This window comes from Neltuma alba, unplaced genomic scaffold (assembly GCF_004799145.2).
Source record: "Neltuma alba isolate B1F8T4 unplaced genomic scaffold, ASM479914v2 tig00013334_pilon, whole genome shotgun sequence".
Classification (NCBI taxonomy): domain Eukaryota; kingdom Viridiplantae; phylum Streptophyta; class Magnoliopsida; order Fabales; family Fabaceae; genus Neltuma; species Neltuma alba.
In genome coordinates, this window is record NW_021637608.1 from 1 (window position 1) to 248248 (window position 248248).

A 248248-nucleotide genomic window follows, 5' to 3' on the forward strand; every position below is an offset into this window, starting at 1 on the left:
TTTTCAGAAGGTCTTATTGAGGTCTCAAAACCCTTGACATGGACTGAGTTCTGGCTTTCCAGGCAGGGAGCATTGACGGCTCTTGCTTTAGTCACCTTAGGTGTTCTTTTATGCAGAAAGGCATTTAATAGTGGTGATCTGTAGCTGCTTGATTTTCTTTGAAGTGTATTTCATATAACTAAATAAATGTTGTGTCATATTTTTTTTTTGAATTCTCCAACAAGTATTGAAATTTCATATGACTACATGAAATTGATTAAAATTAATAGTAATTGTGAAATACTTAGTTTTCTTTTTGGCAAAAATGTGCTTAGAAAATGAGGGTAAATACTTTTTAAAGAAAAAGAAAGACAAAAGTCATCACTGACTTAAACACCATATGAAAAGATAAGTTTTTATGTCTATATATACGTTATTGGTTTCTACAAGTAGTGCCAGTGCGTGATCCTTTCTGTAGAGACACAAATTGTGGAAATTGGGATGTGTTGGCCTTTTCATTTTTTAACATATTGTGCGCCTATATGACTTTACGTGACACAAACTGTTAGTGTTCAAATTGCACTTGTCATTTGTTTTCTTTATCAAGTTATCACTTCATAGTTAGACATTTTTTTCGTTAATTGCATGAAATTTGAGGAATGGGTCACTGTTGATAGTTTGTGAATAGTATTAGTTATTAAAGATTGTGTATTTTACAGAAGTTTTACATCCTTGATTAAGGCCTTGTGCAGAAACATGCTTAAAATTTGAGATGCTCTGGTTGACCAGATCCTAGATTAAACTAGCGTCCCTTCCATATGAAAGTTCTCACTCAAGTATGATAACTCTATCTCATGTTGCCCTGTGTGTGTGGATCCTTTCGACAAATGAAATTAGAGAAATATGAGGCTACTAGTAACCATGAAAATGCAAAAACCGATTAAGAAAAACAAGCTTTACATCAAATGAAAAAGTTACATATGAAAAGCAACATTACCGATTAAGAAGTTGACATTAATTGGGATCAGAAAAAAATTAATTTGCCCAAATCTTGGCCTATTCATTCAGTCCTTCATTATCAAGTAAACTTTCCTGCCCGAAAGCTGCAACTTTTTTCCATTCACCAGTGTCCTTATTTAATTTAGTAGGTAAGTAACCACCAACAAACCCCACTTGAAGTGAAATATTTCCCTATTCAATCATTTCCCTTCAACTCAGAATCATTTATTTAGTCCAAAGAAAAATCAAAACCATTAAAGACTTGACCTCTTTTCAACGTAGAGAGCAACGAAATTTTAGTTTCAGGGTCCATCAAAAATTGAAAAGGTCAATGAAAAAGGAACGAAAAATATACAAGGGAAATGGCGTCGGCATCTACAACCAAAATATCATGAGATTTGAATAGATTAGAAATATTGCTCTTCAACGATTCTCATTGCCTCCCTTTGATGAGTCCTTGATTCATTGCAGTTGTGTTTGCCATGAACGTAGTTGCGTGTTTTCTTTTGATGCTTCACTTCAGAGCCCTAATATCTGATATTATGCATACATGTTCTGGCAGTAGTTTATGAACTTGTCTTGCTGCTGATCATTACTGGATGATTGTTGGATCTATCTGTTATTTTGCATTTTGTTTCAGTGGTTTTGACCGCTGATGTTGTTTTCATGTTGATCCATAGTTGATATTCATTGTCTTCACACTTTCCCCAATCAAATCGCTTTACTTCTCCAATAGATGGTGGGTTTCAATGGATATTCTATCTTGTTAACTCAAAGAAGGCTGGAATTTTTTCTTTTTAACTTTACATGACCTGAAAAAGGCTTGTGGTCTGACACGCCCATCGAACAGGTCACAAGCACAATTATGAGCAGAAATATATATATACACCAGAAAAATGGAGCTTCGCTGAACATTGGACTAGCTAATAGAAGTCTTAGTATGCTGCTATCTGAATATGATGTATTTTTTCGACTCTGCTTTGAGTGTATTACCCTCTATTTTATATAACCAGAAGTAAAGTTTTGGTGTGGATACACAACTATGTTCACTAAGGACTGTTTTGGTATATTATCATATCAGGACTATCTTGATGCTTGCTATTGGTATATGAATACAGGGAAATGCAAAGCTTACTCCATGGTGAAAATATATCTATAGTTTATACAGGGACTTGATGAATTGATCTTATATGTTTAAACATGTAAATTTCTATTTCTTCGGCGTAGGAAAGTTGAGAAAAGATGGACCATGACAAGACTGGATGTCAAGCTCCTCCGGAAGGTCCTATATTGTGCATCAATAACTGTGGATTTTTTGGAAGTGCTGCCACCATGAACATGTGTTCTAAGTGCCACAAAGACATGATGTTGAAACAGGAGCAGGCCAAGCTCGCGGCGTCGTCTATTGGGAATATTATGAATTCATCAAGCGGCAGTGGAAATGAACCTGTTGTTTCTGCAAACGTGAATATCACAGTCAATACACTAGAGCCTAAAACTACATCCGAAGAACCCTTTTTGGGTTCAGGCTTGAAGGAGAATGGTGAGGCAAAGCCGAAGGATGGACCCAAACGCTGCAGCAGCTGCAATAAGCGGGTTGGTTTGACAGGGTTCAGTTGTCGGTGTGGTAACCTGTTCTGTGCTGCACACCGCTACTCAGACAAGCACAATTGTTCCTTCGATTACCGCAGTGCTGAAAGGGATGCCATAGCTAAAGCAAACCCAGTTGTCAAGGCTGAAAAGCTCGATAAGATCTAGGTCCAATGTATTGAGGTTTCATCCATGAGTTGATGTTATGCTCGATTTCATCATGAGATGACCCGAGTTTCCTCCTTTTTCTTTTATGTTCTTATTATGTTGTATGTGGTCGGGAGCTCGGAATTGTTGGACATCTCTGCAGTTTGAAGCACTATTTCATGTGATTGGAGGAAAAAGATGTTGATCCAAGTGTTTGTCATCTTTAAATCTCTCCTGGTTTGGTGAAAGTTGGCTTATCATTAGCTTTGTAATGCGCCTACTTTGTTCCATATGGCATCTGGGTAACGAGAACCATGTGTAAAATATTGGCACTCTAAATCATGACGGTTTCATAGCAACTATTAAACTTCTCTTGGTAATGATAAGCATAGGGGAAACGTTTGGGTTCGCTGGGTTCCATATACCAGAGTATACAAAATGGCAGGCATGATTTTAAACAAAACAGACATACCAACTTTGGAAGAAAAACGTGATATTTTCACATCAGTGTTATACTGGAGGGTTAGTGCATGTGTAACTCTAATAGTTGTACCTTTTGAACTCGTGGCTCAGCTTATTTCAAGAGATAAAAATACCGTCTAACATTGCCGGTAGTCTTAGGAAACGCAGGAAGAATCATAGACATGAGCATGATGTGAGGATAAAGAAACTGGAAAAACTTTAACTGTTTCAGAATATACGTTTTCAGGAGAAATGGGCAACTAAACTAGGAAATTAATTGTATGCTTGAAAGAAAAATCTTGCCCAAAAGAAAAACTCAAGTTTGAAGACTCTATCTGAAGATTGTAAAGAGGGGGTGGGATCTAATCTAGTGCGATGAACTTGTCACCATGAGCATAGACTCGTGCAGTCTTGGTTCAAAAACAAGAAACGGTGACAGATAAGAACATCTGGAGATGTGTTTCAAATTCCCAAGGCCCTGACCAAGATTCAGAGAAGACAAATCTAGACGGGCAGGAATCGTAACATCACAAACTTTAATATCACTTGTCCCAAAATTGCTTGTTTTGCCGTATCAAGGTTCAAGGTAACAGGTCCAAGATCCCCCTTCTCCATATAACTCTAACGCAATTTTCTCATTTATTTGTAAATCCAAGAGCTAAACTACAAAACCTGAAATGAAATCATCAAGGCAAAATTACAGAGCAAGGCCACTAGACTCTGCTTCCAGATATTTACATATCCTCTCCATGACGTCTCTTCCCTTGGTACTATTCTGAATGAACCTCTCAGCACATCGCTGCTCCACCTTTTCAGCCATGGATGCCAATGCTGACAATGGTTTGATACGGATGCGAGTCTCCTGTTGGCAAATTGTCCACCCATTGGGATTGTCAGGATGAGGATCATATCGTATCTTCTCCTCCACTTCTACAAACTTCTGGAGGCTGATATTACGAGTAGTTAACTGCATCGACCGTGACTGTGCATCAACAACTGTTGATTCAACACAGTGGCAAATATCCTGACCAACAATTTTGCGCACAAACCATGGTCCAGGACAATGGATAGTGATAGCGCGAGTGGTATAAAGCTTCCCAGATGGGGGGTCAAGCTTGCGGTTCAATGTGTCAACTTCTAAGATATGGGATAATATACGCTTGTTCTCAGGGTCAGCAAACTTGCGCCAAGATGCACAAGTTACTCGTTCCCATGGGTGCCTGTAAGTGTATTCCTGCGTGTATGCTTTCACCATAACTGTCCTTCATCATCAACACAACAGCAAATTAGTCAACTCGTGAAATTTTCATTTCGCTCATTTATTCCAAAAATACGCATTATTGCTTAAACCACACTTAATCAAATTTTAAATGATCCCTGACATTACAGACACCAAATAAAGCAGTAAGGTAATTGAAGGAAATATTTAGTTCAGATGCAAATATTCATAGGACTTCGATGCCCTTAATAAAACCAATTCTATAAACTAAAGCTAAGAGAAACTTAATCATCATTTACTTCACCCAAGACAACCTATTAATCATCATTTACTTCACCCAAGACGACCTACAAAGTTTTCAATAAAAATTAAAAGAAAAATTCCATTAATTCATGCCGTTCACGATTACATTAGCATCCTGAAAGCTCGGTTTGCATGTTTCGTCTACCCAGGAACTATGAAGGAAGGGAGCAAAAAAATAAAATAATAAACACACATACACACAAACAGACAACAAAGTAGCGTTTGTTCGAGAGAAAAGCCCTTGAGTAGCAAGGTCGGGGCTGGGTAAGAGAAATGATAAAGATTTGCAAGGATTTCCTTCACAATTAGAAAGAAATGGAAAAAAGGAATTTGAGCGCGGAGCAGAAGACAGGGGAGATGAGACCAAAAACGAGATTGGAGAAGGGAAGGAATCAGAGAGACGAAGGCAATACCTCGCACAAAATCAACGGAGGCTGGAAGATCCCAGCGGGAGGGAGAGGGAGAGACGGGGAACGAGGGGACAAAGATCCGAGCCGACGTACAGTGAGAAAGGAGTTGGGGCAAGGGGGAGTGTTGCGAACCAGGCGGCCATGTGTGTTTGTTTGGGCCTTGACCCATTGAAATCATTGGGTCGAGACCCACAAAGATTGGGCCTTTTCTACCCAAAGATCCACATTGTCTTTCCACAAGGCAAAACATCTCCCCGGGCATGACCTTGTGTAATTTTTTTAATACAGGAGCGAAAAGACGCGATCCATTTCTGATTTCACGCACAACTTGATGAATTGTTTGTCCTTAAACTGTTCTCTTTCATGCCATGCTCTCTCTAATTATTTGTTTTCCTTACAATCTGAATTATACTTTTACTGCCAATGACATCAAACAAAATGGGAGAGACAAAATTTCGTTTTTAACCAAAAAAAAAAAAAATTGCTTCCCACTGACACCCTGTGCTTCCTCGTCAACCGATAATTATCAATATTCATATATGTATCCGTGCGCGTGTGAATAATAAAGTTCCATATCTTAAGAATATATAATTCTGGAAAGTTTACAAGGTTCGTGTCGCATAATGCTCACCAAAAACTTGTTGATTTCCGTAATCACCGACCTAATATACAAAGCAGCCTCAAACAAATACTCAAGTTCTCGATCGACTCTTCCCGTTTTATAGCACGAGATGAAAAAGACAACACCTCGACTTTACAACTTCATCATCATTTTTCAGGACCGGCTACTTAAAACTAAATCCAAAAGAATAAAATATCTTGATGTGTACGCTATTAGAAGACTCGACCCAAAAAAAAAAAAAGGAATGCAAGCATAACAAACTCAACGATAATAAGACTTCAAATATGAGAAAGCTAAGAATTTTGGGTCGCATATTATCACAGAGTTATTGACAATCGACGTATATATCTGCGTTCTGAGCATTGAATCCATCAATCGCATGTTCATTCCACGATAGATTTGCTTCAACATTTATCCGTCTTACTTAAACCATCACCCAATAATAATAAATATGTACTGGCGGCTGGCTTTTTTAAGCACTAAGCAAGTCCAAGTCATTAGGCATTCAAATAGACTCACATGCAGTGCACCAACACATTCCATGCAAATTTCAGCCTTTGAAATTTTCTCTTGTTATCTCCAGTGTTTTCAAAATGAACACAGCTTAAACTACACCAGTTGATGAGACTTTATTTGCTATATTTATACTCATGAAATGAAGTCCTTTTATGAAAATTTTCTACTATATATATATATTCATATATAATCAGTGATCTCACTCTCATTTCCTGTATATTGTTTCCTTGACTAATTCTATTTGTTACGTTATGATCTGATTTTAAAATAATCCAGACATTAAATGACAGTTAGGGTCGAAAGACTATATCACCGGAAAGTGTAATTTCGGCTCATCTAACATTTTTTTCAGCCTAAGTCAAATAAATCAACCTAGATGCTCTATCGGGCAATAAAGGCATGGTTTCTTTTCTTTTCTTTTCTTTTTTGCCAACAATTAAGGCATGATTTCTTAATTAGTTAATCGTCCAAAAAAACTAATTAACTCATTTTAACGAAACGCAACTAATTATAATGTTTTACACAGTCAAATAATAAAGCCTTTGATCCAGAACTTTCGAAATATATGATTATTGAGCGAATATGTTAGGGGGCTAAATTAACATTTTAAATAAGTAGAAGAGTAAAATTAAAACAAATAAATAAACTATAAAACTAAGATAATACGAAACTTACTTTTCAAATCCGCCGTACGGTGATTTTCGCAGCACATCAGTGCTTATAAATGAAAACTTGGTTGCTTCGCTAAAAAGGCCCATAGTTAAATACCCTCATCATTCTAATAAGATTGTATATATGCAGGAGTTAAAATCATTTAGCACTACCGAAAACGAACAATTAATATTTGATACTACCTCTAGTCCTAATTATAAGAGTCAATTGACTAACTTGAAGAGATTAAAAAGTAAGTTGAGTTAGTTATTTATCCTAAATATGTGTTGTCTTTCTTAAAATATCCTTGCTAATCAAGTGTATTGACTAGAACTATCATTGTTAGAAAGACTACTTTGGGAAAAAATGTATAAATATGAGAGACAAAGTGGATTGGAGTCTTATATTTAGAATCAAGATAAAAGTCAAATAGGATCTTATATTAAGGACTAGAGATAGTATTTGATATTCAATATTCACAACCTCGAAGGCGTCGATCAAAATAATATTTGATGTCGGAGGTGAAGCAATAATATAATGCTGGGTTTCTCCTATGATATATGTTCAGGCACTTCTCTCCCGATGAACTTCAGCATCTATCAAGAGCACGTGAAGAGGTTTGCAACAATAGAGATATAACTAACGAACATTATAATTTAAAACCGTTATAAAATGTGAGCCGTCTGCATACAAAATTTGGGCAACCCGTTCGTGCCCATATATTGCAAGACCGACCCAACCCTGATCGCCAATATTGCACGTCGTATATGTAAGTCAGTGCTTCTTCGCTACCAAGAGACCTAAATCAAGTGAAAGACAACAACTTGTTACAATACCAGAATGAAGAACATTGCTTCCTCCCCAGTCATTGCGTCCAAACAAACTATTTTCCATAACTTTTTCTGGTTGCGAGAATGATAAGAAACAAAGAAAAAGTGAAGACAAAAGAAGAAAACTGTCTGGTAGTTAGGTTGGCCCCTCCTCCTCCGATCCTCCTTCCTCACGGATCATTCATTCCACATAGTAAAGAGAGCAGCATTGGATCCCTGCATGGACTCCGACGGCCAGCCGCCGCCGCCGTAACCACTGGACGGCATGTTGTAGTTTTCAACCTTCACCAGCGCCAGCTCCTCCGCGGATCCCCCCGACGTCGTGTTGGAAGCCATCCCCATATACCCTCCTCCACTGTAACTCCCACTAGACCCTCCGTCATTGTCCATCACAGAAGAAGAACAAGAACCCATGTTCATCAAACCCTGAAGCAGAGCCGGGTGGTTCTGAAGATAGCTATTGTACAACTGAGCGTTATTACTCGGTGACTGGTGAAAGCTATAGTTAGAAGAAGCAGTTTGATGGTGCAGCTGAAGCTGGGTTTGGATATAACTGGGATGATGAAGTGACGGGTACTGAGATATCTCCTGGTTCTGCAGGCTTAACAATGGTTGCGTCTGATCCAACTGCATCAGTGGGTAGGCTTGTAGTTGTAGCCTGCTAGAACTGCCGCTTCCGCTGCCGCTGCCGTACTGAAAGCTCGATCCGAGCGCTATCATTTCCTCTCTCTTCCTGGAACATTCCAGAGCCTGAGCTTCCTTCAGTCGTTTTCGCAGCTCCTCCTCCGATTGGAAGCGTGTTGCTTTCAAGTATGGCTTTCACGTCGTAACGGCTCATGTCGAAGTTTGTCACTGCGTTTAGTCCTCTGAACTTGATCGCCGCTATGTCGTATGCTTCTGCAGCTTCTTCCTCAGTACCTGCAATTAATAATACACCATCATTCAAATTAATTTAGTTCTTGTTTTCCGATGTGTATTATTTGCATGCAACTACTGAAAATGGAGGCTCACTGAAAGTTCCCAAGTAAAGATCTTTGTTTCCCGCAACTCTACCGATCCTTGCCTGCCATCTACCATGTTGATGATGCCTGCAATAAAATATGTTACGCGAGTTACTACAGAATACTAAGTGACAAACCAAAAGAAGGAAAACCCAAAAAAATAAAATAAAATAAAGGATTAGATATAAAGTAAGTAATGACACAAAAAGCTCGAACGCACAATCAGATGCATTATCGCACCTTGTGACTCCGCGATACATTGATGCGCCCCTTGAGAACCCACTGCTCTTCCTGGAAAACATAACCAGCAAAAATTGATTATACAGTCAGCAACGTCGAACAATACCATAACATTCATGTGGGTACCATAAAGGAAGAAATTTTTTTGCCTAGTACATATTATTGACTGATTAATGACTAGTAAAAATTAGTGCATGCTAATTGCAAGTTTTCACCTTCGTATGGCGGCCACAAATTCTTGTCTTGTCATGTGCTTCATCTCCTCCAGCTCCTTTTCGTAGTTACTGATCTGCGACATCATCAAAAAGGCTCTTATAAACCTGATCCATTATGTTGGAACCGCTCTAGCTATAAAGCAATAGGGACATTTATAACTTACTGGAAAGTTGGTAGTTGTGGATGTTCCCCAGTACTTTAGTGCCGCTAAATCGTAGGCCCTAGCTGCTTTCTCTTCTTTGTCATATCCACCTGCCAAAAAGGGCGATCACTTGTGTATGTAAATTATTTCAAGGTTAAAACAGAAAGGTTGGAAATAATTGTCACGGGAGAGACGCTTACCCAAATAGACTACAGGAACTCGGCCGATGAGAACCAAGACATACAACCAAAGAGAATAAAATGAACAATCAATATGTTAGCTCAGAAATAGAAATAGTTAATTATAAATTTCAAATTAAAGCGAAGGAAAGAGAGGAAGAAGCGCTGGAAGCTGCTCGGATATTTTACCTTGGCGTCCCTTTCGTGATTGCCCTTCCCTTCTACAACTATTGTCCCAAAGATGAGCTTCATACCTTCCAGTCCATCTATGTCTGCATATAGTTATTGTATAGTTACACCCACCATCAACAAACAACAGCAATAACAACACAAGTGTTTCAGAAAGTACATTAATTTAAATTCATAGTTTTGTAATATTCAGTAAAATGATTAAACGAAACAAACAAGACCTATCAAGATGCTACCTGGTTACACCGCGATAGATTGATGTTCGCTGACCGAATGTATCTAAAGTTCTTCTGGGTGCAGCAGCTTCGACGGCAGTATTAGTACTATTGTCGCCACTGGTTTCACAGGTAGAATCCTTACCACTACCCATGGATAATGTCAAAGACTGCAGGTTATTGTTAGCATTGTTTTCTTGATACTCGAAGTTGCCAGATGTGGCCACCACTGAGCTTTGCATCGGCACCAGACTGCTGTTTGTGAATAGGTAACCCGAATCATTTGACTGAATTTCATTAAAGGCTGCAAGATCTGACTGATTCTCAGACTTCCCCACTCCTAGAAAATCTGCAACCTTTGGAACTTCATTAACGTTGCTTCCGTGTGTATTCATCAGATTCCAATCTGCGCATTCAAATAACATATGGGGAAAAAATACAACTCAAAAAAAAAAAAAAACAAAGAAGGAAAAAAGAAGAAGAAGAACAGATACAGGTCGACTTCCCCACTGATGGCAGTGCGAACTAGTTGAAATAAGTTATCCAACCTCTTAATTACCTATTCAACTCCAAAGAAGAGAGAGAAAGAGGGGACGGTACCGTGGTTTTGGAAAGGGTTTTCCATGGAATCATTGACTAAGCCAAGAGAAAACTGATGGGATTGAGTGGCTTGGAGTTGTGGAGGTAAGGAAGACTGAGTAGGGGAAAGAGGGAAGGATAGCCAGTTGTTTGAGTTCATTGAGCCCATAGCTTCAGGAGAAATCAAGAATCACCTGCATCTAATAAAAACTTGAAATATTGAGATCAGATATGGAAGTAATAGCAAAGGAATCAAAGCAAGTGATGATGAGAAAGTAGAGTCGAGAGCTAAAAAGTTTACCCAGGGGCAGAGGAGAGAAGGATTTAAAGCAGCGAAGGTGAAGCCTTAGTTTCTTCTGTCTTTCAAACTTTCAAGTTTGAAGCTTAAGATAAAGGAGGAGGAGGAGGGGGCTGAAAAGAAAAGAAAACATTTTGAAGAGAGGCGCATAATATTTAAAGGGCACCCCTCTCTCCTATACCTCTATCCTATCTCTTAATAATACTTTAATTCAATCGTCAGGCTACTGTGCCAACCTTTTTTCAGTGGTCATTTTTGGACTCGGACGCTTTTCCCACCAGTTCCCAAGATTCAAAAACAAAGTTATAATCTGCCTACAATGATTATTAAATAATATTTACGTTGGAGGATATTTATAAAGGAGGACACGAGTGTCATACTAAACAATGACTCAAACTCCTTCAGTCTTTGTACAGAGACAAACCCACCATTCCAACTGGAAAAATCCAATCCCTCTTTCTCTCCTCGCTCTCTCTCTTGCCCCACTTGGGTGTATTGGAACTCGCGTCCTCGTTCCGTGAAATAAATGACTCCCGAAGGCCCAGCATTCCCACACTCTGCAAATCATCTCCCACTCTTAGAATCCACTCTATACGTAAAGTTAGACTACCGACCTCTCTCTCCCTCCCTCTCTCCATATATATATATATATATATATATATTGTGTGTGTGTGTGTGTCATATTTATTCTAGCAGCAGCATTAAACTAAGGCTCCGTTTGATTAAAAAAATGTTCCCTTTTGTTTGTTTTGTATCATATCTAGTTATATTTCAACTTTTGCTACGTGCCACAATAATATCATTTTCAATCACCATGAAATATATCTCTCTGTATATCTATCATCATCGTCAAATTAAGTTGATAGCAGACAACGTACATTCAGTTCAGATAAGTAAAATTTTTTCTAGCTACACAAGTAGGATCGGTTAAGACGACGAAATTAAAAAAATCAACTTTACGCAACAAATAGTGATAAAAATATGAGATTGAACAATAAAAAAGAAAGAATACAATTCCAGTCGAATGCATTGATAGAGAAGACGAGAAAATAGGTTTTTACCAAAGAAACCCCAAGTTGTGGATCCCCGAGTGATGCATGTGTTAAAGATGATTGTGTACGGACATGCAGTATTTTATGAGAAATTATGACATATTAAATAATAAAAGTACTGAAAGAAAGAGTAAGAAATACTCTTGTTCAAAATAAGACCAACCCGTTGATATATCAATATTAATTTATTAAGGTGATTTGATTAAATGGAAATTAAGAAATATAATATAGAATTCTAAGGATTTCCTTTGGTTATGGCCCCGAGCAGAAATCTGTTGACCACCTAATCGGTTTTCGCACCCGTCAAAAGGAGGCCCGTGGAAATTAACAGGTTAAAATTTAAAAAGAGAAGCTCAGGTTCATGTCCAATTCCTATCCACACTCGAAGCTTGTATTCTTCGGTGGCTCTGGTTCATCCTATTAGGCCAAAATCTGGGATTCGCAAACATAAGATCTTTTTAGCCATTCTCTATGCAGAATGATCTTCCCCCCTCCTAGCATTTTTGACCTAGTGTATCTTCATATCCAAAGGAAATGATTACAGAACATGGCACGAAACTCTTTTACGGAATGTGTAATCTTTTTTCAATACATGCATAACAGTGCAGAAATTTAAACTCCGTAAGTATTATTATCAAGTACGTACAGCTCCGGTTATCACTTAAAGTGCAACTTAGACATAGCTGTTGCTCTCATTAATTTAATAATACAATGGCCCAAAGTTAATATATAGTAGCTACTACATTGGAAAGTCTTATTGCGCAACAATTAAATAACACCTCCATAACCGCAAATAATGTACATATATACAAATCTCTCACTAAAAACCTACCCCTTATGGTGTAGATAAAACAATAAATTTGAATTTTGTTAATAAATACTAATATACCTAAAATAACCATGCCCCCTGTTGTGTGAATTAGCCTCATATTTCCCTATTTCCTAATCTGATTATATGGCACCACCAACAGGTCATATTTCCCCATCTCACTGATAAGCATTGGTACTGTATATAAAGTGTTAAAAATTGACAAGCCAGTTTGTTTGTTTCTTTCTTCTTGTATATGTATATTGATGAACAGGTGCGACTTGCGAGTGATAAATTTTATGTTGTCAGCAGTTATTTCTCCTATAAATAGAAACATATATCCTCTACTGTAGTGATGCCAAATTGTTTAAAACCAGAAAACCACATTTAAGGGCCCTCTCAATGATTGAGAATTTCAGGCTTGACTTTATGTTATACATACAATGTTTTAAAGGGACAGTAGTGATGCCAAATGGTTTACTTAATTGGTTGCTGTCAGCAAGTGACCTGTAAACTAAACTTATCTGTATATTATTCTGTGAATATGTAAACTGCATAAATTACTAGTATAAATACAAAAGTTTCCTATTATAGCTAGTTGCCAAATAATGATCCATATATATATATATATATTTTCGTGTAAAGAAAAAGTGGATATATATATTTATATTTATATACACATTGATGAGGATGTGTGATGTAGCGCCAGCAAGAATGGATCACATTTATGTTATGCATGCATGTCACCTTTATTTTTTTTAAAGTGTTACTTGGAGGATGAAGTGAGAGAGAAGAGTGGAAGCGCCGCTATTTATATATGTTTGTGAAGAAGAGAATATGAAGGATTCCTAGCTTGTCAATATTTTCTGGGTATGCAGTTTCAGAGGAGGGGCCAGTGAGTCCATGTTTCTATGATTTATAAACTGATATGGCTTGCTGAGCAGTTCAGACTTCAGAGAGAGGAAAGCCATCGGCAACGTTGGAACCAAGGCACCAAGAATCTAAACTGATGATTAACTATCGTATATATTTGGACTGCACTAATATTAATTAAAGAGTGGGATTAATTAAAATATTGATAGTACCTGTCATTGTTGATGACGCACTGTTGCAGCCAAATTCTTGCACTTAAAGAAAAGGCTATTTTGACCGAAGTGCACCACAATAAGGGAGCAAAACCCCACGTCTCTCGCTGTCTTCGATTCCAAACTTGCTTTCTTTTTCTTTTTTTTTTCTTCCCTTTTTTGGGGCTAATTTATTCAGTTTTTGTGGAATGAAAAACCTTCACAAGCGGTGATAGTCCCTCAATCTAAACCTCTGAAACGCATGGGCGCATGGCTGTGGATGCACAAAGAAACAAATAAAAAGGAGGAGAGGGGAAGCAAAAGGCCAAAACCCTTTTGTCCGTCTCTATTAGACTCGGACGAAAAAGAAGAAAAATGGCATGTGAAAAGAAGGAAGAAAACTTAAAAAAAAAGTGGCGAAAAGAACAGGAAGAATCTGTTTCTCTCTCTCTACCCCTCGCACTCTTTGGAAAATGTGGAGGTGAAGCAGAGAAGAGGAAGAGGAAGATGAGGGGGGAAGGGGGGGTGATTGGGCGTCGCCCTTATTCGGTCAACCAGTCACGCCGTTTCAGAGGAATGTGACTGACACGTGTCGGTTGTCGTCTCATGCTTGGGGCTCCCTTTTAAAGTTGGTGCCAGAGGGGCCAATTATCCGGTGTGCATGCCTGCGCTACAAAACGCTTCTCACCAAAAGAGCTTTGACCGCCCTGTGACCCCCGTAATTACCTCATTGCCCCTCCCTGTCGTTCCAAGTCTCAAGTCATTATGACATTCAATTCCGATCCGCGCATATCCATGCAGCCAAATACTGGAGTGTTCATCAAGAGTGCTAGTCGCATTCATCTCTGCATTTAATTTAACAAGGGGTCCGCGTGTAGAGAAGAGAGGGATAGGAGGGTAAAATAGAGGAGAAGATGGAGGGCAAAGAGGGGAGGGAGGTTGGGGGGGCGAGAATCCAGAGAAATAGAAAGAGGTGGGAGGAAACGCCGGGAAAGTGCTCGTGTCGCCTCGAAATAAGGCGCTGGAAAAAGGGTATGCGTGTTGGTGTTTGGTGGGATGCCTCAATGGAAGAGTAGGCTTATCGACTTCATTTAAACCCTAACCCTAACCCTAATTTTGGTTAGCCTACGATTAGGTTTGTTCCTTCCTTCCTTCCATCCCTTCCCCCCTTCTCAGGTCAGCTTGTTCATTTACTCCCTCCCACCCCTCAAAAACGAACAAACAAACAGCCCTCTTTTTGTGGGCTCCTATCTCGTGCATGTGTTCCTTCGTACTGGGATTTGGAATACATAGAAGTTTGAGTTTTTTAGCATTTCGCAATTGGCCTTCCTCTTGCTTGGAGTGCGCACTCCTAGAATTCCTCTCCACATTGCCCTTCTCCCTTTCTACTATTTTTATATTTCTGCCTCTCCCTTCCACTTCATTCTCTTCTCTTGCTAGTATTGTGTTTTGTGTGCATCTTTCTTCATCTTTATCAAAACTGGCAGCTCCTTCCCATCATTTTTCATAGGACACACACAGGAGATGTTTTTCTGGTCTTTTTTTATGGACTGAAATATTTCTTCTATCTTTTTCACACTGTCCTTATTTAATATCGATCTACGTTTTTTTTTTCCCAATTTGGCTCTTCGATTCCTCAGATGGTGCTATGTTTAATGAGAATAAGTCGGAACCGTTGTTAATTTCCAAATAGAGTTGATGAATTTTAATAAGACTTGCTTTAAATCTGGTGAAAATGCTGAAAGTAGCTTAAAAAAAGGATTGGAAAGAGAGATGTGGATACTGTGTGTTGCACTTGCACAGAGCCTAAATAGTGAATCATATGCTCATGAATGATATAGCTTGTAGTTGAGTTTTTTTTTTCAATCATGGTAGTTGAGTTTTTATATTAAATTTATAAAAATTCTAAAATAAATAAAGGGCTATTACGTATATGTCACAATGTTAGATAAATAAAAGTTCCATTAATTTAGTGATTTCGAAGATGCACGAATCGAGCCAAATTTTGACTATGTCTGGGTGGTGGCCAAATTGGGCAAGCCCTCCTCAATATATCAATTACATAGAAAAATTCGAATCGTCAAAGTGTTGCTGCAAGGAATCATATCAGTTCATTTCAATATGTCCGTTAGTTCAAAGGGATGATCGGACAACAGCAGAGAATGGAACGCACAGCGGTGTTGATCCAGATGAAAGGCCTCGTTGTAAAATTGGGGCCTTCGGATTTCTTTATAGACAAAAAAAAAAAGAGCCCTCCGAAGCCCAATTGAGCCCAAAAACGTGAGAATAAGATAACTATGGGCCTTGATCCACAATAAAACAGAAATCGCCAACAACAAAGAAGTCGCCGAAGAAATGTAATAGAAACATGAACACTAAGCTGAAAATACGAGGGAACAACCCCACCCTCCGGAGGGATCATCGAGTTAACGTGTTTATTTAGTAATTTATTTGGTAGATAGATACCCATATTTCTTCTTCATCACATGAAAGATGAAACTGGATTGCGAAGGTGAACCATTTCTTGCAAAACTTGTGTCCCTTGGACTCAAAGAAACCAATATTCATTATTACATTCTGAGCAAAACATGTTATTTCTCAACGTCCTCGCCTTTGCTTTCACTCCACCATTCCAACACAAAACATATATACCCTTCTTATTAATCATGCACACATTATTGTCAACTCAGTATCTTAATATATGAAAGTACCACTACGCTCTAGCTTAGCTTGTAACTTTTGATTATAGCAAAAGCAAAATGACAGTTTACTTATACTGTCATAATATCCATATATAACATCATTGTGTTGTAACCATGTATCTGCAATCTCCCCATCCACTTGGTAATGATGCTATACTTGAATTTTGTTATTTGTGATCAATGGCCACAGTACAATAATAACAACGATGATAATGAAGAGCCCAGCACCCCCAAAAGCCTTAAAAGTTGAAAAAAGAAAGCTGAACACCAGAGCGAAAAAAAAAAAGCAACTTCTTGCTTTTGTGGTAGAGCTATAATGTAATGGTCTATCTTCCACTACTCATCATGGAGAATTGAAAACTTATATGTTAGGGATCCAGGTGGACGCAACCATTACCCTCACCAAAAGCAACTGCATATATGCTATGATGCTAAAATAACTTATTTTGATTCTATAATTCTTTTCTTCTCCTCCTCCTCCTCCTCTTTCTTTTACGGGGAAAAAGTAAAGGCCCACGAAATGATCCTATTCAGTATTGGCACATCCAAACCTAATAATTAGGGTTTGAGAGAAAAACCTGGCTAAGGGGGTTGAAAGAAAAACAAAACCTTCCTTGGAATAAAAGTTAATGATAATACTCCGTGCGCAACTGCTATATATTTGAAAATAACAGGCAGTAATAATATAACCTATGACATCAATCGGGTGCGTTCGTGTGGGGTCATCATTCAAACTGAAATTTTAAGCACCATATACAACAAGCAATATTATTCTTAAAATATAGGACAATATAAATGCGTAGTTCCCGGATTTAAAACCAGTATCAAATTATTGACGTACCACAAAGAAAAAACAAATTAGCCACTTGAACTCATCCTCCATGGATATATTACGTCATTTCTTGGTCCTAGGTAATTAAGCACGTAATACTGTGTGTTTGTATACGCACACACACTCATGCATGAATGTTAATCGCCCGAGGGAAAAAGGCCCTCCCCAAGGAAAAAAATATGGATAATTTTGTGTAATTAGAATATGTAGCAATGCCCTTTATATATATATATATATATATATATGTTTTACTCACTCAAATCAAATTTAAAATTGGTAACGATTGGAATAGCGTTGGGAAGATGGCCGACAAAGGCATCAAGAAAAGTATAAAGTGGTCTCTTTTTCCTTAAAGTACAAATATGTTGCAAACTTTGACATGGGTGGAGGAATATAATTAGTATAGCTTCAATCCCTTGCTTAGAGGGCTTAGGTGGAAGGCTACATTTTCTCCTACCAAATGATGACCGACCAGAACACAAAGGGTGAAACTTCAAAGGTAATGAGAAGCCTTTTTCTTAAAATTGTACGAGTGGGGTTTCTGTGTTTCCAAGTCCACCATACAACCCCAAACCAAATTACAAATTAAACATGCATCTGACCCTCAACTTGTATTCTATATCTTTATATACGGCCATTTTGGATGTGTGCCTCCTTTTCCCCAAGGCCAACAAGTCCCTTCCCTCTGTCGCCTGTGATTGTCTTGCTGTCTGTGGTACCAAAATCCAGAACCCATGAAATAATTTCTATTTTGCCTTTTTAATGTTTTCAATTAATCGTTAAGCCTCACTCTCGCAATTACTCACATCTAGTAGCTGATATTTATTTATATATTTACAGTAGAACTATGCTTTTGCTTGCCTGCCCACTGCACATGGCAGCTTGGTTAACTATAGCCTTCTATAAAACAGATTAAAGAATAAGCTATATGGCCATCCTCGATCACACTTTTAAAAAAGCTTTGTTAAGCGATCTTGTGAGAGATTTACCACGTACTACAGTATGATTGATATTCATTTTATTACGTCAAAAGCATTCTATGCACTGAAGCTGATTACGATCGGTGTGATCGTGATATTCTCAGGCGGCCATTCAGGAGATTGTTATTTCATATCTCAGCATATTGGGGATTTCTTGATAATTAATTATAATTATACCTACCAAACTAGAATTAATAATCTGAAAGTAGTATTTTCTAGATCATGCTTTGAATTTATGGCATTGGGATAGAAGCAAGTCATAAAGAAGCTCAAATTACCCATTTAGTGAATGAATTGTAGCTAGGTAGGAGAAAAAGATAGGTGATTGATTATAAGTTGGCGTTTTATAGTCTGAGAAAGTGGTAAGGATCGATGCTGTAGGAGCCCTACCCTACCAAATCAAATAATGGTTTCACGGCTATAATATGTATAGTAATTAATGGGGCACCAGCTGTTAAACGTATCACAAATCATGATTAATTATCTACATCATCAAAGATTCGGGTCGCTGGGCATTACAATAATAGATTGATCAATCCTCCTAGGCTCACACGTGAGTAGCACTTACTAAATGAGAAGCACTTGTAAGAATAAAACCTGCACTAGTCTCATTATTCATTATACCTACTTTTCTCTTGGGAAGAATTTCTTTTTTTTTTTTTATGTATATAAATGAGAGATTGAATCGAGTTATATATGATGGAACAAAATTGGTAGCTAGGATTAACCAGTGTGCATGGTGGCGAGGATGAAGTAAAAAATACGATAGATTAAAAAAACTTATGATCCTTCTGATGAGAGAGAGATGATCAATATAAGCAATGTAGAAACTTGCAGTTCTATATTACATTGATCGGTTGTGTGAGAGTACAAAATAATAAGGAAAACACACACCACAGAGAGATCAGATGGAGGAGACATGTGTGTGTGTGTGTGTGTGTAGAGAGAGAGAGAGAGGAGAGGCAGCAAAACAAGAGGGGAAGGGGGCAATATAATATTGAATGAAATGTGAGTCATAGGGAAGGGAGCGGGGCAGCATATAGAAAGGACCCCGCCACACCCACATGTTTCTCAGTTGTTCCTATCAAACGCTAAAATTGCTTCATGTGATCCCTCCATTTGTGTGTGTGTGTGCATCCATCCATCCATCGGCCCCTTGATTATTCCTCTTTCATCTTTTTTTCCCTGATTATTCCCAGCTTTATCTTGCTTTTCTCTCCTTTCTTTTTGTCTTTTATTCCATATGCCTTTACCTTTTAAAATCCCACAAATTAAATTATGTCTCCACCTCAATTATTTTTTTTTTTTCACTTCTCAGAGAATATAAATATAAATACTGATGCAGTTCTATTGTTGTATTTTTGGTATGCTGTATCATGTTAGTTAGTTATAGTAGCTGATTAAAAATCTAATGACGACAAGATAGCAAGGGAGAGATTTATAGAGCATATGGCTAGGTAGATCACTCAATACATTAAGAATTATATATATAATGCCGTCATATTCATATATAACACAATGTCAAAAGAAGCAGCTGTGGGTTCCTTTCTACAGTTGTTTGTGGGTGATTCTAACAAAAGGATTTGATGAACCGCACGATCGCCGAACATATAACCAGATGATCATTGTATATATTATTCGTCAACATTATTTAATTTTCGAATTGAGGATTTTCGTCTTAATAAGGCAACACTATTGTGCTAAAAGACGGAATTAATTTGCAACAGGAAGATTAAGCTCTCAGTATGTATATATTGTCATACATTGTCGAATGTCAAGTCTGGTGGTAAAGGAGGCATAATGATTATGTCACCACTCAGTGTTCCCCAACAGCAAGAGCTCCAGTTCTATTTTAACCTAATTAATCACACTCGTATGACCATGTTATTTATATTCCCTTGATGTCTTTTATGTTGGCATGAAGCCCAAACCTTTTCCCCTCGACCCACCGCCTACCTAATCGATCTCATCACCCCGGCCACCACCACCTTTACCAATCACCCTTTTTGCCAAATGCACAACTTCATCAGGATCCATCCTTCAACGTGACTGGTGTCTCTCTTCAGTTTTATCACCCTCTTATTAGAGACTCGTGACCTAACCTGTTTTGGAAAACGGGTTAAACTCGAGCCCACAGCTAAACTTATTTTCATAAAGTAATTGACTCGTGAGCTCGGCAGCTTAGTTTGTTATGTAAACAAATATATATATATACGTGTGTGTGTGTGTACAGGCACACACAGAAATCAACTTGAAGGTGAAGTTAGATTTTGGGCAAGTTTAAATTGAAGTCTGATCTTAAGAAGGAGTGTTAAATAAACTTGATGCAAACTTAGGAGTGTGAAGGCCCATAACACGTAAACTTAGATTGATATTATTAAAAAAACTGGCAAGTGAGGAGGCTGAGAAGGAAGGGAAGAGAAGAGATGGTGTGAGTAGGTGAGTGAGGAGGGACAGAGTAGAGTGTAGGGAGGGGAGGCGGAAGAAGAAACAAAGGAACATGAGATTGCCCGATGAGAAGAGAGCAAGCGCATATCCATGAGGGAATTGTACGTGTTTTTGTCGGCACACATATCTACAGATAGATAGCAACAGAGAGGCGGCATGCATTTGTCATCAATGAAATTAAATGAAGCTAAGCCTACCATTTGAAAATGAGAGCTGGCCCTGCTTGCACACACCATGTTACGGATGGGACACCTCCCGCAGAACACACTCCTCTCTGTGACCCTCCCGATCAGAGGAAGCCCTAAATGCCAATGAGGCTTCTAACATAACCCCCACCCTGTTCCCTGTTCCCAACAGAACATAATACCAATGCACTTACTGTATTCCTCAATTATAATATAATTATATGGCAGGGCCGTACTCAAAAGCCAAATGTTACTTTTCATCCAAGTTATATATATAATGCACATACCATTCTAATTTTTTCTTTTTCTTTGGTGCTTACAAGATCATATCATGATTTTATTTATAGTGTACCCACCACCTTAATTATAGATAAAATTAGAATACCAGATATAGTTAAAAAATAATATCAAGTATTAGATGTAGCAGAAAAATAATATTAGAATATAATATATACTATAAATAAAATTATATTTATTGTGCTTTTTTTTTTCCCTTGGAAAACTTTTATGAGTCGCACGTGCATCCCACCCGTTCGGTCCTTCCCCTGCTTTATGCCCCTCCTCACTTCATCATGACTCCCAACCCGCACAACATTCTCATATCCGCATCCATACATATCATGCATCCATCTCTGACTCCACCTCCTTCCCTCTCCCTCTCGATCCATGCATCCTAGTCAAACTCCCCCATCATTATTCTTCCCTCATTTTTTTACAGCCTACTTTTCACTTTCAACCCCCCCCCCCAAAAAAACAGAAAAAATTAAAATACAACAAAATAAAATTCTATATATTCTTCCGTTCCCTTCACTGCATCCATAGTGTTCTTTCTAAATTTTCTTAGTATTTGTCAGTATTTTTTTCACTTAGCAAACATCTTTAAACCTTATATACTTTTTAAATTTAATTCTTACTGCTCGTAATTCGTCCTCAGTTATAATGCGCTTCAGTTATAATTACTACTCTTCATTTAACAAATCGTTCTCTTTACTTATTAGTCATATAGTTAGAACTCAGAAACGATTTCAAGCAACACAAGGGGTAAAGAAAAACGGGAGCGAGGCGAGACCGTAGGGCAATAATAAAGGTAAAAAAAAGAAAGAAAAAAGAGAGGAATAGAGGGGAAAAAGAAATAAGAACCAGGCAATGTACATATACACACGCAGAGAAGAGCACCGTCACTAACAGCAGCAGAAAGGAAAACAAAGCAATGAAAAGCAAGTCCTATAAAAGCCAAATCTAAAAACCATATGTGCCTCAAAACGCCGGTCCTTCCTCAGTCCACCAGAGACATACATATGGAATCTTCAACCCCACCATCGCCGGAGCTCCCCCTCAACAACCTCAGAGCACTCAAAGTCCTCGGTAAGGGTGGCATGGGCACTGTCTTCCTCGTCCACGACACCTTATCCGATCCCTCTGCCCATTCCCCTTTCGCTCTCAAGGTCCTCGACAAATCCTCCGTTGATTCCCGCCACACTACCCTCGACGCCGACCGCCGTGCCCGCTGGGAAATCCAGGTCCTCACTCGTTTGTCCCACCCCTTCCTCCCTTCCCTTCTCGGAACCATCGAGTCTGACCAGCTTCTCGGTTGGGCTGTTCCTTATTGCCCTGGTGGTGACCTTCACGTCCTCCTTCACCGCCAGAGTGATCGGGTTTTCTCCCCCGCTGTCATTCGCTTCTATTTAGCAGAGATCCTTTGCGCCCTCGACCATCTTCACAGCATTGGCATCGCCTACCGCGATTTGAAGCCCGAGAACGTCCTCATTCAGCAGTCCGGCCACGTCACTCTTACCGACTTCGACCTCTCTCATAAGCTCAAACCCAAATCCATCAGAACGGTGATTTCCTCAACACCGGCTCAAGACAATTTCCCCGAAATTCGCCGGAAAAATCGACGCAATTTGACGCGATGGTTCCCCACCGCACCGGAGAACAAGAAGGGGTTGAAGAAGGCGAAGTCGGCCCGAGTCAGCCCGGTGAGTCGCCGGAAACCGAGTTTCTCCAGTGGTGAGAAGTCTAACTCGTTTGTGGGCACGGAAGAGTACGTATCACCGGAGGTAGTGCGCGGCGACGGTCACGAGTTTGCCGTTGATTGGTGGGCCTTGGGAATATTAGCTTACGAGATGTTGTACGGTACGACGCCGTTCAAAGGGAGTAACCGGAAGGAAACTTTTCGGAATGTTCTGTTGAAAGCACCGGAATTCATCGGAAAGCGGACGGTACTAACGGATTTGATCGAGCGGTTACTGGAGAAGGATCCCACAAGGCGGTTGGGTTACGTGCGAGGCGCGTGCGAGATCAGGGAGCACGAGTTCTTCAGAGGGGTAAAGTGGGACCTACTGACAGAGTTGGTAAGGCCGCCGTTCATTCCGCCGAGAGAGGACGGCGGCGACTTCACTGCCAGCGGTACGGACATAACTGATTACTTCCGTAGCCAGAAATCGCCGCCCTCGTTCTCTGCATCGCCGTCTTCTGAGTATCAGAGGAATATCTCGTACGGAGAATTTTGAGGCACGGAGGAATTAGTTAGTTTTTTTTTTTTTTTTGTCTTTTTTTTTTCCTTTTTGGCACTCTAGTAATATTTGTGTACATAGATTTACCGTAGGACGTCATTGAAAAAATAAGAAGAAGAAGGCGATGGAGAAGTTAAATAGGAGGCATAAAATATTGTAATAATTAAGGGGTGAGGGATTGTACCATACGGTTGATTATTCTTTGAAGTCCTTTTGACGTGCTTCAAATGAAATGTTCATTGTGTTGTATAAGGAGAGTGAAATATTGTTGTTTTGATTTGGGTAAATGATCTGAAAATGTATTGGGTTCCCGAGCTAACAGAGCGATCTGGTAAGAGAAGTTTGCTCTAAAAATTGAAACTTGAAAGTGCTCCCAAATGCTATGGAAACCGTAAATAATTAATTGGTGTGAAATTAGGTGCATTTGGTTTGAGTAAGCTAAGGTTAATGGAACAGCTTCAACTTGTAAGGTGGGTCAAGTAGGAAGTTGTTGAATAATGTTGAAGTTAGTAGAGATGCATTTGGAACATATTTTGATGAACTTCACTTCCTTTTTTCACCAACATCTATCCGCTTCTCACTCAAGAAAAACTGGTGAAAGTCCTTTCTTCCCTTTGCTGCGATCCGGCAAACAAGGCCGAAGCTACTTAATTTCCTCAAAGTTTTGTGCATACTTCCTTACTTCTTCAAGTTTCAGTTTTTCCCAAGTAATTAAACTTGACATATAGGAGTAACATGCAATTAATTGGATAGTAAGTTCGTGAAAAATAACAAGTTTGTTCTCTGTTGGGGGTGGGGTTGGAATTAGGTGGAGATAGACGGAGCAAATTTAAGCGCGTAGAGGGCGAGGCATGTTGTTGGGTTGTGAGTATGGAATAAGGTAGTAACCGCTAACCAGAACGGACTCTGCATACATGTTGAGTTGCCCGACAAAGCGATGTGTGGTTCACGACTTGTGTTCGGCCTCTGCCCCCTACATTTCTGTCACGATGACAACACAAATGAGAATAAATTCTTCATCATCTGACATAGAACATTTTGCCTCTCACCGGCTAAGTTAGAAGAGCAATAATTGATACATATAATTTGAACGTCACTTCTCAAGAAGCTATGGTTTAGGGCACTTTGAATAAACCCAAGGAATCCAATTTCTTGTCTCACCTCTTGTCTACAATCTAGTATGGCATTACATAAAAGATGAGTACCATCTTTTCCTGTCCCATTGATATATGAGCAGTAGCTGTCATCTGAATTTACATTCAATTTGAGGATGCATAAAGCTGGTCACTTAGCTTGATGGCGAAAGTTATGGATATATACGATTATTGTAATTATTAGTAATTGGGGGAATGCAGTCAAACCTTATATATGTGCGGCGATCGAAGGGCACATGACCGTTTAACGTTTGAGGCGAAACAAATTAAAGAATGCTGTGTGGGTTGGGCATTGGATATATGTGGATGTGTGAAAGTGAGGGGAAAAGCGAGGAAGTTCAATGCTGTAGCTTTCGAGTCAAAGTACAAAACAAACTGATCGATGAACCTAATAAGCTTAAATGCGAGTGACACTTTAGTTTTCATGACAACCAAAACATGGTGACTTTTCTGACCATGACCGTAAAGAGAGACACCCCCTGAATCCGAAACGAATCTTTCTTCACCGATGAAGCATCCAATTCCTGGGCCATATATGCTTCCAACGCCACCACTCTCCCGCTTAAATCAAAAGCTCTCCTGGGCTTTTGTATTTTACATTTTGTCCCCCTCACAACACCCGAAAAGCTTCCCATTTCCTCCGTTTTTTTTTTTTTTAATCACATCCATGGCGCGCTCAATTTCCTTTTTCTTTTTCTATTAAAGATTACCCCCACTCCTAGATATCCTACACAACACGATTAATTATTATAAAGTTGTTTCAAATTTTCCCCGATATATCATTAATTGTTAAAAAAAAAATTCAGTTTATATTCGCCTAAGTAGCTTTAATCTTAAAAACACTCTTTCTCCCCATGGTCGCCAAAAACAACTGTGGGAGGGAGAATAGTAGAGATTTGAGAATATGTAAGAGGTATTACGAAGGTGATTTTATATCTACTGTGTTTGCTATTATTCATGTGCCACCTTTTTTTTTTATTCCTTGAAATTAGCAGATATATATATATATATATATATATATGATTACTTAGGGAGCTGGTTCTAGCTGGTTTTATGATACCCATCGCTGCCGCCGGCCGGATTCGTGAGTGCCAGTGGAAAAGTCTTTGATCTCTGTAGTCGCTTTATGTCTTGAATTTGGTCTTTGCTGGTGACTGGTTACAAGTTTGATTCACTGAGTACTGCAATTGCCTACTTGATATTGCGTGTTTGGCTTGCATTTTAGAATCCCATCTTAATTAAGTAATGAATTTTAAAGGCGCCAAATCACAAATCAAAGACAATGCTTAGAATGCTTCAGACATTTTTTCACAAACATTTACATAATAATTTGAAACACGTGTTGAGAGCATGACAGTAATCAACAGGGTTGGGAACGTGGTATCTATGCTTTGCAAACTTTGTCTACAATAATATTGGAAATTATCAACACGTTATAATCCATTATTTTGTTTCAGAGTTGTTTGCTTTTCGACTCTCATGTCATATATATCTAATGTGATTATTCAAACATCATTGGAATATATGTTTGTTTTTATTGCCCTTCGTTTTCTTCTGCTCGTTGCATTTTAGGGTGAGAGTGTGGACCCGATCGAGGAAAGACATGAAGGTTGGAATGCGTCTATGTCCTGGTTGCATTTAATTATTATGTTGTGTGAGACCTAGAGGTCATTTTTATTTTGTTCATGTGGCGATGATTAATATATCATGTAATAAAAAATTATTTTTTGAAGCTGATTTTGTGAAAATAATTAGAATTGAGTCTTCACGTCAATTTTTGAGATGATGGGGCAAGGGGGCCAAGGCCAAGCCAGGTAGTATGTTTACCTTTGACGGCAAAGCAACATACTCATATAGATCGGGACTCGTGTACCTTTTTGGCCCTTTTAATAGTCAAAGTTTATACTTGTATTTACCTTTGTTCCATCATTTTTTTTCCTTTGCCATTCTTTGTTCCTTCATGTTTACTCCAATGTCTGTGTGTGTATCGTCGTTAGGTTTCAGTTATTAACAAGATAATATAAATGTGGAGACAACGTTTTTGATTCCCTATACTTCTGCTCGCTGCTCAGTGACGGACCAAAAAAAAAAGAAGAGTAATTAGCGGGGTCAACTATATTAAAAAATATTAACATTTTTTCAGAGATATAATTTAAAATATTTATTAAATAAAGTTAAAAATTCAAACGTTTTTATAGACGAAAAAACACGTAACTACGTACCCTCAACAGCTCTCCTGCAGTACAAGATATAATATAATTGCATTAAAAAGTTTATTAAGTTACATTAAAGATAAAATTTATTTAAATCAAATAATAAACATATACAATACATGAAACGTAAAATTATAATATAACATGAAGAACAAAATGTTCGATATGAATATCTTTTTACTGAATGAAAACAATATATTAAATTTTATCTATCAGAGTCATATTCTTCTATTATTTATTAAATTTATTTATCACTTTTGCATAATAGGAAAAATCCTAGTGATAGAATCTTGGATTGTAACCATTAATAAAAATTATCTTCTAAATTATTATATTATTATTCCCTCCAAACACTCCTTTATTTTAGGTCATAAAACATAGACAACATTTTGGGTCAAAATAAATTTTTTAGGGACAAATGAAGTTTTTAGTGGGGTGCAGTTGAAATTTTATAATGGAGCGAGTGAAAATTTCAGGGCCATTATATATAATTTTTTCATGATTTGTGGGATCTATATGTGGATGGTAGGTCCGTCCCGTTGTGCTCCTTTCTGTATTAATTATTCTTCAGATCAAGTGATAAGACGCAAAATTTAGACTACATTAAACAGTTTAGCAGAGAAGACCGGTGATCGAATATTGGAGGAGCCACGTAATTAATAAACACTAACATTGTTTATAAATTAAGTGGATCTACTTTTTTTTTTGGAATAAATTAAAAATTCCGATATCAGAATAATCGACACAGAATGTGTTTATCAGATGTTTCATTTAAAAATTTTGTGGATTAATAATTACATGTATAAAAGAGAAGATATTGTAAATGAATTAATGATATATTATAGAATAATGATCTACGATGAACGAATAAATCAACAAGTCCTGTAAATCATTAATAAGAGTGTCCAAGCAGAATGTACAATCAAGCTAAATGATTTTCCGGAATCTATATTTGCATAACAAACAAACTATCTCTGAATCATTCAAGATTATAACTGATTTCATAATCTGTTTGAATTTTGTACAATATCGCGCGCAAAATAATTATAAAATCAACTAGATAATGCAAGGAACTTATATATACGTATACTAGCCGATGGTTAATTTTGAGTTGACGTGAATTGTGAGGACGATGAGGATGAAGGGTGCAGTGCTAATAGCGGCTGTTGTATTTGCAGTGTGGGGGTATGCGGCGGCGAAAGATTGTACAAACGTTCATGGCTCTCACACCGAACGATACTTCATGCAAATATCAAAGAATGATTCGTGGAGGGATGAAATGGCTGCAAACCACCACCAAACACATCATGTCACCCCTACGGACGAATCCGCTTGGCGGAATCTGCTTCCCAAGGCCAGAAAAACACTGAAAGATCCTTCCCAGTACGAGTGGGAAGCCATATACAGAAGACTCAAGAAGCAGAGTGACTTTTCGCCTCCCCAGGGTTTTCTCAAACCAGTATCTCTCCACGATGTCAGATTGCATGCCCATTCACTTCATCATTCTGCTCAGGACACTAATCTCCAATATCTTTTGATGCTCGACGTGGACCGACTGGTTTGGAGCTTTAGGAAAACTGCCGGCTTGCCCACTCCTGGACAGCCTTATGCAGGCTGGGAGGCCCCGAATATAGAGCTTCGGGGTCATTTTGTTGGTACTGTCTGCTATTAATTCCTGATCTTGTTTGTTAATTAATTACTTGCTTCACTACTGAATCACTCATTCGTCAGGTCATTATTTGAGTGCATCTGCCCAAATGTGGGCCAGCACTCACAACGAAGCTCTGAGAGATCAGATGTTAGCGGTTGTGGGCAATCTGTCTCTGTGTCAGAAGAAAATAAACACCGGATATCTCTCTGCATTTCCAGTCGAGTTCTTTGATCGTCTTGAGAATGGGAAATATGTGTGGGCTCCTTATTACACCATTCACAAGGTACTGACCTATACTCCGTCAAGTTTTGAAACCATACGAATGAACATCACATTAAACTTTTATAACAAAATTGATACAGATCATGGCGGGGCTGGTGGATCAATACACATTCGCAGAGAATGATGAAGCGCTGAAGATGGCGACTTGGATGGCCGATTACTTCTACAACCGCATCACCAATTATGTTGGCAACCACACTCTGCCAAGCTTTTATAATCTGCTGAATGAAGAATTTGGTGGGATGAATGATCTGCTTTACAGGTTATACAACATCACGGGGAATTCCAAGTATCAGACCTTGGCCCACTTGTTTGATAAGCCTTGCTTCATGGGCTTACTAGCAACCCAGGTTTCTCCCACGCTTCTGAATTCTGATTCTTTTAATTCTTGACTCTCTGAAAGTTTTGCCAGCTTTTAAATCTCATCATCATTTCAATTTGTAGTCTGGAGATATAACGGACCTTCATTCAAATACTCATATCCCAATCGTTGTTGGAGCTCAAATGCGGTATGAATATGTGGGCGACCCGCTTTATCAGGTAAACATATATATATATATATATATATATATATATATATGCATACCCATGCAGACTGGAGTATTGAATTAACGTTCAATTCTTTTCCCACGTCTCACATCTGTGACTTTATGATAGGAAATAGCAACGTACTTTTTGGATCTTGTCAATTCTTCACACAGCTATGCAACTGGAGGAACTTCCGTGTCTGAGCATTGGTATATCTGCTGTCATTTATTTTCAGCGCTGTTTTGCACTTACAATGACATAAACTTTTGAATTAAATCATTTTAGCTAATTTTAATGGAAAAAATTTAAATTTATAAGGAAATTGCCGAATAGAATGGCCGAGGTTCTTGGCACCGAAAATGAAGAATCGTGCACGTCTTACAACATGTTGAAGGTACGCGTAAATTAAATATAATACCCAATAACGTTCATGTTTCATTTGCCTATCCAAAATGTAATTAATATATATATGGTTAATTATATTATACCTTGGAATCATATATGAATGTTCAGGTAGCTCGCAATCTATATAGATGGACAAAAGACGTTTCGTATGCGGACTATTACGAGCGCCAATTGACAAATGGAGTGCTGAGCATACAAAGAGGAACAGATCCTGGAGTTATGATCTATTTTCTCCCACAAGGTCGTGGTGTTTCCAAGGCCCACTCTGTTAATGGCTGGGGCACTCAGTTTGACTCCTTCTGGTGCTGCTATGGCACCGGAAGTGAATCTTTCTCCAAATTGGGAGACTCTATTTATTTTGAAGAAGCAGCCAAATCTCCTACTCTTTACGTCGCTCAGTACATCTCCAGCACTTTCAACTGGAATGCTGCCAACGTGGCACTCAATCAGACTCTTACTCCTTATTCTTCACTGCATCCTTTCTTGCGCGTCACCTTCACATTTTCTCCCCTTCAGGTTTTTTTTTTTTTTTTTAATTCTCTTATCATTCGTAATATACCACTTCATTTATTGATATCCTGTGTATGTTTATGCATGTTTCTAAACGTGCTACCTTTTGCAGGGACAAGCCCTGTCTTCTACATTAAACCTCCGTATACCGACATGGACCCATGTGGATGGCTTTAATGCCTTGCTTAATGGCAAGCCTTTGAACCAGCAAGTTAAAGGAGGTGAATATAGTTTGGTTCTGCATAATGGTTATCCGTGGAAATTCATGATTGATATCTAATGTTTTCGTGGATATCTCTGTAGGGTCATATTTGTCGGTGACAAGAAAGTGGAGCGCTGGCGACAGTCTCACCCTTAGCTTGCCCATCACTCTAAGATCGGAACACATCAAAGGTATCAATTGTGTACTTACTGTCTAGCTCGTAAATTTGGTCCTCCCAACACTGATCCTGTCCTATATGAATTCAGACAACGGCCCACAATATAATTCCGTTCGTGCGATTCTTTATGGTCCGTTCCTGCTTGTGGGTCACACCATTCTGGATCAATGGGATCTCAAAGTTGGGCCGCATAAGGAACCAGCGGATTACATGACCGCAATCCCAGCAATTAACAACAGTCACCTGTTCACGTTCGCTCAAGACTTGGGCAAATCATCGCGTTTCGTGTTGACAAACCTGAACCAGGGAGCGAACGTGTCATTGACAATGGAGAAAATAGCCGAAGCAGGCACCATTAATGCCACCCAATCGACCTATAGACTGGTGTTGCTAGAAAAAGGCCCATTTGCGAGTCTCGGCGATGTCATGAACAAACGCGTCCTGATCGAACCGGTTCATCTTCCTGGGCAGAGCTTGATGCATCAAGGACCAGGAAAGTTTTTTGTGATTGTGGGCTCCTCTACGGGTCAGGAGTCTTCAGAGTTCAGAGTGGTTCCTGGATTGGACGGACGAAATGGCACTGTATCCATCGAGTCCGTGAACAACAAAGGTTGCTATTTGTACAGTGGTGTCGACTATAATGAAGGTCAAGACGTGAGCCTGAAATGCAGCAACTCTGCTTCATTCAACCAGGCTGCGGCCTCTTTCGACGCCATTAAGGGCCTGAAGGAGTACCATCCCATTAGCTTTATTGCTAATGGGTTCAACAGGAATTATCTCATGGAGCCCATTCACTCCTTTAGAGATGAAGTTTACACCTCCTATCTCAATATTTATCCTTGATTGTTACCAAAAAAGAAAATTTATCCTTGATTAGGATTTTAGCCAGTTATGTTTCATAAATAAAACTGCACTTTGTTTTATAAAGCTTTCTGTATTTCTTTGTTTTCAGGATATTTTCTGAGTTAGTAAATGGATCTCCACCGTTTTTTCTCATCATGGCATAGTGTATCGATGCGTGTTGACCCGTAAGTAAAGGAAAGTGCACTGTCCCGTTTAGAGATCGTGTTGCATAACGGAATGGTGTCTGCGTGATTATGAGCAAAGAAAATAAGTTCAACGCTCCGGACACTTCGCTAGAGAATAAAGACCCCGAAATGAAGTGGCCGAAAATAAAAGCTATCCCAAAACGAAACTTCAAAATGGGACAGGAATTAAACTGACAGTGAGGCACAGGAAATAGGAAAAATTTTGACGTACATTTCAGGAATTAATAATTAAAAAAAAAAAAAACGAAAGCCAAGTGAATTAAAAGTTAAGCAAAAAAAGTGAGATTATATCGCATTGTATATATATCCAAACTCAAGCCAAGCCAACAAACCGGAACATTCATGAAAAAGGCACAGACACAAAGCAAGCACGCATGATAACATAATGAGTGAGAAATGGATTAGCAAGGTTTGAGGGGGGTTCCACACAGACATCGATTGTTATGGAGGGAGGCGGCATCGAGATGGTTAAAGGGCGCACCCTTTGGAATGTTCCCACAAAGACGGTTGTGACTCAAATCCAGGTGACCTATATACTTGGCCAACTTCATCGACCTGGGTATGCCACCCCTCAATTTGTTGTGCGATAAATCCAGATTTATGAAATACGTTCCTTCGTGAAATACGTCCGCTATGCCCCCTACTAGCTTGTTTCTGCTCAAATCTATATGGCTCATTCTTGAACTCAGCAAACTCGCCGGCACACCCCCTCTTATCTTATTATACTTCAACTTCAGCGTATCCAGAACCGGCATTTCGCCGAGCGCCTTCGGAATCCGCCCCGATATTCGATTCAGTGATAGGTCCAAATCCGCCAGCCGGTATATTCTCGATATCGTCCAGGGGATCGGGCCCGTGATCCTGTTGTGGCTCAACAGGGCCCTGTTCAGCATTCGGAGCCTGTCGATGTCTTGCGGAATGGGACCCTGCAGCGCGTTGTTTCTGAGTTCAAGGTGCGTTAAGCTGGAGAGATTCGCCAGACTGCTGGGGATCCTCCCGGAGAGATGATTGTCCGCGAGGTTGAGCATGGCAAGCTGGCGGAGCCGCCCAATGTCGTGGGGGATGTTTCCAGATAAGACGTTGCCGGAGAGATCAAGGATTTGGAGAAAAGGCAAGGACGAAGCGATACAGCCAGGGATAGGGCCGGAAATGGCTTTCCAGTCGGAGACGGAGAGAGTGGAGAGTTGGGTGAGGTTGCAGATGGAAGGGGAGATGGAACCGGACATGTAGCCGGTGCGGTTGAGGTGCTTGAAGATAGGATCGTCGAGGAGGCCGCGGAGAGTGACGTCAACGACGCGGCGAGTGGTGGGGTCGCAGCTGACGCCGTACCAGCCGTAGCAACAGTTGGTGCCTCTCCAGGAACGGAAGATTCCGACGTAGGGCTCATTCAAAGAAGCCTTGAAGGCCATGAGAGCAGCCCATTCCGGGGGAGGGCAAGACTCGACCACAGAGCTAACTGCCAGTGCAGTCAGTATCACAAACAAAGAAACTGCGCTCATAGTTTTTTTGTATAATTAAGGCGGCCTTGGAGGGTGGAGTGAGGATGCATGGGATTAAGGGGAGTGAGGCCACTTAATTTATAAGCAGAATTAAGCTGGGGGGGAAGCTTGTTTGTGGTGCAGATTTAGGTAAGGATGCAGGAAGCAAGGAAAGAACCTGAAACTAAAGGCGCTGCATGGAATTTTGTAAATGCTCGCTTTGATTGTGATGGTGGGGGCAGCTTGATCGGGGATATGCAAGTAAGTGATCGGAGAAAAATCTTTTGACGTGTTAGAAGGAAAAGCCATGTAGGTGTGTTGCTTACTGCAGCTGAAAAAAAGAGATCAAGGATTGCACTTTCATGGTTTTTTTTGCAGTGCGTGCCAGTAAAGGAGATGCAGCCCTCGTTTTACCCGGTGAAGGCAACGGGGGTAAGTGAGAAGGAGGGTATGGATGATGGGATGAAAGTACAAGTGGGAGTAGGAAGGAGAGTGAAGCTACCATTAGGAGAAGCGCCGGAGATATGTGGATGTTAGCAGAATGCAGATTGAATGCAATAGTGATGACAGGCCATGAAATGCGAGGAAGCAGGCAGCGTGAAACACGAAGACGCGAAAGTACGAGAGTCTTTTGATACTTAGCTTATGAGGCGGCATCCCTCGGCTGGCAAGTCCCTCCCTTTTTCACTTTTGTACTTTCGATCGAAGTGAAGGAGAAGAAGGGTGTGCGAGAAATGGACAGCTAAAGTGAGGGGGCCTATTATAATCCAGTCTGGGCTTTTGATCGATATGGCTGGAGGCCCAGCTCATTCGATCCCATCAGCCCGTTTTCTTCTGGGCCGGCGTTTACGGGCCTCTTGTTTTAGGGCTAATCCATGAACAGGGTTCTCACTTCGGAGTTCCGATGCTTTCAAGCCCCGCCGACTTTTCACTTGTGAATCCCCGGGAAAATGACCCCAATCAGGGACAGGGTGTTGGCCTTCGAAAGGGAAAAGACATGAGCAGCCATCCCATGACATTGAAAAACAAGCGGCTGGACGCTGGTGAGTGGCGAGTTAGTTTTAAAAAGGCATCGCGGTGTTTTGGCGATAATGACAGAGCCTTGACTTTCTTCACTCCTCATAATCTCATCCATGTTTATAGGTATGGCTATACGCCCAACACTTTTGGTTAATCTCGTCTCTTCATCCTCCCCACACATGGCTATGAATAGAAGCCAGTTAATTCTAAGCACGGTAGCCTGCCGCCCAAGTAAGCTTCGCTGTGGAATTGGGTCGGTTCTCTCTTCTCGGTTTTCGCCCACCAAACCTCCTCATTCCTCCTCAGTGCCCCACCATATTCACGTGATCCTCCTCAGTCTCCGTCTTCATCATTCTAATCCAAGAATGCCCTCCTCTGTCACGGGGGTGACTTCATCAGTGAACGGACCACCACATTCTCCGTCCCTAAAACCATTTTGTTTGGTTACGTGGGTTGCCCCTAACACTTGATCTGTCAACAAATAAATTTAATTAGGTCACGTCGTCAAAATTACCCGGAGACGATAAACCGTACCCTGCTTCGCTTCTCACCCGTCAAACTCAACGGGACCACCCTTCATCAGCCCCCCTTCCCCCTCATCAAAGTAAATATGTTGACTACACATTAGGTGCGGGGTCCACTCGCCCCTGTAGATATCCGTTTTGAACGTAAAATCATCCAATTATAAGTTTGGATCTATTAATTAATTATTTGCACGACGTCATTCAACCTCTTCCGCAATTTGTGACCAGGTGCGCTTTCATACATGTGACTTTTGAGAACCGGACTGACTCATTTCCCACTCGGTTACCATAAAACAAATGAAACTGTTCTTTGGCTGCATCATGAATACATATATATATAGTTTCAAATTTCAGTCTATGCCATTTATTAATTAATTCATGTTTGGTTCGGATATAGTAACACGCGGTGATGTTAGGTGTTTCCAGACTAACTCAGAAGGCAGATCAAAGAGCAGGCGACATGATAATTAGTGTTATCAATTTAGCTAATCATGTAAGAAATCAAATATACAAGCTGAGCTACTTTTCAACTGCTGCTCCGAAGTTCTTCTACCGAAAGCGCAGATCCCGTCCTTACCTTCAAACCACACACCTTCCTGATATTGTGCGCTTCACCACATTATGTCGAGCACCCCCGGGGGGGGGGGGCGAGGAACTGCGGGTTTTGAATCCCACATAAATTAAAACTATTACACTGGATTCGTCTTCTTAATTACTGCCAATAAGAACAAATTCAAATATCTTTGGAGAGAGAGAGAGAGCATGCGCGAGAGTGCACTAGCGCAGTGAGGCCAAGAAGGAAGGGGAGAAATTAAAGCACATGGTTAGAATGGAAATGGGAGAGCAGCGTGGGGACAGGTATATTTTATTAATGTTTGTACTGAAGCTTGGTTGGCCTCAACTATGCGCCTTTTCAACTCCCAGACATCGCCTCACGCCACGCCACGTATATGAATTCGCTCTTTTCACACCGTTTCGGGAACTCCCCTCACCCAATTTTCTAATCTTCATTATATTTAATTCATTCATTTTATATCCCTCTAATTTGCTGCCAGCTGACGTCGGAACCGTCCTACTATAAAATGAAGCCTTCCCCTACACCTAAAAATAAATAAATATCATACTAGGTCGCGATTTCGATGATGTCTGATTCGTTTCGGCGGGTCTTATTATCATTAAGAGTTCATATAATTTGTAATCCCTAAAATTTGGATTTTTTTTATTTTGCCCTTTTAAATTTTAAAATTATGATTTTAGTTCTTAAAATTTATTTCGTCTTAAAATGTAAGTCCCTTAACGTGTGTTAATTTTAAAATCTGTTAAAGCATTATAAACGGTATTATAGTGATAATGGGAAATCATCACATGACCTGTTCTTTTTGAGGAGTTTTTTTTTTAATCATCTATTATCCATACAACATTCAGATATATGTTATTTGGTGAGTTTGTAACTTCATATTACCACTTTAACACTATTTATCATGCTGTCACAAATTTTAACACTATTATATCTCAAGTAACTAACATTTAAAGGCAAACTAAATTTCATTGACCAAAACCAAGGGTTTAAAATTTGAGAAATCAATACCAAAATAGGCTAGAATTTGAGGAACTAGAATTTATACTAACCCTATTACTAATTTATCATGAATGCTCCTACAGTCAATGAACAGTCTATTTGTTAAATTTAATATATCCATATGCTGACTTCCTATGATAATACTAGCTAATACATAATTTGAGCACTAATTTCAGTTGAATTGGGACTTATTAAGACGTTCTACTGCTTCTACAATTATAAAATTCACTTAAACTCTGATGATATACTCCTCCAGTCCTTAATATAAGACTCCATTAACTAATTTGGCTAGATTAAGGAAGTTAGGTAAATTAGTTAATCATAAGAATATGACACGTTTTTCATAAAATACCATAATCATCTTTCTTAATACCCCATCTTCCTCTTCTACCTGATTATGGTTAAGGAAATATCCATAGGGATAATTTAAAAAAAATTGATAAATATAAAAAATGAGTTTTATATTTAGGATTAAAATTAATTAAACAATTGGGTTATACACTGAGCACCAGAAAAGTATAAACACACACTCTCTCTCTCTTTTCCCCCACCCAATGATATATGCAGCCTCTTCATTGTAATTAAATATAGGATAAAATTAACTAACTTCCCTGCTCGTAAAGACTAATACTTGACATCTTTTGAAAAAAAAAGTATTATTTTTAAATTTTTTACGAAATGAATAATCACAATAAAATCTTGTCTGAAAATTAAAAGTTTACGTCAACAACTCGTTATAAGTAAGGAGGAGAGGTAATGTTAAATAAAAAAAAGCTATTGTGTTTTACCCTATATTTAGAATTAAGTAGAGCTTTACAATTTTATAATTTTATCCTATAATTAGAACTAGAGGAAGTAGATTTAACTAAGCTGGAGTTGCACTCCCGCCGTCGTCAAGATTTAAGTAAGAAAATGCCGGTCTTCGTCTATTATTTGGTGCGGTCTGGTTAGTTAAATAACTCATCTAAATGAGTTGTCCACCACTGGATCTTTAAATGCGCTGATTAAGACGGTTTATACTTTATACGTGTTGTTGTGAATAATAATAATAATAATAATAATAATAATAAAAAGACCGTTTATAGGTGTGTGTTTGTACTCACAAACACGTCGGTATATTAAAAAGGAAAAAAAACAACCACGGTGATAGAGTGGATTTTAAATTTTAATGCGGCATCAAACAATGGCCTGTTAAACGTCTCCCCGCTAATTATCAAAGGACCGCGAGCAACGCGACACGATAATCCTTCGATCATTTTTATAGATCATTTCTTTTCCTTTTTTTTTCTTTGGGAAATTTTTTTTTATATTTTATTCATAATTTATTTTGGCTGGTTAATTATAATGATCCACGACTCGTGATGATAATTGATAATCGAACCATTAGTGACATCAAGCCATTATAGTAAAAATACTGCCTCCCGTCTTAAAAGTTAGTTGACAATTTAAATAGATTAAAAAAAATTAGTTAAGTTAATTATTTGTAATAAATAGGTGTTGTCTTACCTAAAATACACTTGCTAATTAAGCATCATTTGATTAAACATTTAACACGTATAATTACTACAACGATTACCTTAAAAGTATAAATAAATATGATAACAAAATGGATTAGAATATATATTGAATACTAGATTAAAAGTCACACTAAATCTTATATCAAAGATTGAAGGTAGAATTATACTAGGCGCTTGAGATTCAGTTGGTAGAACTTGTATTAAACTACTAATTTAATTAGAATTCTTAATTTATGTCGTGGAATAATCATATTCAAATCTCAGAATAAGAGTTTTGTCATTCGGAGTCGCATTCCTTCAGATCAAGGGGAGCGTTATTTCCCGAATAGCCGATGATTTTGCTTAAAAAGAAAGGCCAAAAAAAAGAGAGGAAGGGGACATGATTTTCTGTTAACAAAGTACGAGCATGTTTTATTATGATGCTACTGTTGCACCCGGCCGGCAAATTTCAGATAACAGCGAGATGGGTCTTGCATATTTATTTTATTTATGAGGCCTACATAAATCGGGTTAGGAAAATACGTTTATGATTTTTACAGACGTGTAGAAATAGATAAATTATGCCTTCTTTCCCCCCGACTGAACAAAACAAAATAACAGGCCGAACCAAAAAAAGCAGTCGTATTTTGTGTTAGCAAGTGAATTTCATAAGAGGACCGAGATGAAAAACAAAACTTGCTTGTGTATAAGAACCAGTTCTTCAATTAAATTTCAACGCTTGAATTTTATCACGGATGTAATTTTGTCACATTTTATTGAAGCAGTGAATGATGAAATGAGAGTATATAAAGCCCAGGAATAATAATTAATCTGATTGGAGGACTGGTTATACGTGAATAAATGCCCTTATGAATCCAAAAAGAAATCATTGAATACCGTAAAAATAAGTACAATTAATCCTACCAGTTTCACAACCGCAACAAGAAAAATAACAATAATTAGACATTAAATGGGGGAAAAAACACGAACGCATTGCACATTCTTTCTTTCAACATGTCACCTCCTTAGAAGGGAACACGTACGGTCTTTTTCCATGTCTTGGGACCACCTTTGATTGTCATGTAACTTCTATTATTGGCCATTTTCGAGGTTCATTATCTTGTTTTCGTGGGCATAATTGGCACGGAGTAATAGTAAAAGAAGAGCGCCTATGCACATATATAATCAACAGCCCCTCTTAACTCAGATGTCAATGACTGATTTCGTAGCTCCTCTCATATTTATACGTACACGCTCTTAAGCTCAATCCCACGTCATGTGCGACCTGTTATAGCAATTCAAGTCCTCCTTATGAATGTACCATTATATTTTAATTTTTAAATTTGACCAAAAGCAACCACCCCTGCAAAGCGTAGCCAGCACCAGTTGTCCTATTTTTCATTCGAGGGCGGAATCGCTTTTCACAACTTTCGTGAGCACATTTATTAATACTGATGTTGATATTTTTAACATTGATTTTATAAATACACTAGCTCACAGGAAATTTGCTTACATATGCTGATATGGACTGACAATAACATATAATTTGCGATTCTCACTCAACGCCCCGGGCTCGCACGCGTCGCTGCATGCCAAGAGTGGCCCCCACGTGTGCAATGTGGTAAGTAAGTAAGATGTAAATTTTTTTTTTTTTTTACGCAGAAAACGTAACATGTTTCTTGGTTTTCCTTCCATGAGACGGGCCTTCAATTTAAATATCTCACGCGCATAAAATAAAGCAGCAGCGAGCTGGGGAGCATTGAAAATGCGCAGGGGACTTTGCATATATTAATCAAACGGTACGGTAAAAATGCGGGCAGGGAAGTCATTTCATTCAGTATGCTTCTTAATTACTATGTATGACTTGCAGGGAGCGGCATATCTCATATCTGCCTAAACAGCTTTCTTTTATCAATCTTACGGGGTGTTTGTCATCTGATACCTAAAAAACGTATTTTCAACATAAATTAAGATAAAATTCTCCTCATCTGTTTGCTGAGAATCTATGAAATTACTTTCAAGCCCCAGGTGCGATCACCTCAGGGGTATTATGGTAAAAAGGACCTGGAAACATACCAATATCTGAGCCCCCGGATTCATGGAATGTGTTCACTTCTTATTGGCTCTTCGCACGTACGTACCCCCTCTCCTCCGCTTTGATACCGAAAGTTCCCTTTCTTTCTCCTCCTCATCCTTCTACTCCGCCTTCTCTCCATCCTTCCCTCCCCACGCTCTCGCGGTTTCTGGTGAGTGCTTGTTATTTTTCCCTGCCTCTGCTTTCTCTCCCCCCACTGTTGCTTTTGTTGCGAATCTTATATTTGGATTTTGATGACCTGAGTGATTCATTTTCAGCGACACAGTACTTGCCCCTCTTTTCACTCATTACTCTTGCTTTTGCTGCTTATTTTCTACAGCCAAATAAATAACTGGCAACTTGTAGTTCTCCTCATCCCCTTTTTTATTGTCCTCTTTCCTGTACTTTAGCTGCGCCATACTTACTTAGCTTAGTATCCTGCCGAATTATCTGGATTTAGATTTGATTTCTTAGTTTTAGATCTGCTTCAACTTTCTACACTTGTTTCAGTTCATAATATTCCCTAGGATTTGCCTGCAGACTTCTTCCGAGTCGAAAGAAACGTGGGTCGATCTGAAAACGGAAGCAGCGACAAAATTCCCAGTCAAGAACAAATCCTCCTCCGTCTTCGAAATCAAATACGCCTGAATCGTTTTTTGAAGCGAACCTGGGAAGCAATGGAGTCAGATCTTGAGCAACCCTCTTCAATGTTTCATGGTCAGCAGCAGCAGCAGATGAATTCTGGTTTGACACGGTATCGATCGGCGCCGAGCTCGTATTTTACGGATATTATAGACAAGGAATTTTATGAGGACATGTTCAATCGGCCTTCCAGCCCCGAAACGGAGCGGATTTTTTCACGGTTTATTAATAGTCTTGCTAATGAGTCAGAAGATGCACCGGCTCAATATCTTTCTGCTGCTCGACAAAATTCTGCGGTGAAGGAAGAGATGGATCAGCAGTCTCAAGTGATGCCTCCCGTAAACAGTGAACCGGTGGCTCTCCACCATCACCAGCCGCAGCAGCAGCAGAACAGTATTAGTAATTTTGTTTCTGCTCCGCAGAATCTTTTCCAAAGCTCGGGACGTCCACCTTTGCCGAATCAGAGCCTGACTTCATCAGCTACGGACGGAGCCTATCCTAGAGGAGGTCATCGAGTGCCACATATGAAGGCTCCTGATCCAAATAATTCCAGTCTAATCAGGCACAATAGCTCTCCTGCAGGACTCTTTTCCACCATAAACATTGAAAGTAATATGTTCCGTCTTCACCTTCATTTTTCCTTGCCCTTTTACTATTTTTTTACTTCAGTATTGAAAAATAAATATATCAAGATTTACTGTTCTTGAAATATAATTTACTTTTAGCAATTTGCTTCTTGTTCGCCATATTTCTTTTCTGTACATGGCCAAGGAGATGCCTGAATTTAAGGTCCCACGCCTATAGTTGCAAAATTCTGTGCAGCCCAGTTATGCAATTAACTATTAGTTGTAAAAGATGAGAAAGGATGACCCTGTTAGGGTTGCCTTTTTTTTTTTTTAAAATAAAAAAATAGGGAGCGGAATTTGGAACAAGGTTGGATGAGCTTATCATGGGTACAATATTCGATGTTTTGTTGTTGAGGGCTTTATATTCCCGATCTTCATTTTCTTACTTCCTGAATAGGTTGTCATAATGACGCTGTGCAAGCTTAATTGGCAGGCTATGCTATGAGAGGCACGGGCATATCGGGAGCTGGTAATAACGCAAGCGAAGAAGCAAACTTCTCTGCTGCGATGAGGATGAAAAATCCGCCAAAATACTCAACAGGCCTAATGTCTTCCATAGCTGAAGCTGGGGATAAAGGCAAAACAGAACAGAATCAAGACACTGAATCTTTTGCTGATAGCCAAGTTAATGAGTTCATCACAGGTTTCCCCGCAGGCTCTTGGGACGATTCTGCACTCATGTCTGACAATACTTCTGGACTAAAAAGATTTAGAGACGAGGACGCAAAAACTTTTTCGGGTCAGACTCAGGTACAAAATGATTCAACATTGTTCTGATTCATATTTTGCAAGTGGAATATCATTGACCCGATTTAGTTGTCCTTGAACAGAACGAGACGGGCAGCCAACCTCGTCCTTCTCCTCTGGCTCATCATCTCAGCTTGCCAAAAACTTCAGCGGAAATGGCAGCCATTGAAAAGTTTCTGCAGTTCTCAGATTCCGTTCCCTGTAAAATTCGTGCCAAGAGAGGCTGCGCCACTCACCCAAGAAGCATTGCCGAAAGGGTACGTCTTGTATAGAGGAAATATATATGTGTGCGTGCATTTGGTCTCTGAATCCTAAAATTACATGGTTCGGTTCATGTTTCTGTAACTGACGTGATGAATCAGTAGCGAGTAACAAAATTTAATAAATCATTTATTACTAAAATTCACTGTTTGGACATATAGCCTTCAGGAACTAATACATTTTCTCGTTCATACTCCTAAGATTTTCCCCAGGGTGTCTACTATCCAGCATCTTGATTCTAAAATATATTTCGATTGCTTTTTTTGGGAGTTTTAATTAAAAGCTATACTTGGGCAAATGGTAAACTATGTTGATTTTAACTTATGGTTATGTGGATGTGAACTGGGGTCAGGTTAGAAGAACTAAGATCAGTGAGCGTATGAGGAAGCTGCAAGATCTGGTCCCCAACATGGACAAAGTAAGATTTTTGCATATAGATAGCAAGCCAGGTTGTGAAAACGAAGGAAAATGAATGGTGATTTTTTTCCCCTCTCGTTATTGCAGCAAACAAACACAGCAGACATGTTGGACTTGGCTGTCGACTACATTAAAGAACTTCAAAAGAAGGTTCAGGTATGTAAAATAAAACACTGGATCATCACAACAACGTCCCTATTTTTCAACACGAAGAAACTGCTTGATGACTATATATTGGGTGCTCACTCGCTCATTTTTCTTCCCACTGCATATTTGCACAGACACTTTCAGACAGTCACGCAAAGTGCACGTGTCCACACAAGCAGGGGCAGTGACGGAGATGAGGGAGAATTAATACAACTGCATCATTGTACAGATTTGTAGTAATATGTTTTAGAAGATTGAAAGAAAAGCAGGATAGAGAGTTTGCTCATAACAACTAACCGTGAGATGGAACAGATAGCAGGCATGGTTGTACAAATTGGTGTAAGATTATTTGTTTTAGGGTGGGTAAGAGAGGAGTTAATGTGGCTTGCTTGTTTCCTGATGGAATAGTAAAGAGATGTGTTGTTGTATGGGTTCGCTTTCGCATTAAACGGGAAGGTTAACGTCATGGAGGGTCCGACGCGGCCATATGATGTGAGGCTTCAGTTGTGCTTTTTCCCCTTTTACTCTCCATATTTGGGTTTCTCCAATAAGTCTTTTCGGTGGTGGTTGTTCCATTTTCGAAACTCATTATCCTAATCCGTTTGAATGGTGGCTATTGCCCCTCCCCTTTTTATTTCTGTTGGGCCCATTATTGCCAATTTGGATTTCAGTGCTTTAGGTTATTATTCCTTTACCCTGGTTTCGGATGTTTGTTTCATGTTTCTTTCTTTCTTTCGTTTTCTTTGTTTTTGCTTGACAGACAGTGGTATCTTACATGCGAAGGCATTTCTGTAGTGTTGAATGCGATAAAACCATCAACATGTGATGTTTTAACATTGCCAATACAAATGTGATGGGGTGTGAAACCGCCGGTTTGTTATGTGATGGGGGAGATTATGGGAGCGACATGATGTGAAAAGCAGTCGGAGGAAGGCAAATAAAGGAAAGAATGTGGACCCCGTCGGGAATGATGTCGGCAGGGAAAAGTTGCCCTTATTGTGCACACAGCTGGAGGGGATTAAGAAAACTAGGGAAGTAACAACACTGTAACTGGGAATTCTCGTCCTGCTACCTAACAAGCAATAGACAAAAGGGCTCGATCACCCAAAACGAAGAAAAAGTAAGCACGAAAAGAGGGTTACTAAATTATAAGTTGAAAAGCGGGGGAGGAGAAAGCCAGCAAACAAAAGGGGAGAGAGAGACAAAATTGAATGAATGCGCTTTTAGGAGGTGGGGACGTTCGCTGGTGGGAGTGTGACATCTTTGGTCATCCATTACCATTCGTTCGTAATTTCATGCCTTCTTTTGTTTTGGGGTCACATGACGCTCCTTCCGCTTCTAGTGTCTTCCATTGATCCTTCCTCTACCATTTTATTCTCCTTTTTTTAAATAAAAAAAATCTTTTTTACCAATTTTTTTCTCTTAATTTTGATGTGTTGGAATTTCTTCATTCATCTTGAAGGCTGAGGGCTAGACTTAGCATTTTATTTTTTTAAAATTATTTTTCCTTTATAGTAACAATTTTTCTTTCTTCTTTTTCTCTTTCTTTTTGAAAAAAAAAAGCTGTATTCAAGACACAAGCTCAGCTGTTCCTCGAACCTTTTACCGTATGGAGAAAAAGAAGTCAGGGGGCCAATTTAGTTTCCTCTAATAGTATTAAGTTTCAAGAGATTACATAATAACCCCTATGTCAGCCATCCTCCTCTCGTCAGTCATCATCCATCACCTTCAGACAAGAAGATGGTGAGCGGACCAGTGTATTGGCCGGTGGAAGCACTAGCCCCACTGAATTTCCTAAAATTACTTGTTATAAATAATATATATGACAATTGCATTTTAGTGCCTAACAATACCTCGAATACGTCTCTCCTAGGAGGATATTATGTTTTAGTTAAAAAAGAAAAAATTACGTTTTTGACCCTATTGATTTTCATATTGGACCCCATAAGCCCAGACTTAGACATATTTGGGTCGGATTTTTTTTTAGATTGCCCCCACTGGCTCAAGGCCATCGTCTTAGGCCCACCACTGTGATTGATCAAAGGTTGCAAATTAGACAGCGTCATCTAGCCGGAAAAATGGACACAAAAATTAGCCCCACTAGACATAAGGCTGACATTTACATCTTAATTCCTATACTAAAAGTCTAAAACCGTCTAGCCTGCATATTTCCGGCGCCGTTCATAAATTGAAATCCACTGCTTACGCTGCTCTTTCATTCATTACAGTGCTTACTTGTAAGCGTAAACTTTAACGCTGTGTTTGGCTTGACGGAGGGAAGGGAGGGGAGGGATTTTAATCAAAAGAAGGGGAGGGGAGGACAAGGGAGGGTAGTTACAAAAGAGAGGGGAGGGATTTTAATGATCTCCTGTTTGGATAGATTGGAGGGAAAGGAGGGAGCAATTTTAATAATACTTTATTTTGTTCTAATAAAAAATTGACTATTTTAACCTCATAAAATTTAAATGAATTTTCTCACTTTTTTTATTTTGTTAAGATATAACTATATATATATAATACAATTCACCAATTTTGATTTACAAGACACAGTCATACACTTATAGAATATTAAGATAAAAAGTCACAAGTAATAGATTTCAATCAGAGAAAAGACCTTGAAAATAAAAGAAAATACCAACGGTCTCTTGGAATTAGAAGAAGAGGAAAAAAAAAAAAGGTTTACAAATGCTCACTAATTTTGGAGACAATTATCTAATAACCTCTTGTTAGATGCTCAAAAGAACTCTCTTATGTAGAAATGTTTACGATTGATTAGAGGTTAACAAATCGAAAGGGTATATAAGGAATTAAAATATACAAGAGAACAAGGGAGGGGAGGGATTTTAATGATCTCCTGTTTGGATAGATTGGAAGGGAAGGGAGGGAGCAATTTTAATAATACTTTATTTTGTTCTAATAAAAAATTGACTATTTTAACCTCATAAAATTTAAATGAATTTTCTCACTTTTTTATTTTGTTAAGATATAACTATATATATATATAATACAATTCACCAATTTTGATTTACAAGACACAGTCATACACTTATAGAATATCAAGATAAAAAGTCACAAGTAATAGATTTCAATCAGAGAAAAGACCTTGAAAATGAAAGAAAATACCAACGGCCTCTTGGAATTAGAAGAAGAGGAAAAAAAAAAGGTTTACAAATGCTCACTAATTTTGGAGACAATTATCTTAATAACCTCTTGTTAGATGCTCAAAAGAACTCTCTTATGTAGAAATGTTTACGATTGATTAGAGGTTAACAAATCGAAAGGGTATATAAGGAATTAAAATATTATCTCTCATCTCCCCTCCAAAAAACCTCACTTTTGGAGGGAAGGCTAGAAGGGAAGGAGAGGTGAGAAGAACCCCTCCCCTCTTTAAAAAACATCTTAACCAACGAGGGAGGGGAGGGGCTCTCCTCCCCTCCTAAAAAATTACACCAACCAAACAAGGGGAGGGGAGCAACTTCCCTCTCCTGAAACCCCGTACCAAACATAAGTGATAAATATTAGCTACCTATCACTACATCCAATCTTTAATATAACAGCTAATTTAGTTTTTAATTTGTTTTAAATATAAAATGTCAATATATTTTATCTCTCAAATTTATCTAATTTTTCTAAAGTAATCTTTATAGTAGTTGCATATGTTAAATGTTTTGTCAAATGATAGTCTATCTAATACATATTATTAGTAAGAGTATTTTAAGAGAGACAAAACACCCGTTTCTTACAAATAACTAAATATACTCAAATTAATTAATTAGCTCTTACATTAAGATAGTACTCTCTTCGTCCCTTATATAAATATTCACTTAACTATATTATATGGTTAAAGTGTAGAAAAAAGATAGTGAGAGATAGTATATTAATTAAGGGTAAAGTGAGTAAGGGTAAAGTGAGTAAAAATACGTTTATTGTTTAGACAAACTCAAAGAAAATCTTATAAATAAGGACAAACTAATTAAAAAAATTGGATCTTATAATAAGCCACGAAAAAGTAAATATTTAATGATTCAAATATAAATACTACGTCCGGTTTTAATATAAGACTTTGTTTCATTTTTATTTTGGTCTTAAATATAAAACCCCAATCTATTTCGTTTCTTATATTTATTTATCTTTTTTCCAAGATAGTCCTTCTAATAATAGTTGTTTTAGCCAATAAACATGATTAACAAGATATTTTATAAAAGACAACACCTATTTATTACAAATAATTAACTTAATTTTTTTTCTTAATATACTCAAATTAATTAACTAATTTTTATATCTATGACCGAATACAGTAGTATCAAACGTTTAATAGGTTGTTCATCCCCGATTATGACGGTAACAATTATTAATATCATACGATTTGTCAACTCATATTAAGAATGATAATTATCAATTACATAAAATTATCATAAGAATCCTGCGTTTGTTCTCCTTTAATCATAAAATTTAATCGGAATGACTGAACATGTATTTGAACTTTAAAGTTTTTGATGCTACATTCATTTTAATATTTTATTAAATTGTATAAAAATTCAACAATTTAAATTTAGAATCCTGCCGAAAAAGAAAAAAACGGAGGATGAAGGTTTTTACGATAGACACAACACAAAAAGGAATTATTTGGGGAAAAAAATACGTTCCTTAAAAATCGCAAATACGATGGTAATGTTCGGGCAGCATTTGAATGAGTACACTGTACTTTTCCCTCTCAAATCCTAAAATTTGAATGCTACAATGTTACCAATAACTGGCTGTCCATCATCCACATTCGAATTCATTTGAGCTGCACCCCATCATCCCATGGACGAAGAAGCGCTTCCTCCTCCTTTTGTCTCTCTTCCTCCCATTCTCCCTCCCTCCGGCCGCAGCATCTCTGCCGCCTTCCTCCACCCTATTCCGCCTCTCTCATCCCCCACCAAACTTGCTTGGGTCTCGCTCCAGGGAAGACTGGTTAACTCCGAGGAAGCCAGTTCAGTCCGAACCATTGGGGGTGCTTTAGCCCCACAAGAAGCCCTCGCTTGGGAGCTCTTTAACCCCATCCACAGGTTCCTCATCGTCGCTGTCATCGGGGTCGCAGCCGCTGAATCCAAGAAAAACGAGCAGATATGGCAGCTGAAGAAGTCCGTCGAACTCAGGGTTCGCTTTTTGTTTGCTTTGGTTCTTACTATTGATTTAACCAGGAATTGCCTTTTCTTTTTTAATTCATTTGATTGATTGATTGATTGGTCTATTGGGTCTCAGCAATGCTCCCTTTAATTATTATGTGCCTTTTTATTAAAGAAACGAAGAGAAAATTTACACTCTGTTTTGACGACTCACCTTTTCATTTTATTCTGGGTTGAGTGGGATATGTGGGGACTGGTTCTTTCCGATCTTGCCTGAAATATAGTGACTTCTGATGTACTGTTAGACGATAAAAAATATACAATATGTTGAGCTTATGTTGTTTCTCCCGGTAGGCCCTGCGTGCTTCCTCTTGACATTTTTATACTGTGTAAACTGATACTCATTTTTTAAACAATGGGCTTCTCCGATTTCATCATTTTTGTGGCTATCTATCAGGATCGGGTGCTGACGAGAATGCAGGAGAAGCTTGACAATCTCTGCGAGCTGCTCTACCATACTAAGGAGCATTCCATTGCGGCGGTGAAGAAACCATTACCAAAGAATGGGGAAACAGTGTTAAGTGAATTATGGGGCTCTGATTGCGATTACTGGCCTAATGATGAACACTCTGACTTATTTGCGGTTGGTTACTCTACCGATTTCGGTGGCGCTTGCCACTAAATGTTTGTTTTGTTAATTTTAAGTAATAATAACTATGCAGCTGAAAAGTTTGACTCGTTTAATTTGTCAGCAGGAAAAGTCTGTCACAAAAGATTCTTATGGGAATGAAGCGCTGTATAAAACACCCTTATTTGATGAAGAACAAGAGGAGAGGCGAATGTCTGACTTGTCTTGGGCTTCAAGTGTAACATCGGCTTCTGATATCCAGGTCACATAACCTCATAATTATCATCTGTTCTGGCATTCCTTCTTAGGTATTATGTAACATGCATCGGTAGCAGTGCTCAATTTTTCATAGATCGTATTTGGTTGAGCTCCCCAAATCTTGCGTAGATTCCCTCTTAAATTTGGCATAGAGTGGGTCCCGCTATGCTTACAATCTTACACCATCTCTCTCTTCTTTTTTTTAAAAAAAATAATTTTTATCATTGAGTCATCAAAAATCTGGCCAGCAAAGCTCCTCCAAAATTTATTTATGTGTTGTTGTATTCTTGGCCTTGACTTCAACTGGAATCAGCGTCTTTAAGTGAAATTGCTCCATCGGATGGAAATTAATTGGTGGCCTTTTTGTCATGTGTTGTGCTATTCACAGTTAAACAGCCTGGGTTTAGAGCAAGATGTCTTTAATCTCAAGAGAGATTGCAAAGAGAAGGATGCCCAAATAAAGGAGTTGACTGACCTTCTCAGCGTTTCTGAAGTTGCTAGATCAAAGGTATATAGTGAAAACTTTGCTGGCTTTCATTCACAATTTCATTCTTGCAACTTTTGCTTCCTATATTTAACCCGCCCATCACTGTTTTAAACAGCGAGTTAGTGAATTGGAAGACATTATACGCAGGAAGAATTCAACTATTACAAAACTGAAGAAAGAGTTGGTTGTTTTGGAACAAAAGGTAAGAACACTCCGACATGTTGACGTAGCTTGTGTATCCTGCGAATTGAACATGCTTCTCAAGAGTAGTTTGACGATTTTATCGCAGGTTATGCAACTTTCTAGACTTCGTAGACCCTCCTCTTTCAGCTATGACTCACGCGATGACCAGCTTGCGCACGTGAGAGATAACCTATTATATGATTTGGAGAGTAGCGCCGGCCCTTCATCTTCTGATTCAGACAGCGCACCTCTAAACAGCTCAGGAAAATCCATTGCTAAGGTTGATGATGCTCATGTGCTGAACAAAAGCTGCACTTCTGCGGGTAATCAGAAATTTAAGTCGGCAAAACCCATCAGTTCTTCAGGGCGAACACTTGGACAACACTTGGAATCTCGTCCTGTGAGTTCTCAGAAAGTTTCAGGAAGTCGAAAATTTTCTGCAGCTTCTTCGAAACTCAATCGATCCTTGGCTCATGCGGACTTTAAGAGTAGAAGAAGATCTTAAAGAATGGAGTTCGGGAGATATTTTCAGGTGAGAAGCGTCGTTTTAAAAAGTAATATAGTCACTTAGACATTGCCGGTCATTATTCGATGGCCATAACAACGGATTTTGACCTTGGCAGTGTAATGGATTTATGAGATATCAAACAGTGGATGTCACAAATTTATATTTATAAAATACTCATTACCATGTGGTACTGCCATTTGTAGCCAGAATGATTGAAAGAAAACCGGAGATGTTCTTGTTCTCGCATAGCAGGGGATCGGATCCCCTCGTATACCATGTACTACTTTTATTTGAACATGGTTGCATTATTCGATCCTCTGGTATCATTGTGGATGTTGTCGATAAAAGCACACTTTGAACAATTCATTGAAGTTATTGGATTCGGTCAAATGCTAACTAGGATGAGGATGGTGTCAATCAATAAAATGCATCTCTAGATTCTCTTTTGACCTGGCTCTAGGCCCACCACATCTTTTGTTGTTTGTTGGGCATTTATTGATTCACATGATCCTCAAAAGCGTAGCCAATGGCCCAATATTATCACATGCGGCTAGCTGATGAATGCAGCCATCTTCGCCAATGTTAACCCAAGTTTCCGGAGTGCGGCCCCAGCAAGGAGCTAGATTTTAATATTTCAACAATACAGGGCAGCACTATAACTGATGAAACCTCAGAAAGTTGCGATGAAGTGTTATGAACGCTAAGCAACAAGCCTTGCTCGATTCAAAAAAATTAAATTATTTTCCTTTCTAAACTTTAATTTGAGTTGCATACATAGTGAGGTGTTAATAAGAAAATAAAATACCTCGAAACCAGCTGGGTTTCTTGGAAGCCTTAATTTTAAACCCTAATTAAGTTCAAAAACTCATGGTAGGTTATTACGGTCTAAAACGCTAATTGAAAATACATAAATAAATATGGACAAAATTCCATAAAAATAAAAAAAAGCCCAATTAATATAATACCTGCTACCTGGTTAATTAAATTTCATGTCAAGCATGTGACATGCTTATTTTCGTCTGATGGGCTGAAGTTGCACTAAAATGTTAAATTAATCAAATCGACAAAAGAAAAACTCAAACAACTATTAGACTTTTGTTATCAAATTGACATGCTTATTTAGGGTTATGTCACCTTTGCTTATGTCATTGGGGGAAAAAAAAGAAGAAGAAGAAGAATACAGAGGAGTAATACTTCCACAAAAGTGGGGTTTTTCTTAGAAGGAGAGGAGTCAGAGGACTAAATTAAAAGGCAGACACAAACTATGAGGATCCCGAGATTATTTTTTTTTCCTGTATAAAAGAATAAAATTAGATAACAGATTATGCATTTTATATTATTTGATTAAATAATTATATACCCAAAAAAATTAAAACTATACTGTATTAGCACTATACTCCACTCTAGTCAACTCTATATAGATTCATTTATAATTGTTTTGTTGAAACTTGAAATGGTTTTGCGATTAATGAATTCAACCAGTCTGCGAACACGCGTGTTGAATCTTGACCGACGCATAATAATCCCCCTGGTTGGATCCAACGGATGATGAGGTATGTGGCTCGGTTCACCGGCTTTTGACCAGCTCCTATCCTGCTCTCTCGTTTTACGCATTCATCCGCCCTCAAATTCAACCCTTCACCTCACCCCCCGCCCCCAAAATTTTGTTTCATCTGATAAGTTAAAAGGGGGAAAAAAATTCAAACTTTAAAACACTACAATCAATTTAAAGGGGAAAAAAGTGAGTGTGAAAATGAGTGGTATGATACGAACAAAATCCGTAAATTCACGCACTCTTGGTATTTTTATAGACATATTGGCATGCCATGTTTGAATATTCCGTTGCCTCTCTGCGGAGTCTGAATCTATATTTTGAACACGAAGAATCTAATATTCAGAAAATTTGAAAGAATTTTGTCGCATGCCACCACGTCTTGATTTCTAGAGTCAATACAAGAAACATTCGAGATACCCAATGAACATGAATCGGTTTGTTTAAGTGGTAGTGATAAAAACGTACGGAGATACACGATGCAAGGAGTTGTCACTAGGGGAAGGTGGGGGCCAGGGTGGTAGAATCCGTTATTAAAATCTATTGAACTGAATATTCATTTCAACTTAAAAGTGTGTGAATTCATTGCTTTTATTTACAACGCATTATCCATGAGAAGGCGATCAGATACACAGTTGTACGCGGCGTCACATTTAATGGGCATTTGGTAGTATGAAGCACGAGTCATGTGCAGGACCGTACCGAAGAAGATTGGAAGGACAAGACATGACCTGACTTATTCCTATATGTACATATAATTTCATTGAATTGTCTCATAATTTTTTTTATTAATTTTACAATATACAAGGAAGATGATTGGAATATACATGGAAAAAGCAGGGTTGATCAGAAGATGATTGGAATATACATGGAAAAAACAGGGTTGATCGTGGTACACAAAATATGACGATATTAGCATAAATAGTTCTCCGCGGTAATCATTATTTAGGAAAGATTGCTTTGTCAATGCGTTACTCATGAATAGTCTATTGGTTTAATAATGACCAATGACAATTCGAGGATTTTGAGTTCACATTGATGAGCCTCTCAGGGGCTGCGATGCTGTTGCATTGACCTTAAATTGTAAAATCATTGTTTATATATGGAAAACTAATAGCTAGCCATCGTGTCAGGTTTCCGTTCACATCTTGGGCCTCCGACTATAATTTACATTGTTCCTCCTCTTCATCCATCATAAATTAAGACTCGTGAGTACCAATACAGAGGAACGGATTCTCTCTCTCCCCCTCCCAATTAATTGCCAGTAAATATCCATGTGACTGTTAGGTGCTGCACAAACCTAAACAACATGACCATGGATCGAGCCAGTCAGAGCAGCTCCGATTCCCCGACCCGAGACCTGAAAGTGGTGTCCATCGAGTGCCTCCGGGGAAGCGCCAAATCCGAGGAATGGTCCGGGGACATGCTTCAGTCCGGCGACATAGTCGAGGAGCTCCGAATCGGATCGTCCGTCAACTCCTTGATCCGATTCAAAGCGCCTTTCAAGAACGGCAGGAACGGCGTCAACAAGATCCTCCAGGAGTCGTTTAAGAAGAAGGACACCTCCATAGTGGTTCGGGTCCGCCGTGGGCCTCATGAGTTTGCTGAATTGCAGGCCTGTATCGTTCCTCACGACAAGAAGCAGTTCGTCCTCCGCTCTATTACTGATCCCAATTACGTGGTCGGCTTCTTGGATCGCACCGAGGCCGAATGCTTCCAGCTTCAAGGTACTACTCTTGTTATCTATCAAACTTCCTTACATGTGATTTTCTGATATGGAGTTCTGCATCTCGAACACCATACGTCCGTTCAGAACGACCGTACCGGGAGCTGCCGGAGATAACAGTGTCTAATTATCTATGTCGATGCACAATTGCCGCCTGCCCATATTCTTATTTGGCGGCTGCCCGCATATAATATGATCGATGAAACTATTTTTTTTAAAAATAGTTTATTGCTAAAAGTAATAATTCGCCGAAGAGGATATTTTCACCCTTTCCATTTCTCCGCTTTTAGATCCCAGTTTTTCTAGAGACAAGGCCTCGGAGCTATTAGTAGGCCGTCAAAGTTTTTTTTTTTTTCAAAAAAGAATAATATATGTCTCCTAAAATTCATTCATATGATTTTAATTAACATATATACATATGCAAAAATTATATAAATCTAAGGAATACATTTAGTTTTTACTTTTCATCATTTCTACGTGCGATTGTCAAAAGGCGTAATCCATGTCAGCCCCACAAGGGAAAATATCTATGGCCATCTTTTGACTTTGGAGATTAGGCCCCGGCTTTGGGCCAAAAAAGAATCTCCTTTTCAATTGTTTCTAGAGTACAGGTTGCGTACCCCTTAGCTCTCAATTTTCATACATGCGCCTTCTCATATTTACGGATTTTACTATATGTAAGTGCATACATAGTATGAGTCTGATGGATGACACAAAAAATTTGAGAAGGGACAAGGTAAATTATAAATTGCTCCGTAGATTATTTTCCCATTTCTTAATATAAGACATAATTATTGACTTAATCTTAATTTTAAATGTAAGATCTATTTTTCACATTTATCAATTTTTTCTAAATTATTTTCTATTAATACTTTCTTAACTCTAATCAAGTAGAGAAGGGAGAGAAGATATTAAAAAATATGATTATGGTATATTAAAAAAATATTTTTTATAATTAACTAACTTACCTAACTTTTTAAATCTAATTACATTAGTTAAATATGTATTACATTAAGAATAAGAGGAGTATATAATTGAAGATGAAATTCAAATCTCTGGCTGCATTCAACTAAATAAGCTCTTTGTTGAACTTTCATGATTGACTCTGCCTTGTGTATTTTGAGCGGATCAAATCCTATTTTCATTATACTGCTTTGAGGCATTTATGTAGCGTGTGAATATCAAAGGGAAAATTCCAGAAAAAACTCTTGAAATATAAGAAATTTCAGATTGGGTCTTGAAATTTCAAAAATGATAGAAAGGGTCGTTGATCCAATCTGTCATTTGTGAAATTAAGACGAGTTGACAATTTTACTCTTGACTAAACAAAAGTGAGTAGTTATTCTCCAAACAAATCTAGGTAACGCTTACACTATTTTAGTGATTACAAGATTAGTTATAGTTAATAATAAAGTACCTGACTATGAAAAAGTGAATAGTTATTCTCTACACGAATCTAGGTAATGTTTATATTGTTTTAGTAATTACAAAATTAGTTGTAGTTAATAACAAGACACCTAATTATGAAAAAGTGAGTAGTTATTCGCTACATGAATCTAAATAACACCTAAACCCTTATAGTGATTCCTTAAATCATTGTAGTGAATGAATACAAATAAATACAAAGTTATCAATTCCTCTTAATTTTACAAATAACATATTGGGTTACTGACCCTTTCTATCATTTTTGAAATTCTAGGACCCAATCTAGAATTTTCTATATTCCAAAGACCTTTTTTGGAATTTTCTCAATATCAAAGCCATTTGTTTTTTTTTTTTGGGGGGGGGTGTCCGGCACCAAGGTGCGTGAAGCGTGCTCCTTGTTACCTGTGCTGTGCGAAGTTGACCTAAGTCATAAAGAGCCATGTATCGCCTAAGTTGTAGTTTTGTGCTATCAAAAGGGACGCCTTCTCGTTGACGTAGGAGGAAACAGTCCTTTACACATCAATCGGGATAAGCTTTAGCAGAGGGAAAATGGCGTGGCCAACCTTGTGGTCGGTGGGGATATTGACACGAGTCATTCACCAATAATGCTATAAGATTCTGTTTACGTATAGCAATTGGCACTTTTATGTATAGACCAAAAGGAATAGTTTTGCATCCAACACCATAGCAGACATTCTATCAGTAACCTACAGAAACTTGAACACAAGGTATCATTTAAGGGCATTTCTTCTGAGCCCAAGTCTAGAATATAGAACAACAGGTAGGTCAAGTACTTCCATTGCTTGTGCCCATGGATGTCTTGATTTAGTCAGCAATTGACTTGATAGTTAACTTCTTATATCTTTACCAATGAATTGTTTATTTGCAGGTTCAAGAACCACGAGGATGGTGAATGAACTAAATAGGACCCGACCTCAAGACGGGTATGTGTCGTATTCATGGGAGAGGAAGATGCAGGAGTTGTTGCCAGTTCCCAATTCTAGCAACTTCCTTTCCATACTATTCCTTCCAAAAGCTTCCGATCGTGCAGTTTCTCGCTATAATGATCTAGAAGACACGTTGGCAAGGGCAAATGCATGGCTTCAAGCTGCTCAGTCTTCAGGGGTTCCTATTGTCTTCATCAATATCCAAACCGAGTCCCTGCTTACCAAGGTCAGTTCCCCATTCTCATCAAGATACATGTTTATGCCTCCTTCATTCATCTTCGGAGACAATAAAATGGAATTTAATCTTCATCTTTTGATAGTTCGTTTGCGAAGGAATAACAGAATTTATTGTGTTTGGGAGACAGATCTCTGGAGAGACGGCGTCGTCAACTGTGAGTGCCGGGTCATTATCCGACTTGGCAAACCTCGCAAATGCAAGCCTTTACGGTTTTGAGGATTATCATGGGGTGGATATAGGCGTTGTTCGAGCAGTTCGACTGTGGTACGCTCCGATTGGAGAGGAGTTCCCAATTGAGATCAAACTAAAAGAGAGCGACACAAAGCTTGGGTTTGCCATTAGTCGCACAGAAGAGGTATCACTCTCTTAACTCTTGAAGCATTGCCACTGATACAGTGACATTAGATTAGTATTTGCTAATACGTACATCCATGCAATCAACAGGGATTTATTTTCATCTCTTCAGTGATTAATGGTCAAGAAAATTTACCTGCCACACGGTCAGGGCTCAGCAATTTGTACCAGCAAGCATCAGATACTTCAAGGTTATTGGTAGTTTCAAGAGTTTCAAATCAGAAAGTGCTTCCATGGTTGGTTTCATCTACAGGAGCCATTCGTTGCTTCGACACAGTTTCATTGAGCCAGAAATTGTCCTTGCATAGACACGCCAGTGCTCCTATTCTAATGCACGTCTTCCTGTGGGACCCAACATTGGCTTCTACAAGTGGAGAGAGCACCAGATTCAGAGATCAGTCTCCGTTACCAGATGAAGCTCAATTCCCAACCCATGATTCCGATGATATAGAAACTCAGGAATTGTTCCCACAACTATCTGCTGCAGGTGAAGTTAGCAGCAGTGTTGGATCAGAGTCCAGGCTCCAGAGGGATACTGCCGGCGACCTTTCCTTCAGATTCCATGACTTCTCCATCTCCAGCAATTGGGTCTGATGTTTCTTCTATCACCTCTTCTCCCCTTGTTTTCCCTCCTTATTCATTCTGCTAACTTGTTGGGAAAATGCTTGACATTCTTGATACGTTCCCTCAGGGAATAAAAACAACAGTGTAGTGTTACTGTGATTGCTTATATACCTAGCATAAAATCGGATGCATTCGCCATCTTATTCTTCCCTAATCGATTATCAATAAATCAATATTCATATCGACACCTATTATCAAACTCTGTGAAAATGCTCAGGAGCCAATCCGGAATATCAAATTAGCAAACAAAGACAAACGATGTAAGTCCTGAAGCCGTTTCATCTTGGTCATTAAATACACATTTGAAAAAAGCATCAATGATGAACGTGTCTAATACCAACTCCTAGGAAATAACAGCCAAAGAAAAAACGAGATTATCTTTCCAATAGATGATGGAATCTTAATTACAGTCCCAGAAAAACTAAAAAGTACGATGCATGGCCAGAACAGGACTACGATTTATAAACGGTAGGGCGGCAACAACCGCAGAGAGACTAAGCCCTCTCACCCCTAATTCTACGAGCGAGCTGAATATCTTTAGGCATGATAGTAACTCTCTTGGCATGAATGGCACAGAGATTGGTGTCCTCAAAGAGACCAACCAAGTATGCCTCAGCAGCCTCCTGCAAAGCAGCCACCGCACTGCTCTGGAATCGAAGATCGGTCTTGAAATCCTGAGCAATTTCCCTCACTAACCTCTGAAACGGAAGCTTTCGTATCAGAAGCTCAGTGCTCTTCTGATACTTTCTGATTTCTCGCAGGGCCACCGTTCCCGGTCTGAATCTATGGGGTTTCTTCACACCTCCGGTCGCAGGAGCCGATTTCCTGGCCGCTTTAGTGGCCAGCTGCTTCCTCGGCGCCTTTCCTCCGGTTGACTTGCGAGCGGTTTGCTTGGTTCGTGCCATTTCGATGAAGAGATGGATGCTTGATTCTGTAGAGAAGGAAGAAACAAGCTCTTCTTCTGATTCTGAAGAGATACGATGATCGCGGCTGAGGCCAGTGATTTATAAGCAGGGGAAGAATCTCCATCGGGTTCCCAAAGTGTGTGTGGCCGTGGATGATTTTCTCAACCTACGGTCGAGATTACGTGAAGCGGGGGAGTTGGGATTGGAATCCGTGGCGGGGGATAAGGGACCAATGAGATTTAATACTGAGGGCGGCAACTCAAAATTAAATTAACTTTCGTTCCGTGCTGGGGACTTCTGATCATTTAGGGGTTTGGCGCCATGACATGCTTTTCTTTTTGGGGCATTAGCGCTGACGCGCTGCTGAGGCTAAACCGCCATTTTCTTCTTTTTTTTTTTTTTTGGGATTAAAAAAAATTATTATTATTCTACGTCAATTACTACTCGGTTTTCAGCTTTCGCTAGTTATGCCATCGTCCGTACCTTGAGTTCACCGAATTAACTAAAGCAACCCCGGCAAGGGCCCCCATCAAATTAACGGAAAAAACACGCTTTTTTTTTTGGAGACGAATGCGATGCAACATATGCTGTTACTTTTTTCGGTGCATAATATGTTGCATACTTGGTTTAATAAAAACATAAATTGCCTCTGCCCCAACATCCATTATGGGTTTTTCGTTGTAATTCTCTCTCGTGAGATGGACGCTTCTCTCTGATGGCTGAGAAAATGACCCTGTCGCCATTTTCACGGGGCAGTAACTAAGGAAAAAGCTTGTGGTTTGATAGATAATCGGGAGTTGGTATCCATTCATTTATAAGAATATCCCCACGGCAACATGGTTTCATGCTTCCATTTAAAATTAATACTTTCCACGGAGCCCAAAAAATTGAAAGCTTTTTATCTGTCACCTGGCATCCATCCGTGGAAAGATGAGCTATGGTGTCCACATAAACTGACGTTGATTGGTATATCTCATTTTGCCTTTTCGTTTGGAAGGCGAGGGAGTGTGATCTTAGAAGGCGGCAAGTTTTGGGACAAGCGCGTTCAAAGGACTTTGTGATGATTCATTCATAAACATCCATCATCGTTTGTAATAATAACTGAACTAATAGCAAGCGGGCCGTCAATCCTCTGGTGGTGACATCATAAACAGTCTGTTTCGTCTCTTTGTTTTACTGGGCTAAACAGAATAGACGCTGTGTTGGGGGTTGGGTTGTCATCTCGCCAGCACTTGGGCCTCATGTTACAGACAAGGATGGCCCCCTCTTCCTGCATCACTGTATGATTAGTCAATTGCTCCATTAATTACATATATCCAATCCCGACGCCCCCCTTCTCACCTCCACACAAACAAAATCCTTCTCACTTTTCTGAGATTAATAATTCATCGGGTTCATAATCCAGACTTTCAACTGTGTTCCTCGTAGAGGTTCTCGTACATGAATTAAGCAGCAATTATATTATCGGCTGGGTCAGGTTTATATCACGTAATTAATTTTAGCGGCCTCTTATCTGTTTCGTCTGCTCTCTGTCCAATCCACGAGTTAATGGCTTTTCCTTTTGGAATCCTCATTGGTTGCCTGAGAGGCCCCAAAGGTTAATGGAAACTATGAATACGTAGAAAACAAAGGTAATTCCCTCCCTCCACTGCACCGTTTCCTTACGTTGTTGTTTGCAAGTAGCATCAAGAGCCCCCCAGAGAAAACCAGCGAAAGGCAAAGTTAAGTAAAACCATAGAATCAAAAGGCACATAATCATTTAAAATTAAAATCAATAAACCTGTGGAGTGATCTTAAATTAATCAGGCTATAATTTAAATGGGGGAATCTGGTCTTACAAGAACACAAACAGGCAAAACAGAACAAAACCGAAAACGCGATAGAAGGAGGAGGGTGAGTCCACTGAAGTATAACGCAAATAGAAACCCCGTAAAGTTTGCAGTATGATTGTGGAGATCCGATAAAGGTTACATTACATGTTATTGTCATCCTGCTGTGGAAAGAGAATCTGCTTTTGCCGAGGAGGTGATTGTACTTTTGGCCTCCTTGGTTTCTTTACTGTTTCCTGTTTTATTCTTAGTCCTTTTGATGCTCAGAAAGAGACACCATAGCCTAATGACTTCCTGGCCTGACAGTGAAAACGACAGACCCACACGAAGCGGGGGCAAAATTCGTTGTTGGATTTCAAATTGGGTTTGGGCTAAGCAGCAAATAAGATTTCCAAGGAAGGTGTTATTGTAAGAAATCTAGTGTGGCATTTGTTTAATGGCTGAAACTGACAAGCATGACATGAGAGGTCCCATATTTGTGTCTCTCTCTGTGTCTTTGATGAAGCAGAATTTCCTTACAACACAAGGCATGAAAAAGCAATGATTGTGATAAAGCTGTCTCCTTGATTTTAATAATTAAGATAAGTCGAGGGCTTAGTAGTGTAAGTATTGCCTCCTCAGCTTTGAATGCCCTCAGGTGGATGACAGGCTTGCCCTCGCTTATCTTATCACGAAGCATTCTTTTTTCTTTCCCTGCGTGTCTAATGAAGTCAATTAGTAAACAACAAAAAGCTACCTTCCCCGCCTAATTAATTGCTTCCATTGGATGGCCCTTAACGCACATAAGGAGAAATCAATACAAAACTTATGGCGATGAAGAATTTTCCACGGAACGGCTTCTTGCTGAATGATTCGGCCTTTATTACCGGAAGAAGCCAATCCTGTTTTGTTTTAGGTAGGAACAGAAAATCCTTGGTTGGTTAGAAGAAGACTAAAAACATGCCAAAATCCCAACCACTTCATCCACCAAATGCGCCTGGGCTGTGTCATATTGCTAAAATACCTACCTCTATTCTCTGAGACATTATTCTTTCAATTGATTTTTTACCATCTACTTGGCAACGTGTTTCATCCGTGTATTTGTAAGTGTAGATAATATCACACTTTTATTCCGGCACTGTGAGCTAATGTTAATTGAGCAAGAAAAGAGGCTTTTTCCATGTGGTGGTTGACAAATCTTACTAACTTTTGAACGTGTTTGGCCCTGAAAAGTCACCTTTTTAAACAATTCCCCCGTCCTACTCGGCATTCCACCACCCATTATTAATTACCAAAAAAATATTTTTACATTTTCTGAAATAACTTAATATAATAAACATTTTATAAGTAGAAATTACGTTTTCTACTAGTGATATGAAGTTGCTCGAAATGCCCCACTGTGTCACTTTCTTGTAAGATTCACGGTGTGGAGAGTGTTGGGAAGGTTATGAAATAATTTTTCCTCTGTGGGGCGAAAAACTTGCACCTTCGTATGCCTTTTCCCATAATTGAAGGCTTTCAGAAGAAAACAACGAAGTGAAGACGCTGAATTTGCGGTACATTATCAGCTTATAGGAGCTAAACGCTTTGAAATTGTCCAGTGTGAGGTCGACCATATGAATTTGAAATATTGAGATACGTCCTTTCACAGAAAGATAAAGCTTCGGTAATTTGATAGGGTGGGTTTTAAATTCAGATGCCAACAAAATGAGAAAGGGAGGAAGTGATGGAAGCGTAGGAATGAGACTTGGAGGGGATTGAACATGAAGAGTTTCATTAAGTTTCATCAGCTGTAACATAACAGGACCATGTTTTCCTTCCTCCACTAAACTAGAAACTGCACGTTTTTTCCAAACCACTCATCATGGTTATAGGACGATGCCATGGTGAATGCAACACACAGTTTTATTCTCAGTCCTGTTAACATAACCATTTTGAGTATTTTAAGAAGAAGACGATGATTATTTATGAGCTCATGAAGTCATCTGTTTCTGAAATGACATAGGAGTTTCTGGGTGAAGTGTTAAAGCAAGGCGACGTTGCAAAAGTCAGATCAAATCGGAAAAGTCAACGAGTTTTGGTTTTCATAGTTCAACCGGTAACCTAATAATTTAATAAAAATGAGAATTTACATATGTAGTAATATATATAATAAATTTATAACATATCTAATTGTCACTGTGATAATACCATAATAGATGAAGATTTCATTAAAAATAGCACTGTGACCACACCATAACTTTCTCTATATATTTAAAATTTTTGCTAAACAAAATAATAAAATCAAATACAGAAAAAATTAATTCTAAATATATAAACAATGTAGCTTGTTCTGTTATGGGAGATATGAGGCAAGAAAAACTTTATACGTGAGAGTGACCCGAAGAAAATCGGGAAGAAATAAAAATTCATTTTGATAGATTAGCACATAATGAGGAACCTGAAAAAAAATCTGATGCGCCGTCCCACATCTCTCTTTCTCTCTCCCTCTGCATCTCCCTTCTTCATCTTCTCAAGAATCTGATCTCTCTGTTCCGCTGTTTGTTGGCAAGAAGGAGGGGAAAACCTAATAGGAAAGGGCGAAAGGATGAAAGATAAGCAGAGATAGATTTGGTGGTGGAAGTTAGTGGGCATGGAACTGGTAACGTTGGCACTAAAACAATCATGTGCACAGTGGTACCACCACCTAAAGTTGCTTTCCGGTAAATTTTCAAATTTGTCGTTGTATTCCCAAACTGCCCTCACACTTAACAGCTAACGCTCATATATGAACACTGCAATTTACTCTCTTTCTCTCTCCCCCAGTCTTTGTCTTTCTCTTCTTCACATGCCTTCCCCATTCCATCCATTTTATCATGAGAACAAGGACAAAACTCATTGGATTTGAGACGCCTCTATCAGTCTCTTGTTCCGTTCTCTGGTTGCCCCACATGCTGCCATAGATATCGTCTTCTCTGCAACTCACTCATCCAAATCCACTCCCCCTCCATCTGCTTTGTGTTTCATGGCTGCGGCTGCTCCTTCTTCCCAGTTTTTTCACGACACAGAGAATGGCACCTCTGAAATAAGTAGGCAGGAAATTCAAAGTGCCATATCCAAAGCTGTGGAGCTAAGAGCTCTTCATGCTGCTTTATTACAAGGGAGCAGCCCTGCCAATCCTAGACTCCCGTCTCCTGCGCCTCCTTCACGCTCTGCTTCTCAGTTTTCTGCTCAAGATTACCCTGTTTTCACTCCTGTAAGCAATCATTTTTCCTTCATTCCTCAATTTTAATTCTCAGGTCATGTCGACACTACTGCTTTGTTTGACATTTCACACCGTTCTTGTGTTTGTTTCCATTCTAAGCCTTCTTCCAAGCCTCATCACTGATATCCTTTCCCACAACTGCTTCTAACACTTCTCTTGTTCTTGAACTTGAACAAGCTGGATGCATAAAAGCATTTCTGTCTTTGACTTCCTTCTTTTTGATAACTCTTGCTTTAATTTGGTGTGTTACATCACGGCGCTTATAAGATCAGCCAAGTCTTTTTGACCAGCAAAAATAGGCCAGGCTTACAACTGTGATGTTTAGTTTCTATTAGGGTGTTCTCTATCTTTTCTTTAAAGATTCTGTTTTTCTTTTGAATGAGTGTTTGTTTCTAAATTTAAGAATCATTGACAGAGCTGTGAAGAAAACCCACTACCAGGGTATCGCCAAAACTCGGTGAAAAGCCGAATAATATCAGAGAGTTGGGACGAGAATGTATTGGAAGGAAGAAACTTCAAAGAAACTGTTCTGCCAGATTACAAGCAGAAATCAGCTTCAGGAAAGGGACAAACTTCTGGACTTCTGAATTGGGAAGTGGAATCTCATATGTGTCCCGCCGATGATACCAAATCTGTTACTGGTTCTAGTGCAAACCACATCAATGTTCTTCAAACGTCACCCGCCAACGACTACTTCAGGTCCAGAAGAAGAAACAGTCTGGAGGACATCGGGTCTGAGTCTTCCTGCAATAAATGTAAGCCTGCGACCGTAACAAGTGAATATGACGCTACAAGGAATAGGAAGAGCTCCAATATTGTTGTTCCCCTCACGGATTCTCACACATCTATTCGATCACAACCTAAAGGTAAGGGGGTGATGTCATGGCTGTTTCCTCGGCTAAAGAAGAAGCACAAGAATGAGAATTCTCCACACAGAACGGAGTCTGAGGAAGTTTCTCAGGTTCTTAAAGATCTGGGAATAATGTCCATCGAGACATTGAAGAGGGAGCTCACCGAAGCAAATGAGAACAAAGATGCGGCATTAATGGAAGTGTCTGAGATGAAATCCTCATTGGGGGAGCTCAGACAAAAGCTTGAGTATCTGGAGAGCTACTGCGAGGATCTGAAGAAAGCTCTGAGACAAGCAACGCATGCAAAGGATTCTCAGGTTCACGAGAAGCTTAGTAATCTTCCCAAAAGAGGAAGATCATTTAACGCAAACGGAGAAGATTTGGTGGAGGGCTTCTTGCATATTGTGTCACAATCAAGATTATCAGTAAGGCAATTTTGCAAGGCCATAGTAAGCCAGATCGATGAAAGCGATCAGTTCCTGATGAACAACTTAAATGTGCTTCTTCAACCTTATAAGGTCTCTGAATTACAAGTATTCAAAGGCGGTATTATACCATTTCGAAGCTCTCATAAATCAGTGTCTTTTCCAAGACTACGAGAACTGCGTGTTTCAAAAGAACGGGGCTCCAAGATTATTGGACCTGCAACAGGATCGCCAAGCGCAGTTCTCATCTTTTGTAGCACTCAGGAATTTGAGCTGGAATGAAGTGTTGAGAAAGGGGACCAGATATTATAGTGAAGACTTTGGCAAGTTCTGCGACCAGAAGATGAGCAGCATCATAACCACCTTGAATTGGACGAGAGCTTGGCCTGAAGAGCTACTTCAAGCTTTCTTTGTGGCAGCTAAATGCATGTGGTTGCTCCATTTGCTGGCGTTTTCCTTTGACCCGCCTCTGGCAATTTTAAGGGTTCAGGAGAATACAAGCTTTGATCCTCATTACATGGAAGATATGCTCGTGGATAATAGGCACAGGTCGCAATGTCCAAGCAGGGTTAAGCTCATGGTGATGCCGGGGTTTTACGTTCAAGACAGGGTATTAAAGTGTAAAGTTCTTTGCAGGTACAAATCTGCAGCGTAACCTCACTACATTTTCTTTTACTCTCCTATCACTTTCTTTTTTTAAAAAAAAAAGAAAGAAAAATCACATTCTTGGTCTTTCTCCTTATAAGGTCCGTAACTAGCAACGGCATAATTTGCATCAGATCATACTCATCATCTCAGTCGGCCACTTCAATTAATGATGCTTATCATTGAGCAGGGCAGAAGAGCGCAGGTCATGATGTAGAAGATACCGTATCATGAGCATACACGTGTAACAATGTTTGCTAGCACCCCCCGCACGCTCCTTCGAATGAACCGTCTCATTCAAATAATTGCAGAGGCATACATTTGTTTATCAGAGGCACGCATGTTCAAATCTGGTAATGGATTAACAAATTATCTCAGTCTAATCGAAATCCTATGTAGGCACGTGAGCGAAAGGAAGTTTACATTACGATTAACACAGTTAACCTAGCACGTTGTGCTGGCCAGGAAAATAAACAAAAACCTCGTACGTTGTGGAGATGTTGCCTCGCAATGGGACTCGGCTTGGTCCGCGACTCTGTTCACGGTAGTTTCGCAATGAGACTTCCCCCCCGCCCCCTTCTCCCTCTTAACGATTGGTCGTAAGCATGTACAGCTCGGGAAGTAGACAATATAAAGACAAGGTGGCGCAAAGACTGGACTATAAATTTATGATCAGAAACATGATTTTAGCTGGTTTCGCAACTCAGTTCACGATGCCCCACTTTTGGTTTCCCGCGTACAAGGTTTTATGCAGACCCTCCCCAATAGAGCCTTCTTTTACCCGCATGATCCACAGTCAAGCTCTCTCTCTCTCTCTTTCTCTACACGCGCGCGCGCACAACCTTGCCTTTAGACAGGGAATGTGATTATCAGCAATAGCCAAAAGAAATCTTATGTACCCGAGGATTATGCTGTCATTGCGATACAAAATGAGCAGTGGGCATTGATAGGTTATGTCAGCAACGCAATTGAGGCATATGCTCCCTCCTCCATTTTAGACTTTTCCTTTTTCATTTTCAAAGTTAAAGGAAAAAATAGTAGGCACGATGGCATGAGCGATGAAATATTAGGGTGTAGCTGAACCTTCGGCCTCGCTCCAACAAAAACTAACGGAGAAACCTGTAGTTAGAGAGCGGACATGGCGCCACCATCTTTGTGGGATATATAGCAATTCTCCCTCTTCTAATATACAGTCGACGAATTCCAAGTCTTGCAGCCCAGGAAACATCTTTTCATCCACCTTATCTAGATCAATCTTCAAACATAAAGAGGCCTCCAATCAAAACGGATGCAAGTATTTCAAAGAGAGAGATAAAAAGCAGACACACACGAACATCTATAGAGCCAAGGGCATACACACGTCAAACAGAAGGAAGCATACCACATTCAACCACTCTGCCTGATTCACCCAAATTTATATTTTCCCGAATAGAAAACTTCATATATGTTTGTCGCTGATGGGTAGGCTACTACGCTTGACCACATTCTGTTCCACACCCCATACAATGTAAAACAGAACAAAACCCCAAACGCTACTCCCAAGAATTCTCATATAATTTAGAAGTCAACAGTTAAGTTCTAAATTAGCCGGAAAAAAATCTATTTCGTAATCATCAATTAATTCTAATAAAACACCTAATAAGGGAACCACTTGATTTCAAGTCAAAAGTTCTGAGTGAGATGTGAATCAACTTGGCTGCAAGGATGAAAAGAAAAGCTGTGGAAACATGCAATCCTAGATATAGATAGTGAGATAGAAACACTTTCAGCAAACATGAGGGAAATGACAGAGAAAAGAGAAGAAAATTCCAGAGCTTCATGGCCAATCAGAGTGCTATACGGTAATGATAGTATGCAAAGGCATAAGCACCACGCCCAGGAGGTTAATAATTCACATTAACCAAAGCAAAAAGGACAAAAAAAACTAAATACCTGTCTGGAATTCATAAGCAGTGTTTCAGTGTAATGGTAAAGTTCCCTAGACAGAGATGGAGGGTAAAGCCTTACATAGTTCTTCCCAACAACCTGAAAGTACAACAAAACTAGAAACTTTCAGCCAAGTATACTGCAGAAGATGTTAGGTGTATGAATTTGGCAGCATCCAGGAAGAAAAGGTCAAATAGGAATGCATCCAATGGAGTGTCTTGTGATTAAAAAAGCATATTTATAAGTACACACAATAACATTTTACGTATCAGTTGCATATGTGGCTCAAAAATTGTTCCACTTAGAAAATAGTCTTAAGGATGTGCTGTAATAATGTTACATTTGGTTACAAGGAAATAATAGAAACACCAATGCCGTCCAAATATATTGAACTGACTCATTCAAGATCACACCACACCAGATCAAAACTTAATACTTTGCCAAACTTGAAGTGTGCTATCCATGTTGCGCATAATTTTTAGGAGCCTATAATTAGGATTATAATCTAGAGGTAATCAAGCGAAGAAGAATTAAAAAGAAGCACATTAATGCTACATAGTATTCCTAATGTTGGAGAAGTCGTTCTCAGTTTTAATAAGCTGAGCATATATGCTATTAAAAAAAAAGGAGAAATAAGACCATAAAAACCAGTATGTTTTAAAATGAAAGGTGAAAGAATACCAAATACAGCTTTTTGCTGTAATTGTTCAATCCAGACTCCAGAGTACTACAATTGACTCACCTGAGCCAGAATATTATGGTGTGGATCATGGTGTAACGGTGTTACCATCCCAGCAGGACCAAACCATGCATTGAGAGATCTTAGCTCCCCGCCACCAGCAAGACAGTAGTCAGGAATACAAATATCTTTCCGAAGCTCATTTATCTGCAATGCAATTAACATTGGCGAATAAAATAAGCAGTTTGACTTCTAATCTTATGTATCAAACTTCAAAAATTATAGATAGTAGACACCTGATCAAATAGCGGATACTGAGCAAGATATGTAGGCCCGGCAGAAGAGCAGCCATGGGACTCCATACGCTGAAGAAACTCAGAAAATGTAACCAACTCATGCTTCCCCTCCGCACGTAAATAGCTCTTTCCCACCTGCAAAGCATGCTAAATTTTATCACTACAATCAATGGCAACAGATATAATATAAATAAATGAGGTTCTCTCCCCTTCCTCTGTGTGCGAGTCGATTTACGTTATATTCATTCCTATTATGGTTATATTAAGTTGCCAATATAATCTTAACATGCATCACATTTCGTCGGTGCAGATTTAACGAGCAAGCCGAATATCCAGAAAGCAATCTTGAAATCCAAGTCTATTAAATTCTAATCAAGTGTAAACCAAATAAATGGACAACGAAATCTCCCTCTAAGATGAGTCGAATTTCCAGATTGCTGTAATCAGTTAATATAAAAATCTCTTGGAGGACCAATTCGCTGCAAAGAAAATGTTTCAAACAAGATTTTCCCTCAAACAGCTTACTCGATCATATAATTAGAGAAATTACCTCAACTGGAATTGTGCGATCACCAGCAACTTTTTGCAAATAATCTATGTCATTCCATTTTGTCTTGGCGGGCCAGTGAGCCATACAATCACTGATGATAATCGGATAGCCAGACCGGTAATAATCTTCTAGGAAACTTTCCAATGACAGAGCAGACCTCTTCTCCACGATTTTGTAAGAAAGAGAGTTGGAGGGTAGAAGTTTGTGCACCTACAAGCATGGAAGCTATAATATAAACATCAGAAGGGTGACAAACATTTGGAAATAAATACATCAATCAGATCTAGCTTCATAAGCACAGTAAAGCAAACAGAAGAACTTGCAGTTTCAATATCAATAGAACAGCATGGAATTCGACGGTTGCAAATAGCACGCTTTCATTTTCTTATGTACGATGACAGAACCAGATTTGCTCTGCAAAACTACCCAAATCATTGGCTCCTACAGCACTGACTGCCGAGTAAGGATTTTCTAGAGTTCTTGATGGTAAAATTCTTATAGAGATCGAAGAGATAAGTAATAATAGTTTGAATGGGAGAAGAAAGAGGAAGTGAGCCCCATAAACACTTCTACTTGTGCTCCTTGGCTCATTTCCTCGCCGAACTTCAGTATCAAAGACTTCAAATGATCCATGCAGCGAGTAAAAATGGCCATTTCTATTTTTAGCTGAACAGTGTACGAAACACATCCATCGGAGACAAGGATGGTGTGGCCTCACCTCGACCTGGTTAAGTTCATTACTGACAAGTCGATGTTCCGACATCCTAAAGCCTTCGCGGGTTTCTTTGGAAGCACGAATGTTCTTGAACCTCTCCGATACTTTGTCAACAACAGAGCTCAAGTCTTTCTTTAGAAGCGATCCCCCCATGATCAGTCCCATGTCCAAAGCCCTAAGAGCCTCCTTGAATTGGCCGTTGATGTAATGGTGCTTCGCAACGTGAAGGCACGCCATAGAGTAGGCGTCGCGCCAAACTGGGAGGACCGAGTGGCGAGGCCCCGAATGCAGCTGCTCCCAGGCCATTTCACGGGCAGCTTCGGCGGCCCGGAAGTCGCCGAGGATGGCGAGGGAGGCCATGCTGACGTAAGCATAGCCTCCATGCTCGGAAATGGAGTGGAGGAGAGCGGAAGACTCGCGGTCTAATGTAGGCGTGTGAAGGTGGTCAGAGGAGTCGCTAGTGGTGGCGGGGGCGGTTGAAGAAGACATGGGAGCGAGGTCGCAATCAGGAGCAAGAGTTGGGCGCGTGGAAGCGGAAAAGTGGTTTGATATTTATAGGAGGGAAGGGATTGAGATATTTTGGTTAGACCCGGCGGGAAAAAGCCGAGAAGATTCCAGAGATATTTTTAGTTCGGCTGTTTGCGGGTGGACAGATATTCCTCTCTCTCACTATCACTGGATGTTTATTGTTTTCACACTCACTCCACTGACCGCTCGCGAAAGTGAGAAGGCCACGTATCCAACTAAAGCATCACATGATGAACAAATCATAAAAATCAAAACGTCCTGTTTCATTATTGGAGTAATTTATTTATGTGCTTCTAGGTATTTAGACAGAAACAACACTATAATTTTAAAAATATTTTTATAATATACTAAATAAATAAATAAATATACAGAATAGTTTATCTCAATTTGTGGAGTAACTTATTTATACGTGCTTGTTGAAATATTTGATTCGTTTGTTGTATTTTCCTGTTTAGTTTGTAGGCCCAAATTAGTGTGATGGGCCCGAATGTATGTAGCCCATGAGGATTAGTTCCTAGTTGCGTATCTGAGTGTAATTTGATTTGTCACTATGACTTGTATATATAATGGGTCTCGGTAGGCCCGAAAGTGTAATCCATTTTGATCATTAATGAAGTATTCAGATTGATCAAACTGTGTGTTTAGGAGGATATTTCGGATTGCCACGTTCAACATGGCATCAGAGCCAAACGTCGCCGTTTAAGTGATGCTGAGAAAAGCTCCTCGACGACGGTCTGCCAAGAATCGCGCAGAGAAACCCTAATCCTCCACTGTAAGAACCATGGGTGAAGAGAAGGTCACGCCCGAGAGTATCCCGTTTTCGCACCCCCTGTTTTTGCATCCGTCTGACACGCAGGGGACGGCAATCATCCCACACGTCCTCACCGGTACTGAAAATTACACAGTATGGTCCCGCGCAATGAAAATCGCACTTCTCGGCAAGCAAAAGCTGGGTTTCGTCGATGGTTCTTGCAAGAAAAGCGACCAAGAAACGAGTCTCTGGCCACAATGGGAGAGATGCAACGCTGTTGTCCTCTCCTGGCTGATTAATTCGATATCCAAGGAACTCGCCAGTGGGATTATCTACTTTCAGGATGCGCACGGAGTGTGGGTCGAACTGAAGGAGCGGTTTGACAAGAAGAGTGGCTCAAGAATTTTCGCATTACACCGGGAAATTCACTCGCTCCGTCAAGGTTCGAATTCTGTCACCGCTTATTTCTCCAAATTGAAAGAGTTGTGGGAAGAGCAGGCCGCTCTCATCGCTATCCCGTCCTGTAATTGCTCGACTGCCAAAGCCTATTCCGACGCCGTTCAAGAACAGAAACTATTACAGTTTCTGATGGGGCTCAACGAGAATTTTTCTCAAGCCCGCGGTCAAATTTTGATGATGTTCCCTCTCCCATCCGTTAACAAGGCATACTCACTGATCGTCCAGGATGAAACCCAACGCATCCTGTCTTACCGTGATAAGAACGTTCCCACCGAAGGCCTTGCAATGGCTGCAAGGGGAAGGGGGCGTGGCCGAGGACGCGGGAGAGGAGATAGTACACTGGAGTGTACACACTGTCACAAGAAGGGACACCTCAGAGAAAATTGTTTCCAGCTCGTGGGATATCCACCAGGCTTCAAGGGGAACAAAGGAAGACAACAAGGGGATTCTCAGCCAAAGGGAGCTGATTATTTCAAAGATGTTGACCCTCAAGGGCACGCAGTAACCACGGTTGCCCCAACATTCACACAAGACCAGTATGAGAAGATCCTGGAATTGTTGAAAAAGGAGACTGAGCCTACGGTCCACGCTTTAACCGGTACAGGTTTGACCTCTGCTGCTCATAATGTTGAAATTCACACACACTGGATTCTAGATTCAGGTGCTACTACTCATATGGTTGGAAAACTTGAATTGTTTGATGATTGTGAGTTGTATAATGAACCGATTAATTCAATTAAGATACCAAATGGGGATAGACTTTCTGTTACACACACTGGTTCTATCACAGTTGCGGACAATGTTGTTATTCATAATGTTCTTTATGCTCCTCGCTTAGCATTTAATCTCATATCCATATCTAGATTTACAAAAGAAAATAATTGTATGGCAGCCTTCTTTCCTGATCTCTGTATACTGCAGGGCCTTCAGGATGGGAGGATCAGGCTGACTGGTAGAGAGTATAAGGGATTATATGTGCTAAAAGTCACCAACAATACCCCTGTTTCAGTCAATGTAATTCAAAATGAGAAAATTTCCAGGAAAGATTGTGATATACTGTTATGGCATAGAAGGCTAGGACATGCACCTTTGTCTGTGATAAAGCATCTGGATTCTATATGTACTGACAATTCTGTTCTGAATAAAAGTCCTCATTCTTGTGATATTTGCATTCGATCCAAACAAACTAAATTTCCCTTTAACTCTAGTGTTATCAAGTCTAAAAAGTGTTTTGATTTAATTCATGCTGATGTTTGGGGCCCATATAGAAACCCCACACATCAGGGTTTTCAATTCTTTTTAACCTTAGTTGATGATTTTTCGAGGGGGACTTGGATATTTTTAATGAGACATAAGAGTGAAACAGAATCACATATTCGAAATTTCATTTCCTACATTTCAACACAGTTTTCTGTCACTGTGAAAAAGATTAGGAGTGATAATGACACTGAATTTACCAACAGTCAGTTAAAAACTTATTTCCAGCAAAGGGGTATAGTCCATCAAACTAGTTGTCCTTATACTCCAGAACAAAATGGGGTAGTGGAAAGGAAACATAGAACTATTATGCAGATTACTAGGAGTCTCATTCTTCAATCTGGAATACCTATCAAGTATTGGGGAGAGTGTGTCAAGATGGCTGTTTTCATTCTTAATAGGGTCCCATCTAGGATACTTGAGTACCAGACACCTTATGAAAGAGTCTATGGTACTAAACCGGATTTAAGCAATCTAAGAACCTTTGGATCCCTTGCCTATGCGACTGACTTAAGGACCAGTGATAAATTACAGCCTAGGTCAATTCCTAGCATATTCCTAGGATATCCTGATAACCAGAAGGGTTTTCTCCTTCTTAATCTAAAGGAAAACAATTTTTTTGTAAGTAGGCATGTGAATTTCGTTGAAGATAAATTCCCTTTCAGGGATGTTAAAGAAAACTTTCAAAATGGCTTGAGTAATGACATTAGATCTATGTTTTGGTTTGAATCAGATATTTTTGAGAAACAGAATTCAGAATCGGTTAAAGAACCCCGATTAGATAATAGTAGTGATGAATTAGTTGGAAATAGAATGTCCAATGAAGAAATCAGTGAAGGTAATAACGATGTTAATGATGATAATGTGCACAACAGAAATGGAATTTATACTCATAGGACCACACGTACTAGAAAGCCCCCCATTTGGGCTAATGATTATGTTTGTTCTTTATTACAATTTGATTCGGACAGACCTGTTAAGAGTAACTGCAAATATCCTATTGATGATTACTTATCTTATGCCTCAATGTCTCCCGATCACATGTGTTTTTTAACCTCCCTTGATTCAAATAATGAACCATCATGTTATCAAGAAGCTGTTCAAAATCCAGATTGGGTTAAGGCCATGCAGGCTGAAATGAATGCTTTAGAAAATAATGGAACTTGGACCATAGTGCCTTTACCTAAAGGAAAAAGCCCCATTGGTTGCAAATGGGTGTATAAAATCAAGTATAATGCTGATGGTAGCATAGAAAAGTATAAGGCTAGATTAGTGGCTAAAGGCTATAGTCAAAAGGAAGGGATTGATTACCATGAGACCTTTTCCCCTGTTGTAAAAATGTTTACTGTTAGAGTGGTTCTAAAATTAGCAGCTGTGAATAAATGGAGTATATATCAAATGGATGTTCATAACGCTTTTTTACAGGGAGATTTAGATGAGGAAGTTTATATGAAAATACCTCAGGGTTTTGAGAGAAAGGGGGAGCAAATGGTTTGCAAATTGAATAAATCTCTTTATGGTTTAAAACAGGCTTCAAGACAGTGGAATCAAAAGCTGTCTGAATCATTGCAGAAAGGAGGTTTTACTCAAAGTAAATCAGATTATTCTCTCTTTATTAAACATTATGATGATGGGGTTGTACTTATTCTAGTATATGTGGATGACTTATTGATAACTGGGAGTACAGAATTTGGCATTAGTAAAACTAAGGATTTTTTGCACAGACATTTTAAGATTAAGGATCTTGGTTTAATGAAATATTTCCTTGGGATAGAATTTGCTAAATCTGAAAAAGGAATTATTTTGTCACAAAGGAAATATGTTCTAGATTTGCTGTTTGAGACTGGTATGACAGGTTGTAAGCCCTTGGGAGTCCCAATGGCACAAAGTCTGAAGCTGTTTCCCTATGATGAAAAGAGGAACAAGAAGGAGGATCTATTACAGGAACCTGAAAAATACAGACGCTTGGTGGGTAAGTTGATATATCTAACTATGACCAGACCTGATATATCTTATTCTGTGCAGACGTTGAGTCAATTCATGCAAATGCCAACCAAGGCTCATATGGCTGCAGCAAGAGGTGTTCTGCGCTATCTAAAAGGGACTCCTGGCTTGGGAATTTTCATCAGTTCTAAAGGGAAACCAGAATTAGAGTGTTATTGTGATTCAGATTGGGCATCATGTGCAATGTCAAGAAGGTCTGTTTCGGGTTACTTGTTGAAGTTGGGAGGCTCACTTGTAATGTGGAAAACAAAGAAACAAAACACTGTTTCTAAGTCCTCTGCTGAGGCAGAATATAGGGCTTTAAGTATGGCCATTTCAGAAGTGGTATGGGCCCTCAGTTTGCTGAAAGATTTGGGAATAACTCACAATGATCCAGTGAAGGTGTATTGTGACAGCAAAGTTGCAATACATATTGCAGCTAACCCAGTTTTTCATGAACGTACAAAGCATATAGAAGTGGACTGTCATTTTGTTAGAGAGAAATGGCAGTCAAAGCTTATTGATCTGCTTCATGTCAGAAGCAATGATCAACAGGTAGATTTGCTCACAAAGGCTGTTGGAGGCAATGTGCAGAGAAATCTTCTGAGCAAGTTAGGTGCTGTGGATGTTTTAAGCCCCAAACTTGAGGGGGAGTGTTGAAATATTTGATTCGTTTGTTGTATTTTCCTGTTTAGTTTGTAGGCCCAAATTAGTGTGATGGGCCCGAATGTATGTAGCCCATGAGGATTAGTTCCTAGTTGCGTATCTGAGTGTAATTTGATTTGTCACTATGACTTGTATATATAATGGGTCTCGGTAGGCCCGAAAGTGTAATCCATTTTGATCATTAATGAAGTATTCAGATTGATCAAACTGTGTGTTTAGGAGGATATTTCGGATTGCCACGTTCAACAGTGCTTTTGGAGGGTGTTGGGTTTTAGAATCGCGTTTGGGCATGGCATCGGGTTCCCATTTGGTGCTCATCAGGTGATGAGCACCCAGTGCTCATCACCTGATGAGCAATCTGGACCGTCCAGATTTAATTTGGACGGTCCAGATTTAATATTATCAAATAATTATTTTAAAATAGAAAAAATTATATTTTTAAAAAATGATAGTTATGAGATTATCTTTATTTTTTATCTTATACCTATTAAAATAATTATTTTTAAAAAAATAAAAATAAAAATAAAAATAAATCTGGACCGTCCAGATTAGATCTGGACGGTCCAGATGGGTGATGAGCATTGGGTGCTCATCACCTGATGAGCACCCAATGCAAATCCCATGGCATCTGTGATCATTTTGCCCATGCAACCCCAGAGGTCCTTAATATATTTATACTACTACAATGTATAATTTGCAAGTGCTTTAAATTTTAATTTTGACTCTTCGTAGCATGTGAGACTCATGTTAATTATCCAACATTTCTCTACATATGTAATTTATGATATGCATTTTTCAAAATCTCTTGGAAAAAGAAGAAATATATTTAATATTTTTATTTTCGGAATAGAGACGTACAATTGATTACATCCTGTATTTTTAATTCGAATATCGTTTTTTTTCAAAAACATATAATTTTTTGTCAAATGCGTAGTCCATTTCATATAGACCGTACGTGGAATGAAAAGGACGCAGAAAAAAACCATAACCCTTCTAAAGCTATGCATAAGAACTCATCCTAATTGTTTCGTTTCTGTTCAGGTTATGTCAGGATGAAATGAACCTATACGGGAAAAACTGAGGGACAAAATACATACAGAACAGAAGTTGGGATTAGAATAGAACACAGGATGACCCTTGGGATACGTCTCTTCCCACGTATACATATACTGCTCAGGGGTGTTTGGATGAAACCAATTATGATTTGAAAAATAGATTTTGAGAATAATAGATTTTGTAAAAAAATGATTCTGACAAAGTAAGAGTGTCTGGATAGTTGTTATCAAAAGTACTTTTTATATATGTAAGTTACTCAAAAAGGCATAAATTAATATGATAATTACATAAAAGATGAATTTTATAGTATATTTTAATTTGAAGGAATAAAATTGGTAATAATATATTTTTTTACCAACATAATTAATAATATATAAGAAAATGTAATTAATAAACAATTAATGTGTATATATATATTTATAAAATATAAAATTAAATATGTTTATAGAAAAATAAATTTTTTTCGCTAACAGAAAAATATTAATTTATCCCATAACATTTTTTCACAATTAGTTTTTGTAACAACATACTATCTTCGATCTTTAATATAATATAATTAATTGTTACTATGTGTATATATATGTATTTATAAAATATAAGAGTAGAAATAGTAATTAATTTTTTTTGGATATATATTTATAAAATATAAGAGTAAAGATAGTAATATAAATATAGGAATGGATTCTAAGTGGAGCGAAGGCGGAAGAGAAATGAATGATTGAGGGGTATATGTGTCTGGTCAAAAAGACAAATCTCATATTCATTGACAAACCATTTGACACTCTCCCATTCTTTTCTCATAAGCAGATTCAAAAAACGCTTCTAACAAAACCAGAGCTTTTAAGCCAAGACCATAGTTACTGATTTTAGATGTGTGTTTGGGTAATTTTTGTTTCCAAACCATGGTTTGGGTAATCACCCAAACACTCTTTTGTTTTTCTAATGATCTTTTCCATCTTTCCCTTCCCCACTTATTGGAGCTTGGAATGATCAGCATCTACTAAGTGATGATTATGTTATACGTGTTTTGGGCTTTGCTTTTCTTGGTGCATTTGATGTAAGTGGCGCAAAGGAGCTCCCTCGGTAATCGCGAAAGGGAAAATATTTTGGTAACTCGTTTGTTTCCATCTCTTGTGATAAAAACAGGCCAGGGAGAATTTGTTTTGAAGACCCAACTATCCAAGTGTTGAGATCTTCAACGGAGTAGCAAATACTGTAGAACTAAGATATTTTTTCCGCTGTGAAAATGAGATTTTTGAAACTTAAATCCTGGTTATGGATATTTATCAGCTACTTCTTAGTGCGCGCGCGAAATGATTTTCTTAATAAAAAATAAATAAGATGCCTAAAATTGATCGCAAATTACTTGGCGGGCTAGTTCACACCCGTCCATGGTTGAGCTAAACCTTCATCAACAATATCAAAAATATGAATCCCACGTAGCAAGACGTGTGCTGTTTCCGAGGATACGAGGCTGCCTCTGGGCAAAAATTGAAAATCTCTCGCTCTCTCCCTCCCCCGGACACACTGCGACTCTGAGATCGTGCGAAAATGCGTCCGTTCCTTCCACTAAACAGCAGCTAGCAGAGATCAATAAGGTCCTCGTCACCTCGCCTCTCAACATCCCCTCCAGACCACCACAATGACATTGCAGTCCCAAATCCAGAAAGAAAAAGAAAACAAAGGGCAGAGTGATTACTGTTTTCTTGTCCCTGAATGACACAGAAGAAGACAAAACCCAATGCAAAATTTCAAATCACGAACAAACCGAACTAGCCAAGCATATTATATTGGAAACATATAGCTGGCTCTCGGGATTTTGGAGTCACTAATAATACGGTGAATGCAAAGTATATAGATTGTTGAAAGGGATCTAAGCATCGATCATACAGAAGCAGGGGATTGCAACTCGGGTTAGAAAGCATCCAAGTTAAAATCCTATCCTCTAACAGAGGAGATATCAGCACAAGGGCCAGTGGGATTCTTGTTGTGATGAAGAGGGTCGGGTCCGGTTGGGACTTTCCTCGCCGACTCTACCACTGTGCCAACGGAAGCTTCCCCAAATTTTCGAACCTATAAAATGTTGAAAATCATTGGTAAAATAAAACGACTGGGAGACTGAAGAAGCAGAAAGTGGTTTCCTTTTCTTGTTTAAAGTTTTAACAAGTGAATTGAAAAACAAAAAACCTACAACGTATGGTTGCATACCTTTGTGCTTGAAGCCATCGAAGGGGCTCTGTTCCCTACCATGGTTGTCGCGAAATGCAGAACTGCGCAAGTGGAGCTAGCACCTATAAACAGACCTCCAGGAAAACAAAGATTTAGTATTGAGAGACGAAAAGGAGAGGATATCCATGAACAGACGAACTCACAAGAACTAGAGGATTCAGCAAACGACAGTGAAATCACCAGAGTTAGGATCAGAATGCTCATGATCAACGTCCAAGCGAAGGCTTTGGTGGGGAGGGCTATATTCATGGAGCCACAAAGGGACAGAATAACAACCGCCAAATTCTGGAGACTAGAGAGAGAATGATAAAGAAGAGAGCTTTTACGGAATAGCATTAGAATTGGTGTTGGGAGGTAAGGAGAGAGGCATGCACAGACTCAGAGTGGACCTTTGCGGAGAAACGTATGCGCTCCTTCGGTGCTTGGCACCGTCATCACTGTACGTTTATTTATTTATTTATTTTTTTAAAATCAAGTTTGAGGAGATTGTTTGTCACTTTTTCTGTTTGACCTGACTAACCAGTCATTGTTACTCTATCATTATTTGTCATATACTATGCTTCAGTGTTTAATATAAGAATTTATTTAATTTTTATTATAATTTTAAATATAAGATTTCAATTCATTTTGTCTCTCATATTTATCTATTTTTTTCTTAAGATTTTTCTTATAATAATGATAGTTATAACTAATATACTTGATTAGTAATGATATTTTACAAAAAAATAACACCTATTTATTACAAATAACTAAATCAACTAATTTTCTTGATCTACTCAAATTAGTCCATTAGCTTATACATTAAAAACTGGAGGAAGTATATGGTTCATTTTACATTACGATATTTTCATTTTACAATTTTTTTTGACCAGCTTCATTTTACAATATTCTAATTTTGTTTGCGATAGAGGCTTTATTATTTTGTTGAGTGAGCTATCGTGGCCCCATAAGTTCAAACTCATGAAATCGTTGCTTTGTGCCAATAATGTTTGCACACCGCTACAATTATAACAAGGCTGCTTCTGCATATCATTATTATCTATGTAAATCAATCTCTGGTAACAACACCCCCAAGTGAGTTTTATGATTTTATCAGCAATTTCTTTATGGCCGACAGCTTTTATCAGAAATTTAATTTAAGTTTTCCTAAAAAGGTAGTATGATATTGAACATGACTGGTTACATTTTCAATATTTTGCATGTACATTTACGTTCTCACCGCACATCAGAAATTTAAGGGATATTCATTTTTAGCCTAATTAAAAATATGTTAAAAATGTAAGTCTAAATTCAAATAGTGATATTTCATATGGAATTAATTGAGATTTTTCATCCTTTAAATTTTTATTTTATAGGACACTTTGCACTTTTTATTGTCTACAAATGTGATACCTTAACTATACTGTACGTGGGATAATCATAATTATGCGATTGGTTTTATACCGATTTTCACATTATATATCTTTGATGTATATAGAATTAATTTTTGCTGCTTATTTTATTAAAATGGAAATAGATAATACTGTATAATCTAAACAAAACTAATGTGGGTCTCATTCAAATAACAATTGTGATCTTTTTGTTTATTATTGAATTTGGATGCAAGCTCTCAACTTGATCGATATGATCGGGTTATTTTATTGCTACCAAACAAAGAAACAAGGCAGGACTTTTGTCAATCAAATGAGCAAAAGACTTCCTATTATTATTATTATTATTATTATAGTTATTTTGATAGACAACATCCTATTGTTATTGTTGTTATTGTTGTTATTATTTAGACCTGATGATTTCTCCTTTCATGGCAAGAGAGAGTGTGCTGAGGCTACCCTCATTCTCCACTTGCACGCCGGGCATCACGACAGCTCTACTTCCTACAAATGCGTCTTCTCCGATGTTGATCTCCCCGAACTTCACCATCCCGCCTTCTCCTTCATATATGTGCCCAAAGAGCAGAGCTTCTCTTCCCACACATGCTCCATTCCCAATCTTCACCATTTCAGGGTTCATCAATACTCCTGTGCTGTCCACGTAGGCCTCACGATCTGTTTCGACCTCTGCGCCCATCAACTTCATCCACACCACAAACCAATATGAACCACTAGTCATGTCCATAAAATAATCTCCAACCATAGTTCTAATGGCCTGCCATGTGCTATCCATTGTTACCCTTTGACTCCATATGGCCACCGTTTCACCTGCTTTCTTCCTTCCCACAAGCACGTATTTGGCAACAACACATGCCAATGCTGCCACAATACCTGAGAGAAGCCAACACAAAGGAAGCAACCAATGGACTGGCAGTTTTTTGGCGTTTTTTTGTTGAACAACCCAATTCAGAGGACCAAAAATTGCTAAGCCCACCACTAAATAAGGTAAACCGGTTTGTAGCAATGGTTGAATGAAAATTGCTGACAAGGTTTGATACCATGTTCTGGTCAAGCTCACTTCTTGCAACATGTTTTTTTGTGCCGTCGGTGTTGCCGTGGGACAATTTGATAGATCTATCTTCACATCAGATTCCTCAATAAAGCTCCTTAAGGCCTCTGGGAGCGGCTCTTTATTTCTTAGCTTCTGACTAATCTCATAGACCAAGGAACGACCATGATCAATAGAAGCACTTTGGGAGCTTGAAGTAGCACGGATGACGTCGAGTTCATGGCTTCGAAGATAGGGATTAAAATCTAGTCTCTCTGATTCTTCAGCAGGAAGTATTTGATTAATATTTATCTCTCCAACATCAATGTATGGGAACTTATCCTCATCCCATGGTTTAGTGCAGTCTAGCACAACTTCACGAGAGGCTTCATTATCTGGTATTGGTTGGAGTTGTACTTGAAGAATGTATTGAACCCCACTTGGAGAATTCACGCGTTTCTGAAATTCGTCAGCAAGAAAAAGTAAAGGGCGTGTATCATTTTCATCCCTCGGAATAGCACCTGTCTCCGGTGGAAGTATATCTTTTGGCTTTACCTTGCCTGAATCTTCACTAATACTCTTGTCATAAGGCCGCAACTTGAACTTCACATACATTGCCTGTCCATCTGTAAAGCGGATTAGCCGACAGAAGTTTGAGTAGTAATGCAATTCGGTGTAAGAGTTAGCATGCCGAAGAGAATTCCATACTGCGTCACGAACATGTGGGAGTCGCTTGACAAACTCCTTTCTTGCATCAAGCCCACAAACAAGCCAGTGTGTGAAATCAGCAATAGTGCGAGCATAGAATGCAGGGCCTGTTTTAAGTGTTAAGTCATAAAGAGGACACTCACAAGTAGGTCCTTCAGAGAGTATCTTTAAAGCTGCACCGCGAGCATCGATCCTTGCATCGTCATCAGCACTCAAACTATTGCTGTGCCTAACAATGATTGCGTATCTTTTTCCCGGCTGAAAAATCTTGTGTAGAGGAAGGCCTTCTATCTTGTTGTATAGTTTTAGGTATCCCTTTCCGCTAACCCCAATGCGATGAAAATATCTTGCTTTAGCTTTCAAAGTTGTCGCAGCCAAATTTGCAGCCAAATTGGACACTAATTTCTTGTATCCCATGTCCATCTCCTCTATCCGTTCATCCAATGCATTTATAGAGTTTCTACTAGCAACTCGGGTTTGAGATCCAATGTACACACCGCCCTCTTGGAGCGTGGAATTCGTTGGAGCAATTGAAAGTGCACCCAAAATGACATTCTTTTGAATAGTTGAACCAGGGAGGATCAGGCTTTGACTCCCAACAACTGAGTTATCCTGAATCTTGACTTCTTCACTGAGATACCCATTAGAAGAATGGAACCCGGTAATTATCCGACAAAAATCACCAAGATGGGCCCCGGTACCAATTGACATTAATTTTGGGTTTGAAACAGGGTTGATGGCTCTGATAGAACAGTGCTTGCCAATTTTGGCACCTAAGAGACGTAAATACACGCAAAAGGCTTCTGTTCCTGTTAAAAGCTTTGCAAATCTAAGGTGGCAAACAATGGTGATTCTATGTCGAAGCCAGATTTTGAAATGGGTTTGGTTTCGACTACATGCCAGGAGTCGAGTTAAAAAGCAAGTGAGAGAGCTGAGGATAAGACCATGAAGCAAGTAGCCACATGAAAATGAAATGGCGAATATAATGGAACTTGATGGGACAGAAGAAAACATGGTAGCATATGCTATGATGGTAAATGGTATCCAATGGAAGGCCCCAGATAAGCAAATAAATGAGAAGTGTTGAAATGATGGGAGTTTTGAGAAGAACCTTATGTACAAGAAGTAGACAATAGCAGCAGCAAGGGAATTCAGAAAACCAACCAGATAGATTCCAACGAAATGGTTAATAACAGTAGATTCAACTTCACTGGCATCAACAGGCAGGACCGCATTCTGAAATATGATTAGAAGAGGCATTATTTAATATAGTTAAGAGTTTTAGTTATCTAGCTCACTAAAGTTAGATTAAATCTTAGAACCATTTTGTTCATGCCAAAAATGTAAACATGACTGAGTTTTAGTAAGTACAAACCCCCCAAAGTAAAAGATAAAACGCAAATAAAGTTCAACTCCCAAAAAACATACATACAAGTGATATGGTAAAATGCACTACAAGTGATAACAATTGACATTTCCATTAAAAAAAAAAAAAAAGGAATCTTAGTTATTTAAAATATGCAAGGTGTTGAATTTAAAATTTTCTTGTAATATTATTCAACATTAGAACAAACCTTACAAACATTTTTAGGCCTTGTCGTTTTGAGCACATGTTGGCCCGCTTCAACGTTTTGCAGAGGTTGCACCTCAATGCCTTCTCCAACAATACTTCCTTTTTGTAAAACAGCATAAGGCCCAATGGAAGAACCTTTGCCGATCCTAATAGGCAAGAAACTGACAAGTCCATTCTTCACCTCATGGCTTTGGAGCAAAGCTCCTTCTGCAATAACAACCGTATCTCCAATTGAAACTAGAGATGGGTCTGTGATGTCAACTGTATCCAGCAAAACTCCAGGTCCAATTCTTGCGCCAAGCACCTCAAACCAATATTTCAGGAATACTGTACCTCTAAGATGTACCGCCAGAACTTTCGAAGAGATTTCTTGCATTTTATAAAGTGCCCACCACTTGATGAAATCCACAGAATAAATGGAAATTTCAGGGGCAAGGGTATAATTTGGCCTCAGGAGAGAAGTCCCGAACAATGAAATGCAAACACAGGTGGAAACAATGCAAAGGATCCAAGCAAGAGGCGCAAAACTCAAGGAAATTAAATAATTTAACCAGCATATCCCATCTACTGATTTACTAACACTTTGGATGAAGCCCAAAAAGGCAGTGATCGATAAATATGCGGGAAAAACTAGAATGATAGACACATAAATGAGTGCTAGGATCTGGAGGAAACGAATACCAAATTGGCGAGATCTGGTAACATCGACAACCAATTCAGAAGAATCAATCTCCAGTTCTGCAACATGGGATAGATTATTCACAAGTTGAGGTTGAGACTTCAATAGAAGATTCTCTGAGAAATTAGCCAACTCTTGAATGCAAGACGCAGTGAAGACATCGATAGCTGCCACGGGCACTCCCAGGAAATCAGAGAGCTTTTGAGTTGCTTTGACCACACCTATTGAGTCAATTCCATATGATGCTAGGTTGTCTGTAAGTGAGATGTTGTCAATTGGAACACCTGTCTGCTCAGAAATAAGCCCCTTCAAGAATTCCACAATTTGTTTGTTGCTGATTCTTGAAGCGCTTAGATTTTTATTTGACACTAGTTGGGGTCGAGGCGTATATCCTTCCCTGCATGTTCCTGTAGTGAATGATCGTACTAATGTTTTCTTTGTCAAAAGTGGTTGTGGTGCAAAGTTCAACGATCCATCTATAAATTGCTTTAAGCATTCAAATCTCTTGATCTTTCCTGAGGTCGTTTTACTAATGGTTCTAGGCTTGACTAACTTGACTGAAGCAACAGTGACTCCATGTTCCTCTGCCACACGAGTCTGAATTTGCTGGATCACATCTTTGCCTACTGGTTTTCCGTCTTTTACTTCTGCAATCACGACAAGGCCAACCTGGTCGGAACCATCTGGAACGGAAATTCCCTTCGCTGATAGAATTTCCTCAGGGACTCCAATGACAGCACAACACCCTGGACGAAGAAGCTCACATGAGCTTTCAACTGTTTTCTCAACATCTGCTGAGTAAATATTTCTTCCAGCAACAATGATAAGATCCTTGATTCTGCCAGTGATAAACAACTTCTGCTCTATTATACGTCCCAAATCTCCAGTTCTTGTGTAGTTACGTCCAGGATGATTTTGAAGCTTATTCCTGAAAGTTTTTTGACTCAATTCTTCCTTCCCCCAGTATCCTATTCCTGCACTTGGACTACTAATCCATATTTCTCCCTCCTTTCCATCTTCTTGAAGCTCTTCACCAGTCTCTGGGTCAACTATTTTAATGTCCATATCGGCATCTCCTGGGTGAACATACCCGCAGCAAACTCTTGCTTGCCAATCAACAATAATAGGGTAACCTTCTCCAAATGCACAACAAACAAACACACAATTTTCTGCTAAGCCATATCCGGGAGCTGTCACCTCCCGAGATAAGCCAAAAGGACTGGTTAGTTCAATAAATCTTTTCAAAGTCCTTTGTCTCACTGGCTCCGCTGCAACCATGAGAAAAATCATAGACGAAAGGTCTAAATTCTGAAGTTTATCTTTGTCACACTCCAACCTTCGAATCAATAACTCGAAAGCAAAGTTAGGGCCAGCGCTATGAGTTGCTTGATACTTGCTGATAGTTTCAAGCCATAAAAGTGGCTTCTTGATAAATGTCATTGGAGAGAAGAGAATAGCCATACCACCACTAACAAGAGATGTGAAGAGTCCGCCAATAAGCCCCATGTCATGATACTGAGGAAGCCAGCTCACTAGTACTGTTTTTGAGGTGCTTTTATATTGTCTTCGCATCAACTTCACATTATGAATGAGCCCCCCATGAGTTATCATTACTCCTTTAGCATCGCCAGTCGATCCTGATGTGAATTGCAAAAAACAGATATCATTAGGTTGGGGTTCAGACTGATCAGCTAGGCATTCCATACTCAGGTTCTTGAAGTTCTTGACCCACGAATCAGTGTGTAGCCATGGAAGATTAGGCCACCGAGCTGAAGCATTCCCACCTTTTCCGCTTAGTGAGATTAAATTTTTCACCGACCCTGCACGGACAGCGGAATGATAAGCTGTTGTTGACAAAATTGCTACTGTGCCACATGATTTAGCAATAGTTTCAATCTTCATAAGTGCTTGCCCACTTCTTTGCATTGGGTCTGGGGGAAGAACGGGAACTGGTATGACTTTAGCTCTTAGACATCCAAAGAAGGCATCAACGAAGTCTAAACCAGGGACGTAGATCATTAAAACCCTGTCTCCAGGTTTGATAACTGGTTTTTGACTCGTTAAGAGCTTTTGAGCAATATAATTGGCATTTGAGTAAAGCTCTCCATAGGTCCTTTGGCCCATCACAACCCCTTCTTCATTAATCCAAGTGTAGAGACTTTTGTTTTGAGTGACAAAATGAGTTCCCCAGTACTTCAAATAGCTACTCATATTAGGCAAATCAGGAAATTGTATTCCTGGCAATTCGCCTAATTCTTTTGGATCATTTTTCGTGCTGTTCATTTGCAAGGGAAACAAACTCTGCAAAAGACATGCTTCTAGTAAGCACATGTCTGGTATAATAGCATGAATATCTAAAACTCATAAAAGCTGCACATGTCCCAAATATTGATTGGTTTATGTGTGCATAATGCCAAATTACCTTCGTGTAAGGAAATACTGGCAGATCACTGTTATTCCCAAAGTTCTTGCAGACTAAAGCCATAGCATAAGATGCATTTCTCTCTGTAAGCTCAAATGCCACAAGTCCACCTACAAAGTAAGTATTCCTCGAACCTTGAAGTTCTAATTCAAATTTGTCATAGAAACCATCTTTCATATCTGCATTCAAACTTTCAAAACTTAATACACTTACTAGGTGAAGGAAAACAAAATAAACAATTGAAAATTGAAATACCTTGACTGCTAACATGAGGGAAATACTTAAAACGACGTTGAAGAATAACATTCTCAACTTTTCCTCCGATGGCTTCTACTGCATTGATCGCAAGCTCGGTGACAATTGGTCCCTTAATGTCATCAGAGTTGCCATATGACCATAGCAAGAATATATCAGTGTCAGCATAGAATTTCTGCAACGCAACTGGATTTCCGATTGTGCTAGGATCTTCCATAAACTCACTAAAATAATAAAATCCAACAGGCATATCTTCGAGCCCTTTAATCTTCACAACAGTAGTGTAGTAGTCATTTGTCTCTACTTTGCTGAATAAATCCCTTTCAAGATCACTGACATCCATGACTTCCATTTCATGCTCTGCTGACAAGACTTGATCATTAGGAATCTGGTGGGACAAAGCCACAAAAACCTTGTGTAAATAAATTTACGAGCAATAAATTTACATACCTATGGAAGCTGAAGGTGGGGATCTATAAGTTCTTCCATATTTTAATGGAAAGTTTCCCGAGATTATAATCTTGTCAAACTCCATTGTTTTAACTTCATCAAAAGTCTTGACATTAACAATGACACCTTCAAAGTTGCGTCTAACAGCCAAAACTTCAGTGTTGCAATGAAGTTTCAGTGGAAGTGCATCAGCAATCTTCTGCCAAAGACTTGTATATCCACCTTTAAAACGTCTAATTTTTCCAGCCATTGATGTTCTTGTAAATTCATGAAGATATGCGTATGGCATATCTTGAACAAACCCATATCCTGAAGCAGTGTAACCATAGGCTACGGATTTAGGAACAAATTTGAGTCCATGTCGCTCAATATATTTTGGACTTAAGTCTGAAGTGAGTTCAGTAACAGCGTGGACCCCAATACGATCAGAATTCTTTACCATTTCCTGTTAGCAAGCAAAAGGAATAAGTAGGTTTCAACTTTCAAGTCATTATGTGGAATAGGCTAATCGTAGAGACGTACTTGGATCTCCAATGTAAGTGACATCACAGATACATAATCATCTGCAACGTTAATATCTTGATATTTTCCTGTAGAACGCTCAATAACAGCAAGCTTGTGGGAATCCATTTCTTCTAGCACAGACTCTGTCTCTTTTACCAAGTGAAAAATGACAGGAGCGCTACTTGCAGCAAGAACTTGCCCGCCTAAGTCATAAACTTTCCCTGTATAAATAGATTCAACATCTAGTCAAGATTCAAGTATTAGTGACATGAATCAACTGGTGATTACTATCAAGTTTTACCTTCAATTTCCACTGATTCACACATGCCACCAACTGTATGATGCTTCTCCAACACGGTCACGTCTTTATAACCAAGCCTGCATAATGCATAAGCAGCTGATAAGCCACTTGGACCACCCCCCACTATCCCAATTCGAGTGTTCACTGGCAAGGATGGATGCAACTTGGAGAACTGGTCTTCTATTGATCTTACTGGATCCATCTTCTCTGGATTCCAAACTTCTTGTCCTTGGAACCTATTGGGATCACTCGAGAAACTCAGTCCCAGCAACTGGAGTTATGTGCATAATGTCATTGAAACCTTGCGTTTTACAAAGGCCCAATAGTACAAAAGAACATGGAGTTAACACTGTGCAAAAAGGAGAGAAATAACAAGAGAATGAGTAGTTGATTCTAGAAAGAGTTGTGAAAATTTAAGATGAAACTAAAACACATTCATCCTAAGCTGAAGCTATTGTAAGAGATAGATTTTATGATGTGAATAAAACGCATATCACTATTAGATAAAGTAAAGACTCGAGATCAATCTTCTCAAGAGTACAAGTCCTTGAAATAAATAGAAGAATCCATTGACAAACTACAATATCAAATGATAGAAAACATGCTACAATAAGAATTAAGTGAAGTTTGAGAAAAGGAAAAGGAAACCAAAAGAAAAGAAAGAAGAAGCCTTATTCTAGTCAAAATATGTTGCTTCCTTTTGTCATAGAAAGTTGCTGAAACCCAAATGCACAGCTTATTTGCCAGAAATACGAAAGAAAAAAGAGAACTTAAAAGAGATTATACCTTTGATGGTGTATCCTGCTTCTTCAGGATTTGTCAGCCGACTTGGCACATTGCGTATTCCTGCAATTACAGGACCACTGTAACCATAAAGTCGTAAACCAGAACATGGAAGGCGCAGTGAAACAAGCAACAAACTTCTGTGAAGACATGTATGCGATGAGAAATGTCGAACTGGCTATCTTCAGCATCAGTTACTCCGCTGTTTGTTACTTTTTCAAGGCTCTACTTAATGAACGATCTCTTGAAGGCAAATGGTCCCGTATATAGGATAACGAGGGAAAGATAAATGGATATATTAATTAATATGAAAAAGACATCTACTGGACAGAAAACTAACCTGAGTGATGAAATTACACGAAGTGGCTCCAAGTGGATGCGAGATGACAAATAAGAAAAAGTAATCAGGCGAGCAAAAGAAAAAGGCCGTTGCTGCACTCATGGGATTGAGGACCACCCTGACTGTCATTATATATATAAAAAGAAATAGGGTCCAAGGTCGCCTGCCGTCAACAAGCAGAGACAAAACCCAGTACGGTTCAAATTTGGCGGGTCTCTTTCCTTCGGGGACTACAAGAATATCACCGTCTAACAGGCGACGAGATATTCGCCTCTGATCCCTATATATTCTTGACAGCATTCGAAGAATCCGCCCCAGCAGTGACAAATGACAATTTCAGTATTTCTCCTATCAAAATCCATACGCAGCACACTGATTATGCATTTCTTGGGTGCGAATAAAAATTCTTAGTTGGAATCAATGATTTAAAACTCGGAGGCCGGCAGATTCTCCGGCTCGTTTTCACTGGTTCATCCGCTTTCTCATTTGAAAAATAAGAACATGAAAGGAATAACACCGAAGAAGGGAAAAAAGGAAGAACTTATCAGAAAACAAGAAAGAAAACTTACATTATCGAAACGAATGAGAGAAAAAACCCAATAAAATTAGAGCTTGACCAAGAAAAACGAAAAGAAACTTTAAGATGACGTAGAACAAGAACGCCAGATGCCCCTTGGAAGGAAAAAAAGGAGAAAGATAGGATAGGCTGATGCTTTTGGCTCTGCAAGACGAGTTGTTGAAGCCACTGCACTGTAGAATGAGCTGGAGAAGCCATCACCAACTTTGATTTTTGAATGACGGTGCTAGACTACCACCACCGGAGTAAGATACTCTGTGCAACACCATAAAAGGTTAGTCCGAGAGCGAAAACTACTTTTTATGCAATCTAGGGACGTGAAAATTGAAAAGAAATCAAAACCTTGCATGTGAAGGCATGCATCGTGCAGTGAAGTGATTTTGATAAAAAAGGTTGTTGCAAAATGTACTAGTGCACCAGAAGCGTAAAAGAACAAAAAATTACTCCTATTTCAATATTATTACTTGAACTAGTTGACTAAATTGAATAAATAGTTATTTATAATAAATAGGTGTTATCTTTTTTAAAATATTCTTGCTAATTAAGATTATCTTATAAATATATATAAATATAAGAAATAAAATAGATTGAGATATTATAAACAAAATAAAAATCAAACGAATTTTTATGCTACCTCCGGTCCTTAATATAAGACCTTGTTTGACTTTTATTTTGGTTCTAAATATAAGATTATAATTCACTTTATCTCTCATATTTATATATTTTTTTCTAAGGTAATCCTTTCAATAATAGTAATTTAGCCAATACACTTGATTAATAAGGATATTTTAGGAAAGATACTACTTATTTATTACAAATAACTAATATAACTTCTTTTCTTAATCTTCTCGAATTAGTCAACTAGCTCTTATAATTAGGACTGAAGGTGGTATTAAGAATAAGAGGAAGTATATTTTAAAGATATGGTAGTAAAAGATTATTCCAATAATTTTATCATTCTGGGACTTGAGAGTTAAGCCAGGTTTTGTTTTTGTGTAGCTTGTTTGTATCTATTTCCAAATTATAAAATAATTTCATATTATATTTATATTATCATAAATATATAAAATACTCCTTCGGTCCTTAATATAGGACCCAATTGTTGAGGTAGTTTTGGTCCTAAATATAAGACTCATTTCTCATATTTATCAGTTTTCTCTAAATTACCCCTATGGATACTCCCTCAATCATAATCAAGTAGAAGAGAGGGGGTATTAAGAAAGATAATTATGGTGTTTTAGGACAAACGTGTCACATTTCTTATAATTAACTAACTTACTTAACTTCTTTAATATAATCAAATTAGTTAAATGAGTTTTATATTAAGAATAAGAAGAGTATTATTTTTATTTAATTCTTATTTCACCAGTCGACCGGTTCAACATAAGAACCACAAATCGTTAGCTTCTTCAGTTCAAAATTCAGTATGGCTTTTAAAACATCCGTAAGTTCCAAAACCAAGAAATTGCGCAGGAACGTAACAGGGGAGTGACCGCCCCAGAATGAGTCGATAACTTTTTTTCACGGTTTGGAAATTGAACCTAAAAATAAACAGATTCTCATCACTTATGCCATACAGTGTCCCTTTCCCTGTATACATTGAGTGAGCATCACTTCAGCGATGTATTTCAAATAGAAATAATGGACTGGATTCATATTTACAGAATAAATCTCAACCGTTGAAATTTGATTTAATGATAAAAACATTAAGTGCCTGTTTGGTTCACTTAATTTTTGGCAATATAATGGAATATAATACAATGTAATGTAATAGTAATCACATAAGTTTGTTTGGTGCATTATTGAAGAAAGATGATGCATAGGCATAAAAACATTTGGTTGGATTATAAAGAACATGAGAATAGGTAAAAAAAATATCAAAAGACAAAATTACCCTTATTTACATATACAAATGTATATATAATGATTTAAAGTTCTCTATTTTTTCTCCAAATATACATGATGACCCTATATATCCATATATAAAATAATAAGTTCAAGCCAAAAAAAGAGAGTATATAATACACAAACAAATATAATAATATGTATGTATGCTTTCCCATTACCAGATTCTCCCTTGCAACTAATTAATATATACATATATATATCACCAAATATGTATCAACCATTCAACTAAAGTTTAGTAATAATATGTAGCAGTGTGTGCAATTGCCAATAATAGATCAAAACTTCCATGAAAGCAAAACAAAAAGGCTTTCAAAAACTGGAATTTTAAGGGGAAAAAAGACGTGACTTTCAATGTAGAAGAAACATAACAGGGTTAATGAATGAAATATTAGTCTGGCAAGGGAAACGATGGCAGCAGCAACAAAATGGTTGCTGATGGAGATGATAACAGTAACAACAGAGATAAAGTAGCGATGACTTCTGTTCCAAGGTGATAGCAGTAACGACAAAGACGGTAGGAGTAGCGGCAAAGAGAATGGCTAAATGGGTAGGCTATCAATAGGGTTTATCTGTGGACACGTTGGTCAATTTTAAAAATTATAATGGTAATATTATCTTTTTAGCTTGATTACAAGAGGTCTGCATCTCTGTTCATCAGTCTTAGTAGTGTAATTCAGATACATTCATTTGATGTAATTTCTTTTACATTATATAAGGTTATAAGTCCAACTAAATGTATGAATCACCTCATTACACAAGGATTACTTGTAATCCTCTCTCATGGAATCCAACCAAACGGGCTGTAAGTGGTGAGAAAATAGAGAGGAAAGTGAGTTGTTTCCATTTAATTGGATAGACCATGAATCACGGAATTGAAATGGAATTGAATTCATAGTTATAAATCCATACGATCCTAAGTTCTTGTTGAGAGTAGAGAAATCAATATTAATCACAGGATAACTTTTGGAATCATGCGGAATATGCTTGCGTTTTGCATTTTTTTTTTTTCCTTTAAAAAAGGAGTATATATACATAATACGAACCGGCCGTTGAATTTACAAGTGTTAGTTAATTAGTCAATTAATGTTTAAACCAAAAATAATAATAATGACGATGATGACGCAAGTCTGGGATCCTGACACGAGAACGCTGGCATCAATGACACCCCCTTTCATGCAATTTCTCCTGTCATATCCCAATATTATATAAACGTATTGTTATGGTAATACATAATTTTTTTTTTTTGGTTTTGCTATAATGCTTTGTCCAGTGTTTCACTTGCCACTCCCTACCTGCAAGGGAGAACGAGGCTTTGGTGCCAAAAGACTAATTTAAGCTAATTATAAGTTTGCAATTGATCTGACTTACTATCTGATATTGGAAATAAAAGAAATAAAATAATTGGGATCATTTTAGGAATTTGCTTTTGCGTGTGGCGATGATGAATGAAAATGACTTAATATATATAAAACACGGACGAGAGCTTGTTATAAAGTCAAATAAATAATGACGGTGAATGGTATGCAAAGGATGCCTTTTGAGGAAAATGACTTCTGATGAGAGTTGAATTAAAAAAGGTTTGGAATGGAAGACCTCTATAGCGTTTGGGAGATGCTACGTGGCGGGGGTAAAAAGTGAGAAAAAGCCATGGCCTTGCATGGCCTCTTGATTTCTGGAGGTTTGTTGAAGTAGTAGTATAGGATTCTAACAGCGGACCAAATTTAAAGCCAAAATACATAGCAAATTAATCAAGTAATTGTGCGTAATTAGTGGGAGAATGGTGAAAATAATGTGAACAGCTGGTAACATAGAGCTGGTAATATAGCAGGCTCAACCCGCCAACCCCTATAAGGTGGCAGGTTGAATTGAAAAAAATAGGAATTATTTTGATGCAGTTTCTTTCAGCCCACACCTACAACTCGTAGCCCATCACAAGCTAGCCTACCAACCTATTTTTATTTTTTTACAATTTTTATTTTAATAAGAAAATGTTTTATTATTTTTTAATTAATTTACATATAACTTTATATTTTGTTAGAGACTTCAATTCTAAATTTAATTTCTCATTTTTTTATTTTTTTATCATTTTTATACTAATAAAATAATTATTAATAATGATTTATATGTTTATATTTCAACTTTTCATATTAATTTAATTATATAATTATATAAAAATATAAGAATAAGAAGAATTTAGTCTATAAAAATTATAATTTAATTTTAAAAATATTAAATGTATGTGTAAAAAAATTTTTAAAAAAGGATAGAGGTTGGCGAGGTGGGCTGACAAAATATGAGCCTATCAGGAAGCGGTTCTTTTGATACTAGCCTGCATGGTCCCGAGCCCGTAGCGGGTTGACTTTTAACTAATGGGTCAACCTGTTTTACACCTCTGCTCCTTTGCGTGGGATATGTAGGGACGACTAGAGCTGGTAATATGAGCCAGTCTGCCAGTTACGGGCTGGTCTGTGGCAGACCTGAAGACCTGCAGTTCGGTCTTTTTAGGACCGCCTTCTGGCAGGCTGGGATTTTTCCAACCCAGCCCGCCAGGCTAACCCACCAATTTTTTTATTTTTTTTCTTTTAATAAAATTTACTCAAATTCCTAAATATCTAAAATAAAACATGCAAATATAGAAATTATAAAAAATAAAACATAGGATACAAAGTTTAAACTTTCAAATATCTCAAAATATTAAACATGATTACATAATCCATCCATCCAAAATGATTTGATAAACAACCAAATTAAAACATAAATCCAAATTAATAGCGGTACAACACTACAAGGTTACAAATATAATGTGTCAAGTGTTCAATTATGACTCATGACTTCTACACGGTGCGTTCTATTCAAAAGAAAAATTTAAAAAAAAAAAAGTAAAACGGGCTAGCCTGCCAGCCCTATGAGTTAGCCCGCTGTGGTTACGGGCTTGGTGGTTACGAGTTCAAAAGATTCGTTTTAAAACAGTCCTAATTTTTATCAACCCAACCTGTTACTTCTTAGCAGGTTGGCAGGTTGGGCTGCTTACCGACTCTAGGGACGACATGGGACGGCCGAAATAGCCCTTCACTTTTATTTTATATTACTTTGGCAATACATGCAGCTGCAGGTTTTATAACTCTTAAGACGACTTTGTGAAACACTGACGTAGCAGGGCTCATGAACGAGTCGGATAAGCCAGGATTAGGGATATGATGGAGCTCTTTGTGCAAGATAATTAATTCCCCACCAGTCAAATAAGACTCGCGCAACCGGCTGGCGACTTTTCTTGAAAATGACACGACCCAAAATTTCATTTCGACTAACCCAGAAAATATATAATTGTTTCAAGTCAATGTAAGCGATAAATGGAGTCGAATGTGTTGGGTGTCGCCACTTGGTACCGCAGGAGGGAATCGTTACTGTTGCTGCAAGCTAAAATGAGTATGGTGACGAGTGATTACTGCGATTACGTTCGTCGTTAAGCAAGACGCATAAAGAAAGAGCAAAAATGAATTGTTCCTAAAAGAATTAAAAGAGGCATGTTTTGCGAAGATTTTGCCTCTCATCTGTTAGACCGCAGAGATCATGTGTTTTGTGACTTTAAGCTTGAAGAAATGATATGTTGTGTTCTGGAGAATCATTCGTATAGGCATCAGTTTGAATTCAGCATTCTATCGGTTTATGTAATGAAATGGGCTAAGGACAATTAAAACCAAAAATGAATATGTGTTGAAATGGGAGGACAGAGCGGCCAAAAAAATGCAGGCGAAAGGAGAATGGTGAACAGTGACTACTTTGATTATTGGATTGTGTTTGTAACAAGCAACACACCAGCAATTAGTGAAGTATTTGTTTCAGAGAGGGAATACCTATATTCAGAAAAATCCATTTATTTAATGTAGACCATATATTGTGTAAAACATCATCAAGCAGGAAAGCACCGCGGCGTGGTTTGAATTTAGCATTATCTTGGATTTACGTTATGAAGCAAGCACGTTGAGAAGGAGCTATCTGACCAAGCAGACCAGGAGGTAAAGAAATATATCAGAAAGGAACTAAAATTAAATGTACGAAATGTGAAAAAGCATTATTACATTGGCATAATTGTTTCTCCCCAGAGTTGAAGCAGCTGAATGTTGATGAAAGGCTTCACAACAAGCTATCTGATCTAGCAGGCAACCTCCTAAAGAAGTTGAGGGAAACTGATGGAAGCTTATTACGGAACCGGGGATGCCTCAGCACATAGAAGCCAAGGAGAAGGCAAACCACTTGGAAGGGAGTAACATAGAGAACTATAGCAGCAATGAAACAGTATGTCACAAACAGAGCGGTGGCCCTTGGATCTCTCCAACTTAGCAAATTCTGAAACCTCTCTCCTTGAGTGGCCAAGTCACCAACGACAGTTTGAACCCTACCTGCTATGCTTCTCAAACGATCATACCTCATCCTGACGATATCCGAAGAGCGAGAAGTTGGAAATGTATCGAACTCTTCATCCAGTTCATCAGGATGAGCACTATCAGCATGAGACAATCTGGTGTCCATGTGGGGAGGGTGTCTTGGCCTCCACCTGAAGTTCCAGATTCCAATCAAGAACAGGTACAAGAAAATAGTGGGAAGTATTAGCTCTGGGTAGAGAACCAATATTATGAAAAGGATATGAATCAGAATGGTAGTGAGAGGGTTTCTCCAATTGCATATCTGATCAAACCATCTCCCTATGGCAATCAACCCACCTAGAACTTTCATAATTCTAAAGAAATTAGCTTTGCTTCTTCTCATGCTCCACATATGTGAATCTACATCTAGCATATATTCCACCACCTCTTTCCTTAGAGGTGGCTCGGCACGGCCCAACCTCATGGATACAATCTGCATGGCCTGATGCCTCAAACTGTCCAGCTGAATCACAGATAAAGGATGGATATAGTGCATCTTGGGCAATAATGGTTGCGAATACATATACAACATATTAAATAAAGATGAGCCTGTGAACCTCACAGCCAATTGCAGTTCCCCCATTTTCTTCACACCTGAAGTATGCAGCACCAGTAGAGGGTATGAATGTGTATAAACCCTATCTGATTCAAGAGTGGACAGTCGAATCCTCACCTTCCCTATCTTTAAATCCTTTGATCCTCCTGACTTGTCTCCTCCTTGCATGTGACCATTATCAAAAACCCCAATCGTAATAACAGTGCATGGATCAAAAACTTCCCAGGTATACTGCTCATTCCACCTTGGAGCAAAGCTGTCTACAATTGTCCTCGTACGGATCCATTTTTGCCCATACTTAGCTACACAATATGCATCTGTTGTTCCTCGACCATCTCTTGCCTTCATCGGCATCAGCCCTTGCGCACTAATAATTCCAACTTCCAGAATTCCAATGCTGGACTTCCAAAGCTGTTTTGCAGTTGGCCTAAGATCACTGCTGTAATGAGTTGATTCATCCAGCACATGATACCCACCATCCAAACACACCCTCAAATGTATCCTACTCGCAAATTTGGTCTCTTTCTTCTGTTCCGCTTCACCAACCACATGCTTCTCAAGATTGAACCACCTAGTGTTCACAGGCTTATGGTCTAACCTCCTTTGCACAGTCTGTAGAGGAATCACACACCTTCCCAAGATTTCATCTTTGTTTGGTCCAACTCTGTCTTCCACAGTCAGTAACAAAGGCTCTTCAAATGGTTCGGCAGCAACAAACATCAAGTCCTCATTCCACATGGGATTTATAGTCTTACTTGGAGATATTTTAGTTCTCAAAAGTTGGTTTCCAAGATTCACCTTTACAAACACTTCAGGATATCGGCTTTTATCATTCGGTACCAAGTCCTGAGCTTCAATAACATTGACCCTCACATACCAAAGCTTGGGAGAAAGGTAAACCTTGGATTTTATGTTTGCAACTGCTTCAGGACCAACCGATGCTGCATCAGAATGCCATGAATCAGGAAACGCCTCGTCTGCTTGTGTTCCCATCCATACAGCCAGCATTATCTCTCCCTTAGTCTTAACGCCCTTCCGGTCCTCCAGCCTATACCATTGTGGAGCCAATGGACTGTCAGGGGGGACGCGCTTTGGGATCTCATTAAGGTCGAACAAGACCCTTCCTACAAAGTCGTCCACAACAACATCCTTATCTTTCACAACCACTTCCAAAACTGAAGCTTGAATTCGATCTTGTGAGAAGGCAAAAACCTGGTTCCACTCAGGATTGGCCTTCTTCTCAAAATGCTTGGTAAGGCCCTTGTAGTTCCCAAGTTTCACTTCCACATAGGGGTCCAAGCTACCGGTGACATCCTTCCCAGGTAAATCCTTGGCTTTCACCACACGAACATACAGATACTGCATTTGTTCCACAAGGTCATAGGTGCATGACAGCTTGTCCCCTGTGACGGACCCTGCCCCAATTTTGGGGAAGGTCTGTTTCAGGGCAAAGTCTTGAGGCTGTGGTGGCTTCTGCATCGTTTCTAGAGTACACTACAAGTCTACAATAACCAACACTGCAAATAGGACAATGTCATGCATTCAGAAACAATTGAACAGATGCTCTTTCAATTTTACGTTGACGCAAGTATATAAAGGAAACGAAGTGCTCACGGGATATAATCCAAAGCAACGGTGAGATGTGAAGAAGCAATCAAGAAGAAACGACGATAAAAGGACCTCGCCACTTGCCAGTGATCTTAGACCGCAATACTGAATGGGTCCGCCAAATCTTTGAAGGAAAAGCAAAATTAACTGTGTTGAAGAAATATCAGAACCAGTATGGCAAAAAGAACAACATTTCATCCAAATGAATAAAATGGTGAAGAGAAGAACAGAAGCTTGTATATTATACGCCAAACGGTAAACAAAAATGGAAGCAAACAAGTTAAAAGATAAGAGGGAAAAAGCTTTCGTGTAAACATAGAACAGGTTTTATTTTATGCATGTCTGTTTCTTCTGGACCACCAAACCGGGACAAAGACGAAGAAAATAGCGAGGTAGCCTTAAAACAAAAGGCATTTACTGAAGGGAAGTGCAGACCATAGTTAGACAAGCTTGTATTTGACGATTATAAATAAAAGGCATTTGGAAGAAAAGGGCCCGTCAAATCAAAAACCAGCAGAAGAAGTAAACCCATTTCATCAACTTCAACTACCACTCACCAGAGGGAAGAGGCAAAGTTTTCAATCTTCAACAACTACTCACACCAATTTAAAGAATTATTGTAAGATGTATCAGTAAAACTGGGAAGAAATGAAACGAACACGCAACAGAGATTTAGCACTAACATCAGAAGATGTAGTCCAGGGTGTCTTTCTTCTCAAAGGCTCGCGCTCTGAGCTGCCGACACAAACCATCGCCTAGTAGGATGAATGAGTGAGCTTGTAGACATTGAAAGCTCAGAAGAGGCTGGGAGTGTGTGCGTGAGAGCGTGATGGGAGTTGAGATCTGGGCAAAATCGACATTTTAAGGCGTATGCACAACTTTCTAATTTGCACAATCTTCTAGGACGTAAACTGCAGGCAAACGGTGCGAGCATATTGGTCGGTTGTGACTTGGGACTTTTTGCGGAAAAAAATCAGATCAATGTCTTGAAATTATCATTCATAATAACTTGGTAGAAATTAAACCATAATTTTAAAAATATTTTTATGTTATATTATTTTCAGTTCTAATTATATCAACTAGTTAACTAATTTAAAAAGATTAAAGAAAAAATTTAAATTGGTTGTTCATAATAAATAAATATTATTTTTTTAAAATATCTTTATTAATTAAGTATGTTGGCTAGAATTATCAAGGATTATCTTTAAAAAATGTATAAATATGAAAGACAAAATATATTGAGATTTTATATTTAAGATTAAAATAAAAATCAAATAAAATCTTATATTAAAAGTCAGAAATAATATGAAATAAATATATAAAAGAATTTATTTCATTTTATGAAAAAGTCCGTTTATTTGCTTCCAAACACACGCAGGGCACATCTCCTCTCAAGTCTCAACGTTTATAATTCCTGGAATGGGTCTTATGCATGCACATCGAAGTTTAGCTTGAAAAAGTTGCTGCCATCTGAGATTGAGGCACGTGGAAGATGTCCCGCTGCATACTGTACAGCTAGTGGAAAGAGAGAGAATCGCACGTGAAGATACTGTAGCAGTTTTGGAAGTTTTGAATCTGAGAGAGGATAATGTTGATTCTTGGGCTTGACTCCTTTCTTACAACCAAAAAAAAAAAAGGGAAATATTTTTTTTCTAATGTTATATTTAATTATTTTTTTCTTGTCATATTTTTCTACACTTTTTTTCTCATTTATTATAAAAATAAATTTAAAATAAAAATATATATATAATTTTTTTATTATTTTTCAAAAGAAACTATTTAATATTTGTTCATTTATTTAATTATTTTTGAGGAAGTCAGCAAAACTAAAACCTGGGCGCATCGTTCTGTCTCTCTGTCATGTCCAGCTGGACTGTATTCCCTGTCTCCAACTAAAGGACAAATAAGTAGTACAGTCTACAAAAGCAAAATGAGGGCAAAATGGGAAGTAAGAAACAGACCAACCCGGTTTAAAATACCCGTAAAGAAAGACTTGGATGATCCTGAGTATGCGATCCTGACGCATGAGAGAGAAATAAAGGCGATGGAAGCAAGATATTGAGTTTTGAGTTGAGCCCCTTTGCTATTGATCCGTCTTTGAATCGTGTTTACCTTCTTCTAAACTGATGCGAAGATTTTGATGTGAATTACCTGTCCAGGATATCAGGTAACTGGATATCCATTTTGATGTCCGGTAAAGAAACCTAAAACTTACATCGAACCGCGCTCAATTCTTCAGGTAGTGAAAAAAGTTAGTGGAAGGACTACGATATTGCAATTTCAAAAGCCTGCGGTAATCGCATTATCATTTCCCATAATCTTAGAAATGGTTCGTGCTCGTTGTCCCCCCCCCCCCCTCTTGGGAAGAATGTTGCATGTCATTTGTATTAAAAATTTTACAGAGAAACGTTCAAATTTTAAAAATTACGCCGAAAGATTCAAACATCACAATCAGAAGTTTAGCTGACTATTGACTAGCAGGATCTCCGAACAAACGCACAGGACACAGAAGTTAAGCACACTTATTTTTTTGGCATTTGTGAGAGATAGTAGTTTTTGGCAAAGTACATGGAAGGAAGCAAGCATATTTTACTTTCTCAAGCTTGGGAGGGATATGGATCGTATGATACCATTAAACTATGTCAACAATTGATTAAATATTTTCTTCGAAAATATAAAAAGCATCATCAAAATGTTCTTCCAATGATAATGAGCCGAGTAATTCACTTAACTTAACACCAGTTGATTAAATATTTTATTTGAAAATATAAATAGCATCATCGAAATTTTCATCCAATGATAATGAGCCGAGCAATTCACTTCACACCAGTTTATTCATCTATAATGTTTTTCTAAGCTCAAACGTTCAAAACCGACACAGAAAAAAAGAATTTGGCAGTAACTGTATCATTTGACAACACAAAAGAATTCCATATGATAATCTCAGAACTTTTTCACATGAACCAGTGCCCCTTGCCTCGCTCCAGATTCGAGCATGGCCTCTAAGACAGCAACATCTCTGGCACCTTCGGCGAAAGAGAGGCGGGGTTCAGCTTCAAACTGACTTTCCTTCTGCATAAACGACGAAAATCAGACTAAACTATCGCTCATTAAATTTCTTGAGTATACACGTGCATGGGATCATGAACAATGAAGTCGCCTGAATTTACCGTTCCAAGAATGTTGACATAGCAAAGGAAAAGAGACTAACGTGGTAAGCACGAATGAAGGCAGAAAGTTTAATCCTAGGTTCTAGGATCGGCATGAAACTTTACGTTGTTACCTAGTAATCTAAAAAAGCTATTGTCAACCACCCTTGATAGCCAAGAACATACATCAAGCGGAGAACATAAATAAATAGAATCTCAAACCACATACATTATCATTGTTTGAGAAAATGAAACATTAGATATAAGATCAGGAAACGCAGAATGAAACTTGGATATGAACTTGGGCAGGTGGAAGCATTAGTAAGAATCCCATTTACCTTAAGGGTGCTCTGAGAAACATCATTGATAAAAGCTTTAAATTCTTCAGTCACCCCACTGAATGGGAAGAATGAGCTTTTGCTTTGTCCATCAGCACCATAAAATGTGATCTGTCATAGCATCATGAAATGAAATGAACGAAGATGGCAGACAACATAGACAAAAACAATATGCAGCTTCATTTTAGGTGAAGAGACTACGTCATAGTCAAATATTTTAGTTTTTTTTTTTCCCCATGAAATCCAGTTACCAAAACTAAAGTTTGTAGACATACAAGGTAACCATGTCGTCCTTGAAATCCTCGCTCAATTTGCACAGTTCCGTTGATGCCAACAACTCTCCACAATATCTAAAGGCATTAAATAAACTGCATTCTGTTAGAAGAATACATGTAGTAATGACGGGCATATCTAGTGTCCTATTTGTGCGCACGCGAGATGAATGTTTACCACATGCCTTGGGCGAACTTGAGGAGACAACCATTACAAATACTCCTGAACATCCATTCTCCAGATGACTGGTGCAACATGTTAGGTCTTAGATTTCCAGTTGTATCAAGCAAAGCTAACTGCATGAAATAGAGACTTACAAGACACATGATATATTATCTGGCGGAGGCAAGCTCGTATCCACATGAGATGTCATAGCTGCAACTGAAAGTACCTCACAGCCAACAAGCTGCAGACAGAATGGCAGACAATAATAATCATACATATGCAGAACATCTTATAATAAAAATTTTGACATTACCATTCTCAACCCCGCTACATAATGCACACCCATATCGAGAATGAAACCTCCCTGCCAGAAAAATAATAATACCGATTCACTTCCAGAATAACCTTGTATGCTAATAGAAAGGAAAGGCAGAAACAAATTCCCATAATTTTCTCTAATCTAGAACAGCCACAGAAAGAGTCAAGTAGGAAACAATTTCTCCTTAATGAGTCATGCCATGTACCCAAAAAAAAAAAAAAAAAAGACCCACCTTGCTTCAGGAATACGATACTAATCTAATATAATTACACAGGAATAATTTGATACCCTAATAACAAGAGCAGGTAACGTAAATTCCCATAATTTTCTGTAATCCTTGCATCTTCAAAAAGTTAAGTAGGAAAAAATTTCTTCCCACTTGATGAGTCATCCCACACACTAAATTGATACTTAAGATAAAGGAAATGATTCTCAATCTTAATCATTACTATCATACTGTTAATTATGCCACTGTTAGGTATCATATAATAGCATTCCAAAGTAGAGTTTACAGAATTGTTCAAGTTCCAGAGTACAGTTGCACAAGGACTCTCCTGAATTAAAAGTAAACAGAGTATATGCAACTTTGTAACAGCACATACATTGAAATTTCGTCTCCAAGAGCTTGAGAAATAAGGATTTGAACTGTTCATTGATCCTTCAATGATAACTTGGACGTTCATCATTTTCCCAATTTCGGCTACTAGTTTCTTGCTCTAAAGAAATGAAAGAAAAGGAAAAAACGTCATCGGAGCTCCAGATTTATAGGCGAAGATTTAAATATTCCAGCAATAAATACCTCCACAAATCCAGGCTCAAACCGGTAATTTTCAGCCACAGCCCAAATTAAATTGCTAGGAACATCAGCAGAAATAGATTTGTAGTTATGTATTGCAGTTTCCAACTCACTTGTACCTACAATATCAGATTCATATATAACTGTGCTAAAATTTATGAATTTCATAAAGAAAATTAAAATATTGACTTCATGTTTATACTCTTTACTGGAGATGAAAATAATGTCTTAACAAATGTTACAAGACTAATGAAACAAGACAGTTGGCAATTTCCATTCAAAACCAAGGGACAGAAGTGACTATCCACTAAAATTGAAGTTTACCCCTGAAAGTTTGTTCTCCAGTTTGATTTTCAACTAGGTATTTGACCACTAAATGTTACAAATAGGCATGATTCCTTTGTTTTGAATTATTCCTTCTTTTTTTTATTACCAGTAAATTATATTACTTTTCAAAATTTTCTCTCATACTACCGCTAGACAGATGAAACATATATTTAATGATTTTAGTCAACTAAAAATCAGGGTATATCTATGATCCGCATTTAGATCAGGAAGACATTGAAAAGGAAATAAAAGAGATTTAGCTTAGGACAAATATAAAAGCTATCATAAAATATTACTTACAAGCTGCCGCTGGTTTCTCTTCAGATCAACCAGATTAGTCCCGTGCAAATAACATTTCCAAAGAAACATGAAATTTTAGTCAATTGAGAAAAAAATTTAAATAAAATTATAATCAGATATCAGTGCATTTGAAAACAATGAAGTGGCTAACCAAATGGTTTGCACACTCAACTACCCTTTTCTATATAAGAGAGAAACGGGCAAACCAACCATGTAAAAATACATTACTTCTAAAACAATCATTACCTTGGAGCACGTGTTTTCCAGCCCTTAGCACCCTTAGCGAGATGTCAACCTGCATAAATTGATTGTGAGAGAAATAACTTCAAAAAATTGTAAATCAAGCAGAATTCAAGTAAAATAAATTCAAGCTTTCAAAGTCCATCATTAGATAGAGTCATTCATGGTCTGCATTGCTAATTTCATCTATTGACCCCAAATTATTCACGTCAACTTTCATAGATAAAACACTGTTGGACATCTATTGCAGGAATTTTAAATCCTTTCATAAGATGCTGCACAGTTTGCATAGTAACGTAACGTAATAGTGGCTACAATTCATAAAATTTCAGGGAGTTGCATCTGGAATTTCAAGAAGTGGCTTCTAACGGTTAAATTACCAAGACGCCTAATCCACAAATATAAGCCATGTTCCTGAGCAGAAGAATACCTAGCAGATCAAACATTTAGATCTAGAATCCATCTGTCCAGTAGCCACTCACGAATACCAATTCTTTTTATTATCTAAATGTGAATTTGCATAAATAGATGGATGAGAGAAAGCGAGGGAAGGGGAAAAACACCTGAGTTTGCCCAGCCAATACCACAGCAACTGCAGTTACTGATGCATCTTGGATAATCTCATCAAGACCCCCATCTCCCCACTTGCATTCCAACCCAGGAAAATGTTTCTGAGCTATTTCAACTGCACATCTTGCTGATTCCTGCGAAGATAGGGGTATCACTATAAGAAGATTATTTTACAATTAACCTCCTTCTCTGATTGGCTTTTTCCTCAAAAGAATTTCCTAATAATCTTTATAGATATTTAAGACAAAGAAAACAAATGTTTTACTAACATGAAAAATAAAATAAAATAAATGTTACAATATGAACCCTCAAGGTTGAGTATGATATTAGAAAAGGCTCCTAAAAGATATTTTTGTAAGCTTAAATTCAAAGTGAACCGTGGGAAGGGGGAAAATACTCACGGAAATATTTTCCAGAACGTACAAATATTATATAATATTAAAAAGGAAAAACACCATTCTTACTCTCCTATAGCATCAAGGGATAAGAATTTTCTTGTCCAATCACAGCAAAATTTCTACTATGCTCATTGCATGTCTAAGTTCATGAAAATGGAAAACTAAATTTGTGTTCGTGTATTTTCGCCAACGAAAAGACTAAGTCACTCCATTAGTTTATTCAAATTTGAAATAAAAACAACACATTCGCATAAATTTTCCCAAACTTGTACTCTTCCGGTCAAGTCCAGCTTCAGACCAAATGGTTTTCAGCAGATGACCATATTACAAGCTAGTTTGAGATATAAAAGCATCGTTTTCCCTCTTTTTTCGGCAATGAAAAGTAGATGAGCTATGGGCATCAAACCAATTCCAAAGCTAGACCGGCCATAATATTGTTTGTTTTGCGGAACAGAAAGTAATATGATGGGAACATAGTAACAAAGGATTTTGCTAAGTGCTAGACTACTAGTATGAGAGCTGAACAATGTTTTGCTCCGAATCAAAATTCGTGAGAAATGCTGGTTCCACAAGAAAAATAAGCACGGCTAGTACTTCAATTCTTGTTTCAATTAGTATGAGTTTTAGTGAGAACCAAGCATTTCTGTTTTTAAGAAAAGTAGTACCTCGGTACGGCTCCATATGGCTTTTACAAGAACGAGATCAGGGATCTCAGAGAGTCTGGGAATGTACTGAGTCCTCACAAATGTACCAGCGCCCAAGATGGCGATCTGCAGTGGCTTCGTCGCCATTTCCGATCGGAAGATATGAAATGATCCAGCAAGTTTGCCGATAAAAATTTTAATCTCGCCGGGTTCCTTCAGATTTCGCCTTGCTTTTATTCTAACATCTAGTGGAAGGTGCACATAGGGTGACGGGTCACGTTTTTTGTTTTTCAAAATACCTGGACAAGAAAACGAAACCGGAGCCAGCAGTCATAAATTTGTTCGCGCCAGAAAAGTGTGCCACACTGTCACTAATCGAAGCCCAACCTGACAAGTGACAAGAACTAATCCACTTTTTTTTTTTTTTGGGTACAACTAATTCACTTAAATAAGAAGTCTAAAACTTCCACGGATGAACTACTTACAAATAAAACGAGCTGGGTATTAAATTCAAACCTGACCTCTAATTAAACAAGATAATGTAGTATTATTTCTGATCCTTGGTATAAAAATTAATTCACTAATTTAAATAGATTTATAAAATTAATTAAATTAGTTATTTGTAATAAAGAGATCTTGTCTTTCCTTAAATATCTTTGTTAATTAAGTATATTAACTATAACTACAATTATTATAACTTTGGAAAATAAATAAATAAATATGATAGATAAAATAGATTAAGATTTTATATTCAAAACCAAATTAAAAATCAAATAAACTCTTATAGTAACAACCAAAAGTAATAATCAAATTTGTTCATTTGATAATCCCCCCCAACAGAGAGAGAGAGAGAGCTGATCGTGAGGCGTAGCGCATGAGATCCTCTGGCAAATGCCAAGAAAAAATTGTTCACAAATAAAATGAAAAGGAAAGGATGACCAGGTAGAAGTTTGAAAGATAGGCCCCTATGGTGAAACAGGATGGAAAACCGAAAAGATAAGCCTCATTATATCGCAAGGATTGATGTACCAACATATACCATCCTCACTTCCCATACAGTCTAGTCTACATAAACATGTAGAGTACGTAGCAGCAACTTTTTTGGCTCAAACATCTAGAGTGGATGTTTGATTTATCCAAAAAAAAAATTCTTCTAAAAAATATTTTTACAAGTTAAAACAAAACTCTTGTAACACAAAATCACTTTTAAAAACATCTTCACCCAAGCACCCCTTAACACAATTAAATTCATTCCTTTTTCTAAAACACGAAAAGATACAATAACTGTTCCTTCTTGTACGATAATGCTCTGACACAAGTTTAAACTTAAATTTGGCAAAACAAATTTTCTTTGTCGTCTGTTATTGAAAGACTCTGAAGACAAAGAATGGAGCACGCAACTCAATCGTCTTATTTTCAGCTTCAAGTGACTGAATATATATTGTTTCCCTGGGTTCCTCGCTAACTCCACTCTGCGTGGCATACTCCAACGCCATTTCATAGTCCACCTGCATACACCATATATACTAAGTTTCGGTGACAAATTTAAAATTCAAGCGCCCTCCCCAGGACCCACACCCCATTATTTTTCTCTTTTGTGGCAAGATATGAAAAAATTAAAATTAGAATTATTAATTTAAAAAAAAAAAAAAAAAAACTTAAGCAGTACTGCTTGAAGGTCTCTATGGTGTTTTGTACGTATATTTCCCAGTCATTGACCAAGGATTCTCTATTATGCAGAAATATAACTAAGACCGTTTTCGTAGCTCGTGGATAACCATATTTCTTAGAACATAAACTTAAGGCAGGGGCCAGGGGCAACTTTACATGACAAACAAGCCATGGCTGTTTCTTCAGAACATGACTTCCACAGACAATTTCCATCCGCCCAAGATCCAAGATAGCCCTTGGGTTTGTAACTTATAATAAAGCTTATATTTTTCTGCATACGTTTCACTAAGTAGCATACCTGTTCAACATGTTTAGCAAGCTTTTCACTCAGTGTTTCTTTAGTAATTAAACCAGCAGATACTTTCCTCAGAAGTTCCACATTGTCATCACTGTAACGACTTTTCTTTGATGCATGCGACTGTGCCATTTCTTTCAAAACGCTGTAGACTGCACCACTAGCATCTGGAATGTACCTGCCAATTTCTAAAAATTACTTATCAATTCACACAAAAATAAAGCAAAGCATCAATCAATTGATTCCAGCAATTCTGAGAGGCAAAAAGGATATTCGCGTACTTGCTTAGATTTCGTTTCCTCTCCTGCTGCTCTCGGGCCTGCATCTTTTTTACTATCTTGGATTTTAATTGGATGCAACACTGCTGAATAGCATACTACATAAATGGTATAGTTAGCTTACAGCATACATCTCATTATTATAATCATAAACTGAAATCCTAGTTCAAAACTTCCAACCTTAACAGCAGAAGCAATATCAGTTATGTCATCTCCAATGTATTCCTTTCCAGTCCCTTTGAAGGGAATTTTCGTGCTCACAACACTTACGAAAACACCAATCTTATCTTGCATCTGGTTGATTTTGTAACTGCTCCAGCTGAAAAGGGATTCAATAAGATTTTACATATCTAGTGATTGACAAAAATGACTTCAACTAAGTTTAAACTACCAAAGCATAAGGCCATTATCATTTTGATTTATCTTTCTAATACCTGTCAAATGTAAGCCTTTTAAGCTTGAAGTGTGGCAGATGAAATACAAATATAATTTTAATTAAGAGAGGAGACAACGGGAGTCGAACTCCTGATCCATTGATGATAGAGGCACGCGATTAGTTTCATTAAAATGTCTAATAACCCAATTAGTTACGACCATCGAAAGGTATTCTATTTTCATCCTCTTCACACGATATTTATGATGTCCTTTGAGTTACTAATCGACAATATCTATCTGTTTTTAAAATTTGAAAAATAAAAGCATGAGGATATTTCTTGTCTTCACAAACTCCTTTCATTTTGATTTTTTCCTCTATTCTTTTTCATTCTGTGTATCGTATGAGCCTTAGAATGTTAAAGTGGACATGTCATACAAGAAAATATAGTATCGATAATGATTATATTAGAGGAAAAGTTGGCATGGCATTTATCACGAAGAAAATGACACAATTTTTTAAGGTGGTCCGTTCACAAGTAAAGGCCATTAAAAGCTTCAATAATGAGGTTGAACAGATAGTCTTTGGCCCAATAAAAAAATGTAAAGGATCAAGAAAGACACTCAAGGAAATTATTGATCGAAACCTCTGGGTGAATGATATATCTAAAGAATTAGTTACTGATAGAGTACAATATTCTTGTGTGATCCCTGTAGCTAACCTAACAAAGAATTAGTTGTTCTGGATATTCTAACTGAACCTATTCAAGAAAGAATCTTTAAGTCCATACTTTTCGCTGATGATATAGTTCTCATAACGGAATCAAAAGAAGAGATTAACACTAGATTAGAGTTATGGAGAAGGACTTAGGAGTCGAAAGGTTTCCGCTTGAGCAGGAACAAAACGGAATATATGCATTGTGATTTTGGGGGGAGGCAAGGCAATGGGGATTTGGAGGTGAAGATGGGGGATCAAATCATTCCTCAAGTATCAAATTTTAAATACCTAGAATCCATTATACAAGAGGATAGGGAAATTGATAGAGACTTTCTCATAGAATACAAGCTGGCTGGTTAAAATGGAAGAAAGCTACCAGAGTTATTTGCGATAAGAGGGTACCTGAAAAACTTAAAGGAAAATTTTATCAGACTACTATAAGACCAGCTATGTTGTACGGTAGTGAATATTGGGCAATAAAGGAAAAACAAGAGCACAAAATCCGGATAGTAGAAATGAGGATGTTGAGATGGATGTGTGGTCATACAAGAAAAGATAGGATTCGGAATCAAAATATCAAGGCAAGAGTCGATGTGGCACCTATCCAAGAGAAAATGATTGAAAATCGCTTAAGATAGTTTGGACATGTGTAGAGAAGGCCAATGGAAGCCCTGGTGAGGAGGGTGGATCAGACAAGATAAAGTCCCATAAAAAAGGGCAGAGGAAGATCGAGAAGAACGCTTAATGAGGTCATTGAACGAGATCTCCTAGTCAATAACATATCTAAAGACTGGGTTGTTGACAGAATACGATGGCGTCATGTGATTCATGTAGCCGACTCCACCTAGTGGGATAAGGCTTCTTCTTGTTGTTACTATTGTTTACTCATAACATAACAAAAGTAATTAACAAAAGTAAACAATTTGCTTTTGTTAACACTTACTTGATTCTCTTCATTGCACTCCTGGTGACAACATCAGCACCTTGCTCAAAAAGCAAGGGTATCCTATTTGCAAATCGAAATATATTCAGACCCTAGAAACATGAAGTATTAATTTCATGACTGATGATCTATTATATGAGAAGAGAATAAAACATCACTTTCTAACATGCACTTGATAATTCTTTAATCCATAGATCTGTATATAATATAAACTCTACAGGAAACAACACAATTCATAAGCCATGAACATTGTGGTTCATTCTTCAAACTTATAAGGGCCCATGCCTAGTTGGCTAAATTTCAGCCATCTTATACAATTAGCAAAGCACATTTATGACGAGCAACCAATGAATTTGGATGAGTAACTTACAGATATTTTTACCACAAACGATCTCAGCAATAACTCTATAGGGCATAAAATGAGCTCTTTACTAATCCACCAAGAAACCTTGATAACAGGTATTAAGGTAATCATTGACCTTGACTCTTTTTATCTTTGCTTATTGTAATACCATTCACACTTAAGAAAAAGAATTGTTAAGAAAAATATTTTCAAGAAATAAATATTCGCAGAAGGGGAAATTACTTGCTTGACATCTTTTCCGCCTACACTAACCCCGGCTTCAACAATGAATGGGTGGCCTTCAAATACTTGGGCGCTGTGTAAGTAGCAAGAACAGAAAAATTAGTTTCTGGGAAACAGGAAACGTTTACTGCTGGAAAAGGAAAGCATAAAGCTAAGATTAAGAAATTCCAACTGGATATCTAGCCCAAACAGCATCCATGTTTCTTTCAGGGCTATCAACAAAGGACAGTGAGCAAGTTAAATGCCATTCATCCACAAGGTTCAAAACTATGTCAATTACAGATGTAAAATTTATAGAAAGCCAGAAAAGGTAATCTAGGAAAACTTTCACACCAAAATCACAACCTGCCTGAATAGGTTGCAACCATGTCTGGGTGCAACTCTTTTATGATTCCCAGGCGAAGATTGTATTCACCAGCAGGACTAAGACACTGAAAATCCATATTAAATACAATGCATCGTCAAATCACACTAGTAAGGAATATAAGAAGAAAAAATTAATGGAAAAAGCATAACACAATATATGGTCTGTATTACAGGCTAAATAACTTACATCACCACTAGGATCATCAAACTTAGCTTGACGAAGCAGCTGATGGATGCGTACTATCTGCTGAGAAGTTAAAGACTTCACAGCCATTTTTGGGCTGAAATCAGGACCCATTTCCCCTGGTACAGAGATAGAGAGTAGAAAGTAGCTCAAGTAAGGAGCATCTCAATTACTCGCAATAAAAAATCAAGTGGCTAATTAAACATATGCTCTGCCTGATCTCAGTTACAATGAACCATTGCCCGAAACCCAAAATATAAAAGTAATTTTAATGAGCGTCAGCTACCAGGATAAAAAAAGGCATGCAAAGTGGCCATAAAGCATGCAACTTGCCACATCAGTCAATTACAAGTGAAGGCAATTCATGTTATTAGACATGCTTTTGTCACTCCCACAGGTCAATATCATCAAATTAAATGAAACGAGAGATATTGCAGTTTCATAGACATCGTATGGTTGCTGTAAAGTTAAATAGAGAGACCAGGGGCAAAAAGTCTGAGAATACAGTACCAGATGAAAGTTAATCTATCTTTCTAACATGTAAAAACCAAATGGCAATAGTCTACACAATACACGATAGATGATACAAAGTAAAAGAATATAAAAGATGGTAAAATATGCATGGGTGGATAAACTGGTGTTCTTCTGCTAAGATAGCATCTTTCATTTATTCACTAGATCCTGATATCAAGGACATTCAGTAACCATCTGAGACCATCACACTCCAAGAAAGCAGAGATTCGTCCCTCACCTTGCAAAATTAAAGCAAGGAACGAACACTATAAATAAGCACTCAATAAGGAGCACAAAGACAATCTATCGAACCATGGTTTAAGATCCCAATCTTTTTACCTATCAGTCTTTCAGCATAGGATTTGCTAATGTTCACAAATTCATTCTGCAGAAACTGCAAAAGGTTCTGCTTCGAAGTTTCAGCAATAAGTCGTTTAATTAGCAGCAAATCAACAGATGATGGATGATGCTTTGTCTCAAGCGGAACTGGTGGCATTACATCTGTTCTCCGAGCAAACCTTATAGTGACATTCTTACTGCCAAAGAAGACCTAGTATGAGATAATAGTGCATAGTTGTGCCGGGAAAGAAAATCTTACCAGAGACAGATGCATACTCAGGCGCATCGGACACAAATTTAAATAGAAACTGTGCATAAGGAGTGATAACAGCCATTTGTCTCATGTAATGCAATATTTTTGACTGCAAATGAAAAGAAAGGAGCTTATATGTACAGATCAATATTATTATTGGTCCCCCAACTAAAATACATCAGCATGACAAAACATAATTTGGAAATCTGAAATGTGCAGTTAAATAACTAAATTATGTCCCAACTAAGTATTACATACACGATAAGTTGTCCAGTTTCCCTCTATGACCACTTGAATTTCAGCTCCATGCCAGCGATCTTTGTTCTCCCATTTTTCATGTAAATGCACATGTGGAATGTTCCTGAAATTTAAAACATTTTCTGTTATGTGGAGAGAGAGTTGAAATATAGTGATTTGCAATAACTTTTTTTCCTCTTTAATGATAGATTGCAAAAACTTAAATCATACTGATGAATGTCTATATCCAGCCTGCAAAATGAAGTATAACTTTGGTTTCTCATTGATGACAGGATTTCAATAGGAAGCCCAGTGCTCATTTTAGACCATATTAGAGCCTGCGAATATGAATAGTACAGTAACACAGATCAATAAAGACAACCAGAACATGTCAACTACCAATTAAAGATTAAAATATTGCATATTGCCAATACCATCTTTGCACCAAGACCAAATTTTCCTCGTGTCTGCCTTAAGCCATATTTTGTCCCAGAAAGAACTGCACGAATAGGTATGCTGTAAGCATTCTCAAAATAGTATACAAAAATCTAGTGTCTAGACAACTTATTTCCACAGCAGTTGAGGAAGGCAGCAACTGACAGACCTCGGCCAAACATATTTGGGATGTCATCATGTGGCATTCCTTTTCCATTATCCTGCAATAAGTTTCTGGCATGAGTTTGTCTTTAGTTCAATTGCAGGAAAGAAATTAATGAGGAAATAACCATTAAGAATCTCAAATTAGAATTCAAAAGGATATTATATACTTTTATTAACTAGCATGTAGTTAATAAATCATGCCATTAATACAGTACCACAAAAGAAACCTTAAAGCCTTAAAGGTAGAAATCGTACATACCTTACATGTGACCCTGTAAAAAGAAGCCTCACCTCGACCCCTAATTCCCTTGGAAGCTGCGGGCTCTTTCACTTTCTTTCCAAGGGCAGCATTCTTTGCTTGTATTTCTTGAGCACGGGCCTCCTTTGCTAACCGTTTCTGCATGGAAAAGTATAATGTAATAATGTATAACTGAACCATACGAAGCCTTCAAGGTAAAATCAACAGCCATAAACAATTAACAGCTTCTGAGTCTACCCAATCAACAGCCATAAACAACATACTAGCCCACTAGGAGTAAAACATGGTTATACAGTAAAAAATTTGAAAATCTATAGAAAATCAAACTATGCCTGAAAATAGAGTACAATTCTGACTTTTGTCAACGTATGAATCTAACACAATGAAGGTAACAAGAAATTCACATTAAAAGGAAACAAACCTCACGAGCCTTGTCTGTTTCATAATCATCATATAATTCTGCATCAATCCGGTCACGGTCAACAAGTCCGATCAAAGAATTAAATTTGCTTTTCCCTATCTCCTCACTGCAAGAGCCGAGCCCATTGGGCATACCGTTTATGGATGCATAAAGAAGATAACTTAAAGCTAAGAAGCAGCATTATAAATGCATATTTTACTGATGGCCATATGAACGGAGGTGCTCAGTGCATGTACGTCAGCCTGATCAATTTACCTACTTGTTCGCATCACTTTTTTCTGCTGGCAAGACACGCATACTTACATAATTATTTCAACAACGGGAAGCTCAGATATAGATTCTGCTGAGTCGAGGGAATTCTCAACAAGCTCTCTGACAGTGGTATATAGGCATTTCCCAGGCTGAAATCCGCAAAATTTCAATGAGGAAAAAGAATACATGTACATGCGCATGCGCGCAAAAACGCCACTAAAATATAGATTAAGGAGCACAATCACTTGTGCTGTTGTGTGTGGGAGTCCAGTGACTTAGAATGCATCATCGTCTTCGCTGCTACGTTTTACCTTTTATTTTTTTGTTGCAATGTTTAATGTGAATTGTCAAACGAAAAAACTAATCCAGATAATTGACGGCGCAGCAAATAAAGCTAACAAAGGAAAAGAAGGAAATACAAAATCATGCTTACATTATCAAATCCAGCTATGTTTTTGTTCTCTGCGAAGAACTCGGCCGGAGATTCTAGGAAAGAGAAAATCAAAAGAACATATCAAGAGAAAGAAAGAATTCAAGAATGCAGTGATGCGGACACTGAGAGAGAAAGAGAGACAGACTCTGCTTCAGAAGGCTTTCCTTTGTTTTTCGGGGGGTCTTGGACTTGGTTTTGTTTGCCTCGCCTGGGCTTTCACTATCCATTTGAAGTGACCAAAAATTGCACCCTGGGAATCTTAATTAACAGGATCTTGAGGAAAACAGAGGATTCAAAACTCAGAACAGTGAACTTGGAATCGGAATAAGCTGGCACTTGGCGGTGCGAGCTTTTCCCGCCCGACCTCCCTTTGCCCCTGGCTTTCGCTTGCCGCCCTTCACGTCACATTTGGAGCCTTTTAGCAGCTCGAATTTCGTTTACCTCGCGCGGCGTTATTAAAAGCATAGTTGTATTAATGGATCCTCATCAATTTATCGCTTTATTCAGTGTAGCCACCATTAATATATATCAGTCCATCTCCCTACGACAGTATTATAAATAAACCATTATTTACAGAATGAAAATATAAAAACACCCTAATTACCATGATCACTTCTGACTTTGTAATCGTCGACATGCCAAATAAAACTAAAGTAATGTATTTAAATGGTTATTGAATATCAAAAAATATTTGAATGAAGAAGAATAAGAATAGGGATCAGTGTGCGTGGAGAAATTTTCATCAGGACACCGGAATGATGTAAAAGACATGTTTTCAGTACATTTTTCCTCGGAGTTGAACACTATGTTTGGTACAGGGTTTTCGGAGGGGAGTGCTCCCCTCCCCTTGTTTGGCTGGTATAATTTTTTAGGAGGGGAGGGGAGCCTCCCCTCTCCTTGTTTGGTTAAGATGTTTTTTAAAGATGGGAGGGGTTCTTCTCCCCTCCTCTTCCCTTCTAGCCTCCCCTCCAAAAATGGGGTTTTTTAGAGGGGAGGTGAGAGATGATATTTTAATTCCTTATATGCCCTTTCGATTTGTTAACCTCTAATCAGTCATAAACATTTTTACATAAGAGAGTTCTTTTGAGTATCTAATAAGAGGTTATTAAGATAATTATCTCCAAAATTAGCGAGCATTTGTAAACTTTTTTTCTCCTCTTCTAATTCTAAGAGGCCGTTGGTATTTTCTTTCACCTTCAAGGTCTTTTCTCTGATTTAAATCTATCACTTGTGACTTTTTGTCTTGATATTCTATAAGTGTGTGACTGTATCTTGCAAATCAAAATTAGTGAATTGTATTATATATATATAGTTATATATTAACAAAATAAAAAGTGAGAAAATTCATTTAAATTTTATGAGGCTAAAATAGTCAATTTTTTATTAGAACAAAATAAGGTATTATTAAAATTGCTCCCTCCCCTCCCCTCCCCTCCAATCAATTCAAACAGGAGATCATTAAAATCCCTCCCCTCCCTTCCCCCTCCCTCCCCTCCTCTTTATAGCTACCCTCCCCTTTCCTCCCCTCCCCTCCCCTTCCCTTGATTAAAATCCCTCCCCTCCCCTTCCCTCCGTCGAGCCAAACATAACGGAAGAGTTTGGAGTTGTTGTTTCCTTGGGCCGAAACAGTTGGTAGCTCGTGTTGGGCTCGGTGACATTAATGGGAGGATGAAGAAGCCCAATAAGAGAACGTGACGACTGACGAATGGGATTCTCAGGTTGTCCCAAAGATGGAGCCTTATTACGCTTATCCTGGGCCCCAGGTGTGGCCGACATATCAAAGGAATGTTAAGAAATATAGTTATAGCGAACCAAAATTTAAATTTCTATTAAAAAAATTCTATATTTAGCGCTTAACAGACAGAATTGCTTTCAATATAAAGATATATCTGCTTAAAAATAGTTAAAATTAGTTAATGATTTCTGATTTTAAAAGATTATTATCAATAAGAACGTGGGTGGAGGTGTGCGCGTTGTTTGGGTGAGACTGCAGCGTGATGCGAGCATGGACCACGGAATCCGCGGCTCCTCCAGCTTACGTGTCAGAGTGACCGTTTGTTTCCAGCTTTCCATCCACCGTGTATACACAGTACACACCGATATTTCTAATCTTATTTATCTCGTTTTTAGCCCTATGACTTACATATGCTTCATATGCTTCATATGCCCCTTGCCCCAATGGAAATCTTTGCCATATGTACATCCCCTTCAAAATTCGTCCGCTCCGTTGATATTTTTTAATCCCCTTTCATCCTTTTCTTTTTCAAAAAATTTGGTCCCCGCCCGATATTTTTCCCTCTGTCGGATTAAGCAACCTCAAACCAAAGCGGATGATATCCACACATGCACGCTCAGGCATTACAATATCCATTTATTGATCCAAAAATCACGATTCCAATTATATGATTGCATGCACACTCGTTTTTTCTGAAATTGCTCAAATCCGAAAAGAAACATATTGCAGGAATCAGGGCCCATTTCAAATGGCTTATAATATGGTTTTTCAATCATAATTAACAAAATACGAAATAAGTATGTGATGAGAGTTTTATCTTGATTTAAGTAAAATGTACTCATGCGTATTTAAATAAATCAATCTAAATAAGGCCTTACTTGAATCGATAAAAAAATATAAATAATGTATTTTAAATAATTACTGAATAATTAGAACTTTGTATTTGTTCAAGCTAAAAACCGTGGGTGATCGATCAGTTTGGATCAGCCATTTCACCTGGGCATTGCCATTCATACCCTGTCTGTCTACTCGGTCGAACCAACATTTTGCTGGCTTTATATATACCTTCACATCTTTTTAATTGTAGCAGAGCGTGGTCTGTTTAATCAGTTGGAATTATGCCTTTACATCTTTGATTAATAACAAAGCAGTCTGTTACAGCCCCGTCGTCGTGGCATAACTGGCTCTTTTGGTTCCCCCCAACAAAATTTGTCACATTGAAGTTTTAAAATATGATTTATTGTTTGCATAATGAAAAATAGCATAAAAAAGTAATCATTGTAAAATTAGATTTGGGGTCATGCATTAAAAACGAGTTTTGTTCTCCGCACGTGCGTGAAAGCGACTCTGTTGATGCTGATGGGACCTGGTAGGGTCGCAATAATTGCATGCCAGACGTTCCTTGTTAACAATCGAGCTCTGTTTCACTGCGCTAAAGCCTAAGAATGCAGTCGAGAAGGGGCCCCGCCCCGGAAAATATTATCACGACGGTACTAAGAAAGCCGTGGATTGGACCACAACGTCTGGGACGCCAATCAGCGTTAGCCACCTCTTCATCACTGCTATCACCTCATCCCTTCGTGATTTAAATATCTAATTTATTTATTAAATGAGATGATAAGTGATACTAACGTTTTTGGCCTCACTAAATATTACTAATTTATTTAATAATTTTTTGATCCAACTAAATAAATTAATTAAATAGATTTTATATAAATTCAAGAGGAATAGTTTTAAGCCTAAAATAAGTTGAGAAGAGTAAGCGCCGCGGGCTGGCTTGATTTGTTTGTGATTGAGTTCGACTATAAGTTTAATTCCGCCTTCTCCCCTCGCGAGGATTCACATCTTCCCAACCATCTGGTGAATTATTGACGCCTCACCAAGCAGCTTCAAGATACTCTCTGTCCCAACTATTAATATCTTTAGTTACTGCTTTTTTTTTTTAAAACCAAATGATTTTATTATGCTAAAACAGCTGGAAGACGTTTCATTCATAATTAAGTTATAAACATTATCACCTGTTTTAACCAAGCTCCATACATCGCGCTTACTCGTTAATTTCTCTAAAAGTTAATAATGCCCATGTGCCTATATGCATCTAGAGATAGATGTCCCATTATCAAACGCAAGCGTGAGAGTGACAGACGTAATTAGATGCTATTTTCAGACTTAAAAAAGAAAGAAAAAAAAAAAGAGTTTAGAATCGTGTGGCGTTATTTTCTATAAATGATGGTTCACAAGACCTTGCGGAACATCACACGCGACCAAACGAGTACTGGGTACTCTTCCAGTCTTCCTCCATACATCCATCAGCGTTATCATCACAAGGAAATATCCGAGTCTTCCATAGCTAGGTGATGCTGAGGCCTCTGGCGATCACGCAGCCACGCTGTGGCCATGGCCATCTGGTGTTTCGGAAGCCACGGATAAGTCTGCAGAGCGGCAAAAGTCCTCTGTTCCAGCTGGGACGCTCGATCCGAAGCCAAAAGAAACACACGAGGGCTAGGGTTAGGTGCAGCAGCAGTGGCGCCGACCTCAAAGCGGCGACCGCAGTGGGGGAAGCTGGAAGAGAAAACACGGCGAATAAATCGACCAGGGTTAAAGTCACCCTAACAGTTCTGCGAACTGTTGGAGGTTATTTCTCAGAACTTGGTATCGAGCGAGGGATCGATGATATCAAGGAGCTGCTCGGTCAATCTCTGCAAGTGGAGCTCCTTAGCGCCCAGCTCGAACACAGTTAAGTGCGAACTACAAACAGCAAATTAAAAACTCCTTTTATAAATAATTCATACATGAATATTTTTATATATAAATAATTTATATCTTCAGCACGGGAGGAGCAGTGCTTAATATGGAGGGAGACCTGGACCATATATTTTTTTAAAAAAAATTCAAATATGCTGAGGCTTTGATCGTAGTGAGATCTTGCAGGGACCAGTCCCGACTTTGCAGTAGCTAGCTAGAATCCTACGCAACTAAACTCGGCTTTATAAACCCGCCCTAGGGAGACTCGATCCATTCCTATTATAACTAGGTTGAAAGTGAGTTCAAAGCTTTTGGGGAGAATTACAGCGAGTGTTCCTTTTAATTAAGTTTGTGATACTTAGGGGGTGATTTGAAAACTGTAAAAGTGGTTTTCAAAACTATTTTTTTGCAAATTGAATTAAACTCATTTATATATTTACTTCGTATATCGTAAAATCACTTTTAAAATTATAATTTTGTTTTTATCTAAACACTCCTTTAAATAAACATGAATCAGTAATACTAAATTGTTTTGTGAAAAAAAGAATTATGGTTTTGCCTTCAACATGCTATATGGCCTGGTGAATTTTTCTTCAAAAAGAAGAATTGGAAAACTATATTTAATGACCATTTCTTTTACATAATTTATCATTTACAGGTAATTAATTTTCCTCGAACTAACCTTGTAATTAACTAGTTTAAAAGCTCAAATTCATTACAAAGTACAAATAAATTTAATTTATTTTTTCTGAACGAATAAAAACATGTCATTTACATTTCATTCCAGCAGTTTAATTAACATTTAGATCTTTTTTGGGAAAGAAAAAACGAGACAGTTTTATCGTTATCGTTTAAAATAAAATCATAACTCGTACTCTGCAAGAATTAAACGATTGTTGCAGCAGGCATGTACAAGTTCTTTTTTTTTTTTTTTGGAGCTGACTTTACAAGTTCTTGCTACAAGGATATTATCGCCTACAAAATTAACATGGTCAAGCCTTTGAAATACGTAGTTCATAATTTGAAGGTTATTCCTCGTAAACTTTATTATTCTATTACATCTGTTGCTTAAGATGTGTTTGGGTAACTCTCAAAATCATAGTTTAGGAGGCAAAACCATGGTTTAGAAGGTAAAACCATGGTTTTGGTGAGATGTCATCCAAACAGTATTAATTTTGGATCAATAATCTGAAACCATGGTTTGGGCTAAAACCATGGTTTTGGAATGGTTTCAGGAGAAGTGAATTCATTCTGGCTCAAATTGGAGAAATGATTGTGCCTGTCAGAGTAGATCTCGACAATAATATGACTTTAACATTTCTCAACTATTTTTTTATAAACATATTTAACCTTATATCTTATAAACATATATACATATTAATTATTTATTAATTATATTATATTATGTATTATTAATTATGTTGGTAAAAAATATATTATTAACAATTTTATTTCTTTAAAATTAAAATATATCATTAAATTTATCTTTTATATAATTATTATATTAATTTTTTTTTTAGTAATTTGTATATATAAAAAGTACTTCTGATAATAATTATCCAAACACTCTCACTTCTCAGAATCATTTTTTTACAAAATTTATTCTTCACAGAATCTATTCTTCCCAAAATTTATTTTAAATCATGGTTTGATTTCATCCAAATACACCCTTAATACTACTTCCGGTCTTTAATATAAAATTTTGTTTGATTTTTATTTTGATTATAAATATAAAATTCTAATCCACTTTATTTTTAACATTTGTGCATTTTTTTAAGGTAATACTTCTAATAATAGTAGTTTTAACTAACACACTTGATTAGTAAGGATATTTTAAGAAAGATAATATCTGTTTATTTTAAATAACTAACTTAACTTATTTCTTTAATCTTTTCAAATTAGTTAACTAGTTCTTATAATTAGGATTGGAGGTAGTATACTAGTTAGTTTGATTTTTAATTTGGTTTTAAACGAAAGGCTCTAATTTACTTTGTCTTTATATTTAAGATTTTTTGAAAGTTATCTTTGTAATAGCTTCAAGTATTAAGAGTTTTATCAAATAGTAGTTTTATACATTATTAGCAAAAAAGATCCTGGTTCCACGTAAGATAAGTTGAATAGCAGAGGGGATTTTGCAATCTGGGCGTGGGATTAATTTAAGGTTCAGAAAATTGGGTACCTTAGAAGAAGTTTTTTTGTTTTTTGTTTTAAAAAGCGAGCTATAGTGGATGCTTTAATTTTCTTCTGGACTAGTGGTCCGGCCGGCAGTGCGTATTAATGGAGGCGAGCATGAAAAGGGCCGAGTGCCCACCATGACTAGAATGGAGAAAGCCGAAATCGAAAAGGACGAACAAAGAATCGCAAGTCTCGCGTAAAGCAATGAAGAGGGAGACAGGACATTTCATGAGTTATTGCACATGAAAGTCGCTGTCAGTCCTTGCCACGTTTTATTTATTTTGAGTTATGGAAAGCAGAATTGAAATGAGTGAATTATTAACGATGAGAATTTGGTTGTGCATGGTGGAAATGAATTGAAAAGAGACGGGATTGGAGAAGGAGACGATAAAAGGGTTCGTGCACAGAAGTGGGGAAGAGGATCAAGAGGTGGAGTACGAGGCGGAATTACAAGTGGGGAGCGAGTTCGGAGAGATAGGGGCGGTGTTGGTGGAGAATGAGCACCACAAGGAAGTGTTCGTCAAGGACATTGTCCTGCACGGCTTCGAGGGCGGCCCCCTTCGCTTTTCCTGCAACTCATGGGTCCACTCCAAGCACGACGACCCCGTCAAGAGGGTCTTCTTCCCCAACAAGGTATATCACTATTATTCACTGCGAGTTTGCGGCTACAATTATTATTATTAATGCGGTGCTCATTAATAATGTGGTTTACGTTGGGGAGCAGTCGTACTTGCCGTCGGAGACGCCGGAGGGCATCAAGAGGATCAGGGAAGAGGAATTGAAGATACTGAGGGGCAACGGCACCGGAGAAAGGAAGAGCTATGAGAGGGTTTACGATTACGACGTGTACAACGACCTCGGAGATCCCGACAGCAGCGACAACCTTAAGAGGCCCGTTCTCGGCGGCCACCAGCATCCCTATCCCAGGCGTTGTCGAACCGGCCGTCCCCGTTGTCGAAAAGGTTAATTCCCCCCTTTCACTTCCACTTTTATTGAAGCACAACTAAAAATAGGATGAAATCAGTTTCGGTGCTTTTCATTTTAACGGTATTTTAAACTCATCAGATCTGAATCATTTATATCTGATTTGAATGTTTCAGATTTAAAATTTTTAATTAATTATTTTAAATAAAAAATATTTTTTTGACAGAAAAAATAGTTGATAAATTATCTTTATTTTAGATTTCATCTATAGTAAAATAATTATTTTGAATAAATAAAAATGAAAAAAATAAATCCTAACTTTTAAAATCAGATATAAACAATTTAAATTTGATGAGGTTAAAGTAGCATTGAATCTGGTTTCAAAATAGAAGAGGGTCCTCGAATGGGCCCGCTTGCTTGTAATTACTAGAATTTAATATGAGTCGGGCGATGAACAGATCCATTATCAGAGCAAAGAAGTAGCAGCGTGTATGTGCCCAGAGACGAAGCCTTCTCGGAAGTGAAGCAGCTAACGTTTTCTACGAAGACAGTGTATTCGGTATTGCATGCCCTGGTCCCCGCGCTCCAGACCACCATGGTCGACAGTACTCTTGGCTTTCCTTTGTTCTCATCCATTGATGATCTTTTCAACGAGGGAATCAACTTGCCTCCTCTTAAAAACAAAGGCTTTCTCAGTACCCTTCTGCCTCGCCTTGTCAAGTTCATCAATGACGCCGAACAAGACATTCTGCGTTTTGAGACGCCCCCTACTATGGACAGTAATAACATATCTCTCATTTTCCCCTCATCACTCCTTTTTAAAACTACTTGACTCATTATTTTTGACATACCTACAATGGCAGGAGACAGGTTCTTTTGGTTTAGGGACGAGGAATTCGCAAGGCAAACTCTCGCGGGTCTCAACCCATGCAGCATCCAATTGGTTACGGTACGTATATATATGCGCACTTCCTCAGCCATATATCGCTCAATGATATATACATCTTTCCAAATAGCTGGCTATATCTAAAACCCTCCCGGCGCCCGCAGGAGTGGCCATTGAAAAGTGCATTAGACCCCAAGATCTATGGCCCACAAGAATCAGCAATAACCACGGAAATCATCGAGAGAGAAATAAAAGGTTTTGCAACCGTTGAAGAGGTGAAAACTCATTTAACCAAATACACACACACACACACACATGTAAAGAAAATGAAGCATGGAGTAGGATGCGTAAATAATGAAGTTGTAAAACTTGTCAGGCCATAAAACAAAAGAAGCTGTTCATTCTAGACTACCATGATCTGCTTCTACCATATGTGGAGAAGGTTAGGCAGCTTGAAGGGACCACTCTGTATGGCTCAAGGACATTGTTCTTCCTAACCCCAGACAACACACTAAGGCCTCTGGCCATCGAGCTGACTCGGCCACCTATGGAGGGCAAGCCGCACTGGAGACAAGTTTTCACCCCCGCCTGGCACTCAACCGGCATTTGGCTTTGGAGGCTTGCCAAAGCCCACGTCCTTGCCCATGACTCCGGCTACCACCAACTCGTCAGTCACTGGTGCGTGACAACTTACTCAGTTACTCTAACTTAAATTGCGGCCTTGTCATTCTATTCAATTCCAAATCTTCCAACATTAATTAATTTAATTGTGTTTTCTTCAGGCTACGCACCCATTGCTGTACGGAACCATATATCATTGCAACAAACCGGCAGCTCAGTGCTATGCACCCGATCTATAAGCTTCTGCATCCCCACTTCAGATACACGATGGAGATAAACGCCCTTGCTCGTGAGGGACTCATAAACGCAGATGGAGTCATAGAGAGCAACTTCGTTCCTGGAAAATACTCCATCGAACTTAGCTCCGTCGCGTACGACAAGCTGTGGCAATTCAATTTACAAGCCCTGCCCGCCGATCTCATCAACAGGGGATTGGCGGTGGAGGACCCCAGTGCTCCCCACGGGTTAAAGCTGACCATCGAGGACTACCCTTATGCCACAGACGGCCTCGTTCTTTGGGACGCCCTCAAGCAGTGGGTCACCGACTATGTCAACCGTTCCTACCCAGACCCGAGTTTGGTGGAGTCGGACTCAGAGCTCCAGGCTTGGTGGGAAGAGATCCGAACCAAAGGCCATGCGGATAAAAAGGACGAGCCTTGGTGGCCGGTTCTTAAAACGCCAAAGGACCTCGTGGAGATCGTCACCACTATTGTTTGGATAGCGTCGGGCCACCACGCGGCGGTTAATTTCGGGCAGTACGCGTATGCCGGGTATTTCCCGAACCGGCCCACCACTGCTAGAACTAATGTGCCCACGGAGGACCCGTCCGACGCGGAATGGGAACTTTTCATGAACAAACCAGAACTTGCACTATTGAGGTGCTTTCCTTCGCAAGTTCAGGCGACGACGGTGATGTCGGTGCTGGACATCCTGTCGAGTCACTCACCAGACGAGGAGTATCTGGGGAGTCATATGGAGCCGGCGTGGGAGGAGGATCCGATAGTGAAGGGTGCATTCGAGCAGTTCCAAGGGCGGCTGAAAGAGCTTGAAGGGTTGATCGATTTGAGGAACGCGGATCCAAATCTGAGGAACCGAAACGGCGCTGGAATTGTGCCTTATGAGCTTTTGAAGCCGTTTTCTGAAGAACCAGGAGTTACTGGAAAGGGAGTTCCCTACAGTATCTCCATTTGACGTTGCCGCAGACTGTTCGGGTTCATGAGTTCTGACGTCACTTTTGTAGCGGAATGCTTCCATCATAAGATCTGACTCGCTGATGACAGTTTAATTATGATGCAACTGCATACGCATTTGAAGAAATTGCCTTTTCTTGCCCTTTTCGCAATGGAATTGCCCAATCATGGACCCCCCGCGTTGAAATTTTTCTCAGTGAAATGAATAATTTTAAACTTTTCTTGAGGCTTGCAATTGTTTATTAAATTTGGGTCAATTACTCTATGTTTTTCTATAGTTTTTTGAAAAATTAAAACCAAATCATGGAGACATGAAGCATAGTTAATCATGCATCCCCCGGCTAAACATATATGGAGGAGACGTTGGACTTTTCAAGGGGAAGAAAAAAAGCATTTGGTTCTTAAAAAAACATAACCTTTACTCGTCCTTTCCTCACAGTTAAAGAAAGGACTTCTGGGCATAGGTCTTATGAATTCTATTTCCTAGTTGCTTTTGTCTTTCGAACAAATATATATTTTAAAAATATTTATATCTTCATAAGAAATATAAAATAAACCAATTAACTTATATAGTACTCCTCCGATTCTTAATATAGGATCTAATTGTTAAGTTGATCATGGTCATAAATATAAGACATATTTCTCATATGTATCAATTTTTCTTAAATTATCTCTATGGATGCCCCTCGACTATATCAAGTAAAAAAGAGGGGGATATTAAAAAAAGTGATTATAGTGTTTTAGGAAAAACATGTTATATTTTTTATAATTAACTAACTTATTTATTTTTTTAATCTAATCAAATTAGTTAAATAAGTTTATAAGGACAGAAAGAGTATTAATTTTTTTAAAATATAACTTCTCTAGAAATGGTGATGGAACCCAATAAAGTTTGGCAAAAAAGGAAGAAAAAAAAACCAAATAAAGTCATGACAATTCCAAACAAGTTAGCACCTTGTGGTCCTATATAATACCAAGCTTTTGTCCCCTTTGTTACGAGTTCCACCTTTTTATAAATATAGCGAGCATATGAGCTAGGTTAAAAAATTTACACTTTTCAGATAAAAGTATATAAATAAAAATTACCTTACAATGATAGCATCGCCGGATCATATATACAAAAAAAAAAAAGATAGTTAGAGTGCCATAAATATTTATTTTGTAACTATTTGGAATCATAATATTATTTTTCAAAAGAAAAATTTTAATTATAATTTACAGAAGATAAAATAAGTATATGAAAAAAAAATATTTCAATTTATGTAAACAAGTACTTTTAGATGTGAGAATGCAATCTTGAGCAAACACTTTAAGTATTTATTTGTTGCATTCACAGTGCTTGTTTACAATGAGTTATCAATAAATTTTTAATAATATAAATACGTGAGGAGAGTTTTATCTCAATTTATATAGACATACTTATAAGTGTTTATAAATTCAGTTTCAAATAAATCCATAATAAATTAGCAACAAATGTCTTGATCATTTGCAATTCATGCCTTCATGGGGAGTTTGGCACCTTTACAATTACTTAGAAAAAAATATTTTTATGTAATTTGGGGTAAAATTCGTTTACTTTATTTTAAATAAAAACACCCTTTTGGTAGCAAATTAACGAAGCAGTGGGTGGCTAACCCAAGAGAGGAACCTCGCGGGACCAAGGGTCTGTCTAAGTAACATTCCAAATCATGGTTTGAAAACCCAAACCATGGTTTGAATAAAAAGCTGCCAAACAGAGAGTAAAATTAACAAACCACGGTTTCAGATAAAAAACTAATAGTTTTGGATTTAAAACCATGTTTCAGAAAAAAAGTGAATCCATTATGTTTTTAGAGGGTGTTTGGCAACCTCCAAATCATAGTTTCAGAAGCACTTTTTTGTAAAACAAGACAAATTCCTCTACATATTTACTTTGTAAACCGTAAAAGCACTTCTGAAATCATGGTTTGGTTTTTATTCAAACACCCTCTAGTTCAAATTGGAAAGTATGATTATGCATGTCAGAGTAGATCTCAACGACAATATAACTTTAACACCCATCAATTATTTTTTTATAAACATATTTAATCTTATATTTTATAAATATATATACATATATTAATTATTTGTTAATTATATTATCTTATATGTCATTAATTATGTTGGTAAAAAATATGTTATTAACAATTTTATTCCTTCAAATTAAAATATATTATAAAATTTATCTTTTATTTAATTATCATATCAATTTATGTTTTCTTAGTAATTAGCACATATAAAAAATACTTCTGACGACACCCGTTTAAATACTTTTACTTTATCAGAATCACTTTTTCACAAAATCTATTCTCTTAAAAATATATTTTCCAGAAACTATTCTTCAAATTATAATTTGGTTTTATCCCAACATCCCCCGAAGCACCGGTCAAAATCTGAACAGCCAGATTCGGGAGGATTCGCGGTTCAATCCGCCACTCGACCGTCTTGTGACTACACTGCTTTTTTCAGGCGTGATTACACTCCTTTGGTCTGCCTTTTCCCATAACATCCTACCCTGTTATCATCTTTCATCTTTCCCTTCGTACTGTTCTCTCACATGCCATTCACACCGCCTCACATGAAGAACCACTCATCATGTTTGAGTTTGAATTTGATCACCCCACCTCTGCCCCTACCTCAGTGTTGTACGATGGATCCAGACCATTGCGTCCATCGTACCCTCCGTTTCATTAATGACAAATTGAAAAGGATAAAAAAAGGCAACTGGAAAAATGGGTGATGTTTGGCCACAAAAGAAAAATGGGTGAAGTCGTTCTAAAATGAATACGAACAAAACGAGTGTAATTCACAGAATATCAGAAAGTAATTCGGGTTTAATTTGGGAAAAATTTCAATTAAGAACCAGAGTAGATAATTCATTTCAAACAGCTCTAAAATATTATGAAATATAACTACAGGACTAAAAGAGCAAACTAAAATTAATTTTTTTAAAAAAAAGACATTTTTACCTCTCAAAACTCTGTGATCTTGAAGCTCTTCCTCTCTTTTTTCTGGAAATATTCAATAGCTCCAGTTCTTCTCTTTCTCACTCTCTGAAAAAGTTACAATAGAAGAAATAGAGAAAGATTTGCAATATTATATACAAAAATTTTTGAATGAAAAGACAATGAAAGATGTCGCGTAGAGAGAGAGAGATCATGACGATAGCAACAGTTCTTGTTACCAAAACAGCACTGACGGCAAAGGCATTACATACTAGAATAGTAGTGATGGCAAAGGCTCTCCTTACTAGAATGATGATAACAGTAAATGATCTCTCTCAACACAACAGCAAATTTTTTAGAGTGAGAGAGAGAAGAACTGGAGCTATCGAATGATTCCAGATAGAAGGGGAAGAGTTTCAAGGTCACAGAGTTTTGGGGGTAAAAATGTTTTTTCTTTTCCTAAATTAATGTTAGTTTACTCATTTGATCGTACAGTGACATTTCAGAATGTTTTGGGGGTTGTTTGAAATAAATCGTCTACTGTGCTCCTTAATTAAAACTTTCTTTTAATTTGGGCTTTCTCCACGTGATAAACGATGAAACCAATGACCAAAAGACCCATGAAAAAAACAGGCGTGGCTGTGAGCTGCGTGAATAAAAACTGTACCGGAAAAAGAAAAATCAACGACCCTTGAGGGATCGGTCTGGATAAGACTTCTGTGGTGGCAAATTTTGTGGCAGTATTTCATTAACACAACCACTCTAGTTCTGTCCGGATATTGGCACAGAAAATGACTCACGGGTCGAACTCCTTCAATGCTTTTGTGAAGCGGGAATTCCCTTAAATTTTCATGTTCTCATGGAATATGGATTGATTAAAAAACAAGTGCACCTGTGTCCGCACTCGTTGTTTAATTCGGCAAATTTTTACTTGCATTTCTTTAGTTAAATTACACGGCAGAATACTCCTGCCTGAATAATCATTTTTTTTTGTCAACATTCTGCCTCTCTGGTATATATTGCGTATTTTGAAGTTTTCCATATATTGTCAGTCATCAAATAAATTACTTATTCAGGAATTTATCTGATTCGTACCAACTGAAACATGATTAAAAAATAAAAAAAATACAAAATAAAAATGTGTGGTTCAATCATTTTCATGAATTTATTATGTATTTTAAATGACATAACTGTTCGGTAATTGACCTTTTTTTATAAAAAAACAAAAGAGAAAATCCTTGAAGTATATCTGTATAAATACATCATAAAAAGAATGATTATATTTATATATGCCGTAAAAATCTTTAGCCCCACTTTTCTTATAAACTCTATAAAAATGTTGGGATGAATTTCACATGCATTTTATATTGTGCGTGTGTGTGTGTCTATAAATAAAGAAGCATGTCTAATTAGACACGAATGAAAACTCGCGGAATCTTAGAAAACTTATGGATTTTATCCAAAAAGAGGAGCTGAAAAGAAAACAGAACTAATCAGAGAGCTGGAGTCATTCTCATTCATCAAAATTATATGCCCACACAAAATGCTAAAACAGCACACAACGACGACGACGAATTAGCTGTTCAGTGTTTGTCAATCTTATCAAGTAGCTTCCGCGGAGCAAAACTTCCATCCCTCGTAAGCACCGTGATGTTAGGCATTCACGTATTTCGCCCTATCCTTCCAGCTCAATTAACACGGTTATTAATCTTAATTTAAAATGAAAATTCTCTCATAATGCGTATAAAGTACATGAATTAACACTATAAGTCCGTGCATAAAAGCAGCGGCCATATATTCAAGCCAAGATAAACCCAAAATTAAGTCGACCGCGTATATATATTTACGCTATTTTCGGTTAATATGAAAATTTATTTGATTTTTATTTTATTTCTAAATATAATATTCGAATTTAATTTTTTTTCATATTTATTTTTTTAAAAGATAGTGCTTATAGTAATGATAGTTCTAACTAATAGATTCAATTAATAAGGATATTTTAAAAAATAATAATACATATTTATTATAAATAATTAATTTAATTAATTTTTTTAATCTATTTAAATTACTTAAATAGCTAGGGAGGTGGTATATTATACAAGGAGACACGACACAAAAAAGAGCGTATGTCTGAAAAGCTAAATTACTGATATTATCATCACTCGCCGGTTCTAGCTTGTTCTATCTTCATTGGCACTGCCATAATGAACTGGTGAAGTGAAACCGAAATAATTGCATGCTCCTGTGCTCGCAAGTAGCGACGCTAGAAATTGGTCGCGTCGTCCTCTAGTCGGATATTAACAGAGCAGCTTCTGAGGCTTAGCTTCCGGTTTAATTATTACGCTCCGTAAAGCAGAGAAGAATGATGATAAAGCCGCGACTACTGTACCAATCGCACTGTGCCAACCGGAGGCTTTGCTTTCTGGAGAGAACTGTGGCCTACGGCGGCGACACCCTGTCGCTGCCGATATTGTCTGAGAGGTCCGTCCGGAGGCAACTTCGGACCCAAAAGGGGAAGGGCAAGCGTCTCGCCTTTGTTCCTCGCAATGCTCAAGTGAGCTCTCCTGTAGTTACAGAGGCTAACGACTCTGAGGAGAGCTTCCAGATTAAGGCCGTAGTAAAGGTCAAACTGGCCAAGGCTGGTTTTCTGTCCAGCCTGAGCTTGGATAGACGAATCGATGACATCATCGACTTGCTGGGAAAATCTCTCCTCTTGGAACTTGTCAGCTCCCAACTTGATTCTGGTACGTCTTTATTCTTCCTTTCTCGGATGTTATAAAATATTTGTGATCTGTCGCTTAATTTGCTTTTTGAATTATATTGAGTCTGTTGATCTGTTCTTTCATATGTCGCCGACTGTGCATGCTTTCACACGAGATTTTTAGAGAAATTTAAAATACTAGCCATTGGCAAAGCGAGAAAGCAGGTTTAGTGAAACACATGGGGTTTTCCTAAGAGCAGTATTTCTATTTCATTTCATTTTTTTTTTTGGGGTGAGTTACGAAGACAATCCTGCTTTTTTATTGTTCTTGAGTCTTTACTCTGAGAGTAGATCAGGAAAAGTATGGTGGGAGGAGAAATCGTGTGGCAGTCTTGTGCCGATATTCTCCTACGTCTGCAAAGTTGAATTCTTTATATCTTGTATTACTTGGGTTATGTCTTTAAGATATGATCAAAGGAAAGAAAAGAATGAAGTACTCAATGAAAATTTGTCGTGTTTACATGAACGGGGTTCTTTGGGTTATATCAATCTAAAAAGATACGAGTATTCAGGGGTCCGATAATAGTTAAGGGATTATAAATGGAATTTGAAAAATAGAAGGGGACTCTGGGGTAATGCAGGTCTTGTTTGATTTTGTTTTTAGCTTTTGTGTCGTTAGAATAAGTTTTAAAAAAAGTTTTTTTAAAAACAAGTTTCAGTGAGGGGAAAAAATTTAAAAACTTGTTTGGAGGATTGTTTTGGAAAAAATCATATCTGATAAGACTATGACTAGAGAGTGAAGCTCCAATGAGTTCGAGTTCAAGATACGAGAGCTTTACAAGATGAGAATAAGGAAGCATATAAAAGTTGTCCTTTTTTTTTTGGGTGACAAAAAGCATCGCCCTATTTTCTTTTTCATAAAACACTCCGTCAAAAACTAATTACCAAAAGTTTTTATTAAAAACAAAAAAATATTTGGAAATAAAAAATAAACAAGGCCGTAGATCTTAGCTTAGGGCCTTGAAATTGGGCCTGAAATTCACTTCATATATGGTAATTTAAACCGGTCAATTGTGTAAGACTTACGTGGGTGACGAATGTGAAAAGAGACGGAGAGTGGGCTCATGGCAACTGACAAGGAGTGACGGAAAAAGGTTGAAGTTGATGTGGTCCCATAAAAACTTATGGCGACGACAGCTAGCATGTGCACTCATCATCACCACCTGGCAGCTCTCATGTATGGTCATAGTTAATTAGACAAAAGACAATATCATAAATGGGACTCCCCTGTGCTCTTGAAATAGGCCGGGGGCTTCACCAGTCCAAAAGAATAAGACGTACGAATGAGAGCTTCATATTTTGAATGGAATGCGAAAAGGAGTTGTGTGTGTGTTGGATATGATTTATGAGTAGTCACATTCTTTTACAGATTTTATGATACATATATATATATATATATATATATGGATATGGATTGATGACGATAATGCATAATTTTTGGGTATCTGCATAATATTCTTCGCGGCCATGGCAAAGACGAGTTAATTAATTAGAAAAAAAAAGAAACTAATTGGTGGTAACATGGTGTTTCAGAAACGGGAGAGGAGAAAGGGACGATACAGGCATACGCACACAAAGGGAAACGGCGAGAGGAATGGGTGGAGTATGTGGCTGATTTTCAAGTGCCAAGAGACTTTGGGGAGATTGGTGCAGTCCTGGTGGAGAATGAGCATCACCAGGAGATGTACCTCGACACTATTCTCCTCCACGGCTTCCCTCCAGGCCCCCTTCCTATTCACTGTGCTTCCTGGGTTCACTCCAAGTTTCACAATCCCACTAAAAGAGTCTTCTTCACCAACCAGGTTACTTCCCGCTCATCTCTATTTTCTTCATTTCTTAGACAAATTATATATTTTTTCCCAGAGAAAAACAATAAAAATTGGAAGCAAGAGAGAGAGACAAACATATAGGGTGGAAGCCCGTGGTAAAATAATTGCTCCGAGATTCCCTTGGAGCGTGGGTTGGAGAACTGTACTTTGTAAAATGACATTTTGGCAGCAGTCGGGTACGATGAAAAAGATGTGGTCCTTCACTTTTGATTAAACGGAAAGCTGCACAGTACATATCCTCTCGTGATGTGGTCCTTGGTTTTTGTCTTGACTTTGAAAATATCTGATGTGCCATGATTGGGTTTCCGCTGCAGAGCTACATACCGGCGGAGACCCCCGGCGGGCTGAGAAGGGTACAGAGAAGAGGAGCTGAGGAACCTGAGAGGCAATGGGGAAGGAGAAAGGAAGAGCTTCGAAAGAATATACGATTTCGATGTATACAATGATATCGGAGATCCTGATAAGCGGCTCGATCTCCAGAGGCCTCCCCTTGGCGGTCCTGACCGTCCTTATCCCCGACGGTGCCGGACTGGCCGTCCTCCTACTGACGCAGGTTGCCCTTTTCTCCTCTTCCGTCCATTTCAGATGTTCCTGCTTCCTTCCATAATTATAGTACTTTTTAAAGTATTTGGACGTGTGATTTCGACGGTCCAGATTTAATTTTATTTTTATTTTTTAAAAAATGATTATTTTAATATGTATAAGGTAAAAAATAAAGATAATCTCTTAACTATCATTATTTAAAAATATTTTTTTTATTTTAAAATAATTGTTTTAAAATATTAAATCTGGACTGTCCAGATTAGATCTGGACGACTCAGATAACTCATCAAGTGATGAGCACTGGATGAGGACCTGATGCTCATCACCTGATGAGCATTGTGTACGGACATGCCTGCCTGGGGTCTGTTTGGAACAGGCAGCTTTCAAGATTTTTTTTTCTTTTCGCAATCACCATTTTTTTTTGGAAATGATTTTGTAAAAAATTTTGTTCCAATTTAGGTAAAAATATTAGTTCTGGTCACATAACAAAAATTGAAAAAAAAAACTAATCGAAAGCATAGGTGCGTGCTATATTGATGGCCTGATGGGTTAAAAAAGTCCCCATTTCTGTTTTGTCGAGTAGTTGTTGGATAAGAAAGATTTGAATTGTATGTAGTTATTTACAATATAATATCATACATTTTTTAAAATCCTATCCCCCAAGCGAAAAAAAAAACCATCACCTAAATAAGGGAGTGAGAAAATAATTTTCAATACAAATTATTAAAATGAGTAGTTTAAAAAATTCATCACATATTTTATACCTAATTTTTTTAATCTCTGCAAATTAATTATCAAGTTTTTGTATTAAAAATAGGAGAGGATATTTTAGTTGAGAGGTGCATAAATTTATGATTTTTTATCTAATAGCATAAAAAATTAGTAATTTATATGACCATCATGCTTTGTCCATAAAAATTGAGACATCATTTCATTATTGAAACAAGTGGATCTCATACATACGAATATGGCACATATAGGTAATTTATGATATGAATGGATGAATTTGGGAATGCAGATCCATTGTCTGAGAAGAGGGTGAGAAGATTTTACGTTCCCAGAGATGAATGCTTCTCGGAGGTGAAGCAGCTGACATTCTCAACCAAGACGTTACACTCGGTGTTGCTAATCCTGCTTCCAACTCTGGGGAAAGTGATCAAAGACAAGGATCTGCCTTTCTCATACTTCCATGATATTGATTCCCTTTTCAGCATTGGACTTGACTTGCCTCATTCAGAAAATCTTGAGCAAGAAAAAGGATTCCTCTCCGCCATTATGCCCAGGCTCGTCAAGCCCATGAACGACGACGACGACTCTCCGTCTGCTCGTCCTTCAGGCAGTGTTCTTCGCTTTGAGTGCCCCGAGACTATCAACAGTTACATCCTTTTTCTTCGTCTTTTTCAACTCTCTGCTCCTTTTCCTTCTCATTTATCGATCACAGCCTTCATTATCATCTTTCGCCTTGCAGGGGATAGGTTTTTCTGGTTTAGGGATGAAGAATTTGCTAGACAGACTGTTGCTGGTCTCAACCCGTATAGCATCAGATTGGTTACTGTAAGCATCAATCATATTTTCAATATTTAACCAATAACTATTTGTTGCAACTCTAGTTATTAGTACATGCTACACATACTCTTGGATCAGATTTAATAACGGTCTCAATTGGCGTTAATTAATGGTAATATTTGCTCTAAATTATTGTTGTTAGTCCTTTAATATTAAGGTCACCAACAGATCAGGCCCTGTTTTAACTTGTTTGGGTATGCAGGAATGGCCATTGAGAAGTAAACTTGATCCAACTATATATGGTCCCTCAGAATCAGCAATTACTTCAGAAATAATCAACAAAGAAATTGGAGGATTGCTTACTGCAGAACAGGTCTGTCTCTGTGCAAGTGAACCTCTCTTATAACTAACCTGAAACAAACAACCGAAGTACCAATGCATGCAATTATTTGCAGGCCGTAGAGCGAAAAAAATTGTTCATTCTAGACTACCACGATCTATTATTGCCTTACGTGAGCAAAGTGCGAAAACTCAAAGGAACGACACTATATGGATCGCGAACCTTATTCTTCCTAACTCCAGCAGGGACCCTTAGACCTCTAGCAATTGAGCTGACAAGACCACCCATGGATGGAAAGGGTCAGTGGAAGCAAGTCTTTACGCCCGACTGGCACTCAACTAGCGTTTGGCTTTGGAGACTTGCCAAAGCCCATGTTCTTGCTCACGACTCCGGTTATCATCAGCTTGTTAGTCACTGGTTCGTCATTCTATATAACGTTCTCTCAATTTTTTTATTTGTTATAGGATTTAGATGGGAAAGGGGGAAGAAAGGAAACAGATAGATAGAGATCAAAGAGTAATCAGAATAACTAGGCTGTGATACCACTGATAGGAAAATTGTAGAAAGAAAGGTGAAAGAGGGGGAAAGGAAACAAACAGATAGAGAGTAAGAAAATAATTAGAATAATTTCAGTCCTATTGAATTCAAAGACGAATAAGGCATGCCAATGAAATATTACCTAAATCTATACTTACATATCAGACTTCTACTTAGAGGCTACCGTTAATGTATTTTTATTTTATGTGCAGGCTAAGAACTCACTGTGTAACAGAGCCTTATGTCATATCGACCAATCGGCAACTTAGCGAGATGCACCCAATATATAGACTGCTTCATCCTCATTTTCGATACACTTTGGAGATTAACGCTCTGGCTCGTGAGGCTCTTATTAATGCTGATGGCACCATTGAAAGCTCCTTCGCTCCTGGAAAATACTCCTCGGAGCTTAGTTCTGCCGCTTATGATCTTCAGTGGCGTTTTGACATGGAGTCTCTCCCTGCAGACCTCATTAGAAGGTAATTTAGTTACCACAAAACTCTTCGGGTTTTACAAGGTTAGGATCCAGTTTTGATTTTGCTATTTTGAAGGGGAATGGCTGTGGAAGATCCATTTCAACCACATGGGCTGAGGCTGACGATTCAAGACTACCCATTTGCCAATGACGGTCTTCTATTGTGGGATGCTATCAAACAGTGGGTCACTGATTATGTCAACCACTATTACCCAAATCCAAGTCTGGTGGAGACAGATCAAGAGCTCCAAGCATGGTGGACAGAAATTCGAACAGTAGGCCATGCGGACAAAAAGGACGAACCGTGGTGGCCGCGTCTTCAAACCCCAAAAGACCTCATTGAAATCCTCAGCACAATCATATGGGTAACTTCTGGCCACCATGCTGCTGTGAACTTTGGCCAATACGCATATGGGGGTTATTTTCCAAATCGACCAACTATCGCGCGAACTAAAATGCCCACGGAGGACCCTACACCAGAAGAATGGGAAAACTTCATCAAAAAGCCCGAAAGAGAGCTCCTGAAGTGCTTTCCTTCGCAGCTTCAAGCAACGAGAGTAATGGCTGTATTGGATATACTCTCAACCCATTCGCCAGACGAGGAATACATAGGGGAGAAGATGGAGCCATCATGGGGCGAAGATCCGGTGATAAAGGCAGCCTTTGATCGATTCAGAGAGAGACTGAAGAAATTTGAAAAAATTATTGACGAGAGGAACCGAAACAGTAAGTTGAAGAACAGGAATGGAGCAGGCATCGTCCCATACGAGCTGCTCAAGCCTTTCTCCAAGCCAGGGGTTACTGGCATGGGTGTTCCTTGCAGCATATCTATCTGATTTGAAAAAAGCAATGTTGTTCATCTCTTAACCTGCACGAGCCACAATGCATCACGCGTAACATATCGTGAACTTGAATCGGGGAAAAGGAAAATAAAAGATGGAGGTAGTAGCTAATGTTTGTTGAGGATGCTCTTGAATTAGAGTGAAAATAGTTTTGGGTATTCTTAATCCAACTCGCAACCCGCATCCCATTGGGAGCTGCCCTGCGCTGCAACGTCCATCACCTTCCCTTTCCCTGGGTATATTAGTTGCATGCAATAAGTATCGCAGAGGCTGATAATGGCAGTCTATAAAGGGATTTTCAAGTCATGAACATCGTTGTCATTTGATATTGATCCGGAGTTGACATGGCTTTTCAACTTGCATTAGGCGAAAATTGGCGTGGGAGCTGATACAGGGAGATCTGGGGCCATGGATCCTGTGCTAGGGCCCTTTTTCGGCCCTTTCAGCTCATTTTCATAAAGGTCATTCCAGAACGCGCAGTATGGCACATATTCATTCGAAAGTTGCCAAGTGATGAGACATATACCCACGCCCATATTTTGGAACAACATCCTTTAACGTCACTCTTTCGTCCCTACTAAATATCAAAAGACGCAAAAGAAATACTCCTCCGGTCCTTATTATAAGACCCAATTTGATCTTTTATTTGGTCCTAATTATAAGACCCAATTCATTTTCTCTCTTATATTTATGTATTTTTTTCCAAGATAATCCTTCTAATAATGATAGTTTTAGCCAATATACTTAATTAGTAAGGATATTTTAGGAATAACAACACTTATTTATTATAAATAACCAACTTAACTTACTTTCTTAATCTCCTCAAATAAGTCAATTGGGTCTTATAATTAGGACCGGAGGAGTATGTAATTATTTGAAGCGTACAACAATTAGAAGAACAAGTGACTGTTGGATCAATGACGTTATCGATATTTATTCTTTATTTAATAAATGCAAACCGTAAATAAATGCCAATTCTGAGCAAATACTTGAATCAATTGGGAGTCACTGCGATCTGAGCTCGGTGCCAATTGTGTTGTCAGTTCTCTCCACTTCAGTTTTCTTCTCAGTTCTTACTGAAACGTCGAAGTTTTTTTTTTTTATTTAAATAAATTTGTTAATTATTTTTTTAATCTCAACATATTTTTTTTAAAAAATAAAGATATAAAGTACGAGATCTAAATAATCTACGTCTATCCTCAACAATTCAAGTTATACAGGCAAGGAGGGGGGAAAGTCAGAAGCACTTCACTGCTTTTTTCTTTATAATATAATATAATATAAACTACTCTCTCTGTCTCTCTCACAAGAGTGAGTCTAAAATTGTGTATGCGACCAGTGAGACAAACTTCATCTTTTGTTTTTATTCTTATCTTTATATGAGCAGAGAGAAGGTGCACTTCTTTATTTTATAGTAGTTCTCATATTTTATATCTTCTTTTTAATAATAAAAATGCATCCATTCCCAGTAGAGAGAAGCACGATTTGGCAATTGTCTAGTTAAAATTAAAGATGGCTACTGAAAAGGTCTCCCATGGGGTTTCTAGTATTGAAAAAATAATTTGCAAGATTTCATTTACAAAACGTGAGAAATTGAAAGACGTTATTTTTTCAAATGACAAAAAAAAAAAAAGAGGAGATCGAAACAAGCTGAAGCTGAGTCAACAATCAACAAAAGGTTGAAGCTTCTTTATGAAACAACGATATTTAGATCTGGTGAACTTACAACACGGAACTTTTCTGTTTGTTCTTTTCTTGCCTGGCAAGGGAGGTCAACTTGAGAAATTAAATAGTAAATGTCTGATACGGCATTCTTCAACAAACACTGGCAGGATCAAGATTATTTATGAAACAACGATATTCCCTCAGCTGTGAATCCGTTCAAGAAGTTCTTATAAAAGCTCAGCTTTGCATCATCATAACGGAATGATGAGGTCATCCCTACGTACGCTCAAAGGCTGAACGCAGACAACACCAGAGATATCCCAAACTTGGACCATTATCTGTCATTTTCTAATCTTCCCTTTTTAAAGTAACGGGAATTTGTTGATCCAAGAAAGAAGTAACTGCAACTTTGATCAGGCAAAAACTTCATATCATGTCATCACAATGCCAGGGAAATCCAAATCTTACGGAACCGCCGCACATATATCAGATGTATTATCAAAACATAAACAACCTTGTTTTTATGGACAAGATGATGCACAGATCACAGCAAAAGCATAACCAACAATGCAAACTTCTAGATCCTTCCTGAAGCCGATTAGTTAACTATTTCAGAAAGACGAGTTAAGCCAGCTGAGAGAAGCTTGCTGAAGGACTAATATTGATATTGTCACACATAATTAACGAAATCTACACACCTGCCTGTCTGTTATATGCATGCTTATTGGCCCTACAAGAATATTCAGGAAATTCATGAAGAGTTGTATCAGGGTGATGGGCATCAGAAAACATCTTAACAGAGCCCATACACAGATTATTTGCCTTCACCCTTGTACTGACTTCACGGAACTGAAGGGCATTGATAATGGAATAGGTCGACAAATATTTAGTGAAAACAAGTAAAGTACAAAGACTGGTAAAGACTCATTTCAACAACCAAAAAAAGGCTTTGAGACTGACAGGAACGCGGAGAAGATCATTTCTACTGAGTCACCTTATCAGAAAGAAGTGGAAGCATTACTACTTTTCAGATAAGAGGCATGATCATAAATAAAAAATAAAACCCCAGCCTGATTTTAATGCAGGAAATTAAAAAAAAAAATTCAACAGGAAAACAACTTGAATTCAAATTCAAATCCTGAAAATCAAAAGGGAATTAATGATAAGGAACCAAATGGAAACCCATTGCTGCGGAAAGTGAAGACATGGGAAAATCAAATACAAAATAAAATAAAGAAATCAGATTACTACTTCTCAATTCCCATCCTCGATTTATCTAGTAAAATGAGAAAGATGGAAGATACTGCTCAGCCTGCCATTTGATTACTTGCACTGCACACCTGCTTCAGCAGCGCGACGAGGCTTGCTTTTACGCCTGCTTCCATTCTGCCTAAGTCCATCACCCTTTCTCAAATCATCAGTGCTTGATCGATTTCCATTGCTCTTTTCCTCCTCAACTGACTCTAATTTCTCTTTCACGAGTGAATTTCGTTTCCTCTTCTTCCCTGGTTCAGTTGCAGTGGGACTTTTCATCTCCTTGTTAGCCACTCCATTCTTAATATTATCTGTTTCGCCTTCTTCTATTTTTTCAACATCTTCTTCATCTAAGTCATCCTTTAGTGGTTTTTGTGGTCTTCCCCTTCTCTTCTGCGTGGAAACTTTCTCATCCTCCCCACTTCCAGGATCGTCGTGACTGGTAACAGTTAACTTTTTACCCTTTCCTCTACCTCTACCCATGATCTTAAAGCCCCTAGTAAAGATGTGACCTTACAACGAAGGATCTCTGCCATTAAAATGCACACAATGAACCTTATAGCTTTCAGTTTAGCCAGACGAAGCAAAATAGAGCGTTTAATTTACCAAAATTAAAAAAAAAAAAAAATCGACATGTATGAACAAAAGGAATATTATGGTTCGACATAGAAGTCTGGCAGATACCTGAATAAAAGAAGAAACTAACAGGATCACAAGCACGACAGAAACAAGAATTATTGCGTAAATTTCCACACTTAACATGGAAAAGCAACGTTACGCATCATCAATACCACTGACATACATAGAAGACACGTTCGTCTACCATATCCACCGGGTAAGATCATACTAATCCGAAGGATTTTTCGCTTAGTCAGTGTTTAAATTCATTGAGATCATCGTATTGGACTTCAAGGTGAAGAAAAAGAAAACTCATTTTACAATAAAGAAACTTGTAAGACAGTTATATAAACTTATAAGCTCCATTTGGAGTAATACAAAACTGAAAAATCTGTTCGGAAATAATACCCTCTGTATGCCTACATTATAGCGCCAGAAGTGAAAAATTATATGCAAAACTACAGGCTGGCATAATGTTTATATGACAAGACGAGTTTTTCTAACTCAGTTGGTCTCGCCTTTTCTTTCTAGTCTCAAATCTGACGGTCCATTAAATTCATGCTTTAATTTTCCAGTCATGTGACAAGAACACTAGTGTCTAATACTGCCGGCGATAGAAAAAAGAATTAAACTTTAGTACTGAAAGGTTCACAAGAAGTTTGCCAAAGCCCAAAACCTATAACCCGGAACATGCAAAAAGATTATTAGGTTAAATGAAGAGGGAAAAACATGAAAAATTGATATATGAAAGCTAACGAATCGAGGAAACATAGGCAAGATGAGCTTCTAACCATACAGTATCTTAAAGAGATCTAAAATAAACAACGAAAGAAATAGGCCTGTAATTGAAAGAAATGATAATTGCGATCAATAATACTGCTTTCAAATTTCAAAAACCACAAATTGAAAGTTTAAAGCAACGCACGACGAATGATGTGCAGATTCTAATCGTAATTCAATCAAGAGAAGAAAGATAGACGATACTGACCGGGAACGAGAAGGACTTGATTGGCATCACTAGCACGACGCTCAATAAAAAGAATCTACTGAAGCTCTGAGAACTCAAACAATACACAGAAGTTATTCTAAGTAGATTCGTCCAGTAAAGCCTCAAGGCATAGAAAATTTAAAAGGCAGAACCGTGATCTAACTAAGAAATGCCCGATACAAAGATAATGAAACACTGAGAATCAATGAACTACAGATTAGAAAACGAGTATGAGAAGGGCGGGTTCACAAGAACAACTGGGCAGATGAAACAGAGGCGAAGTAGGGATAGAGAGAGAGAGAAGCAGGGGGAAGCGAAAATAGAGATATTTGTGGATTGGCTCTTCTGGTCCTCGGCCTGTGACTCAGTAAAGTGTAGTAATACGTATATGCCTGTGACTTGGGGGGAACCTAGGCGTGGTAGAATTAAAAGAGCAGGGTTAAATTGGTAAATTGGCATGTCAGACCCCGAGCTAAATTCGCACTACGGCTGGATCTAAGATAGCTGAACGTCAACTCCAAAACCAAGAATGCAAGGCATCTGTCTCCCATTAACGAGACCCATAAAGCTACGCATCGTTGAAAAAGAGGGACGTTCTCATGTTCACCAGCTTCGCCAGCCACTGGGACATCAAATTATTACATTAATCTTCGGATTAGAGTGCAATTATATATGCTCATGCTCTATCGCTCCTAGGCAGCTTGCAGATGTGTTTTCACTTTTCAGCAATGTGTTCGTCGGAACTTAATAGCAGAATATCACAATAATGCTCTGCTTTCTAAAATTCATCACGCACTGTTTCTAAAGAAATCAGAGCAGTCCCCTGTCCCACGTGGCTTCAAATGAGTATCTATCCTATGTGGAATCTTATGGTTTTTTTTTTTACCAGCGTAGAATCTTAAGGGTTTTTTTTTTTTTCAAAAACCAGCGTAGAATCTCGTGGTTATAATCTTGAGGCTTCTTGGGAAAGAATTTGGGCCAAGACCAGTTATATGGACAAGGTGCATTTAAATAAAGGTAGATGTAACATTTTACTCCAAAAAGACTATAGGTGTGACAGAAAATAATTGCATGCGATGTTCACAGCACATAATCATCTTATAAGGAAAGAGAGCCCGTCAATTACTGTTCACACACAGTGCTTTAAACGATGCTTGGTAATATACCAAGTGTCTGCTTGGGATAGCAGTAGAAATCTCCTATAGGCACATTTCACATAAGTTGAGATAAAATTCTTCTTACGTACTTGTCTTGTATTTGTAAATCACTATTAAAAAACTAATTATAAATTATTTATAAACTGTTCCAAACGGGTCCTGACAATTTTAGGGTTCTCAAGCTTTTTAATCGAGGAGTACACTATAATACTCCCTCCATTTCAATTCATAAGATTTTTTTTATACTGTAACAAATTGCGAAGATCAACAAATTTCACTATATACAGTTAAAAAAGTTTAATTTTTTTAAAGAAAAGTATAATTTTTCAAAAAAGCCTTTCATGGGCCAAGATGGTTAATAACATGTTCACTAATCCTATTTATAAGAAAAAGAGATTTTTTTAAAAATGTTATTTATAAATCTCATTTTGAGTATGAAGTTGACCCAACTACTTGAGTGGGCTTAACTAAGTTCACCTAAAATATACTACCTCTGGTTTTTAATATAAGATCCCGTTTGACTTTTATATTGATCCTAAATATAAGACCTCAATCTATTTTGTCTCTCATATTTACTTAATTTTTTTCAAGATAGTGCTTATAATAATTATAGTTTTAGCCAACATACTTGATTAGCAAGAATATTTTAGGAAAGAAGAAATCTATTTATTACAAATAACTAACTTAACTTCTTTTCTTAATTTTTTCAAATTAGTCAATATGCTCTTATAATTAAGATTGGAGGTAATATGATGCTAATAAATGGGCAGGTGTGTATAACTATAATGCAGCTGCTTAATGCCTTGGTAGTTGATTGACTCATCACACACAAAAGGTTGTTTGACAAACTGAAAAAGTGTTTTTAAAAAGTATTTTTTTTTCAAATCAAAACAAACTACTACTTATATATTTATTTTATATACGGTAAAATCTTTTTAAAAATTATGATTTGGTTCAAATACTCCAAAATAAAAGTGGGATGATGAGAGGTGGAAGGCATGGGCCTCAACATTGATACTATTAGGCTTCGTGTTTGTTTCTGGTTTTATGAGGGTGTTCATTTGTGTCCGGTACGATGAAGCCCTGGTGGCGACATCATGCGCGCGCGTCTCCTCCTGTCACCAACAGCAGTATGAGTGTTGAAGTGGTGTTTGGTGGAGGTTTGAACTTTGAACTGTTCATTTAATCCCACTACATTAGTGGATGCAACGCCATTGATAACGACCTCCAGCCAGCCTGCCTCCAAAATTCAACCCTCCTCCTTCATGTTATGCATGGTACTAAAAGAAACTCATAATTTGCTCTAGTCTTATCGTTCAAAGGCGTAGCCTTTCGAATTGGTATACCAGGTGCATGAGTTATATAAAAAATAAAAATAAATAATTTTCTCAATTAATTTAATGAAAGTGCTTGGCATCTTTTGTTTAATTTTGTAGAGTTTGATTGATGTTCTGCGTTATTTACAACTCATAAACTGCACAAAACTCTATTTATGGCCAACGACACTTACTGCACATTTCTATATATTATATATTGAATATTGATATTGATTAATATATTATTATTCCAACGAGCCAATTGATACATACAATAAAATATAAGGATTAAAATATAAAGCATGAATCATGGATAAAAAAATAAGCTACAGAGACGTTACAAAGGAAAAGGCAAACCAATAAGAGGGAAGATCAAATCTCTACTCTGCAGATTGCAGAACGTGACTGTAGCGAGTCGATGACTTCTCTTTGCAGTAGTAGTGTTGAAGACAGCGAGCATCAAATAAAAAGAACAGTGGCTGATAGAGTCCAACTTCTTCGTCACTAATGCTGCTTCCCCAATTGTACCCATAATTCTCTCCCTGCTAATTAACAATGGATCAAAACCTCATAAAGGCCAGTAAGAGGCCCTATAACCGTAGAGAACTCAACAAAATTGGACCTAACTCAACCTCAAAATACAAAGCAATCTTGTTTCTAGTCCAAAAGCAAGAGTTCTATCGTATGCAGCAGCCAGCCCGCAGGTAAATTTCAATACCAGTGCTCTAGACCAATTCATAACCACAACTAGACAAGGCGGAAAAAAAGAATAAACAAGTCATATCATTTGGAGGAATCAGCTACCACCTCTTTTCCCCCTTGAATTGCCAATAGGACTGCCTAGTCTTGTTTTTAGAAGAGGCCAAAGATTTTCCTGGCATGCAGAAGAATCATTGGCGGAATTTAATGACCCTTGCAATGCTGAGAGCAACTCACCAGAACCCGAGTGGGGAAGGAGGAAATAACTTGACCTCACCGGCATCATAGAGATGGAGGAAGAAAGTGACCGGCCCTGGTCTTCCATATCCACCAGAAATCATGGCTCCTCAACGCTCGTTGGATTAGCCCATCAACAGCATGACTCCCGACCTCCTTTATCCCACTAAAGACTTATTTGAAGTGATTTATAACCAGTTTTTTAATCGTGATTTATAAAATACGAGATAAATAATCGTGGAGAGTTGTCTTAATTTATGTGAAATTTGTTTTCAAGTATTTAAATAAATAGATCCAAACCTCACACATCATTCACACAGCTTTTATTCTAAAATAGAGCCATGCCATGTTGATGGTGGTGGGGCTTTGATAGGCAGCGAAACAAATATATTGAGTTCAAAACTCTTCCGCAAACAAAACGGTTCTCATAGCTCCAGTCATTCAATTGTGATGCCCTGTGTTTTGGCCACCAATGCTGCCTTGGAACGCCACCCCATGCTTTTAACCACGTGCACCATTCCAAATGTAATCTGAATTATCTTATGTTTGCTGCGATTGATCCCGATCAGTGGATTGTCATATCTTTCCCCCATATTTTTATTTAAAAAACACTGTGAAATATTTTTAACCATGTGCAATGGAACCGGATCAAAATATTAGCATCATTTAACAATAATGTAGAATAAATACTACATTTGATCTTCAATATAAGAATTTGTTTGACTTTTAATTTGGTTCTAAATATAAGATCTCAATTCACGTTATCTCTCATATTTATTCATTTTTCCTAAGATAATCCTTTTAATAGTTGCACATGTTAAATGTTTCATCAAATAGCAATTCTAACTAATACACATAATTAGTAAAGGTATTTTAGAGAAGATAATGCTTATTTATTACAGATAGTTAATTTAATAATTTTTTTAATCTATTTAAATTAGTCAACTAGCTTTTATAATAATAAGACAGTGAAGTATAATTTTTAAACTGTAAAATTTAAATAATAAATATTTAATTTAATTGAAATAATTAAAAATGCGGCTCATTTATAGCGAATGTTAATTTCTCCCTGCCTCACCGTGACTGTAACTCGGCTGATTTCTTAGACACATTCGCCGCTGGATGCTTCTTTCTTCTCAATTATACCTTTTTCCATTGTTTCTACTCATTCTGCTGCAAGCTCCTCCATCCTCTTTCTCTTTCTATCACTAGAAATAACCCTGTGCCTTCATATTCTAAACCTTTCGTTCGGACGACGAAAATCCACACCATAAAGCAACAACCTTTGCCCTTTTTTCCCTTCCGATTCCGAATTCCTTTGCTCTAGGTCTTTCTTCAGCTATTCCTCCTCCCCCTGCTGCCGCTTGACAATCTCAGTCTTGTCCGAATTCCGACTTCTAGGGTTCTTTCCATGGACTCCGAGGATGATATGCATGATGCCAACGATGTCGAGTCCCTTGATGATGATTTCTACAGCGGTGAGACCGAGGATGTTCCTATGGATTACTACAGCGACTACGACGATGATGCTGATGATTACTTTGATGACGGCGATGAATCTGACAAGATTGAGTCTCGTCGGCCCGAGGTTAGTTCCCTTCTCAATTTCGTTTCTTGTCTGCCTATCCGCTTATAGGTTGTTATTGACTTCAATGTTGAGGATTTCGCTGAAATCCACTTTGGAGGTAATTATAGGTTAGCTTGAAGCTTCGAGTGATTTTAGGAATTACTGAGATGGAACGGCCGAAGCTGTTTTACTTTTCCCAGAGTTTGAGCGGTGGCTGGACAAAATACTTATGATCAACTGAGGTTGATAAACTTAATAATTTGTAAAAATTAGTTAATATTTGGGAAGCAGGTAGGTTTAAACTATAAATGATAAACGTGATTTCCGTGATTCCTCCCGTCTTGTTACTAATTCAGTTTCTGCTTTTCATGCGGCATGGATACGAGCTTTATTTTTTCCTGTGCCTTTCCTTGCTCCTCGATGTCTTCTGATATATGTTCTCCTCTAATTTATGGATTCCTGTCTCTTTCTAGCAAAATTTTATCATCTTGAGGGAATCAGATATTCGGCAAAGACAAGAGGATGACATACTAAGAGTAGCGACTGTTCTTTTTATCTCGCCAGAGGCTGCAAGCATCTTACTTCGTCATTATAATTGGTAGATTTATAACTTTTATGTCTTTACTTATCAATATGCCTTCTCGTATGTTTCTCTTTTTGAGATTATTATAATATAATGTTATTAAGCATTTTATCTCCTTGGTGCTGCATTGGATGACATGTCTGCTGCTGGCTTTTTTTTTTTTTTAATAATTATTATTGCTGCTAGCTATTTTTGGTGCACTTATGCGTGGATGAGAGTTGGTAATGCAGGAATGTCAGTGAAGTGCATGAAGCATGGTTTGCTAATGAAGAGCATGTCCGAAGAACAGTTGGCTTACTGGAGAAGCCAGTTGTCCAGTTTCCTAACGCTACGGAAGTGAGATTCAAAATTTGGTGAATGGTTTGGATTTTGTTTTTTCTTCTCAAATTATACATCACTGATTTTTCTTGTGCGATCAGCTTACTTGTGGCGTCTGTTTTGAAACTTATCCCTGTTCACGGATTAATTCTGCTGCTTGTGGTCATCCCTTCTGCATCCCATGCTGGGAAGGTGCGTCTCTTTTGTTGTAGTGCTACTACTTTGTTAATCTTAGATCTTTGGACAAGGTTTTGAAACCATTTGCATTAATCTTGCTTGTACCCTTTTCATTTTCTGGTATTCATCTCAATTTTTTAGATGTGTTTATGCCTCAGGTGATTTAGTTTTCTCAACCTGTCCAGGCAAATTTTTCAGCTGTTATAATGCCATATACTATCCTTTCTTACTGTTTTTCTTTTTGATATTATCATATTCTTATTTTTTTTAATTTTTTTTAATTTTTTTATACATACTAGCGTATATTGCCACGGCTATTAATGATGGTCCTGGATGTTTGATGCTGCGGTGTCCTGATCCCTCGTGTGGTGCTGCTGTTGGTCAAGATATGATTGATCGGCTAGCACCTGTTGAGGAGAAGCAGAAGTATTCTCGCTACCTTCTCAGGTCCTATGTTGAAGACAACAAGAAGGTATGTACCGTGCTTGATATTGAATATGCATAATGTTAGCAAAAGGAAAATGGATATATATATATATATTCTTACTTGATACTGCCAGTTGAGTGAGCCACATTTTCAATTCAAGGACTAATCATGAATGTCAATTCCTGTTGTGTGTGACTGATGCGTGCTATAATAACCTGCTCAAAATTCTTTGGCCATTCTAGATTTTGAAGGAAGATGGAATTATACCTTCTACCTGTAACTCTGCCCTTTTTTTTTTTTTCCGGTCAAAATACTCTGCCCCGTTGTCAAATTAATCAAATTAATCTTACACAGTGCTTCATTTGCTCTGTGTAGACCAAGTGGTGTCCTGCTCCTGGTTGTGAATATGCGGTTGCATTTGATGCTGGTAGTGGAAACTATGATGTTTCTTGCCTCTGTTCTTATTGCTTCTGCTGGAATGTGAGTTGTCTTTTGTTGTCAAATAGTATTACACTTCTGATTACATTGTTGGATATGCTTGCTGATGTTATGACTTGAAACTACAGTGCACTGAGGAGGCTCATCGTCCTGTGGATTGTGGCACTGTGGCAAAGTGGATTTTGAAGAATAGTGCAGAGTCTGAGAACATGAACTGGTAGAGGATAGATTATGACAGTAACAGATGTTATGTCTTGCCAGCATTTTATCAGAATATTCTATTGCTCCTGTGTTTTCTGTCTTGCGTATTCCATGCCTAATTTATCATCTATTCTGAATTTCCTATTTTAATAAGTATGGGCTCGGAATATTTTTGTATCTACAGTGCATTTGGAGCATATTAGTCACTGCCTTGAAATGGAAGTATCTACAGTGCATTTGGAGCACATTAATCATAGCCTTGAAATGGAGTGTGTAGTGTGTACTTGTTTTAAGATTCTTCATTCCTTCGTTATATCTTTATTCATAATAAAAAATGGTGGGTAATCGCCCATTATGCAGGTTCTATGACTACTAGTTATTTGATCATTTTTATAAAATAAAATAGGATGATAAAGATAGATTGTTTGGCTTGTCAGCACATTAGTTATGTTATATATTCTTTTTGTCCTTGGGAGTGGGGGAGATCTATTAGCTCAGTGTCAGTGTCAGTGTCACTTTTTCTTGTATATTTGTTGATGTATACATGTGTGTCATTGTTAATGCTTTCCTAAGTGAATTACTTGGTTTATTTATTCTTTTCTTTTGTGACAGATTCTAGTCTATAGTTTGAGTAACATGCTGTCCACTTGTTGACAATTATATACACTGATACATTGTGGCTTTCTAAAAATGAGAGACTTAGCCAGCTGTTTATTTGATGGCTATCAGGATTCTTGCCAACTCCAAGCCCTGTCCCAAGTGCAAGCGACCAATTGAGAAAAACCAAGGGTGCATGCATATGACGTGTACACCCCCTTGTAAATTTGAATTTTGCTGGTATGTCCCGCCTACCCTTTTTAACGAAATAACGCAGCACACTTCTCTTTTTTCATTGATAGAAGTTATTAGGTTTCCGAGAATTTGATAAACTACGGAGTTGAATTTGTATTTGTTTATGAAGAATGACTTCTTTTTCTTAGTGCCCTTGACATGCTTGTAATTTGTTTTGTTAACTGAGTTTCTTGTATCTATTTAAATAGGCTATGCCTTGGTGCATGGTCAGACCATGGTGAAAGAACTGGGGGTTTCTATGCTTGCAATCGCTATGAGGCAGCTAAACAAGAGGGAGTGGTGAGGGACATCAACCAACTTATTTTGGTTGTGTTTTCATGAACTCACTGCCTTTTCCCATTGATCTGGTGCTTTACATTTGCCTTTGACCTGGCTTATGACCTAATTACATTGTATTACATGCAGTATGATGAGGCTGAAAGAAGAAGAGAGATGGCAAAGAACTCATTGGAGAGATACACACATTATTATGAGCGATGGGCTAGCAATCAATCAGTATGCAACTCCTAACTTACTCTATCAGCTGACAATTTTTTAATATTCATTCTTTAAAAGTTTTGCATCAATAATTACTTGACTATTATTGATATAAATTATTTTCTTTTCTCATCGTAACTTTCTTCTGTTTGCTTGCTTGCTTGTTGAATGCTAGAATCTTAAATTTTATGGTTCCTATTCAGTTTCATAAAAAAATTCATATAGTCCATCATCATCATTATCCCCTCCTCCGCCTCCTTTTTAACCCCTAAGAAGAGGGAATCTAACTGGTTAAGTTTTTGTGAAACCATTGTTGTGGATGTGAATTTTCTTAAATAGAAATTGGATTTAAATTTTTCTGAATTCAGTATTTAAAATGTTATATATCATTTGATATTATAGGTGTTTTCAATAGATTTACAGTGGGATATTTTCTAGCATTATCATCATGTGCGATATTTTAGGTGTTTTCAATAGATTTACACTGGGATATTTTCTAGCGTCATCATCATGTGCGATTTCTTTTTTCTTGTGTGGCAGTCAAGGCAAAAAGCTCTTGCAGATCTACATCAGATGCAGACTGTCCATGTAAGTTGCATGCGTATCTACTTTGTTGAGAAATGCTTAAGTGGAAACTAACCTAAACATGTAGTTCTCTGAAAGCATTATTTTATAATTATATTTTCTTGGCTTCAGCTGCATTACAATTTTTTAATCATTGTTATCTATCTGAGCTATTTTGGACCTTTCGAGGCAACCATATGACTAGAGAGGTGTATTTCTTGTTTTTTAGTTGAATTTTCTCATTTTGTAATTAATGTACGGCTCAATAAGTGCTGCTGGAAGGCTGGTTTCCTAGTCTAATTTCTTGTGTTTACCAGCTTGAGAAGCTTAGCGACGCACAGTGCCAACCTGAGTCACAGCTTAAGTTCATAACTGAGGCCTGGCTACAGGTAAATAATGGTTTTACCAGGGATTGTAAAATTTCGGCTTTGAATTGTGAATAAGTTATCTTACTCTTGATTTTTGAGGGCGGACATTTGTTCACTGACCCCATTCCCTTTGGGCCACCACGGCAACATCCCATTCCCACTATGAAGTTTCTTTCATGTTGAATGTTTTCTTGAAGTTATTCAGTTAATGGGACTCTTTTGGCTGATAATTTTCTTAGGATTTTATTAGTTAATGAAAGGGTGAGGGGAAAGGGATACCATTGGAGAATGTAAAGGCTGAACAACATTATTGAGATCCCGAGGCTTGTTGCTGAATAACAATGAAAATGAGGCTTGTTGCTGAATAACAATGAAAATGTGGGCTGGAAAGAGAAGCAATGATAGTTGTGGTGGTTGGGGAGTAGGTAGAAGTGGCTATATAACAAAAGTGGAGGCAGGGGGAACTTTTGGGGAAAAAAATACTAGGGAGTGATTTGGCTGCTCAAAAGTCGACATGGATATTATTTTTGTGTTTGGTACCTTGAGGTGAGAGTTCTGTGCGGTGATTAGATGGGGAGTGTATATCTGAACATGCAAGTGCTGTATGCTTCTTCTAGTGTGAATTAATATAATGGTGTGACTTCTGTTTTTCATTGCTGTGATAGCTTTTGTAACTGCAGGATAGTGTTTATCAATGCAAGTTCCTCTGTTTTTTCGGCTGTGTTCTTGCTGTTTGTGTGTTCACTGGTTGGTTCCTACCACTTCCTAATCCTCGTTTTATGTTCACAGATAGTTGAATGTAGGCGAGTGCTGAAGTGGACATATGCATATGGATACTATTTACCGGAGCATGAGCATGCTAAAAAACAATTTTTTGAGTACTTACAAGGTCAAACATGTCAATTTGAATTTTGTCAGAATGTTTTGTATTTGTTGTAGTTCCACCACAAATAATAATTTTCTTTTTCTTTCAGGTGAGGCAGAGTCCGGTTTGGAGAGACTTCATCAATGTGCTGAAAAGGAATTACAACAGTATCTCAATGCTGGTGGTCCATCTAAAGAGTTCAATGACTTCCGGACCAAGCTAGCTGGACTGACTAGGTATATGTTGATCTGAATGTTGCTAGCCACTGCCATTCGCTGCATTGTTTTATCTATGCTTATATATCTGATCAATGCTTAACTTGCTTTCCACATGGCCCCAAGTAGTTATGTTTTGCTTTATGGTGTGTTTTGGAGTTGGAAAGGAAATTTTGGCATGGCTAAATTAAATGGCGATTTTCCTTCTCATTGATTGAATGTTTAATATGTGATAGAAAATGGAGGGTTGAAAAAAATCTTCCCCCAATTTTAAAGACGCGTTGAAATGATTAATTTTAGCGGTTTAGTTTCACCACATTGAAGTTTCAGAGTGATAGAAAATATGATAGCAAGTAATCTTTCTCCTCCCATACCCCTCAAACTGGGCAAACACAGGAGCACGAAGGCTTGATGGTTTTTTGGGGATTAGGTAAAAGTCACGCCTCCTTTGTTTATATCCAACAAGTAAAACCCCTAAAATTTCCTTGGAAACATGGACATGCTGTTGAAAATGTTTGGAGCAGAAGTCACACTGTCATATTTGGAGTGGGCATTTACTTGGTAGCGTGGTTACCGCATGTATTGTGTTTAAAAATTTTGTATGCTGTGTTGTCCGGTCTCATCTTGTTTTGAGGTTATTGTTTCCTTTTAAATACTAAAGTAATATGCTTGACATCACGTTCTCTTTTCTGTTAGCATGGTTGCTGTATGCGGTTTACTGAATTTGAAAGATGGTTTGAAGTGTCATGTATTGAATTTGATGGGCATGGACGTTATTTGATTTCTAATCCGTTTGTTTTGGCAGTGTGACTAAAAACTACTTCGAGAATTTGGTTAGGGCATTAGAGAATGGTTTATCTGATGTAGATAGTAATGGAGCTACTTCCAGCAAGGCAACGAGCTCCAAAAATGCTGCAGGCAGCAGCAAGGGGAGAGGTGGAAGAGGAAAAGGATCCACACGAACCGGCAGTTCCAATAAAATGACGGATGATAATGTATTTTGAGCACTGAGCACCGTCCCTATGCAAGTACTTTTAACACATGCCAGATCTGCCATCAACAGCGTCGTTGAAAATTTGGGTTTTCCATGGGGAATGCATCTCGCCAAAACCCAAAGCCGAAAAACACAGTTGAAATGGGTTCTCTTTCTGTCGAAATATATGCTGGCTCCTATTTTGGGCTATTTAATACGTGAACAGGATGAATGAAAGAAGGGGGTTAGTCTCGGAAGCATGTTATCCTCCTTGCACTTGTATGGAATACCGACTCAATTTAATGTATATAGCGATCTACTTTATATTTTAGGTATGGCGTTTCAACAACAGGCTTTATAATAACTGAGCATCTTGTACCGCACATGCTGGAGATGAACGCAAATTGCTTGTTTGTGTCTTCATTTCTTTCATTAAATCCATTTGTAGCATTTGTAAGACAATGTCTTCGGAGTGTAAGCCGGGTGTGGGCGTGTTTTCCATATCCTCATCATGACTGACTGGCAAACAATAGCCCAATATGCATTTAACTAGTCAAACAGAACGCTGAGGGAGGGCGATCTACCAGCTGTTGGAATGCTTCGGGGTGAACTTGTTAATCGTTATTCGTTTCCTATAACTAAATAAAGAAAAAAAATATCCTGAAAATGTTTTGATTTTCAGAATGAGTACCACTAAGCAAATAAAAAGAATGTCTTGCGCATGTGGCTTTTTGACGCCAAAAAAAGAAGAGGGAAGTGCATGCAATTGGCTGAGTTTGATATTTAAACCAATGATACCGTCCAAAAACATGCCTTGTGGACGGGCTAATACAAATTTTAATCCATCAAGTTTATTTTTTAATTGGTTTTGGTTTCTTAAACTTTAAACTATAAGTTTTAGTTTTTTAAGTTCTTTTCTTTTAACTATAGTATTAGTCTCTATAATCTAATAAAAACTTAAATAATTTTATCTTTTTAAGGATCAAAATTTATAATTTAAAATTTTAGGGACTGAAATCAAAATGAAGATAAACTTGAAGAATTAAAGATTATATTAACTTTTTAGAGATTAACTTAACAAATGCAAGTCTTGATACAAAGCTTAGTGCGCGCGTTCACAATAAACGGGAGTTTTCTTTTCAGGAAGTCTAAATGATTGACCGCTTGTATATTCGATAGTGATAGCGAGTTGTTGGAACTTGCAACTCATTAGGGTTAGAGTTGAGGACTCGTGTAAGTTATTTCAGCTTTTTGCAAGTTATTTCAATTTAGGGGTAGTGTTCAAAAATATTTATTAACATGTTTTATATAAGTTGAGACAAAATTATTTTTACATACTGATATCGTATTTCGTAAATTATGATTAAAAAATTATTTATAAACTATTCTAAATGGTTTTTAATACTTTTTCTGCAATGCCCTGGTGAATATAAATTTTGGGACAGGGGTTCGGGTCCATTTCTGAGGGCTTAACGGTTCAATCACAGTGGTCAATAGTCATTAGTGGCAGCGGTTATCTTGCGATTGCCCCAGTTGGCAGTTGCTCGTTTCCAGATTCTGATTATATATATAAATATATATGAATTTTTCAAATAAGCACATTATTAAAAAAATTAATTAATTAAGAGTATTATTGTCTAGCCAAATATAAATATTAACATATTTTCATAATTAATCTTTGACCTGAAAATATTTTCATAATTAATGACATACTTAATCACTTGTTTAATTTTCCTGCTTTCATTAAAAAAGATATTCTCCGCAACCAAGGCGCTTAGTCTCTTGTTATCTTGCATAGAAAGATGCGGACGATTAACGTGAATTTAGAATTTTGAGTTCATCATCCATGCAGGACAAAAACCAATCTGAGTAGGGTAAGAATTGAGAGAACTACATTAAGATTTTAAAGAAAAAATAATTATTAGTAAGTCTTAAGGGGTTGTCATACTGCTACTGTCGTTTTACTCACTTGGAACTAGAAGTTCTCCCGTAGGAAATTGTCCCACATCACATGTTTCACTTTTTTGGGCGCGAGCAAACGTTCACAGCTCCGCATTGATGAATGCTTGTTCGTAGGTAACCACGCATGGATTGGAAGCCAAGTTTTTCACAAACAGTTGGCATCTCTCGTCGGTAAATCACTCTGGCATGTCGACTGGCCGACTGGGGAGTTTCCTCGTTAACCCGAGCAGAAACAGCAAAACACAGAACGGCATAGTGACTTCCACGACACATATTCCTACATTTTCTATTATTTTATTGATTTAAATTTTTTTCCTGCGTCGTTGATATTTGAGAATATAATTTCTGGTTTTCTGGGACCAAAACTCTTGGAGTGTTGGTTGATGTCTTTACCTGTTCCTTGTTAGGCACTTCTTTCTTCTCAATTATACTTCTTTTTCCCGTTGTTCTTGCTCATTCCGCTGCAAAGCTAAACACTGCATCCTCCTCCTCTTCTCACTTTCCGTCTCTCGAAACACCGTTGTGCTTCCAAATTCCCAAAGTTACGTCCCGACGACGAAATTCGTGACCATAAGGCAACACATTTTGACCTTTTTCTTCCAATTTCTAAATCATTTGCTCTAGGTCTTCTTCAGCTGCTCCCGGGGCCCGGGGGTGACTGTTGCTTAACAATCTCTTGGGTCCTGTCACTTGTGCCTGACTTCCGTTTTTTAGGGTTCGCGCCATGGACTCAGAGGATGATATGCATGATGCCAACGATGTCGAGTCCCTAGATGATGATTACTACAGCGGTGAGACAGAGGATGTTCCTTTGGATTGCTACAGCGACTACGATGATGATGCTGATGATTACTTTGACGATGGTGATGAAGCTGACAAGATCAAGTCTCGTCGCCCCGAGGTCGTTTCCCATCTCAATTTCGTTTCTAGCCCGCCTATTGGCTTAAAAATTTTATTGACTTCAATGTTGGAGGATTTCGCTGGATAAATTGTGGAGGTATTAAAATAGTTTATTCTGAAGGCCCGAGCAATTCCGTGAATTGCTGAGATGGTACCGCACTATTCGTTTTACTAGTTTGAGCGGTGGCAGGACAGAATATTTATGATCAACTAAACTTGAAAGCAGTATTAATTTGTAAAAAAGGAAATTGATATCATGGGACTAAACAGGTTTAAACTCTAAGCGGGAAGGATAGTTTCTATGATCCTTCCCGTCTTGTCGATACTTCAGTTTTTTTCCACTCCACGTGGCATGGACATGAGTTTTACGATTTCCAGTTCAAGACCTATGCCGTTGCTTGTTGCTTAATGTTTTCTGATATCTTCTGTTCCCTTCTGATTTATCGATTCCTGTCCATCTTTTAGCAAAATTTCACCATCTTGAAGGAGTCAGATATTCAGGAAAGACAGGAGGACGATATCACAAGAGTAGCGACCGTTCTTTTTATCTCACGAGTTGATGCAGCCATCTTACTTCGTCACTATAATTGGTACATTTACAGCTTTTGTATTATTTTACAAATTGATATGCCTTCTCATATACATTTACAGCTTTTGTATTATTTTACAAATCGATATGCTTTCTCATATCTTATGCCTGTTCTTAATATCAGCAATAGAGTTGTTAAACAATTTATCATTTTAATACTTTATTGTATGATATTTTTGCTGCTTGACGTTTTTGGTACACTCATGAATGGATGAGAGTTGGAATTTCAGGAATGTCAGCGAGGTGCATGAAGCTTGGTTTGCTAATGAAGAACATGTCCGAAGAACAGTTGGGTTATTGGAAAAGCCAGTTCTCCAGTTTCCTAATGCTAGGGAGGTATGATTTAAAATTTGATGAATAACTTGGACTTCGTATTTTTTATCCCTTGCAAGCTTGTGCTATGTTTTCAAGCATCTGATTTTTCATGCGTGGTCAGCTTACCTGCGGCATCTGTTTTGAAACTTATCCTTGTTCACGGATTGAGTCTGCTGCTTGTGGTCATCCCTATTGCATCTCCTGTTGGGAAGGTATGCCTCTTGCTGAAGTGCTATTACTTTTGCTTGTAGTATCCTTCTCACTTTCCAGTATTCATCTCTATCTTTTATATGTAGCAATGCCTTAGGTTATTTTGTTTCCTCAATTTGCCCAATCAGATTGTTCAGATGTAAGTATCAGTTACTATCCTTTCCTAGAGTTCTTTTCTGATCTTATCATGGTACATGCTAGGATATATTGGCACTGCTATTAATGATGGTCCGGGATGTTTGATGCTGCGTTGTCCTGATCCCTCTTGTGGTGCAGCTGTTGGTCAAAATATGATTGATCGATTAGCATCTCTTGAGGATAGGCAGAAGTATTCTCGTTACCTTCGTAGGTCTTATGTTGAAGACAACAAGAAGGTATGTGCTGTATTTGAAATTGAATCTGAATAATGATAGCAAAAGGAATTTGGACATCTATAACTTCTAAAGATCTCATTTGTTATAAAAGATGAAAGAGAATGAAATAATAGATTGTTTCTTGTGTTTCAATGAATTCAGTGTAGTTCAGTATGAACCACATTGATAACTCCTTGGCTAGTCTGGAATATAATCTCTAAATCGCATGATTGATGTTGTAATAACCAGTTCAGCATTTTTTCATAATTGGGTTTTTTTTTTTTTTATGGAAGATACAATTAAATCTTCAACCTTCTTTTCTCTGCCCTGTCACCAAACTAATCTTATGCACTGCTTCCTTTATACTGTTTAGACCAAGTGGTGTCCTGCTCCAGGATGTGAATATGCAGTTACATTTGATGCGGATGGTGGAAATTATGATGTTGCTTGCCTCTGTTCTTATAACTTCTGCTGGAATGTAAGTTATCTTTGGGTGATCAAGTAGTATTGACCATTGTTGCCATGCTGACTGATAATATAATTGAAACTACAGTGCACAGAGGAGGCTCACCGAGCTGTGGATTGTGGTACTGTGTCAAAGTGGATTTTGAAGAATAGTGCAGAGTCTGAGAACATGAACTGGTAGAGAATATATTTAGAAATCATTGCTTGTAGATGTTAAGTCTTGTTTGAATTTCGTCTGAATATTCTGTTGCAACTGTTGATTGCATGGCTTTCAGGATACTTGCCAACTCAAAGCCCTGTCCCAAGTGCAAGAGACCAATTGAAAAAAACCAAGGGTGCATGCACATGACCTGTACACCCCCATGTAAATTTGAATTTTGCTGGTATATTTCTGCCCCTGCCCTTTTCAACCAAATAATGCAGCATGCTTTTTCCCTTTGTTTCTTGCTTTTGTTTTGTTCCTTGATAAAAGTTACCAGGTTCTAGATGTTTGGCAGTCTGTTTCGTATGTGGTTATTAATTATGACTTATTTTCCTTGGTGCCCTTAACATGTTTGTGATTGCTTTCAAATAGTATAAACTTATTGTTAACTTAGTGCTATGTATTTATTTAAATAGGCTATGCCTTGGTACATGGTCGGAGCATGGTGAAAGGACTGGTGGTTTCTATGCCTGCAATCGTTATGAGGCAGCTAAACAAGAGGGAGTGGTAAGAGGCAGAGTTACTTGACTTATTTTGATTTAATTTTCATGATACCTTGCCCACTGCTTTCTTCCTTAAACTTGGACCGTTACAGTTTTTTATGAACAAATTACATATTACTGCATGCAGTATGACGAAGCTGAAAGAAGAAGGGAAATGGCGAAGAATTCATTGGAAAGATACACACATTATTATGAGCGGTGGGCCAGCAATCAATCTGTATGCAACACCAAACTTATTCTGTTCAATGACAATTTCTGAATATTCAGTCTTTAACATTTTTATATTTGGTGGCTGTTTCTTCTTTCATGTCGATAGTTAATTGACATTTTGATGATATCTTTCTAATATCTGCGTTCTTAATTTCTCCTGTTTAATTTGAATGCTAGAATAAACATTTTATGGTTTAATAGTTTGATAAACTTTATTTGGCACGTCTTCCTTTTTCTTGGAATACTCCGGAGAGCGAATCCTAGTGATTTGTTGTTTTGAATTCATTATTGATTAATACTATTTTTTCTTTAATTGAATAGAAGTTGGATGTTAAGTTGGTTCTCAATTCAGTATTTTAAATTGTTATTGATTGTAACTTTGTATTAAATTATTGGATGCGGTAGATATCTAGGTGTTTTCTATGTTAACTTTTTTAATAGATTTAAATCTGGGGATATTCTCTATTCGTGTCATCATATGCAATCTCTTTTTTCTGGTCTGGCAGTCAAGGCAGAAAGCTCTTGCAGATCTTCATCAGATGCAAACAGTCCATGTAAGTTAATACATATCTGCTTTGTTCAGAAATTCGTAATTTGAAACAACCCAATAATTTAGTTCTCTCCATATGACATATCATCATTTTTTTTTTGTTTTTCTTTTTGTGCGCGCGCTTTCTTCAGTTGCAGCATATATTTTTCTAATAATTATTTATCTGCAAGCTAGTTTGAACCTTTTATGGCAAAAAGATAAGCAGACACGCCTTTTTCTGGTTTTCTGAAGTGCTTTTCTTACTTTTTAATTGATGTGTAGCTCGTAAGTGCTGCTGGAAGTCTGGAAACCTTATAATTTCTTGTTGATTATGTTTTGGCAGCTTGAGAGGCTTAGCGACACACAGTGCCAACCTGAGTCACAGCTGAAGTTCATAACCGAGGCCTGGCTACAGGTAAATAATGCTTTCATCAGATATTGTAAAATTTCTCACTTCCAATTATGAATTATGAAGTTTTCTTTTGCCTTTTTTGGTTACAAGTTTGTTCTGTTTACTTTCAAGGGTAGTAAGTTGTGCACATTTCACAAACCCCTTCTCTTTATGAAATTCCCATTCAGTTAAAATTTTTAGAGGCAAATCATTTGATGAGGCTATTTTGGCTGATGCTAATTTTATTAGTTGATATTATTCGATATTTACTGGGTGGTGGTTGTTACAGCAACTACAATTTTGTTTAGAGGCGTATTTGAAAGCTTCTTGATAGGATCCAATCCACGGAGACATCACATACGCACAGAAGAAGATGAAAATGGAGGAGAAAGGGAAGACATTGGATAAGGGAAAGGGATTGAAGGACGAAAGAAAGATACAGAAGTTTATGGCGAAAAGAAGCATAGAAGCTCAGACCAAAAAAGACGAGCGATGGTGGAAAAGCAAAGTTTATATAACCACAGACACCAGATCTTATAGTGAAAAGAAGCATAGAAGCTTGGACCAAAAAAGATGAGCAACGATGAAAAAGCAGGTGTGGGAATTGGAGAGTAGGTAGTAGTGGGTATGTAGCAAAAGTGGACTATCTGTGGGAGGGGCTAACTTCTAGGGAAGGAAGTTTTAGGAGAGTTGGCCTCTTAAACGTCAATACTTGTGTTACTCTGTGTTTGTGCGTTGATCCTTTCTGTTTCTTTTATTCTTCTTGTTTGGTGATTCTATGTGAACCTGGACCAGTAGTTCTGTTTTAGTACTGGTGAATGTTCCGTGCTATGTTTTCATCGGGATGTGTTAGTAAACATGTAAGCACTCAAAGCCTGTGCTGGTAAGTGTGAAGGCGTGATTTCTGTTGTGTGCGTGCTGTTATTAACTCTTGTACTAACAGTATAATATTCATCAATATAAACCCCTCTGTTTTGTGTCTGTGTTCTGGCTATTTGCTTTTGTTGGGTGGGTGGTTCCTATCACTTCCTTATCTCTGTTTCATGTTCGCAGATAGTAGAATGTAGGCGAGTGCTGAAGTGGACATATGCTTATGGTTACTATTTACCAGAGCATGAGCGTGCTAAAAAACAGTTTTTTGAGTACTTGCAAGGTCAAATATGCTTGCTTTGACTTTATTACAGCTTTTTTCGTAGCAAAAATAACTGTCTTCTATTTGCTCTAGTTCCAACACTGATGACACTTCTTTTTGCTCTCAGGTGAGGCAGAATTCGGTTTGGAGAGACTTCATCAATGTGCTGAAAAGGAGTTGCAGCAGTATCTCAATGCTGATGGCCCATCTAAAGAGTTTAATGACTTCCGAACCAAGCTAGCTGGACTGACCAGGTATCTCTTGATTTGAATTTTGTTAACCGCTGCCATTTTGCTTTACGCTTTTGTCTACATTTATTTATTTATTTATTCAAGTGATTGAACTCCAACCCCCCCCCCCCAAAAAAAAAAACCCCAAAAAAAGAAAAACCATATTTTCATCTGCTGCAAGTGTGTATTTCTGATTTAGGGTGTATAGTGGAGTTGGGAAGGAAAAGGGAAGGGAGTTAGTCGATGGAAAAAGAAAGGGAATTTTTTTTTTTTGGGGGGGGGGGTTTGTTAAAATTAAATGAGGATTTTCATTCTCCTTGATTGAATGTTAATGATGAGGAACAGGAAATGGAAGGTTGAAAATAATTTTTTCCAGTTTCACAATTTTATACTTATTGAGGTGACTAATTTTAATGCGTTAGTTTATTAGCATTGAAATTTCAGAGTAATGTAAATTAATAGCGAATTATTTAGCTTTCTCCTCCAAAACCCCTCAAAGAGAGCAAACACAGGAACATGAAAGTTGGAGGGTTTTCAGGGATTAGTTGTATATGCCTTATGCCTCATTTTGTGACATCCATAAAAAGCATACCCTTGAAATTTCCCTGGAAATATAAAGACACACTATTGAACAACTATTTGGAGCCGTAAATAGTGGCTGTCTAATTGTGGCATGTGCCACATGTAATTTGCTTGTTAAGATGTATGCAGTTTGTGTTGATGGAAATCGTGTTTTCAGTTCTTTATTTCCTATTTGTTAATTAGAAAGATGTCTGTCATCACATTCTCTGTTCTCATAGCATGGCTTCGGTTTGCAATTTATTCAATAGAACATCCTCAAAGATCTTCTATTCCCCTGTTATGTGTTGATATTGAAGGGCGTGGGCCTTATTTGATTTCTGATTTTGGCAGTGTGACTAGGAACTACTTTGAGAATTTGGTTAGGGCTTTAGAGAATGGTTTATCTGATGTGGATAGTAATGGAGCTGCTTCCAGCAAAGCAATGAGCTCAAAAAATGCCGCCAGCAGCAGCAAGGGGAGAGGTGGAAGAGGAAAAGGAACCACTCGAACTAGCGGTTCCAGCAGAATGGCTGATAATAGTAATTGGTATTGTGAGCACTGTACCTATGCAAATACAGTGTCTGTTAACACATGCCAAATGTGCCATCTACAGCGGATCTTCCATGGAGGAATACCTCTCGCAAGCCCAGGACTAATTACATGTGAACAGAGTGAATGAAAGAAGGGGGTTAAGTCACGGAAGCATGCTATCCTCCTTGCTCTTCTATTGAACACGACCCAATCTGGTGTATATAGTAGTCTATATTAGGCATGGCGTTTCTGCAACGGGCTTTATGACCAGGTATCTTGTGCTTCGCAGGCTGGAGATGAACACAAATATGCTTGTTTGTGTCCTCATTTCTTTCAGTAAATCCATTTGGAGATGAGCACAAATGTGCCGCGTCTTTACTATACATCGTGATGATGACACGAAAACATGTAGCTTTACCCATACACAGCTTTCCATTTATTTAAAGCAGGCAAACGGAATATAGAAAGGTAACCTACCAGCAGTTGCAAGTGCGTAGGAATGCACTAATTGTGCTACGATCTTTAATTTTAATTATGTAGCTACAAAAACTCAGATGTTCCAGCCGTGTAGGTTGAGTTTGCCATTTAAGCTTGGCCGAGTTCACTCTGATAATTTTCCGTAGCCTGTTTCTTGGGTTGCTGGATTGAGGTTCGTCCATTAGGTCGGCGAAGCGTACAATGATTAGCACTGATTATGTTACCCCTAGATTGTTTTAAGCTTAAGGAATCTGGCAGGGGCTTTAGAAATCGTGACCAAGGGTGACGCTTCACGCTTCATTTTAACGCTGAAAAGCCAAGTTCTGAGGTTTGGTGGCTTTTGTAGAACGTTGTTGAGATTCGTGTGTGAGTTGGAAGCCTTTGTTCAAATCTTTGACGCGAACTTTCTCTACTTTACCGTTCGATCGCATTCAAATAGTGCTTAGTTTTTTTTTTTTTTAACATTATCTGATACTCGATATTACCTTTGAATTGTTAAATCCTCTCAGCACTAGTACTTTTTTTCCCCCCATCTAAGAAATTCAACCACTCTACTTTGGGAATTCAACTTTGTCATCCAATTCAACAATTGTAAGGGTTAATCTTTAACTAGGCCTTGTCTGCGGAGAGCAAGGCAGGTTATAGTCATGTCATCAGAACAAGGCAATGCCCTCGATTAGTGTTGGGTTTGGAAGGTGTCTAAAATAGCTTATAGTATAATTATAATGTAATTTCAGATTGAACCTTACTGGTGGAAAATGCTCCCTGCTAGTTACTTCTGAAAGTTAATGTTATCAGAGGAGCAAGACCCGTGTCTCGAAGCGATCTTAGCAGGAGCCATGGAAAGTATTCATAGCCATTGAAGCTATGGTGCAATTTCCATCCAACTAGCTTATTTGAGTTATAACTGATTTTTGGGACTTTCTATCCCGATCCCAAACATGCACACGGTTATTTGTGAACTGAATATGAATTGGTATTACATTATCTTTTTGAATGTTCTGTCTCTGATAAAATGGTTAGATTTGCATTCAGCAATTTGAAGGGAATTTTCTGTTTCATCTGCTCTACTTTTTTTGTAGATGAAGGATAAAAGAAAATCGGCACAAACAACAAACATAAAAACATTCCTGGACATCACTGTTGGTCTGTCCCCAATTCAATTCTCCATTGAGTTTGAAGAATATCCCATTCTCAGGACCAATGTCAATAGTCTCCCCCGTAAATCAGTGAAATTACATTCTGAGACAAAAAGAATTTGACAGTTTTCATGATATGACCAGAACTCCTTAGTTACTTTCTGCCCCAGAAAGCCTGTGAGGCCCATTTCCTTCTGCGGGTAACAGCCAACTGTACAGAGCTCAAATAATTACAGCATGTTGTGCCGTCGAGCTCGAACCTTCCTAGCTTCCAAGAGAGGTATGAACCAAGGATCTTGATCATGAGCTTACTTCCTCATGAAATTTAGGCGCATTTCACAGACTTGTTATTGAACATTTTGAAGCTCAACGCATTTAGCATTGCTCTAGAATATTGGCGAGATGCCATTTTCCAATCTGGTCCTGTCGTCATCATCGCCTTGAACTCCTCAAAACTGATCCGACCGTCCTTTAGAAAAACAAAAACAAACATCTATAAATTCCAGCTTGCTAAAATTACATTTTATCAGAGCATAAGCAAGGACCACGTTGTTTGTTACCTTATCCAAGTCGACTTCAAATAGGATGTCATGGACCACCTGATCATTACAGGGACCTAAGTCATCATCCAACAAGGCCTCTCTCAATTCATCAAATTCCACGAATCCACTCTTGTTCTTGTCAAAGTAACAAAAAGCTTCGGAGAGATGCTCGTCACTTCCAATCTTCCCCAGATGGACATTCATAGTGATGAACTCTTCACAATTCAGCGTGCCATTTCCATCTGTATCTGCCTTTCGCCATGAACAAAAATCACATTTCACTTTCTTATCTAACGGGCATAAGTTGTCAGATTAAGACTCGTTCTACTTAATATTGCCACACAACTGCTAGGAAGAAGAGAGTAACTACGGAACGGTGATGGAAGCCAGCAAAATAGGTAAAAGCAACTTACTGCGTCCAATAACATCTGCACATCAGGGTCAGGAAGAGGGTGTCCAATCCTAGAAAGACCATCTTTGAGCTCTTCAAACGACAAGTTTCCATTTTTATCCTTGTCCATCATATGGAACATCTGCTTGATCCGATCTATTTGCTCAGTTGGAAGGCTGTCTGCCACCACCTGTCCACAAGCCAGATCAAACAGTTTACGCTAGCTTTAAGATACGATCATATAATTTATCCAGGGGCCTTTAAAAAGTCGTACTCTAAGAACTTTCTTCTTGAACTTGTTCATCAAGGAAAATTGCTTGATTCTCATTCGTACATGATCTCCTAGATAAACATTTGGACCCTGTTCTCTGTTCTGTATCCACGGATGTTCTTCGCCCGACAAAAAGAGCAATCAGTATATTTTCATGTGACCAAAATTTTCAATTCTCTTACAACCTCAATTACGTACATACCAAGAACTTCTTGACTAGTTAATCGGCTGTATGGATTTGGATCAAGCATGTTTTTAACTAGGCTTTTTGCTTCTTCTGAAACCTTAGGCCAAGGATCTCTTTCAAAATCGATGTTTCCCCGGATGATCGCCTGTGCTATTCCTTCCTCAGATTCTGTTCCAGTTGAATCTCATTATTCAAACATAATTTTTCTTAACAAAACTTAATTTCTACTTGATTTTCTTGCTTTTGAGATTAATATATAAATGAGAGGGAAACAGTGAACCCACCTGCCCAAAAGGGTGGAACTCCACAAAGTAAAATATAAAGGATTACGCCGGCGCTCCACACATCGATTTCTGGTCCATAGTTACGTCTCAAGACTTCTGGAGCCATGTAATAGGGACTTCCGACAATTTCATTAAACCTCTGCCCTGTAATGTAAAACCCAAAACACACGTCATGGCTAATTTCCTCCCCCAAAAAAATGGAAAGCTTATTGATTCTAGGCTATAATTATAATAAATAGAGCTGCACCTGATTCATAGAAGGTGGAGAGCCCAAAATCAATTGCCTTCACCGGAGCAGACTCACTTGCATCTCCAAATAAGAAATTTTCGGGCTTCAAGTCCCTATGTATCACCCCATGCTCATGGCATACCTGTAAAATGTAGCAAATGAACTCACAAACGTGTTCCAAATTTGATCAAACAAATGAGAATAAACTGCTGTACAACTAAACACAAAAGGTAAACCTTGCAAATCTCAAGAATTGTCTTAATAACATTAGCCGCGGCACGTTCTGTGTAATGGCCTTTAGCGACAATTCTGTCAAAAAGCTCGCCTCCTTCACAAAGCTCCATGATGAGATACACGGCATCCTTGTCCTCGTAAGCTTCCTTGAAGCTCACGATATTAGGATGCTTTGGCAAATGCCTCATGATCTGCACCTCTCTCCTCACATCTTGGATATCAATCTCCGTGCGAAGCTTCGTCTTGGCGATCTTCTTGCACGCGAACGCCTTCCCTGTCTCAATCTCCACGCATCTGTGTGTCACGCCGAACTCGCCGCGTCCAAGTTCCTTGCCGAACTCGAACTTCTCAAAGATGTTGTCGGGGGTCGGGTCCTCGATGACGTTGATGGGGCCGACGTTGAGGGCTTTTTGCTGCGGCGGCGCGTGAGAGCCAGATTTGGGTATGCATGACTTGACGCTCTCCTTGGACCTCCTGCGAGGGAATGTCTTGCCCGGCGTGGATATGCAGCTTCCCATGGACGACACTAGAGTGTTGGCGGCAGTTTGGAAATTATATGATGACGACGATCTGATGATGGTGGGGATTACTTCAATAACAACCATGGGAAGACCAACATTGTTCCTAGCAGAGAAAATGGGAATTCTAAAACGAGAGAGCAGGCATTGAGACAGACACACACAGAGAGAGATGGTTGTGCGTACTATATTTGGGGAGATAATGCGATGGAACTGTAATGTTTGGAGCACTTTTGTTCTGTACAGTTTGTCCCGCCATTTTCTTAGGACCGTTGAGCTTCTATTCTTTTTCAAGACAAATGTGTGTCCTTTGACCCCAAAATAAATAAATAAACTAATAACAGAACTCAACATTATTCTATGTCCATTTCATTATCACATTCGCGCTCACCTTTATTAGCTCTGTTTGTTATGTTTACTGTTAATATTGAGAGGATATTCGCATGCGTATGCCGCTACATATACGGGATTCATGTGATTTCCAAAATAAGATCTTCAATCCTAAAGTAGAGGGATCCAAATTCCTGACATTTGAAGATCCGTATCACTCTAATATAGCAAACAGGTCGTTCTCGAATTGCTCCTAGTCATGAAAGAAGCGAGCACAGCTATGAACTGAAAGGGTAAAGGAGAACAGAGCAGAAAGAACATGAATTCATTAAAGAAGACAGATTCGCTGAATTTACAGGTAAATAAGCCACAAGCATCGATCTGAGGGAAGACCCCAAGTTAAAATCTGAAAATTTCTTTTCCCTAGTAACTTGTCTGCATGATCAGGAAACAGATGAATGTCTCAACTTGGAATTGATTTCTAGAATCATTGAGCAGCTAGTATCGTCATCATGGCTTGTGTAGGAGCAGGGGAAGCTGCAATCTTGGGGCAGCCAAGCAATTCCTTTGTTGCTCCATGGAGATTCCAGAGCAAGCAGAAACAGATAGAGAAGCAACAGAACTGAAATTGCGAGGGAGAGATATATGTCGGGCGTGAAACAAGAGAAGTTCATTATCACACGATGATATGAAGGAGATGAAACAGATGAGATTGTTGAAAACGTAACGCAGGAAGGGGATAGATATATTGGTGTTGAAGGAAGTGAAGAGAGAGAGAAAGAGAAACAGGGACGGGGGAAGCGTGATTGGGGGAAGCCAGGGGCGATGCTCAGGGGGAGGAATGTGGACGAATCACTGGAGATTACCAACAATTCAGTGAATGTGAGAGTGCAAGTGGGTCATGTGGCCCAACTTGTCAATCATTTCCGACCTTGATATTTAAAGTGGGTTTTTCTAGTCAATTCCTTTTCCCGGTATGTAAAAGGATAGGATTTGTGATTCCTTTGTGATAACGCTGGAGACCATGACGATTACCTAAGCCACCTTCTTGTGTTTAATACTAACTCTGGTTTTTAATACTACCTCCGGTCCTAATTATAAGAACCAGTTAACTAATTTGAGAAGATTAAAAAAGTAAGTTGAGTTAGTTATTTGTCCTAAATAGGTGTTGTCTTTCCTAAAATATCTTTGCTAATCAAGTGTATTGACTAGAACTATCATTGTTAGAAGGGTTATTTTGGAAAAAAAATATATAAATATGAGAGACAAAGTGGATTGGGGTCTTATATTTAGGATCAAAATAAAAGTCAAACAGGGTGTTATATTAAGGACCGGAGGTAGTACAAAATTCTGTTTGATTTTTATTTTGATCATAAATATAAAATTTCAATCCATTTTATCTCTTATATTTATCTTTTTTTTCCAAGATAGTCTTTTTAATAATAATAGTTCTAGTCAATAAACTTGATTAGTAAAGATATTTTGACAAGACAATACTTATTTATTACAAATAACTAATTTAAGTTATTTTCTTCATCTACTTAAATTAGTCAACTAGCTCTTATATTTAAAACCGGAGGCAGTAATACTCTTCTTATGCTAAATATAAGACTCGTTTTATAATATAATCTATGCACTATAAAGTGAATCTTATATTTAAAATCAGAGGAATATTAAAAATAAGACGGATCACATACTCTCTGTTTCTTAAAAGTAAGTGGATATATTATAGATTTTATTTTAATTTGAGAAAAAATGTCAGAGAAAACTTTAATTTGTGAAAAATATAGAGAAAATGGATTAAAAAAAATCACATGCGTTCTTCTATGCATTTATAGGGAGTGCGAGATTTTTTTTTTTATTTTTATCATGGCCATTATAAAATAAGTTGAACTATTATTTACGACAAACCTTTTATAAAATAATATCTTGTCAAGACGAATGTCAGCCTACAAAATATTGACATACCCCGCAAACTAATGGATGCGTAAGAACAGGGAGCTAAAAAAAAGTGAGTTAATTATGATATACACAGACTCCACAAAACAATTAGGATTCACAGAATCGAATGAAAAGATATGAACAATGCATGGAAGTTTTAGAAAACAAATCACCAAACCATCAAGTAAAATGTATAATTGAAAAAACAATTATTTGCAAGAACGAATGAAATCTGCGTTAGAACTTGCAAGAATCAAGAACGCGTTGGTTCCCACTCAAGGCTTGCCCCCCACTTCACGCTCACCCTACTCTTTCTGCTATCCTTTCCAAATAATCTCTTCTCAATTCCAGGTGACCCTTTTGCGTCCTTTCTTTTCCCCTCACTTTCACATCTCACTAATAGATGTTCTTTCTTTTCCAAAACCCCCGTCACACCTGACTTGTTCTTTTTAATACTATAAAACATGACGTAATTGACCTGGTACGCCAACGGCCAACCAACGATTGGCCGCTTTAGATAATTAAACCTTTAGTCAACAATGTTCATGATTCTTTTTCCTTCATAGGTGCTTCTTTTATTTCTCCCCCTTCCCATCTGCCTCTGCATGACATCTATTTGGGTGGAATTTCCTTCAGCGACGGATAATATTGGGTTTCTTATTATGAGATTTCGTTGTAGTTGATGTTTGTCTTTTCTCCTCTTTCTGCCAGAATGATCTTATATTATCTTTCCGGCTAGTCTGTGATTATCGGCAATGGGAGCCCATGCACTTAGTTTGACTGATACTTGGAATCTCCACACAAGATCTCAGCATAAACAGAAATGTCCGTTCTGTGATCTTATGAAGGATGTGAATTGTTTTACATGTCCCTTGGTAATGGTAGGAGAAAGTAGCGACCTTGATCGATGTTCAAGGCCAGATACGCCTCCAGACAGAACATGTACTTCGGCCCCTGTCAAGCAGAAGACTTGCTCTGCTTCATTCTACCTATGTGCCGATGGATCATTAGTCTCGTGGTTTTTGATGATGGCAGACTCATGTATTTTTTGGAGCAAAAGCGCCAATCTTTTTCCCGTCTTTGGATTAGATGGTACTAAAGATATTGCATTTCCTGAGAGAACCATCCCAAAAGTCCGGAAAATTCTGAAGAACGAAAAAGCTGCTGCATGTGCATGGAGCTTGAGGGTGGATCACGCTAAGGCGATGGGTTCTCCAATTAGCTTCTCAGGCAATTCAGGGCACTCTTATGCATGTGCGTCTGAGAACCCTCCGAATCCTCCCAGCAATAAGAGCTGTTCTTCTCCTGAGGTTTCAGATTTAGACAAAGCTAATTATTGGCAGTCTTTGTTGAATCTCCAAAGCGAAGACGGTGAATGGATTTCAGATTTCAAGTCTTCAAGTCCTTTGAGCACCAAGTCCGATTCTTCCACCAAGGGAGTCGCTTACTTGGATTCTTTGCTTGGTCTTGAAGAGGAAGAAGAGCGTGAATGGATTTCAGGTTCAAATACAGAATTGGAGCATTTTGATTTTCCAAGCCTATGTCGTAGTAGCCGTGGGGATCCGGAAGATCTGTTACAAACCCGTGACATGGAACGAGTCATAACTCATGAACCACTCTTCTGGCCATTCCAAGAGGAATTTAACTGGGATTCTGAGGAATCCTGGAGTTCATTCTGCATCTCACCCAGGAAGCATATAAATCTTCTTGGTACGCCTGCTAAATCTTCTGGCTCGAAACTTGCAGAGGGGAAGTTAAAACCCAGGAAAGGTTGTACAACAGGGCTTGTCTTTGGCAGACAAAATGGTGATGAGGCTGAGTGCAGATCAAAATGCGAAACTTCAAGGCGTAGCACATTATGGACAACTAGTTCAGCAAAAAGAGTACCCAGAGAAGTGCCTATGATCAAACCGGTATCCGCCGGCGAGAATTCAACTCGGAAAGATCTCGAGTTAAACAGGGTTGTTCCATCGGAAAAGGGCTACTTCGCACTGGATCGAGAACTTCCAATAGAGACGCTAGTTGGGCTCAAGGAATTTGATGGGCACGAGGGGCTTGATCCAGAATTTAATGGCACTGTCTTAGTTTGGATGGATGAATCTGTCTGATAGCTCGATCGAGTCACTCGAGTTTTCCTGATAGGTGAAATTTTATTTTTAATTTTTCTGTTTGACAGCCAAAATTTTTGGGGCAGGGCTGCCGGCCTCCCGCATTAGCGCTGATTACTAGATTCCTGTTTAGTGTTTATTATAATAAACTTTCTGCAAGAATATGATGGCTGGTGTGTGTTTTATATTTCCCTTCAAATGAACTGTGGCATCAAAGGTCAGAATCATAAATACTTTTTTAAATGCTTAAAGAGCTAATTTTTCTTAAAAATTTTCACTTAGAAGCATGTACTATTGAATATAAATTTGTCTTAAAAATTTAAAATCATAATAATGTTACACCTTAACATTAAAGAGTTAATTTCATTTTTGCGATTTTAAATTTTTATAACAGAAAAATTTTAGGTGCCAGCGTTTTTAAGTAAAAATTTCTAGGTTAAATTTGCATCTTAATTTTGTTTTAAAATCACTTCATTCCTACACTCTATTAGAGGATCCGATGGACTGATGCATATTGTGAGCAAGCATAACCCATTACTTTGAGAGCAGCATTAGTTTGGGAGACCGAAGTGGATCCACGACCACGAATTACAGACGGCAGAAACCGACGGTCCCCCCCCCCCCTCCCCAGCTTGCCTTCCTGATTCCTCACTGCTCTTCGATGACGGAAAATTGCAGAGTCGACAGGATTGATGGAAATGGAAGGGGAACAAGTCCTGTAGTAGAATAGAACACAGAGATCTCAAAGATGGGCTTAGACTATAGAGGGCCTTACTAAGTTGTACCAGTCTTTTCCTGCGTTGTATGAGCTTTGACTTTTTCTACCTGGCGCAAAAAGTCAAATGAGCTGGTCAAAGATGATAGCTCGTATGAAGAAAAATTGAATTGTAGTTTTGACCAAATGAAGGGAAAGAAAGGAGTGGGCGGGGAATAAGGTGGGAAGCAACAACCGTTGAAAAACTCCCAAACAAAAAAATGCTTGGAAGCACCTAAAATTTTTCTTAAATTTTTTTTTTCATAAATTTGTATATCATAAAAATATTTTTGAAATTATGATTTTATTTTTATTCAAACATATTTAAAACCTCACATCACGGAGGCTTCTCCGAAAAATGATGGAAATTGAATTACAGCAGCAGCTCAATGATGACTCACAGAGCTCCAAACCATTCCTTTAGGGGCCAAAAAAGAAAAGGCAATGGGTGTTACTTGTGGAAGATGCACGTGGCGTCATTGCGGGCCCGGTTGAAGAACACGTAGGAAGGTTAAACGACAGCCGACCAAGCCGCCGCTTTCCAGCTCCAACGGCGCCCTTGTCTTTTTCGCTTATTTACCAATCTGAACTTCGAGACCACCGCATGGGTATTCTCGAGATCCTACCCAACAACAAAAGGGTCGTTTTAGAATTCGAGCACGTCTCTCAGTCGAAGCTTCTCTGTTTCCGTGCCTTCTCCCCCTCGTGTTTGACTTGGGGTTGGCAGTTTGAACTTCCTATTTTCTCGATCTTCCGGAGCCTTTTTCCTTCACTGGAAAATAGATTCAAGTGTTTCTCGGTTCTTCCTTCTCTCAGATTTCGTGTTTAAAATTCTTGCCGATCACTGCCATTCTCTTCTCTGGTAGGTCTCCTATTTGTTTTCTTCTTCGATTTGCTCATCTCTGCGATTTCTAGATTTTCGTCCACTTTGTATTATTGGCCGATGTGATAAGATAAATCATTGATTTGTGTTCCTTGCTTTGAATTTGTTTATCTTATTCTTAACAAGTTTGTTTTGGTTGGTTCAATCATACATATGAATTTCATTTCGCAGCTGTTTCTAATTTCGCATGTTTCTAACTGTAGCTTCCCAATAATTTACGAAGCATGAGTTGCCTGTAAATTTCGGGCGTTTATTTCTTCTTTGTACCGCTAAATGGAATATATTGTCCCAGCAAGCTATAGAAGATTTAAGCAGCTTCTTGATTATCATTTCCCGAGGCGTTTGAAGAATTTCTTTCTTTAAATTTCCCTTACTCTTATGAAATTTGCTATAGAAAATTTTCACTTTTTCCGATTACAGTTCAATGTCTTGTTTCTGGAGTTGCTCCCTCATACATGCATATTCCATCGTATAGTAGCAGCAGCAGCTAGAAGTCGATGCATGCTTATCGTAATTTTCTATTCTGTTTTCTGTCAAATCCTCTCAAGGTTGGAATCATCTACTGTTTAGAATATATTTGTGGATATGCTTTTTTATGTTGTGATCACACAATAAAATGAAGGTTTGTCTTCTCAGAGTAAGTCGCTTCCTACTATCTACTGCAATGCGTGCACCATCATTGCTTACACAGTGCTTGTCTGGCTTGGTGGCTCATGATCGCGGAGGTCACAGCATAGCCTCGATTCCAGATAAAGAGATGCATCTGCCATCTCCAGCAGTAGAGATTCTCCCATCAAAGGTATACTTCTATTCACATTATCATTTAGATTTCAATGCAATTGATGGGGCCAATGTGGATCACATTGTTGCTGAAATTTCTTATGTCTAATGTTGTACAGGCAGTTCACCCTTACAAGTACATTGGGGAGAATGCAGACTTTCAAGGGGTCCATTCTAAGGTACATCATAGTCTGTTTCATTCTTTAGATAGTCCTTTTCGCAAGACAGCGTAATTAGATGACATCTTTCTCTAATTGTCATTCTTTATGGATGATAATCTTTTGTTTTCTTGGAATCATTTTTTGTGTAAGGATGCAGTTGGTTGGTTTTCTGTTTGGTTATTTGTATCCGTAAAAAAGACTCATCTCTTCACGTGTCAATTTGACTAATTGTCTCTCTCTTGCTTTGATAATTGCCAGGTAACATATGGCATCTGATGTGTTAAATTTTGAACTGTTTTTTCCTCCAATGGGTTTTATATATTTTTTAAACGATAGCAATTATTCCTTTTAAATATATAATCAAGTTTTTTGCAAGGCTACAGATTGTATTGCTGTTTGTTTGATAGTACGTTTGATGCTATATTCAACCTCGTACAGGGCAGAGTCAGCATTGCTGATATCATTGGCGTCAGTGGTTCGGAGACAGTATCCTCAAAACCTGATGGTATGTATTTAAGTAATATTACTGTGTCCAAACTGAAAATTGATGCCAAACACTTGATTGTTTGTCTTCGGTGAACTCACATGTTCTTTCTTATAACTACATGAGCGCCCCTCACACAAGTAATGAAGTAAGTGAATAATAATGGAGCCAATATGTAATGGTTTGCCTAGAACAAAAGCTAGTTTGCATTTAATGATTTTGAGAAAATATGGAGAGCAAGTGTTAGGAAGAAAGGGAAGAGAGACCTAACAAAAATTTATTGAAACGCTGCATTCATGTTTTTATGACACTGACCCATCTACCTCTATTAATCTAGACGCTTACAGAGGACACCCGTTATTTTGGGTGCACTACAGATAACTTTTCCTTAGCTTACAAGACCCAGCAAAAATTTTCTTCACTGCCTAACAAAGTAATAATTCGATCAATCAAGAAGACCTTTCTAATATCTCTAGACAAAGGAAAGGGCAAATAGGAAAAATTAATGATCTAAGAATCTAGTAGAGGGAAGTGTCTTTTACTTATATGCACGTACGTAAGGATACAAGGTATGGTGGTATTACTTAATTTAATTGACTTGGCAGGGCATCTGAAATCCTGGGACAGTTCCATTGACCTTGTTGGTGCTCTCAAGCATGAGATTCGTGATGGTCAACTGAGCTTTAGGGGCAAAAGGGTACTCGAGGTAACTAGTATACACAGTTTTCTTCCCATTCTGTAATGCTTTGATTTGATTATTCTCAATTCTACTGTCCCCTTCTCCTGTCACTACAGCTGGCATGCATGACATGCGTTGATGAAATTACCTCTTCTCTGTGGATTTATCTTTTGGTTGTATTTGCGAATAATGATTCATTATTATCTTCTGTCTATTTCTTGCAGCTTAGTTGCAACAACGGACTTCCTGGGATCTTTGCATGCTTGAAGGTAAATCTTAGCATGAAAACTGCTGTTTCTTGTTGAATTGTAGCCTGTATTTGACGGCTAGAAACAATAATATCTAAATGAAATGTGCTTCAATGCGATAAATTTAAGCATTTTTATGCTGCTGAGCTGTGTAGCGGTTGGTCTCATTTAATTTGAGTGCTTGAACTGTAACATGTCTTCCTTATGAGACGAGCTAAAATTTCTTTTTCCTTCATGCTAGGGTGCATGCTTATAGGACAATGAGTAAGCAGTGAGTCTAACGTGCTTTGTCCTTCATGTGGTTTATGTGGTTCACTTCACAGGGAGCGTCATTGGTACACTTCCAAGACCATAACGCAGAAACTATTAGATGCACGACTATACCAAATGTTCTTGCAAATCTTGAGCAAGCTCGTGATCGGCAGTGTCGGCAGCCAGAGTCTCCTCTGACTCCTTCAAGACAGACACTGGCACCATCGGTTCACTTTTATGCTGGAGACTGGGAAGAACTGCCCGCTGTGTTGTCTGTTGTGAAAAATGATGGGTATGAGATGACACCGGCAATGAGTTTGAGCTTTTCTGAAGAGGATTTCATGGATGCATGTAGCAGTCAAGACGGTAGCATCTTGGGACATGAAACTTCCTCAAGGAGATCTAGGAAGCTCTCTGGAAGCCGAGCTTGGGAAAGAGCTAGTGAGGCAGACCAGAGAGAGAGTGGTTATGATGTTATTTTAATGACGGAAATACCATATTCTGTTTCCTCCACGAAGAAGCTGTATGCGCTCATAAAAAAGGTTTGATTCCTTATACTTGGTTTCCTATGCTCACCTAAAATCATGCGCATGGTTTCCTCGAGGAACCTTGGCCTTGCTAATGCCTTGATAATATTTGCAAAGTCTACAATTTTGACCTCTATTTGCTGTTTGAATCCTTCACAATTTTCTAATAAAGAAAAAGTACTGATGAATTTGATTCTTTATGCTGTACTAAATGACACTACACTTGAAGTCATAGTTACATACTTTAAGATAAATGCACGATCAGAATAGATACAAATGACTCTCTCTCTGGGCTCGGTGAAGATGTGCCTCCTTTTGGTTGTTTCAATTTTCAACTGCAGATTGTTAAACAACTGTTTTTGGTTGATTCATGTACTTGTCCTTTTGATGTTAGTGCTTGAGGCCTCCATATGGGGTGGTTTATCTTGCAACAAAGAAGAACTACGCGGGCTTGAACAACGGAGCAAGGCATCTAAGGAGCCTGGTAGATGAAGAGGGCGTTTTTGGAGCTCACTTAATCAAGGATTTGTCTGATAGATATATTTGGAAATTCTTTCACAAGTGATCAAAGATACTGAAATGCAATAGACTGCATAAGCCATTGGCCAACTAAAGCCAAATTCTTCTTTGACGTCGGTGTTCTGGTTCGCAAGCATTCTTTTGTTTTTTCCTCCCACATATAATTGCTTCTATTTTCTTGGCAAGTTACAATGGAGATCAAAAATTCAAAAGCTAGATAGCATTGGTCTATGGTCAGTTAGCGGATTGCTGCTCGTAATTCGTTCACGCTCCTGTTGATTTTAGCACGTGCAATGCACGGTTAATTTGTTGTAAATATAATTCTCTTGCTTATTATAAAACAGAAACACATTGATATTATGCATTAATTGAATTGAATTCCATAGTTTACATCGTCGTCATTTATCTTATTCCAGATTTCTAGCATTTTAAAATGTTCGTAACTATGAATTCAATGTTATTCTTTTTTCAGTTTGATTATCTTCCAGATAAGGTTTGATAATTTATTTTTAATATTTTTTAGCTGATTTCTATCTTGATAGTGATTTATAATATAAAAAATATTTAGCAATTCCAGTAAAACTATCATAAAATTTTATTATTATATGAGATTTATTTTCTATTTGTTCACTTTTAATTTTTACTACTTAATATTTTTAAGCTTGAAAAAGAACATAAAGTTGAATGAAGGTCCAGCGCATTCACCTACCATGAAAATGGGGTCTTAATATCAAGTAAAGACTTTCCATTACCCATAAAATTTAAGCACCAGCTAGCATCTTAAATGTTCGAATTCCAACCAATGTGGTGAAGAAAATCAACTATACAGTGAGTGACTGAGAATAGATTTTAGAAAGGTTACTGCCATGATTGACCCTATCTGCTCTGGTTTTCTGTCAGCCTTCTCCATACCATTCTTCCACAGTGGAATAAAGTCAGCATTGCAATGCAATATAGAAGAGGAATTCCAACAGTGCAACCCCCAGGCGCCAAGTTTACGAGAGTCTGATAAGCCAACAGCAAGAAGCCAGTGTCATAAATATAATTTTCAAAATTGCTTGGGAACTATATGAAGGATATGATTATGTAATTGCGGATTTACATCAGTGACTCGGAAGTTATTCAAATAGCGCAGCGCCAAATTTAAAGTGTGTCTGATGTAAACGGCAAGCAAACAGTGTCATCAATGATGATTTTGAAACAAATAAAAAAACCATCATTAACAAATGACAATGAGGTTCGAAATTGTTACTGATGATTCCAGTGTTTCATCAAAATTATCCAGATATAAATAGAAATCTACCGATTGAAAGTTCCACCATCAACAAAGAATGAGGACTCTGACAATTCAAGTGACCTGCAAGCTATCAAGCTGACTCACCATAGCCGTTTATTTTCGGAGGGGGGCAGCTGAATAAGGATGATTTCAGCTGTTACGATTCAGTATGTCTGTCTGTCTTAGAAATAATCTTATATCATTTGCTTTAATGTTAAAAATCTCTAGGAAGCTTGTTTTAATTGATTGAATTCCGGTCAAATAAGCAATAGCTTGTTCGTCTAGGCTTGATAAATAGACGAGAGGCTAAACTTACGCATTTGTGTTAAAGTTTAAACTTACGCATTTGTGTTAAAATTTGTTTATCTGGTCCTGTGTAAAAGACTGGTTTGAGACAAACGAGAGAAAAAAGATGGCCAGTTAAAAGCTACAGTTCAAGATATCTGGCATTAATCAGCATTTGAGGAGCAGGAGTTTACCACCATCCCTGCGACAAGGTGGACAATAGGAACGGAATATTGGTCCAGCTTGTTCCCCTCTGCGTATCCATTAAATGCAATGACCATTGAGAAAGTGTGAATCGTGACAAAGGCAAGAGCGATAATTGCTGCAACAAATCAATGGAACAGAACAAAGGGGTGAGCTAAACGAGGGAAAGAAATGAAATTTTCTTGTTAAAAATCTAATTCCATAAATTCAAATTTAAAAGAAAATATTGTTTATGAAAAGGAAAAAAATATTTTCGTTTTTTCTCTTCTCTTTTAAGTATACTCGAAGATCCCTCAGCCCATTGACTACTGCATTTAATGAAAGAAAGACGCATTCAAGCTTCATAAACAAAAGTTCTAAAAAATGTGAAGATGCAGAATCCCATGCAATAAAAATGTATATAAGCATCTACTGAGGAGAAAGTTCACCAGAAAGGAGAAAAAAAGGGCATCTGTGAGCATCTGTCGGAAAAATATGTAGCTGGACCAAATGCAGGAGTCAACAGGCTGAGGCAGAAGAACACAGCATGTGCCACGCCATGACCCAAGCCACCGGCTGCGAAGAACATGCATAAATAACGTTAAAAGAACTGATTATAATGAATGATATAGGTCATACTCCAATAGCCATAGAGATAGCATTTCAGCAAATGATTCCACATTCTCCTTGGGATAACATCCAATTAAATTCATGAAAGCAGTCAGTTAATTTCAAAATAAAGTCCTAAAAAAAATATTGACAAGTATCAGCTAGGTTCTGGGGACGGCTAAATAATATGATTAAAATAAGATCAGAAGACCTCCATATTCTTACCCAGAGCAATTTGCATCTTATCTGTCAGGGAAAGATGTGGCTTTGATACTCTGTCAGCAAAAGCATCTAAAATATCTTCCAGCCTCCTGAGCATAGATCAACAGAAAAAAGATTAAAACACACACACACACACACAACACATTAATATCTTCTAGCCTCTTGTGTTAGGCCCTCAACAGCTAAAGTAAAACTTTGTTGAATTTATTTATATTTATATATAATTATGCCAGATACAAAAGCGGTAATAATACACCTCAACATTGCCATATAAGAAAGTAGAGGTTTGTCACACTTTACATCATCCCATAATTATATCGTAACATCCTTTTCATTGAGAAAAAAGAACAACAGTTTTTCTGTAGAAGATGAATCATTTCAAAAATTCAAATAAAAAGTTCATTGTCAACTAGCACAGGCAACAAAAATAACAAGATCATTCAACATGAGGATGCCATCGCTACATATGGCTGTGGCCAGAAGGTAGAAACCATCAGCACGAAGTGAATAATAAAATAAGTTAAGAAACATAACGAAAGAAAGGCCAACATCTAAGCACTCGATCAGCTATGTTAGAATTTTCACAGCCGCACTTCTCGAAATCCATCAAGCTATGTCGAAGAAAACTTTAACAAAGTAAACATGACCCATCAGCCACTTTTCCAAACTCCGATGCAAAAAACGCATGAAATCCAAAATTTCAAGAGAGAGGGAGAGAGGGAGAGAGGGAGGGAGGGAAAGAGAAAGAAGAAGTGTAGCTAAGAGGGACCTTTGAAGCAATGCTAGGATTTCACAAATAAGAAGAAAATTATCTGCGTAAAATACAGAACCAAGGTAGCATTAATGCATGAGAATACTTCATAACAATATTAGCTTACTTGTAGACTTTCCAGAATAAAACACGAAGCCCTTCTTGGAAAGCAACAGACGTCAATATAAGTATTCCAAAGGGCCACCATGTCGTGGTTTTCAAAGGAAGGAAACCCCTCCATACTCCAGACAGCACAATCATACTTATAAGCCACACCAATGTACTATATACAGAAATACGAAAACACCACATCAGTATTAAGTACCCAACGTGCCTGAGATATTTTAAAACAGCAAGTCTCACGGTTCATCCCTGCCAAAGAAGCTCATTTTAAATCATTGTAGTAAAGAAAATAACGTATTCCAACAGAACAATCTCTCTTTTCCTGTCAATCAAGTTCGGAGGTCCAAAAGATAAAAGACATAGTTTTCTGGTTGACAATATTTTAGAAGTCTAAACATCTGATCAGCAATTTAAACGCTCAAAGCATATTCACTGGATAGGAAATTCAAATATCCCTTTGAATGCTCGGCTTTCTGACCAAGAAATTTTGTTAATAAAAAATGCGGGAATAAGAAAATCATTTTGTAACCTGGGAACTTCGGGGGAAAAGGGAGTAGCAAAGCAGGAAGTGGTATACTGAGCTCTTAGATATGTTTTAAGTCGTAACTTCTGTTTAGTCTCAACTTTTAAATGCCAGAGTTTAGCATAATAAGAAGAACCAAAAACAAAAAAAGCACAAAAAAAATGTGATAGAAAAATCAGCAGAAAGGGCGTACCTGGAGAGAACAGTGAGGATCAAGAAAGGCTTTTTGGAAATTACAGAGACGAAGAGGGAGAGAGACGGGCCTAAAGCTAGCAGAGCGTACCCGATTCCAGCCGCTAGCGTCATTTCGCCCGGTCACCGAGCAGAACCAGCCACCACAATCACCCACTCGCAAAGTCGCTGATTCAGAATCCCAAAGTCGCTGTTCTCGGCCAAGAAACTCGAGAGTTGTATGGTCTCCTTCGTCGGACGGGGTAGATAGCACCCAATCTTAACAACGACATTTTAGTTGACCTGATTGGGCCGACAATCCCGTTCTACCAATTCAGGTAGTCTCATCGGGCGAGAGGCCCAAAATCTTTGTTTTGTCCAAAATAATAAAGAGAACAACTGATTTTGTGTGAGCAAAAAAAACCAAGGATGAAATTTTGTGTTTTTCTTGATTTGTTTTGAATGAAACCGTAATTCCACAAATAAGCTGCCTCAGATGTTACTTTCGAATTTATGACAAATTAATTTCACTTATACATTAAGATTACCTTCACATCACGTTAATGCTTCTTAGCAGCGTGTTAATGTTGTTTGCAAGTAACACCTGATGGCAGCATATTTGTGAAATCAAAGACTATGTGCCTTGAATAGTTGGTGGTCAACATAATAAGTTGAGCAGTAGCCGGTTATTAAATATTGATAAGCCCTTGATGATATTACCTTAAACTCGCTACTTATTAATATTGATGCACGAGGGCAATCAATGAATTTGCTTTCAGTAAAGTAGATACATAATGTGTTTAATGTTTATTAATTGCAACGCGTGCGTTTAGTGTTTGTGTGTAAAGGGGAAAATGAAAAAAAAAAAATGGCAAGGGGAAAAACTGTGGGTCAGATTATTCTGAACAACGTTTGGCCAAAAAAAAAAAGATTATTCTGAAAACGATCCTCTGGAGGAGCATGTAGCTTTTGAAGGCCATACGGAAGGGACAAACAGTAACAGAGCAGAGGTTAAAAGAGGATCACGTCCCATTGAAGCAAGGAAGGACCAAAAAAAAAAAAAACTCTCCCGCCAATTGCGGGCACTTCATATAAATATGGGCAACTGTCAGCAGAAGTGCCATCTATAGTCGATGTAAAGGATGAAAAAATAGCCAGTCCCCTGGAGTGAGAGACATCAGAGCACAAATAAGGAAGAATTATAATAAGGTTTCAAAAAACGAAAATAGTTATCAGTAAATCTTAATGATAAGTGCTCAAATATTTTCTATACAGATATTCTGTTATTATTAGAATTTTTTAGTAATTATGTTTCTTGTTTGCAAACGCCGCCGTCTCTGTTTATGTGTAAATAGGCCTGTTTATATATATATGGATCCATCAGCGTCCCGCGGTCACAAGAATTTATCAAAGAAGCTCGAAGGTGGTAGTGTCAGGGTATTTGCTCTTCGTGGTCATACAGACTGTGGCAAACTTGATCCTTCTCTGGGAATAGCCCCAATGGAAAACTCCGGCATCTGGGAAACAGCACAGTAGCAAGTAGGGACAAATGATATGTATAATCACCAAATGATAATCACTGACGTCAAATCTACATTTCCATACATCGTTTATGCAGTGAGCTCTATCATTGGCTTAATCCTTATGATGGACCATTTTGAAAGGTTGGATTATGTAGATAAACAAGCATAATTCATTAAATAACTACTTATTAGAACAGTCAAACATTCATATCAACCACAGGTTAGCCTAACCAATTGAATTCGACGGTCAATTGCGCGCAGTTCTTCGTCTTTACCTGAAATCTTATGTATCAGAGCAACTTTCAGATTAATTGCACGGTTTGCACGTCAAGCAATTTAGAATCAATAAACCAACCTTTCAAAATGGTCTATTTTCACGGCAAAGTGATAAAAGAATCAGCAACACAAAAAGTATAAACTTAGAAGGCAATTTGAAAACAGCTTCTTCCCCCTGCCTCTGACCCCTATTATTGGACGGCAAAGGCAAGGTATTATTAACAGCACCATACTCCAAATAGTCAGCTGATTATTATATAACGAATCAAGTGACAAAAAAAAAACTCCCGAGTCCTTCATATCATATATCTTCCCTTTCCCCAAAAATTAAACCTTTCGTCAAGGACAGAACCACTCGCCTTGGTCAGTAAAGGGGGAAATACTACTTCATTTTCACTTGACAAAATTAATGCCTTGGTTTCCTTCTCGTGGTTGAAACTGTGGAGAATTGACATTTTCTGATTTGTACCCATTACAAGTGCCTCGCATTGGTTCTTTATCCGGTCATAAGGTACAGGTGTTGAGGAAATGGGTATATCTGCAATTTGCTTGGCTGTCTCCAAAACCTATACATGCAATAATTCTCATTGTATCACTAAGATAGAAAAATAGTCTCCAGGAGAAGTATGCAAAAATGATTCAAATACTATAACATTTCAATCAGCAAGATTCTCAAAACAAATAAAACAAAATCACATTTTACCGATTCTAAGAGTTGATTTACGCTTTTAACATCAGGGCAATTACTAGAGACTGATGTTTTATGATCTGAATGAAATCGAGTTGATTCAGGCCCAGTCTCTTCATCTGTTGAAGCAACTGGAGTCGTCATCTGGAACCAATCATCAAACTTGTCAAACAAAGAAGTTTTCGAGAACCATTTAGCATGGAAGCAGTTTTCAGGATATTACTGCATCGAAATCTTGAAACTCAATCTCAGCAACAGGAAAGCACGGCCCTGTTGTCTCCATAAACAGAGGAGCTCCCCGCGGATATGCATCATCAGGTAAAAAACCCTCTGCAAGTTGCTTCTCTAAGTGAAATAACTCATCCTGCCAGCAAAGACTGGTTTAAGAGAGAATTTTAAGAACAAATGTGGGAATGTAACACTGGAACTTGTATTAAAAACATAAAATCATATGTCAGACACTTGAGACAACAGCAAATATTTAACTACTCAGATTCCATTAAATACTTGATCAGATAGTTGATTCATTGTTTTATGAACTTGTACATCTCTCCTGCTTCAAAATCAAAAGTCTATTGGTGGAGCAGGTATTAATTAACATGTCACTTTAGTTAATATAAATGAAGTAAACTAGATGATCATTTGCCCCTTGCTCCAATCCTGCTACCTTTTCCCTTTGGCTTATATTATTACCCTCCTACTTTTGCATGTAATCTCTTTCATATGCTCTTTAGCTTTTGTGCTATCCCTTTATTTAACGGCTGTGAAATAGAGAATAAGAAAGCCCCAGTTGTATGTGAATATGTCACACGCCTAATTAATCAATTATTCAGGCTCAAACGATATTATTTGTTGGTCAAAGCATATCAGACTATCAGAGTATCCTGTGATGAACCAAGAAAACAGTATGTGGAAGAGTTTCGTTCTGGGTTGGCATGCCCACTCACATGTTAAAAAAACTGATGGCTTATCCAAGTAGCTCTTTCTTTGATTAGATAGCTCCTCACACAGAAGTTTAAGTCAATCCTCAAACAAAATTAACATAACATATCCACTTATCGGAGAAGAAACTCAACAATCAAACATTAAAAACTCGGTTGAATATTAAATTCACCAATTCATCGACTTCAATGAGATCATGATTGGTTCATATGCTGAATCCCCATCCAATGAAAAGCTAAAACAGCATGAGGGCTGCTTTATAGTATTCCATATGACACGTCCCATTTGGGAAGCTAAGCAAAAATAGAGATTTTTCACGTTACCTCCGACAAATTTGCAAATTTAGTCATTAAGTTTGATGTCACAATCTCTTTCAACTTCTTGTCATCCAATCCAACTGCAGAAAGTGATTCCATGGCAGCAACTTGATCTTCCAGAGATCCATAAACTACCTTCTCTGACTCTAAACAAACAGCCTGCAGCCAGATATCATTGACTAACTCAAGAGAGGGATCTAGCTGTTGATTTATGAGTTTAATCAATTGACAAATTATAGCCCCCAAATAAATAAATAAATAAGTGAAAGAAAACAAAGAGAAATTTTCAAAAGGAAGGTGAAGAGGTTGGGTGAAGGAACTAACAGTAGTCTCTGTAATCGATGCTTTCACCATTGGAACTAGATCAGGAAAATTGACTGCCCTGGCAGAAATTATGAGCATGTATGTTCCCAAGGTAAACAGAGACCTCCTCTGAGATGGTTGTAAACCTCCTGAAACAAGCATAAAGATAAACACACCAGAAAAAGTATTTCAATTAATAAGTTTTGGTTGTTGTAGAGCATCTAACTTTACGCATAGATAAACATTGATAATGTATAATGAAGCATGGAATTATGTAAACCAAGTAGGAGAACTTAAACTTGATTTATTTAAACTACCATCAAAATTCTAGAAAGGGCTGCAAACCAAAAAGATTGTCCACCAATATCCCAACTTACCTTGCTCCAAAGAGAAGCTTCTGATGGAAAACGCCAGTTGGAAACATCTTACTAAAGCCAAATAATTGGATGGCTACAGGAAGCAACAGTAAAAAAAAAAAAATGAAACTCCAGTAATTTTGAAACGGGAAATTTAAAGTAAACTATGAGAAATGACTGAAAAAAAGGAGCAAGTCATAACGCATTTCCAAAAATAATCATGGTATTTTGTATAAAACACAATCTCACCTTTGAACAGGTAAACAATAGAGCGATGTTATAAGTGTGGGCCATAGCCTCAAAATTTGCAGGGCCATTTTCTATGGATGTTGCTTGAATCCAGATTGAAGAAAGCAAGAGACTCACTTGGTGACTGCTCAACCGAATAGAACTAAGCTCCTGAAAAACAATTGTTTATTAGAGCCATAATGAATTTCAAAGAAATTAGAGAAAGAAACTACAAAGCCAAATGAATTACACCTCTTACGTCATTGAAATCAAAGCATAACAAACAAAACTTTTAGCAGGATGAATACCTCAGCAGCCCCAACATCCCCACCCAAACAAAATATCACTAAGGCAAAAAAAAAATAAATAAATAAATTTAACATGTATAATAGTTCAATTGATGATTAAGAAAACTTCTTACTTTATAATCAGTGAGAGCACAGCTAAAGCTGTGACCAGGATACAGATACAATGCATGTTTACTGTCGTCCCCTTCCTTTGTCTTTCTTTCAGGTTCTGCTTCAATAAGGCTCGCATCCTCAATGGAGAAGCTTTCACACTGTACATTCTGAGGTGGCATTCTTTTCTGGTTTAACTGGGTAGAGAAGAGGCATGGAATAAGCACTGCAGAGAATATACTATGTGCCCCAACTCGTGTTTCATGGTCTGGATGGGTCATTGACCGGAGCAACTGATGAAATAGAGAGTCAGGGAAAGCCTGGAAAAGAAAAGTTTACCATTAAGTTTAGACAGTTCTGCGAAAGCTGAGCATGCAGAAAAAGACCTTTTTGACTCTATGGAACAACACTGACCTTTTTGTGATAAGATAAATTAGGGATGGAACTTATCAACCTCGCTGTTTGATGAACAGCTGACATTGTTGTTTTTGCTATAATGGCACTAGCTGATATATTCTCTAGCACCACAGCCATCAAATCAAGAATGGGTCCTATATCACCAACCTGTTGTTCAAAAAATGTTAAACAAAAGTAAGTATTACAAGAATGACTCAACATTCCGTAGCCAAATACTTTGCTTCCTCATAAAAGCATGTTTGTACATCCAGGAGAAGGAAGAATCGATGTCCTCCTTTTTTACACTCATTAGTAAGGAGAGGTTTTGCTTAGATGTGGATGCAAGCAATGAATTATGAAAATACCGATCTGTTGAAGTACAGGACACCTCTCTTTGGTTCTGGCATTACTGGATTCATGAGCAAGTTTATTTTTTCTATCACCTACCAAATGGGGATACCTTGTTTTCCTCTCTTTCTTTTTTTTTTTTGGACACCTCTCTTCTTTCTAATAATTATCAACCATAGAGAACATATAGTATTTGATGCTTACCTTACTTGAGAGTTGCAATATGCACATTTCTAAGGCATGCTGTAGATTAGCATTCTGCTTATATGCATCATTTGCGGTGCTGGATGATTGAATTAAACTTTGCTTGCACTTCCTTAAATGTTTAATGAGGTCAGATATCGTGCCAATTATTGCATTTGAAGCCGGCTGCTCCACATTTTGTGCAAGCCGTGTGGTGGCATTAATTATATCAATCTGTGGAATAGGTTGCTTGGCGACATTCTTATGATCCAAGTGCTTGATCAAAGAGGAAAACAGAAGATGCGAATTATCTCCTGGAGTTCAAAAAGTGATAATTAATTGCAGAAGTGAGAATAAGTTAGAATAAAATTTGTTTCAGTTAGGGCACTGCATGCTCAAGGTTACCTGACTCCGCTAAAAGGGATTGTAAATACGATAAAACATGAAAAGCAACTCCTTTTTCTGGAGACCAGTAGTTTTCAGCATCAAAATTATAGAAAAGAGGTTCAAGGACATGCCGCACAGTTGTAGCTTCCTTTGCCAATTTGGCCATGTTACACAAGCAAACCTTTGACCAATGAGTAGGATCCTTGGTAGTATCCCTGTAACAGTGAACGCATAAAGGCTGTTTCTTGGATCATGAATGATGAATTTTCAAAAGAAGTGACGAGAAGAAGAGTAAGAGTATGCTTAATTACTTCATTGAATCCATTTCAGTTCCCATTACAATCTTCGGAAATGAAAGATCCTTCTTACTGGTATCTGGTAAGGAAAGCAGACGGTCTCCTTCTTGAATTCCCTGAATCTGCTGGTCCAGAGACTGTGGATGCAGCTTCCCTTCCTTGGCATGGTTGTGTTCAATTGGGGAATTCAAGAAATTCTCCAAAGTCACGGATATGATCTATTTCAGAACACACCAAGGCAATCAACAGACAAAAAATAAACAATTAGAATGATGACAGATGTCTTTGACAGTGGCTAAAAATTCAAGCGATTCTGAAGACCCAAATTTCTGTGAGAAAATACCAAATTCTACGCATCTCTTTATGTCATTGTCTGTATCAATGGACAGCAATTGAAAGAGTGAAAGTACAAAACAACACTCATTGTCTGTATCAATAGACAGCAATTGAAAGAGTGGAAGTACAAAACAACACTCACTTGGTCAAAGTCCATTGAAAGATGTGAGTGTTCACCCATGAATTGCACCTAGTCACAGGGGAAAAACTGTGGGAAAGAAGAGAAGACAACTACAAGAGAAGGTACAAGTTGCCTTGTAAATCACACAAAAAAACAAATGGCAAAGTAAATAAATTCATCAATTCATTCAGCTTCTAAACTCACGGGAAAGAATAAGTAACTACTGGAAGAAATAAAAATTGAATTAGAGACGGAAGACATACCATAAAGGACAGAGCTTGTAATGCAGCTGAGCGTAGGCACATAACTCGTTCATCTTGTCCCACTTCTTGAGCCAGTTGGCATAATTTAGGGATGAGGCCTTCTAAGTTGAACATATATGTACTATCCATCTACTTTTAATTGAAAAGATCAGTATCATTTGACAAGAACAAGAAGAACTCAAGTTTTACGCATCAAGAAGACTTTTTCCCTTAAAAATGTGTACATGACAACAAAATGCAATATACAGAAAGGATCTAGGACTAGGATACAGTTAATAGCACAAATATGTTACAGTTCCCACCCTGATTTACTAACTGAAACTTATCCACTTCAACCAAAACCGACAACTTCCAATTAGAGACCTAGAAATTTGAATCAATAAACTTCTTGGAATGGTGGTCAAGCTCCTTACAACATGCACAAAAGCTACCCCTAAAATGATGTCATCTATAAGGTTTAGTCAAATTGATTGGAGGAAGGCTTAATAACCATGTACCTGGCAATTTATAAAGTCAACAAGGGTATTGCAACCTATGATTCTCATTTCATCTGTTCGAGTTTGTTCTAAGAGAGTCTGGATGATAACTAATAAACCATTAGCAAAAAGTGGCCTGCAAGATGAAGAAATAAATGTGTATGTCATCACAAATTTAAAATAGCAGTATGTAGCAATTGAAACATTGAAAGGAAACGAACAAAGACTTAGAGCACGTTTGGTAGGCTGAAAATCTATCTCTGGATAGATAATAAAAATTACACTCTCCGATACTACTTCAGTATGAATTTATAATGGCTGTAAATTGTTCGATTTGTACTCACCAATATGAATCCAACAGAACTTTCAGGGGTTCCTAGACAACATCATTTCGTATATTCAGAAATGTAATATAGATGGTGAAGCTTAAAGAAAAACAATGTTTCTCATTGGATTAAGAATCAGGAGCACAGTGCTGAAGCAGTGGTTGCAAATGTTTTGAGACACAACTTCATGTAAATTTTAAGTGCTTGATAATTTTCTACTAGCGATTGAACTGTTAGTTTTATACAGCTTGATAGAAGTGAAAAGTATAGGTCAAACTGATGTAGTTATATAAATTAACTACACCCCTGTGTTTTCCAGCCATGTTTAGATATTTTAAAATAGGATCAGCTATCAGTATGTCTAACATCTCAGTCAGTTTCCCGCTAGATGGGCACCAAATTAGCTCTTTTTACTTAATAAGATGCGTTCAGCTCATATCTAGTTAAATTATGGCCATTTAATGAGGCTGGGATCAAAGATCATTACAATCCAAGGGATATGGAGTTAAGTAATGCGCCACCAAACTTACATCTGCTCCTTACATGATGATAACATTTTCCTGTAGATGCACAAGACAACTTTGACTGAACCAAAGTTTTCATTTCGCAAATTCTTGTAGCACCTTTGCTCCAGACTATCTGAAATCTGCAAAGATAGAGAAGAAGAAAAACTCCAAAAAAAGTCAACTAAAATTTGTCTTCCAGCAGTATATAAACAAACCAGTGTTGTATAAGATAGACAACAACTTAGACATGAAACAACCTTTGCAAAAAACGAAAAGAGAAAAGTCCTTAAAAATCTAATCAATCATGATTGACAACTAAGGGCAGATGCGTCAGTAGAGGTTTAAAAGAAGCCCAAAGAACAAAACACTTGCTCAGTTCTTAAGTTTTTATCCTTGTTGTCAATATGATCACATAGAAATTTAATTCCTACATGTAGCAAAACTAGATCAGCACAAAGATAGCTTCTAAAAAAATTGTAACCTTGGGGATTCTTAATGGATTCTTAGTAGCATATTCGCATAGCTTCCCAATTTTCCTATCATTAGGTTCAGCATCCTGCCAAACACAGAAGTATAACAGAGATGAGATCTTTTTGTTTTGTTTTTTTGTTTTTTTTTTTTGTTGAAGATGCAAAGAACGGAAAGGTGCTCCAAGCATTGTAAGTCAACGTTCAAACTGTTTTACTACATAAGAGATCATATTATTCAAAAATAATGATGCACTCGCCACTTACAACAGCAGTAGCAAATCTCAGCATGTCTCTACCCAGAAAGGATTGCAAAAGAATTAATATATGCAAATAGGGTGTTAAATTAAGTGCAAATTCCAGAATTAAATAACACACTGAACTCGACAATGGTAAGATACTTGAGCGGCATGTTTTAAATAAAATTGCTCTAGCCTCCAGCAATTTAAAAAACCATCTCATGAATACATAACTTCCACCTGAAGAAACTAATATGTGATAGACATAAGAATAAATGCTACAATGAATTGAAATAAGATTTTTATTTTGGTATCAAATACATGGTAATACCAACTACTCCAAATTCAAACATTGTTAAGAAAGTGCCAATTACCCTGTTAAGTAAGACCTTCAACAATAACATCCACAGATTACGCATGAAGTGAAAAGATACACCTTGAGCTCAAAATTTTACCTGATTACGTGGGAAAATATCAGCTAGCAATTTCTTGTAACGTTTGACTGGTTGTCTTGACCTTGGCCGTAGAGAAGGACAACAGAAACATAGGTTGCCACAGGCGGGCACAACCCGCCGCGACATGACCCCCATAATCTATAGAATTACAAGCACTACCTGCAAATTCATTAAGAATAGAGTTAAAAAGCGGCTCCACCACCATAGTTTCTATTACTTCCGGGACTTCAGTCAACATGGTCCTTCCAGAAATCATATCAGTTGGAGCTGAATCCGCAGCCCATATATTTCTTCAAAGTTATTGATATATGCATTATTCTGGTAATATGTTTTATAGTAATAGTAACCGTGAGTGAAAAGGTAAATTCCTGAATAGTTAGTTAGAAGAGAGAGAATAAGTGGGTGTCGTGCCTTGAGGTTGGAATATATAAACTATGTACTGCCCGATTTGGTTTCTGTTGAATGAATATACTATTTCTCTCCCTTTGCTCCTATCATTAAAGGTATCAGAGCCGTTCTCTCCGGCCGTATGGCACCGCCGGAGACTCGATCCTCGACTGATCGTCTGGGTGACATTGAGCGTCGGTTAGACCAGCAGCAAACCATCCTTGATTCTGTCACCACTCGTATGGACCAGCAATCATCGGATATCGCCGACCTGAAAGTGACGTTACAGGATATATCCACCAAGCTATCCAACCTTCATTCTCCGTCTGCAAAACGTCCGGCGTCTGCCGATGAGGTTTCCCAAACGCTTGTCTCTCCCCGCATGCCTGCTTTTGGTTCATTCCATGAGCTGCACAACTCTGGGTCTTCTTCCAGCTACTCGATTGCCACAAAACAGAGCCGCGTTGAGTTTCCGAAGTTCGACGGCTCTGATTTCCGCGGGTGGGCCTATCGAGCTCGCCAATTTTTTGAGGTAGATGGCACACCAGCTGACCAACGCATTCGTCTCCTGAGCATTCACCTTGAAGGTCACGCGTTGCGGTGGCATCAAACCTTCATGCGCCACCGCCCCTTTGCTGATATTTCCTGGGCCGAGTACTTCAGGCAAATGGAGATTAAATTCGCCGATGTGCGAGATGAGCATCCTCTCATTACACTAAAGAAGCTTCAACAACTCTCTGCTTCAGTTTTCGAATATGAGCAGCAGTTCGACGAGCTCCTATCGGAAGTTGACGTTCCTGAACCCGTAGCTATCAATCTCTTTATTGGAGGTCTTCGGCCTGATATACAGAAGTTCGTCCTCAACTTCGCTCCATCTACCTTGTCAAGTGCAATGTCGACTGCCCGTTTGCAGGAATCGACCATTCACGCTCTGCACGAGAATGCACCGGCGTCTTATCGCCGTTCGGTCCCTCCAACAGGGAGTTCTACGTCTGGGTTTCAAACGGGTTCTGCATTGGGCCCAAAAATAAGCCCATCCGTGGATGCTACAGGGTTCTCCAAACCCAAATCCGTGTATCAGTCTTCAACCCAACCAAGCATCTCTGCAGCGGCTTCCTCTTTCCCGACTACTAAATTACCCGTTTCTGCCAAACCCACCCGCCAACTATCGAAACGGGAAATGGATGACAGGCGTCGGAAGGGGTTATGTTACTGGTGTCCAGAGAAGTTTGCTCCAGGTCATCGCTGTAAGGAGTCGCACTTGTTCACGTTGGTGATTGATGAAGATGATGAGCATTTTGAGGATGCCATAGGGGTCGCCCAGATTGATGCAGAAGGGTCGATCAATGCTATTGAAGGGGATGACAGGGCTCCTACTCTGAAACTTATGGGCCAGATTAAAAACCAAAAGGTGATCATTCTAGTAGATACCGGGAGCACGCACAATGTGCTGCACACTTCGGTTGCTAAGCGGCTCCAATTGAAACCCCTGGAACGAAAAGCCATTCGGCTCACTGTAGCGGACTCACGGCAGGTAACTGTTTCTAAATGTTGCCCAAATTTGTCTTGGGATATGGGCAACTCCACCTTTGTTGCTGAATTTTTAGTAATGAAAATTGGTGGTTATGACATGATTCTGGGCACCCAATGGCTGAGAACTATAGGTCGTTTTACTATGGATATTGATTTGCGGTTATTTGAATTCACTTATGGGGGCAAGAAAATTGAGTTACGTGGTTTAGGGTATGCACCCTCTCCTGTCATCACAGAGCTCTCTTCAAACCATGATATTCTTACTGCTGCATGCATTTTTCTTTTGAACACGTCATCCTCCTTACACGTCGGGTTGTGTAATACTTCCCCACTTCCAGAAACGTGTCAACAGGAATTACTCCGGTTATTGGACACCTACGCTGATATTTTTGATGAACCAAAGGAACTGCCCCCTTCAAGGCCCTATGACCATGCTATTCCACTTCATAATGAGAAGCCTATTAGTTGTCGACCTTACCGATATGGTCCTGCACAGAAAACAGAAATTGAGAAGCAAGTTCAAGAAATGCTTCAGCATGGTATTATTCGAGAGAGTTCCAGTTCTTTTGCAGCTCCAGTAGTTTTGGTACAGAAGAGGGAAGGTACTTGGAGATTCTGTGTTGACTACAGAAGACTAAACGAGGCTACAATAAAAAACAGATTTCCTATACCGGTCATTGAGGAATTGTTAGATGAGTTAACTGGTGCAGTTTACTTCTCTAAGCTTGATTTACGGTCTGGTTATCACCAAATTAGAATGAAGGGGGAGGATATTCCTAAGACAGCTTTTAGAACTCATGAGGGCCTGTATGAGTTTCTTGTGATGCCCTTTGGGCTTACAAATGCACCGGCTACATTTCAAGGACTCATGAACTATGTCTTTAAGGCATTTTTAAGGAAATTTGTTCTAGTTTTCTTTGATGATATACTCGTTTACAGCAAGAACTGGAACTCCCATATGGAACACTTGGAGCTGGCTTTATCCACCTTAAGGCAACATAAGCTATTTGCAAAAAATTCTAAGTGTATTTTTGCTGCCACCCAAATCGACTATTTGGGTCACATAATTTCTGCACAAGGAGTACAGGCTGATCCTAAAAAACTTGCAGCAGTCTCATCATGGCCTGTCCCTACTAATCTCAAGGAGCTGCGTGGTTTCTTGGGCCTTACGGGATATTATAGGCGATTCATTCGCAATTATGGAGCAATTAGCAAACCTCTTTCTGATTTGTTGAAGAAAGATGTACCTTTCCATTGGTCTACTGAAACTAATGAGGCTTTTCTCTTGCTGAAACGACTCATGATGTCTCCACCGGTGTTGGCACTTCCAAATTTCCAAGAACCTTTCATAGTAGAAACAGATGCTTCGGGCACAGGATTAGGGGCTGTTCTTTCTCAACATGGACATCCAGTGGCCTTTGCTAGCAAAGTTTTGCCCACTAAGAAGAGACCGCTTTCTGCATATGAGAGAGAATTATTGGCTATTATCTTTGCTGTCAGGCAATGGCGCTCTTACTTGTGCAGCCATAAATTCATTATTAAGACAGATCATCTTCCACTTAAACACTTGTTGGAGCAGCGAGAATTAAATCAAGATCAGTTTAAGTGGCTTCATAAATTGTGGGGCTTGAATTATGAGATTGTTTATCGAAAAGGTAGTGAGAATGCAGCTGCAGATGCCTTATCTCGGCGTGTTGATGGATCCTGTTTGGCTTTAACTAGACCTGTTTCTCCACTTTATGAGAAGGTTCGGGACTCTTGGCTAACTGATGATCACCTTCAGAGATTAATTTCAGATCTGGAACAGGATCCTACCTCCCACAGTAAATATACTTGGCAGCATCAATTGTTAAAACGCAATGGCAGATTGGTGGTGGGTGCGGATAGGAACCTTCGTCGTGACTTGCTGACATTTTTTCATGAGGATAGCATTGGTGGGCACTCTGGACAGCACTCTACTTTTGTGCGTATTTCTTCCTTCTTCTATTGGAAGGGGTTAGAGAAGGATGTTAGAAACTTTGTTCGTGAATGCACTACATGCCAACGCTTTAAACCAGAATTAATCGCTTCTCCAGGGTTAATTCAGCCTCTCCCAATTCCGGATCATGTGTGGACAGACCTCTCCATGGATTTTATTAGTGGCCTTCCCAAATCCTATTCTAAATCTACTATTTTTGTAGTAGTTGATAGACTCTCAAAGGCAGCCCATTTCATGGCTCTCAAACACCCCTTCACTGCTGTTGATGTGGCACAAATTTTTCTAGATAATGTGGTTAAATTACATGGGTTCCCCAAGTCAATTGTGTCGGATTGAGATCCTATTTTTTGTGGAAAATTTTGGAAGGAGCTGTTTAGGTTATATGGGGTTAAACTCCAATACTCTTCAGCCTATCATCCTCAAACGGATGGGCAAACAGAAGTTTTGAATCGTTGCTTGGAATGCTATCTTCGTTGCATGACTGGAGATTTTCCTAAACAGTGGGTTAAATGGCTGCCTTTAGCTGAACTTTGGTATAATACTACTTACCACTCTTCTATTGGCATGTCCCCTTTTGAGGCTGTTTATGGGGTTGCACCGCCGGTCCATTTACCTTATATTGCGGGGGACTCTTCAAATGATCTAGTTGACCGCACTTGTCTGTCCAGGGAACTCGTTTTACAGCTCCTTAAGCAACACTTACTGAGAGCACAGCATAGGATGGTTCAGCAAGCTAACAAACACAGATCTGAACGTTCTTTCAATATTGGGGACAGGGTCTATCTGAAATTACATCCTTTTCGACGGAATTTGCTGAACAATGCTTCCCTCCACAAGCTTGCTGCCCGTTATTTTGGGCCCTATAAGATAGTGAAGAAAATAGGGGCTGTGGCTTATGAGCTTGAGTTGCCAGCAACCACACGCATTCATCCTGTTTTTCATGTTTCACTTCTCAAGAAACATGTCGGTCCAGAGGCCCCTCTTGCCCCCTCTCTGCCACCTATTGATAATCAAGGCCACTTTATGCTGGAACCACAGGAGATTTTGGGCCGAAAAATTGTTAAACGAAACAATGTCCCTGTTACTCAAGTCTTGATTCGCTGGAAATTCTCTCAACCTGAGGATGCCACTTGGGAAGATTTATCTCTTATTCAGCAGCAGTTTCCAGATTTTTCTACCACGGCGCCTCCTACTAGGACCATCCTTGTGGACAAGGATTCTTTTGAAGGGGGGGAGTATTGATATATGCATTATTCTGGTAATATGTTTTATAGTAATAGTAACCGTGAGTGAAAAGGTAAATTCCTGAATAGTTAGTTAGAAGAGAGAGAATAAGTGGGTGTCGTGCCTTGAGGTTGGAATATATAAACTATGTACTGCCCGATTTGGTTTCTGTTGAATGAATATACTATTTCTCTCCCTTTGCTCCTATCAGTTATCATAAAGCGATGGTCAAAGAATTCCGAGAAAAACGATTTCAAGGTTTTAGAAATAAAAAGGAGATTAACATTATACTGAATTGCAACCAAAATCCCCCAAAAACAAAAAAAAGCTCCCAAGCAAGAATAGAACACGCCCCCATTCGAATTATATAAATACTATTCCTTCGCAAAATTAAGCATCTCCAACAACGACCACGACAAGAGAAAAAGCCATGATGTCAGAAGAGAAAAACCAGACAACACAAATCCAGTCAATTGCCAATTTTATCAAAATTCCATGGAACTGAACGAGGAAATAATAACAGCGCCACCTTCGGACTTTAGGCTTCAGCAACCCTCTCCCCGCCGTTTGTTTGTTTGAGCCGGACATTAATATGGAAAATAACATTTGAATAAAATACAGTTTATGTATAAAAAAGGAATAAAATACAATGTGAGCAACGTATAGAAAGTCTCATTGTCAAAGAAAATTTCTGATTCATATATTTGGCCAACCAATATATAAGTGTGTTTATATGATTTCCAATTTTGTAGCTTGATCTCGTAGTGTTGGCCAAAAAAGCTTCATCTCGTAGTGACAAATGACAAAAGAATCTGACTGTCCCGAAAATCAAGGGTCTTTTGACTCTAGAAACGGTATAACGGATACAAACGGTAGTTACTTTTTTTAGTGGATAAAATAAAGTTCCTTAACCCTTTGCTCTTTTGACTTTTATGAATGTTCCTTTTCCCTCCCACCCTTTTCCTCAACTCGTTACCTAGTTCATTTGGTAAATCATTTTTTTCACCGAAATTAATTCTATGACACAATTCTAATTTTGAGAATATATTTGCCCAAAAGCTTTCATATGCTTATCATTTTTTATAATTAAAAGTGACAGTTAAATGTTCAAGATTTAAAATATATAAGACATTGTTTTATTTTAAATATTAAAAAAAATATACCTTAATTTTCCAAACAAATTTTTTTTTCTTACATTGTTTTAATTTAAATATTAAAAAATATGGGTTAATTTTCCAAAAGAGGAAAAAAACTTTGGATCAGCCTTCAACTCAAGTTGGAGTGAAAACCTTTCGGGTTTATTTGTTCGGTCAAAGTTATGAGATTAGATGATCTTCTCTGAACTATACCACGACCACTACCATGATTACTATCACAACTACAACTACCACTACTACCACTAATAGCTTTATAGTTCCTTGGAAATATGGAAAAAATTAAATATTTTAAATAAAACATGTTATATCACGAAACATGCAATAAATTCTTATAATAAAGAGCAGCAGCGGTACTTTTCTCCTTGTTTTAACCTTGATCATTTTGTTTAGTTTAAAGTTTGCAAAACTCGGTTTGAACAAATATATGATTTGTTAAAAGTTTAATGTAACGTGATCCATGCTTCTACTTTATTTTTCAATTGATGGGGGTTGTTGATTTCTCTTGTCCCAGCGCTTCAATCTTAGCAAGTTAAATTGGCGAAGCCGTTCTTTGTTTTGCATTCACAACCGGGTGTATCGATTGGCTGCTACAAATGTGGCTTCCCTCATTAAAGTCCAACAGGAAAGCACGTTCAAGTTGCATTGAGGGGAACTGGCGCTTGAGAAAGAATTATGTTTGTGAAACATGCTTTAGGAGGAAGCCAAACATGCTAGATTAGGGAAATGCGTTTTGTAAACTTAACTTCGTTATTGAACTTGAGAACCTGCTTCAACCTTTGTTCCCCTGGTTATTGCAGGAATAAAAATCCAAACAAAAAACTACAGCAATCGAGTATTCAATATAGGAGGAAGGAGCAGAGTTATCCGACATTAATGTCTGAGCACCGGAAACACATGTCTTCACCACTTCCACCAACACAAAGTCTAAACCATCTTTTCTCGTCAGGGTTTGAGGAAGCGCCCGAAGCACGATTATCATTAGTCAATTTTTTCGTTCATGATGGGAAAAAAATACTGGAAATAACAGTAGATCGGAATCCGGGTTTGGAAGAAAGTCTTCGGGCCCGTTTCCACAGATACATTATTAGTACTTCTACATTGGTATCGTCGTTTGTCATAATATGGCCTGTGGCTTTGTGATTGCGTCTCTTCCTTGAGGAGAAGGAAGGACAGATAAACAGAATGATATCTTTCTTTAGGCCAATAATGAACAAAACAACATCCGTCACGCATAACTAACATAACTAAAAATTGTCCCCACAGCAACCTCTTGAAGTGAAAAATCATTTGTCTAGGGGGATGGGGATTCTAATCCGGTAATTCCCCCATTTTTCAAACCCCCCCCCCCAAAAAAAAAAAAAAACTCATTTGTCGAGAGTAACCCCGACACTTTCGAAACTTGGATAGATATGGTAAGAAAAGAACGAAGCTTGACCCAGATGTTTATCTAATACAAAATGAAATCATATGAAACTAGCAGTAGTTTGAGATAAAAACACTTTCTGACTGATCACTTATCTCTAATGCCTCAGCAAGGTAACTCTTTCCTGCAGCTGTCAGAGCCTTAAAGATTCCGATAGACTCTCTGCACACTCCCACAACTTTCTGTGTTCAATGTGAATAATTGGTCCAAGACTATGATCATGTGCTTTTAAAACAAATCATCCAACCGCTCCCCTCCCCCCTTTTGTTATTTGAAATTTCCGAATTGTTGAACGAAACATCCAAACGAAAAGTGTTGCTATCTAATCTTTCACAATTAATTTCCAAATTATTTTGAATATCCTACTCTTAAAATTTTGAAACGAAAAATAACCTCACCACTTTTAGTTTCTACAGCGACGCTATCTAGTTGAAATCCCAAAAACAACGCCCCAAATTTTTACCCAAAAAAAAAAAACTTACTCATGGTCGTAAGCCACCAGGCAATCTGTCGACTCCGGCAACCTCCACACCGGCACGTTTGACGGAGTCGAACAGCGGTAAGACCATCATTCGATAATGAACCGGCCGGGATTGCTCTTCAAGAACGTCAATTTCCACCGCGTTGACCCCAATTTCTTTGAGGCGGAACCCTAGCTTCTCGCCGACCCGAGAGGCGATCTTGGCGTCCCAAAAGTGATGGGATCTGGGAAAGCGATTGAGTTTGGCACGGTAATGGGCAACGAATTCTTGCTCGGAAGATGAAGCCATGGCTATGATGGATGATGTCGAAGTATTAGTGACCTGGGCTGTGATTTTCCGGCAAGATAGAACCAGCCGCAGAAAGTAGTTGTGGCTATAGCAGGTGGCGGCCATCTTCTGTGCCGAGGCATATCCTCAAGCCATCAAGGCTCAAGCACGCATTCGAGTTACGGGTTTCGCCTCCGGAGTCCGACCTCTGACAGACTGACACCCCCACTTTTTAATGGTCGGATCCCTGAAAGACCAGAATAAAAATAACAAACTTCAATCTTCTCGTTATCATTGCTTATGATCAATTTAGAATGTTGCACCTTTATTGAAATTGATAATATTATTGTGGTGGCAAACATGCAATATGTGCCAATTATAATAATTATTCCTTCCAATAAGCTTTACAAGGTAATGCAGATCTTTAACATAGAAATTAGGTTAGCTTTTAATTTAGTGTTTTATAAGACTCCGGTCTACTTTTTATTTATTTTGTTTTCAAGTAATTTTATAATAATTACATGTGTTAAAATAGTTATTATCAATTTATAATTCAAACACATATGTTTAATAAGATATTTTAGAAAATATAACATCTATTTATATAAATAACTAATTTAATTAACTTGTTTAATCTCTCTAAAATAATCAGCTGCCTTATATCAAGGACAAAAAAATACTAAACAACATTGATAATTGGATACATTCCCTATTTTAGAAAAAAGTGTATATTTTTAAAATAAAAAATCTTTATAATAATTTTTAGACTAAAGTATATATTTGGTTCTTTAACTTTATGTAAGGTTTCAGTTTAATCCCTTAATTTTAAAAAATATACTTTTAGTTATTTAACTCTAAAATTATTAATATTAAATGATATTTTTTGTAACAATCATAATTATTTTGAAAATTAAATTTAATATTATAACATTTGATAATGTTTTATTATCATTTAAAATTTTAATATCATTATTTTTTGTTGACGATTCTAGAGTTAGAGAACTAAAAGTTTACTTTTTAAAATTAAAAAATCAAATTAAAACTTTATGTAAAGCTAAAGAATCAAAAGTATGTTTTAGCTCAATTTTTTAAAAAAGAATAGTGTGTTTCCTATTGTAGTTTGCTGATTTCCATGTTTTTGTTGTTGGTTAAAAAAAACTAATAAAAGATTATTTTGAAAATATGATTTTGGATTTTGTCTGTTGGCATGATTTTTTTCTAATTTTTTAGCATGAAAAAATTGAAATCTGAATTAAAGAAACTTTTAAAATTTAAATTTTTAAATCATTCTTATTTACTACACTCTAATAATAATTGGTGATATTTAAAAAATAAATCCTAATATATTTTTATAATTATTTTTAATTTGAATTTAAATTTAAATTTAAATTTAAATTTAAATTTTTTTTTTTTCCAGAAGCCGCTCTAAGGAAACCGAGGGAAACGGAAAAGCAAAATGTCCTCTTACAATTTCACCCTTCCGTCTTCAGTTATTATCATAGCAGGACCCAGCACAAGTGCTCGCGCCACCAGACATGGGCTTGATCCTGTTCGGACTTCGGAGTAGTAATCACATAAAAGAATCGCGGAGAGGCTGGGTGTAAGCGAACCTCGCTCAAGGAAGGCTGGGGACATTGCCATTCTGACACTCTTTTGAAATTAAAGTTCCGATTTTTATTTACAACTTCTGATTGTTCCGCATGGGAATCTCTACATCTTGGCTGCACTTGCCCTGGATACTGGTGCATATATTGATCTTTCAGTTCTCATTAAGAACTACTGCAATCAGGTAACCGAATTGGTATGATGTACTTGTTATGCGTTACTTTCTTTTTTGAAATAAAAAAGTTCTTTTTGCGATACTGAGAATCCAGAATGAGATGATAAGTTGCTCCTAATTTTCAAATGGACAATTTCTGAGATTTATGTATAAATTTTCAATTTGACAGTTTTTTATATCCAATTTGAAATCTTTATTCTTGGTCAAACCAAATTTCATGAATGTCATGGCGAAAAAAAAAAGGTCATGATTTTGGAAATGATTGCAATGTCTTGGTGCTCGTGCAAATCTATTCGCATAGTTTTCTTTCTAATTATTTTAAATGTTGCTTTATTTTGAGATATCCTTGAGTACTTTTCAGATCTTCTGGGAAATGAATTTGATGAATTAGTTATGGGGAATTATTTTTATCTTAACCTTACTCTGCTCTTTCTTTACCTGCTCTGCATGTTAAATTATTGAGGGAGTCTGCTTCATAAACAGTGGAGATAAAAGGAGAACATACTGACTGTCTAATCTCTCATTTTTGTTGCATATTTGCCTTGAGTTGATTGTTATGCCTAGCTTGAATAGCTTTCCCCCCTCCCTCTTATGTAGCGGAGGCAAATTCCTTCCATGCTGATATCGTCCTCTTTTTTTAATGGTCTTGTTACAACCTAATGCGGTAGGAAGGATATTGGGTTTCAAGTCGTACGTCAATGCGAAACTACTGTCCAAGGACGATACCTTCTTTCTGACGACAACGGTGAGCTTTTCCTTCTGTGATCACATCGATCTCTATATGATATTATTTTGTTGCTGCGACAAGCATCATCAATATATCAAGCGAGTCCATTAAATTTCATGCATGATGATGTGTAAGGTTACTTATGAGTTATGGCCGATCCTTTTCCATTATGCACCAACTTTTTTCATAATTAGTGATATCATACACCACTAGACATGGAATTAGATGGTTGATGTGCATTGCGTGATCGTCTGTGTAGCCTTTTAATTTCTGCTAGCATGTCATGTTTGCTCATCTGCTGTCTTCTCCAAAAATATAGCATAACCAGATTTCAAATTGGGCTTCTTTACATGGTTCTGTGTTCAACAACATGAAACTCTTTACTTTTGTTTAATGCATGCAAATTCCTGCAATCTTTGACTTATCTGGTTGATTATGTCTTTCACTTACCCTGACATAAACTGATTTTTTTTGCTTTTGTAGGTTATGTGTGTAATGCTCTATCTGTTGATTCACAGTCTCGTTGCTGCCCTGAAATTGGGGAGAAATTCTCTTGTCAGTGAGTTCTTCTCAAAACATTGCAAACTGCTTGCTTTCATGAGAATTTTCTATTAGCAGGGTGTCATTGGTATTATTTGCAGAGGATGCAATCTTCTTTCACAATGTTGCAACTCTTATGAATATTGCGTTTCATGCTGCTTGAATCCTGCACGGGTAATTCCTTACATGCTGCTCTCTTCCTGTCTTAGTTTCCTTTCTTTTGTTTTTGTTTTTGCCCTTTTTTTTTTTGGCTCTCATTCCCTTATTGCAATTGGAGAAAGGAGTAAGTGTGGATAGATTTTGTTGAACAGACAAATAAGGAAGATGCATTGAAGGTGAAGATTGCGAAGCCAGCCTCTGCAAGTAAAGTTTCTATAACCTTTTCTTGAAAGAGCATTGGGGTGATTATCGCCCTGAGATACTTGCTTTGATGAGGGAGATATTTATTATAATAATGCTGCATACAGCCCTTGATAAGCATAAGCAATGAGGTTTTTTTTTTTTTCAGTTTTTAAGTCGTTGCTTGGCAATTCCCAATGTTCTTAGATGGCTATGATTCTTCTAAATCGTAGATGTGTGTGTGTGCGTGTAAAACACATTTACTCCCATTTGATAATTGGCAGGGGCTTATGCAAGTGTTTTTGACTACTGTGCTGGGAGATGCCGTCATAGTTCTGAGAGTGTGGTGAGTAGCTTCTGTGATCCTGCTATTGAGCTGTTGATGTATTCAAATCTTGAAGTTATATGTTGATTTCTTGTAACCCTATTATACGTTTTGTGAAGTATATGGTGCCTCTTTAGCAAGTTTGCGATGATGTGGACAAAACCTGTTTTGGTGACTTGTCCTTTTGACAAAAGCGCGTGAAGGCCCTACAACTAAGTCTAGTTTTGGGCATTCATAAGGAAAGAGTTTACTGTTTCCCGTCTGCATATACTTAACAAGCAGTTTCAGTAGTTTGTTATTCACAGTTAATTAAATTGTGTTGTCTGATATTTTCACAAATTGTAATTACTGAGGTATATAAACCTACTTTTGGACATGCATGCCTAAAGAAGTCAGAGAACGGTTATTAGTGTTCGAGGCATGTGGAAGAATAATAGGAATTTATATGTCTATGAAATTTTTAAGTGACTGAAGAATAACAAATGTCCTTTTTACAAACAGTCTGTCTGCTTCTTTTGCTTACCTTGTAGCTCAGATCTAATGAGGAAAAATGGAAATAATTTGATACTAAATGTTTTGATAGTGTCTGGCTTTATTTGAAGGAGATAGTTTCTGGCTGTCTCATATCAAAATCAAGTTCTTATATTTTTCAGGTTCATGAAAATGCCTATCTCAGTGACTTCCATCACTGTTTTCTTCTGCCATCAAATTCCTCCGGTAAGTCTGCAGAAGAATACTCCTCCGGTCCTAAATATAAGACCCTTATAGGAGTTTGTAATATTTTCCGGTGCCTTTTTGTTCTGTTAGGCTGCTTATATCTTGACCTACAAAGTTACAGATTTAGTTTTCACCCACAATTACCTAACATTAAACCTTTGGTATCCGCCAGTACAGAGAGACCCAGGATAAACATGAACTACAATATGGTTACAAATTGAGTTGGGTTATTAATAAATTCCTGGAGAAGTAAAAGCTTTCTATCCTTAAACTTTTTAGTTGGATTGTTCTTTGCAATTTACATTTGAATACACTGAATTTCCGTTTACATCACCTGTGCAATTGTTAGATTATTGCCTAAATTGGTTCCTAAGCCAAGTTGTAAAAAGGAAGTGGCTTAAATGAATGGTGCATTTGGTAGAGGAGCAAATTACGGGAAGAGAGGTGATGATTGGATTAGATAACATACCAAGACAAGGTCCACATCTTGATATATTGCTTGTTTTTCTCGTCCTCCATCCCTCTCATTTCTAGTTATACAAGCATTTACAAAGTGGGGTCTGTTAAGTGGAACTAGTTTGTTGCACCTTTTGGAGATGCGAGAGACAAAAATAAGTGTTCGGAAAAACTTTCAGAATTTCAATTAAGGAAGTCTTTTTTTGGCGTTTCTATTTTTGTAGATTCAATTTATATGCTGGTTTTGTGATGAAAGGCTTTTACTGTCTTGCTACAAATACATCATTTTGTGCATTTTACAGCTACATATATGTGTGTATTAAATGTTCTTTCTCCTCGTTTTAAAGCTGGAATAAATAGCATGCTCCCAGAGGCAAGATTGAATGGCATTAGTGTTGTTGTTGGAAGGTAACCTTTTCTTTTTTTGGGGTTCCATTCAGTTTAACTCTTTGCTGCTTCTTGTTGTAACTTCATATCGCTTGTTTGACAGGCAGGGTGAATCATGTGACTCAGTTTGCAAGTTAAGAGGGCAATCGTGTGTCGCAAATAAGCTAGTGGTGCTTAACCAATGTGACATGTAAGTGGAGCTGGAGCTTTATGTTTTACATTGTGTTGTGGATATATTTTGATGGCATTGTCTACCCTGTATTCTATTTCTACTGTGCCTGAGATGTCTAATGTCTAATGTAATTATACGAGACCATATTTACAATGATAAGAATTGTCAATTTTCAATTTTAAGTTTGACAAATTATCTCCAATCCCTTCTGTTGTTAATACCACCATGCCGTGGATGATGCATTGAGCAAAGAAGGAATGTCATACTAGCATTGAAATTGGAGATATTTGTTTGCTTTTCTTTTCATATCATGCTGTTATAGACTAGTCCTTTTTATTTTTTCCCCTGGCAGCATGCAGAAATATATGACTTGCAAGGGAGCTTGCTTAGCAAGTATAGGAACAGATCAACCTGCTGAAGTGGTTCATGATGCTCCAAAGCATTTGGTAATAATTGAATTATGCTCTGAAAATTTAGTGTTTTGAATTGGAATAATGCCTGATCTATGACAAGAGGCTAGTTAGGTTGCAGAAACAGACAGGAACGGTACACTCAGATAATTATATGTTTATATAACATAGGTTGAAGTGTTATGGTCCTGTACCTCCTGTTGTCATAAAATGCATATGTTACAATTTACTAAAAGAGGTGATTGATGGATTATTCCGAGAATTTCCATGGCTTTGTGGACCTTGAACCCTACTATTTCGTTGTTTCATCAGTAATTTCTGGGTTTGGTCGTCCATGTGACAAAACGTAAATTGTTTCAAGATTCGGAAAACAAGGCGGAAGTTATATCAAGTGAGATGAACTATATTAATCAATAGTTGTTTCCTGTTATTTTCAGAATCCAGGATCATGTTTGTACACTCAAGCACAATCAACGCTTTCTTGTGATGGTGCGCATCAGCATACAAGGAGACTGTGCCCCTGTGCATAGTGTAAGCACCTGGCAAGTCATTGGAAACTCCTGCAATTTAACCAAGTTTTGTTCAAAAAACTCTCATCACTATGAACGGCAAAAACTGCATGAATAGTACAGGAGCTATGAGCTATAAAATTCTTTCGTACTGGAAACTATGGTCAAAGCACGCATGGCTTACATTGTTTTCCTCTTTTCTTTTGTCAAGACCGGGTAGTCAGGCATGCTATACATTTGAGAGAAAATTTCCAACTCTACATGTTCTGCAATAAAATTTATCTCTTTGCTGTTTATTGCAGGGCTGGAGGAGTTCGCATCCGGTTTCTGCCATGGGTCTTGTAAACTACAACTACATTGATCAAAAACCGCCCATGCTGTCAGCTATGATGAAATTTTTTTTATCTTCTCTTCAGCGATAGTTCTGGGGGCTGTTATTTTAGGTTTTCAACGGGTGGAAAAGAAATACAACAGCAGGGTAGATGGTCAATGTATCTATAATCTGTTTTGTAAATCATTATCTGGTTGAAGTTGCATCTGACCCATTCGTGAACCTTTCAACATGGCAAAACATTTTAAATGGATGGGATATATATTATTTTCAGACCTTTGGCTATGTTCACTTGTCAATCAGATTGAGACAGGATTACAGGAAACGGAAGGCCCGGGTCTTGATGTTACCACCAAAGGAAGTAACTCAGTACGTCAGTGTTGCTCTTAAATAGGGTTGGAAAGAAGCCCATTTATGGATCATGACTGAATTGCATATTGAAACACAAGGGATTCATGAACAAAAGTCGGAGCCAAAATTAAGATACGAGAGAGATCTGCGGATCCCCACCTTGTCCTGGCACTCATCGCCCTATCATCGGTAACGTAGGGTTCAAGAGCAACACAGTTAGCATCCGTTATAATCGCAACTGTAATAAAAACAAGAAGGCAGGCTTCGCCTTTGTACGTTCATTTGCACATTGAATAATACCCTGTCTCATTATAGATTCGCGCCTTGTGTTTCCACTTTCACCACTAGACTCCTCTATAAAAGGAGAAAAAAAGATATCGATGCCTCTCTTCGCCATTGATGCCTTTCGATAATGGAGGAAGATAGGCATTTTTGAATAATGAAGACAGAAGAGGGGGAAAAAACAGAAAAGGTACAATACAATCTAGCAACAGCTTTCATTAATAAATTAATTGATATGGATACCCAAGTTCTATTAATTTAATTTGTGTGTACTTAGCGGGTGTATGGTGACCGGTATAGCTCTCCTCATAGCTAATCAGAAGCTATAATCTGGTTTGAAGATTCTCTTAGTGAATGGCTTCGACACAGCCTCCTTATCCTTGACTCCACTGGTGACCCTTTATCGCTTGCTGTGTCCTCAACGTCATCTTCCTCCTCTGCAGCACTGAAGGCTGGATGGCCGAGAATGCTGCCAAGCAACTGTATCCCTCTCAAGGCATTGGTGAGAGGCAAGTGACCCTCAGGGGTGTCATCATTGAGTTCCCAAATGAACTCAGTGGGAAAAGACCTGTAATTGTATTGTTCCACCTCCGTGTTGAGCTTCTTCATCCAACCAACCTTGAGGAAAAACTTGGTGAAGTCCCTCTCTGTTTTCTCAAATATCCTCTTCTGCACGCTGTACCCGAACTTGTTATCGCTGTATTGCCTCCAGAGTGCATCTATGGTTTTGAGTTCAGTTTCAGAGATAAATTGGACCTCAGAGAAGAAGATGTAGCCGCGCTTCTGAGCAGCGTCGCCGGCGAGAACGATGAGGAGGCGGCGAGTCTCTTCGTCGGCTTGGCGGAAGTCACCGGCTGCGAGGTGGAGACGGAGTTGGTCGAAGGAGAGGGGTTGAGTGGTGGAAGTGGAGGAAGAGGTGACGGGGGAGAGAGAGAAGGCGATAGTGGTGGTGGTGGAAGAAGAGGAGAGAGAGGCAGAGGAGTTGAAGGTGATGGTTTTGGGGAAGAGCGGGGAAGAGAGAATGGAAGAGGAATGGTGGCGGTGGGGAAGATTATGGTGGTGGTGGTGACGGTGGCGGATGGAGTGGAGAGAGTTAGTGGAAGCCATTAGACGAGAAGAGAGACGGAGTTGGGGAGTGGAAAGAGGAAATTTTGATGGGGGTATGGAGGATGGAGTGAGATTGTGAGAGAGATAAGGAACATGTGAAGAGGAGGAGGAAAAAAGGCTCATCAAAAGCAATATAATACGAGTTTTTCATTGGCTCCCTCCGGGTGAGGTTTGATCACTACCCCCACCCTATCTCCCTCTCTCCCTGTCCCTTTCGCCATTGTTAAATCACTAGTTTTATTTTCTTCCTCTTTTTTGGTTTGCTACAGAATTCAACTGAAACCAAAACTTATTAGTAATGGACAACAAAATAAATTCATAATAACGATAATTCGATACCTGCTTCCTCTTCTTTTTTAAATAAAAGTGACAAGAAAAACTTGAACTAGAGACAAACCAAGACACTCCTACTGATATCTTCTTTAAAAAGTAAGTCAATTACTCTCTCATCTGCCCTTTTTGGTCAAAACATTCAAACCAAGTGAACTGAACCCATGCTCTCTTTTTTACATAGAAAGAAAAAAGACAAAATGGGCCAAATTAGTTTATATCTGTCTATTGAGTAATATTTTCTGTTGGAATTCAAAAAAAAAAACAAAAGAGATAATACTTTCTTGGCAAGACAGTCCACTTCCACGTTATGGTTTCTCCTCAAATGAAACAAATGCACCTCTCAGTCCTTTTGGAAAACTTGTTTGATTTCTTGGATGATATCTCCACCTTATCGGCACGAATATCAGAATTAGAGGCAGCAATAAGAGAAGATCATGTAAGCAATCACTTTGAAGCCAAAACATAGAGCTTCGGCTCAATCACGCCGCAACAAAATATTATCGTCACTGTTTTGATAAAATGCATCCGCGTTTAAGAGCGTTAATCCCATGTCTTTTTCTTGTTACGTGACCGCATGGTTTTTTATCTTCCTCCCATTTTTCGCGGTTGATATGAGATAGTGCAAAGCCGTTCAATCCAAACATCAAAATCGCAGTCACTTTGGTGTCAATTATAAATATGGATGATGACTTCAATCTGCCTACCAAATTGTCAAAAACGTATTCACCCTCAAACTGTTGCACATGATCTTACTACACGAGAAAATTTCCAAATACTCAATTTAACGTAGCGTGGCAATACAGTGGAACCGTCCATGGCTTTACTTGACCACCACGTTTTTACAGCGTCTCATCCAATGATCTGTATAAATGAAACGTAATTGAGAATGAAACACAGAAACCAGATACACACGATGGATTTGCTTCGCCAGTGAGAATTGATACTCAAATTAATCTCAGAAGTTGTGCTGCAAAAACAGCCTCTCCTGAGGAGAAGCAGGTCCAATCTCTTCCTCTAGACTCCTCAAAACGTCGCCACCACCCACGTTCCCCAAGTTCTTCACTTCTGCATTTTTCCCATCCACATCCCCCTCTGACACCGACGATTTCCTTCTCTGAGAAGAAGTAACACTTGGAAAAGTGATCCACGACGGTGCTCTGAACTCGAATCCTTGATCCTCAGCTTCCCCCACGTCCGTTTCTGAAGTTGACTTGTTGGAAGATCTTTGAGACGATTTCTTGTGTAATCTGTTACTCCCCAGCACCACTTCGGTGGGCAAAATTGGCTGCTCGTTGCTTGGGCTTCCCATTAGTTGTGCAAGAGCTCGCTCCAAAGTAGTTGTCACTTTGTCCATTGATGGTCTCTCTTTCCCTCTCATCCTCACGCATTTACAGGCCACGTTTGCAATCCTTTTCAAGGCTTCGAGATCAGGAGGAGGTTTTAGAACTGGGTCTAAAATTGCCGTGATGTCTCCCGCCTTAATCAACGGCACGGCCCATTCAACTATGTTACCTTCTTCGTATTGCATGTCAATGGCTTTTCTGCCACTCAGAATTTCCAAGAGCAGCACGCCAAAGCTATATACATCAGATTTCGTGGTAAGATAATGAAGTCTGTAATATTCAGGATCAAGATAGCCAAGCGTTCCCGCAGGTAGTTCAGCCAAGGGGGAGCTGCTATCAGCTGGACCCAGTAATGACAAGCCAAAATCAGAAACTCTGGCATTGTGTTCTTCATCAATGAGGATATTTGAAGATTTGATGTCTCTGTGGATCACAGGTGGGCAGGCATAGCCATGCAAATATTCAATTCCTCTAGCTGCTTGAACTGCAATTGTTACTCTTCTAACCCAATCCAACTGTTCTTTGGAGGCCTTGTTTTTCCCATGGAGATGTTGGTGCAAGGAGCCATGCGCCATGAACTCATAAACAAGAAGCCTTTCTCCGCCTTCTTCACAATACCCTAGCAGGTTGAGTAAATGGGCATGGTTCAACCTGGAAAGTAAGTCAAGTTCTGTATGAAACTCTTTGGAATTCTTTTGCATGTTGGGAGACATTATGGCCCTTTTAACTGCTACGACAGTCCCATCTTTTAACACTCCTTTGAATACACACGAAAAGCTTCCTTTACCAACTATGGATTCTTCTTTGAACCCGCCTGTTGCTCTTTCAAGTTCCTCATAGTTAAATGTTTGAGCCCTCCTGATTTTGAGCTCCTCTAAGTCTGGACTGATTTTGCTGTTCTCTTTTTGGAGGGAAGAGTTGCTACCATGAAGTTTCTTCACGTTTGATCCTTCTATGGAACACCTACAACCTCGTAGCTTGTAGCGAACATATAAAACAGAAATTAAGGTCACAAGACTAACAAAGAAGACAGCAAAAGCAATCTCAGCGATCATCACCGGCAATTGCAAAGACCAAAATTTCTCATCTTTCTTCGCCATATTAGCATTGGAATCTGAAACAGAGCAATTGGAGAAGCATTCAAGGGAGGAACAACTAGAACAATTGTATTCACATTGTCTGTCAGATGTATAATTGCACTCACTTTTCTGATACATGTCAGCAGGACAAGCTCCACTGCATGGCATGCAAAAGCGAGAATCAGAGGACTTGCAAAGACCCTTTTGCTGTTCAATTTCATAGAAACCAGGAGGACATGGATTAGGCTGGCATTGCCCAGGAGAGACAGCTAATGGTAGAGAAGTAGGGAAGCCAACACCCCAGCAAGAAGGAAGAAGAGATTTCTGAGCAAGTATTCCACACGTAAAATAGTTTCCAGCAGCAATCTCGAACACCTTAATCCCACTTGGAACTGGGGTACTTCCCTTGATAGTAAAACCCCAGCAAATCACCCCATGATCATTACTTTTGATACCACAAGCATGAAATCTTCCGCCCACAACAGAAAGCATAGGTTCATTTGGAGCCAAATCAACGTTGCCTTGACCAGAACGTTTCACCACAATTTCTTCCTCAATGCCCAAGCTCCTTCCCCAACAAATAGTTCTGGAATTCACCCCTTCTAAAATTCCACACACATGAAATCCACCTGCAGAAATTTTCTGGAACTTCTTATCTTTAGGAACTAAGCTGATTACTCTGCTACTAGTATCATCGCCCCAGCAGAAGACTGTTCTGTTCTGGGAAAATAAGCCACAGTTGAATTCAGAGCCTGCCGATATAGATTGAATCTGGCCATCAAAAACATGGTTCTGGGTCATGTTGTATCCCCAACAATCGACAAGAGAAATATTTCTCTGTCTTCCTGTCAAGGGTTTCCTTAATCCACAAACATGATAATCCCCAGCACTGATTTCTAGATACTCTGCTCCTTTCGTCATAGGTTGTGGAACACCCATTTCGATGTAGCCACTACTACCCCAACAGTAAGGTTGGAAAGTATCCATTAGGAGTCCACATACAAAGCCATCACCTGCGGTTAGACCCAAAAGTGGGAAATGGGTTGGTATTCCATAGACTACGGCTGAGTTTGATCCGTAACAGTTCACAGTATGAGACCCATCTGATCTCAGGCCGCAAAAGACAGAACCTTTTTCCCCGTAAGATATGGCAATGGAAGACATGGAACCCAGACCCGAAACAGACCAGCATGAACACGATAAAAAAACTGAAAGGGCAAAGAAAACCCGAGGTTGCCATGGGATCACATTCAAGAAGGAGATCAAGAAATGTCTTACTGAGAATCCCATGCTACGGAGCCACTCCTTTGTGTGAGAAAAGGTGGACCCTTCACCGACGGTATAGGCTGCTCAGTAAGAAACCCGGTTTAGGATGAAATCAAGGTGGAGAAAACTATGCTTCCCACTTCAGAGTCAAAAGAAAACGTACCATCAAAAAAGCTCCAGTAATTTCAACGATTCTGAAAAGAATAAAGAAACGGACATTATCCGGATCATAAATTGGATCTCTATAAACATTCAGATTTTGTGAAGTGTTCATTAAGTTGCATGGTATGATGGTGAAGAGGTGAATTGATTGAAAGGAACTCAAAGAGAAAGATGGGTTGGAGAAGGTAGTTGTGGTTGCAGACCATTGCTGTTGCAGGCAAGAAAAGGGGGGGAGAGAGAAGGCATTAAATGGCAGAAACTGCTGTTTCTATGTATGGACAGAGCGTAGGTGTAGGCATTAAATGAGAAGTTAATGCAGTTTGATCATTTCATGCCGGATTACTGCACATTGAGCCACCACTCCCTAATTTTATTACTCTATATGCTGCGAAAGTGGCTCGGCACTACTTCCTGGGCTTCTCACTTCTCACTTCTCACTTCTCACACACGCCCCAACACAACACTTGCGTCCCTACTTCATTTTAAATTCTGCCTTGCTCCCTTGATCTTATAATCGTATTTTATTTCTGCTTTCCGAAGTTGGTGCAATGACGTTTTTTTCCGTTATATTCGTTCCAGCGCCACGTAAAAACGTTCTTCTTTTTTCAATCGTTCAATCGCTCGTCTCTGTATCTTTTCTCCTTATTGCATGCATCGTTCGGAGAAATATATTAGAAAATCAATGTCCTATATTCGGACGATGGACGTGGGATAATGATCCATGAACGTCCTAAATATTCACTGATTGACTAATGACACTTCACTGGCAGAGAGAAAGCAGGAACAAAAATAGCAACAGGAATCACATGTATTAAATGATAATTAACTGCATTTAGTATTGCCTTCACGATATGGTTAGCATCATGTCTCCCACTAGAGAGGGTGAAAGAAACTGCCGTTGCTTCATTAGTCTATAAAAGGCCATAGTTTCCTCATTCGGATCGAACCACAGAGTGAAGAAACCCACTCTTATCCACCATCTGATGTTGACAAATGGGTTAAATGGGGCTTTGAATTCTGGCGAAGGGGCCATTAAAAACCTCATTATATGCATCTGGGTCATAAGTTGTTTACTTGGAGTGATGCTCCACTAAATACGCAAGCTTCATGTTAGATCTTGGTTTACTGTTGATATTGATTGATGAGTGAATAACCTGGGGACAGTTAACACCATAACTTGAGGTTGCCCCTTGCCCCGCGAAACGGGAAAGGTGGCTTCTTCCTCCTCTGCGGTGAGGGGGTTGAATCACTTGAATGTAGCTGCTTTTTCTTTCTCTGTTTTTTTTATGTCTGATATGGTATAAATGTTTATACTACTAGGTATTTTGTTACTCCCTTCGTTGTGTAATATAAAAATTAGTTGACTAATTTAAATAAATTAAAAAATTTAGTTATTTGTAATAAATAAGTATGATTTTTCCTAAAATACTCATTAACTAAAGCTACTATTGATAAAACACTTAACACGTGTAACTGTTATAAAGATCATTTTAAAAAAAAATATAAATATAAGAAATAAAATATATTTAGATTTAATATTTAAGATCAAACTGAACGCTAAGAATAAAATACACTGCATTACAATGCTGAGGCACATGACTTGGGCGTGATGATCTGGAAATGCACATGCTTACGGGAGTTCTGTTCAATTACATTCATTCTGTGCTGCTCTATCCCATTGTCTGTGCCATATTTTCAGGATTTGTTTCCTTCTCTTCTCTTATTCTATGTTAGTCAACCGTGCTGCTTCTACTTTATTCCTCCGGTTGGGCCACGCACACCACACTTCTCTAATGCCGATTCCTCCGTCAATCTTGTCCTCATTTGTCCCAGAAAAAAAAAAGTCAATTTTAGTGCCAAAAAGAGTCTTGGGGCCAACCAATTAACTATTCTGATTTTTTAAATAAGGATATTATTTGATTCATGAACAACGCATATTATTTTTAATTATCTGTGAACATTTTTTCCGTTTATAATGTTCCCTTCAGAGTCCCCGAATACTTCTTCGATGAGATCATTTTAACTTTAGTTGAAAAATTACTTGAGAAACGGGAGCTCCATCAGGGCATCGATTTAGGCCACGTGGCAAGTAGGGGTTCTCTTTTTTTGGGTCAGCTAAGTGAAGGCGTAAATAGTCCAAACCCCGTTGAATGAATAATGAGCCGGATTCACGAGTCGGCAAAAGTGTAAACGGTGAAGAAAGCAAAGAGGAGATTGCAGCGCACACTAAGTAAGTCGTAAATTCAGCTCAGTGATTGGGAATTCTTTCTAGCAAGAACAAAGGAGACTCAAGATTTGTGAATTACATCTCGAAACAGTTATCCTGCTTGGGCTTTCGGTATGGAAATATGCCCCAAGTATACAGATAGTGAGAGCATCAAACATTGAATCTAGAACAATGTGGAATTCAGTGCAATGACGAATGAAGAAAACAATATGAGAGCAGGGGTAGGCCAGATTTGAAGAAAAGAAATAGGAGGTGCTTGCGAAGACTGAATTGCAGTAGCAACTTGATCTGTACATTGAAAGACCGTAAGAGGGTGATGTAAATGAGGAAAGGACGTAAATTTGAATATTTGATAACGATACAGAGCGAGGTGGCCTGTACACGTGAGAAAGCAGAACATATATCATTTATCAATGGGGAAGGGAGCGTGAGCAAGGCACTGTGGGTTGGACAAGGTGAGGGCGACGTTGATGGCCGTCAGTGCATTTTGCTCCACCTGAGACGCCAACAACCCCTCTCCCGGCGCAGCAAATACCAACGGTCACCGCAGCACCGCAGCACAGCACACGGGGGTTTGCACTTGGACGTCGGGGCGTTCCAAAAGCTGGACACCGACAGCAATAGCATCTCTCGGGGGTCATCTCATTGTCAATTATGACTTCGGCCACTTTGGTAACTTACTCATAGGCCTTGGTACTCCCTCCTCTGCATCTTCAGTAAAAAACTAGAAAGTCTAGTAAAGCTATCTGTTTCACAAGAAATCTCTGTATATTTTGAAAATAAAATACTATTGCATGATTTTTGTACAACGCAGGAGGATTTTGTATAATTCTGCTCAAAATCTATATGAACACAAGCAGAAATTTGGCAACAGAATAGCTAAGGCTGCAGGACGAAGCCAGAAGGACAAGAAGATCAAAAATTGTGAGAGGAATACAAGCTTTTTGTATAAATTTTCTGATCTATGTGTGCTTCAAACATGAGTTAAATTCTATAGTGACCATGACCCATCTAAGCAAATAGACTGGTGGCTGATTTAGGAGGAGCAACACTGGAATGAGAGACGCATATCTCAAGTCCATCTTACAACCTGAATACAAATAGAAGCTCAATTTCATGAATTATTTATCTCACTTATGCACGTGCTCATTATGTCCACGTGCTTCTCGAAACCGGGATGGGGTCAGTGGTACCTGCTGAAAGCCATTTTCCCACTGCGTAAACAGCAGGTTACTACTCTATCAGAAGTCAGGAAACAATGCCATCATATGCGGCCGCAGGCTCCTTATGAACTCACTGGAAAAGGAAAACAAAACTTGAGACAAAAAAGTCATCAAGCAAAACATTATTTAATTATTTTGCCCGTAAATAACATGGACACGCTTGTGTGGGTAAGAGTGCAAGTGAACAAGATAGCTTTTCCCAGTTCACTAGAAAAGTCGTCAACCTATCAGAACAGTTAACAATCAAAAACCACAACAGTTCTTAAAGGCAAATCTACATTGGGAATTTTAAGAAGCAAAGCACAGTAACAATTTTGGAGGCACAACAAAATTATTTGAATTTGATGCATTTTTCTCACCATTATTAAAGAAAATGAACACTGATATTAAACTGAATGTACTCTTGTTTACCAAAAAAATGAAGGTATTCTTTATTTTCAGGTTCTAGTTTCATTTCCTAAAACAATCTACTTTAATGCTGGAATCATACATTAAGAAAAGCTAAGGCCCCTTCCACTTGGAGAATAGCCGTATGGATCTTCTAGGTGCCTTCATGCTTCTTAATATCCTTGTAAAAGGTTCGGCACTGTAATCTTGAACATTGGAATCTTTCCGTTTCCTCTTTCTCTGAAGCTCCACTTTAGAATCTTGATCATCAGACACTAGACCAGACTTAAGTGGGTCATCAAACTGGGAACATCTGAAAGAATTACACAATCATAAGCTCCAGCGAATTCGTAAATGCCAAAATATCATTAGAAAACTTTGTTGAGATGAGGGATTACTCTGAACTCTCCCTTCCATTAACAGTCTTGTCGAACTCCTGTAAACGACAGTTGTTTCAAATATTAAACAAGTAAATTCACCAGAAAGAAGACAAAGATCAGGCACTTCGTGAGCAACAAAACAACAAGCTTGCTGGTGATCACCGGACAAGAACTGTTTGGTTTGCAAATATTTAAATAACTCTGTTCTTTTCCTTCCCAAAACACATGTCCAATCACCTCCTCCAACACAACATACACAAGCACGAAAAGTCAAAAGTTCGTTTCACAGCTTTTGGAGTAGACCAAGACAGTGGACCACTCAAAGAAATGAATAACAAGGCATTGATATTCAACTATCAAGATAATGAAATTATGCAAAAGATAAAACTATAAGATGCCGAAACCATTACAAGCCCTGTTGTGAAAACTGAACCGACTTAAGTAAAACCCTTATAAGATGTGACAAATCTCAAAATCTGACTTCAAGAGGCAGAATGATTTAGGCAACGGAAATTATGACTTGATAGTGTCAATCATGTGATGATGAGATTCACTTCACATTTCTTTTCCATACTGGTGCACTTCACATTCTTCATTGGTTGATTGCATATAAAATATGAGTTAGCCTCAGTAGCATAAAAAGGAAGTTTACAGTGCACTATAGTATAGTTTATAGTGTTAAAAATTTAGTGCGATCTTCTGCAGACATAACATCCCATTCTCAATGTAGAGAATAATAGCAAAAACAACTTCATCCTCTAAGGTACCCAAAGTTTTATCTGTAAAATAAATTGATATGCCGTAAATGAAGCGCCAATTTGTGTTTTAAAATTTTCAATCACACCAATTCTTGCATAGTTTTGGAACAAACTTGCTCCCTCCCTCAATTCTTCTAGACAAAAGAAAGAGAGGGGGGATAAGGGGAAAAAAGAATACATACATCTGGAAAGCTAGAGAAAGCACTATACCCATTCTTCATTAAGTAGAAAATCGTTCCCATTGGTATCCAGGTTAAACTTGCTTGAATTGACTAGCTCATCCGGTCTTGTGGATGACATATTTGGATTCATTAAATCCAGAGTTCCATCATTTTCACATAGTGAAGCTGAAGCATGTTTATGACAACTTGCAACTTCTGAATTTTGAAGCTCTGCTGAACTGCTTACTGAAACTCCGGGACATACAACGCCAGGGATCACAAAGCAAGAACCATTTAGCTGAGTTAACTCTTCAGAAATTTCGTTACCAGGTTTTGAATTTTGGCACTCCATTTTATCAGGATCTGATAGCGAGTTGCCAAAAGAACCACACATTGACTTGATAAATGCAGTACCAGCATCTTTAGATGCATCTTTAGCACAAGATTCAGCTCCAGATATAAAATTGTTGCGTGCACCATAACCTAGTTCAGCGGAGACAGTTGATTGGCCTTCTTTTGAGTCGCCTACCATGTTTCCAGTCAGAGCTGCTGTGACAATTGTTTCATTATCTTTTAATTTATCTTCAACATTTCCAGATATGCTGAATGGTTTTAATGCATCAGAAATCAAAGAATTGTCACCGATATCTTGTTGATCAGACCCCGTAACATCATTTGTCAATCTAAGGTTTGGTTGAGATTTGGTCTGTCTTCTACGGGTTTCGATTTGGTTGGGCTTCATATTTTGAATAAAGGAACTTTTTCTTTCAGTAGAACTTTCTCCTAAGCAACCAATCTCCTGCCAAAAGCTCCAGGATTCATTTTGATGTAAATTCTCAGTAATGCAAACCTCTTTTCTAAACCTGTTGGTCCAATCAGAAGGGGATGAATTTAGATTAACATGGAGATTAATTCCCTCATCTGACCAGACGTAGAACTCAAAAGAAGAGGGAGGAATCTCTGTAGACATTTTTAGCGAAGCCAAATCTTTCTGCACCAATGGTGCACCTGCTTCTGCGGCTTGGTAATTATTTTGATGGCAATTTTGCATTGCACTGCCTTTAGTTCTATCGGGATGATCATCAAAGCTTCTTCTTCTTCTAGGCAACTTCTTCAAAGCTTTTCGTTTCATTGTACGACCAAAAGCCTCCTGTACGTACAGAACATGATTACTTGAGCACATATTATTGCGGAAAAATAACAAAAGTGCATTTATTAATAAAGCAGTTCCAGATCTCAAGAGATCCATATCCTCAACCATTTCCATCTAAATGTGCGCGTGTGCTTGGTAATAGGAGTGCCATGTACTCTCTAAGGCATATTATGCATAACTCATGTTGATCTCTGACATCGTTTTTATAATTTGAACACTTGCTTGAACCGTTCGATTCAGTATCATACTAATACTTTTCGTATCTTCCTCTCAAGAACAAAAGATGAAGCAATTGACATCTGCTAAAGAAGCATTCTACCACCTTATAAAAATTGCTTCATAATCTTTTTAAGATGCAAGAAAATAGTTTGACTAAATAATTCATAAATTTAAAGTGGAATGTGATGGACATTTATAAAATATAATATAAGTGAGTTGTAGACAACATTTCAACCAGACAGTGGTTAACTTCCTTGATTCTGGGTAGATTTACACTTTTGAAGAAATCAGATACCTAGGTAGAAAACCATAATCAAGTGAAGCATATCACCAGTGTAGAATGTAAACTCTATAATCTCTTCGAAAATATCTACATTTCCAAGCGCCATAAAATAGAAGCGTTAATACAGGAATGGATATTGATAATGACCTCCCAGCAAATTTCGAATAATAGAGTGACTTCCCAGTGAATATTAAGAGAAACACAATTTCCACACTCCAAACATGACAGATTTCTTGAAGCTTTGCAGAGTACTGTTATCTTTGTCGTCAACCCTTCTATCTCATACCCATACCATAGTCACAACAGCACATAAAGTATTCCGACATTTTAATCTTTTCGACAAGCTAGAATGGTCACTTGCCTGGAATCTACAACTTGCTGTCCTCTATCCACGTTGAAGTAAGAAGCTATTTCAAAGAAAAATTACATAAGTTCTACAATGACAGTCTACGTGGAAACTTTCTTGCCAGAAGCTTAGAGAGGATCGCGTACAAAGTGAATGCATTGGAGATGTAAATCAGAATCAAATGGTTGGGCGGAGGTTGCTATATCTGAAGATTTTAGCATACATGGTTCATTGGCATGCTATCGTAGTTACTGTAACTAGGGGTCTAAAATTTTATTCTTACAGGCTCATCGTCATCATTTTACGTGTTCGAGTCGATTTAAGCCAAACAGTAAATTTAATATCCCAACAAATTTGCCTAGTGCTGGAAGCAAAATGTGGTGAGCGAAGCTACATTATCACGAGTTCCAGCTTCCAAGCCAACTTCTCTGATTTTTTGGGACTATGCCGCGCCAAAAAAACAAAAAAGTTCTTATGGGTCGCCAAGTCCAAGCGTTGACGACCTGCATTGTAGAACACGCATGGACGCACCCCACCTGACCGGAACCCCGGTTATTGCAACATGACCGGAAAATAAAAGTTTCAAGCTCATGGGATGTCCCTCTGAGCCCTTTTTAAGAAAGAAAATGTGTTAACCAGGAATCTAAAACATGATTCTTAGTTCTTACTGCACAGCTTGGTTCGGAGGACAGAGAAAGTTGTCCAAATGCAATCGAAGAATTTGAAAACAACAGAGGGCAAAGCAAAGAAACGAGAAGAATACCTGGTCATAGATCTGAATAGGAAACAGGAGTTGCCGAGAATGTGAGACAAAAGGAAGGAAGACGGCCTCAAAATTTTGTTCAGACTTGGGGCGAAGAGTCAGGTCAGCTAGCCACTGAGGAGCATGGTACTTTGGTGAATAAGGGTGCACTTTTTGGTCATTTTGTAGGCGAAGCATCTGGGTCGGGTTCAAGTACGGACAGGTTCAAAGGCGACGGTTCTATTGGCCCTGCATTGACGATAAGGGCGGTAACAAAGCGGGGCAGAGGACCACATGGAGCCACATGTATGGCTGGAGGTCTTCGCATTAACGCGGAAACCAAAGCACCAGATTTTAGCCCGGGCTGGGATTAGGTATGAATTTGGATTGTCGCATTCAGATTTGGAATTTTGAACTAGATGCTGGCGCTCTCAGTAAAGCCATAAAGCTGGGGAGGAACAAAATAGCTCATCAGAAATGAGCATCGTGGATATGCTCATCAAAATTTGACACAGGGAGAAAAACATTTTGAGAAGGAACAGTGCACTGCCGAGTACTAATAAGCAGTAAAGTTTGTACTCGGGAAAAAAATAAGTGATAAAAGTCATCAAACACAGCTAAGTAAATATTGTCTCTGTTATTTAATATAAAGCTGGTTTAATTTTTATTTTGGTTTTAAATATAATATTTCAGTTTATTTTTTCTCATATTTATCTATTTTTTTAATATAGTTCTTATAATAATAGTAATCATAGTTAATATATTTGATTAACAGGAATATTTTAGAAAAGAAAATATCTATTTATTACAAATAACTAATTTAATTATTTTTTTAATTTATTTAAATTGATTAATTAACTCTTATATTAATAACAGGAGGTAGTACTATTATAGAGCTGACCAATGGATCCACTTGGAAGGCAACCTCCTTGGACGGCCTCAACCATGAACTGGACTGGCCCAATGCAAAGAGATCTAATCACATGCCTATCGGGTTAGGGCATGCCCGTCTTTATTATTTTCCTTTTTTGTTTTTCTTGAGTTTCATCTTCTGCTTCCCTTTCTTTTACTTAACTCATTATACAAGACTGACATATTCTCAACTTGCTGATCCTCCACCCAAGGAAACGGAATGACGACAGGATGAGGGGCCCGGCCAGTTCAGAGTTGAAAGAGCACTCTCCTGAAGGGAAAAAGCATTAAGTCCAAGGTAGCTAAACCACCTTACCTAAAATTAAAGCTTCATTGAATGGCGTGCTCTTATTCCAGCTGGCAATCAAAACGAAATGTTGTTTGTATTGGCAAAACCAATAAATCTTCTTTATATAAGGAGTTGAAACAATTGCATTCGCAAAGTCGCTTTGGCCGAGTGGTTAAGGCGTGTGCCTGCTAAGTACATGGGGTTTCCCCGCGAGAGTTCGAATCTCTCAGGCGACGACTTCTTGTTTTTGGTTTGGTTTTTAAAAAAGAAGGAGAAGTGAACTTCACCTCTTTCATTTGTGCACTTTACAATCTCCGGCCCCTTGTCTCATGCTGTCAGCCGCAAGCATGCCATTGTAAGTCCACGTGTAAAGGAATCAAAGTCGTCTTTAAAGCTGGCACTTCGGTCTTGGCCTTTTTCTTTCTTTCTTTCCAGTATTCCAAGCCTAGCAATTTTCTTATGAACGGGACGCGGGGAGTAATACAAGTCAAAAAAATATAAAGGCAAAATATAGGTCGGATCATCAAATTTTCAAGTCCATACACCATACCATGTAGCAATGTCCGCTGGGGAAAGACTAAGATTATTGAGTTGAGCTCAAAATACTTAAGGAAAAAGCATAAACTCGTACGTTACGCTTGTCTCGAATAGTAATGTAAAGCTTGATGAGAAATAGACATATATACCAGAGCAATACTACTCTGCATATATATATATATATATATATATATAAAATATGGGTAAGATGAAATGACGAATGATTGTTAAAGCGTGAGGGATGGAGGCCCTGCCTGCAAGGTGGAGACAGATGAGATGTGCTTGCTCTTAATTTACTTGCCGGCATCCATCTGTGTCCCATCTTTAGGCAGCAACTCCCCGGCTTTGTCCACGCCTTTACTTTAATCGCACCAAACCTCATCAAATTCTAGTTTCCATATACATTGAGCATATCCTCCAAAATAAAAATTACTCTTGTATTTACATATCCTCGGTAATAAGCCAGTAGATAAGCCAAATAAAGTTATTTTATTTGTCCAGTATAGGCTGAATATACAGCCGAATCGCTTTTTATAATTTGAAATCACCTGATTGGATCTCGTGAGTGTTGTCTCTTCGATCGTGCATATGTTATTTGTATAGCTTGTTATATCAATATTGGTGCATGTTGATTTAATTGATAACAGCATTATTGATTATAAGCAAATTAAATGCCCTTTACATTATGTGCATAATTAATACTGTATATATTAATAATTAGTTTGTGATTATCTCATCTGTACATGTCCTCTTAGACTGGCGCCCCTCTGGCAAATCACATATGCGCATTCGTTAAACTCCAAACAACACACACACACTCTCTCTCTCTCTCTCTCTATATATGTATGTGTTTGTGTTTAGGAAATCGGTAATATGTTGATTAAGGAAGTTATGTAAGTTAGTTAATATAAGAAACGTGACATATTTTTCCTAAAACACCATAATCATCTTTCTTAATACCTTATCCCTCTTCTACTTAACTATGATTGAAGGAGTATCCACATAGATAATTTAGAGAAAAATTGATAAATATAAAAAATATGTCTTATACTTCCTCGTCCTTATTAAAGAGACATTTGATGCTTATGGCATGTTCCTATATATAAGAGACACTTAAAAGTTGTCTCTATTTTTTTGTATTGATTTCCTATTTTATCCATATTATTGTCTCCAACTCACACTCTCTCTCCTTCCCACTTATCTTTCTTAAATAATTTACCATTGTTTTCACTCATGCTCTCTCTTCTTATTAATGACGGTATTTTTGGAAAAAAATTATACTTTTACATATTGATTGTTCTTAACTATTTTAACTGTTTTTTGAATAACGTAATTCGGTTATTTGTCTCTTATATAAGAAGGAACGGAGGGAATATTTAGGACCAAAATCAACTTAATAATTGAGTCATATATTAAGAATCGGAGGAGTACTATATAGATAAAGGGCGTTGTAACTTAACCCTAATAAATAATTGGCCTATGCGCTAGACTGCGGCCTTTCGTTGCTGGCTGTGCCCTGCGTGTGTGAGTAATATATTTAAGGCAATAGGTTTTTAGTAATTATTTATGAGCCGAAAGGACATTGCACCAAAAACATTAAACGTTAACGGACAAACAGGAAAGGACACATATTCAACGGTTATGTAATGTTGTGTGTGTGTGTGTGTGTGTGATCTGTATAGAAAACACGGGGCTTTATTGGTATTTAAGACATGGTAGGCCTCGAGAGAAAATGTGTTAGATTAAGCCTAATATTAAGCGGTGGACATTATAAAAATGTCGATGCCTTGATTTTTTTTTTGTTTATAAAATCATATTAAGGGCACTAAGAAATTAAAGTTCCCACAAAATAAATATAGTTAACACTTCTATACAAGTGTTTATATTATATATTATATCAAAAGATTGTATATTTTTTTCTAAATACATGTGCTGTTTATGGAATATTATTGATAATATCTGTAGCAGTAGTTGCTACGGTCATGGAAGAAGTTATTTGAAGTTTTTTTTGACCGGGTATTTGAAGTTAAAAGTATTTAAATATAATCATGCATATTAAGATCATTCATGTTAGAAGCCAGATCTAATATGTTAGTCATATCATCGATTGGGGTGAACCGTTAGAATTACTTGAGTGTAAAAGTTAAAACTTTTACTAAATTTGCACGGAATATAATTGGGACAATAACAAAAAATTTTTTTTTTAAATGTCAAATAAAGAATGTCAACAAAAATTTGTTGTCATTTATAAATTCAAACTTATTAATAAGAAATAAAGTTATGTTATCAAATTTAATTTAGAATTTATAATTTCTAGTTTTTTTTTCCTCCTGTCATTCTTTCAGTATAATTCCCATTTATGACTATTCATGTCCCGTGTCAGAACAGCCCTCCAGCATCTAGTTACAATTTAATGTTGTAATAAGAGGAGCATTGAGAGTTACTACTTAACTTTATCTTGATGCTTGTACCGTCTAAATATAGTTTTAGCCATCAAAATTAAAAACTTTAAAAAATAATTTTCTAAAATAATATTATTTAAATTAAATGATAAGCATCCAAAGTGAATCCAGAAAAAAGGAAACGGGAGGCCGGCCTGGATGGCGCATCCTAATTTAATTGGATTAGAGGCAACCAACCAATAAACATTTAGATCCGTCATCAACGGTCACCGCACAATACATGTTGCCCCCTTTCCCTTTCTGGTTTGTCGTTTTCAAGGCAGGCATGCAACCCTCCAATAATTGTCAACGCGTTTTTGACATGGCCATGTCCTAATGCGCGTCCAACAGCCCCCCTTCCCCCACCAGCTTCCCTTACTTTCTGTTCTATATTACTCTCTCCAGCTTAAAATACTCTTTCTTAATATAAAACCCAATTAGTGAGTTGGTTTTGGTTCTAAATATAAAACCCATTTTTCATATTTATTAATTTTCTCTAAATTACCCCTATGCCTATGGATACTCTTTCAACCATAATCAAGTAGAAGAGGAAAATGAAATATTAAAAAAGATGATTATGGTATTTTAGGAAAAACGTGTTACATTTCTTATAATTAACTAACTTATCTAACTTCCTTAATCTAATCAAATTAGTTAAATGGGTCTTATATTAAGGACCGGAGGAGTACTAAGAAACTAATTAAAATCAGTTTAAAACAATAAACATGTAAGACATATATTTATTTTTCTTATATATCATTATTAATGAAGAGAATAAGTAAAAAATATAATAAATAAATTAAAGAGGAAAGAGAATATATTGGGATAAAATTAGAAAAAAAAACTCATTAAATGTTTAGACAAAAGTGAATGCTATTTTATAAAAAAAAAATTAGTTTATATTCTGAACAAGAGAGAGTATCCTACTATTCCGTCTTTTACTATAAGATCATTTTAACTAAATTATGTAGTTTAACAAAATAATTAAAATTAGTTAAAAACAATTAATATATAACAAATACAGTTTTGTTTTTAAATAGACCCGTATATATAAATGGATAAATATGAAAAAGTAATAGTGAGATAAATAAAAAAAGCGAATGTACTAAATATATTAAATTAGGGATAAAATAGGTAATACTGCATTAAATACTCAGACAAATTCAAAAAAAATCTTATAAAAAGAGACAAATATATTTTAAAAAATTAGATCTTATAATAAAAGACAGAGGGAGTGGTAGTTTTAAATTTCCCCCTTGTCTGAGAGATTAAAACTGAAACTCCCATCATTAAAAATATTTTTAATAATAATAATAATAATAATTGTGACTTGTTCAATCAGCTTTTGGTCATCTGAAATGGAAAACCAACCCCACACCTCTGCGTGTCTCCGTGTGCCTATTTAGAGCCCCAAATTCATCTCCCACTTTTTCTCAACCGCCGTGCTTCTCATCCTCTGATGCCAACTATTTTCGTCGCCTTCTTCCTTCTTTACCAGCCCGTTCATTCCTTCGTCCTCTAATCTTCTCCCTCATAAGCTTCTGCCTAAATTCCTTCCTCACTCCGTCCCCGCTCCTTCCTCACGTTCTCGGGCTCTTAACACCATGGACCCCGTTGAGCTCAAGCGCGTTTTCCAGATGTTCGATCGCAACGGGGACGGCCGAATCACGCAGAAGGAGCTCAACGATTCGCTCGAGAGCCTCGGCATCTTCATCCCCGACAAGGATTTAAGGCAAATGATCCAGAAGATCGACGTCAACGGAGACGGATGCGTGGACATGGAGGAATTTGGGGAGTTATACCAGGCGATAATGGAGGAACGGAATGAAGAGGAGGACATGAGAGAGGCATTCGACGTGTTCGACCAAAACGGCGACGGCTTCATCACCGTGGACGAATTGAGATCGGTGTTGTCCTCGCTTGGGTTGAAACAGGGAAGAGCCACGGAAGATTGCAAGAAGATGATCATGAAGGTGGATGTGGATGGAGACGGGAGGGTCAATTACAGCGAGTTTAAGCAAATGATGAAGGGAGGTGGCTTCGGTGCTCTCGGCTAGCGTCTTTCCTGCCTCTTGTACATACTCGCAAAATTGACTCACTCATCGCAATGAACATCATCACCAATTCGTGTTCGTGCATCAGATCAAAGACGAAGATGCATGCGTTGTCCGCCAAGACTGCATCTTAGCCGTTAGATGGTTCGAGCGAATCCATGAATCCTGGAAATGGTGGGAACTGGGAGAAGGGCCATGAATGGGAATGAGCGCTTACCGTAACCCTATGTTGTTTTATTTTTTTCGAAGTAATTTTTTTTGACAGGTTCTGTTTTCGGTTTCTATAACTGTTTTTTTTTAAAATTTTTTTGCTGGTGCTGGATTTTGATATCCCCATTTTGATTGGTTTGGTTTTTGTTTTGTTGTTTCCCCACTTGATGTATTTTCATGGATTTGACGATTTGGATCATTCACGTGCAAAGTCTCTGTGACAAATTCACGCTGGAAATGCTAAAAATTTCCCTTTGTATCATTTTTATTCATAGAATGAATATGTAAACTACATTCGTTTAAAAAGAGAATGACAAAATAATTCTATAAGAGACTCATTCGTAATGAAGTATGATGCCGATAGATTTATGGGAAAATTATGATAGTAGCATTAGGAAATTCGAACCCATAAAAACTGAACCTTTTTACCTGATCAGTTGCCTGTTCTTTGTGAAGAGCGTATCGTTCAACGGAAAAAAACCAATTTGAAAATGTCTAAAGTTTCTACTTTAAAAAAAAAAAGTCTAAAGTTGATCGTTATGTTTCACCAAAAGGGGGGAAAAAAAAAGTTGACCGTTACAATACAGTGAATAGTAAGGAAAAGACTCAGCAGCGGCCAAGAATGAGTGAAAATAATATGCAAAACCTTGAAAAATTGCCCAGACTTGTTTGGATTGACTTATAAGTAGTTTTTCAAACGTCATTTACAAAATATCAGGTAAGTATGTAGGGAGAATTTTGTCTCGACTTACATGAATTTGATTAAAATCCGTTTTGAACAAAGCTCTTAGCTCTAAGTCCCTTGTGCCATGTTATGAGAGACCAACTAAAAAATTCTCTGATCTTTTTTATCTTTTTTTTGAATTACAAAGGCAATCTAAACTAAAGTCTAAAACCAATAAGCTCAGAGATTTCAAGGTAAAAAAAAAAAAAATGGGGAGATTAGCGGCTCCTCTGGAAATCTTCCAAGAAAAACTCCCAACATCCCGCTGGGACTCTCAGAATAAGAGTTATCTCTTCATCATTTGATTGTCCTTCTCTAGCTAGGAAGTCAGCGCACTTAATGGCATTTCTACTCGTTGCGAAACAACTGGCATAAAACGTTGTACAAATTTAGCATTGAATTAAATTTAACACTACTAATAAACAAAGCTACATTTCCTTTCTTACCCTCCCCTTTAGGTATGAATCTTGTATGCGCACACTACTACCTAGTCAATATGTTTATTCCATTAACTTGATCTATTTTGCCAACAAAAGTCACAATTATTGATAAGGATACAACTCATAATGGTCAACTCTTGCTGTTAATGTGATTATTTTTTGAGCATGAGACGCAGCATGATTTCAGTGAGCCTCAAAAACTCAATTCAGCACGAACTTTTCAATCGGAAAAAATGATGTCCATTCATGAGTTCTTGGAATTTTAATGTAGATATTACTTCATCATTTGACTTTCTTTACAATAAAACTTTGTCGAACTGTTGCTGGGTTGAATGTCGATTGCACCACGCATGAAGCAACCATGATAACTAGGAGCAAACAACGCAGTCGACAGAGCACCACTGAAGGAAATATAAACATTCGGAGGGTACATTCTTAGTCTAATACCGTTATCCGATATCTGAAAAGTGGGACAAGGTCAGATTGTTGGAATCCTATACATATAAGGGAGCCTTGGATCAAATTCCACGAAATCAGTAATGGAATGATTCAACTCTATCAGGGCATTTGAATGCCCGTTATGGCTGTCATTACATTGTTAGACAAACTTCATAAGAAGGGACTCAAAGGACCTGTACATGGACTGAATTAGATTCTTCTACCGGCGAAAATTACCATAGAATTAGGAGGGGGGGAAAATAAATTCTATAAAAACCAAACAAAGTGAAGAACACTAGAACATAACCACCTGACAACTAGAACTGGACTGGTCCGCAGCAAATACTGTAAGTCAGCAATTATCAGATATCATTGCATACTTCGTCCTGCGACATTTGACAGCAGCGGTTGTTTTCATTTTCATCTAGTGAAAAAATAAATAAATCAAAGACTAACTTGTTGATAGTTGACCCTATCTATGACTCTGGGCTTCTTTGCTTTCGATCTCCTTCACACTGTCTACTATGTGCTGTATTTTCCTTGAAAGACTTTCATTGTGCTCCTCGATATGCTCAAATATCAATTCAAGATGCCTTTTATACGTTGCAGCTCGCTTTTTCTCTATAGTCAACTGTTGGGAGAGTTCCCGAATTTTGTCATGTTCATTCTGCAAAGAGCATTAGAGAAACAGGGTAAGCATAAAACAGAGCTAAAAGCAGTACTGAATTTCACCCAAAAAAAAAGGGGGTATTAAATCAATAATTTATGCACTGCTAAACATGAAGAAACGAGCATGCATATAAAACAGGGAACATATCAATATTGTCATAACATGCTATAGCTCTATTAATCATGCATTAGGCATTATAGTAAGCTAATAATTTTAATCAATGTCTACAGATATAGAACATTGATGTTGGATTCTCTTCGATATTTGCTTCTAACAAATTCCTTACCTCGTTTATAGTGCTAAATTATGATGGATGAATTCATTAATATATAAAAAAATAAAATTGTCTGAATTGTTGCTCCAAAGTTTAATGAGCCTAACTCCATGTTTTATACAAGTAGAAAAATTTCATCCATTTTGAGCCTTTCTCGAACTAGTGCTAGTCTTAACTCCAGGCTCCAGCCATCAACTATCAACTAATATTTAAAAACTAGATTCTCTTGCTGTTGGTGATCTAGTTTTTTCTGAAATTTAATCAATTTCAGAATAAACTCATCAACAATAGTTCCTTTTTTTTTTTTTTATTCATAACAATTGTTTCTTTTACAAGCTGGCAGCACGGTGTTTTGGTCCTATCAAAATTTTTAAGAGGATTGGTAAGGTAGATCAGGAGTTTTACCACAGTACAAGAGACCCAGGTTCACCCGATTTACCAAGTTTCTCTTACAAGTGCATGGTTTCAGGGGCACCAGTCAGCACCATGGTAGATGAAAATGGTCGGTTTGCTTTGGAGCCCTTAGAAATGCTGACAAGAGGAGTCACTTGCCTATTACTCAGGTTTAGTGTTAGATGGAAACATACTCAGCCTGATGATGCTCCTCGGAAATCTGGCTTTTATTCAGCAACTTCCAGACTTTCCTTTGCCCCACCTTATCAAACCATCATTGTGGGCAAGGATTTTTATTTTCTATTTTTTCTTTTTCTTTTTTTGGGGGGGGGGGGTGTTGAGAGGTGTGAGAGGTATAAACCAACTAGTAGTTTTGTTAGCTGTAGAATTATTAACAGCCAATGCAAAAGAATAAGAAGGTATAAATATCGCTATTATGTACTTTGAATGTGTCTAGCAAATACCCCACTTTTAGCACTTCTTAGCAGACAAAAAGACAATGAATTACCAATAATAAAAGCTTGCAAAATATAGTCAATGGCAGGCACCCAGGTGAAATGGGGAACCTTCGCTCAAAAGCTAGCGGTTCAACCGGAAGAATCAACTTAATGTGAGACTCAGGCGTGTTATACTATCTCCGTCAATTAACTTCCAAGATCATTGTCAAACATAGATTTCACGAATGATTGCAAGCAATAATGACACGTGCTAAGGCTACCAGCATGACTTATGATTAGTGTTCTAGAAAATTGTGCATGTAAGGATTTGTATAAATTTATAAATAAACAAAAAAAAAGCAGAAACATATTTCAGCGTATTTATAGCTACATACTTGGGGTGTGTGATCTTAAGCAAACTGCCAAACTGAAATGGAAGCTCAAGCAATTATAAAATAATGCCTTCTAATTATGGAAAGTAGACAGTTTCCCCGCCCCAACCCCCCTTTTCTCTCTTTTCCAACTAGTTTTAAGAAAAGAATGAGTACTGACCGGATATTGTTCATAAATGCAATCCCTTCTACCTTTTCCTGGTGTCAAAGGATGTGTGTGATCTTTAACAAACTTTGTAACCACCCATTTACCAGAACTTACTTTCCTGACCAAAATCATCGCCCTACAGCCAACCCTTGTCTCTGCCCTTTGCCTTACAATCTTTTCACGCTTGTCAGGCATTCTGTAACCCTCTTTATTGCAAACAAGTGCCCGTCCAATAGCAGACCCATCACGTCTTGATCGAGAGAGTTTACTTACACGTATGACAAATCCAACATTTGTGGCATATGCATTATAAAAGGCATGTGCTGCTGCTTCTGACTCAAACTCTTGACCGACATAGGGCTCTTCAGCCGAAACAACTGATACTGCGGGAACTGCTGATGGAATTGTATCCCCTCCAGAACAGTCTTGAGCCAATGCATCACCTTGATCTTGTTTATAAGTTGGTTCAACTGAACAACCACCTGTTTTGCTTTCATCCTCTATACAGCTAACATCCCTCGTGATAGCATTTCCTACTGTCTCACCATGAATAGAGCCATCAATTCCAAACTCCACTGCACCAACAAGGATCTGTTATAAGATTATCAAAGCCAGAGCAATATTGTAGAGAATATTGCCTATATTTGATGAAATACTCTTTACTAAAAGTTATTAACAGTGAAACGAATCAAATGCATATGTATGTGTCAGTGAAAATAAAGCAGCCTATAAGAGTTTATGACACAGTATTAACGCCTGTAATTTACACTAACTATTCAAACACACTCGTCTACAGCAGCTAAAATATATTATCACACTCTAATCATGGCGCTCATCTTATCCCCAGTAAGTATGAATGCAGACTTCCTGTCTTTTGAAAGGTTTCCTTATTATGTAATAATCAAACGTGCCACATTATGGCACTCCTAACAAGTCCCCCCCTTCTTTGCTTGCAAACAATTATAATGAGCCAACGACAACTCACCAGATCTGGGTACAATGTAGTAACACACCCTCCATGTGAAAATGCAATCAATCCATGGACAAATTCCATGACGATAGAGTCATGCAAAAATAGGCACGAACCAATTATCATGGTGGTCGGATGGCTCCTTCCCTTTTAGTTTGTCCTACTCCAAACAAGGTGAACAGAAAGGAGGGACGGCAACAGTTATAAACATTTTTTCTAACGAAAACAACAATTCTAAGGTTTCATCAATATCCAAGGGTGAAGGTGTGGCTGCATTATACGGTTTCCCATGGATGAATTAATTTCGGCCAATAAGTCCCATTGAAATTGAAAAGAAAATATAGATCGACTAAAATATGTCAGCGAAAGGCCGCGCACCTGAGTGCAGTCTCATCCTTTACTCAAGTCTGGATCCAAGAGGTGTCCAGCATAGTATCACCACATAAACTCAAATTCAGATTCTAAAGAGATCAACTTAAACTTACTACCATCCATGAGATAAAGGTTCAGTCAAAACCTCAAGCTAGAAGGTCCCAAATGAAGGAATCCATTCCTTCTCCCCCTCTAAATTTCCTCACATACGACTGATAGCGTGAATAGGGGTTCCCCAGCCTACGGAGAGAAATTTATGAGAGTACAAAAGAAATCCAAATCTTTCAGCTAAAGCGCGCTCGCGCACACAGAGAGAGAGAGAGAGAGAGAGAGAGAGAGAGAGAGAGTATGCGACATGATCAAAAGGTAAAGGAGATTAGACGAGAGAGCTGTATCTTGCAAACAGAAGTTTAGAGGAAGAACATAATCTCCAGTTCGAGGTGTTCATCACTTCCCGACAAAACTCTTTGCAGAGAGGAAAAGAAGCAGGATTAAATCGCTTCTTACGTGACAATATACCACGCCATTCCAGCATTTAATTCATTCATTCATGCACCATAACAAAAGAAAACCCTAGAATTCCATTGACATGAAATCATAAAAAAGAACGTCCGCATAGTAATAATGAAAATTGAGAAACATGTAAAACAAAAACTCACTGAAAATTCTTCGATTGTCTTAGAAAACTTCTCTGATTCTGCTTTATTTTTTTAAAAAAAAGGAAAAAAAAAACTCCCGTGGCGAGAAGGGCAGATACAGGGGAGGGAGCTTCAGGGAAGAAATATGGAGGCTCAAGTCTCCCCTTACATGTCAAAAAACTATTGGTAAGCTCTTCAGTAAAAGTCAACTTTATCGTGTGGTCAATCGTTGCTTGCAAATATTAGTAGGGCACATAGATATGGGCATAGACATATGATAATCAAAGATGCAACGAGATTGGGCCAATTAACTTTGACTGACCATTCTGTTCATATCGGCCGGATCTGGCCCATACCAGACCACCCGATCCAAATGTGGCGGGTGCAGATCCTCCGCTCCTGCGTGACTGAGGTTCTTTTGCTGGCGCTTCAACGCAGCCATGGCGAATTCTCTGTTTCGCAGCCTTCGAAGAGCTTCTTCTGTTCTCAAAATTTCATATTCTGCTTCGATATCGCTCAGGTTCTCGCTTTCTGCTTGATCTTTTCTACGTATTCAAAGAGTCGGTTTTTCTACTCCATAGAGCAGTATTTTTTTGAGCTTCTAGCTTGACTTAGCTTATTTTCTCGTTATTGAGCTAGCCTTACGGAAAATTGACGGTAATAGGGGCTTGTGAACTTTGGCGTAGAATATATTTATGTGCATTTCGTTTCCTTCTGCAATGATTCACAACTTCCGTGCTAATTCTTCCATGTTCTAGGTCAGTTGTCAGAAATCAAACACCAATTTGCTCTCCATTCAGGCAATTCATACCGCTCGAGCAGCAAATCCCAGCATGGGTTTACAGAAACTTCAGTCATGGTTCTGTTAATCTTGTGATATCGGGCGGGAAAACTAAGTTCGAAACTCACGAGGTTGACCCTCCAAAGAAAGATAAGTGGAAGACCAAAAAGAGGTTGAAGCAACAGAGGAAGAGAGAGAAGCAGAAGAGAAAAGCGGCAAATAAGAGAGACCCTCGTCGGCTTGGTGTCAAAGGGAAGAAGAAACAGAAGTTTGCCAATGCAGAAGAGAGAATCAAGTACAAGATTGAAAAAGTATGAGCAAAGATTTTCTTTTTCCTAATAAATAAGGATCCTTTTGCCGCAAAGAACTTTATAATTTGCTCCCTTTTCTGAGTAACAATTTTTTATGAATGCTTGATAGCGTAGATGACTTAATCTCTCCTGGAAGAGGATTTCTTCTTTTTGGTGCCTGGAATCTATTTGGAAGTTAATCTTACCACGACATGCTGAAGGACCGATAATTAGCCTGATATTTTCTCTTCAGTATATGCTTTTCTTTGGCACTATTGTATAATTTGTAAATCTTTGCTGCAATGTATAGGAAAGTTGCTTACTGAACCTAAGAAATGCATGATTGCGTTCTCCTTAGTATAGACTATAGAGATATGATCCCCACCCCAGTCATGTATTGCTTCACCGGTCTGAACTTATTCTTTGCCCCTATATTCTAGTGCAGCATATTGATAATTGATAATCATATATTTCATGGAATTCTTGTTTGCCTAGCCATTCCAAATACGATGTCTAATCACCTGGTTTAACCCCAGGCCAAAGTTAAGGAAGCATTGCTTATTGAAAGACTCAAGCGATATGAAATTCCCAGAGTTCAGGGCCCTGTGGCAAAACCTGATGGCTTGACCGGGGAAGAACGATTTTATTTGAAGAAAATGGCGCAGAAAAGCACTAATTATCTACAAGTTGGAAGGAGAGGATTATTTGGAGGTGTTGTTCTTAATATGCACATGCATTGGAAGAGACATGAAACTGTTAAGGTCATATGCAAGCCTTGTAAACCTGGACAAGTTCATGAGTATGCGCAGGAAATTGCCAGATTGAGTGGTGGTATTCCAATTCATATAATTGGGGATGACACGATCATATTTTATCGAGGAAAGAACTATGTACAACCTGAGGTTATGTCGCCAGTAGATACATTGTCCAAGAAAAAGGTGACCTTCTATTTTCTTTATCTCAAATGCATAACCACTATATTTTAATTGATCTTATTAATATTGCCATTTGAATTACACGTCAAAAATTACCTGCATTTTTCATTCCAGTTGGGGTCTTTTCACGCAGATAATATCCACAATACTTCTCTTTACAGTATCACTAATGTGTTAAGTTATACTAAATTTATCTCTCGCTTTAAACTTCACTTGTTAAAAGCATTACTTTGAATTTTCATAATGAGTTTCTGTGCTGAAAACAGTTCTTATAGTGAACCATTTAATGAAACTAATACATCTGTCTCGTTGAGCTAGGTATTGAACTTGATGGGCAAGCATCAATTGATTATTTAGCATGTTTATGTAGCTTATAATCATGTCATAGTTGTTTGTTGTTGCAGGATCTCATTAGCGGTACCTGTTGTGTGGTTTGATTTGTCTAGTTGTGTGACTTGTCTGACGTAAGCGCTTTGATGGTTTACAGGCACTTGAAAAATCCAAGTACGAGCAATCACTTGAGTCAGTGAGGCGCTTCATTGCTATTGCCGAGAAGGAATTAGAACTATATTATAGGCACGTTGCACTATATGGTGACCCAAATGACCGTGACCCCTTATCAATATTGGAACGTCCAAGCGGGAACTCCTGGATAAAAAGGAATCATGGACTGAATGGAAAGAGAAATTTCGTTCTAAGCAGTGATAACTTTTCAACAGATATGTCAGACATGGAAGCGGATTCCACGGATATTGGATTTCAGATTAGTGAAACTGAAGCCAATTCCGAAGGTGGCCATTTATCAATTAGTGAATCAGATTCTGAGGAAGACAGCTTATTGGATTTCAGAGGTGAGGAAAGAGGGGCTTATTATGCTAAAATGGAAGATGACGGATTGGGCGCATCCCCAGGTTCATTATCAATGTCCAAACGCAGCTTCCATTACAATAATCCTTGTTTATTATCCGAAGGGATTCCAACCATAAGAGATTGATATAATATATATATTGTATTTTAAATGTTAATTTTATGATTCCACTCCCTTGATTAATCTGGAAGGCAGCGGTTTTAGCAAAGTTGTTACAAGGGAACGGGTATTTCCTTTCTACTTTTCTTTTCCTTTTTTAGTGAGGAGAGGTAGCAATATAGTATTCAAGGTATGCTATGCTCGTGCCTGGCTTAGAAGGATAAGAACAATTGCCCGTGCAGTTGAATGGGAGGATCCAACCGGTCTTTTGGAAATGACTTGCAAATCTTAAACTCTAGTTCTATAGTAAGAGGAAAAAAGAAGTGAAGTTGCTTTAGTTTTAATCTGATGTATTGAAGGGAAAGTAGAAAGGAAAGGAGAATCCGGCAAGGCAGGTTGGTAGAAGTTCCAGTAGATGATGATTCGTGTCGTGTATGTGCAGCCATGGAATAAAGGAAGCTGTGGTGCTAATGGTCAATGGACACGTTAATGCATGGGAAGTATCAATGCTGGGTCGTGTGTCTTTAGGAAAACACCGCCACCACATGGAGACGTATCAGCTTCCCCTTCTCTTCTGTTTGGGTTTCCCTACCAACCTTCTCCCCTTTTGCCACTCTGATGCTGCCTACATCTGGAATTTTTGGTTAAACATTTAGTTTGCATACGTAGTTGTAAATTAATTCATAAATTTTAATTTAATACCACTTAATATTCATAGTTCTAACTCGATTAAAAACTAATCCCCTCAATTTTAACTCAATTAGGCTCACTTCTTACAATTTAGTTACTGAAAATACTAGTATTGAAATTTGGAGAAATAACTTTAAATTATCAAAAGTATTACCACCGACTCACCGAGTAAAGATTGAGGGATTAATTTTCACCCAAATCAATCATATATTAATTGAGTGGAAGTATAAAGTAGGGTTCTGACTATTGGCACCAAATCATTATTTTGAAGGAGAAAAAAATGCAAGGACGAAGGAGCGAGATCTGAGATGTGATGAGAGGGACAGTGGTAGCCGTAGGAGATTGGCGAGGAGTGATGAGCATGGGAAGATGGGGGCAGTCCACCTTCTCTTGAAAGGCACGCTACTTCCAAAGGTATCTTCCCATTTTCAGATCTTGGCCTCTCCGGGGGGCCGAGGCGCAGATGTGGAGCCAGACGAAAGAGACAGTATAGAAAGCTCGCCTGACCCGAAATCAACGGCACTGATTTAATTGACTATAGGTTGCTAGTATTATTTCTTGTCACTTTAGTTTTACTTCTTCAAATTTAAAACTGATCATTTTGGCCCATGAAATCTTAGAGATTAAAAATCTTAAATTTCAGAAACAGAAAACACTAATTCTAAATTTGAAAGGCCAAGACAAAAACAAAAAAAAAAAATCAAATTTCATGAATTAAAGATGATAATGGTCAATATTTTTTTTTTTGGCCATCCAAGTGAATACACATTTTATCAAATTAAAGTCATCTTTTTTAACTGGTGATAACTTGGCAAGTCATTTATCATTTTTTTTAAATATTTCTCATCATCCTCGATTTATCTCCATAACATGTGCCTCATAAAATGATAATTCCAACCTTCCCTGTTTCCTGAAATGAATATTTTTTCCCCATTAAAGATTGATAATCATATTTCCGTGGAAATATAACCACCTATTATGGTATTATGTAACGTGTAAAGTGAATGGGGATGTGAATGTCCAATCGGAATCTGCAGGTGAAAAGTATCCACTAGAAAACCCAGGATAATATATTAAGAGGGGTATTGCTAAATAATTAATTTATTGATAACTAATAATTTTTTTAAAATTAGTTAAAAATAATAAATATTTAGAAACATATTTTTATTTTTAAATATATCTTTATAATAAATGATAAAAATAATAAAAAAGAATGTATAAAAAAAAGTGATAAGAGAGTATAACAAAGGAAAAAGAATAAATAATTAAAAAATGTATTAAATGTTTAAACATATCCTTCTTAAAACTTATAAAATGGACCATATCTCTTTTTAAATTTGAAGATTATAAATATAATCGAGAGAGTACTATTTATTATTATGTAATATTATTTTCAATCTTTAATATAAGAGCTAATTTAACTTTTAATTTGGTCCTAAATAAAAGATCTTAATCTTTTTTCATATTTATCTTTTTTTTTTAAAAATGGTCATTATAATAATTACATATGTTAAACATTTTATCAAATAATAGTTTTAATATATATGATTAATAAGAATATTCTAGATAAATAATATTTATTTATTATTAATAACCAATTTAATTAATATTTTTAATATCTAATTCCAGTATTAAACGTAAGTAGTAATATATAATATTGGGAACAGTGTCTGGAGGTGGACCCCCGTGCTGCGCGCATACCGTCAGCGGCTTTCGGGAGTTAGGTAAGGTCACCGTCCCTGCCACCTTTTGCTTGCGTGGCATTTCATATTTTGACTCTTATTTCATTATTTCTTTTATTCATCTAATTCACATACTATTTTTTTTTAAAAAAAATAATTTCTGCGGCCTTCTTCAACTGTTAGGGGTCAACTCTTTAATTCACCTAAGGGAAACATAATTATTTTTTGTTTGATAAAATCAAGTCATGTATATATACGAAGAAAGAGGACATGTAGGACTGTTCGGATAAATATCGTTTTCATTTTCTGGTTGCAAATAATATTCAATGAGTTTTTGAATTATAATTGAATATGAATTAATGAATAGAGCTTTTGCTGTGGCGACTAGTATATTTTCGTATGATTGTTCTCTTTTAAACAGAACTAAACTTATTCATGACCAAAAATTATTACTGTGTTAATTAAAACAAGAAACACACACACAGAGAACCTCCTTAACCGGTAACAATAAATATATAGTTCATTTGTGGATTATATATTTACGTTGGTTAAAATTACTTTTAGAAATGTGCAAATTAAAACACGACCAATATTTGAAAGTTTGGCTGACAAATATATATAGGGGAAATCACAAATAAAGACCCTTGAATTAGCAAAATCACTCTATGGTCACCTGAATATGCTAAATTACTATGAGGGACCTGGCCTCAAATTGTAATTATGAAATCATGGTCAAATTACCAAAATACCCCTCTTTAATTTTTTTTTTTTAAAAAAAGAAAGCCACTCCTCACCGGAATCCGGCCACCGGCGCCGGAGCTTCGGCGGCCGCTTCCGGCCACTGTCGACGGCAGGACGCCGGAGTCCGGCCGCCGGAGCTCCGGCGCCGGCGGCCGCTTCCGGCGGTCTTCCTTTGTTTTTTTTTTAAATTGGGGGGAAGTGAGGTTGGGGGGATTTGATCCCCCAACCTAATGCTTCCCAAAATAAGGAATGACCATTGAGCCAACAAATTTTTGTTAACATTATGATGCAAAAAAAAATATAAGTTAACTCATTTACTCTTGTTCCAGGTGATAACAACAATACATTTGGAAATAACAAGTTCTGATTGTAAAATAACACGTCTGGAATAAAAATTTAACAATATGTTTTTTTTATAACAATAAATTTTGTTGCAGGCAATAACAACAATACATTTAAAAATAACAAGTTCTGATTATAAAATAACAAGTTTGGGATTAAATTTAACAACACGTTTTTTTTATAACAACACACTTTATTTCAAGTGATAACAACAATACATTTAAAAATAACAAGTTCTGATTATAAAATAATAAGTCTGGGATTAAAATTTAACAACATGTTTTTTTATAACAACACACTTTGTTTCAAGTGATAACAACAATACATTTGGAAATAACAAGTTCTAATTATAAAATAACAAGTCTGGAATTAAAATTCAACAGCACCTTTTTTTTATAACAATTAATTATTTTATACTTTTGGAAATAAATTATTTATAACTTATAAAAGTACTTGTAATCTATTTAATTTGCTAAAAAATAATTTTTATCTCCAATTTATAATCAGAACTTGAAGTATAATTTTTTATAGATTAAAAATACTTTTTTATTGTTCAAATTTTTAAATAAAATTTAGGGAAAATGGCAACACACTTTTTTAATTTTTTTAAAAAAATTTTTAATCTATATATCTATACAACTATTATAAATCAAACTACTACTCTTATAAATTATAAATAGTACAATTTATTGTGGATTAAAAATACTTTTTGACTGCTTAAATTTATAAATGAAATTTATCTCTAATTTATAATTAAAAATACTATTTTATTCTTTAAATATAAAAACTATTTTTAATATTTAAAGAATGAAAGGATATAAAATTTATACTATGATTAATAAATCAAAAATGCCTTATTATAAATACTTTATAATTTATAAGAAGTAGTTTGATTTATAATGAGTTGTATAGATATACAGATTAAAAAGTATTTTTTTAGAGAAATAAATATATTAAAAATATTTTTTATAAGTTATAAATAATTTATTTTTTAAAAGTATAAAATAATTAATTGTTCTAAAAAAACGTGTTGTTAAATTTTAATCCTAGACTTATTATCTTATAATCAGAACTTGTTATTTTTAAATGTATTGTTGTATCACTTGAAACAAAGTGTATTGTTATAAAAAAAACGTGTTATTAAATTTTAATCCCAAACTTGTTATGTATAATCAGAACTTGTTATTTTTAAATGTATTGTTGTTATTACCTGCAACAAAATTTATTGTTATAAAAAAACATATTGTTAAATTTTTATTCCAGACATGTTATTTTACAATCAGAACTTGTTATTTCCAAATGTATTGTTGTTATCACTTGAAACAAAGTGTATTGTTATAAAAAAAACGTGTTATTAAATTTTAATCCCAAACTTGTTATTGTATAATCAGAACTTGTTATTTTTAAATGTATTGTTGTTATTGCCTGCAACAAAATTTATTGTTATAAAAAAAACATATTGTTAAATTTTTATTCCAGACGTGTTATTTTACAATCAGAACTTGTTATTTCCAAATGTATTGTTGTTATCACCTGGAACAAGAGTAAATGAGTTAACTTTATATTTTTTTTGCATCATAATGTTAACAAAAATTTGTTGGCTCAATGGTCATTCCTTATTTGGGAAGCATTAGGTTGGGGGATCAAATCCCCCTAACCTCACTTTCCCCCAATTTAAAAAAAAAAAAACAGTTTCAAAAAAAAAAACAAAGGAAGATCGCCGGAAGCGGCCGCCGGCGCCGGAGCTCCGGCTGCCGGACCCCAGCGTCCGGCCGCCGACAGTGGCCGGAAGCGGCCGCCGGAGCTCCGGCGCCGGTGGCCGGATTCCGGTGAGGAGTGGCTTTCTTTTTAAAAAAAAAAAAATTAAAGAGGGGTATTTTGGTAATTTGACCATGATTTCATAATTACAATTTGAGACCAGGTCCCTCATAGTAATTTAGCATATTCAGGTGACCATAGAGTGATTTTGCTAATTCAAGGGTCTTTATTTGTGATTTCCCCATATATATATTTTAATTATTACTTGGGAGGCCTTTTTTTTAAAATTTTTTTGAAGGAATTTATAATCAGGGGCATCCGTCAAACACCAAGAGCGGGGCCCCTGATTCCAGACTGTGGCCCAAACCAACGTAAATGACTCACCAAAATATAAAAAGGAAAGGCCATCCATCAGGCTATGTTTAATTATTCACATTAAGATGTATGACAAATTTATGACTTCTAAATAATATCACGATAAGAATGTAATTATCATATTCCTTTAGAAATTATATGCTCATTACCATTCGTTGATAAATAGTAACATACTCAATTTAGAAACTTGATTACAAAACGTTGTGCAATCCTACCAAGTGCTGGGATCCAAACTAAACTAAAAATTCAAAGAATGAATAAAAGATTAAAGAATTGTGATGAAAAAAAAAAAAAGGAGATTAAAGAATGCCGCTTTGCTGAGTTAATGGGGTGGAAATAAACCCAGATTTGGAGGAAAAAAATTATGTCGAGAAAATTACCTTAAACAGTGAACCTTAATTACCAAGAAGTATTAAATACTAGATAATGTCAAAAATAATGCTACTAGTAATTATAATAATCCAGTGGATTTCTCATCGGGCTCCCTGCCGTTCCCAACAACAGCCCTTGGGGCTCATTCTATATAAACTCCAGTTAGTGAGCGTGCAAAAGGATACTCGTTTGGTCATTTTATTGTCTCAAATCTTTCCTTTGGTAGTCTCTAACCAATGGCGTCGAACAACGGGGTTCCCTCCACCGGCAAGGGCCTCATCCTCAGCTTCGGTGAGATGCTCATTGATTTCGTTCCCACCGTCTCCGGCGTCTCCTTGGCCGAGGCTCCCGGATTCCTCAAAGCCCCCGGTGGCGCTCCTGCTAACGTCGCCATCGCCGTGTCCAGGCTCGGTGGTCAGGCCGCCTTCGTGGGCAAGCTCGGTGACGACGAGTTCGGTCACATGCTTGCCGGGATCTTGAAGGAAAACGGCGTCAGATCCGATGGCATCACCTTCGACCAGGGAGCTCGTACTGCGTTGGCCTTCGTCACCCTGCGCGCCGACGGTGAGCGCGAGTTCATGTTCTACAGAAATCCGAGCGCTGATATGCTCCTCAAGCCGGAAGAGCTCAATCTTGAACTCATCAGATCGGTATGGATCTCTTTTCCGTTTTTCGTTTTTTGTGTTTTTCTTTTGCTTCAGTTTTTTGTATCTCGCCAAAGATCAAGTTTCTTGGAAAATTTACAATTTTTCCGGTCAAAAATGTTTGCGCTTCACGAACTTAGGACGGAAGGTTATAAGTCACGCGCTTTTTCTGTAATCGGTGGTGCCGCGTCAATTTCATTCTAGTGGGGCCCGTGGATAAATCTAGGAGACTAGGATATTCGCAGATTACGCCGCTCAGGATTTCATTTTTTTGGGAGGAAATACAGGGACCGGGGTGTTGGCGGGGCAATGCGCTCCTAATCCTTCCGCATCTGAATAGATCAGATGCAGATCAGACCGCAAAGGTGGGAGGGCCGGGGACCTGTCACGTGACCTCACCTGCTTCTCCCTCTTCCCGAACTCAGCTCATCTTGAATCTTTTGATTGCCCCTTTTTTTGGGTCTCGATCTTCGCAGCAATTACTGAAAGTTGACGTGCGGCTTGGGTCCCACTTATTGGATCTCAGCATCTCAGTGGTTTCTCCATTTTTTTCATTCCTACAATTTTTTATTTAAAAAAAAGCCTTTCAATTTTCAAATTTTCTCATAATTAGTTTAGCACTCGTTTTCTTGGGCCCGTGAATCTCGAGCCCATTAAAGACTTGAGGGCGGGCAGACTTGTTATGGTGTCATGGGGCAGGTGCGAGTCATTGGGGTCTTTTTGGCGAACGTCTTCCCGCGCTGTTGCTTTTCCTGATTTTTCCTCATAAATAATTAAATATAGGATTATTATACTCCATTTGACAAAATGGAAAAGGAGGAAGATTTGCCTCGTCGAATCCGTCCATCTTTTTTCCCCTCCTATAAAAAACTATTTTCCTGACGTATTGTTTTTAGACATGTGGGCCGCTTCTGCTGTTGAGAGGTTGTTGGCAATGAGTCATGTGGTAGGTGACTACTCGGTATGTTAGCTTATGGATCCAGGCCCACAATTTCCAGCCTGGCAAGCATGTGCAAATTTAAAATTGAATTTACTGGCGTCCCCTGCCATGCGTGACCACATCAGGAGTATATTTAATACTACCTCCGGTTGTATTTATAAGATTTAGTTAACTAATTTTAAAAAATTAAAAAAAAAAGTTAAGTTAGTTATTTGTAATAAATAAGTATTGTTTTTTTAAAATATTTTTACTAATCAAGTGTATTAGTTAGAACTATTATTGTTAGAAGGACTATTTTAGAAAAAAAAAATATAAATATGAGAGACAAAATAGATTAGGATCTTATACTTATAACCAAAATAAAAGTTAAAAAAGATTTTATATTAAGGACGGAGACAGTATTTATGTAATTAGATGTACTCTTTACCTCTATAACAGATTAGAATATGGACTATACGTATATTTGGGAAAGCAAAGGCATAATCTTACACACTTCTTAAAAACGAAAAAAAAAAAAAACTGGAACCATGATTAAAATTGCCGATGGGTTTACTGTTGATTACCATTTGTCAGGCTAAAGTATTCCATTATGGATCGATAAGCTTGATCGTGGAGCCGTGCAGATCGGCACACCTAAGGGCAATGGAAGTCGCCAAGGAAGCTGGGTGCCTGCTCTCTTATGATCCAAACCTGAGGCTGCCTTTATGGCCTTCGGCTGAGGAGGCCCGGAAGCAAATAATGAGCATATGGGATAAGGCAGATATAATCAAGGTGAGCGATGTGGAGCTGGAGTTCCTTACTGGGAGTGACAAAATTGATGATGCTTCTGCCATGTCATTGTGGCACCCCAATTTGAAGTTGCTGCTCGTGACACTTGGTGAGCACGGTTCCAGATACTACACCAAGGTAAAATCAGACGACTTGTTTTTTCGAATTATTCTACTTATTGTCGACCTCATGTATTGTTTTTCTCTCTGTTTTGATTGGTCGGGCAAATTTGACTCTTAGCTCCTTTATGATAGAAGATGTGAAAATCTGTCTTGAAATGTTAATTCTTTGAGCTTTTAGAAGAATTTTGAAATTTCTTAGTTCCTTAAGATTGATCATGAAGTGTATTTTACCCAAACTAGGTTGATGTTTAGTTTTGGGGGTCAGTTTGGTTGATGGGGGGTGGGGTTGCGTTTGTTGCTTTGTTTCATTTCACAAGCGGTGGTTTTACGCGCCTAATGAATACTGATTTTTATCTTGTTATAAAAAAAAAAAAAAAGAATTTCCGCGGATCAGTGGACGCTTTCCATGTCAACACTGTGGATACAACTGGCGCTGGTGATTCTTTTGTCGGCGCCCTCTTGTGCAAGATTGTCGATGATCAGTCCGTACTTGAAGTAAGTGCTTAAACATCTGCATTGCTCACCCATAACTAAATAAAATAAACATACATCTGCATTATATAGGCTTGAACTAAGGATTTGCTGAAATGCCATGTTAATTTAAGGTTCTTAATTGTTATGAATATGATTGATTTGTTTTTCACAAATTTTATTACAAATTACAGGATGAAGCAAGGTTGAGAGAGGTACTCAAGTATGCGAATGCATGCGGAGCAATCACAACCACTAAAAAGGGAGCAATCCCGGCCCTTCCTTCGAGGCTGACGTGCTCACCCTCATCAACGGTGCCTAGAGTGTCATTACCAAGCATATCTTTGATTTTAGCTTCCTTTCTCTCCCCTCCTTGTCTTGCTTATCTTATCTTTCCGACTTGCTTTGTTATCAAATTAAGAGTGAGATTGTCCCTCGGTTTTCTCTCTAGGTTTTTTTTTAACCCTTTTGATGGGAAGCCCCACATGCTTTTCGGTTTGCAGAATAATGTTCTCTTTAAATTTTGGGATTAGGCTTCAAACAAAAATTTGAATCATAAGGCCGAAGTTACTTGCAGCTTTCTGATCCACGCTTTTTTCTTTGTTTGAAATTATCGATTCATGCTATTTAGTACATTAAAAATAAATTTCTTCAACTCCGGGCCTCCGGGCCAAATAAAGTGCAACTTGTTCTGCAGAAGGCAGGACCATGGAATGAATGCTGTGCTACGGTGCAACCAGATGAGCTCCTGGCACAGATAATGTTACACGCATGACAAACCAAATAATGCAGATTCAGATAACTGATTCTCCAAATCTTCAATATGCGGATTACTTGAATTATAAACTTCAACCGTGCCTTTTTTTTTTTGGGGGGGGATTCCTGCTTCTCAAACTAACAAGTTACAACATTGCCTGCCCCGAGTTATAATGCTGCACGAACCTTCCGTATTGTCAATGGAAATTTGATCCTCAAATGAAGGCTCAATTTCCAATTGAAGTATTCATTGATCTCTTTCTCGCGCGCTTTATTTTGCAGCTGGTAAAAGGGGGCATAGTGCTAAGTGACCGATCAACAACGTAACTAAAGCACAATAGCCTGAGGATGGCATTCATCAACCTCCATCTTCAAGAACTTCCAAGCATATGCACATCTGCCCCACTTTGCTCGCATGTGAGCCATAAAACACTCAACCCATTGTTCATTGCTCCCTCTTGTGCTTAGATCATAAGGCACCGTAAAACTATTCAGACAAATTGAGAATGTCAATACTTGATTATTGAAATAATAATATCAGAATTTCAAACCTCTTCCTGCAGGAAGCAGTCTCTTCATTTTCGTGTCTCAGTCAAAATTAAGAAGAAAAATTGAACATGCAATTTCAACAAGACTATGTCCCAACAACTGATGAATGAACTTCCTGAAATAAGCTCTCGATGTTAAAAACTTGACACTTCAGATCTAAAAGCCCTAGGTAAGAGCCACTCTACATTGTCTATGTGCCGCAGAGTGGAGCTTTAACATCACCTTCTCAAGCAAAGTCAGAAGCACACCAAAAGATATGCTTTCTGATAATATTGCTTTGTATGAAATTTACTCGGCAAGCTCTTCTCTCAGAATTGCGCCATCCATACAAAAGTAATCAGTGATGTATAAACCTAATTCTTTAAACTAGTCCCTAAATGTTATAGTTATAAGTCAACAGTAAAGCCATGGCGTGACTGGCTTCATGCCCTTCCTCTTTTTCTTTAATACGATCAATGGGTGGTAAAATTATTTCAACTCTCTGCTGCACGGAGAAATATATAACTTGATTGCATGAATCATGAGTAGCTCAACACTCCTAGGTATCATCAGTCTCCCCCAGTTCCAGGCATGCACTACTTTATAATCCTAAACCTAAGAAATTTGTGGATGCCAAATTTTTAATAGCTTAAATAGTTAGTTTTGCACAATCACCAAAGATTCTGTTCTAATGTTCAGCTAAATCTTATTCACAAGTTCAGACACAGATTTACCTTAACAGTTCTTCTGCTTGAGATCCTTTCTTGAGAGTATTATTCCTGCAAGAGCTCAAATTTCACATCACTAAGAATGTTGCGTATGAAGGGCAAAAAACAACACCAACGTTGCTACCGCTAATAAATTTAATCTTTGTTAGTCCACAGGTGATATAAAATATCCTCAAGTTGTTGACAAGGTGCCAAGTGCTATGTTAGATTCCTTTGATTCTACACACAAACCCATAACGAATATTACTTCTGTCTATTTTATTTATCCTTGTTTCATTTCTATGAAATATGATAGTCAAAGTCAAGGAGGTAAGGCGCTATTCAATGCCAGCACGCTTCAGGCTCACGAGTCATGAGAGGGACTGCCTCCGGCCAGGCACTACCAGGTGAGTGAGACCTTTGGGTCCCTTATTTTGCTTTTCAAGCTAATACCTTAGGCGCCTCTACATGCTTAGAAGCAAAAGGGCAAAAGTTAGCTCAAAAGTTCAGGCAAAAAAATTAAAAATGGCAGTAAGGTAAGATAGGAAACTAAGATACCGAATCTTAGAAGTCCAGTCCAACCTCAAATAAGGCAAAATAGTTATTCTTCTTTTAAAATATCATTTAAGCTATTAGTATTTTATGGTTAACAACCACAAATAACCAAAACAAATATATATATCCAACAAAATTTCATCCAATTTCAATGGCGGGCAGATAATGGCAGTTTCAAAACAGAAATCATAGACACTCGCTTAGGACTATCTACCTGCAGATAGATACTTGGAAAATGTGGAGATATTTGGTGGAAAGATTATAAATAGCATCAGCAATATGCTCCTTGCTGAACAAATACACCACTGGATAGCCTAGAAGCCATCTGAAGCACATATATACCGTGTCAATGAGTTAATATGAGATAGTACTGACACATATTGCCTGCTCGGAGTGGCAAGCAAATGAATGCACTATTCAATGGCATTGCCTACAGGTGATACAGTTCAAAATGAGAACCCAAGTTGTTTAAATGTTAAGAATGTGATTGTTTTCAAACAGGCTAGCTCTATATTGTATTCTGAGCTTAGAACAAAGAATACTAATGGCAAGCAGGCTGCAAGTAGTGAAAGTATTAACATCTTGTAGCCAACCCGTTCATTTGGCCTACACCTCTTAAGGAAGGAGAAGGGAAAATGACCAAGACGAAGGGATTATGTGTGTGCACGTAAAAATGAATTACCCATTCAAGGTTGGTATTGTCACTTTAGAGTCCTCCATGCAATTACTGAGATCAATGCACTCAGTAGACTGAGAGTAAAAAATCTGACTGCTAGTGGATGGGGAATTATCCATAAGCTCTGTGCCTTGAGATGATGATAGATTGCATGTTCCCTCATGAGTAAATATTGATGAGAACAACTTCTGAATTGATATGAGTTGCAATGCTAATGGGCTTTGCTCTACCTCTCTTATCATCTGCAAGTATGTTTAAGGTGTACAAAGGAAAAATAAAATTATAAAAAGAGAAGGTGTATATTTTTGGTTTTTTTTTTTTTTGGGGGTTGGGGCGAAGGGTAACTCCAAGGCAGGAAAATACCTGTGGAGGTTCCTGTTCAAGGTCTACAAAGAGCAACTTTACTTCCGAGTTCAAAGTTGATCTAACATGCTCAGCTAACCCTCTTACATGGATCAAGTAAATCATATCTTGTATAACCATCGCCTTTAGATACTCAAAAATGGGAGACAGCTGAAAAAATTGTAAATACTAAGCAATTGATTTCATAAATGAGGTCCACATTGAGCGAGATGAATATAAAATATCACAAGGATGAATAATTGTGGCTCTCACAGACTATGCGTAACGGCATTAGGATGAGGTAGATAAAGAATTGAAAATGAAAAAGGCAATTCAAACCTTTTGACAAAGTTTGAGGAGTGAGCAAAGGTGATGTTGTAGCTCAGGCATCTTTCCACCATAGTCTACCATGACAACAGGTCTCATTCCTGTGGATAGGGCCAGAATATCTGCCACAAAATTATGGGAGTCACCATATCACTTGACAGAGTAAGATTTCTTCTTCTTTTTTTCTTGGGGGGCAAAACAGAGCAAGATTTCATCGGAGTTCGAATGTAAAAGCAAATGGCCGACTTTACTATGTAGCCTAAACATATATCGCATGATAGTGAAAAACTTGAATTAGTCAATAAAAGAACCTAATTCTAATCGGCGCCTGGTAGAAGGCTTGAGGCGCCATTTGATCTGAGTTAAAGATGAATCTAACACTTTCACAGCTTCCTCCAACTCTGCAATATCGCCAGGATAGCATGATTGTTTCTTCGAGGATTCCTTGCAGTCCTCTTCCATTTCAAATACCTTTCCTTCCCTCACACTCGCACCAGAAGCAATCAGCACACCCCAAAAATGACGACTTTGAAAATGTGAACGACACCGACTCAGCCTCAAACGACGGATATTATATTTTTTGGTGAAAAAAAAAATTATTGGAAAAATCGACGGGCATTATTGATCTTGAAGATGAGCCAGAGACAGAACACGGTGCCGCCTGGCGTGCGGTCTGTTTTAGGTCGGATGATGATGATGATTAATATCAAACATTTTTCTTAATTTTTTTAAAGTATAAAATTGTGAAGCTGAAAAAAAATGGGCAAAAGCGCGGTGATAGATGCTAATATAAAAATTAATTAGATATTCAATTTAATTTTAAATATAAGATTTTAATTTATTTTATTTTTTATATTTATTAATTTTTTAAAGATAATTTTTATACTGGTTACACGTATTAAATATTTTATTAAATAATAGTTTTAACAATTTATATTATTAGTAAATATATTTTAAGAAATATAAAACTTATTTTTTATAAATAAAAAATTTAATTAATTTTTTTCTTAACCTAAAATTAGTGTCTTGAAATTGGAGTTAGTACTCAGCTCAAAAAAAAAAAAATTGGAGTTAGTACGTGTTAAGGAAAAAAATGGTTAAAAAAAAGGATGGTCTTCGCTCGTAAGTCACACGGATTCTTGTCTCTCGTCCTAAAGCGACAAACGACATTGTAGTTTGCTAAAACGACACAGCGTGTTCCTCCTATTGCCGGCGGGAGGCGTTTCCTAGATCTTGGTTCTACGTTTCTCGAGTCTCAAACTCGATCTGGGAAGGAAAGTGCGAGCGAATTCTCATATTCATTGAGTCGATATTCTTAAGTCGACAAACTCTGGGATCGCAGAGTTCTACAGCATCAGCCTTCTCATCATCGCGGTCCCTTCTTTGTTCTGCCACTTCAAGGTCAGTTTCTTTTTATCTTCTTTTATTTTGAAGAATTTGGCTTTGTCTTGTACTCTGGCGATTTCGGATTTCAACATGTTTAAGTATGGCTCCACTGCATATCAATAGGTATAGGCATGTATAATAACGTGGGATCCCAGCCCCAAACCCTACCAGGGGCACCTTTGCCAGCCTCAAGTTCTCAACCTAATCCATTCGGTAGTGCTTTTCAAGTGGCCGGTTCAGGGCTTATTCGAGGTGGGTTGCATGCATACGGCGAGAAGATTTTCGGATCAAGCTCTGAGTATGTCCAAAGCAATGTAAGTTCTATTCTAGTAACATTATTGAATGGTTTATTTCACCATATTGATCACGCCTCGACAGATAAGAGGTGTTAATCGCCTTTTCATTTTTAGTAACTTGCGTTTGAATCTACTCATTACTATATCCCTTCGCCTTATATTCAATCAAACTGGGTTTGGCTATCTTTGGGATAAGCAAATGCAGTTGACCAGCCTTGAATTGTTCTATCTACTTATGTTTCTTGAATTCATTTTTTCTGTTTACAAAATGACCTCCTCTTTTCTGTGGCAGATAAGTAGGTACTTCTCTGATCTCAGTACTATTTCCAAGTGAATGACCAATGTCAGGACAAACTGAAGGTTGTTCTGTTTCCATTCTTGCACAGGGTATGCAGAAACGTTAAATATCTTTAGTTCCTTTTTCATGATTTATGATATGATACGTTATTTTATCTTCCCTTCTCCCCTATTATTTTTCTTTTCGGATACAGGGTCACTGGACAAGAATAACTGAGCCCGTAGGGGGCAGACTTTCCTATAAACCACCGATTTTTGACATAAATGCGCCAGACTTGTATATTCCTTTTATGGCGTTTGGTACCTATGTTGTTCTTGCTGGCCTCTCGTTGGGTCTCCGTGGCAAGTGAGTGTCCTGCAGACTCTAAACAATTGCTGTGTTTTTTTTTTATTTTTTTATTTTTTAATTCAATCTTGTAATACTAGGAAGTTATCTGACGATGGCAGATTAAATGTTTTCTTTTCAGACTTCATATCTCTTATCTATTTGTCTGTATATGATGTGTAGAACTTGTGCCTTAATGAGTAAGCATGGTTAAGATGAGAAAATTTTGACCTCACAGCTTCTTACGTTGACCATGATAAGAAAATTTTTTCTTGCTAAGCAAAGTCATGCTTCTGTTATTGTGCTGAAATTATTTTACATTCAAGAGTCTTGCGTTTACATGCTTTACTACTTGACATAAAGAGTGATCAAATGACTACCAAAATGCCACTTACGGTCATAATTATGAACCCTTGAATTGCTTCTAGGGACTGTAACCTGATTTAAAACTTTAAGCTATCTGATATTGTCTTTATGCTATGCTGCTAATCTTGTAAGCTCTACAAGATGTTGGTGAAATCTTGGAGAGATGAGAAATAAGAGCGTGCA

The 248248-nt window shown here is 37.9% G+C and overlaps 33 protein-coding genes, 1 non-coding gene and 5 pseudogenes across 69 annotated transcripts; 18 read left to right on the forward strand and 21 right to left on the reverse strand.

Annotated features, from left to right (window-relative positions):
• The first annotated feature begins 672 nt into the window (after nt 1-672).
• Nucleotides 673-3082, forward strand: LOC114736423 (zinc finger A20 and AN1 domain-containing stress-associated protein 8-like). Its single transcript, XM_028924236.1, has 2 exons — nt 673-1127; nt 2206-3082. The coding sequence occupies exon 2, from the start codon at nt 2221-2223 to the stop codon at nt 2734-2736; it is 516 nt and encodes a 171-aa protein (XP_028780069.1). The 5' UTR covers nt 673-1127; nt 2206-2220; the 3' UTR covers nt 2737-3082.
• A 711-nt stretch (nt 3083-3793) lies between these two features.
• On the reverse strand, nt 3794-4626 carry LOC114736392 (PRELI domain containing protein 3B-like). Its single transcript, XM_028924186.1, has one exon. It carries the CDS (start codon nt 4430-4432, stop codon nt 3875-3877), a length of 558 nt encoding a protein of 185 aa, XP_028780019.1. The 5' UTR covers nt 4433-4626; the 3' UTR covers nt 3794-3874.
• Nucleotides 4627-7790: 3164 nt separating this feature from the next.
• LOC114736391 (AP2-like ethylene-responsive transcription factor PLT1) lies at nt 7791-10873 on the reverse strand (annotated as a pseudogene).
• Nucleotides 10874-22036: 11163 nt separating this feature from the next.
• Nucleotides 22037-23482, forward strand: LOC114736415 (serine/threonine-protein kinase UCNL-like). The gene has a single exon (XM_028924232.1). The coding sequence runs from the start codon at nt 22109-22111 to the stop codon at nt 23369-23371; it is 1263 nt and encodes a 420-aa protein (XP_028780065.1). The 5' UTR covers nt 22037-22108; the 3' UTR covers nt 23372-23482.
• Nucleotides 23483-27873: 4391 nt separating this feature from the next.
• LOC114736399 (uncharacterized) lies at nt 27874-31340 on the forward strand. The gene is made up of 10 exons (XM_028924207.1): nt 27874-28396; nt 28473-28675; nt 28755-29024; nt 29119-29214; nt 29332-29411; nt 29521-29596; nt 29716-30123; nt 30230-30338; nt 30421-30510; nt 30586-31340. Exons 1-10 carry the CDS (start codon nt 27874-27876, stop codon nt 31338-31340), a joined length of 2610 nt encoding a protein of 869 aa, XP_028780040.1.
• A 453-nt stretch (nt 31341-31793) lies between these two features.
• Nucleotides 31794-33048, reverse strand: LOC114736424 (DNA damage-repair/toleration protein DRT100-like). The gene has a single exon (XM_028924237.1). It carries the CDS (start codon nt 33043-33045, stop codon nt 31948-31950), a length of 1098 nt encoding a protein of 365 aa, XP_028780070.1. The 5' UTR covers nt 33046-33048; the 3' UTR covers nt 31794-31947.
• Nucleotides 33049-39806: 6758 nt separating this feature from the next.
• On the forward strand, nt 39807-43259 carry LOC114736389 (transcription factor bHLH130). 2 transcript variants are annotated; one of them, XM_028924183.1, is made up of 7 exons: nt 39807-39889; nt 40258-40968; nt 41419-41735; nt 41816-41989; nt 42346-42411; nt 42498-42566; nt 42692-43259. In XM_028924183.1, the coding sequence occupies exons 2-7, from the start codon at nt 40395-40397 to the stop codon at nt 42743-42745; spliced, it is 1254 nt and encodes a 417-aa protein (XP_028780016.1). In that variant the 5' UTR covers nt 39807-39889; nt 40258-40394; the 3' UTR covers nt 42746-43259. The 2 variants fall into 2 exon arrangements, with proteins under 2 accessions (XP_028780016.1, XP_028780017.1); XM_028924184.1 differs by lacking the exon at nt 39807-39889 and adding an exon at nt 40063-40079.
• Nucleotides 43260-47304: 4045 nt separating this feature from the next.
• On the forward strand, nt 47305-49922 carry LOC114736388 (uncharacterized). 3 transcript variants are annotated; one of them, XM_028924180.1, is made up of 6 exons: nt 47305-47699; nt 48126-48311; nt 48421-48558; nt 48943-49062; nt 49157-49243; nt 49331-49922. In XM_028924180.1, exons 1-6 carry the CDS (start codon nt 47364-47366, stop codon nt 49727-49729), a joined length of 1266 nt encoding a protein of 421 aa, XP_028780013.1. In that variant the 5' UTR covers nt 47305-47363; the 3' UTR covers nt 49730-49922. The 3 variants fall into 3 exon arrangements, with proteins under 3 accessions (XP_028780013.1, XP_028780014.1, XP_028780015.1); XM_028924181.1 differs by having other exon boundaries at nt 48424-48558; XM_028924182.1 differs by having other exon boundaries at nt 49189-49243; nt 49331-49429.
• A 2535-nt stretch (nt 49923-52457) lies between these two features.
• On the forward strand, nt 52458-56741 carry LOC114736387 (uncharacterized). Its single transcript, XM_028924178.1, has 4 exons — nt 52458-53011; nt 55325-55608; nt 55748-55975; nt 56065-56741. Exons 1-4 carry the CDS (start codon nt 52594-52596, stop codon nt 56566-56568), a joined length of 1434 nt encoding a protein of 477 aa, XP_028780011.1. The 5' UTR covers nt 52458-52593; the 3' UTR covers nt 56569-56741.
• A 110-nt stretch (nt 56742-56851) lies between these two features.
• On the reverse strand, nt 56852-57566 carry LOC114736390 (histone H3.2). The gene has a single exon (XM_028924185.1). It carries the CDS (start codon nt 57501-57503, stop codon nt 57093-57095), a length of 411 nt encoding a protein of 136 aa, XP_028780018.1. The 5' UTR covers nt 57504-57566; the 3' UTR covers nt 56852-57092.
• Nucleotides 57567-62038: 4472 nt separating this feature from the next.
• Nucleotides 62039-64506, forward strand: LOC114736420 (IRK-interacting protein-like; annotated as a pseudogene).
• A 39-nt stretch (nt 64507-64545) lies between these two features.
• Nucleotides 64546-69131, reverse strand: LOC114736417 (lysine-specific demethylase JMJ30). Its single transcript, XM_028924233.1, has 6 exons — nt 68646-69131; nt 67928-68137; nt 67378-67512; nt 67145-67288; nt 66409-66501; nt 64546-65731 (listed from the first exon to the last, which is right to left on the reverse strand). The coding sequence occupies exons 1-6, from the start codon at nt 69129-69131 to the stop codon at nt 65543-65545; spliced, it is 1257 nt and encodes a 418-aa protein (XP_028780066.1). The 3' UTR covers nt 64546-65542.
• An 8139-nt stretch (nt 69132-77270) lies between these two features.
• Nucleotides 77271-77915, reverse strand: LOC114736394 (uncharacterized). 2 transcript variants are annotated; one of them, XM_028924188.1, is made up of 3 exons: nt 77715-77915; nt 77551-77633; nt 77271-77415 (listed from the first exon to the last, which is right to left on the reverse strand). In XM_028924188.1, the coding sequence occupies exons 1-3, from the start codon at nt 77905-77907 to the stop codon at nt 77281-77283; spliced, it is 411 nt and encodes a 136-aa protein (XP_028780021.1). In that variant the 5' UTR covers nt 77908-77915; the 3' UTR covers nt 77271-77280. The 2 variants fall into 2 exon arrangements, with proteins under 2 accessions (XP_028780021.1, XP_028780020.1); XM_028924187.1 differs by having other exon boundaries at nt 77551-77645.
• A 1429-nt stretch (nt 77916-79344) lies between these two features.
• Nucleotides 79345-85160, reverse strand: LOC114736418 (uncharacterized). The gene is made up of 2 exons (XM_028924234.1): nt 82272-85160; nt 79345-81933 (listed from the first exon to the last, which is right to left on the reverse strand). Exons 1-2 carry the CDS (start codon nt 85158-85160, stop codon nt 79345-79347), a joined length of 5478 nt encoding a protein of 1825 aa, XP_028780067.1.
• Nucleotides 85161-85267: 107 nt separating this feature from the next.
• On the reverse strand, nt 85268-87083 carry LOC114736419 (uncharacterized). Its single transcript, XM_028924235.1, has 6 exons — nt 86882-87083; nt 86599-86801; nt 86077-86521; nt 85627-85986; nt 85372-85550; nt 85268-85282 (listed from the first exon to the last, which is right to left on the reverse strand). The coding sequence occupies exons 1-6, from the start codon at nt 87081-87083 to the stop codon at nt 85268-85270; spliced, it is 1404 nt and encodes a 467-aa protein (XP_028780068.1).
• A 7265-nt stretch (nt 87084-94348) lies between these two features.
• On the reverse strand, nt 94349-97838 carry LOC114736403 (FT-interacting protein 3). Of its 4 annotated transcripts, none has more exons than XM_028924209.1 (3): nt 97761-97838; nt 97084-97224; nt 94349-96986 (listed from the first exon to the last, which is right to left on the reverse strand). In XM_028924209.1, the coding sequence occupies exon 3, from the start codon at nt 96946-96948 to the stop codon at nt 94624-94626; it is 2325 nt and encodes a 774-aa protein (XP_028780042.1). In that variant the 5' UTR covers nt 96949-96986; nt 97084-97224; nt 97761-97838; the 3' UTR covers nt 94349-94623. The 4 variants fall into 4 exon arrangements, with proteins under 4 accessions (XP_028780042.1, XP_028780044.1, XP_028780043.1 ...); XM_028924211.1 differs by having other exon boundaries at nt 97084-97201; nt 97761-97822; XM_028924210.1 differs by having other exon boundaries at nt 97635-97822.
• Nucleotides 97839-99809: 1971 nt separating this feature from the next.
• LOC114736405 (uncharacterized protein YMR315W) lies at nt 99810-104924 on the reverse strand. Of its 3 annotated transcripts, XM_028924215.1 has the most exons (12): nt 104618-104923; nt 103548-103688; nt 102991-103039; nt 102745-102762; nt 102121-102236; nt 101924-102037; nt 101316-101366; nt 101155-101243; nt 101022-101082; nt 100840-100914; nt 100565-100675; nt 99810-100149 (listed from the first exon to the last, which is right to left on the reverse strand). In XM_028924215.1, the coding sequence occupies exons 1-12, from the start codon at nt 104741-104743 to the stop codon at nt 100021-100023; spliced, it is 1080 nt and encodes a 359-aa protein (XP_028780048.1). In that variant the 5' UTR covers nt 104744-104923; the 3' UTR covers nt 99810-100020. The 3 variants fall into 3 exon arrangements, with proteins under 3 accessions (XP_028780048.1, XP_028780049.1, XP_028780050.1); XM_028924216.1 differs by lacking the exon at nt 102745-102762 and having other exon boundaries at nt 104618-104924; XM_028924217.1 differs by lacking the exon at nt 101316-101366 and having other exon boundaries at nt 104618-104924.
• Nucleotides 104925-105825: 901 nt separating this feature from the next.
• LOC114736404 (DNA topoisomerase 6 subunit B) lies at nt 105826-113747 on the reverse strand. Of its 2 annotated transcripts, XM_028924213.1 has the most exons (19): nt 113462-113746; nt 113317-113369; nt 112935-113032; nt 112632-112737; nt 112211-112348; nt 111956-112007; nt 111786-111850; nt 111583-111689; nt 111373-111475; nt 111138-111223; nt 110862-111058; nt 110013-110128; nt 109805-109890; nt 109460-109532; nt 108874-108965; nt 107021-107159; nt 106844-106938; nt 106566-106740; nt 105826-106104 (listed from the first exon to the last, which is right to left on the reverse strand). In XM_028924213.1, exons 1-19 carry the CDS (start codon nt 113541-113543, stop codon nt 105958-105960), a joined length of 2010 nt encoding a protein of 669 aa, XP_028780046.1. In that variant the 5' UTR covers nt 113544-113746; the 3' UTR covers nt 105826-105957. The 2 variants fall into 2 exon arrangements, with proteins under 2 accessions (XP_028780046.1, XP_028780047.1); XM_028924214.1 differs by lacking the exon at nt 105826-106104 and having other exon boundaries at nt 106594-106750; nt 113462-113747.
• A 2914-nt stretch (nt 113748-116661) lies between these two features.
• On the forward strand, nt 116662-123813 carry LOC114736401 (linoleate 13S-lipoxygenase 2-1, chloroplastic). Its single transcript, XM_028924208.1, has 9 exons — nt 116662-116672; nt 117402-117787; nt 120336-120604; nt 120696-120933; nt 121354-121674; nt 121759-121844; nt 121946-122056; nt 122158-122459; nt 122564-123813. The coding sequence occupies exons 2-9, from the start codon at nt 117409-117411 to the stop codon at nt 123591-123593; spliced, it is 2736 nt and encodes a 911-aa protein (XP_028780041.1). The 5' UTR covers nt 116662-116672; nt 117402-117408; the 3' UTR covers nt 123594-123813.
• Nucleotides 123814-128691: 4878 nt separating this feature from the next.
• Nucleotides 128692-135761, forward strand: LOC114736400 (linoleate 13S-lipoxygenase 2-1, chloroplastic-like; annotated as a pseudogene).
• A 1284-nt stretch (nt 135762-137045) lies between these two features.
• On the reverse strand, nt 137046-140425 carry LOC114736398 (uncharacterized). Its single transcript, XM_028924206.1, has 2 exons — nt 139914-140425; nt 137046-138836 (listed from the first exon to the last, which is right to left on the reverse strand). Exon 2 carries the CDS (start codon nt 138788-138790, stop codon nt 138377-138379), a length of 414 nt encoding a protein of 137 aa, XP_028780039.1. The 5' UTR covers nt 138791-138836; nt 139914-140425; the 3' UTR covers nt 137046-138376.
• Nucleotides 140426-144433: 4008 nt separating this feature from the next.
• Nucleotides 144434-151852, forward strand: LOC114736397 (probable E3 ubiquitin-protein ligase ARI7). Of its 2 annotated transcripts, XM_028924204.1 has the most exons (15): nt 144435-144910; nt 145363-145487; nt 145703-145808; nt 145892-145982; nt 146267-146439; nt 146770-146874; nt 146961-147049; nt 147763-147870; nt 148074-148164; nt 148291-148380; nt 148903-148950; nt 149244-149315; nt 150084-150183; nt 150269-150395; nt 151180-151852. In XM_028924204.1, exons 1-15 carry the CDS (start codon nt 144734-144736, stop codon nt 151376-151378), a joined length of 1701 nt encoding a protein of 566 aa, XP_028780037.1. In that variant the 5' UTR covers nt 144435-144733; the 3' UTR covers nt 151379-151852. The 2 variants fall into 2 exon arrangements, with proteins under 2 accessions (XP_028780038.1, XP_028780037.1); XM_028924205.1 differs by lacking the exon at nt 149244-149315 and having other exon boundaries at nt 144434-144910.
• Nucleotides 151853-153311: 1459 nt separating this feature from the next.
• On the forward strand, nt 153312-161038 carry LOC114736396 (probable E3 ubiquitin-protein ligase ARI7). Of its 3 annotated transcripts, none has more exons than XM_028924200.1 (16): nt 153312-153480; nt 154024-154210; nt 154675-154799; nt 155029-155134; nt 155235-155325; nt 155525-155697; nt 156050-156154; nt 156230-156318; nt 156417-156524; nt 156760-156850; nt 156974-157063; nt 157563-157610; nt 157929-158000; nt 159030-159129; nt 159236-159362; nt 160251-161038. In XM_028924200.1, exons 1-16 carry the CDS (start codon nt 153434-153436, stop codon nt 160576-160578), a joined length of 1887 nt encoding a protein of 628 aa, XP_028780033.1. In that variant the 5' UTR covers nt 153312-153433; the 3' UTR covers nt 160579-161038. The 3 variants fall into 3 exon arrangements, with proteins under 3 accessions (XP_028780033.1, XP_028780036.1, XP_028780035.1); XM_028924203.1 differs by having other exon boundaries at nt 155600-155697; XM_028924202.1 differs by having other exon boundaries at nt 153312-153423.
• Nucleotides 161039-161978: 940 nt separating this feature from the next.
• On the reverse strand, nt 161979-165896 carry LOC114736395 (calcium-dependent protein kinase 24). 10 transcript variants are annotated; one of them, XM_028924194.1, is made up of 9 exons: nt 165094-165887; nt 164187-164808; nt 163969-164092; nt 163722-163865; nt 163453-163605; nt 163254-163369; nt 163002-163169; nt 162607-162840; nt 161979-162515 (listed from the first exon to the last, which is right to left on the reverse strand). In XM_028924194.1, the coding sequence occupies exons 2-9, from the start codon at nt 164787-164789 to the stop codon at nt 162372-162374; spliced, it is 1686 nt and encodes a 561-aa protein (XP_028780027.1). In that variant the 5' UTR covers nt 164790-164808; nt 165094-165887; the 3' UTR covers nt 161979-162371. The 10 variants fall into 10 exon arrangements, with proteins under 10 accessions (XP_028780027.1, XP_028780026.1, XP_028780023.1 ...); XM_028924193.1 differs by having other exon boundaries at nt 164889-165887; XM_028924190.1 differs by having other exon boundaries at nt 164187-165285; nt 165389-165886.
• A 4563-nt stretch (nt 165897-170459) lies between these two features.
• On the forward strand, nt 170460-174769 carry LOC114736413 (histidine protein methyltransferase 1 homolog). Of its 2 annotated transcripts, XM_028924229.1 has the most exons (9): nt 170460-170697; nt 171139-171266; nt 171355-171517; nt 171618-171677; nt 172098-172164; nt 172749-172849; nt 173047-173091; nt 173394-173864; nt 174244-174769. In XM_028924229.1, exons 2-9 carry the CDS (start codon nt 171220-171222, stop codon nt 174412-174414), a joined length of 1125 nt encoding a protein of 374 aa, XP_028780062.1. In that variant the 5' UTR covers nt 170460-170697; nt 171139-171219; the 3' UTR covers nt 174415-174769. The 2 variants fall into 2 exon arrangements, with proteins under 2 accessions (XP_028780062.1, XP_028780063.1); XM_028924230.1 differs by lacking the exon at nt 171139-171266 and having other exon boundaries at nt 170461-170697.
• Nucleotides 174770-175092: 323 nt separating this feature from the next.
• Nucleotides 175093-178747, reverse strand: LOC114736414 (gamma-secretase subunit APH1-like). Its single transcript, XM_028924231.1, has 6 exons — nt 178534-178747; nt 177822-177977; nt 176947-177032; nt 176573-176688; nt 176124-176261; nt 175093-175373 (listed from the first exon to the last, which is right to left on the reverse strand). The coding sequence occupies exons 1-6, from the start codon at nt 178644-178646 to the stop codon at nt 175245-175247; spliced, it is 738 nt and encodes a 245-aa protein (XP_028780064.1). The 5' UTR covers nt 178647-178747; the 3' UTR covers nt 175093-175244.
• Nucleotides 178748-179688: 941 nt separating this feature from the next.
• On the reverse strand, nt 179689-194084 carry LOC114736381 (uncharacterized). Of its 6 annotated transcripts, XM_028924166.1 has the most exons (21): nt 193993-194083; nt 188342-188500; nt 187662-187736; nt 187205-187320; nt 186370-186484; nt 185873-186001; nt 185631-185678; nt 185168-185370; nt 184875-185071; nt 184491-184783; nt 183957-184106; nt 183566-183862; nt 183166-183315; nt 182938-183010; nt 182582-182709; nt 182264-182458; nt 181222-181362; nt 181014-181142; nt 180670-180876; nt 179902-180028; nt 179689-179861 (listed from the first exon to the last, which is right to left on the reverse strand). In XM_028924166.1, exons 2-20 carry the CDS (start codon nt 188474-188476, stop codon nt 179966-179968), a joined length of 2844 nt encoding a protein of 947 aa, XP_028779999.1. In that variant the 5' UTR covers nt 188477-188500; nt 193993-194083; the 3' UTR covers nt 179689-179861; nt 179902-179965. The 6 variants fall into 6 exon arrangements, with proteins under 6 accessions (XP_028779999.1, XP_028780000.1, XP_028780001.1 ...); XM_028924164.1 differs by lacking the exon at nt 179689-179861 and having other exon boundaries at nt 179944-180028; nt 180310-180876; XM_028924167.1 differs by lacking the exon at nt 179689-179861 and having other exon boundaries at nt 179942-180876; nt 182264-182416.
• Nucleotides 194085-196030: 1946 nt separating this feature from the next.
• LOC114736386 (uncharacterized) lies at nt 196031-197063 on the reverse strand. The gene has a single exon (XM_028924177.1). It carries the CDS (start codon nt 196916-196918, stop codon nt 196526-196528), a length of 393 nt encoding a protein of 130 aa, XP_028780010.1. The 5' UTR covers nt 196919-197063; the 3' UTR covers nt 196031-196525.
• A 1241-nt stretch (nt 197064-198304) lies between these two features.
• LOC114736383 (uncharacterized) lies at nt 198305-203762 on the forward strand. 2 transcript variants are annotated; one of them, XM_028924175.1, is made up of 12 exons: nt 198305-198581; nt 199241-199317; nt 199783-199858; nt 199941-200013; nt 200151-200202; nt 200463-200524; nt 201157-201220; nt 202024-202084; nt 202167-202253; nt 202588-202681; nt 203083-203187; nt 203457-203762. In XM_028924175.1, the coding sequence occupies exons 1-11, from the start codon at nt 198493-198495 to the stop codon at nt 203173-203175; spliced, it is 828 nt and encodes a 275-aa protein (XP_028780008.1). In that variant the 5' UTR covers nt 198305-198492; the 3' UTR covers nt 203176-203187; nt 203457-203762. The 2 variants fall into 2 exon arrangements, with proteins under 2 accessions (XP_028780008.1, XP_028780007.1); XM_028924174.1 differs by having other exon boundaries at nt 203083-203176.
• Nucleotides 203763-204036: 274 nt separating this feature from the next.
• On the reverse strand, nt 204037-205266 carry LOC114736385 (tetrapyrrole-binding protein, chloroplastic). The gene is given in 2 exon segments (XM_028924176.1): nt 204037-204511; nt 204514-205266. Coding segments are annotated over 2 exon segments (789 nt in total). The 5' UTR covers nt 205226-205266; the 3' UTR covers nt 204037-204434.
• Nucleotides 205267-206307: 1041 nt separating this feature from the next.
• On the reverse strand, nt 206308-209577 carry LOC114736382 (serine/threonine-protein kinase-like protein ACR4). 2 transcript variants are annotated; one of them, XM_028924172.1, is made up of 2 exons: nt 209410-209577; nt 206308-209326 (listed from the first exon to the last, which is right to left on the reverse strand). In XM_028924172.1, exon 2 carries the CDS (start codon nt 209268-209270, stop codon nt 206514-206516), a length of 2757 nt encoding a protein of 918 aa, XP_028780005.1. In that variant the 5' UTR covers nt 209271-209326; nt 209410-209577; the 3' UTR covers nt 206308-206513. The 2 variants fall into 2 exon arrangements, with proteins under 2 accessions (XP_028780005.1, XP_028780006.1); XM_028924173.1 differs by having other exon boundaries at nt 206308-208015; nt 208106-209577.
• A 2807-nt stretch (nt 209578-212384) lies between these two features.
• Nucleotides 212385-217659, reverse strand: LOC114736406 (uncharacterized). Of its 4 annotated transcripts, XM_028924220.1 has the most exons (7): nt 217309-217659; nt 214872-215694; nt 214594-214790; nt 213644-213681; nt 213349-213558; nt 212829-212931; nt 212385-212725 (listed from the first exon to the last, which is right to left on the reverse strand). In XM_028924220.1, the coding sequence occupies exons 1-5, from the start codon at nt 217483-217485 to the stop codon at nt 213360-213362; spliced, it is 1434 nt and encodes a 477-aa protein (XP_028780053.1). In that variant the 5' UTR covers nt 217486-217659; the 3' UTR covers nt 212385-212725; nt 212829-212931; nt 213349-213359. The 4 variants fall into 4 exon arrangements, with proteins under 4 accessions (XP_028780053.1, XP_028780051.1, XP_028780052.1 ...); XM_028924218.1 differs by having other exon boundaries at nt 214594-215694; nt 217309-217657; XM_028924219.1 differs by having other exon boundaries at nt 212385-212931; nt 214594-215694; nt 217309-217657.
• Nucleotides 217660-218642: 983 nt separating this feature from the next.
• On the forward strand, nt 218643-218724 carry TRNAS-GCU (transfer RNA serine (anticodon GCU)). The gene has a single exon. It is a non-coding gene; the product is annotated as a tRNA-Ser (tRNA).
• Nucleotides 218725-222910: 4186 nt separating this feature from the next.
• On the forward strand, nt 222911-223992 carry LOC114736412 (calmodulin-like protein 3). The gene has a single exon (XM_028924228.1). The coding sequence runs from the start codon at nt 223071-223073 to the stop codon at nt 223521-223523; it is 453 nt and encodes a 150-aa protein (XP_028780061.1). The 5' UTR covers nt 222911-223070; the 3' UTR covers nt 223524-223992.
• Nucleotides 223993-225383: 1391 nt separating this feature from the next.
• Nucleotides 225384-229757, reverse strand: LOC114736411 (protein FAR1-RELATED SEQUENCE 3). Of its 2 annotated transcripts, XM_028924226.1 has the most exons (4): nt 229648-229665; nt 228995-229561; nt 227659-228221; nt 225384-225999 (listed from the first exon to the last, which is right to left on the reverse strand). In XM_028924226.1, the coding sequence occupies exons 2-4, from the start codon at nt 229008-229010 to the stop codon at nt 225805-225807; spliced, it is 774 nt and encodes a 257-aa protein (XP_028780059.1). In that variant the 5' UTR covers nt 229011-229561; nt 229648-229665; the 3' UTR covers nt 225384-225804. The 2 variants fall into 2 exon arrangements, with proteins under 2 accessions (XP_028780059.1, XP_028780060.1); XM_028924227.1 differs by lacking the exon at nt 228995-229561 and having other exon boundaries at nt 229648-229757.
• Nucleotides 229758-230000: 243 nt separating this feature from the next.
• LOC114736408 (CRM-domain containing factor CFM3B, chloroplastic) lies at nt 230001-232718 on the forward strand. The gene is made up of 4 exons (XM_028924222.1): nt 230001-230146; nt 230385-230718; nt 231234-231635; nt 232120-232718. The coding sequence occupies exons 1-4, from the start codon at nt 230067-230069 to the stop codon at nt 232624-232626; spliced, it is 1323 nt and encodes a 440-aa protein (XP_028780055.1). The 5' UTR covers nt 230001-230066; the 3' UTR covers nt 232627-232718.
• Nucleotides 232719-238705: 5987 nt separating this feature from the next.
• LOC114736409 (probable fructokinase-4) lies at nt 238706-241859 on the forward strand (annotated as a pseudogene).
• Nucleotides 241860-242179: 320 nt separating this feature from the next.
• LOC114736410 (uncharacterized) lies at nt 242180-245872 on the reverse strand. 2 transcript variants are annotated; one of them, XM_028924223.1, is made up of 7 exons: nt 245707-245872; nt 245408-245517; nt 245090-245239; nt 244733-244968; nt 244265-244375; nt 243523-243567; nt 242180-242747 (listed from the first exon to the last, which is right to left on the reverse strand). In XM_028924223.1, exons 1-7 carry the CDS (start codon nt 245855-245857, stop codon nt 242588-242590), a joined length of 963 nt encoding a protein of 320 aa, XP_028780056.1. In that variant the 5' UTR covers nt 245858-245872; the 3' UTR covers nt 242180-242587. The 2 variants fall into 2 exon arrangements, with proteins under 2 accessions (XP_028780056.1, XP_028780058.1); XM_028924225.1 differs by having other exon boundaries at nt 242716-243403.
• Nucleotides 245873-246766: 894 nt separating this feature from the next.
• Nucleotides 246767-247730, forward strand: LOC114736422 (protein YIF1B-A-like; annotated as a pseudogene).
• The last annotated feature ends 518 nt before the right edge of the window (nt 247731-248248 follow it).

Bases quoted from the DNA above. Each gene is read 5' to 3' on its own strand.
- LOC114736386 (XM_028924177.1), bottom strand. From the start codon at position 196,918: ATGGCCGCCACCTGCTATAGCCACAACTACTTTCTGCGGCTGGTTCTA.
- LOC114736408 (XM_028924222.1), top strand. From the start codon at position 230,067: ATGGCGAATTCTCTGTTTCGCAGCCTTCGAAGAGCTTCTTCTGTTCTC. The intron at 230,147-230,384 runs GTTCTCGCTTTC...TCCATGTTCTAG, and splicing joins TCTGCTTCGATATCGCTCAG to GTCAGTTGTCAGAAATCAAA. The intron at 230,719-231,233 runs GTATGAGCAAAG...GTTTAACCCCAG, and splicing joins TCAAGTACAAGATTGAAAAA to GCCAAAGTTAAGGAAGCATT.
- LOC114736415 (XM_028924232.1), top strand. From the start codon at position 22,109: ATGTGCCTCAAAACGCCGGTCCTTCCTCAGTCCACCAGAGACATACAT.
- LOC114736403 (XM_028924209.1), bottom strand. From the start codon at position 96,948: ATGCAGAAGCCACCACAGCCTCAAGACTTTGCCCTGAAACAGACCTTC.
- LOC114736399 (XM_028924207.1), top strand. From the start codon at position 27,874: ATGAGGATGAAGGGTGCAGTGCTAATAGCGGCTGTTGTATTTGCAGTG. The intron at 29,025-29,118 runs GTTTCTCCCACG...TTCAATTTGTAG, and splicing joins TGGGCTTACTAGCAACCCAG to TCTGGAGATATAACGGACCT. The intron at 30,511-30,585 runs GTATCAATTGTG...ATATGAATTCAG, and splicing joins AAGATCGGAACACATCAAAG to ACAACGGCCCACAATATAAT.
- LOC114736398 (XM_028924206.1), bottom strand. From the start codon at position 138,790: ATGGGTAGAGGTAGAGGAAAGGGTAAAAAGTTAACTGTTACCAGTCAC.
- LOC114736395 (XM_028924190.1), bottom strand. From the start codon at position 165,056: ATGTTGAGTTCTGTTATTAGTTTATTTATTTATTTTGGGGTCAAAGGA. The intron at 163,866-163,968 runs GTGCAGCTCTAT...TTTACATTACAG, and splicing joins CTCCACCTTCTATGAATCAG to GGCAGAGGTTTAATGAAATT. The intron at 163,370-163,452 runs GTATGTACGTAA...TGTCGGGCGAAG, and splicing joins AACTAGTCAAGAAGTTCTTG to AACATCCGTGGATACAGAAC.
- LOC114736389 (XM_028924183.1), top strand. From the start codon at position 40,395: ATGGAGTCAGATCTTGAGCAACCCTCTTCAATGTTTCATGGTCAGCAG. The intron at 40,969-41,418 runs GTAATATGTTCC...CTTAATTGGCAG, and splicing joins TTCCACCATAAACATTGAAA to GCTATGCTATGAGAGGCACG. The intron at 41,736-41,815 runs GTACAAAATGAT...GTCCTTGAACAG, and splicing joins CTTTTTCGGGTCAGACTCAG to AACGAGACGGGCAGCCAACC.
- LOC114736406 (XM_028924218.1), bottom strand. From the start codon at position 217,485: ATGCTTCGCCTACAAAATGACCAAAAAGTGCACCCTTATTCACCAAAG. The intron at 213,682-214,593 runs GTATAGTGCTTT...TGTCGTTTACAG, and splicing joins TTCTACTTAATGAAGAATGG to GAGTTCGACAAGACTGTTAA. The intron at 213,559-213,643 runs GTAATCCCTCAT...TAATTCTTTCAG, and splicing joins AATGGAAGGGAGAGTTCAGA to ATGTTCCCAGTTTGATGACC.
- LOC114736394 (XM_028924187.1), bottom strand. From the start codon at position 77,907: ATGCTATTCCGTAAAAGCTCTCTTCTTTATCATTCTCTCTCTAGTCTC. The intron at 77,646-77,714 runs GTGAGTTCGTCT...GTTTTCCTGGAG, and splicing joins TGCTGAATCCTCTAGTTCTT to GTCTGTTTATAGGTGCTAGC. The intron at 77,416-77,550 runs GTATGCAACCAT...AACATTTTATAG, and splicing joins CGATGGCTTCAAGCACAAAG to GTTCGAAAATTTGGGGAAGC.
- LOC114736418 (XM_028924234.1), bottom strand. From the start codon at position 85,160: ATGAGTAGCTATTTGAAGTACTGGGGAACTCATTTTGTCACTCAAAAC. The intron at 81,934-82,271 runs GTTTGTTCTAAT...ATCATATTTCAG, and splicing joins GGCCTAAAAATGTTTGTAAG to AATGCGGTCCTGCCTGTTGA.
- LOC114736424 (XM_028924237.1), bottom strand. From the start codon at position 33,045: ATGAGCGCAGTTTCTTTGTTTGTGATACTGACTGCACTGGCAGTTAGC.
- LOC114736382 (XM_028924172.1), bottom strand. From the start codon at position 209,270: ATGGGATTCTCAGTAAGACATTTCTTGATCTCCTTCTTGAATGTGATC.
- LOC114736396 (XM_028924200.1), top strand. From the start codon at position 153,434: ATGGATTGGAAGCCAAGTTTTTCACAAACAGTTGGCATCTCTCGTCG. The intron at 154,800-155,028 runs GTACATTTACAG...TTGGAATTTCAG, and splicing joins TTACTTCGTCACTATAATTG to GAATGTCAGCGAGGTGCATG. The intron at 156,319-156,416 runs GTAGAGAATATA...CATGGCTTTCAG, and splicing joins GAGTCTGAGAACATGAACTG to GATACTTGCCAACTCAAAGC.
- LOC114736417 (XM_028924233.1), bottom strand. From the start codon at position 69,131: ATGTCTTCTTCAACCGCCCCCGCCACCACTAGCGACTCCTCTGACCAC. The intron at 68,138-68,645 runs GTGAGGCCACAC...CCATGCTTGTAG, and splicing joins ATGAACTTAACCAGGTCGAG to GTGCACAAACTTCTACCCTC. The intron at 65,732-66,408 runs GTATTTAGTTTT...TTATGTTTGAAG, and splicing joins TGCTTATGAATTCCAGACAG to ATTGATCTAGATAAGGTGGA.
- LOC114736401 (XM_028924208.1), top strand. From the start codon at position 117,409: ATGCTGAGGCCTCTGGCGATCACGCAGCCACGCTGTGGCCATGGCCAT. The intron at 121,845-121,945 runs GTACGTATATAT...CGGCGCCCGCAG, and splicing joins GCAGCATCCAATTGGTTACG to GAGTGGCCATTGAAAAGTGC. The intron at 122,057-122,157 runs GTGAAAACTCAT...AAAACTTGTCAG, and splicing joins GTTTTGCAACCGTTGAAGAG to GCCATAAAACAAAAGAAGCT.
- LOC114736383 (XM_028924175.1), top strand. From the start codon at position 198,493: ATGGGAATCTCTACATCTTGGCTGCACTTGCCCTGGATACTGGTGCAT. The intron at 198,582-199,240 runs GTAACCGAATTG...CTAATGCGGTAG, and splicing joins TTAAGAACTACTGCAATCAG to GAAGGATATTGGGTTTCAAG. The intron at 202,254-202,587 runs GTAAGTGGAGCT...TTCCCCTGGCAG, and splicing joins GTGCTTAACCAATGTGACAT to CATGCAGAAATATATGACTT.
- LOC114736419 (XM_028924235.1), bottom strand. From the start codon at position 87,083: ATGGATCCAGTAAGATCAATAGAAGACCAGTTCTCCAAGTTGCATCCA. The intron at 86,802-86,881 runs GTAAAACTTGAT...CTATTTATACAG, and splicing joins TGAATCAGTGGAAATTGAAG to GGAAAGTTTATGACTTAGGC. The intron at 86,522-86,598 runs GTACGTCTCTAC...GCTTGCTAACAG, and splicing joins CACTTACATTGGAGATCCAA to GAAATGGTAAAGAATTCTGA.
- LOC114736405 (XM_028924215.1), bottom strand. From the start codon at position 104,743: ATGGCGACGAAGCCACTGCAGATCGCCATCTTGGGCGCTGGTACATTT. The intron at 102,038-102,120 runs GTATTTATTGCT...TCATTTCTTTAG, and splicing joins TTGAGCCTGGATTTGTGGAG to AGCAAGAAACTAGTAGCCGA. The intron at 100,676-100,839 runs GTATGTCTACAA...ATGCTATGACAG, and splicing joins AAGGACGACATGGTTACCTT to ATCACATTTTATGGTGCTGA.
- LOC114736413 (XM_028924229.1), top strand. From the start codon at position 171,220: ATGCTTATCGTAATTTTCTATTCTGTTTTCTGTCAAATCCTCTCAAG. The intron at 171,267-171,354 runs GTTGGAATCATC...TTGTCTTCTCAG, and splicing joins TTCTGTCAAATCCTCTCAAG to AGTAAGTCGCTTCCTACTAT. The intron at 171,518-171,617 runs GTATACTTCTAT...AATGTTGTACAG, and splicing joins TAGAGATTCTCCCATCAAAG to GCAGTTCACCCTTACAAGTA.
- LOC114736423 (XM_028924236.1), top strand. From the start codon at position 2,221: ATGGACCATGACAAGACTGGATGTCAAGCTCCTCCGGAAGGTCCTATA.
- LOC114736404 (XM_028924213.1), bottom strand. From the start codon at position 113,543: ATGGATAGTGAAAGCCCAGGCGAGGCAAACAAAACCAAGTCCAAGACC. The intron at 111,690-111,785 runs GTATTGGCAATA...TCATATTCGCAG, and splicing joins TTGGTCTTGGTGCAAAGATG to GCTCTAATATGGTCTAAAAT. The intron at 111,476-111,582 runs GTATGATTTAAG...TTTAAATTTCAG, and splicing joins CTGGATATAGACATTCATCA to GAACATTCCACATGTGCATT.
- LOC114736390 (XM_028924185.1), bottom strand. From the start codon at position 57,503: ATGGCACGAACCAAGCAAACCGCTCGCAAGTCAACCGGAGGAAAGGCG.
- LOC114736411 (XM_028924226.1), bottom strand. The intron at 226,000-227,658 runs GTCAGTACTCAT...TGCTCTTTGCAG, and splicing joins GCATTTATGAACAATATCCG to AATGAACATGACAAAATTCG.
- LOC114736414 (XM_028924231.1), bottom strand. From the start codon at position 178,646: ATGACGCTAGCGGCTGGAATCGGGTACGCTCTGCTAGCTTTAGGCCCG. The intron at 177,978-178,533 runs GTACGCCCTTTC...TTCTGTATATAG, and splicing joins ATCCTCACTGTTCTCTCCAG to TACATTGGTGTGGCTTATAA. The intron at 176,689-176,946 runs GTAAGAATATGG...TGTTCTTCGCAG, and splicing joins TAAGATGCAAATTGCTCTGG to CCGGTGGCTTGGGTCATGGC.
- LOC114736410 (XM_028924223.1), bottom strand. From the start codon at position 245,857: ATGGAAGAGGACTGCAAGGAATCCTCGAAGAAACAATCATGCTATCCT. The intron at 244,969-245,089 runs GTATTTTCCTGC...ACATACTTGCAG, and splicing joins TTGAACAGGAACCTCCACAG to ATGATAAGAGAGGTAGAGCA. The intron at 244,376-244,732 runs GTAATTCATTTT...TATGTGCTTCAG, and splicing joins ACAATACCAACCTTGAATGG to ATGGCTTCTAGGCTATCCAG.
- LOC114736397 (XM_028924204.1), top strand. From the start codon at position 144,734: ATGGACTCCGAGGATGATATGCATGATGCCAACGATGTCGAGTCCCTT. The intron at 148,165-148,290 runs GTGAGGGACATC...TATTACATGCAG, and splicing joins CAGCTAAACAAGAGGGAGTG to TATGATGAGGCTGAAAGAAG. The intron at 148,951-149,243 runs GTAAGTTGCATG...TGTGTTTACCAG, and splicing joins ATCAGATGCAGACTGTCCAT to CTTGAGAAGCTTAGCGACGC.
- LOC114736412 (XM_028924228.1), top strand. From the start codon at position 223,071: ATGGACCCCGTTGAGCTCAAGCGCGTTTTCCAGATGTTCGATCGCAAC.
- LOC114736387 (XM_028924178.1), top strand. From the start codon at position 52,594: ATGACCATGGATCGAGCCAGTCAGAGCAGCTCCGATTCCCCGACCCGA. The intron at 53,012-55,324 runs GTACTACTCTTG...GTTTATTTGCAG, and splicing joins CGAATGCTTCCAGCTTCAAG to GTTCAAGAACCACGAGGATG. The intron at 55,976-56,064 runs GTATCACTCTCT...TGCAATCAACAG, and splicing joins CCATTAGTCGCACAGAAGAG to GGATTTATTTTCATCTCTTC.
- LOC114736381 (XM_028924166.1), bottom strand. From the start codon at position 188,476: ATGGGGGTCATGTCGCGGCGGGTTGTGCCCGCCTGTGGCAACCTATGT. The intron at 185,679-185,872 runs GTATGTCTTCCG...CCCTGTGACTAG, and splicing joins TACAAGCTCTGTCCTTTATG to GTGCAATTCATGGGTGAACA. The intron at 182,710-182,937 runs GTAAGTTGGGAT...TGCTTGTTTCAG, and splicing joins AAGCTTCTCTTTGGAGCAAG to GAGGTTTACAACCATCTCAG.
- LOC114736388 (XM_028924180.1), top strand. From the start codon at position 47,364: ATGGACGAAGAAGCGCTTCCTCCTCCTTTTGTCTCTCTTCCTCCCATT. The intron at 48,559-48,942 runs GTCACATAACCT...TGCTATTCACAG, and splicing joins CATCGGCTTCTGATATCCAG to TTAAACAGCCTGGGTTTAGA. The intron at 49,063-49,156 runs GTATATAGTGAA...TGTTTTAAACAG, and splicing joins CTGAAGTTGCTAGATCAAAG to CGAGTTAGTGAATTGGAAGA.
- LOC114736392 (XM_028924186.1), bottom strand. From the start codon at position 4,432: ATGGTGAAAGCATACACGCAGGAATACACTTACAGGCACCCATGGGAA.